At 52.6% G+C, this 264,132-nt stretch overlaps 11 protein-coding genes, 1 long non-coding RNA gene, 2 other non-coding genes and 1 pseudogene across 51 annotated transcripts; 9 read left to right on the top strand and 6 right to left on the bottom strand.

Moving 5' to 3' along the window:
* Positions 1–7,687: 7,687 nt before the first annotated feature.
* On the bottom strand, positions 7,688–9,935 carry Miox (myo-inositol oxygenase). The gene is made up of 10 exons (XM_027953193.2): positions 9,921–9,935; positions 9,468–9,548; positions 9,205–9,285; positions 8,888–9,050; positions 8,651–8,718; positions 8,449–8,558; positions 8,307–8,374; positions 8,169–8,218; positions 7,961–8,073; positions 7,688–7,878 (listed from the first exon to the last, which is right to left on the bottom strand). Exons 1-10 carry the CDS (start codon positions 9,933–9,935, stop codon positions 7,770–7,772), a joined length of 858 nt encoding a protein of 285 aa, XP_027808994.1. The 3' UTR covers positions 7,688–7,769.
* Positions 9,936–12,862: 2,927 nt separating this feature from the next.
* Positions 12,863–15,212, bottom strand: Adm2 (adrenomedullin 2). The gene is made up of 3 exons (XM_027953194.2): positions 15,053–15,212; positions 14,795–14,921; positions 12,863–14,194 (listed from the first exon to the last, which is right to left on the bottom strand). Exons 2-3 carry the CDS (start codon positions 14,908–14,910, stop codon positions 13,858–13,860), a joined length of 453 nt encoding a protein of 150 aa, XP_027808995.2. The 5' UTR covers positions 14,911–14,921; positions 15,053–15,212; the 3' UTR covers positions 12,863–13,857.
* Positions 15,213–19,810: 4,598 nt separating this feature from the next.
* Sbf1 (SET binding factor 1) lies at positions 19,811–45,630 on the top strand. Of its 4 annotated transcripts, none has more exons than XM_027953195.3 (41): positions 19,811–19,919; positions 26,291–26,376; positions 26,763–26,900; positions 27,104–27,265; positions 27,349–27,459; positions 28,076–28,181; positions 28,285–28,417; positions 28,513–28,621; positions 28,698–28,811; positions 28,937–29,014; positions 29,410–29,523; positions 29,615–29,743; positions 29,825–29,923; positions 30,004–30,208; positions 30,298–30,410; positions 31,461–31,610; positions 31,967–32,035; positions 32,116–32,274; positions 32,345–32,613; positions 32,694–32,866; positions 32,944–33,017; positions 33,098–33,293; positions 33,527–33,654; positions 34,036–34,214; positions 34,332–34,468; positions 34,582–34,789; positions 35,112–35,308; positions 35,386–35,523; positions 38,550–38,627; positions 38,979–39,160; positions 39,235–39,414; positions 39,952–40,053; positions 40,130–40,315; positions 40,387–40,513; positions 40,600–40,730; positions 40,800–41,030; positions 43,965–44,072; positions 44,168–44,379; positions 44,804–44,891; positions 44,969–45,100; positions 45,187–45,630. In XM_027953195.3, exons 1-41 carry the CDS (start codon positions 19,865–19,867, stop codon positions 45,283–45,285), a joined length of 5,685 nt encoding a protein of 1,894 aa, XP_027808996.2. In that variant the 5' UTR covers positions 19,811–19,864; the 3' UTR covers positions 45,286–45,630. The 4 variants fall into 4 exon arrangements, with proteins under 4 accessions (XP_027808996.2, XP_027808999.2, XP_027808998.2 ...); XM_027953197.2 differs by lacking the exon at positions 19,811–19,919 and adding an exon at positions 25,149–25,200; XM_027953198.2 differs by lacking the exon at positions 38,550–38,627 and having other exon boundaries at positions 19,815–19,919.
* A 1,073-nt stretch (positions 45,631–46,703) lies between these two features.
* Ppp6r2 (protein phosphatase 6 regulatory subunit 2) lies at positions 46,704–142,988 on the bottom strand. Of its 14 annotated transcripts, none has more exons than XM_071609357.1 (25): positions 142,843–142,982; positions 111,309–111,395; positions 85,014–85,256; positions 76,646–76,832; positions 69,841–69,978; positions 68,615–68,680; positions 67,281–67,393; positions 66,793–66,906; positions 64,147–64,273; positions 62,836–62,988; positions 58,229–58,438; positions 56,744–56,808; positions 55,626–55,741; positions 53,990–54,075; positions 53,410–53,490; positions 52,957–53,054; positions 52,759–52,816; positions 52,392–52,516; positions 52,027–52,190; positions 51,641–51,712; positions 50,967–51,123; positions 50,776–50,864; positions 49,700–49,874; positions 47,722–47,961; positions 46,704–47,636 (listed from the first exon to the last, which is right to left on the bottom strand). In XM_071609357.1, exons 3-25 carry the CDS (start codon positions 85,238–85,240, stop codon positions 47,588–47,590), a joined length of 2,910 nt encoding a protein of 969 aa, XP_071465458.1. In that variant the 5' UTR covers positions 85,241–85,256; positions 111,309–111,395; positions 142,843–142,982; the 3' UTR covers positions 46,704–47,587. The 14 variants fall into 14 exon arrangements, 13 of the variants coding, with proteins under 13 accessions (XP_071465458.1, XP_071465460.1, XP_071465461.1 ...); XM_071609359.1 differs by having other exon boundaries at positions 111,302–111,395; XM_071609360.1 differs by lacking the exon at positions 111,309–111,395.
* On the bottom strand, positions 105,996–106,070 carry LOC114106328 (small nucleolar RNA SNORD62). The gene has a single exon (XR_003585174.2). It is a non-coding gene; the product is annotated as a small nucleolar RNA SNORD62 (small nucleolar RNA).
* Positions 119,816–136,274, top strand: LOC114106315 (small ribosomal subunit protein eS27-like; annotated as a pseudogene).
* A 3,030-nt stretch (positions 142,989–146,018) lies between the features above and the next one.
* LOC139705283 (U11 spliceosomal RNA) lies at positions 146,019–146,189 on the top strand. Its single transcript, XR_011707202.1, has one exon. It is a non-coding gene; the product is annotated as a U11 spliceosomal RNA (small nuclear RNA).
* A 5,293-nt stretch (positions 146,190–151,482) lies between these two features.
* Dennd6b (DENN domain containing 6B) lies at positions 151,483–162,963 on the top strand. Of its 6 annotated transcripts, XM_071609366.1 has the most exons (21): positions 151,492–151,704; positions 152,184–152,213; positions 157,199–157,237; positions 157,314–157,356; positions 157,932–158,044; positions 158,551–158,631; positions 159,171–159,276; positions 159,396–159,475; positions 159,556–159,618; positions 159,833–159,888; positions 160,515–160,637; positions 160,719–160,814; positions 160,905–160,999; positions 161,146–161,211; positions 161,441–161,505; positions 161,609–161,698; positions 161,769–161,822; positions 162,130–162,239; positions 162,326–162,428; positions 162,517–162,591; positions 162,675–162,963. In XM_071609366.1, exons 1-21 carry the CDS (start codon positions 151,528–151,530, stop codon positions 162,795–162,797), a joined length of 1,788 nt encoding a protein of 595 aa, XP_071465467.1. In that variant the 5' UTR covers positions 151,492–151,527; the 3' UTR covers positions 162,798–162,963. The 6 variants fall into 6 exon arrangements, with proteins under 6 accessions (XP_071465468.1, XP_071465467.1, XP_027808931.1 ...); XM_071609367.1 differs by lacking the exon at positions 162,675–162,963 and having other exon boundaries at positions 151,483–151,704; positions 162,326–162,420; XM_027953130.2 differs by lacking the exon at positions 152,184–152,213.
* Positions 162,964–166,298: 3,335 nt separating this feature from the next.
* Positions 166,299–193,081, top strand: Plxnb2 (plexin B2). Of its 4 annotated transcripts, none has more exons than XM_071609370.1 (38): positions 166,315–166,399; positions 176,382–176,442; positions 176,719–176,771; positions 179,286–180,374; positions 180,628–180,810; positions 180,895–181,023; positions 181,595–181,695; positions 181,816–181,942; positions 182,165–182,318; positions 183,065–183,179; positions 183,283–183,391; positions 183,470–183,571; positions 183,833–183,925; positions 184,262–184,343; positions 184,416–184,576; positions 184,665–184,813; positions 184,948–185,056; positions 185,232–185,368; positions 185,530–185,700; positions 186,078–186,207; positions 186,318–186,545; positions 186,633–186,809; positions 186,908–187,047; positions 187,147–187,247; positions 187,337–187,566; positions 187,660–187,841; positions 188,137–188,203; positions 188,315–188,461; positions 188,939–189,095; positions 189,215–189,315; positions 189,406–189,490; positions 189,604–189,758; positions 189,839–189,999; positions 190,193–190,340; positions 191,367–191,431; positions 191,545–191,620; positions 192,074–192,148; positions 192,238–193,081. In XM_071609370.1, exons 4-38 carry the CDS (start codon positions 179,298–179,300, stop codon positions 192,340–192,342), a joined length of 5,529 nt encoding a protein of 1,842 aa, XP_071465471.1. In that variant the 5' UTR covers positions 166,315–166,399; positions 176,382–176,442; positions 176,719–176,771; positions 179,286–179,297; the 3' UTR covers positions 192,343–193,081. The 4 variants fall into 4 exon arrangements, with proteins under 4 accessions (XP_071465469.1, XP_071465471.1, XP_027808952.2 ...); XM_027953151.2 differs by having other exon boundaries at positions 176,382–176,430; XM_071609369.1 differs by lacking the exon at positions 166,315–166,399 and adding an exon at positions 173,309–173,327 and having other exon boundaries at positions 176,382–176,430.
* Positions 193,082–196,721: 3,640 nt separating this feature from the next.
* Positions 196,722–203,962, top strand: Mapk11 (mitogen-activated protein kinase 11). Of its 3 annotated transcripts, XR_003585165.2 has the most exons (13): positions 197,560–197,734; positions 199,949–200,078; positions 200,249–200,307; positions 200,400–200,511; positions 200,604–200,633; positions 200,714–200,761; positions 200,835–200,949; positions 201,270–201,341; positions 201,537–201,616; positions 201,977–202,055; positions 202,142–202,315; positions 202,673–203,466; positions 203,792–203,962. XR_003585165.2 is itself a non-coding variant. In XM_027953150.3 (12 exons), the coding sequence occupies exons 1-12, from the start codon at positions 197,296–197,298 to the stop codon at positions 202,750–202,752; spliced, it is 1,023 nt and encodes a 340-aa protein (XP_027808951.1). In that variant the 5' UTR covers positions 196,722–197,295; the 3' UTR covers positions 202,753–203,962. The 3 variants fall into 3 exon arrangements, 2 of the variants coding, with proteins under 2 accessions (XP_027808951.1, XP_027808950.1); XM_027953150.3 differs by lacking the exon at positions 197,560–197,734 and adding an exon at positions 196,722–197,339 and having other exon boundaries at positions 202,673–203,962; XM_027953149.2 differs by having other exon boundaries at positions 202,673–203,962.
* Positions 203,963–205,932: 1,970 nt separating this feature from the next.
* Mapk12 (mitogen-activated protein kinase 12) lies at positions 205,933–214,076 on the top strand. Of its 2 annotated transcripts, XM_027953134.2 has the most exons (12): positions 205,933–206,176; positions 206,253–206,382; positions 208,538–208,596; positions 210,041–210,152; positions 210,242–210,271; positions 210,588–210,635; positions 211,032–211,146; positions 211,407–211,478; positions 211,573–211,652; positions 211,724–211,802; positions 211,879–212,052; positions 213,368–214,076. In XM_027953134.2, the coding sequence occupies exons 1-12, from the start codon at positions 206,052–206,054 to the stop codon at positions 213,445–213,447; spliced, it is 1,104 nt and encodes a 367-aa protein (XP_027808935.2). In that variant the 5' UTR covers positions 205,933–206,051; the 3' UTR covers positions 213,448–214,076. The 2 variants fall into 2 exon arrangements, with proteins under 2 accessions (XP_027808935.2, XP_027808937.2); XM_027953136.2 differs by lacking the exon at positions 210,588–210,635.
* Positions 214,077–215,765: 1,689 nt separating this feature from the next.
* Positions 215,766–221,418, top strand: Hdac10 (histone deacetylase 10). Of its 5 annotated transcripts, none has more exons than XM_027953156.2 (19): positions 215,766–216,047; positions 216,117–216,251; positions 216,451–216,547; positions 216,744–216,841; positions 216,923–217,027; positions 217,162–217,230; positions 217,500–217,626; positions 217,808–217,873; positions 218,091–218,150; positions 218,232–218,321; positions 218,461–218,567; positions 218,636–218,703; positions 218,776–219,028; positions 219,128–219,212; positions 219,703–219,794; positions 219,906–219,962; positions 220,494–220,572; positions 220,744–220,926; positions 221,013–221,418. In XM_027953156.2, exons 1-19 carry the CDS (start codon positions 215,989–215,991, stop codon positions 221,274–221,276), a joined length of 2,094 nt encoding a protein of 697 aa, XP_027808957.2. In that variant the 5' UTR covers positions 215,766–215,988; the 3' UTR covers positions 221,277–221,418. The 5 variants fall into 5 exon arrangements, with proteins under 5 accessions (XP_027808957.2, XP_027808958.2, XP_027808959.2 ...); XM_027953157.2 differs by having other exon boundaries at positions 218,232–218,285; XM_027953158.2 differs by lacking the exon at positions 217,808–217,873.
* Positions 221,419–221,615: 197 nt separating this feature from the next.
* Tubgcp6 (tubulin gamma complex component 6) lies at positions 221,616–243,145 on the top strand. 7 transcript variants are annotated; one of them, XM_034635332.2, is made up of 25 exons: positions 221,621–222,472; positions 223,745–223,908; positions 228,805–229,015; positions 231,469–231,642; positions 232,751–232,872; positions 233,775–233,853; positions 233,992–234,101; positions 234,338–234,429; positions 234,524–234,663; positions 235,018–235,167; positions 235,940–236,021; positions 236,095–236,183; positions 236,293–236,408; positions 237,635–237,773; positions 238,079–238,153; positions 238,246–239,503; positions 239,721–239,779; positions 239,906–240,044; positions 240,130–240,298; positions 240,386–240,527; positions 240,772–240,966; positions 241,045–241,177; positions 241,248–241,461; positions 241,533–241,732; positions 241,816–243,145. In XM_034635332.2, exons 1-25 carry the CDS (start codon positions 221,732–221,734, stop codon positions 241,905–241,907), a joined length of 5,085 nt encoding a protein of 1,694 aa, XP_034491223.2. In that variant the 5' UTR covers positions 221,621–221,731; the 3' UTR covers positions 241,908–243,145. The 7 variants fall into 7 exon arrangements, with proteins under 7 accessions (XP_071465473.1, XP_034491225.2, XP_034491223.2 ...); XM_027953140.3 differs by having other exon boundaries at positions 238,264–239,503; XM_034635330.2 differs by having other exon boundaries at positions 239,721–240,044.
* LOC117794583 (uncharacterized) lies at positions 235,911–239,967 on the bottom strand. The gene is made up of 3 exons (XR_004618470.2): positions 239,887–239,967; positions 239,393–239,553; positions 235,911–237,749 (listed from the first exon to the last, which is right to left on the bottom strand). It is a non-coding gene; the product is annotated as an uncharacterized lncRNA (long non-coding RNA).
* Positions 241,959–255,124, bottom strand: Selenoo (selenoprotein O). Its single transcript, XM_027953139.3, has 9 exons — positions 254,545–255,124; positions 251,230–251,433; positions 249,631–249,817; positions 247,568–247,698; positions 246,808–247,088; positions 243,549–243,699; positions 242,782–242,967; positions 242,492–242,648; positions 241,959–242,414 (listed from the first exon to the last, which is right to left on the bottom strand). The coding sequence occupies exons 1-9, from the start codon at positions 255,096–255,098 to the stop codon at positions 242,259–242,261; spliced, it is 2,007 nt and encodes a 668-aa protein (XP_027808940.2). The 5' UTR covers positions 255,099–255,124; the 3' UTR covers positions 241,959–242,258.
* Between the last annotated feature and the right edge of the window lie 9,008 nt (positions 255,125–264,132).

The following is a 264,132-nucleotide window of genomic DNA, read 5'->3' on the forward strand; positions in this document are numbered from 1 at the left end:
TAACGCAACCCAACAAGATAACACAAAACAAAACCGAAACAGAATGAAACAAAAACGGAACAAAAAATCGTTGTATCAATTTTCCTATTTTCTTGAAATGTATTTTCGTGGTCTATCTCTATCTCTTCCTCAGGGCAGAACAACTTCAAACCTTGAGCCAACCATTTTTCCCAGTTTGCCTGAGAAAGTTCTAGGGACAGGCAGCTTGAAACAAAAACAAAACAAATCAAAACAAGAACACATTGTTTTTTGAAATGGTCACCCATTCTCTCGCCTTCCCTCAGGGCGAGCAATTTCACTTACCCCCAGCTTCAGGCGTTCCCGTATGGGCCACCAAATGCCGTACGGGCCACCAAATGCCGCAGGCTGGCTGGGCACAAATCACCGAGCCGCCACAAAGCACTTATATGTTCAAACAGGAAACTTTATTGCCTGAACTTAAAGCACTCCACGCACACTCCTCGGGAACTCTCCTGATCACCACCCACACGGCCCCTCTCGGGCACTCCACACCAACCGGAACTCCCTCCACCAGAACTCCACCCACTAATGCCAACTCCCCAGGAATCCCCGCGAGAACTCCAAAGTAGTGGACCCCCCTCCAGGCGGACAGCAGAGGTTTATATACAATTGAATACACAGCTTAACATAACCATCAATCTCAATGGCTCCCTGGTGTCACCTCTCAACCACTCCCTTCTGGCAAGATGCCATGCAGTCCTCCTGATTCAGCTGTGGCCCTCAACACCCCTCCCTCTCTCTACCTCCCTGTCTCTCTCTCTCCCTCCCTCTCTCTCTCCCTCCCTTTCTCTCTCCCTCCCTCTCTCTCTCTACCTCCCTCTCTCTCTCCCCTCCCTCTCTCTTTCTCTCTCTCTCTCCCTCCCTTTCTCTCTCCCTCCCTCTCTCTTTCTCTCTCCTCTCTCTCTCTCCCTCTCCCTCTCTCTCTCTCTAGCCTCTCATGACTTCCTCTTGCTCTTCCTCTTGGGGAGCCTAATGTCGAGAGCACGGGAAGCCGTCCTGAAGCTTATGTAAAGGTAAATTGTGTCTATGTTTTATTTGGTTTCCCTGCAAATTCACACGATGATCTTAGTTCAGCTGCCAGCACTGGATGGGGCGGCAGCCAGATACAATGGCTACGCCTGTAATCCCAGCTACTTGGAAGTTTGAGGCAGGAGAATCACAAGTTCAAGGCCAGCCTGAGGATTTAGCAAGACCCTGTCTCAAAAGAAATAAAATGAAATTTAAAAAGTGTTGTGTCAAAGCCAGCCTCAGCATCTTAGTAAGGCCCTAGGCAACTCAGCAAGACCCTGTCTCTAAACAAAATATGAAGAAGGGCTGGAGTGCTGGGATGTTAGCTCAGCAGTAGAGCACTTGCCTAGCTCTACTGAGGCCTTGGTTTCCATCCTCAGCACCACATAAAAATAATAAATAAAATAAAGGTATTGTGTTCAACTACAAATATATATATATATATATATATATATATATATATATATATATATATATATATATAATTTTTTTAAGTGCTGGGGGTGTGGCTCAGTGGTTAAGTTCCCTGGGTTAGAGATGAAGCTCAGTGGTAGAGCACTTGCCTAGCATACATGAGGTTGTGGGCCTAAGTTATTTAAACTGCTCTATAAACGTTAACTTAGTTTTTTTGTTGTTGTTGTCTTGGTGGGAGAGGGTACCAGGGATTGAACTCAGGGGCACTTGACCACTGAGCCATATCCCCAGCCCTATTTTGTATTTTATTTAGACAGGATCTCACAGAGTTGCTTAGTGCCTCACTTTTGCTGAGGCCGGCTTTGAACTCACCAGCCTCCTGCCTCAGCCTCCTGAGCCACTGGGATTACAGGCATGTGCCACTGCACCCAGCTAGTTTATTTCTTATTTATTTTTTTATGTGATGCTGAGGATCGAACCCAGTGCCTCACACATGCAAAGCAAGCGCTCTACCACTGAGCTACACCCAGCCCCTAGTTTATTTTTTCAATGTTCAGTCTTCTGACCTAACAATATTTCTAAGCACTAAGGACATAGATAAGCAAATATGCGAAGAGCAGTGAGCGGTACAGTTCTCTGGAATGTTTCTGTGCCACAGGTAAACTTAGTAGGACTGACCACAGTCAGCACCTCACCCTGGCTGGCCTAATAAGGCCAACCTTGGGTGCAGTGTGGAGGGTGTCAGTGCTGCCACCAGCTTCACACTCAGAGCCCTGTCTGCAAGTTGAAAGTGGACCCCTGCTCCTGGTGTACTAGCACCCCTTTCAGACTGCCTCTTGGTCCCCCTCTTGGCGTCCAAGAGGTAGGGAGGAAGCAAGGGGGAGGTGCAGCCCTGTCCCTAGGCCCATGAGGTGACACTGGGAGGTGTGGTCTGGTGCTTTGGGGTGCTGCTCTGCACTCCACGTGGCTGCAGAGGCACGGGAGCTGCTCCCACACCAGCACCAGCACCACCCCAGGTCCCAGGGACACCTGACTCCCTGAGCTCCACATGGTCCCAGCCTAGAATTCTGCAATTCCCACTCTGTGAAGTTTGTCACTGGGAAAGAGCGCCAAGACCAATCAGCCGGGAAGGCGTGAAGGTGGTGCTTGTGCCCGAGGTCTCGGGACCTTCTGAGGGGCCTGAGCCGGGGCCTGTCTTCAGTGCGCCCTGCTTCTTCCACCAACCTGCTGCTTGATGGGGCTCTTCTGGGAGGGGTCTGGCCTCAGGTTCCTGGTCTCTCTCTCACACCAGCAGCCCCGTCCTCCTGGTGGTCAGAGGGGTTTGTCTGTGCACCCAATGGCAGAGGCCCTCAGAACAGCCATGTGGCGGGCATGTCCAGCTCATGGGAAACGTGACTATGTCTCTTTGAGGAAGTGTGGCTTCTTTGGGAACCATATTCCTTGATGCAGTCGCACAGTCACCAGAGCAGGCAGCAGCAGTTCCACAGGCACCCCATGGTTCCTGGACCCATTCCAGGCTCACCACAGGGGGCAGGCCCTTCCCACCCCCCACCCCAAGGGTTTTGTCCCCACACTGGCTGGGTCTTCAGCTGGCCATCCAGGCCACCAGTCTGTTGGCTCACTTGAAGAGCATGTTGGGCAAAGGTGGTGGTGTGCAGGGTGCTTGTGAGCTCGTGGATAGGGGAAGCAGGTCCAAATCTACCCAAAGGAAAGTTCTGATGAGGACAAGGTCCTGCCCACCACCACAGAATGTCCCCAGTGCCACTGGCTGTGTCCCTTAGGAGAGGTACGTGCTGAGGTCTGAGTGGCATACTGGTGGCTTTGAGTTTGGTAAGAGAACATGGGTACCGTTTTACCTACTGTGTCCTCCATCTCTGCCCTGTAGAGCCCACGGAGCAAGTATCCTGCAAAAGGAGGCCAACTGGCATCACCATACCTGGTCGTCTGGTCTCAGGGCTTTTACATTCACAGAAGTTATTCAGGACCCAAAGACCTTTTGCTTATGAGGATTGTTATCTAGCAATATTTACCATATTAGAAAACAAACTGAATTTTAAAATATTTGCCTAATTTTATTTAAACAGATATAAATTCATTACATGATACCATAATAACAAAATTTTAAATGAAATAATAACTGTTTCAAGGAGCTGGGGTGTAGCTCAGTGATAGAGTGTTTACCTCGTATGCATGAGGTCCTGGATTTAATCCCCAGTACTGCAAACAAAATTCTCAAAAATCTAGTTTTTAAAAAGTTGAGAGAGGGGCTGGGGATGTGGCTCAAGCGGTAGCGCGCTCGCCTGGCATGCGTGCCGCCCAGGTTCGATCCTCAGCACCACATACAAAGATGTTGTGTCTGCCGAAAACTGAAAAATAAATATTAAAAAATTCTCTCTCTCTCTCCTCTCTCTCTCTCTCTCTCTCTCTCTCTCTCTCTCTGTTTAAAAAAAAATTTAAAGAAAGTTGAGAGAGTGGCTTATTTTTGTGCTTTTGCATATTGTCTGGTTTCTCATATCTGCTTTTGGTCAAATGGTAGCAGTATGTTTTGGCCTCACACAGATATGTAGTTGAAAACAGGAAGAGTGTTTTGATTTTTTTGTTTTGTTTTGTTTTGTCTTGGTGCTGGGAATTGAACCCAGGGCCTCAAGCATGCCAGACAAGTGCTCACCACTGAGCTACACTTCAGCTCTCATGCATGATCTTGGAGCATGATCTATTTTCACTTGGAAAATGTTGATTGATTGAGTTATAAACTCTTCCAAACGCTGACATGTTTCATGGCGTATGTCAAAGAAATCAGTCATCAACATCATTGCCAGTTACATCAGGGAAATCTTCAGCTACTCAGAGGCTATCAAGGTCAATGGTGGTGGACATACTTCTCCTAAACCTTGATTTTGCTTGAAAATTCCTCTTTATCATTGGCCAGAGATGCTGTTGCTGTTTTCCTTGCCATGATAGACTCACTTTGCTCTTTCTCAAGAAGCTATCTGCCAACACCTGGACGGAATCACTGTGGTTCGTCTGTCATTGGTCTTTCTAGTTGTCCACTGGCCACTCGGTCACACCTGAGCACTCCTGCAAGGCCACAGTCTATGGAGATTCAGCGCAAGGGCTTTTGCCCCTTCCCATCGCATTGCACAGAAGCCTCAAGGGGGGAGGTTGCTTTTTCTTCTTTTGAGGCAGGGATCTGCAACATTGCCAGGCTGGTCTTGAACTCCTGACCGCAAGCAATGCTCCCACCTCAGCCTCCCAGATGCTGGGACTATGCGTGCACCACAGCACTCAGCAAGGATGGAGATTTAACAATATCAATAACTTACAGCTTCATCAAAGGCAAAACTGATCTCTATCAGCCTCAAGTGCATGGCCTCAAAGAACAGCATACCTAGCTATCAGAGCCATCGTTTGATGTGTCCAGGCAGATTCATCATCAATGAGAGAGTGTCCTGTGAAGTGTCCCCGGCCACACAGACCCTGCGAGGACATGAGCAGAGACCAGGGGCTGCTGCCAGTGTCTGCACAGGAAGAGCTGGAAGAGGGGCCCGCCTGCAGCCCGCAGCAGCAAGGGTGCAGGGACATTGGAGCTGGTGGGGTAGAGCCAAGCCTCGCCCCTCTCTGTAGGCTCCGAGTTGCCCCAGAGACTTGAGACCTGCTGTTTCCCTGAAATGGACAGAAATATGGGGCCCTGGCCCTGTTGCCCTCCCAAGCACACTCCAGGCAAGCTAGCCAGCTTTTCATTCTGTGACTAAAAGACCTGACCAGAATCACTCAGAGGAGGGCTGGGCTGTGGCTCAGTGGCCGAGCGCTTGCCTGCCACGTGTGAGGCACTGGGTTTGGTCTTTCAGCACCACATAAAAATAAATAAACAAAATAAAGATATTGTGTTCATTTACAACTAAAAATTATTTAGAAAAAAAAGGAATTAGTCAGAGGAAGAAAAGTTTATTTTGGCTCGCAGTTTCAGAGGTTCAGTCCACGGTCAGCTGACTTCCCAGCTCTGGACCTAAGGTGAGGCAGAACATCACGGCAGAAAAGTGTGGCAAGGGAAAGCAGCTCAGCGCCTGGCAGCCAGCAAGCAGAGAGTTTGGTGCAAGGAGCCTGGGGTGATACGACCCCCAAAGACACAACCCCAGTGACCTGCTTTCTCTGGCTGCCCCACCTGCCTCCAGCTACCACCCATTAATCCATTCAAATCAATTAATCCATCACATGGATTAATCCACTGGTGAGGTTTCGGCTCTCATAATCTGGTCATGTCATCTCTGAACATTCCTGCATCTCACACTTGAGCTTTCTAGGGACACCTCACGTCCAAACCATAATTCTGGAGCTATTACCAAAGCCACAGGTTTAACATTAGGGTCTGCAAGGGGGCACCAAGGGGCTCTGTAGGGGTGGGCCACAGCAAGGATAATGCTATATCCCACGGCCATACCAGAGGTCAGAGATAGAGGCGGACATCCAAGAGTTGGTCATGTACATGACCTGGCATGCACAATGTCCTGGACTCCATCCCCAGCACCACACAAATAAAAAAGATAATTAATCTAGTCCTCAACTCCGACATATGGATTTGAAATGTGATTTCCCACTCAAGAAGCCAGAGGCCCTTGAAGACAGGCTGGTGCTGGGTCTGGCAGCCTCTCTCCCTCCGGGGTAGGCTGAGAACAGCCCTGGAGCTGTTAGTACTAACGAGGTGCTGCATGCTCAAAAGTGGGTGGGCAAAGCCCATGCTTCTGGCAGAAGGGCGAGCTGTCAGAACCTGGCAAGAAGGCCTGGCAGTCCTACTGCTGAGACCTCAGTGAAAGGCCAGACTCACAGGCTCTTTCAAGACTTTTATTGTGACCTGACACAGAGGCCAGAAGGGGTGACTGTAGGTGGGTGTGTGGGGTTGGTCTCCAGCAAGGCTGGGTGGGCTTTCATGGTGCCTGATTGTGGCCAGCACACCCCCCCACACACACACACTTCTGTCAGTTCAGCACGCAGGGCTGCCAGCTCGGCCCTTGGCTGATTGCAAGAGCTCAGGGTTACTATCCAGGCGATTGTCTGATTTTAGAATCAGGGTGGGCCAAAGGGAAGGGCTACAACTGGATCCAATTAAGGCTGAATGCTACATTCTGAAAATGGACCAGCAGATCCCCCATCAAGCCCCTGGAGCTTGCAAGCTGCGGCATTACTTGGAAGAAGTATCTGGGCAGAGGTGAAGGATCTAAGACAAGAAGATCGTCCTGGATTATCTGGGTGGGCCTTTAATGCCTTCCAGGTGTCATGAGAGTCGCCGAGGAGGGGCTGGGGTTATAGCTCAGTGGCCGAGCGCTTGCCTAGCATATGTGAGGACTTGGGTTTGATCCCCAGCACCACATAAAAATAAATAAATAGAATAAAGGTGTCATAAAAAAAACGAGTCACTGAGGAAATAGATCTTGTGCACACTGGTACATCCAGGGAAAGACCCAGCATTATCTGTTTACCTGTCTCCTGGGCTAACAGTACCACTGGACAAAAAAAAAAAGGCACACAGGAGGATGCTTCCCAGCTGAAGTGTTCCAACAGATCAGCCAGGAAGTTTCCCACCAGCACAAGGCAGTGCTGTGTGCCTCCTGGGAAAGAAATACAGTCACAAGAGAGCCCTCTTGCCCCCAGTGAGTCTGACTAAGTCCCTAAAGTCACCCTCTAGTCAGCAGGAGTAGAGGAAAATGCCATGTTGAAGGGACACAATCAGCAAAGTCCCGAGACCACCAAGACCAGCAACCTTCGTCTTCAGAGATGACCTCCAGAAGACACTGGCGAAGTCTTTGGACCACAAGAAAGGTCGGCAGGGCTAAAGTGTGTCAGGGAGGAGTGCACGTGCGCCAGGAGGCCATGGGGACGCAAGCCCAGAGGGGCTGGGGACCCGCCTGGGCTCACAGGTGTGGCCTCACAGCAGCCCACCTGTGCCCTGGGTTGCTGTTGCCTGCCCAGGCTTTTCTCAGCTATCAGGCTTCCCTCTTACATTAAGGGAGCCACGCCCACAGGACCTGGAGACTATTTCTAGAATGAGGGGCTGAGCTGGACACAAGAGCCAGGAGGACGAGCAGGACGTTCAGGTGCCTGTGTCCCTTTGGGGGCCCATCCCAGCTGCCAAAACAGGCCCAGGCCTCAGTGAAAGGTCAGACTCACAGGCTCTTTCAGATCCTTTATTGTGACCAGGCAGAGGAGCCAGAAGGGGTAGTGACTGAAGGTGGGTGTGTGGGGTCCCCAGTGAGGCTGGTGTGGGCCTTCATGGTGCCCGACCGTGGCCCGGCCCCAGGCCAGTTCAGCAGGGGGCAGGGCCGGCAGGCCGGTCACCAGCTCAGGACACCCGGGCAGTACTTGTCAATGAGCTCCTGGTAGTAGGGCCGCAGCTTGTCCACGTCCGGCAGGTCGGGGCACTTGGTGTACAGGTCAAACTTGCTGCAGCAGGAGAGGGGCAGTGAGCCTCCTGAAGCAGCCCCCAGGCCACAACCCCCTTCGCCTCCCCCAGGAGAGGCCTCACTTAAACTCCTGCACCCAGGGCAGCATGTCCAGGTCTCGCTGGCTGCACAGCTGCCTGTAGTCGCCGCCCGTGTGCCATGGGTAGAAAGAGTGGAACCTGATCATGTAGAAGGCCTGCAGAGGCCACACCAGAGAGCTCAGGCCCAGTCCAGCTGGGCGGAGCCGGATGGTGCTGGGCGGGATTCCGGGCTAGTCCCTCCCCCACCTACCTCCGGAGGCAGGGAGAACTTGTTGAACCTCATCATCTGGTATAAGTACTCTGCAGGAGACAGGGCATCACGGCCAAGCACTGAGGACAGCCTCGCCACCTTGTGGCACCCACACGGCCTGCCTCTAACTGGACTCACCATCATGGCCCCAGGACATGAGGACGTTCTCGAGCCCACAGTGGGGCTGGTACATGCCAAGTTCTGAGCTGCAGTGAGAGATGCACATGAGGAGGGCACAGGGTGGCCTGGGAAGGGTGGGCCATCCCCGGGGCAGGGTCACCTGTATCGAGGGTCCCAGAGGTCTGGGTTCTGCTGGAAGGTAGAGTCACAGAACACAACAGAGGCCTGGGGACGGCAGCCAACAGGGAAGGTGTCTCCAACGACTGCCCACTGGGAAGGCATGGCCAGCAGTGGGCGGGGGCACACAATTGACCCGAGAGCTGAGACGGCCCTCACCCCCACCTCCAACTCCCAGCCCTCACCTGGGGCTCTCCCCACAGAGCCAGGACCTTTCCCAGGTCATGCAGGAGCCCAACAAGGTGGAACCAGTCTGCGGGAAGGACATGATGAACTAGGAGGGTGCCGGAACCCGGGGGGGGGGGGGGCGGTGACCAGGCCCTGGGCCGAGAGCCCAAACCCCAGGGCCTGCTCCCCCTGGATGGGTCCTGCCTTCCAGGGTGGAGGGAACACCCCGCCCCGCCACAGCTTGAAGGTTGTACCCTTGTCTGGGTGGGCCTTTCGAATGCCCTCTGCTGTCTGGAAGGCATGGAAGGAGTTGGGGAAGTCCACATCTGGGTCCGACTCATCCACCAGGCTGTCCAGCATGTCCACAGCCTCCATGACAGTCATTTTATTGCAGGAGAAGCTCCCGAACTGGGCGTGCTGGGTGAAAGGGAGAAGTCCGTCCCTCATAGAGTCAAGGAACCAGAAGAGGCTCAGGGGGATGCAGGACAGGGCCATCTGCAAGGCCCTCTCTGTCCACTCTGGGCACCAGGCTGAGGGTGAAGGGTTTGCACAGGTAGCAGGGTGCCAGCACCTTCTTCCTGACGAAGTCCACTGTCTGGTGGGTATGCATGAGCTTGTAGGTAGCAAAGACACGGTCCAGAAGAGGGCCCGACTGCAAGTCAGATGGTCAGCTGAGGCTATGTGTCAGGCCAGCCGTCAGGCCAGGGAGGACAGCCTCCTTCCCCAAGGCCAGGCCCCACAAGACGTGAGCTGCCCAAAGCACACCCCTCGAGCTGTGGGAAGGGGCATGGGTAGGGGCTGGGCGAGAGGGGACAGACAGGGAGGAGTCCTCACAGTGTAGTTTCGGAAGCTGCCCTTGTCTTTGGCGGCCTCTGGGCCCATGTCAGGTCGGTAGATGAGGGAAGGATCGGGGCCCTGGTGGAGGGGGGATTTGAACCATTTCACCATCATGCCAGCCCCACGAGGAAGCAAGGACATCCCCGTGGGACTGGACCTGCTGGAGGCCAGTGATGGAGCTGCGCACCCCCTGCACCAGCCTTGGTGACTCCCTGGGTCCTATCTGCTGAGGATAGCTGATGTCTGCTTCCAGGCGGAGGGGAGCTGGGCGAGAGCAGCAGCCCCGCTTGGCATCCTTGCAGGATGGAAGCTGCTTTTAGGAAGCCTGAGTTCATCAGGGAGCCTGGGGGCCAGGGGCTGCTGACCCCTGCCGCATCTGGACCTGAATGAACAGGGCTAGCAGGAGCCAGCTGGAAGAGGGTGGACCCCTGAACCGTGTGGGGAACTCACCACAACCACCTTCATCCTGAGAGGGTGGGTTGGCAGGCTTGAGGTTGGCGAGAGATCTCCCAGGTGCCTCTATATATGCCCACAGGTTACATAAGTGACCGGCGCTATTTGCCCCTTGGTCTTGGCCCTTGGTAATGAGTGACTACTGCCTTCCTCCTGGCCTCAGCAAATTAATGTGTCAGCACGGGAGCAGCCCCCCACCCCCCAGCAGGCCCCTCTCCCTGACTTCACCCTCCCTGTTCTCAGGTAACTGACTTGCCTGGACATCCAGGCACTGCTCTCTGCAGTCCAGCTCTCTCTGCACCTCCCTGTCTGCAGTGGGCCCCTCCCAACACAAGGTGCAGACGCTAGACCATATCCTAAGGTGCAAACTCCCCCATACTTTATCTTGAGAAGCAAAAACTTATCCTCAGGGCACCTATGGATGACGGGTGAGGCACTCTTGTTGGAGAAAAAACGATCCTATGGCTGGTGGTACAGCTCAGTGCAGAGTGCTCGCCCAGTGTGTGCAAAGCCCTGCATTCATTGCCAGCACTGCAAAAGGAAGAAAGAATGAGGAGGAAGGAAGGATCATTCTGACAGTTATTATGCGGGTAAGGACAACTTTATTGAAGACAGTTGCCACGGGAGAGTGAGACAGAGCACAACAAGACTGCTGGGAGGCACAGTCAGTGAGCACCGGGGAGTCACAGAGCACAGACGGCTGAGGCTCCGAGGTAGCAGGCCTGGCCAAGGCCTTAACTGGCTCTTGCTGGAGGCAGGTAGGTGATCAGATTCGAGGGTGGAGGATTCCCCATAAACCGATTTAGGATTCTTGCTAACCCAGCAAGGCCCAGCAAGGACATGGCCAAGGTCAGGTCTCGTCCTGAAGAGGCCTTAGGGGCAGCCTTCTGCAGTGTCCAGCTCCTGGGGAAATGGCTCCATAAGCCAATAGCACTGACCAGGGCTCAAATACATTTCATGGTCCACTGGCCCTGAGGACACAGCAGGGACCACGCGGACAGAAATGCCTGCCTAAGAAGCAACATTCTTGGAGCATCAGAGAGGGAAGGGCACATGGTAGAGACTGAAGGTTGGGACCTTGAAGGCCAGAGGTCTAGGCAAGAAGCCTGTAGAGCTGTCACCCATTCAGTGGGCTCCTCCGGCAGCTGTGCTGAGAAGAGGTGGTAGGAGAGACCCACAACACCTCGCCACTTAGAATACCTGTTCTGCTCATCCTTCACTGATTTGCCTTTGGTCTGTGTTTCCTCTGTCTCCCCCCACTGGAGCCTCAGCTCAGAAGGGCCTGTCTGGACTCTTGGACATTCCTGCCTGCTCCATGCTCAGTTCACACTAGGCAGGATGGGGGTGACAGCCTCCGGCAGGCTAGAGCTATCTCCCTCAAAGCAGGTGGTGCCTCAAAGCAGGAAGGAGCGGCTTCTGGATAGGATTCTGAGGAGGGGCCAACAAGGTTGGAACGCTTCAATAGCTGGACGTGCGCTGGGAAGGCCCGTGGGGTAGGGCAGGCAGCACTGCTGCTGGAACTCCACAGGGGCGGCAGGGGATAGCCAGGTGTCGCTGTCACACCAGATGCAAGGCTGTGGGTCATGACAGGCCACCTTCTGACACTGCATGGCTTGCCAGGAGGGCAAGTTGTCCCACTTCAGGGAAAAGCCCTGGGGGACCTACAGCCCACGTCCAGGTCTGGAGGAGGCAAGGTGTCACCCAGAAGAGGGTCTGGGGGAGGCTGAAGGAGTTCATGAAGAGGGAACATCTTGTACTGAAGAACAGACCTCACAGGCCCAGAAGGTGTGTGCTGGACTCTGCCTAGTGCCCAGGAGCCTGGGAGGGGGTCTTGGTAGAGAGAGTGCTGTCTCTTCCCAGCTCACTCTGGACCCCTGGCCTTCACTCCAGGACCTCACACTGGGTCCTCACTGTCCATCTGCCTCTGTCGACACCATTCTGTGGCGGCAGGGCACATGACCCTGGAGCCCAGGCTGCTGGCCTCTTGTGGGGTGGCTACTGCAGCCACACCTTCCATGAGTCTGGGGCCTTACACCCTCTGCTCCTTTCTCTGGGGAGCCTTGGAGGAAGCTGAGACAATGGCTTCTGTTCTCATGCAGCAATTTTAAAAAAGGAATCATTAAAAAAAAAATCCATCCCAGCCCAGTGGTCACTTATAATCCCAGCGACAAGGTGAGTTAATGCTCCAAGTGACCCTCGAGCTGGAAGAGCATCTATCTTGGGGGTACAGAAAGCCCAAGGGGCAGGTCTGTTGGTGACCCTGAGAGCCAGTTCTGTGGTGGGCACTGCAGTGACCAGAAGCACATGTCTCACCTCAGTGTGGCTACCTCTAGAGTTGGGGTAAGGAAGTGCCCCTGCCAGGTGGCTGTGAGCCGAGGGTGGTGCCAGGTGGCTGTGAGGCGAGGGTGGCGCTGGCAAGCACTCGCACGTCAAGTGCTGTGTGAGTGCCGATAAGTGAAGCAGAATGGCTTTGGGGCTCGAGTGACACACCTGCAAAGGCCCTGTCTGGGGCATGGGGAGCTCTGCTCCTTGGCTGTGGTTCTCTATCACTTGAGGCTGCTTCTCCCCCCACCCAGGCTCTGGCCTCTGGCCTCCACCATCCCACACTGGTCCTGCTGTGTGCCCCACAGGGTGGACGGGGGTGGGGAGCCAGTATTGCTGTGAGGTTCAACCTGATTTGGGTTGGATCTTTCTCTTTCTTTTTAAAAAATATTTATTTTTAGTTGTAGTTGGATACGATATCTTTATTAATTAATTTATTTATTATGAGGCTCGAATCCAGGGCCTTGCATGTGCTAGGTGAGCGCTGTACCCCTGAGCTACAACCCCAGCCTGGATCTTTCGCTTTCTTTTTGTTCCTTTTTATAAACTTTAGGGTTCAGTTTTTTTTGCGGGGGTTGGTACCAGGGATTGAACCCAAGGACACTATACCACTGAGCTGCATGTCCAGCCCCTTTTATTTTTTGTTTTAAGACAGGGTCTCCCCAAGCTTCACAGTGTGGACTTGAATCTGTGATCCTCCTGCTAAGAGTCGTTGGGATTATAAGTGACCACCACCCCACTGGGCTGGGGTGGATTTTTTTTTTAATGATTCCTTTTTAAAAATAACTTTTTTAAAAATTTTTAAACAAATAAAGCTGAGGCTCAAACCCAGTACATGCGAGACAAGCGTTTCACCATGAGCTACAGCCCCAGTCCCTGGGGTGGATCTCAGTTGGCCTAATTGGAGTGGGGAAGGGGTGACTCTGCTCCTCCCCAGAATGACTCAGGAGTGTCCCCGAGCCCCTTCCCCCCTGCCCCCCTGGGATCCAGGTCTTCATCATCACCTCAGCTTTGACTCCATGATGGTAACTGGAGCCCTGGGGGTCCCTTTGCGACCTCTTCCCTCACCTCAACTCTGAGAACCGTGATATGGTAGTCTGCCCTACTGCCCCTCCGGTCTCGGGGAACATCGGGAAGGTGAGGACCTCTTCCAGGGAGGCACAACAAGCACAGAGGGCAGGAGAGCAGCAAGGGCCTCCCTGCCAGAGGGCTGCAGGGAAGAAGCCTATGGAAACACATCAACTGCTCTTCCCTTTTCCCAGAGGGGGCCGGCCCCCTGTTCAGGACTGTGGCTGTGGCTCCATGTCCCTGAGAGACCCCTTCTCTCTGAAGCCCCGTTTGGCAACTGATGCTGCCCGCCACCTCCGCCCAGCACTTGTGCCCTGAGTGTGCACAGTTCAGAGACACACAAGCCTGGGGCACACAGGTGGTGCATGTAGACACACTGCACATCCACACGGGTTCAGGGTCCAAGCCTGCAGGTTCAGTGCTCAGGTCCAGCTGCCTGAAAGTGCTCCAAAGGGCTGGACCAGGGCAGGGGCTCAGCTGCAGCTCTGGGGTCAGTACCGCACTCCGGCTGGGTGCGATGGGCAGGGGTGTGCCAGGATGCACTTCAACCATAGCTGTGGGGGCTGCTGGGGTCCACAGGTGCTAAGTCCCGCCGGCCAGCTGGCCCTACAAGCTGCCAGAGGCGGTGGCTGAGGTTCTGCACCTGGCAGGTGCCTAGCATACAGCCAACCCGCAGGAGCTGGGCTTGGGGCCTTCGGGATCCCAAGTGTCGCCGGGGACCTGAGTGTCGTCGACCACCATCCTGGAGAGCCCGACCCATAATGGGAGCCAGGCTGGCTCTCCCCTGTGGCCGGGGAGCCTGATGAGGCTTCCAGACCACAGGCAGGGGTGCAGGGTGCTGGGGCTGCTGGCCTCTGGGAAGAATCTGAGCTGAAGGCTCTCTGCAGAGGGGAAAGGATCATGTAAACTTTAAGGGCTCAGCCTTTCAGAAACCCACAAACCCAACCACTTTCTTCTCACTGCAGGCCTAGAGTCATTGACAGGGAAGCCCACAGTTTCCCCAACAGCCTGGCAGAGGACCAGGGGAAGCCCAGAGGACCCCGCCCCCGCCCGCCCCCCCACTGCCTGGGGCACAGCCAGGGGAAGCCCACCATACCTCAGAGCTCAGTCCTGGTAAGTTGACCATTTCAGGAGCAAAAGTCACATGTCCCACTAACAGCACCTCCCTGGGCAAAGGGCACCCAGGCACCCTGTTGACCCCTCTGAGCCCTCCCTTTAGGGTGATCAGGGGCCAACAGGCCTGGGGATGCCTCCAAGTCTCACCTCCCCCAGCATACCCCTCTGGTGGAGGGGCTGCTCTGCCGGTGTGTGTGTGGGGGGGTGGGGGCAAAGGAAGCTGCTCCCGCTCAGGAAACGCTGAAGGTGTGGCGGGGCGGGGGGGGGGGGCTCTGATTTGGGAGATAAACCCTAGTGAAGGGGTTCTCAACCGGGAGATGTGGGGGGCACACATGTTTTCAGAGCTGTTGGAGCCCAGCACTCACCTGGGTTTGGAGGACCGTGAGCCCCAGCCCAGGCCGCCAGACAGCGCGCCAGGGAGCTGCAGGTAGAGGAGGCTGATGCAACCCAGGGTGACCGTGACCGCCAGGAGCCGGGCCATGGCGGGCGGGGCTGAGGAGGGAGCGGGTGGTGAGCCCAGCAACTGGGGACTGTCTTGGACTCCATCACCCTCATCAGCTTGCACAGTGGGGATCCCTTGAAACCCCGGGGGCGCCTGGTGTGGGCGTGCGTCTGCTGGGTACCTGTGTGGGTCCGGGCGTCCAACGGGCAGATGTGTCTGGGGTCTTTTGGCGGATCCCGGAGCGTGGAGCGAAGTGGGCTGGGCTGCCCTGGGGTCTCCTCGGTCAGTTCCCAGTCGGACTTAATGCCTGGGACCGCGCCTAGGGCTCCACTGCACCTCCAGCGCTAAATAGGCTTTGGAGCAGGAGGCGGAGTCCGACGCGCCGATGGGCGGGGCGCCCTCCCTGCCTTCCTCCTCGACCTGGTCCTGGGCAGGGTCGACTGCGTAGTGGAGCCCACCTGCTGCCTTTGCCTACTGGTCCGGTGAGCAATGAATGGGCGCAGAAAGGGGCAGCGTGACAAGGGTCACTCATGGGCCCGTCCCTGCTGAGTAGCGCTCGGCGACTGGTCGACTGGTCGGGAACCTGGAGGCTACAGACCTCACTCCTGGCACCTTCTGGTGTGCAATGCAGCCCCAGAGCCTGGTGGGGCCAGTCCTCACGGGCTGCAGGGTGGGTGCTGGGGTGTGGCGTACAGTCATCTGGCCAGGGCATCCATCCCGTCCACCACCTCCATCTCTCCATGTGACAGCAGGAGTGCTGGGCAGGCCAGGGTCCTCAGAGGAGACTGATCACTCCTGACCAGGCCATTCCTACCCTCCTGGAGACTCCCTTGAAGCCTACCCTACAGCCCTCTTCACCAAAGTATTGAGTGGTTTTTGTAAGAAATTTAGATTTAAGTCAAGGTGCATCTTACTGGAGTGCTGCCCACCCAGAGTCTCTCCCCCAGCTCTAGGCACGGCCCCATTCCTGACCCTCTCTGTGACACTGTTGTGTACATATGCAATATGACATGACATATATGTATGTCTTTCCTACAATTGGTTCTACCCTAATATCCAGGAATTATGTGAGTCCTTATTGATGTGAAATTAGGTGATTTCCAGTCCTTCCATGAGAAAAACCCTGCCACCTCAAATTCACTTGTGCCAAGTGTGTTGTTCTCCACAAAGTTTGCAGCAGTCCACTGTGGATCCTTGAGCACCTGCTGTCATCACCTTCCACTCTGCCAGTCTGAGAGGAGGCCATTATCTCATCACCCTCATGAGTGTTTCACTGCCTGAGCATCTCTATGCCCTTTGGGTTTATTCTCTGTCTCATCCTGTCCCTACTCTCACCCACTCTGTTGGGCTCATCCAAAACCTGGTGGACCACTCTGTGCCTCCTGCTGAGCGCACCATGGGTGTTCAACAAACATTTGCTGGATGAATAGTCCAGAAGTGTTGAATGCTGGCCATGCTGGAGAGCTGGGCTTACCTCCTGGGGAACACAGGCCAGCTTGGGCCTTTATTCACCTGTATATTTTTACCAGTCAGATTTGGCAGTGGTCTAATTTATGTAAGAAAAGCAGAGTGGTGGCCAAGAAGACAGGTGAACATGGGTCTGAGGAAGAGGTGCTGGGAGGCAGGCAGGAGGGAATGCTGTGATGGCAGGATGAACAGGTCAGAAGGAGACTGGGCAGGACTGGAAGTGGATGAAGAGGTCCTTTGGTTTGCTGGCGCAGGGTGCTGGACAGTAGGAAGAGGTTATGCTTTGGATATGCAGAACCCAGCAGAACTGTCTGTCCTATCAGCCTCCAGCCTTGTGGGCCTGGGGCTGTGAAGAGGGCAGGCTGGAACATAATTTTGGGTTCAGAGATGGAAGGTCCTGGGAACTGCACTCTCCAGAGAGAATGCAGAGGCAGGCTGGGTGGCTGAAAACAGATTTTTTTTTTTTTAAGAGAGAGAGAGAGAGAGAATTTTTTAATATTTATTTTTTAGTTTTCGGCGGACACACATCTTTGTTGGTATGTGGTGCTGAGGATCGAAGCCGGGCCGCACGCATGCCAGGCGAGTGTGCTACCTCTTGAGCCACATCCCCAGCCCTGAAAACAGAATTTGTTTGCCTGTACTGAAGGGACAGCAGGAACGGTGAGCAGAGGACACAGGTGGAACCAAGTCTGCAGCTCTGCCTCTTCTCACCAGCCCCCACTCCACCCTCAGTAGGTCTCTAAAAATGCTGCCAGCACGACCATGAGACACAATGCCTTGGTATTATCCACCCCCCACCAGTACTGAAAAAGCTAAGTCCCATCTTTGTCAGGTTTTTACTCTGGGACAGGTGGAGGTAAGCTTCACTAGAGTCACTGTCCATGTCCTTTCTTTCAGACCCTGGGAAAACAGAATGGCTGATACATCCTGGAGCCCATGTCCTGTCTCTTTGAAAGCCCTCAGTAGTGGGAGTCCTCGGGTCCTCAGGCTCAGTCTGGCATTTGTTATGCCCCCTTTTCCCCCAACTAGATTAGAGGCCCCCACTGGTCCTGTAGCCCCTGAAGTCACATCTTATGGCACCTGCTATATACAACTGTGCCCCTTAAGGTGAGACTAAATTGTCTCATTTACCCTTAGTCAGGGAAGCTACTTCTGGGAGTGAAAGGCTTTCCACTCCAGCACTACTGGGGGCTTTGTTTGGGGAGTTAAGGTGAGAGAGGAGTTTGATACTGACAGCAACTATTCCACAGAAAGATGGGATTGATGTGGTGGGGCACTGGTAATCAGCTGTGGGAGGTGGGCAGGACAGGTGGGGCATGCGGTAACCATGGGTGGAGAGTGGGAGCCAATGTGCTTGGGCTCAGTGATGGAGTACACCTCCCTGTTGGTCTTTTTTTCTCTGAGAAGGAAGAGCAGCTGATCATCCATGAAATATGGGAGGTGGAGACAGAGGACTGAAGTGAGTGCTGACCACATAGCAGCAGGCTGGATAGTGTGTGGGGACCATGTGTCATCTGTGGGTCACTCTGCCCTGGAATGATAGTGGGTGTGGACCTTGAGTGTATAGATGGTCAGGACTGTATATGTTTTTTTGTTTTGAGAGCGGGGGAAGAATTGGGGATTTAACCCAGGAGGCTTTACCACTGAGCTGTATCTCCCAACCCTTTTTTTAAAGTATTTTTTTTTAAAAGAGAGAGAGAGAGAGAGAGAGAGAATTTTTTTTTTTAATATTTATTTTTTAGTTTTCGGCGGACACAACATCTTTGTTTTTTTTTTGTATGTGGTGCTGAGGATCGAACCTGGGCCGAACGCATGCCAGGCGAGCGCACTACTGCCTGAGCCACATCCCCAGCCCCTCTCCCAACCCTTTTTATTATTTATTTTGAGATAGGGTCTCACTAAGTTGCTTAGGGCCTCACTAAGTTGCTGAGGCTGGCCTTGAACTTGTGATCCTTCTGTCTCAGCCTCCAGAGTCCTGGGATTAGAACACCACAGCTGGCACAAGGTTGGATTTTGTGAGATGGGAATAGTGAGAAAACAGGCAGGAGGCTTCAGATGTTGGCAAGATGATAGGCCATCAAAGGTATGCTGAGTGGGGGTAAAATGAGGGATGGAGGAAGCCAAGAGGCTATGGGCTGAGGACAGTGGTTTCCTGGAGGAGACCTGAACCTTCTGGAAGAAAAGGAGGCTCTGGGAACCAGGATCCTTGAGAAGGGGAGAAGGCTGGGCCAGTGGCAGAAAACTTGAAGAGGGAGGGGGGAATTCAAGGAACTCTTACATGGGATAGGGGTCCCTTGGGCCAGGACCACTAGGTGTAGTGGAACTGCATGGGGGAGTGGGGAGCAGGGCCTTCAGTCTCCAGGAGGAGAACTAGCTCTGGGCTGAGACATCAGGCCAGACTTGCCCAGGGACTCTTCTCCTCCACAGTCAATGGTGTGGAGAGGACCTGCAGTGATGGAAAACAACTCAAACCAGCTCAGGCAGAAAGGACTCCTTTGACCTCGTGTGAGACGGAGGCAGAATAGGGCTGGGACTAGGGCTGTGCCTCAGGGCCAGGGCGGGACCCTGGAGCCACTCCCTCAGCTCATTCATCCTCCCGGGCTGGCTCCTGCGGGTGGAGGAGACCGAGGGGCCAGCAGTTTCTGCCTCCAGCGGGTCCTGCAACAACCAAACTCATTCAAAAAATAAAAATAATAAAAAAAAAAGTCTAGCCCTGTCCCTTGGCCTCCCATATCAAGGATCTGGTGCCTCTCCCAGAGTGTCCCGCCCCTGACTCTAGTGTCCTCTTAGTCAAACCCCGGGGCACGGCGGTGCAGCCCCGGCCAGTCCCTCTCCCTGGGGCGGTGCGGTCTCCGGGAAAGGGGTCTCACATTGAAGAAAACATCCGATCTTCACAGCGGAACCTGCCGGACTCCCCTTCCCACACCGCTCAGCCTGGTCGGGTCCAGAGGCCTCCCGTTTGGGTGTTCTGGGGGGCAGAGCCCTGGCTCCCCCAGTTCGCCTCCGCCTGACACCGCGGAGCCTGGAGACCTCACCCCGACCTCCCGACTGGAAGCTCCTAGGGGCGGACCCCGGCCTACCTCCACCCACGTGCGAGGGCCCAGACCGCTAGGTCGGCCCTGACGCCGGCCGGCTCTGGATCACTACCCACCGCCTCCTAGGCTGGGCCGACTGACCCACCCGAGCCGCCGTTCGCGTCCTCCGCCCCAGGGGCGGTGCCCGGGGCCGGGAAAGGGACCGAACTGCGCCCTTGGGGCCTGCCCACGCCAGGTGAGCCAATGGGGTGCGCTGTTTCAGGCTCCGCCCATGTGGGCGGGGTGAGGGCGCGCAAGCGCACGGCGCGCCCGGGCGGGCCGGCTGGCTGGGAAGATGGCGGCGGAAGCCCGGGCCAGGGCCGCGGCGGAGCGGGCCCGGGGTGTCCCGGGTGCGCGGCCCAGGGCCGGCGCCGGGCCATGAGCGCGCCGCCCTCAAGTCCCCGAGCCGCGGAGCCCGCCCGCGCCCCTCGGGCCGCCCCGCGCCTCTCGCCATGGCGCGGCTCGCGGACTACTTCGTGCTGGTGGCGTTCGGGCCGCACCCGCGCGGTGAGTGTCGCGGCAGAGCGCTGAGGGACTGGGCGGGGGCCGGGGGCTGAGTGTCTGGGCAGCGGGACAGGTCTGGCGACGGAGGGAGGGCCGGGCCTGAGTGTGGTCTGCGGTACCAGGCTGAGGGTCAGGACTGTGGGACTGGGCTGTGGATTGAGGGACAGGTTGGGGGTTGAGGGTCGGGCACTGGGCTGAGCGGGCGGAGATGGGGACTAGCCCGGGGCTGAGAAATGGGCTGAGGGACCGAGGTACTGAGGGACCTGGCCCAGGAACTGGCCAAAGGTCCCGGGGGTTAAGGGGATAGAAAGACGAGGCTGGACCGAGGATTCGGTACTGGGATTCGCGAGGCCCAGGAAGCGTCCCAGTGGCTGTGGTGGAGGTAGTTGCGGGGATAGCTGGGGAGAAGTGGGGCCATCCCTGGGCACCTGCCTTCTGCCGAGGTGGTGGGCAGCGGCATGTGGCTGGAGATGGGAGGGCTCTGGGGCATCTGGCCTCCTCCTCTCCAGTTAGTTGGGATGGACACTCTTGGCCTCCACAGACTGCTGAGTGGCTATGCCCAGAGGCTAGCCCCTTCTCTGACTGGTACTAGGTCTGAAGCCTCAAATAGGCTTGGTAGGATGCAGAGGAAAGCATGGAGTTTCCAAAGCTACTTCATAGAGTGATGGTATTTGAATTGGAACTTGGAGGATTTCAGGATGAAACGTCGTGAACAGAAGAGCATTCTTGGCAATGAGCCTGTTGGTATAGGCTCTGCAAGTCAATCCCTGGGTGGGAGATCATTGTGGTATTGGTGCCAGTGTGTAGGAGGTCCAGGTCCAGGTCTGGGGGCACCTGTGTCTGAGCACCCTTTCAGCCATGGGGTGGGTAGGAGAAACAGAGCCTGACAATGACATCAGCAACAGCCGTGGAGACAGTGGTGTTGGGTATTGGCAAGCGTGCTGGGTGTGCCAGTTCCTGCACAGCCCTTTGTGTGCATGATCTCACTTCTTTATCTCCCAAGCCCACCAAGGTTGCCCTGCTGTTTCCCCCATTTGTAGAGCAGAATCAGGTACAGAGAGGTTGAGTGCGCAGTCTAAGGCAGCTCAGACTGGCACTCAGACTTCAAATCCCAATGCTGCTGCTGCTGTTGCTTCTTTGTCATCTTCATCTCCTTCCTTTTTTTCATGGTGCTAGGAATCAAACCTAGGGCCTTACAAATGCTAAGCAAGTGTTGTACTACTAAGCTATATCCGCAACTCTCCAGCTTTTTATCATTCTCCTGCCGCTGTCACCATCCATGACCTGAACTTTCTTCTTTGCCTTTTCTTTAGCTGAGCCTCCACCTGGACTGTCTCTCTGTCTAGGGTCCACCTGCACACTCTTTGAAGCCTCTTCAGCATCTTCCTCATTTCCAGACCCTACTCAGTGTAAACGGCCCTCTCTTACTCAGCACTTGATCTTCTCTCAGCTGTCCAAGTATGTCTTTGGTACCATCAGTCATAAACATCTGACTTTCTCTCCAGAGAGGGAGTTGTCAAAGGCAAAGACCACATTGTCCTTGTCTCTGTCTCTTTTGAAGGAGAGTGGCCTGTCACAAGGCACATGTAGAGGGCAGCAAAGAAGTAGTATCACCTAGGACAGAGGATTGCGTGGGGATCCTGGAAAACAAGGCTGGATGATAGTTGCTCTACTGTGAGGGGCCTTAGGCTGTGAGCAGGGGCTGCAGGAACACCAGGCTTGGATGCTGATGATGTTGAGGACGGTGTGAGGAGAGAGGGCCTGGTAGGCAGAGACTGCAGGTAGAGGCTAGATAGCGGTGGTGATAGTTGGGTGAGAGTTGAGGATGAATCTGAGGGAGGCATGAGGATGCAGTTGTGGGATCGGTGAGAAGCTGGCTGCGACGAGTATGCTTACTGCTGGAGCTGCACAGGCACCTCTGATGTGTATGACCTCTGAACAGTACATGTGAGAAGGCTGGGCCCAAGATGTTCACTCACCCTAAATGGTGGGAAGGAGTGATTCCAAGTTGTCCACTTGGGTGGTGGTAGAAGGCCGTGGAGCTCCTGAACACTGCCTTCTGAGGTTGGAACTAGCTGGCCATCCAGCCTCAGGACATTCCTTAGAAGAACTCATCTATCCCTGTGAGGAATAAATCCACAGACTGGGAAAGGTGATAGGGTAGGGGCGGGAATAAGGGAAGCCAAATGGCACCTGATGTGGGGGTCAGTTGTCTGTGCTTTGCAACCATAGCTTTGTGACCTCAGGCCAGTCATTTGACTCTGTGTGCCTCAGTTTCCTCATCTGTAGCTGGTATGAGTCATACTAATCTTCTAGGCTGTGAGGATGCGATGAACACAGATGTAAGACCCTAGGAAGCAATGGGTGTCTTACTCATGACGGACCAGCAGGTGTATGAACATAGGCACAGACAGAACGATGCGCCTCCAAGGGAGGTGAAAGATGCCCTTGTACTGGCAGGCCTAGGACATCAGGGCAGGGATGCAGGGTCTTTTAGGTTAAGCGGTGTGAGTGGGCATTTCATGTCTTTGGCCTGGTTTTGGTCATCTTTTCTGAGACTGCTGGGTGTAGGCCTGGGTGTCTTGGCTGCTGGGTTGGGTCCAGAGTCCTGCCCAAGGCAGCACCCTGGTTGCTAGTGGTCTCCAGCTGGTGACCTCTCAGAGAGGGTGGGGAGATGCTTGGGCTGTGTGTGTCCTTTTCACCTCAGAGGGTGCCACTGGCCCATTACAGGCTCCTTACCTGGTGAGTCAGGGAGCAGCTTCTGTGCCCTGGGCCTAACTCTGGGGTCAGTGCGAGGACCAGATGGATGGCCCCTTCCCAGCTCCCAATAGTAGTCAGCTGATTTAATGCAGCATGGCCAGTGTTGAGGTGTCTTTTGAGAGCAGGAAAGACACTTGACCTGGCTTAGACCTGGCTGGCAGCCTTCTTGCTGCCACTGGGAAGGAAGGTCTGGACCCCAAGTGTCTGAGAAAAAGACTTTCCATCCTGTGGCCTGGTCTCTTTCAGTCCTATGGTAATGAGTTGGCCACATTCTTGGGCCCCATCTACTATCTCCACCCCTGTTCCTGCCCTACCTCTGGAGCAGGTTGGGGCTGTTTGGGATGGCCTCAACAGCATCCACCCTGGATGTTTGAAGAGGATGCTTTGGACCAGAGCTGCTGTGGTTGTGGGTGAGGGTAGATCAGGAAGGATGACCAGAGAAGCTGCAGTGATTGACCAGAAACAGCATGCCTGGGTGTCAAGGTCACTATGTTTGGAGCAGCAGGAGGGTGCTGTCCAGTGTGTATGATATGATATGTAGCAGGCTGAGCAGAGGAGGCTGCCATCCTTTCTTTGTCTTCCCTTAGTGTACACTAGGATGGCTCTCCAGGCATCGGAGCCTGGCACTGGTGATGGGGTGTGCCAGCAGATGACAGAACGCATGGTCTGTGTTCTCTTGCTGGCCAGCCTTGCCGCTCAGCCCTGCAGCCTTCATGGGGTGGCTGCCAGAGGAGCTTTCACTGAGGAGCTTTGAGTACAGGAGCCCCAGTGTCACCCTTGGGTTGACCTCCCTTAGCCTGTGGTTCAAGAGAAGGAGGGACAGGGGATTTCCCATCTATGCCTCAGAGGATCTTGGTGCCCCTCCTCCTTGGGCCCCTTAAAGAGTACTGCCCAGTGATGCATGGCTGTACTGTTGGGATTAGTGGGGTGGGAAGGGGAGGGCACCCTCCCTCCTGTCTACTCTAAAGTGGGGCATTGTTCTGGTGGGGTAAGGAGCTCAGCCATTTCAGGTCACCCTTGTGTTCACAGTGCTTGAGTGAGTGGGGGACACTGGGTAAACTTGACAGAACCTCTTCCTCCTATGCAAGCCAGCAGCCAAGCCCCTGAAAGTACAGAGCTGAGGAAAAGGCTGAGGTCTCAGGAAAGGGGCTAGGTACTGTTGTTCACAGTAGCAACTGTGGACTTCTTCATGGTGTGTTCTTGGAGGAGGACCTGCTGTGTCGGGTGCTCCCCAGGGCTCTGGAAGCTGCTCTGCACTTCTTACTGAGAAACCTGTTTGCTTGTGGGGTGTGAGTAGGGCTGGGTGTGGGGAGAATAGTCATGTGTGCATGCAACAAGCCCTAATTAGGCTGTGGTCTGGCCAGGTTTGGAGCCTGCCATCAAGCCCAGCCTACTGACAGGTGCACCAGTTGTCAAGAGGTGGTAGGGTGGGGGTTGTAGAGGAAGGGAGGTCCTAGGGGTTCCTATGCAGGCTCCAGGATCAGGCACAGATCTTCCCAGAGAAGGAACACTGTGACCTGAGTTCCTAAGGGCAAGCCTGGAGCTCAGGAGAGATGCCTGCTTGGCTGGTTCCCCTATCCTCCCTCATGAGACAGTGGGGGCACTCATAAGAGTGGTGATCAGGGTTAGCTCTTCAGAGTGTGGGCCCCTCAGAGGATTTTAAGTCTGAGTTGCAAGAGGAAGTTGGATTTCATACTATGAATGAGATAGGAGAAGGCGATGGTGGATGATGATAATCCCCTTTATGCTCACTCCCTTGGGGGGAGAAGCTACTGAGAGCAGCCTTCTGAAGAAGACTGCTTACCCTGCCTGAACTGAGAGGGAGACTGTAGAGCAGAGGCTCCTGTCCCTGTCTTACACCCCCTCTTCCTTGTTCCGCCTGCTGCCTCGTGGCAAGAACTGGGTGAGCCCTGGGTGCCAGCCAGGGCTGGGCCCAGATGGTGGTTTGAGGCTGAGCACAAGGAAGCCCTTGGCAGAGTGGGGTGGGGGAAGCCACGGCTCAGGGAGGGTGTGTGTGTGTGTGTGTGTGTGTGTGTGCGCGCGTGTGTGTGTGTGTTTTGCATGTGTGAGTATGCTGGCTGGGGTCTGTTGAGGGTGGCTCTTAGGGGTGGGACCCCCTCATGGGGTCTTCATCTTGGTGGGACAGGTCTGCAGGTGTGTGTAGGTAGGCATGGCACCAGCAGACACTTGTCCCCTTCTTTTTTGCTGCCTGCAGAGTATCAGTACTGGGGGGAGGGGAGCAGGAAGCTGAGGTTTTGTGAGTCAGAATCAGCCCCTCATCGCCCCACCACCCTTAGCTCAGCAGCACCCTGCCTGATGCTCACATCCTTGGTGTCGCCTTCATGATTCTTCAGGGCCCAAGGTCTTAGACCCACTCTTCTGGTGTTAGAGGATCTGAGGAATGTGTCTTGTAAGCTGCTGGGGATCAGCTCCCCTGTGCGCAGATGGATCAGGCTGGATGGATGTGAGGCTGCATCCCTTTAGGCCATGGAAGGCTGTGCACGGTGGTTTACTGGGAATGAAGGTGAAGGTGGGGTTCCAGGGAGAGGCTTTTCGTTGAGCATCCTCCCCGTGCTGTCTGCCTCTGCCACTTCTGCTGTGGGGGCCTCTGAGTTGTGAGTGTGAGAGGTGAAAATGAGGAGGCATTTGTCTTTCCTACCATATCCTGCTCCACCCTCTGAGTCCTGTGAGGCAAGTGGAGCACTCACCTGGCAGGGGCTGGGTCCTGAGTGCCCCCCTGTTGTGGCCTTTGGCATACCTTCTGGTTTGGCATTGTAGGGGTTATCCACAGGCAAGGCTTCCACCTCAGTAGCATGGATTGCATCCATGTGGCCTTGACACTTGACAGGAAGCAGTGCCCTGGGCATGGTAGTAAAGGGGTGCAGGTCCGAAGACTTAGGGGAACATAGGTTCCAAAGAGCAGGACCTTGCTGAATCCTCCCTCCTGAGATCTGTGCTGGGATCATCTCTGAGGGGCTGGGGATAGATAGCAATCTGGGACTGTGGGCCTGGATGGTCCCCTCCCCCCAGCACAAGGGGACCGAAGCTTCTCATTAAACCCCACATAGATAACAAGTGTGAATCCTATGCATTCCCAGCATGGGCCCAGGGTGGGTGGGTGACATAGAGTTCGGGAGTGCCCAAATACGTCCTATACACCAGACATACCCACTGTCTGTCTGGAGGTCATTGTCCAGCTTTTGGAGTTGTTGGGGCTGATGCCTAAGTCAGGGTTGCCATGGTGGCAGATGCTGAGTGGGCTGTGGGACAGCTGTTAACTGTGGCCCCTAGGGAGGCCTGGCTGGTCTGTGGCAAGGGGAGAACTCTGGCACATGGTGCTGAGAGGGTGGGCAGGACATGGGAAGGGGTGGGGGCAATGGGGACTTACACAGATCTGGGGCTTCTCACTGCCCTCTGGTGGCCCTGGGGTTTGTGGTTGCCTTGGCTTCTCTACTCAGAACTATTTATAGGGAACAGTAGGTCTGAGAGAGCTAGTCTGGTGCCAGATGAGGAGGGGACTTTTCCACACTGGGCTTTGAGGCCTTGGCCAATTCTGGCAGGAGATTGGGGAGGGAAGTGGGGTGGGTTCTCTGACCACCTGCTTCTTTCCTCAGGGAGTGGGGAAGGCCAGGGCCAGATCCTGCAGCGCTTCCCAGAGAAGGACTGGGAGGACAACCCCTTCCCCCAGGGCATTGAGCTGGTAAGTCAGGGAGACAGGCCCATCCTTGCTGAGCTGGTACAAGGAGATATAGACCTGCTGTGGAGAGTAGGGGTGGCCGGCTTGACTGTTGGGGTGCTTGGTGCTCACATCACTGTGTTATATTTTCAAGCGCTCCCAGCAGTCGGCACCATGCCCTTCCTGGGCCTCACCCTAGGTGGTGGGGCCAGAGGCTGTTACTCCTTTCACCAGGAGGGGTTGAGGCCCAGAGGGTGTCCCCAAAGCCACATAATGAGGCATTGCCTGTGTGCCCTGGAATTCCAGGCCCTGGCAGTGCTGATGCTTGGGAGTAGGTGTGCTGGGGCAGGTGGGCTATTTCCTGCTGCGGGTGTGGGTGCAGGCAGCTGACTACTGAGCCCTCCCTGCAGTTTTGCCAGCCCAGTGGGTGGCAGTTGTGTCCCGAGAGGAACCCACCGACCTTCTTTGTTGCCGTCCTCACTGACATCAACTCTGAGCGGCACTATTGCGCTTGCTTGACCTTCTGGGAGCCAGTGGAGCCCACACAGGTCAGCTAGGGGGCTCTGGGGTACAGCATGTGTGAGGATGAGCTCTTGGGCCATGGGCAGCTCCCTCTGCCTCTGGGGGTGTCTCCTACCCTGCAGAGGCCAAAGTTTCTAGTGGGCTGGGTCTCTCTGAGTCACCTGTGTCCTCCACCTGGGCTCATGGGACGCACCTGACGAGAGCCGGGAGCATGGGCTTCTGTCTACAGGAAGCAGTGGGCACCACTGAGGATGCCGTGGAGAGGGAGGAGGAAGCTGATGAGGGAGGCCAGGTGCGGCTACTGACTACAGCATCAGCCCAGGCTGGCCAGCTCTTTGCTCCAAAGACTCTGGTGCTGGTATCACGACTGGACCATGCGGAGGTGTTCAGGGTGAGGCGGGCCACCAGGGCAGCGAGGCAGGACTGGGATGTTCCTGTTGGCAGTGCCACCATTCCATGTCTGATACATTGCAGAATAGCCTTGGTCTCATCTATGCCATCCACGTGGAAGGCCTGAACGTGAGCCTGGAGAATGTGATTGGGAACCTGCTGACATGCACTGTCCCTCTGGCTGGGGGATCACAGGTAGGTATTGAGAACAACTGGTGATTCCATGGCATAGGTCTTCCTGGTGCATTCAGGGGTGTGGGGGCCTGGTGGGCACTCCGTGTTCAGTGGCTGAGCATGGCCCAACACCTTGGGCACTTCTTTCTCCTCTTGGTGCCAGCACTCGTCATCTGTTCTTGGCCCCTGCCTGCTCACCTGGCTCTTGTAATCTGTTCCTTTGGGCCTAGCGTCTTTCTGTTCATTCTTGGGTGTGTGCCTGTCTCTGGATGTCAGTGTCAGCTTATCTGTCCGCTCTCTGCTGTGTGCCTTGTGTGCCAGAGGTGTCTAACTGTGTCTCTCTGCCTGTCTGTCCTGTGCAGCTGGACTCTGTTGAGGAAGGAGCGGTATGGATACTTTGTTTCTTCTGCCCACCCAGGCCCTGCCCCTACCCCAGGTCAGAGGCAGCCACCCCCTGCCTTGAGTTTTCTCTGCAGCACTGTTCAGCCAACAGTCAGGGTGTGACCTTTCCCTCCAGCCATCCGGTCAGTCCCATCTCTGGGTCTGTCAGTTCACCAGGGCCCACCTGGCACCACAGAGCTCTGGGCTGATTTGGGCCTCGTCAAACTGCTGAACTCTGGTCCTTTTCTTTCCACAGAGAACCATCTCTCTGGGAGCTGGTGACCGGCAGGTCATCCAGACCCCGCTGGCTGACTCACTACCTATCAGCCGTTGCAGTGTAGCCCTGCTCTTCCGTCAGTTGGGTGAGCCTGCTGCAACTTCCTGTCCTTAGGACTGGTGGCCAGAGGTGTGGTTCTCACTCTGGGGGGTTACAAGGCCCTCACCAGGCCTGTCCTCTTTCTTTAGGCATCACCAATGTGCTGTCTTTGTTCTGTGCTGCCCTCACGGAGCACAAGGTCCTCTTCTTGTCCCGGAGCTACCAGCGGCTTGCAGATGCCTGCAGGGGCCTCCTGGCGCTACTGTTCCCTCTCAGATACAGGTGCCCCTCTGCTTGGCCCCTCCACCCGTCCCTCCTGGCCCCTCCACCCAGCCTTACCCTCTGGGACTCACTGTGTACCCTGGGACCTGTTGCAGCTTCACCTATGTGCCCATCCTGCCAGCACAGCTGCTGGAGGTCCTCAGCACACCCACGCCCTTCATCATTGGGGTCAACGCAGCCTTCCAGGCGGAGACCCAGGAGCTGGTAAGGGCTGTGGTTTGTGTCTGCCTTACTGCTTAGGCCTGCAGGCCCCTGATCACTTGCTCGCTTTGGTCCACAGCTGGACGTGATTGTTGCTGATCTTGATGGAGGGACAGTGACTGTCCCTGAGTGTGTGCACATTCCACCCCTGCCGGAGCCACTGCAGAGCCAGACCCACAATGTTCTGAGCATGGTGAGGGCAAGGGCCAGATTGAAGCTGGAGATTACAGCCTGTGGGGAGCCATTGTGTAGCAACAGGGGGAGTCCAGAGCCTAAGGCTCACTGTGTCTTTCCCCTTGCTTTCTGCTTCTACCACAGGTCCTGGATCCAGAGCTGGAACTGGCTGACCTTGCCTTTCCCCCCGCCACGACGTCCACTCCCTCCCTGAAGATGCAGGTATAGGTCTTTGGACACCCCATCCTGTCATCTCAGTTCTGTCATGGCTGATGGCAGGGCTGATGGTGCATGCACATTGCACATTGCACATGGCACTTTCAGGCCAGGTTGGGCTTTTATAGCACAGGCAGTTGGTTATATAGCAGGTGTGGGCAAGGTATAGGGTGCAGATGGAGGGGCCAGGACTTGGCATCCTGCCACCAGTGCCTCTGGGGGTCACTAGCAGGAGGGACTTGTTCAGCAAGTGTGGAGGAATTGCTTGGCTGTGTGGCATACTGTGGGAGGGGCAGAGGAGACCACAGAGGTGACTGAGAAGCCTCGCTCCCAGCTTTGGGTGGGAGTGGGGAGAAGCACCCAGGAGCCTGGCACTCACCTGCATTCACCTGTGTTCCCAGGACAAGGAGCTCCGAGCCGTCTTTCTTCGGCTTTTTGCTCAACTCCTGCAGGGCTACCGATGGTGCCTGCACATTGTGCGCATCCACCCAGAGCCTGTCATCCGCTTCCATAAGGTGGGCTGGCAGGTGGTGTGGGGATAGAGGAGTGGAGTGGTAGGTGAATGCTCGGTATACCCTGAGTGGGTGCCCTTTTGGTGTTCCCCAGGCAGCCTTCTTGGGCCAGCGTGGGCTGGTGGAGGATGATTTCCTAATGAAGGTGCTGGAGGGCATGGCCTTTGCGGGCTTCGTGTCGGAGCGCGGGGTCCCCTACCGCCCCACGGATCTATTTGATGAGGTGCATCCCACCCCCACCTGTCTACCTCCCCCGCCATATGCTCACCTGCCCTAGTCTCACCCTGCCTCCTGTCCCCCCCAGCTGGTAGCCCATGAGGTGGCAAGGATGCGTGCAGATGAAAACCACCCACAGAGAGTTCTGCGTCATGTTCAGGAACTGGCAGAGCAGCTCTATAAGAATGTACGGTATGCGGCCTGATGGGAGGATGTGGTGCCACCCTGGCCCACACCCATTTGCCATTGTCTGCCTTTCTACCCCAGGAGAACCCGTATCCAGCTGTGGCGATGCACAAGGTGCAGAGGCCAGGTGAGGCCAGTCACCTGCGGCGGCCACCCCGACCCTTCCCCCGGCTGGATGAAGGCACCGTGCAGTGGATTGTGGACCAGGCTGCAGCTAAGATGCAGGGTGCACCCCCAGCTGTGAAGGCCGAGAGGAGGACCACTGTGCCCTCAGGGCCCCCCATGAGTGTGTAATGGGGATGGGAGGGGAGAACATGCCCCAAGAAGGGACTGGGAGTGGGCTCTTGTGAGGGTGTGTGTGTCCTGTCCCCACAGCTGCCATACTAGAGCGGTGCAGCGGGCCACATGTCAACAGTGCCCGCCGGCTGGAGGTGGTGCGAAACTGCATCTCCTACGTGTTTGAGGGGAAGATGCTTGAGGCCAAGAAGGTGAGGTGTGCAGTGAGGGGCCCCCCAACTTCAGTTCAGGACAGCAGCCTCAGAGGAGGCACAGGCCTTGCCTCTAGTGCAATGGATGCTGGGCCTGCCCTGGAGACTCTGCTCACATGCAAGTTGGCTGGAGGTGGATGGATTGGCAGGAGGATAGGTGGGCACCAGGTCTCCTCTCCTTGATCTCAGTGGGCAGTGGGACAGGCCTTCCAAGAAGGCTCAGCAAGGTGGGGTTGTATACATTTTTAGAACTTAGAAAACCTTAAGATTTCTATTAATTTTCTTCTGCATCCTTCTGAAAGACTGTAGACCTGTGTGTGTTGTGTCTAACTTAATAGAAAACAAAACCCACTCACATGCTGTTTTGCCTCTGTGATAATTCACGTAACACTTTTGGGATCCTTTTTTTTTCTTCTGTTTTTCTCTTGATATCAGGGATTGAACTTAGGGGAGCTCAACTACTGAGCCACACCCCAGCCCCTTTTTCGTATTTTATTAGAGACAGGGTCTCACTGAGTTACTTAGGGCCTTGTTAAGTTGCTGAGGTTGTCTTTGAACTCGCGATCCACCTGCCTCAGCCTCCCCAGCCTCTGGAATTATAAATGTGCGCCGCCGTGCCTGGCTGGGATTCTGTTTGGCAGCCAGTTTGAGTCTTTTCGCAGCTGTGTGGTGTCTCCTGTGGTTTTATGGTGAATGACCGTAACAGTAGCTCAAGCTTGAGCCCTCTTTTGGCCTGGCCTGTGCTGGGAGCCCTGTGATGCTCAGGCCCATGTTTCAGACACTGAGCCCTAACAGACTGAGCAGGTCTGGGCCTCAGGCCTCCTCAGAGCACGCGTGCACTCAGCTGTGTCCTGTCTTCCTGGGTTCTCACTTGTGGACTGCTGGGTCTGCTGCAGGTTTTCATCTCTTTTGGTCTGTGTGGTCTTTGGGTTTTCTGTGCGTGGTGGAGCTTCTGGCCTTCTGTAGGCCTGCTGCTTCCTCCCTCTGTGGGACTCCCCCCATCCCTCCCTCTTTGCCCTCAGCCCCTTGTTCCCCTTACCCTGCTCCCAGCTGCTTCCGGCCGTGCTCAGGGCTCTGAAGGGACGAGCTGCCCGTCGCTGCCTGGCCCAGGAGCTGCACCTGCACGTGCAGCAGAACCGAGCGGTCCTGGATCACCAGCAGTTCGATTTTGTCGTCCGTATGATGAATTGCTGCCTGCAGGTGAGGCCAGACCCCTATCCTGCCAGTGACGTGGCATGTGAGCGCGGTGAGCATGGGTTCCTGGGTTTCCCGGGACTCTTGCAGTTGGGAGAAACTCTTATCTTTAGGTGAGAATGAAGAGGGAGGGTGGGATGGGATCCTTGGTCTGTAGGAATGACAGGAACAGGGAGAGTCCTTGTTGGAGAAAGTGTGGGGCTGACTTTGGAACCTCTGAGGCCATCCTGGGGATCTGGGGCCAACGTTCTAGGCAGCAGGGCTGGAAGGTGCTGGTCTGTGGGGCCACAGAGATGTGATTGGAGGCGGGTACTGTCTGGGAGAGGGGCAGGCATCCCTTTTGCCCACTGCTCTGCCCACAGGACTGTACCTCCCTGGACGAACATGGTATCGCAGCTGCTCTGCTGCCCCTTGTCACAGCCTTCTGCCGGGTGAGTGCTGGAGGAGTCCCAGTTTCTTCCTTGGCTCCTTCTGGACCATGTTCAGTGACCTCCCCAATTTACCCCTGCAGAAACTGAGCCCAGGCGTGACACAGTTTGCCTACAGCTGTGTGCAGGAGCACGTGGTGTGGAGCACCCCACAGTTCTGGGAGGCCATGTTCTATGGAGATGTGCAGACCCACATCCGTGCCCTCTACCTGGAGCCCTCTGAGGACCAGGCTCCCTCCCAGGTGCGCAGGATTTCCCGGGCAGGGAGGAGGGCAGCTCACCCCTGGCTCACTCATTGTGGTGTCATGGCAGGAGGCTGGGGAGGCATCATCCCAGGAGGACCAGCGCTCTGCCCTGGATGTGGCTTCTGAACAGCGGCGCCTGTGGCCAACTTTGAGCCGCGAGAAGCAGCAGGAGCTGGTGCAGAAGGAGGAGAGCACGGTGTTCAGCCAGGCCATCCACTATGCCAACCGCATGAGCTACCTCTTGTTGCCCCTGGACAGCAGCAAGAGCCGTCTTCTAAGGGAGCGGGCAGGGCTGGGCGACCTGGAGAGTGCCAGCAACAGCCTGGTTACCAACAGGTGGGGGCAGGGTGGGGTGGGGAAGAGTGGGCTGGTCTGTGGGCAGGTGGGCTTGTACCCACACATCCCTCCTTGCCCAGCATGGCCGGCAGTATGGCTGAGAGCTATGACACAGAGAGTGGCTTTGAGGATGCAGAGACCTGTGACGTGGCTGGGGCTGTGGTCCGCTTTATCAACCGCTTTGTAGACAAGGTCTGCACAGAGAGCGGCGTCACCAGTGACCATCTCAAGGGGCTGCATGTCATGGTGCCAGGTATGGGGTTTTGGCACAGAAACACTTCCTCAGAGGGGGGTTGCCAGGGCCCAGGCATGAGCACTGTTTTCTCTCAGACATCGTCCAGATGCACATTGAGACCTTGGAGGCTGTGCACCGTGAGAGCAAGAGGCTGCCCCCCATCCAAAAAGTGAGTTGGGGCCAGCCAGGTTGTGGTGGGCACGAGGGGCTTGGACTGTGTCCTGAGATGCTGCTTCTGTCTCTGAGTAGCCTAAGCTGCTGCGGCCACGCCTATTGCCTGGTGAAGAATGTGTCCTGGATGGTCTGCGTGTGTATCTGCTACCCGATGGGCGTGAGGAGGGTGCAGGTGGTGGTGCAGGGGGCCCTGCACTGTTCCCAGCTGAGGGTGCCGTCTTCCTCACCACATACCGGGTCATCTTCACGGGGATGCCCACCGACCCGCTGGGTGAGCCTTCAGACCCTTTTTCTGGCGGTGCCCTCTCCTCCCTGTGAGGTCTTTGGGTGGATATAGCACTGTCCCTGCCTCTCCTGCCCCTTTCTCAGGGGTATGAGATGCCTGTGGGTGATGGGTGCTCATCTTCGACTTCCCACCTACCCACACCCCCTGTAGCTGTAGCACCCTGAGATCTGTGACCCTGTTTCTTTTCCCTCCTTTTGACTCTGCTGGGCCTGTTTTAGTGGGAGAACAGGTGGTGGTCCGCTCCTTCCCGGTGGCTGCACTGACCAAGGAGAAGCGCATTAGTGTTCAGACCCCGGTGGACCAGCTCCTGCAGGATGGCCTGCAGCTTCGCTCCTGCACATTCCAGGTGGGTGGCTTTCCCCCAGCCAGCCAGTCCTCTAAGCTGGTTTTCACCTGTGACCTGGCAAGTGTGTTGTCAGTGTGGGTCCCTCTCCTTGGGTGTCAGTGTCACATCACCTGCTTACTCGACATGCTGGCCTTTGGATCCTTGCCATTTCCTCGGGTGCTGACCCTTGTCTATGTCTTGGGTGTGCTGGGCAAGCTGGAACTTGACAGTCTACACTTACACTGGACTCTTGAGTATTTGGGCATGAGGCCTTCCCTTAAGGCTCACCCGCTTCTGTGGCACAATTGCTGTGAGAAGAGAGTCCAGTCTCTCAGCAGCATTAGAGTTAGGGAGGGTCCTGGTGGCCACTCAGACCCCTGAGGGCTTCTTTGTCTGACACAGCTGCTGAAAATGGCCTTTGACGAGGAGGTGGGGTCTGACAGCGCCGAGCTCTTCCGCAAGCAGCTGCATAAGCTGCGTTACCCGCCAGACATAAGGGGCACCTTTGCTTTCACCCTGGGCTCCACCCACACATCTGGCCGGCCATCCCGGGTTGCCAAGGACAAGGGTCCTTCTCTCAGGTACAGATTCAGGGCCAGGGTAGCTGGGCACCAGCTGTGTGCTTTCCTCAGTCTTCCCAGGTGTGACTAAAGTTTTATACCTCCTCTTCTCACCTCTGCTGTCTGTTTATACCCCAGAACCTTGTCCCGGAACCTGGTTAAGAATGCCAAGAAGACCATGGTGCGGCAGTATGTTACTAGGAAGAAGTATAACCCCCCTGGCTGGGAGCAGCGGGGCCAGCCACCCTATGAGGACCAGGAGGATGAGATCTCAGGTGGGGGCAGAATGAGGGTGTTCTGGGTAGTCTTTGTTGGCAATGAATCCTGTGGAGGACACAAGGCAGGGTGGGTGGTTTCTGGGTTGTGACCCTTGTGTGCTGGCCTGCAGTGTCAGAGGAGCTGGAGCCCAGCACGCTGACCCCATCTTCAGCCCTGAAACCCTCGGACCGCATGACCATGAGCAGCCTGGTGGAGCGGGCATGTTGCCGAGACTATCAGCGCCTTGGCCTTGGCACCCTGAGCAGCAGCCTGAGCCGGGCCAAGTCTGAGGCTTTCCGCATCTCCCCAGTCAACCGCATGTATGCCATCTGCCGCAGGTGAGGGTTGGCCAGGACACTCCAGGAGGATGCGGTCAGAGCTGCTTGGGTATCTTCCTGGCCTGTTGTGGGCCCCGCCATGGTTCCTGGCCAAACAAGGAAGGGGGAAGGGGGAAGGTAGAGGGTTGGGCTTCTGGGCTTGGTGGGGGGCACCCAGCTGAGCACAAGGTCTGGAAAGCCCCTTTGACCCTCTTGTACTGGGAGCCAGGAACTTGCTCCTTTGGTCTTCTCGATGGGCTCTTGATCTGCTCGGCCTAAGCTCTGTGGGGAGGATGTGGGGCAAGGCGCAGAACTGCCCTCACAAGGCCTCTGCCTCCTGCAGCTACCCGGGGCTGCTGATCGTTCCCCAGAGCATCCAGGACAATGCCCTGCAGCGTGTATCCCGCTGCTACCGCCAGAACCGCTTCCCCGTGGTCTGCTGGCGCAGCGGGCGCTCCAAGGCTGTGCTGCTGCGTTCCGGGGGCCTGCATGGCAAGGGTGTCGTTGGCCTCTTCAAGGCCCAGAATGCACCTTCTCCAGGTACCCTTCCTTGGTTCCATCTCATGTCTGTCCCATCTCCCTCCACCCTACTCCTCCAACTCCTGCTCCTCTTCCAGGCCAGTCCCAGGCAGATTCCAGCAGCTTGGAGCAGGAGAAGTACCTGCAGGCCGTGGTTAGCTCCATGCCCCGTTATGCAGATGCGTCAGGACGAAACACGCTTAGTGGCTTCTCCTCAGCCCATATGGGCAGTCACGGTAAGGGTGCTTGAGGGTGGGCAGTGAGCATGGGTGAGGAGGATGACTGGGGGGCAGTGGCAGCATTTATGGTGAGCAGGCCAGTGAGCGGAACAAGTGTCCTTGGTCAGGGACGTTTGGTATTGAATGAATAGGGGCCCCTTCTTGGCACTGGGGACAAGGAAGGAGGCCTGCCCAAACCAGGTGAGTGTCCTGAGGCTCTGCCTGCTTTGGCCATGAGTCTGTCTACCTTCTTAAACCACAACTTTTTTTTTTTTTTTTTTTGTGATGCTGGGGATTGAACCCGGTGCCTTATGCATGCAGGGCAGGCACTTTACCAGCTGAGCTATGTCCCCAGCCCCTAAACAATAACATTCTGCCAGAGCCTCCTGGACAGCCCAGGCCCTGAGGTGTTTGAGGCCTGTTCTTCCTACCCATCTCCTACCCTGCCCCCTCCCAGTGCTGCTCTGCCCACTGCTTGGCCTTCACCCTCATCTGTCCTAGAGGTGTCTTGTCTGCATTGGTCTCACTGTCCCTGTTATCCCCTCCCCTGCACACACTGAGTTCGATCTGGGTCAGGCTGTGTCCCCCACTGAGCCCTGCTCGTGAGGCACCCATAGTTCTCCCTGCTTGGGAGCAGCCATTGTCATAACCGCCTGTCCCCATGAGGTGTCTCTGTTTTGCAAAGGAGGCAGCAGGCAGGAGGTCAGGTGGGTACCTGGGGCCATCCTTGGAGCCCTTGCCCTTGCTGCTCTGGGCACTGGTTGTAGGCTGGGCTGTCCTTATGGCTGACCCCAGCTCAGAAATGCCAAGAATGTGTGGTCATATATATTCTGCCCAATGCACTGTCCACATGGTGGTTGGGAGGGAAATTGTGGGTGCTGAGTATCAAGAGAAGCTTTTAGGCAGAAGATAAAACTGTTGTTTCCTGGAGGGACACAAAGGGCAGTTCTGTAGGGCACGGGTGTTCAATGAAGCAGAAGGTGGCTCTTCAGGACTCACCCTTCCCCCCCAAGGGCAGCTGCTTCCTTGGTCCTTCCCCCACATGCATAACTGAATCCCTCCCATCAGTGACCCGTTTCCATTCTCCTACCCAGCCTGGCCCCGTCTTCCCACAGTGTCTTCCTGTGCTCTCACCCTGTCTCGCTGATCTTCTTGGCCTGGCTGATGGATGCTGACATTCTAGAGGGTTGGTTCTCAGGCTTATGATGCTAGCCACCCTCTGGCGTACCAGGCCAGTGTGTGTCATCTGCCCACAGGGTCCCTGGTGCTGGGATGTCTTCTCTTAGCACCGGGTCATGAGATTCAGGAGGCTTCTGCACTGGAACCTGCAGAGCTCACCCTCCTCAGGCCAGCCTGTCTCCTCTGCTGATGGGACTGGGGTGTGAGCCGATTCACACACAGACCTGGAGCCACCTGTCCTGTGCTGTGTACTCAGGAGGTGGTAGATGCCACAACGGGTGTCTGCTCCCATGCCCTCAGTCCTGCTCTTGAGTTGATGGGGTTGTGTTTCCTCTGCTGGACCTCAGCTCCTGGGAACACAGTGCAGTGTGCTGGTGGTTTTCTGGGGCTGGTAGGAGCTTCTGTAGGCCGAGCCGTCCTGCAGCCTGGTGCCACCTGCTTTGGGGAGCTAACCACCCAGCTCTGCAGTCCTTGCCTGCAGCCATCTGCCCTCCCTCTGCCCTCCCTCTGCCCTGGCCTTTCTCACTGTTAATCCTGTGGGTCTCACCCATGCTCGGTGGTGCTCCTTTGACCATCTGTGTCTCATTACAATTTGCTGGGCACTGGGGACAAGGATGGGCAGTGAGTGCCTTCATGGTCACCGGAGACAGTATCCCAGAGACAGGCCTGATGCACCCACCCTCACTCTTCCATCAGAAATACCTGCTTTCTCAGGACCAGGGTTGTAGCTCAGTGGTAGAGTGCTTGCCTAGCATGCATGAGGCATTGGGTTCGATCCTTGGCACCACATAAAAACAAACAAATAAAGGTATTGTGTTCATCTACAACTAAAAATATATATATATTAAAGAAAAAGAAATACCTGCTTTCTCTCTGATTATGTATGTTTTATAATCACTGGGTGTTCGTGCCTTCCTACTCCTGCCAGGAATCCTGAGGGTCACCTGCAGGCAGCATCCTTGCTTCAGGACGAGTCAGTTTCCATAGTGCCTGCACCTCCCCTAGTGTCCCTTGCGCATCCCTGACCATCCCCCTCATTGCCCAGTAATGAACAGGGACAGCTGTAGAGAAAACCAGCATCCTAAGCAGGCTGGTGCTCTCACTGCAAGGTTGGGCGACTGCCACCCGCAGTATGGGGTTGTCAGCATGCGGGGCACGCAGGCTGAATTGTGCGTGGCTGTGGTGGCCACTGGAGTGACTGGGGATGTTACCCTACCTTTCTGTCTGCATGAGGCCTTTGTGGAGGCAGGTGAGCCTCTAGGTCCTTCCCACTCAGGCAGCATGCCAGGCTCCTGGCCGCACTGTCCCAGCTGTGAGTCTGCCTGGTGCTGCCTGCGGCTCACATCTGCCTGTGTCCTAGACTGAACTGCCCTCTATCTCTGGGCCTGTTTTCTCTGTCTTTCCTGGAAGGATCCAGGCTTCCTCCAGGCCGTGCCCCTTGAGCCCCTCCTGTTGCTGTGTCTCGGGTGAGGCCATTGCATGGCTATGTGTTGAGAGCACTTCTGGGCAGTGCCTGTCGTACAGGTCCCACCCCAGCTTGAGAGAGGAGGTTCTGGGACACAGCCTTCAAGGAGGGACCTGAGGGCAAGATTTCTGTCTATAGGGGAGGAGAGAGATGTCCAGAGGAGATTCCATCCCCTGGCCACATTGCTGTGGGCCCTCTGCTGCCTGGGGGAGGCCCCTTGCCTGGACCAGACAAAGGCTCTTTGCTCTCCTGAGACTAGGGACTTGGCGCTGCCAACCTCTGCTGGTTCCAGGGTTCCCCGGAGGAGGGATTGGTGGGAACCTCTGACCTGTAGACTCCTTGAAGCTGCACACCCCAGGCCAGGGGCCAGACCTGAGCTTTCTCTCTGCTGTGCCCCCAGTGCCCAGCCCCAGAGCAAGGGTCACCACGCTGTCCAACCCCATGGCGGCCTCGGCCTCCAGATGGACTGCGCCCCGAGGTACCGTACCGGGGGCTTCTCCTTTACCTGGCCCTGATGGCCCCCAGTGTGGACTGAGCTGTCTTGGGCACTAATGTCCCCTTCCATGCCTGACACTAACGGCCTACCCTCTAGCCCCAGTACTTACCTGCCTGACACCCAAGTCCTGCCCCAGACACTAACACAGGCCACCCCACGTGTCTCAGCATCTGTGTATTCTAGCCCTCCTCCCTCACACTGCCCTCCTGGGGGCCGGTTGGCCATCCACCCCACCCTGGGAGCCCAGCCCCCTCCTTGGAGGCCAAGCCCAGCCGGCCCAGGTAAGTGGTGCCCTGGCCCCACTCTGGCACTCACCTTTTCTCTCTTCCACAGGTAAGCGGGGCAGTGTCCGGGCCAGTGGGCGCAGTGGTGGGCTTGGTGCCGATGTGGGTTCCCGGCTAGCCGACAGAGATGTCCTGAGTCCCCCGCAGGCCAATGGGGCTCCCCCTGACCCGGGCTTTCTGCGGCCCCAGCGTGCAGCTCTTTACATCGTTGGAGACAAAGCTCAGCTCAAGGTACCTGAGGTAGGAGCATGGGGCCGGGTGGGGGCTCAGGCCTGGGCACGTCTCAGTGCCTGCCCTCCTCCCAGGGTGTGCGGCCAGACCCCCTCCAGCAGTGGGAGCTGGTGCCCATCGAGGTATTTGAAGCAAGGCAGGTGAAGGCCAGCTTTAAGAAGCTGCTGAAGGCCTGCGTCCCGGGCTGTCCTGCCACCGACCCTGGCCCAGCTTCCTTCCTGCGCTCGTTGGAGGACTCCGAGTGGCTGATCCAGGTCTCTGCGCTGCTCCTGCCCTTCTGCCCACCTGGGTTCTAGGCCTGCAGCTTCACTGGAGCTGAGTGAACAGGGATCTAAATTTGCTTGTTTGACAGTTTTGGGCCCCAGGAGAAGATGGTGGTGATGGCCACTTCCCCCACGTAGGGTCTCCTGGGAGGCATCTGGGATCTGGGCTGGTAGGGTCTACAGTGAGACTAGAGTGTCCAGGGCAGCCTACTAGGCTCAGGTGGACTGATGGCCCATGCAAAAGATGGCTTGTGGGACATCCTGCCTCTGTACTGTCTTTGGGAGGTGGGGTTGGGCACTGTTTCACTGGGAACTTGTGAATGCTAGAGGACTTAGGGATGGGTCCTTCAGATAACCCTAGGACAGGGTCTTTGCTGAATCTGCCTCCTTGGTCCTAGGGGTCCTGGGAGGAGGAAGCTGTGGTCAGAATAGCCAGAGCAGGGCTCTTGTCCAGCCTCTTGTGGCTACTCTGGGCATGGTCTTTGGGGCCTGGTCAGGATGGGGAACGAGGGCTGCCTGTCCCTGCAGATCCACAAGCTGCTGCAGATATCGGTGCTGGTGGTGGAGCTCCTAGACTCGGGCTCCTCTGTCCTGGTGAGCCTGGAGGACGGCTGGGACATCACCACCCAGGTGTGCAGCAGGTACAGCGATGGGGACTGGCTGTGGTCCCCAGGGTACCTCCCTAACCAGTGGGTGGTGCCTGCAGGTGGTGTCCTTGGTGCAGCTGCTCTCAGATCCCTTCTACCGCACGCTGGAGGGCTTCCGCCTGCTGGTGGAGAAGGAGTGGCTGTCTTTCGGTCATCGCTTCAGCCACCGTGGGGCTCACACTCTAGCAGGACAGAGCAGTGGCTTCACGCCTGTCTTCCTGCAGTTCCTGGACTGTGTGTACCAGGTGGGTAGTGGCCTTATGGTTGGGCATGGCTGTGCTTCCTGAACTCTGACCTCTGCCCCTGCCCCACATAGGTCCACCTGCAGTTCCCCATGGAGTTTGAGTTCAGCCAGTTCTACCTCAAGTTCCTCGGTTACCACCATGCGTCTCGCCGTTTTCGGACCTTCCTGCTTGACTCTGACTATGAGCGCATTGAGCTGGGTATGTCCCGTGGGCCGGGCGGCTGTGTGGGGGCGGGGCCCTGACGGAGCCTCACCCTGACCTCACCCTGACCTCACCCTGTGTAGGGCTGCTGTATGAGGAGAAGGGCGAGCGCAGGGGCCAGCTGGCCTGCCGGTCTGTGTGGGAGTACGTGGAGCGACTGAGCAAGAGGACCCCCGTGTTCTACAATTACATGTATGCACCTGAGGACACAGAGGTGAGCTGGGACCCGGCTGGGGCAGGGGCTGCTGCTGACCCAGCTTCTGAGTGTGAGGCTTGCCCCCAGGTCCTGCGGCCCTACAGCAACGTGTCCAACCTGAAGGTGTGGGACTTCTACACGGAGGAGACACTGTCTGAGGGCCCCCCCTATGACTGGGAGCTGGCCCAGGGGCCCCCTGAGCCCCCAGAAGAGGAACGGCCAGATGGAGGTGCTCCTCAGAGCAGGCGCCGCGTGGTGTGGCCATGTTATGACAGCCGCCCTCGAGTGCAGCCCGACGCCATCTCACGCCTGCTAGAGGTGCGTGTGCGCCCCTTGGGACCTGGGGTGACCATGGCTTCCACGTCTCTGCCCCATGCCTTGTGAGTGTTTGCCTAGCAGTGAAGGGGAAGGTCCTTGTCACAAACCCCAGGTCTCAGGGCCTCTGCTCTGGGCATGTGTGCTTTCCCTTACCTGGTATATCAGCAGTTTGTCACTATGACAAAGTATCAGAAATAGGCTCACTTATGAAGTGGAGGGTTTACTTAACTCAGTTTGGGAGATTGTTGAGTCAGCAGGGTCCTTCAGCTTTGTCACGCCATGGCAGATGGCGATGGCAGGTGTGTGTGGAGACCCACGATCACACTCACAGGGAGCTGGGTGGGCTTGTGGCTTTAATAACCACCCTCTGGGGACTGGGGTTGTGGCTCAGCGGTAGAGTGCTCGCCTAAGCATGCGTGAGGCACTGGGTTCGATCCTCAGCACCATGTAAAAATAGAGATATCGTGTCCACCTAAAACTAAAAAAAAGTAAATATTAAAAAGCAAAAACAAAAACACCCTCTGCTGACAGACTCAGCCCTCAGGACCCTAACCTTGAGGGCACACCCCTTTGACCCAAGAACGTCCCCTATGCCCACCTCTTAGGTTCCATCTCCAAAGCTTCCACTCGGGGGCCTTTGGGGAACAAACGACATCCACACCACGGCACCTGGTGTGGCATGGCACCTGTGCCCAGGATCTGTTCTCTCTGCCAGACTTTCTGTCCTGCCCGCCCTACGGCAAGCAGCAGCCCTCTGGATTCCTGCCGTGGAAGCTCAGGGCTGATGCTGAGGTCTTTGGTATCCCTTGCTCTGCCATCTTTGGTGGGGGTGTCTGTTTATCACCAGACCCAGAATCCAACAGGGCAGACTCCCTGGCGAGAGAAGCACGCAGGGAGCGAGCTGGGTGATCTGTGCTTCCCCGGGCAGTGCAGTGACAGCATGTCCTGCGTGTGGTGCTGGCTCCCTAGGTGGTTCTTCAGAGGGCCTGAGCAGTCAGAAGGGGTGGCCTCTGATCCTGACCACGGGGACGTGTACCCATTCCCCCGTGGCGGCTGTGTGGCCTTGGAGATTTGAGTAACTCAGAGTTGGTTTCCTCAGGAAGTGGGGATGCCTGTCTGGCAATGAGAGGTGCTGAGGTGGGCCTGCACAGTCACGTGGTGACCCGCTGTGGAGCCTGGTGCACGGGTCCCTCTTTACTCAGGGCTCATGGAGTCGGTTTTTGGGTGAATGTGACCGTAAGCCTGAGAGCAAGGTAGAGTTCCTCTTTATTTTGGGCAGTCCTGAGTGTCTTAGAGTCAGTTTGATCTGATGTCATTAGAGCCACTTAGCTCTTTTATGGCATAATTGTTATTTTTGTTTCAGTCGACTTTATATTTTAAAGACATTAAGGAGGGCTGAGGTTGTGGCTCAGTGGTGGAGTGCCAGCTTGGCATGCATGGGGCACTGGATTCGATCCTCAGCACCACATAAAAATAAAAAGATATTGTGTCCACCTAAAAACTAAAAAAGAAATTAAGAGGAAAAAAGCTTCCTATTTCTGCCATTTCCAATATTCACTATTCTTTTTTTTTTTTTTTTTTTTTTAGTTGTAATTGGACACAATACCTTTATTTATTTTTTTATGTGGTGCTGAGGATCGGACCCAGGGCTTCACGTGTGCTAGGCGAGTGCTCTACCACTGAGCCACAACCCCAGCCCAGGATTTTACCTCTTGACCGAAGGTCTGCTGGTCATAAAATTCCCTCAGCTTCTGTTAATCTGAAAACATCTTCATTGTGCCTTCCTGCCTCTATTCTGTGTGTGTGTGTGTGTGTGTGTGTGTGTGTGTGTGGTGGGGAGAGTTACGGTGCTTAATCACGGAACCACGTCCCCAGCCCTTTTTATTTCTAGTGTGAGACAGGGCCTTGCTAAGTTTCTGAGGCTGGCCTTGAACTTGCAGTTCTCCTGTCTCAGACTCCCAAGAGGCTGGGATTGCAGGCGTGGCCACCATGCCTGTCGCCCACTGTTTTGTTAAAGGGCATTTTCTCTGGACTCAAGAGTTCCAGGTTGACAGGCTCCGGACGTCTAGAAAGCCCTCTTTGGCCCACCTTGCCTCGAGCAGCAATCAGTGCTCAGTTACTCCCCACAGCTGTCCCTGTGAGCTGACCCCTGAGCTGAGCTGTCTCCTTTCTCCTTGAAGGTTTTTTCTTTATCTTTGGTTGCAGCACTTTGGCCATTGTGTGGTTTTCCTTTGTGTCACCCTGTTTTGAGGCTTGGTAAGCTTCTCTGCTCTGTGAGATGGTCATTTTCTTGCCATTTCTCTTTTTGCTTTCATCTTGTTTTTTTCCTCTATGCAGTTCCTTTTGAGTGATTTCTTCTACCGTTATCTTCAAGTTCATCACTCTTATGTTTAGTGTTCTAAAGTCCGTCTAAGGAAATTCTCATCTTATGTATTTTACTTTAAAGTTCTAAAGTTTCCATTAAAAAAAATTGTTTTAAATTTTTTGCAGTGTTGAAGGTCAAACCTAGGGCTTCACTCATGCTAGACTATCACTTTACCACTGAGCTACATCCCCATCCCTACTTTTCTGTGGCTCCCTGGTTGGTGTGTGTCCAACCTGTCTTGTTTTGGGTCTGTAGTGCTTCTGATATATTGATATGTCTGCTTTCTTTTTGTAACATTCATTCGTTCATTCATTCATTCATTTGCAATGGTGAGGAATATGTCTGGTTTGAAAATTTTTTCATTTTTTACTTTTTTTTTGTACTGGGAATTTAACCCAGGGGCAGTTTACCACCACTGAGCTACCTCCTCAGCCCTCTTTATTTTTAAATTTTGAAAGAGGGTCTTACTACTGTATTTCTTTTCTGTATTTTCCCTTCCTTTTGTCTTCTCATACTCCAATCTGGATGTTTTTTTTCTGAATAACACTTTGTTTACTGATTCTGCCCAGGAACTGCAGCGGCTGGAGACAGAGTTGGGTCGACCCCCGGAGCGCTGGAAGGACACCTGGGACCGAGTGAAGGCTGCGCAGCGCCTGGAAGGCCGGATACATGGACGTGTGAGCAGGAGTGGGCATGGGGGGCTGGGGGGAGGGGGCCTGTGCAGGTGGCGCAGGCCGCCTAGCCCTGATGCCAACCCCTCTCCTATCTCCAGGGCACCCCCAGCTCCTTACTTGTGTCCAGCGTGCCCCACCACCGCCGCTCGCTGGGCGTATACCTACAGGAGGGGCCTGTGGGTTCCACCCTGAGCCTCAGCCTGGACAGTGACCAGAGCAGTGGCTCGACCACGTCCAGCTCCCGCCAAGCTGCCCGCCGCAGCACCAGCACCCTGTACAGCCAGTTCCAGACGGCCGAGAGTGAGAACAGGTCTGAGAGGCAGTGGGAGCTGGGGCCTCGGATCCCAGGGATGCCTTTGAGGGGTTACTTCTTTGGGTGGAAGGTCTTAGGGGGAAACCATGTGGTGGCCCAAGGCTAAGGGGCTTGAGATGTAGATCCACAGACTTGAGGGCTGGGGGCAGGGACCAGACGAGGTTGAAGCCCTGCAGAATCCATCCCACCCCTTGTGCCTGGGGTGCCCCTTTGCTGTTACCCTGTGTGTGGCTGCTTCCCTGAGACCCCAAGACTGGTGTTGTGGGAGGACCCTCCATCTCTTTTCTGAAGATAGTCGTCCTTCTGGGCCAGTTTTGTAGGATGAGGGCCCTGAGGGCCCCCCAGGTGGGGGCAACTGCTGGGGCCTAGGCTTAGCTGGACCCTGACAGCCAGCCTGGCCCTGGTCCTGCTGCCAATGCAGGTCCTACGAGGGCACCCTGTACAAGAAGGGGGCATTTATGAAGCCCTGGAAGGCCCGCTGGTTCGTGCTAGACAAGACCAAGCACCAGGTGAGTGAAGAGTGGCGGGAGGAGCCTGGCGGGGACAGGCCACCCTGACTGTGACACACACACCCCCCCCCCCCCAGCTGCGCTACTATGACCACCGAGTAGACACCCAGTGCAAAGGTGTCATCGACTTGGCGGAGGTGGAGGCTGTGGCACCTGGCACGCCCACCATGGGTGCCCCTAAGACTGTGGACGAGAAGGCCTTCTTTGACGTGAGCCTCTGCCCGGGCTTGGGAGGTGGGAGGGAGGACTCTCCACAGTGGTAGCGGCCGTGGAGTCAGCCACCACCCTTTCCCAGGTGAAGACCACGCGTCGCGTTTACAACTTCTGTGCCCAGGATGTACCCTCGGCCCAGCAATGGGTGGACCGGATCCAGAGCTGCCTGTCGGACGCCTGACCTTCCTGGCCCTGCCTGGGCTGCTCTGCTTCCAGTCATTACAGACCACTAGGGGTGGGCAGGGCCGCCCCGGCCATGTTTACAGCCCCGGCCCTCGACAGTATTGAGGCCCTGAGCCCCCAGCACTTGTGTGTACAGCCCCCGCCCCGCCCCGCCCGGCTGGCTCTAACTTATTGTTGTGTCATGGCTGAGTGCCGTGCCGGGTCGCGGCCATGGTACAGCCCTGCAATGGGCCTGTAAATAGTCCACCCCTGCCCCGCCCTGTTGGTGTGCTGGCCCCGGCCGGCCAGCCACAGGTGAACTGTTTCTAGAACCAGAGTCTATATAAAGAGAGAACTAACGGCTGCTCGTGTCCCTGCTCACCCACGCCCCTCCAGCCAGTGGTCCAGTGCCCCACATGCCCTTGGCCTTGCTCCATCCCTGGGTCTACCACGTGGGTGGGGAGGCCGCAGCTTTCTTGTGAGCCTTTCTTGGTGCCGGGCCCACTCACCTCAGGGTCCATGGTCTGGGAGCAGATCTGGTCTTGGGAGGGTGGCTTAATCAGGACCTTGCTTGATGTGTGGACCCTGATCCCTGAGGCCTCAGGAGTGGGCCTGGGGCTGGCATCCCAGAGGGAAGGCCCCTGTCCCTATCTTAGCAGCCCCGGGACCAAGGTTAGCAACAGGGAGGCTGGGTCCTACACAGCGGGTGTGGGTCTGTGGGAGGGACAGGGGAGAGTGGGCTCCCAGGAGTTGAAGGTCGTCAGGCAGAGTGAGGGCTGGGGCCCACAGGGACCTTGGGGTCTCAGTTCTTGGGGCTCTTGCTGCCAACGCCCACCCTGCCTGAGGTCCCCTCTCAGGCTTGGTGATCCCTGCTGCTGGGGGGTTACTCTTCAGTTGACCAAGTCCCATCAGGACCAGGTTTACCACGGGACCACTGGGGCCCAAGATGGGCAGAAGGGAGTGGACGTTGCAAAGGTTGAGGCAACATTTGAGTGGCCGCTGTGTTGGGTGATGGTCTCAGGTGGTGGCGACTGTGGCCTGATCCGAGGGCTGGTGGTGTGAGACCAGCCTGTGGCTTTAGTGCTCATGGAGCAGCTCACCTCTTACCAGGGAGCTGGAGTCACAGCACGGGGTGGAGGCACTCAGTATCTCAGGACTCAGAGGGTGAGGGGCTGAGGCACTGCTGGGAGACAGCTTTACTCCCAAACGAGGGCAGGTTGGGGGGTGGGGGTACCGGCATCCTCTGCCCACCTCTTGGGGGTCGAAGGAGGTTGAAGTGTGTGACGTAAGCTTCAGATAAAGCTCTTAATTTCTCGGGGAGAGGGCTTAGTAGATTCTGTGGTGCGAATACTCCACCGCTGGGTGTGGCCTGTCCCCCACCCTCACCTTACAAGGGGCCCCCACTCCAGGCTTGCAGCTTAACCACACATTGGCGTGTCAGTAAGAATGACATGACTTTTATTGGGGCCAGGGGCTTGGGGTGCCCTGTCAGATGATCAGAACATTAAAAAATAATTCAATGTAAAATAACCTTTCAGAACCCTCCAGGACAACAGTGCAGTCCACCACTCACCAAGCCCTCACACCCTGCTGTGCCCATTCTACATGCCTGAGGTCAGTTCTTGCCAGGCACCGCCCACCCCCCCACCCCCAGGGTGCTGGCCTGCCCTGCTGGCCCCAGGGGACAACCCCACCAGGCCCAGAGGGTCTTTTTTTTTTTTTTTTTAAGGCAGTCAAAAGTTGTAGCCTGGTTAAGATGCCTGATGCCAGCTCCTAGGGCCATCAGGCAGCAGCAATCTTGGAACCTGACCCACGTTTGTGGAGGTCAGGCCTCCCCAGCTCGGGCCCTCACCTCTGCCCTGAGCCAGGAGAGACCCTGTGTTGGAGCTGGATACAAAGTGCAAAAAAACTCCACTCTTCCTGCATGCGTTAAAAAGGATCGGTGAAAAGAGCCTTGGCGTCCACCCCTCCTGCCCTTCCAAGTCCTTGTGGCACGTCAGGGTCTTGCCCCCAACCCCAGCTCCTGCAGGCAGCCATCATGTCTGAGACCTTATTGCTGTGCTGGGGCCTGGACCTGGGGGACGGCCAGTGTGTCCTGTCCTCCAGCAGGGCCCGAGAGACTCTGGGTCAGGCAGGAGAGACACCAGCTGGGTTGTCCGACTGGTTCCAACTGCCAGCTTTACCAGTGCAGCATTTATTTTAAAATTAAATTAAATTAAATTAAAAAAAAAAAAAAAAGGAGAACAAATTGCATCACCAGGTAGTTTTCTTGATTAAGGGTGCAGCCTGACCAGGGTGAACCACGGCCAGCGGCAGCAGCGTTACACAGGACCATTTAAGGCAGCTCCTTCTGGTGGGGCGTCAGTCTTCCTGCAGAGATGGGGGCAGGGCTGGAGGTACTTGGGGCCTGCAGAGCCTGTCCTTCCCCACCCTGTGCCATGCCCCCCCTTCTCACCTGTCTTTTGTTGCTGTCCCCATGGTGGCCACTGTGGCTGGGGCTGCTGTGGGGACCACCATGATGGGCCCTGGGGGCACTGACACAGCCACTGCAGGAGAGAGCACTGGGGCAGCCATGGGAGGACTTGCTCTGTCGAGTACAGTGGCCTTGGGAGGTGTGGCCACAGTTGGGGTGGAGGTTGCTTCTGAGGGCACGAGGCAGGCAGGCCCCAACGGTGTGCTGTTGGCACACTTGGCTCTGTGGCAGGCAGATGGGCTCCAGTTACTCACCAGTGCTGCCCAGCTTCATGCACCCAAGGATCAGCAGGGTGGACCTCTCTAGAAAGTGGCCTGGATCATGGCCCTCAGCCCCCTCCCACTCCTGTCCTCAGTTGGGTGGCCCAGCCAGTCAGCTCTGATGCCCCATTTCCAAATAGCGATCTCCATCCTCCCTCAAGCAGCACTCAGACCTGCTAGTTACTAAGTGTCTCGTTTTCCCAGAGCCCGGGATGCCTCTGCTACGTGATTTTCACTACAAACTTACACTGGGCTGGGGGTGGGGAGGAGGAGAAGGGGTCCTGCTGGGCTTTGAGGAAACCTACTCTGGGGAGGTCTAACAGCCCCTCAAGGTCTGGGCAGGCCTCCTGCAGGCTCAGGGCATGGGGCATCTGACCCAGGGAGGGGCACTGGTGGGGTGGAAAGGTGGCTGACTGCACAGGACACCTGCATTCCACAGCAGATTTAAGTGCTTTTTAAGAAAGCACTTAGGAAAAGAATAAAAATTTTTAAGAATTTCAGTGACTGATTCTAAACTTTTAAGAAGGAATTAAAATCAGGCTTTCCTGTGCCTTGCTGCAAGGCCCCAGAGGGCAGGGTGTGGGCCCAGGGGTTCTGTGAGCCTTGGCTGTACGCTCAGCTAGGGAGTGAGCTGTAAGCACAGAGCTACGGGGCTGATGGGATGGCTGGGGGAAACATCCCAAGCCCACCACCACAGGAGTCCCAGCCACTAGGAAGCTGCGGGGCGGCGGGGCAGGCTGGGATCCAGGGCCTAATGTCCAGGCACGCTGGTGAGGTGCTGGGGCAGTCGGGCCACAACAAGAAGACCCAGTAGCTCACTGGTGCCACTGCCATCAAGGCCAAGTTTCCCAACCAGGTGCCATCATGAGTCTGCATCTTGTCCCTTCCTGTGGGATCTAACCCCAGGGTCGTCCCCCACTAGACCCTAGACCTACCAGGAGTCCTGCCTTGACCTTTGCACAGAGATGGCCCCTTTCCAGCTTCCCACAGTTCCTTATGCTCACACGCCCCCAATCCTCTGCCCAAAGGCCAGCAGGGGCTGTTGGCTGGTGGATTCCAGTGACCTTGTGAGGGCAAATGCATGGGGCTGGGCTTGCTGGAGGGGCCAGTGGGCTGCTGGCCTCTTTGCAAAGAGGACATCCTTGTCCGTTTCCTCCAGGGAGGGCTGCTCTGGGGCACCTTGAGGGAGCCTCAGACTCTCAGCACCTCCCAGTCAGGGCTCCACCACCCCAAGTGCAGTCCTGAGATAGCCCATGTTACTGAGCGTCCATGTCCCCAAGTGAGGCGGGCATGCATCCAGGAGTCCGCCCAGGACGGCCCAGGAGTGGGCAGCAGGCAAGATCTGATTGCAGACACATTTGCCTGCAGCAAGTTAAAAACTGCATGTCTCCCTCCTGCCTCTCTCCATCTGAGACAACCGGAGTATTCTCTGCAACTGAGGTTTCTGGGACATCCAGGCCCTGTCTTAACCACACAGCAAATGGACTCTATGTAAGAGAGAGAAAGAGGTTCCCCTGCCCTCTGTCCAGCCTCCATGTCAATGCTGGGTGCTGCTCCCCTACAGCCGGCCCCTTGGCCTGCCCCCCTGCCCCACTCGCTCCCAGGGGAGCCAACAGCTGATAACCAAGAAGCCTGGTGACCATCCTGGAAGCCATGCAGTGAGCACCAAGGCCCAGGCAGACCTGCCGTCCCCTGCACACCTGCCAACAGCAGCTGCCTCTGTCCTGGGTGGCAGGAATCCCTCTCGGCCTGGGCCTGTGCTCACAGCTCCCATGGTGCCAGCCACCTTCTGCTCGTTGTCCTCACCATCAGAGGTCACCAGGGGGGCCTTCCCGGTGACACACACGTTCCATGCGCAAGGGGAGGCAGGACCAGCTGCGAAGCAAGGAGGCTGCTGTGACCATGAGGCTGGGGCCACAAGGCTCACTGGGCACAGGTGGCAGAGGCATCTGGCGTGGCCCCAGTGCTTTACCCGTACGTGTGTGTCCTGCAAGGGTCTGTGTGCACAGGAACCACCTGCACTGCTGTGTGCCCCCACGTGGACTGTCCCCCACCCTCTAAGTCAGGGTGGATGTGAGACTCAGGGAGGGTCCCATTCAGCCTCAGTTGGTTCTGGCACCATGTCATTCAAGCCTGCACACAGGACAGAAGTACCAGGCAGTGGCTGCTTCTGCCTGAAGTTCTCGGGCATCTTCTCAGGGAGCTTTTGGGTTTATCCTACCAGAGGAAGAAGGGATGGGGCCGAGGCCTCAGATCAGGCTCCAGGTTGGCTTCCTGCCCTGGCCCAGCCACATGCCGCTTCATGCCAGGACCTAGAGTTGCTGCCTAAGGTGCACATCTGGGTCATGCAGGCTACAGATCTGGATGTGGGGGAAGCCCAGGGCCCTCACTGCTCCAGCAGGGGCTGTCCACTGGTGGATTCCAATGACCTTGTGAGGGCAAATGCATGGGGCTGGGCTTGCTGGAGGGGCCAGTGGGCTGCTGGCCTCCTTGCAAAGAGGACATCCTTATCCCTTTACTCCAGAGAGGGCTGCTCGTTGTCCTCACCATCAGAGGTCACCAGGGGGCCTTCCCGGTGACACACGTTCCAGGCACGAGGGGAGGCAAGTACCTCCAGGTGCACACAGCAGTGTTGACCCCACAAGTTTATCACCACTGAGATAGGGCCTTGGCCACTGCCTCCCACTGCCCCACAGTGAGGGCCGCCCTGGCTCAGCCTGGGGCTGCATGATGCCAGGCCCCCACAGGAGCCTGGGGTGCTGCCGATTCTACTCACAGGATGTCCCTGGCTCTGGGCTCTGGCCTGCCTCCACATGGCTATGGTCCACATCCACAGGACTGCTGCACCTGGGCCCTGACTCGGAGCTGCAAGTGAGGATGAGGACAGGCTGAGTCCTTGAGGTCAGCCGCACCCTGACCTCCAAAGGCAGTTCTTGGCATGACCCCACACTCTGATGTGTTCATTACCAGCAGAAAGGCTGGAAGTCGGTGAACTTGGCCCAGCCCTTCTCCTCTGGAGTGGAGGTGCTGGCCGCCCACACACTGGAACCCACGTCCTTCACAGCTCTGGGGGCTGGGGTCGTCGGGTTCCCTGGCTCATCAAACACTGCTGTCCATGCAGCACCTGCTGGAGAGAGTCACAGTGGTCAGACACAGGCAGGCCTGGTGTGCTGTGGGCCAAGGCAGGCCATGTCTGCACCAGGGGCTCCCCAGGGTTTGGAAGGACAGAGGTGCTCCCAGGAAGGAGACCCTAACCCTGAGCCTTCCCTGCCTGAGGCACATGAGGAAACAGTACTCAGCAGACCCAGGGACCCGGGAGGGACTCTCCACCAGAGAGCAGCTGGCCTCAGGCCCTGGGACACCCCTATGCCTACTGATATAGTTCTCAGCAGGGCACCTGGAGGACCCTCCAGGGGACCTGATGGGTGCACGGAGGTGACATGGTTGCTCCCATGCTCCACCCACTGTCCCAACCCAGGACAAGACTCAGCGAGGCGTGGCAGGAGCAGGGTACCACTGCCCTATCCCTGGCCTTGGCACAGTGCCTTCGTATCCTGGGTATCCCTGCCTTCAGCCCACTGCCCTTGCTTTTAGTATCCTCAGCTAAGGGGCCAGCACCACCCGACAAGAGTCCTGAGCACCTTGGCAGTGTCCCGGGGGCAGAGGTGAGCAGAGGTCTTGAGAGGCGTGTGGGGTTGTGCCACTGAATGTTTCTGAGGGGGTGATGGGGCTGTGTCCAGGCACTGTCCAGACTGTTGGGGAGGGCCTTTCCCAACAGACTGGGTGGACAGCAGCCCTGCAGATGTGGTCATATGAGCATAACATATGTGGTCATATGACCACCCATGCTGTGCAGCATGAGCCAGCCCTCACCCAGGACAGCGGGGAAACAGCATGAGTGCATGTGCAGCCGGGAACGTGCGGGCTGCGGGCTGCGGGAGACACGGGCTGCACAGGAAGCCTGAGGTGTGCATGCCACAAGCCACACCTGCTCCCCACGCCCTGTCCCTGGTGGCCCCTGTGCTACCTTCCGAGGCGCTCTCCGAGGGGGGACCTCCGTTCTGCGCGGGGGGCAGGAGGATGCCTGCCCTAGGCGCGGTCCTGTCTGCCTCGGAACCCGCCTTTCTGTCTTGGCCTCCATGCTCCAGGGCGTTCTTTGAGCAGTGTTCTGAGGTGTGGGGGGCCCCAAACCTGGTGGGGGTGACAAGGCGTAGTCAGAGGGCTGGTAGATGAGCTCAGGCCGCCCAGCAGGAGCCTGTGTGGCTCCAGTCTCAGAGCCCTCCTGGCCCACCTCCCGATCCCAAACTCTGTGAGAAAGGACAGTGTCCAGCGCAGGCTCACATGCCTGCCCTCGTCTTGTGAAGGACCTGGGGGGCTGGGCAGGTCCCGCACCTGGCTCTGGACACCACCCGGGCAGTGCAGCGAGTCTCCTCATCCTCCCAGATGTCCTCCTCCTCATCGTCATCAAAAGGCTGGATGCGGTCACTACAGCAGGCTTCAAACAGAGCTGCGCTGGGCTGTAGGACAGAACAGAGACCAAGCTCTGTGCGCCCGGGGAAGCCTTGGCCCCACCTGGCTCCCAGAGGGCTGTCTCACAGGATAGGGGAGCTCTGTTCTGGGCTTTATCGAGGGGACCCTGTTTGTCCTGACACAGTCACCCACAGCCTCATCCACCCAACTCGGGGACTGAGCACAGCCTAAGCTGTCTAGCAGGACGCAGCAGGGCTGCCCACCAAGCCCAGCAGCCCCTGTCACTCACACTGTCCTCGTCGGCATCAATGCTGAAGTTGATCTCTGCAATCCTGTCAAACGGGGCGCTGCAAGACAAGGGGCACCCTCAGCACCTCTGCCACTGGCGTTGGTCCAGTGGGCCTGGGTGCCTGGTGCCTGCAGGGTGCGGGGGGACAAGCCATGGGGAGCGGAGATGGCGCCCACCCACACGCGAGGCCAGGCTCACTTGATGTTGTCATCCTGGTCTGCAAACTCCTCATCACTGAAGCCAAACTGATCCACGAAGTTGGCTGTCATCTGCTGGATCTGGTACTCGGAGAAGGCCTGCGAGCAGGACAGGCCACTGAGGAGCAGGCCTCGCCCTGGAGGCTGCTCCTGGGAAACCAGAGCGCCTGGGGCTCAGGAGCCTCTGGCAAAAGCAGCCAGTGCCTCTGGCTGTCTGGGCTCGAGCTGTCCAGAGTCGTCTTGGCCTCGCGCTTCACTCAGGTTCGGCGCCCCCAGCGGTTGCACCAAACCGATGGGCCTTTGGGGTGCCCCAGACCCACCTCTCCCCCACACGTGCTTGGGGATGAGCCACCACAACCCTTTACTATGAGGTGCCATCAGGGACGAAGCGCTACCACGGGCACGGGCTCTGGGAAGGGCCCGGCAGGGTGCAGAGTGCCGGCCATGCCCTCACCTGCTGAAGGGACAGCTCGTTAGGGAAAGCACCCTCAACGTCCTCGTCCTCACTCGAGGAGTGAAGGTGGTGAGCGCTCACCTAAAACACAGGCCAGACGGGGTGGGCAAGTGAGCTGCCCGGGCGCCCCAGACCCCGCCCAGCCCAGCCAGGGTCCAGCCTGGCACTTGTCTGCCTTCTGGGCCTAGGAGGCTGTGCTGTGAGGGAAGACCAGAGGAGGCTGAGGCCCAGGGCTGCCCGCTCCTGTGCACTCGTGCACAGCGTGCCCCAGCACCAGGAACCCTTCCAGAGGAGCCTCCGCTCCTGACACGGGAGGGAGGCCTCAGAGGTCAACACAGAAGCCCTGAGGAGCCAGCCTGGTGCCGCAGGGGCGGAGCCTGTGTCAGACAGCAGGCTGGACCCCAGGCCACATGCTCATGGTCACACATGGGCACATGCATGTGAGACGCGCAGCTGGGAGCATGTGGCCCAGGTGCAGTGCTGTCCTGGCTCCTCCCCCTGCGGCAGGGCAGAGCACCAGGACATCTGTCCTCAGCTGTGGCTGTGTGGCTGTGTGGCAGCAGCAGCCTGGGCTTCTCACCAGGTCCACGGTGTTCCTGCGGTTGGTCTCCGTCAGCGTCTCCTCTACAAAGCTTTCCCAGCGTCCACGGCAATCTGCAGGGAGCCCTGTAGGGAGAGTGCTGCCTGGTGAGTCCCTGGAACGGTGTGAACAGCGCCAGCACCCAGATCCAGGACAGCAGGGGCACCCTGGTCCAGGGAGGGATGGGCCGTGCTTCTCTGGCCAGCCCCCGAGAGCTCAAAGCTGGCCTGGGAGGAGGCCAACAGAGCTGTGTGTGGTGTGCGGTCCTGCAGGGCCACGGGCCCAGTGAGCCTGGGACGCAGGAACCCTCAGCAGGGCAGCCATGACTTTCTGCAGGAACCTCAGGGGCGTCCCGGCTGGGAGCCGCTGGCTGGAGCCTCAGCACACTAACCCTGAGTGGGGTCTGAGAAGGCACGTCTTGGTCTGCACCCCTCCTGGGCTCTGCTCGGCAGTGTCCTACAGGCCTGTATGAGAGTGTGTTTTCCTTGGGAGGCTGAAGCCCCAGGCATTCATGATCTGAAGACAGTGAGGAATGACAGGCCCAGTTTCTCCTCTGCCCCCATCTCCCTTCGTGGCCCCAAGCCACACCCCATTTGTTTCGCCCTACAGTTGCAGGGGGATCTCCCCAGGCTTGCTGGCCCCTCCCGAGGACCACAGATACTCATCGCATGCTACGGTGGGCCAGCAGGCTCAACCTCACCAGAGGCTACTGCAGGATGATTGAAAGACTACCCCCTCTGGTCCTAGGGGGCAGGGAGCACCACCTGAGCTTTCTCACCTCACACCTTCCCAGGAGGCCAGTCAGAAAGGCTATGAGCAATACCTCCTTGGCCACACCTATCTCATCTACCTGTTATGCCCATGCCCAGCCCTATAGTCCTCCCCAGGACAACCAGGCCTCCCAGACTCCTGCCAGCAATTCAGGGTGCTGACTGGAGCTGATGCCCCTCCATGCACATGCCATTCCTGGGCATCTCCAGAGCCACCTGCCTAAGCATGCCTCAAGGAAAGTGGACACGTCCCAGTCAACTTTGCTGGGCCCCCTCTCAATGCCCCACCCAGGTTCTCAGTTGTGCCCTCAGGCCGGATGACAAGAGTCCACAGCATGGAGATGTGGATGTGGCCACCGAGTCAGACCCCGTGCTCAAGAAAGGCAGGAAGGAACACCTTGGGGGCTGTACCCAAGGGTTCTGGGGTGCACAGCACGGCTGTGACGGGGCTCTGCTGATCTGCCACCCCTGCGGGGCTGAGGCTCCGGCAGGCTCAGTCCCCACGGCCTGCTTCTAGGGAACAGGATGCCACCTGCTCGTCTCCCCTGAGACTCAGGCTTGGAAGCCCTCCAAGCCCACAGGACCCGAGCAGAGCTGGAACATGGACAGGAGGTCAGTCAGCAGGGCTCTGATGGCATGTGAGCGGCAGGTCTGAGCACCAGTACTGACGGAGCCGAGTGTCCTGACCTCTGCTCAGGAGCTGACAGGCCTCCACAGAGTCTGACCAGAGTGGACTCCTGGGTCCACCCGAGGGAGAACACCGTGAGGAGCTAAGAAGACAAAGGTGGTGGCACCACCCATTCTGTATCAGTGCAGATGCCACCTGCTGGGGACAGAGGGAAGAGGGTGGCAGGTGGCAGGCTCACCTCGGATGACCTCACTGATGTGGGTCTGCACAGGCCCCCGCTCCAGGTTCTGCACCACTGCATTGGCGATGCGCGTGAGGTGGCCCATGTTCCCACGCCTCATGCCACCTGCTGCCCTGAAAGTGACAGGGACAGTCAGGGTGGCCCCCCAGCGCTGGCCTTACATGACTCATCAGTGGGAGTCCAGCAACAAGGATCTTTTGGAGCTCATCTCCAATGTTACCTCCATCCCAGTCCTCACATCCCCTAGGGTCAGTCCAGGTTGACCTCCAGGGCATCTGCCTGGCCTGCCCAGTGCCTGAAAGCATCCTCACCTCCAGGACACTGGTGTGGAGAGAACCTGCCACGCCCAGCAGGCCCATCCCATCTCACCACCATGAGGAGCTGGTGAGACAGACCCTGCTCATTTGGGGCATGAAGACAAGCAGGAAGACCCTAGTGTGGGTCAAGGCCCCCAGAGGCCGGCCGAGCAGGAGCTGAGCGTACTGGTGGCCACAGAGCTCAATGGGGCACGTGGCTCTGCGAATGCTGCTGCTGCTGGCCTGGGCAGGACCTCCACACCACGCTGACCACACGGCCCTGGCTGGCCCACACGCAGGTGTAGACCCCTCCCAACTCCCACGAGCCCCGTCCCACACTGCCCAGAGCACACCTGTACCAGCAGGACAGGGAATGTAGGAGTGGCCCTGGGCCCTGGACAACATGCAGGTCATTGCTGCCTGAACTGAAGGAAGACGTGGTTAAGCCAAGACTCTGGTTAGAAATGTGTCCCTGGGTGTGAGTGCCAACAGAGTGCCTGGGCGCTGGGGAGGGTGAGGAGTGGACAAGGGCACGAGTGCACAGAGTCTGGGCAGGGCAGGCTGCGCAGAAGCTGCAGAGATCCGGGGGCCTGGCTGCCACTTTGCCTGCCCCTTCCTGCCACCTGCCACCTCCCTGTGTCCTCCTTTCCCAGGCTGCCCTAATGGCTATTTGCCCAGAAGCAAGATCCCTTCCAGGACAGCAGTAGACACAGGGCCCTGACACACCCCGTCGACAGCCCGCACCAGGCCTGGAGCTGCCTGCACCCCAGGGAGCTGTGGCTCTGCGCCCCGACCTCCAGGCAGGCCCAGGACGCTTACTGTGCATGGTCATTGGCTTCCCAGGCCTCCAGGATCCTCTGCACCAGGCAGCACTTCTGGAACAGCTGGGGAGGCAGAGGGCAGGCACGTGAGTGGGGGCCTGCAGGGATGCACAGCCCCCTCCCCCGGGTGCTGCAGGCAGCAACAGGACCTGTGGCTGGACACCTCACAGTCCTAACTTCCGTGGTCCCTGCCCAGCTGCAGAGGCAGGTGCTGCCCCAGGGTCTCAAGACCTCCCCCCCAAGATCAGCAAGAGAAAGGCTCCTCTGGTGCCCTCTGCCTGCCCTCCCACGGGCCTCCCCTGCTGCTCAGGCCCTTCACTCTGCCCGTGGCACCCTCCCTTCTGCTTCCCAGAGTGCAGGAGGAGCGCCTGGCATCTCAGCAGGGCCTCGCCCTGGGCCAGGCCTCCTGACCTGGGCTCCCCTGTTGGCCTCCATGGCTACTGGACATTCCACCCCACCAGGCAGCTCTCCTCATTGGAACTGCCTGCCCACTGGCTGTTTATCCAATGGGCCATCAGCTATAGGCCAGACTGGACCCTGTGGTCCAGGGCTGGCCCCCAGGCAGCCCTGCTCAAGCCCACCATCTGTGAAGCTTGGTGAGACCCAAGGCCCCTTCCCCAGCCTCTGCAGTGTGGCCCCGGTGACCCCACCCTCGCCTCCTGAGCAGGTCCTAGTGGGAACCTCTTTAGGCTCCCAACGCCAGTTTGCTTTCTCCCTCCCTCCCTCCACGGCAAGCTCACACCCAGGCTCCTCTTTGCCAGGGGTGATTCTAGATGCTGAGAACAGAAAGAGGAGGAGACACAGACTGCCCCAGGCCCTGAGCCCCAGGGAAGCTGAGTGAGCAGGGATCCAGTGGGGGGGGAGCCTGTGGGGGAGGGGGAGCCCGTGGGGGAGGGGAGCCCGTGGGGGAGGGGAGCCTGTGGGGGAGGGGGAGCCTGTGGGGAGGGGAGCCTGTGGGGGAGGGGAGCCTGTGGGGAGGGGGAGCCTGTGGGGAGGGGAGCCCGTGGGGGAGGGGAGCCCGTGGGGGAGGGGAGCCCGTGGGGGAGGGGAGCCTGTGGGGGAGGGGAGCCTGTGGGGAGGGGGAGCCTGTGGGGAGGGGAGCCCGTGGGGGAGGGGAGCCAGCAGGCTGAACTGGACCATAGGCCTTTCGGGGAGAGGCTAGCACTTGCACTGTCCTCTTCATTCTGGTCACAGACAATGTGCACTTACACAGGTGGGTCTGCTTCTTGGTGACCTCCCTAGGACCACAGCCATGGCAGCAAGAGCAAGGTACAAATGCTGCCTTTCCCAGTTCTGTGACTAGGGAAACTGAGATGTTTCATCACACATCACTGTCCCTGGGGTCAAGGAGGGTGGCATCTCCTGACTATGAGGGTATAGGAGCAATGCATGATAGTCCGGCAGAGGCACCCCACCATGCTGGCACCCACCATCTGGGTAGGGCTCAGCCTGTACTGACAAGCAGGATGCTGGCAGGACTTACATGGGTCACCATCGTGTTCTCGGGGAGTTTGGCGATGGGCTGGTGGGTCTCCAGGCTCCCGTTCCCGCTCCCCTGGGGTGGCTCCACCCTGCTCTGGGATCCACGGGCTTCTGCCCTCTCCTCCGGGGCAGCGTGGGAGAGAATAGCAGCTATGCATAGCTCCACTTGGAAGTGCAAAAAGTTATTCCAGGTGTACTTAAAAAACAAGTCCTGAGTAAAACAGAGGACAGAGGAGAGTTCTTAGATCCTCTCTGCACAGCTGAGCCACAGAGGTGAAGGGAATCCTCCCAACCTTGCTCCTGACTTCATGTGCTCCTGCTTCTCTCAGTAACTCTGTGAGGAGCTGTCTTGGCCCTTTGCCCCTCCTGCCTAGGATTGTGTGAGTCCCATTGATCTCTGCTCTTACCCAAATAACTGTCTTCTTTCCATTGTGAGTTTATTATTTTGTCTTTTAAAATTTTTTTAGTTGCATATGGACACGATGCCTTTATTTATTTTTAAATATTTATTTTCTAGTTGTAGGTGGACACAATATCTTTAATTTTATGTGGTGCTGAGGATCAAACCCAGTGTGTCACACATGCTAGGCAAGTGCTCTACCACTGAGCCACAATCACAGTCACTGTTTTGTACTTTTTAGAGGCTTAGCTCATTAATTTCCAGTCTTTCCCAGTGTAAGTCTTTGTAAGTTCCTTGCAAAATCTATCTTTACATTTTAAAAATTTCTTTTATAGTTGTAGATGGACAGAATGCCTTCACTTAATTTATTTTCAGGTGATGCTGAGGATCAAACCCAGTGTCTCACACATGCTAGGAAAGTGCTCTGCCACTAAGCTACAGCCTCAGCCCCCTATTATTTTTTATTATTTCTCAGATCGAAGAATGTAAAAATTGGGCTGGGGCTGTAGCTCAGTGGCAGAGTGCTTGCCTAGCATGCAGGAGGCACTGGGTTTGATCCTCAGCACCACATGAAAACAAATGAGATGGAGGTATTGTGTCCATCTACAACTAAAAACAAGAATGCGGAAATTTTCTTTATGATTCTGTCTTTGGCCCATGAGTCCCTGGAAGCATGCTGAGCTCCCAGGAGAAGCTGCATGAATCTCTCTCCCACCAACTGGACTGAAGCCCACATCCCCATGTCTTAAGGCAGGAGGTTCTGACTTCCTTGAGGTGTCCCTGGGGGACAGAGGCACCTGAGGACAGCTGCCTTCCCATGTCCCCGTCCCATCTCCCACACACAGTGCTGAGTCTAAGCCCGAGGGCCTCTCTTCTGTCACCACTCCACCTCACACAGGCCACAGTAGCCTGTCTCAGCACAGAGGAGGAGGGCGCTGGTGGGGAGAAGGCTGGGTGCAAGTTGTGTTCCAGCCTGAGTGCAGCCCTTTTTCACAGCTGGTGAGGTAGCTGGGGAAGGAGGAAGGAGGCACCACAACCCCCCCAACCCCAGTCTCACAGAAGCACAGCCCAGGCCTCAGCTTTACCTTCTTTGCTAGGGTGACCTCGAGCCACCTTAGTGGTGCCTGGCCACGTCGCTTCATCTGCGACAGGAACTGAGACCCAGGGTGGGCCAGGCAGGCCCACATGCAGCTTCACGCAGCTTCTCCTGGGAGCTCAGCATGCTTCCAGGGACTCATCAGCACTACATAAAAATAATTCTACCACAATTTAAGAATTCGCACCAATCCTTAAACTCTTCAAACACTGAAGAGAAGGGAACACTTTCCGATTAGTTCTATGGCTGCCCCTTACTTTCTCTGTTCCCAGACAAGGGCACGAAAAGAAAACAATAATATTCCTTATGAATACTGATGCAAGTATTAGCAAGCTGAATTAACATTATATTAAAAGAATTAGATACCACAACAAAGCAGGACTCATTCCTGGAATGCAAGGGTGTCCCAACACATGGAAATCAGTGTGATATTACAGAATGAGAGCAAAGACCAAATGAGCATCTCAATGCATAAAAAAAGAGTATTTGAAAAAATTCAAACCACTCTTAATTTAAAAAACTCAATAAACCAAGCATAGAAGGAAACTTCCTTAACATAATAAAGGTATCTACAAAAAACGCACAGCTGACAACATACCCAGTGCTGAAAGATGGAAAGCTTCCCTAGATCAGGAAAGAGACAAGGAGACCCACTCACCCTCCACTCAACCCAGTGTTGCAAGTCTTGTCCAGAGCAATTTGGCAAGAAAAGGAAATAGAAGGCATCCAAATTGGAAAAGGAAGTAAAATGGCCTCTGTTCCCAAGTGGCATATATAACATATATAACTTTACTTTGTTTACTTTTATGTGGTGCTGAGGATCGAAGTCGGTGCCTCACCTATGCTAGGCGAGTGCTCCACCATTGAGCCACAAGCCACAGCCCCTCAAGTGACATGATCTTATAAGTTTCCACAGAGACTATAAGAACAAACAAATTCAGCCAAGTTGTAGAATTCAAAATCCCACAAACCACTTCATTTCTGTATAGCAGTGAAGCAAAGAAAATCACTTCATGTACAACAGCATCGAAAAGAATAAAATCCTTAAGAATAAATTAACCCAATGACAGCAAACACTGAAAACTGCACTGTAGTACACTGAAAACTACAAAACACTGCTAGAAGAATTTAAAGAAGACCTATTTATTATTTCTATATTCTAAAAATTTACTTACAGCACTGGGGATGGAACCCAGTGCCTTGTACATGCTAGGCAAGCGCTCCACCATTGAGCTCCCCCCAGCCCCAAAGAAGACCTGTTCAAATCAATGAAAGAGCAACTGTGTTCATGGATTGGATGAGTTAACACTGTTAAAAAGACAGCACTATCCAAAGTGATCTACAGATTCAATGCAAGCACTCTAAAACTACCAATAGCAATTTTTTTGAGAAATAAAAAAAATATTGCAACTCAAGGTACCTAGAAATAGCCAAAACAATCCTGAAAAAAGAACCAATCCATAGGATGTACACGTTCCAATTTCAAAACTTATTCCAAATCTACAATCATCAAGAGTGAGGCCCTAGAGTAAGGACAGAGATTCAGACCAATTAACAGAACACAGAGCCCAGACGCTGGCCTATGTGCAGTCAGTCCACTCTCAACAAGGTTTCCAAGACCAAGGTTCCAAGGTCCTTATCAATGGGATAAGGACAGTTTTTCCAACAAACAGTGCCAGGAAAACTGGATATCCACGTGGTAAAAAATGAAGTTGGAACCTACCTTGTCCCATATGCAACAATTAATTCAAAATGGGTCAAAAATCTAACTCTTTGAAGAAAACTTAGAAGAAAATTTCTATAACACTGGATTTGGATATGACACCAAAAGCACAGGTTACAAAAGAAAAAAAAAAGTAAATTGGATTTTTTCAAAATGTAAAATTTTTGTGTGTTACCACTAAGAGAGTAAAGGAGTTGGGTGTGGTGGCACATAACTGTGATCCCAGCCACTCAGGTGGCTGAGACAGGCCAACGGCAATGTCGGCAAGGTCAAGGCCAGCCTGTGCAGGGCCCTGGGACTTGGAACCACACCTCTTCAGCAGGCCTTTGCTCAGGCGCTGAGCAACTCACTGAGATCCTGTCTCTAGATTAAATACAAAATAGGGTTGGAGATGTGGTCAGTGGTCAAGTGCCCTGAGTTCGATCCCTGGTACCCAAATTAAAAAAAAAAAAATGGAGAAAATATTTGAAAATCATGTCTGATAAAGGTTTAATATCCAGAATATATATTCAACTACAAAAAAGGCGAATCACCCAATTAAAAAATGGATGACAGAGAGAGGTGTTGTGGTGCACACCTGTAGTCACAACGACTCAGGAGGGCAAGGCAGGAGGACTGCGATTCCAAGACCAGCCTGGGCAATTCAGCAAGACCATCTCAAACATAAAAGGACTGGGGATGTAACTAGGGGTAGAATGTTCCTGATTCAACCCCAATACCACATGCACACAAATGGATAAAGTGAAAATAAAAGAAAGACAAAGTGAAAATTATTTTAAAGGAAGGAAAAGGAAGGTGGGTCTTGAATCAACTCCTCTGACTCTGACCAGCTGAATTCTGAGGTGGGCTGGGGGAAGCCCTGGTTCTGGGACTGAGTCTGTAGGAGATTTCAGCTCTCTAGGGTCCAGGCCCAGAGCACCCACTTGGTCAGCGCCCTCCCAGTCAGCACCCCTAGGGGCTCTCTGCAGCAGCACTTGGTTGCCACTGCCTGTCCCCCCTCCTTAGACACCCGTAGCACCCCACAGTCCACCTTCTCCTCACAAGAAGAAGAGCGTCTCTTCTGGGACATCTTCTAAGAGCTACGATCATAGTCCTATTTGGTCAAGTCAGAGTATGAGAAGGGAGATGAAGGGACTGGACACCTGCCCCTGCCATCGGGCAGGTCCATGTGGATGGCGGCTCCCCATGAGCCTGAGGTGGAGGCACATTCCTGCTGCTCAGGAGCTCCACTATGGGCTGGGTCAAGGAACCAGCACCTCTTCAGCAGGACTCCTGCCCTGATGGACCCCACTCTGCTGCCCCCAACCCATCGGCAGGTCCAGCTGCGGGGGACACAGGCACGCACAGGCAGGCAGGCAGGCAGGCAGGCAGGCAGAGGAGCCCACTCACCAGCAGCAGGTCCATGGTGCTGAGCCGGCAGAGCTCCTGGTGGATGCTGGGCGTGTCCGCGTGCAGCAGAGCGGCCACAAGGCGTGCCCCATGCAGGCGGGCACTGCCCAGGGGCTCCTCCAGGACGCCGACAGTGGTTAGGATCGCCTTCTTCTGTGGATACAGGGCACCACCAGTCAGAGCCTTGTTTTGTTTTTGTGCTAGGGATGAACCCAAGACCTCTCTCACACGCTAGTAAGCAATCTGCCACTGAACTACACTCCAGCCCTTCTTTAAAAACCAAAAGCATGTTCTTAAAATCTCGAGGCAAGTTTCTCAAAGTTGCTCAGGCTTGTCTCCAACTTGCACCCTCCTGCCTCAGCCTCTGAAGCAGCTGGGATTACAGGTGCATGCCACCTAGTCCCGAGATGGCCGGCCACCAGCATGGCTCCTGCCGGCTTCCTTTGGGTCACATGCCAACTGCTCAAAGGCCGGGGCCACTGCTCCATGGTGTGGCTCAGGATAGGAAAGAGTAAGGGGTGTGTGTGTGTGTGTGTGTGTGTGTGTAGGGCCCCTCCGGGGAAGAGCCCACCACTCCTCCAGGCCCATGAAGAGTAAGCAAGGGCTATCGATGGCCGAGCAGCCCAGGGACTCTCATCTGCCAAGCCAAGTGGCATAAGTCAGGGTGTCTGAGAGATGTTCACGACAGGGTGGCAGCTGCAGCCCCATCAGGACGCCTTGCTGTGAATGCCCATGGGTTCGCTGGGGCCACAGCCTCAGGTGCTGACCAAGACACCTGCGAACACTCTCAGAGGAGACGAGGTGGCAGAGCTGCGGGTACTTTGGATGCCCCAGGAAGCCCACGGTGTGCACTGTTGACTTAGCTGAGGAAATGGAACCCCTGCCTCTGCAAAGCTTACTTCAAGTAGTTGAGGAAGGGGAGTCACAGGCAGGCCAGGGAGGGTACTGAGGAAGAGCACTAGGGAAGGGACGGTCGCAGGGCAGGGAGGCAATGGCTGAGGCTGAGGCAGTGAGATCTCTGCCCCTCAGCAGGAGCCTGAGTGAACAAGGGCTCCCCACGACCTGCAGAACCCCCAACCTGGAGGCTCCTGGCAGGGGGAGGTTGTGAGCTCTCCCACTCCGGGGGCCTCCCTGGAGGTGGCAGGGCATCCAGAGATGGGGCCAGGCCTTTGGAAAGCATGTGTCGGGACCTGCCTGGCGAGGTCTGGGGCGAGGTCTGGGGGGGCGCTGTTACAACGCTCACTCTGCTGCTGCCTGTCCCCGTCACTGGGGCCTCTCCTGCATGTCCCCCAGCAGCCGAGCACACTGTACCTTTGGCGGGTGGAGCAGCAGCTGGTGGAAGTCCTTCAGCCGAGGCTCGATGCCATGCAGGACACTGCTGCTGACAGCATGTGGCCTTTCCAGTCCCTGAGAAAAGGAGTCCACCAAGCCCTCTGTCCTGTGGGTGAGGACAGCACATGGAGCCTCACCGACACCTGTGCCCTGTGCACAGCGACCCGGCCCAGCCATGTTCCGCTCACCCTCTGTCCCCAAAGAGCTTTGTAATTCTCCCAAAAAGGAATCTCAAGAGTTGACCATCAAGACTTCCAGTCAAGATGTTTGACTGGTCCAAAGAGAGGACGAAGGCACCTGGGCCCTCAGGAAATGCTGGCTGATGGCCATGAGACGGAGCTAGGGAGGAAGTACGGGATGCACGGCACTGCTGCCCCTCAACCGGCCACACTGTCTCTTTTCTTCTCCAAGCAAATTTCTAAGGTATTTATGTAAATACCTTTTCTGATGATAAAAGAAATACTTGATCACTACAGAAAAAAAAACTAAATGTATAAAGTATAAAAGCAGAGAGGTGGCTGGCTCTTCTGTGAGCCTGATTTTATACCATCCCCTCCCATCAGATGCAGGGCTGGGCTCAGCCCTCCAAAGAGGCCCAGGATTCTGGATTTGTGAAGATAAATCAATACTCCTAGTGTCTTAAGTTGAGAAAACTCTTATAATATCCTAAATTTTGATTTTAGGTAATAAACTAACAGCTACATAGTTAAGAGGTATTGAGGGAGAGACTGCAAAAATCTCACTACAAAGATTAACCAATTTCTTTTCATTTTCCTGGTTTTTTTTTTTGCTACCAGGGATTAAAACTGGGCACTTAACCACTGAACCACATCCCCAGCACCCCCTTTTTTAAAAAAAACTTTATTCTATTTTACGTGGTGCTGAGGATCGAACCCAGTGCCTCATACATGCCAGGCAAGTGCTCTGCCTCTGAACCACGATCCCACCCCCCCCCCCAAGCCCTTTTTTATACTTTATTTAGAAACAGGGTCTCACTGAGTTGCTTAGGGCCTTGCTACGTTGCTGAGGCTGGCTTTGAACTCGCGATCCTCCAGGGCTGCTGGCAGTACAGGTGTGCCCCACCATGCCGGCTCTCCCTTTCTTTTTAAAAAGGCATAGGCTGGCAGTGCCAGGAATTAGTACAACTCTTCCCAACATGTGGGACTAAGAAAAAAGCAGTTGGGCCGGGGCGTGGCTCACTGGTAGAGCGCTTGCCTAGCATTCGTGAGGCACAGGGTTCAATCCTCAGCACCTCATAAAAATAAATAAATAAAATAAAGGTATTGTATCAATCTACTAAAAACAAAGCCAAGCAAAAGAGCAGTCACTTTGGGAGAGCAGACCATGTGCTAGAGCAGAGCAGGGAGAGTGTCCCAAGACCCAGGTCCACAGACGGTGCTCAGGGGCAGGGCAAGTCCACGGGGTGGTGCCAGGAACAGCAGCACCTGCTGAGCTGCCTGAGGCTGACAGCTCTCATCTGAGGCTCCCGGGCACCAAAGACGGCCTCCTCTGCCTGGGTGGCTCTGCCAGCACCTGGTCTGCTGGGTCCCATGTGCTCCAAAGAAGTTTCACACATCTCCTGAAATTTCTACCCAGAGTCCTAGAAAGGTTTCAAGCCCCTGAAACCCAAAGGGACTCGACCTTTCACCTAAACTTGCTCTGCTGCCTCCCACCTTGAGCTGGCGTTCTCCCGCCCCGGCCTCACCAGGCTGCCAGCAGCTATACTTGAAGACTGTGTGGTGGCCTCCCTCCCCAGAGTCACAGCACAGGGGGGCCTCCATGCAAGTGCCACCTTTCCCCACTCACCCCAGGACGACCCTTGCTGTGAGGGATTGTCTCTGATACATGGGGCCTCTTGGGGAAAGCTCCCTGACCAGCAGGCTCCACCACCAGCCCATGCTGACTTCTCCTTGAGGACCCCAGGGCCCAAGCTCGCCTGCCTACTGTACTTGGCATAACACATCGCTTCTGTACACAAGCTGAGCTCCGGGGCCAAACTGGGAGCAGTGAAGGAGGAGAGGCCATGCTTCTGTTATGTTTGTCTCCTAGGGCTCTTGTGCTAGCAACATGGTAGGTGCTGAATGTACCTGGTAAATGAAAGAGGTGCAGGACAGCCCCTGAAATCAAGTGTCTGGTTTAACAGATGGCAGACAGGTTAGCTGCTGTGTTCATGGGGTTTAGGAAACAAAGACAAATAGAGTCTCCCTGCCCTGGCATGGCAGGTAAATATAAACAAGCAGCTGTGTGTCAGAGTGGAAGCCCTGTGGCAGGTACGCCACACACACACACACACACACACACACACACACACACACACGTGCACGCACCCACATGAGCTGTGGGAACTTGTCAGGACAGTCCTGGGAAAACTACATCTATTCTATACACCTCTGCAAACTGGTGGCAATGTGTGCCTTCCAGCTGCAGGGGACATGCCTGATGGTCAGGGTCAAAGAGGACTTGGCCACAGATGTGAAGTTGACCTTTCTGACCAGGGGCCTCTATCCACACTTTCACTTGTGTAGGCAAAAGTTCACAAAACACAAACAGCACAGTGTGACCACTCTGGACAGCCACAGTGGTCACATGGGAGCAGCACACACCACTTCTGGGGGAGAGGCTCACCCTGCCCGCCTGGGCTCCAACAGGGCGAGCAGCACCTGCGTCCCACTGACCAGGCAGCTCTCGGTCTGCTCTCCATCAAACATGTTCTTCAGCAGCTGCTCCACACAGTCCTGCCTGTTGGACACACACACCATCACTGCCTGTCAGAGCAGGAACAGACACTGCAAGGACACTTCCTTCCCCGAGAGCTCCCACCTCACCCTGACCCAGCAGGGGCCTCACTCTGGCACCGCTCAGAGGAGACAGTGTGCTCCCTGCCTCATCTGGTCGCAGAGGTACACATAAGCAAGCAGCGTGGGCCAGTGGCCCAAGGCTTGCACAGTGCCCCTGCCCACTGGCTCCAGCACTGCTTGGGCCCTCCTCCCTGGGCTTTGAGCCTGAGGTGCTGCATCTGAGCAGGTGGCAGCATTCCTGGTGTTCAGAGTGGGCCCCAAGACATCCCCACAGCTCAGAGCGAGGCCCTCCACACCAGGCCCACCAGCACTCACGATTCCAATGTTGTGAGGAGGGGATCTGGTTCCAGAGCCTCTGGTAGCTGACTGCTCTGGTCTCTGCCCAGCCTGACAATGTCACAGAGTGCCTGAGAAGCATTTGACTGCCTCTGAAAAGACAGGGAAGCAGTCCTCAGCCTAGGACAGCTGCCAGAAACCAGCCCCTGGCCCACTACAGGCACCCCTGATGAGTCAGGCCTTCTCTGAGCCAGGTTTTTGCAAAGACTCACAGACTGTCTGCTGTGCCCATTGTCAAGATGTAGATCTGGTTAGACTAGGATTTTAGCTGTGCTGAGCCACCCCAGGAATTAAACACAAGCCCCAGATGGGCAAATATGCTACACAGATGTCCTTCTACAGCTTTGATCCCTGTTCTGCAATATGCTGAATATATGATGATGTTGATGGTTTTGTATTTTAAGTTTAATGAGCCCCCAACCATCCCCTCCTGGAATGTATGCCCTTGTAAATCTGTCTCCTTGAGTGTGGACTGGACCTGGTCACTCAAGCCTAAAGAGAATGCAGCCAGTGAGGGCTGCTCCTGCTGAGATGAGCTACCCCTCAGCACGAGCCCCTGTGGCACAGAGCTGAGGGAAGGACAGGAGCTGAATGCAACCAAGTCCCTCAGACTACAGACCTGGACCCTGGCGTGGAGCCCGAGGCAATGGCAGTCTTGTGTGACACCCTGAGCACAGAAGCCACTAGGCGTGGCCAGATCCCTAGCTGCACAAACTAACACTGCTAGAGACAAAAAGTACTTTTGTAGGGGCTGGGCTGTGGCTCAGTGATGGGCACTTGCCTCACACATGTGAGGTACTGGGTTTGATCCTCAGCACTGCATAAAAATATGCAAGTACCGTACCAACTACAACTAAAAAAAAATTTAAAGACTACTTTTGCATCACAATTCAGCTTCATATTTGTCATTCAGCCACAGATAACTCTATTCTGTTAAAATTGTTTTTTATAATATATATACATGTATCAGTTTCATTTTTTCAGAGAGCTTAGGACTGGGACAGTTAGACCTCATTAGTCCCTCTGAAATCATGTGCTTTTTTTTTTTCCTTTTTGTAGTGCTCCTCATCAAACCCAGAACCTCATGAATACAAGGCAAGGGCTCTGCTACTGAATTATACTTCTAACAATGTTATATATTGATTTTCAGTAAACAAAACACTGCCTAGACATCAGCACTGATTAAAGGAAGGGAAGTATCTCATTGGTCTCATCAGAGGAAGGGAGTGGCCTGCCAGCTCCAGAGTGGCAGCAGGTGCTCCGACGGCCAGGTGCAGGGCCTTCCTGAGAGAAGCTGGTTCAGAGTCACTCACGTCTTCATCCTGATGCGGATGGATCAGTTCTACGAGTCTCTGGATGATTTTTTCTTCATTAAGCCACTGAAAGGGAAAAATGCCTGTGAACCGCTCTGCTTACATCGAATTAAATGAAAGGAAGGTCCCCAGTGCAGTAAAAACCCAAACACCAGGTTACCTGGGATAGAGACTCTGACCGACACCCTGTTCCCCAGACCCAGGAAGAACCCAAAGAACACCATGCCTCAACTCTGGGAGCGGCCCAGAGTTTAAAGGGTGCACCACCATCTGTCTGTCTTAAGGCCAGCGTGTAGACACCCAGAATGAGCTGCAGCCCTGGAGCCCAGCAAGACATGAAGCCTGAAAAGCACTGGGCCTTGCTGCTGGGGTCAGGACAAGCAGCGACGCTGTTGTGACTGCAGGGGTGCAGTGAGGGCGGGCAGTGGGCTGGGTGGCGGTGTGGGCACAGTGCGGCTGGTGCACCTGTCCCTCCCATGCCCTTGGCACCATGGCCTCAGTCTCCTTGTCTGGAGATGGGATGCTGCCCCTGCAGGGCTGCTCTGCAAACTGAGTGAAGAGACCCGTGGGTGGGGGACAGTGGCAGAGTCACGCAGGCTTCCCAGCAGCTGGCACCAGGGCCAATGTGCATGCTGTGCTCACTGTATAGGCAGCCTCACAGAGAAGTGAACTACCAGCCTAAAGTGAGGACACCCCACTTGGTGACACCTGATTCCCCAGGACAGAAAAGGGCAAAGCCCCCAAAGCCCACTTTATTTTACTTCAAATATGTAGTATGAACATAGTGTGCCAAACAAGAGCCAACCCAAGTTCCCCTTGGGGCTGGGAAACCTGCTCTTTCCAGGCCGACAGCCCCTTTCATGGTCTGTCCAAACCTGGAGCAGGTGATCGGTCTCTGTGGAGCCACCACCAGCTCATGCCTTCCTCATGGATCACCCAGGCTTAGAGCCCACACCTCACTGTGCACCAAAGTCTGGGTGGGCGCCTCAGGGGCCAGGCCGAGAGGTGAGGACAGGGCTGGAGGCAGAGAGTTCACCTGGTTTCTGTATACAGCAGGGGCCAGAGAGTGCTGAGGAAGAAGAAACCTGCATGCTCTTTGCTCCTGAATGGGCTGAGATAGGACAAAGTTTCAGGAAGGAGCCCTGGTGGTGCTGGGGGGCTGCTGGAGAGCTGGGGGCAAGGCACTTGGCACTGAGAGAGTGGGAGGCCATCCCCCCGGCACTCACATGTAGGACCTCCTGGCGGAGCCCAGCTGGCTCCACACAGCTGACCAGGCGTAGCAGCAGGTCCATGAGGGCCGAGGTGCCCATGTGCTTCAGCACCAGGCTTATGAACTTGTCCTTCTTCTTCAAGAATGTAATCACCTGAAATCAAGCACATCTAGTAAGCAAGCAGGGCCACCCCTGATGACGAAGGGGTACTTCATCCAAGGACTTTCATGAGAAAGACTAATCTTCAGTTACAGTGTGCATGAGCAGTGTGCTTGGCTGCTATGCACAGCCACGTTGAGGTTTCCTAGAAACAAATGGTGCAGACGTGCTGCCGGGGAGGAGGGCCACTGGGGAGGAAGGATGGTGGTGCAGAGGAGTGGGGGGGAGGAAGCCTGGAGTACAAACCCCAGGGAGCAGGAGTGTACAGGAGGACAGCTCCTGCAAGAACCCAGGAGTGGCTGAAGCTTTAGGAAAAAAGAGGTGGGTGGTGACCACTCTCAACAAGACATCAATGTGGATAACAAAATGAGCCTCGGAGCAGGGAAACAGCACCCCAAATGAAGAGGCGGCTGCTCAGGTGCAGATCAGAGCAGCAGAGGAGACATGTGAACTCTGGGCTCAGACCTGTCTGCCACGAATCTGCAAACTCAGCCCAGCCAGGTGTAGATAAGGGACATGGGCTGGAGGCTGAGGTAGATCCAGCACTTTGCCCAAAAAGATGGGCACTCGGGGAATCTCAGACTGTTGCTGAGATGATGCTGTAGTTTGAATATGGTTCCAAACTTCAAATGCTATAAGTTCAATTCCCAAATTAACATATGTTAAGGTATTTGGGGGGAGGTGGCAATAGGACAGTCCCTGTAGGTCATGAACGAGGGGTCAGATGGGGAAGATGGGGGCTGGTTCTGGTTGGAAAGGAAAGGAAATACAGTGTTAATACCTTCAGGACTCTTCCCCAGCTTCAACCAGTTGCCAAGGTCACCTGTCTCTAGGGGACTGTTCCTCCCTGCAAGGAGCTGTTACTGAGCAGACCCTTGGGCAGCTCCCCTCCTGCCTGTACCTCTGGGCAGCCTCCTTCTGCCCTGGGATTACTCCACCTTTTGGGTCTTGTAGGCAGGATGGGAGGAAGAGAGGGCTTGAGAACAAAGGAAATCTGAAATGTATAAAAGGGGCAGGACACCCCCACTTCACTGGGACGCCAACTTGGAACCCCTCCTCTCCAGAGGAGCCTCGTCCTTCTCTCTCTCTGTTCTTTTTCTTTCTTTTTTTGGTCTGGGGATTGAACCCAGGGGCACTTAACCACTGAACCACATCCCCAGCCCCATCTCATTTTATATTTTATTTAGAGACAGGGTCTTGTTGAGTTGCTAAGTGCCTTACTAAGCTGCTGAGGCTGGCTCCGGCCTCAGCCTCCCGAGTTGCTGGGAACACAGGTGTGTACTACTGCGTCCAGCTCTGTTCTTTTTTAATTTTTTTTTTTTTTGTAGTTGGACAGAATGCCTTTATTCTATTTTTTATTTTTATGTAGTGCTGAGGTTTGAACTCAGTGCCTCAGGCACACTAGGCAGGCACTCTTCCACTGAACCACAGCCCCTCTGTTCTATTCTTTAAATAAAACTTTTTGCTCTTGCCTTGGCATTTCTCTGGTATTCAATCTTCAACACTAGGGAAATGGGACTCAGATGGTTTCATCCGGAGGTGGGCTTTGGGAGGTGACTGGAATCAGATGAAGTCATGAGGGGTCCATGCTTACACCAGCAGGTTCATGAGGAGAAGAGACTGCTTTGTCTTGCCATGTGGTGCCCTGGGCCTCCTTTGGACTCTGCCCTTCCTGGATGCAGACCCTTGACCTTGAGCCTCCCAGTCTCCAGGAGAAATAAGTCTCCTTATAAATTACCTATGAATATTATTCAGCCATAAAGAAGAATGAAATTATGGCATTTGCTGGTAAACAGATGGATCTGGAGACTATCATGCTAAGTAAAATAAGTCAGACCCGGAAAACCAAGGGCTGAATTATCTCTCTGATATGTGGATGCTGACACACAATAAGGTGGGCAGGGCAGATGGAAGCTCAGTGGCTTAGACAGGGGAAATGAAGGGAAGGGAGAGGGGATAGGAATAGGAAAGACAGTAGAATGAATGGGACAGAACTTTACTGTGTTCACATATGAATAACAATCAGTGAAACTCCACATCATGTACAATCACAAGAATGGGATCCTAATTAGAATAAATTTTATTCCATGTGTGTATAATATGTCAAAATACACTTTTTTTCCCACTTGAGTACCAAGGATTGAACTCAAGAGGGCACTTGACCACTGAGCCACACCCCCAGCCCTATTTTGTATTTTATTTAGAAACAGGGTCTCACTGAGTTGCTTAGTTCCTTTTTAAAATTTAATTATTTATTTTTAGTTGTAGATAGACACATGCCTTTATATTTATTTATTTATTTTTATGGGGTGCTGAGGATCGAACCCAGTGCCTCACCTGCACTAGGCGAGTGCTCTATCACTGAGCCACAATCCCAGCCCCAAGCGCCTTGTTTTTGCTGAGGCAGGCTTTGAACTTGTGATCCTCATGCCTCAGTCTCCCGAGCCGCTGGGATTAGAGGCATGTGCCACCACGCCCAGCTGCACAAATAAAAAAAAAAAAATTAAAAATAAAAATAAATAAATTACCCACTTTGTAGCATTCAGTTACAACAACAGAAAAGGGACTCAGACAGATGAGTAAGAAGATGGGAGGAAGACTGAGGGGAAGAACAGAAAAAGGGGAAGATGACGAAGTGAGAGAGGAGGAAGGCATTCTGAAAAGGATGACTAAGTCTCTAGAAAGACCAAGAACAAAACAGAAGATTTAAGTAACAATATCAGGACTGCAACAGGGCCACATTATACATCCTTCGAACAGAGGAATTCTGACGAGTGAATGAGAACAGCTCTAAGCCAATCTGTACAAATTAAGCAGAATAGAGAATTTCCTTTAAGGAGAAAAAACACTTAACTCACATGAAAAAAAACTGAGTTATTCTGGAATACCAAAAGAAACAGAATTTAGGACTAAGGCCACCAGAGCTTCTGGGCTCTCAGAGCCTGGTCAGAGACTTCTACCAAACACCTACAAAGACTCTTGCAGAGAACAGGCGTTGAGGGACCGTGTTCCATAGAATTGTACAATTGTATAAAACCTTCACTCTAAGACGTGACAAAGGCATTGTAAGAAAGGGAAGTTACAGGCCAATCTCATTGATGCCCACAGGTGCAAAATCTAGCAATACAAAAGAAAGAAAAAAATATATCACAGTCCAGTTCGGTGTATTCCAGGAACATAATGTAGGTTAACAATAGAAAACTAATTACCATAATTCAACTGTTAATAGAGTAGGGAAATCATAAAGTTGATAGATAAAGTTGACTCAGTAGATAAAGACATTTGATAAATTTTAACAACCATTCATGTTATAAACTTTCAAAAACCTAGAAATGAAGAAAACCTCCTTAAGTTGTTTCTTGTTCTTGTTTTGCTTGGTTTTAGTGCTGGCAACTGAACCCAGGGCCTTGTGCATGCTAATCACAGACTACACTACAGAGCTGAACCTGCAGACCTCTAAGTTGGATTAAAAAACAAAACTAGAGAGCCAGGTATGGTGGTGCACACCTATAATTCCGGCTACTCAGGAAGCTAAGGCAGGAGGATCATGAGCATGAGGACACTTGGGCAATATAGCAAGAACCTGCTACAAAAAAGAAAAACAAAAGAGAAAAGCCCATGAGTGCTCCATGACAAGGACCCTAATGAACTATAAAATGTTGAAAGCTTTTCCTTAGGTAACAAGCAAAACAAGGAGGCCTATTCAATATTGTACTAATGTTCCAGCCAGTGCAATAAGGCAAGAAACAGAAGTAAAAAATATATATATATACCATTTGTAAAGGATAAAAGTAATCATTGATAATAAATGACATGATCTTGTATATAACTAAAAAAGACTATAAAAGTAAATTATCAGAATTAATAGTAGTTTTATTGATAATCACCAAATCTGGAATCAACTTAGGTATCCTTCAACGTGTGCATGGTTAAATAAACTGATACTGCTATATCATGTAACTCTACACAGCAAGGAAAAGGAACAAACTACGCTGGGCTATGGCTCAGGGGTATAACGTTGCCTACCATGTGCAAGGGCATTGATTAAATCCTCAACACAGAAAACAAAAGAGGGTAGACAAATCATTGATATACACAACAACTTGGATAAATGTACAGGAAATCATGCTGAGGGGAAAAAAAGTGAATACCCAAAGAGTACATATTTCATGATTTGATCTAAATAATATTTTGAAATGACAACATTTAAGAAGGGAATGGGGTGTGGCTGTAAAAGTGCACCACGAAGGACCTGTGGTTTCTGAACTTCCTGTGTCCTGTCTGTGATGGTGGCTGACGAATGCCCGCCCACATGTGACAAGCTGCACAGAACATACACACACACAAAAATGAGTGTAAGTGAGACTTGAGAAATTCAAGTGAATCGGGAATTGCACCAACATCAATTTTGGTTGTGATGCTGAACTAGTGTTTTTCTAAATGCCACCCCAGACAAAAGCTGGTCAAAGCATACAAAGGTTTTCTCCACATTATTTCATACAACTGCATGTGAACCTGCAATTTCTCCATAAAAATCCAATTTAAAAATAACACAGTAATACAGGATCAACTTCTTAAGAATAAATCTACTGAAAGCTATGCAGAGCCCTCACAGAGGACTGCAATGCATCACAGAGTGACCCAGAAGCCCGGCTCCCGGCTCCTCCATGACTGCAAAGAAGGGCCTTGATGTGTGACCCAGCACGAGGCTGCATCTCATTCAACAAGCAGGTAGCAGGCCATTTTTGGCCTGAGTGCTGTAGCTTACCAGTAAAATTGTAAAGAAATATCTGAAAGTGGCAGAGGATTGTGAGCAGGCAACAGTAAATCACAAGATTCATATTCCAGTTACAGGCAGCAAATGCAGATGCAGGGGTCTTCCCAGGCCTCTAGTGACCACCCTCCAACACTACAAGAACAATCTCAAGATCCCCACCTACAGTACTGCTGCCACCACTGTTCATGGCCTCCCTCTCCCTCCTGCCCAAGGGTACACAAACACAACTCCTATGCTGCTACTCTTCATTTCTACTCTGCTTTACAAACAGATGCTGAAACAGTCCTCCCGGATCTCTCACAAATCTTGGCTTTATGACCTGATATAAGATGACATCCCCCTGAATATTCAAAACATGCCAGCAGAAGGGAAACAAATGACCTTTGTTATGGTTTAGATATGAAGTGTCCCCAAAAAGCTCATGTGTGACTAGAGTTTAGAGGTGAAGTGATGGGTAATGAGAGCCTTAACCCAATCAGTGCATAATACCCTGATGGGGATTACCTGGTGGCAACTGTGGGCAGATAAGCTGTGGCTGGAGGAGGAACTAGGGTATGTTTTATCTGTGGTGAGGGGGGAGCGCTCTCGCACGCTCTCTCTCTCTCTCTCTCTCTCTCTCTCTCTCTCTCTCGGTACTGGGGATTGAACTCAGGGGCACTCGACCACTGAGCCACATCCCCAGCCCTATTTTGTATTTTATTTACAGACAGGGTCTCATGAGTTGCTCAGTGCTGCTGGGATTACAGGCGTGCAGCACTGCATCTGGCTCTCTGCTTCTTGGTGCTGTGTCCTCAGCCACTTTCCTCCACCACTCCTCAGCCATGATGTTCTGCCTCACCTAGGGCCCTTAGGAACGGAGTCAGCCATTTGTGGACTGAGACCTTTGAAAGCACCAACCAAATAAACTTTTCCTCCTCTATGTTGTTCTTGCCAGTGCTTTCGGTCACAGTACTGAAAAAGCTGACTAAAATAACCTTTCTCAGGGCTCAAGACACAGACACCAAGTATTATTTTACTCCCTGAATGGACACTTGATAATGTTAATTATGGCTAATATTTTGGGGATATGATAATCAAGGGTACCCTTTTTATTTTTAGAAACAGGGTATCTCTAAGTTGCCCAGGTTGGCCTGGAACTCACTATCTTCCTATCTCAGCCTCCTAAGTAGCTGGGATTACAGGTTTGCTCCTTTGCACCCAGATGGGGTCATCTACTAATACGTAAAAGAAAAAAAATTCTTAGAGATACGTAATGAAATACTCACAGAAGAAAGGATCTGATATTTGAGATGTGCTTTGAAGTAAACCAGTAGGGATGGGTGAGTGGAGGTGACAGAAAAGAAGACTGGCAAGATGGGTGTCAGGCACAGCCCACCATCAGGCCTCTCCTCCCGGTGCCCACAGAACGAAGGGGCTGAGGCCATGTCAGTTCAGACACAAGGCAGGAGAAGCACCTTACTACAGCTGAAAGATGAACTCCTTCTCCCAGACCTGGACTTCATCTATATCTGTGTTGACTGTGAAGCAGTAGTGCTCTGGATGCCCAGACTCACCACCCACACCAAGCACAGACCCGAGAAGGGGCCAGCCAAGGTTCTGCCACAGTGAAGTCATGGCCCAGGACTCCTGCCTGTGCTCTCAGTGGCAGGATGAACTGGCCTGGGGTGGCAGGGTGTGCCACGTGTTCCAGAGATGGCCATCAGAAGCATATTTGGGAAGCCACCTTCTCCCTTAAACTCTAACTCATGTTCCAGCCACTCACTGTTCCACCTATGTCCCAGTAAGCAGTCAAAATGCTGTCCCTGCAGCCTAGTGACAGTTCACTGGTGACAGCCTGATGATGACTGTCACTGTCCAAAACACATGTGCTTCACACATCATTACCTGTTCAGTTTTCCTTGCAATGAGGTTGCCAATGGTCTTGCTGAAAAAACTGGCCAGCAGAGGGTTGAGTGGCGGCTCCTGGTCCAGGAAGTCGTACAGAAGGCTCAGCAGACTCTCGTCCTCGCCTAGCCTGTCGCTGATCTGTGGCACATCACAAGTCAGAAGCTCACAGGCTGTGTTGGGGTATCTAAAAGGGCACAGTGCAAGCACTGAAGGTGAAATGAGACTTCCCAACTCTCAGGAAGCTGCTTACATAATCTGCTTCTTATGGAACAGACCCATGTGACAAGGACACAGCACTGAGCACACCTCAGGACAGAATAAAAATAATATTTTTCTGTGAACAACTGGTGTGTATTTTTTATATATATATGTGTGTGTGTGTGTGTGTGTGTGTATATATATATATATATATATATATATATTCAACTGGCGTGTATAATATTTATTTATTTATTTATCTATCTACTTATTTATTTATTTCAGTACTGGGAATTGAACCAGGGACACGCTACCTTTGAGCCACATCCCCAGCCCTTTTTATTTTTAAATATTTATTTTTTAGTTATAGTTGGACATAATATCTTTATTCCATTCATTCATTTTTATGTGGTGCTGAGGATCGAACCAAGGACCCCACATGTGCTAGGCGAGTACTCTATCACTGAGCCACAATTCCATCCCTTCCCCAGCCCTTTTTACTTTTTATTTTGAGATAGGATCTTGCTAAGGTGCCCAGACTGGCTTGAACTTAAAATCCTCCTCGCTCAGCCTCCGGAGTTGCTGGGTCACAGGTGTGAACGACCTGGCTCCAGCTGGTCTATTCTGCCTACTAGAAGGATCGGCAGGACCCTCACCCCAGCCCCTCTGGTGGCCTTCATCTTCCGACTCTACTACATGGCTTGATAGCCTTTCTCCTGCTTCCTCCTTCCACCCCAGGTCTCTTGCCTCCTGTCTAACCACCCTGTTTCAGTGTGACCAAGTCACAAGCACATTTGTCACCCCCTCTCCATCAGAAGCCTGCCTTTCCTCTCCTGCCTATGTCCTTGTCCCTTCATGTCGATAAGCACAGACTGGAGAAATGCCACATCTGCTGTTTATGATACAGTGTAAGTTGTACGGAACTATGTAATCAATTCCTTATTTAGAAATACTAATAACTGAATAATGTACTTTTCATTTGATAAAAATGACTACATATAAAATAATTCTTAGCCCATTATATGTAATCCCATAATGACATCACTATGTTCTCTTGTTAGCATCTGGCAAGCACTGGTCACCTCAGGATGGGCACACCTGCCCAAAAGCACCCCTGAAGGCCTGAAGCTCTGCCTCTCATCCGATGCATCTGGGAATACTGCGGAGTGGAAATAGACTCAGCAGGCCAGACACCAGGGGGGTGTCCTATGGAGCTGAAAGACTGTCCCTATACTGGGCCATTACCTGACTCTGTTATCTGGGGTTTTCTCACCTGCATGTAGAGTGAGGATACATGTCCTCCACGGTTTCTGCAAGGGTGACAGGGGCTAGGGTTTACAGAGCAAGCCACTCCCATGCACAGGAAGCACTTGGTTGAGGTCTGCTGCTATGACCTTCCCTTGCCAAATGTGGTTAATGCCTAAGTCAAGGTGCTTCCAAGGTTGGGGGGGTGGGGATGCGTGGACCTGGGCTTGAGAGAATCTAGAGGAAATAACTGGCTAAATGTGGTGACTGTCCATATGTAGAAGGGGGGTCCTGGCTGGCCGTGGGCTGGGTGCTCCTCCTCAGCCCCCACAAGAGTGAGCAGCCTTCAGAGCTCTGAGGGGCCTGCCAGTCAGAGGCCCAGCAGTAGGGAGCTAAAAAGCTGGTCTGGGGACCAGAGAGAAGTGTGAACAGTGCTGCAGGCACATGGGCTAGGTGTGTGGAGAGGGTCCTGAGGGCTGGGTCAGCGTGGGTTCCTCCTCACTGGCTGAGTTCTGTCTGTGAAATGGAGTAGCCAGTGTTCACCTCATGGGCTGTTTAAGACTGGACAGGGGACAACACAGGGCCACTGAGGGCAGAGGGGCCAGAGAGCTGGGTGGCAGCACTGCAGGCTCTGTCTGCCAGGTCTCTGAACAACAGCCTAATGAGTTCTTCCCAGGCAGTGGGGACCACGCAGACCCCACAGGATGAGGAACCAGGAAAAGCACAGACCATGTCCTGTGGTTCCCAGAGGCCAGGGAAAGACTGGATCTCACCCACACCCATCAGAGGAGCTAGAAGAAGCTGCTTTCCTGAGGTCATGTCTGTGGGGGAGACTTAAGACTGTCTCCTTACCCCCTTTATCTGTGTGTTATAATCACAGGAAGTGCTTTAGTAGTTTCTGAAGTTCATATCAGGGGACCGGGGAGATGGCGGAGTAGAGGAGGCTGCTTTCCAGGCAGCTCTGTGGTGTGAGGCCCAAGGTGGAGGACAGACAAATGACCCCTGTCCCCACCAAAATGCTAATGCAGCCATCACCACTGTGGAGGATAAGGCAGACACCTGCTCCTGCCAGAGCTGCTCCTCGGTTATTGTCCTCCCTGCTGACAACTGTAAACCCACCATTCTTGTTTACTGTGTCAATTAATGTTGCAGACACCATAGTAGGATCTGGGTATTGTACTTTAACACTGTTTACTGTTTGTTGTTGCAACAGTTGTTACTATTGTTTATTTTGCCCCCAATTCTGTGAAGTACTGGGAAACTACAGGGACACAAAAAAGTTCATAGGTTAAGAGATTTGGCTGCAAAACTAAACACTCCCTCACATTAGTCCAACCAAAGAAGAGGAGACAAAAAGCCCCAAACGAGAACCCAAGGAGGAACAACCAGAGAGGGAACTCAGACCCTAATCCTTGGTATCTACTCACACATCAAAAAGAGAGAGAAGTCCCCGAACAAGAGACAAGTACATACAAAAGGGCACGCACAAAAAAGGAGGCAGAGGAATCCACTTCAGCTGATGCCCAAGAGCAAGACCTCTAAAAACACGAGAAAACAGGCAAAGCCTCATCCCCCAGCAAAGGAGCCCACCGATAGACAGGTGGGTGAAATTCCAGAGGAAGATTATAAAAAACTTATTAATGAAAAAAGGTTCAATGAACCGAAAAAAGATCTAAGGAAGGAATCAAGACAGCAACTGTAGGACATAAAAGACCATTTTAATGAAGAAACAGAAATCGTGAAAAGAAATCAAGGGGAATTCCTAGAAATCAAAGATAAATCAATCAAATTACAAACTCACTGGAAGGCATCACTAAAAGACTAGACTGTGTTGAAAATAGAATCTCACCTTTGAAGTCAGAATTCAGGCCCTGAAGACGGGCTACATGATCTTAAGTACACAGAAGGTAATAAAGGGGAAAAATTATAGAACATGACCAGAATATACAAGAACTCTGGGACAACTTTAAAAGACCAAACCTGAGAATCATTGAAATAGAAGTGAACATGGAGATACAAACTAAAGGCATAAAGAATATTTTCAGTGAGATAGAGAAAACTTCTCCCATATCAGAAATGAGACAGACGTCTACATACAGGAGGTTTACAGGACCCCAAATAGACCAAGCCAAATGAGAACCTTGCCAAGATATATCATAATCAAAATGCCTAACACAGAAGATGAGGAAAGAATACTAAAAGCCTCAAGGGAGAAACATCAGGTCACACTGACAGGCAAACCAATAAGGTTCACTTCTGATTTCTCTGCTTAGACCCTAAAATCAAGGAGGGCCTGGAATGAGATACTCTAAGCCCTAAAAGGAAATAACTGTCAGCCAAGGTTACTATGCCCAGCAAAACTCAGTTTCAAATTCAAGAGGGAAATAAAAACATTTCACAGCAAGAATAAACTAAAAGAAGGCCGAGGTGGTAGAGCAGTTGCCTAGCATGCGTGAGGCACTGGCAAATCCCCATCAAACTATCAATGACATTCTTCACGGAATTAGAAAAATCAGTCCTAGTTTTTCCTGAGGGAGCAGCTGGGTCGAGAGGAATGTGGCCCTCTCCTCTTCCAACATGGCGTGTACTTGACCCCTTTCTGTGTTCTCTGAAAAGGGGAAGTCATCTGGCAAAAATGTCACTTTGTCTCCAATTCGACCAGATATTTTAAACTTTGTTCATACCAACTTGCATAAAAACAACAGGCAGCCCAATTCTATCAGTGAATTAGCAGGTCATCAGACAATGCCGAGTCTTAGAGTACTGGCAGAGCTGTGGCTCGAATTTCCAGAGTTGGAGGCGGTGAGACCCATCGTTGTAGCCAGAGTGCCTTTGGATATATGTGTAGAGGAGGCCCCACATGTGTACCAACCAAAACATCGCATCACTGGCACCATGGAGTGAACACAACCCCAAAGCAATATGCCATCTGCTCTGCCTTGGCTGCCTCAGCCTTAGTAGCACTGGTCATGTCTAAAGGTCATTTCTGGTATTTATCCAAAAGATCTAAAATCAGCATACTATAGTGACACAGCCACCTCCATGTTTATAGCAACACAATTCACAATAGTTAAATTATGGAACCAGTCCAGATGCCTATCAATAGATGAATGGATTAAGACATTGTGATACACACACACACACACACACACACACACAATGGAGTTCTGTTCAGCCAAAAAGAAGAATGAAATTATGGCATTTACCAGTAAATGGATGGAAATGGAGAATATCATGCTAATGAAATAAACCAAACTCAGAAACTCAAAGGTGGGATGTTTTCTCTCATATGTGGAAGCTAGAAGAAAAATGAAGGAGAAGGAGAAGGAGGATAAGACAACCTAAAGAACAGATCAAATACAAATTAATAGATGAATGAAAGAAAGTCTAGTAGAATAGAGGGAGGAGAAGGGGTGAGGGGAGGAGAATGGGAGGGAAAGGGGGATCAGGAATTGAATAGATTTCCATGCATGTTTGTGCTTGTCAGAATGAGTCCTAATACTACGTATAACCATAAAGCTCTAATAAGAAAAAAATTTATAAAAGGAATAGGAACTCCAAATAAACAAGGCAGACAGAGCACACAGTCTAGGTAATATTCCCTCTCAAACTCCTACTCAAAAATGCAAATGATTAAAAAGAAAAGAGAAGTAGAAATGACACTGGACTAAGAAGACAGAGAGTAGCCGGCCAAGCCCAGGGAAGACAGAGCACAAGGTGCCCAGAGGGAGGTATCAACTGGAGTGAGGGTCCAAGCCATCCGGCTCCAGAGGCCTAACCAATAAAGGAGAGGCTGGTGAAGGCAAGTGGGATGGGAACCATCAGAGCAGGCACTGCCGGGTCCACAGACCTGGGGAGAAGTCAACAGCTGAGCTCCTGATTCAGTGATGCCAGGCACATCAGAGAGGAGTGACATGATACAGTCCAAGAACAGGGAACTTTGTGAAAACAGCATGGGTGCCCCTAGGCCCTCCTTCTGGGTCAGCACCCAGGATGCTAACAAGCCTATATCCCACCAGGAAGAGAGAAAATGACAGAACAAAGAGAAAAAATCAACTAGCTGTCATCTAACCAAAAAGCTGGCTCATTTTACCTGTGGAGAAGCATGCAGTGAGCAAGCCCCACCCAGACCCCAAACTCTGCACAGGCATCAGGGCCTCGTGCCTGAAAGCACACTGCTGACAGATAGAAGACCAGGCACATGGAGGAGAGAGTCCTGAGTCCAGAGAAAACTTTAGAAATCACAGTGTTCTATAATATGATGCTCTAGACAGTGTGCAGAATTGGGAACAAGAACTGGGAACTTCCATTAAGATATCTGAGACTCACACACAAAGCCACATGCAGGCTAAGGTGGGAGGATCACTGAAGCCTAGGATTTCAAGACCAGACTGGGCAATGGAGTGAGATACTGTCCAAAAAAAAATCTGAGAGTAAGAAAAGGCTCTTAGAAATTAAAAATATAGGAGCTAGGGATGTGGCTCAGGTGGTAGACCACTCGTCTAGCGTGCATGAGGCCCTGGGTTCAATCCTCAGCACCACATAAAAATAAAAATATTGTATCCACCTAAAACTAAAAAATAATTTTTTTTTTTTTTAAAAAGAAAAGAAATTAAAAACATGGCCAAGTACGGCAGTGCACGCCTGTAAGCCCAGCAGCTGGGGAGGCTGAAGCAGGAGGATTGCAAGTTCAAAGATAGCCTCAGCAAGTTAGTGAGGCCCAGCAAAAAGCGCTAGGATGTGGTTCAGTGGTTAAGCACCTCTGGATTCAATCCCTATTACAAAAAAAAAAAAAAAAAAGAAAGAAAGAAAAGAAAAGAAATTAAAAATATGATGGTAGAAATTTCAAAAGTCAGTAAAAAGATGGTAACTTAAAAGTCAAACCTCTCATATAAAAAGGCAAAGATAAAACATTAAGAACAAAAGTAAGAGAAAGGCGCTGGTTGAGTGCTTGCCTAGCATGTGTGAGGCACCACATTTAAATAAATAAATAAAGGTCCATCAACAACTGAAAAAAAAGGTAAGAGAAAGTATTAATTCAGGTGATCTAATGTTAAAGTAGATGTTGCAAGAAGTCAGAAGAAAAACGGGAGGAGAGAAGATTGTCCAAGAAATAATACAAGAAATTTAGGCCGGTTGCAGTGTGGCATATGCCTGTAATCCCAGCGGCTCAGGAGGCTGAGGCAGGAGGATCATGAGTTCAGAGCCAGCCTCAGCAACTTAGCAAGGCCCTAAGCAATTTAGCAATGCCTGGTCTCAAAAGAAAAGCGGGGCTGGGACGTGGCTCAGTGGTTAAGCACCCCTGGGTTCAATCCCTTATACCAAAAAAAAAAAAAAAAGAAAGAATATGAAAAATTTCTCTGAGCTAAGATCCACATATTTACAGACTGAAAGGTCCATGGAGTGCCTAACACAAGACGGGAAAGGAGAGCCCTGGCACCCACATGGTGGGTGCCTGGGTGCTGCTCACCACTGGTTCCACCTACGACTGAGCTTCCCCCAGAGCCTCAAGTTTTCTCCTTGCTGTTTAGCATTCATTACTCATTTCTCTCAACTGACTGTAGCTCTCCCGCCTCACGGACGCCACCCTGGATCCCCTGTCCTGACTCACAAGATCCAGGTCATACTTCTCATGAACTGTCACTTTGTTCCAATGTGCCACAAACTGAAAGACATTTGGGAGTAAGAGGGCTAAAGGGCCTATAAGTGGTGATGCTGCGACCACAGTGGCCTCCAGATATGGTCATGCTATCCCCAAGCCCCCGGCCCCTCCACAAGCAAGCCCCAGATCTTTCTAGAACACCATGTGGCTCTCCTTGTCGGTGAGGACCTGTCTGACCATGGTGAATGCCATCCTGACAGCCCACCAGGCCACCCTGTCACCCATCCTGCCCTATTTTCCTCCTGAGACTAGAGATCAGCAGACCACTGTGAAGGGCCAGATGGCAAATATTTCTGACAGCCTCTATTGAAACTGAACTCTGTGTTGTGTATGGACAAGCATGGCGTGTCCAGCAAGACTCTACTGGTGTATTCACCTTTATTTATTTTTTCACTCATGTAATAACGTAAAAGCCTTCTTGGTTCACAGGCCACACAAAAGCAGAGCTGTAGTTTGCTGGCCCTGTTCTAAAGCTTTACCATGCATGTATTTCACCCTTCCTCATAAGCCTGGACCTGGTGCCTATGGTCACTCATCCAATCTTGGGGGACGCTGGGGACAATGCAGGCCACGTGGGCTCTTCATGGAGCGGTATGCATACAGCCTATAGTCTGGGCCTGTGGTGAGGAAGCCCTCCTGCTGCCTGGGGTGTTCCCTCAGTGCATAAGTCTTCACTCAAAGCTTAACCATCTTGCCACATTGCCTCTATCTTCTCTGTCATTTCCTAACATTGTGGCCAAATACTGAATGGCACATTTAAAGAAAAACTTTGGGAATTGTTAATACCACGAATGATAACAATGTATTTCCTCCAAGTTGAAGATCCCCTTCCTGGAGTTCAGGAGTCAAACCACATGTTGCTGCAGCCCCGCCTTTGGCCCGCTGCTGGTGGCGTGGCTCACACTGCAATCCATCTGCCTCTCTGTCGTAGAATCATTCTTTCCCCTCCCCTAACATACTGTGAATCAAAGTGCTCCAACATGTACCAACCTAATATAAACTTACTTAACAGGTTCCAACTTAAACTCAGGATGAGAAAACACACTAGAGATTCCAAACTCAAACTCAGCAGAGGCCTTCTCACTTCTCAGATGGGGTTAAGTTTTCCTTTGGGGAAAAGACCCCCAAAGGTTCTGTGCTAAAGGCTTGGTGACCATCCTCCATTTCCATCAAAAAACTCTGGTTCTGGCTGTCCTCAGACACTGCCCACGGCCTCCCCGAGCACTGCTCAGTGTAGGACCTGTCAGCCTCAGTACATACTTGAAGCGGACCTTCTCTTCCATGTCCAGAGGTGGGTCCTGCGTGATGAGGCTCACCAGCTCCTCCATACACTGTGGCCTGCACAGGAAGTCCAGAAGCTTCCTGTTCTGAGCCTTACATTCCTGCAGGATGTCGTCTTCATCCATCAGCTCCTGCAGCGTCACCTGCTCCCTGTCCAGCAGCTTGTCGACATGGGACGTGGTATTCAAGTCAAACTTCCAGAACATCGTGACGGCCACAGAGCTGTAGGCAAGCACAAGAGGGTCACTCACTCCTCCCCACTCTGTGAATCTGCCCTTTGCCACTGTTAACAGTTTGGATCAGAAAAGTCCCCCAAAGGTTCTGTGCTAAAGGCTTGGTGACCAGCCTGCAGAGTTACCGGGAGGTGGTGCCTACTTGGAAGTAGGCCACTGAGCTGGTGTCTTTGAAGGGTGTCTTTTATCCCTATCCCCTTCTTCTCTTCCCATCCTTCTCTGCTTTCCTGGCTGCCAAGGGGTGAGGAGCTCTGCTCCACCACACACTCCCCACCACAAAGCTCTTCTCACCACAGGCCTAAAAGTAATGGAGCCAGCCAACCACAATCAGAAACCTCCAAAACCATGAGTCAAAATAATATTTTTCTTCCATTAAGTTGATTTCTGTCAGGTATTTTACCAAGCAGACTAACAAAGCTGCACTATAGCAAAAGTCCAATAAGTCCATCCTCAACATAAGCACATGTAAGTACTGGGACTCAGGATAAGGGCATAGGTACTCTCCAGTCACTGCTCTTATCAGACCTGTGCAGGTTGCACTCACAGTCACAAGCTTCCTCCAGCTCTGGGGCCCAACTCTCCAGGCTCGCCCGACCGATTCACCTTCCTTGTTCTATGCACCCTCGTCTCCCCCAGTCCCACCCACAGCATTCAACATATCCCTTGCTGGCTCCTTGGCTCCATGAGACCAACACCTCCTGAAACGGACCTTCAGGGATGCCTCTCCATCCTGAGAAAATTTAACAACTCAGCATAAACCCAGTTCCAGTGCTCAGCCCGCTCCTGAGGGAAGAGCAAACACACCCTGGAAGCCTCACAGAGCTCAGCCTCAGCAAGTCCAGGCAGCTGGCTTTGCTTGACCTTGCCCTCTGCTGCCACTCACCACCACCTGTCCCTTTGCACTGTCCTCATCTTTTTTTTGTATGTGTGTACCCAGGGACTGAACTCAGGGCACTCAACCACTGAGCCACATCCCCAGCCCTATTTTATATTATATTTGGAGACAGGGTCTCATGGAGTTGCTCAGTGTCTTGCCTAAGGCTGGCTTTGAACTCAAGATCCTCCTGCCTTAGTGTCCCAAGAAGCTGGGATTACAGGCATGTAGCACTGTGCCCGGCTTCCCATTTGCTGAATAATAGCCAGGGTTACCCATGAGGCTGCCACATGCCTCACATGCACAGCAACTGGGCATGGGGTGGCAGGGGACCCTGCCACAATGACCTGAAGATCACTGTAACATGGCCCTCCTCTGCCTGCCAACACTTCTGGCTCTCATCATCCTGCCTGCCAGTGGGTGTCACTGTCAAGTCTGTGGCCCAAGGTGGGTTAGCAAGACAGCTTTCACTATTCTGACACAAAAAGAAAACAGAAGCCTACATCTGTTAACAAAGTTAAAAGTTTATTTTGAAATTATGAATCTTTTCAAAGTTACAAGTTATTTACAAAGTTATGGTAATATCAAATAGGATTTATTTATCTAACATTTATACTTAGAAAATAAAAGAGGGACTGCAGGATATAAACGCCTATGCAAAGCCTGTGAGACCCTAGGAGCGCCACCACAGAAGCCTCTGCATCCAGCTTCATCCTAACAGCCTCTGTTACCATCACATTCATGTCCTCTCATATCAGCTTCAAAGCCAGCACTGATCCCAGTGGCCACCACACACCAATGGCTCTTGGTCCTCAGGCACTCTCCAGGTCTGCTAGAACAGCACCTTACCTATCACGCAGATTGCACTTAGGTTTTGGCTTCTGCAGCACCGTGCCCATGCATGCTGCTGAGGTAGGTGCTGCTCTTGCACTCTTATCAAGAGTCCAAAGTGGAGCAGGGCACCATGGTGCACCCCTGTAATCCCAGCAGCTTGGGAGGCTGAGGCTGAGGATCACAAGTTCAAAGTCAGCCTCAGCAACTTAGTGAGGCCCTGTCTCTAAAGGGCTGGGGATGTAGTTCAATGGTAGAGTGCCCCTGGGCTCAATCCCTGGTACAAAAAAAATAAAGTGTCCAAAGTGGAGCTGTTTGATTTGCAAGACAAGGTATTGTTTCCTTCTGGGTCCCAAGACTTTTCTTACTCCTCTGTGAGGAATGTAGATGCAACAACTCTGGAGGACCAGCAACAGAGGCCAGGGAGGACGGCTATCTTCACACACAGGGGCTGAATGCCCCTCTTTATTTTTCCAAAAAGGAGACACTTCACTGCTAGGTCGCTGGCAAAGAGAACAGGAGCAAAAGCTCAAATCCCAGTGTGGTTGGTAGCAGGGAAATCCACAGGAAGGAAGAGGAGAGAACTGCCTCTTGACTGGACAGTGAGCAGTTTTCAGGGTTCCTTTGTACAGGTGCCAAGAGCCCCACACGTCTTCACAAGCTGGATTTTTCCCTATGAGTTGTCATCTTCTGCATAGGGGATTTTGAGCTTGTGACATCAAAAGGTGATCAACCAAAGGATGAGCTGGCTTCTTCTGAGCAGGTCCACTTCTGAAAGGCTGTTTCAAACCATTCTTGGATGGATTTGGAGGCTTTACAATTTCAGAGGTTTGGTCCGTGGTGGGTAAGCCCCCTTGCCCTAGAACACCATACCCCCTGCCACGGTGAGGTGGAACACCATGGCAGAGGGTATGGTGGAGGAAGCTGCCAGCGCATGGCAGCCAGGAAGCAGAGAGCAAGCTGACCCTTCCTCTTAATGCCCAACAGGATGACTCAAATGCCCGGGTGACACAGAATCAGGGAAAGAGGGGGCCCCATCGGTAAAGTGCCTCTGGGTCCAATCCCCAGTACCTCCTGCCCCGCAAAGGAAGAAATTCCAATAAGGTTTAGTACAAAAAAAATACTTTATTTTTTAATGCTATCTTATAGGTTTTTCCATATTTTTTATTTATTTTTAGTTGTAGTTGGACACAATATCTTTATTTTATTTATTTTTATGTGGTGCTGAGGATTGAATCCAGGGCCTTGCACGTGCTAGGCGAGTGCTCTACCGCTGAGCCACAATTCCAGCCCGGTTTTTCCCTATTTTTATCAGTGCATTATAATTATATATCATAGTGGGATTGTTCCACACTCGTCTGTGCACATAGCATGGCCATGTCATTTGATTGACAGTGTTCTCCAGCTTTCCCCCTTCCTTCCCCTCAGTCCTTTCCCTCTATCTACTAGTCTCACTTCTATTTTCATGAGATGCCCACCCTACTTTTTTTTTCCTTTTTCTTTTTCCTTACTTCCACATGATAGAAAACATAAACTCCTGAGTTTTGAATTTGGCTTCCTTTTACTTAGCATAATGCTCTCAAGTTCCATCCATTTTCCAGCAAATGACATAATTTCATTTTCCTTTATGGCTGAATAAAACTCCACTGTGTACATGCCATATTATCTCTATTTGTTAAGGGACCCTGGGCTGCTTCCACAGTTTGGCTATTGTGAATTGGCTGCTATAAACAGGATGTGCACATATCACTGTCGCATGCTGATTTTAATTCTTTAGGATAATACCAAGGAGTGTCGAGCTGGGTCTTTTGGGGAACCTCATTGCTGATTTCCATAGGAGTTCAATACTAATTTACAATAGCACAAACAGTGTGAAAGTGTTCCTCTTCCCCACATCCTCCAGCATTTATTATTGTTTACTTTCCCCGTGGTTGCCATTCTAACTAAATTGAGAAGAAACGGTATAGTTTTTTTAAAAAATATTTTTAGTCGTAGATGGACACAACACCTTTATTTATTTATTTTTTATCTGGTACTAAGGATCAAACCCAGTGCCTCACACATACATATATTTGTTGTTCGTTTGCATTTCTTCTTTTGAGAAGTGTCTGGTTAGTTCATTTGCCCATTTACTGACTATGTTATCTGGTGTTTTTTTGGTTTTTTTCCCCCTTCGGTGTTAAGTCTTTTGAGTTCTTTATATATTCTGGATATTAATTCTGTCAGAAGAGCAGCTGGCAAAGATCTTCTCATTCTCTAGGTTCGCTCTTCACACACTTGCTTTCTTTGTTGTGCAGAAGCCTTTTATCACCACCCCATTATTTCTTATGCACTAGGAATTCTATTGGGGAAGTCACTGCCTGTGCCTATATGCTGGAGTGTTGACCCTACATTTTTCTTCTAGAACTTCCATAGTTCTTAGTCAAATTCCAAGGTCTTTGATTCACTTTGAGTTGATTTTTGTGCAGGGTAAGAGGGAGGAATCTAGTCTCATTCTTCTACATGTGGATGACTACTTTTCCCAGCACCATTTGTTTAAAAGGCTCTTTTCTCTGACATGTTTTTGGTGCTTTTGTCAAGGACCAGAAGACTGTTGCTGTGTGGGTTGGTCTCTGTCTTCTATTATGCTCCATTGGTCTGTGTCAGTTTTTTATTTTATTTTTTTTAAGTTGTAGATGGACACAATACATTTATTTTATTTATTTACTTATATGTGGTGCTGAGGATCAAACCCAGTGCCTCACATGTGCAAGACAAGTGCTCTACTACTGAGTCACAACCTCAGCCCTAGCTCTGTAATATAATTTGAAGGCATTATGATGATTCCAGTATTGCTTTTTTTTTTTTTCTTGCTTACATTGCTTTAGTTATTCTGGGTCTTTTATTCTTCTAAATTAATTTTAGGACTGTGTTTTCTATTTCTGTAAAGAATGTCTCTGGTGCCAGGCATGGCGGTGCATGCCTATAATCCCAGCAACTTGGGAAGTTGAGAAAGGCGGATCTCAAGTTTGAGGCCAGCCTCCTCAACTTAGTGAGACCCTAAGCAACTTAGTTAGAACATCTCAAAATAAAATATAAAAAGTGCTGGGGATGTGGCTCAGTGGCAAACTGACCCTAGGGTTCAATCCCCAGTCCCCCCCAAAAAAGAATGCAGCTGGTATTTTTTTTTATTAGTTGTTGATAGACATTTATTTTACTTATTTATTTATGTGTGGTTCTGAGAATTGAACCCAGTGCCTCACACATGCTAGGCGAGTGCTCTACCACTGAGCCATAACCCCAGCCCAGGTATTTTGATGGGGACTGCATTGAATCTCTACATCACTTTTGGTAGTGTGACCACTTTAACAATATTAATTCTGCCTATCCACGAACATAAAAGGCCTTTCTACCCTCTAGAGTCATCTTCAATTCTTTTCTTCAGTGTTCCACAGTTTTCACTGTAAGGATCTTTTGCCTTTTTCATTAGGTTTATCCTAGGTATTTTATTTTATCATATTTTTTAGAAATCGGATGGCTTTCCTGATTTCTTTTTTTCAGCAAATTCATAATTGGTGTAGAGGAAAACTACTGATTGTTTATTTATTTATTTTTTGGTACCAGGGATTGGAATCGGCCCTTTTTATTTTTTGAAATACAGTTTTACTAAGTTGCTTAGGGCCTCACTAAATTACTGAGATTGGCTTTGAACTCTATCCTCTTGCCTCAGCCTCCTGAGTTGCTGGGATTACAAGTGTATGCCACCATGCTTGGCTTTTTTTTTTCCATAACTTTAAAATTATTTATTTAAATTAGATTTTTTTTTTTTTTTTGTATTGAAGATTGCACACAGGGGCATTCTATGGTTGAATTTTATATCCCCAGCCAGTTTTTTTTTTTTTTTTTTTTTTTTGAGGCAGGGTCTCACTCTATTGCTGAGGGTAGTCTTGAACTCTCTATCCTCCTGCCTCCATCTTCAGAGTTGCTGGAATTACAGGGTGTGCTATGGCTCCTGAAAAACTACTCGTTTTTGTGTGTTGATTTTGTGTCCTGATATTGACTGAATTTGTTTATTAGCTCTACCACTTTTCTGGTGGAGCTTTTCTGATCTTCTAAGTTCAGGATCATATCACCTGCTAACAGTAATAATTTCACTTCTTTCCCTCTTCTTCTCTCTTTTATTTCCTTCTCTTGCCTAATTACTCTCCCCAAAAGATCCACTTTAAAAAACTGGGAGTAGCAGAAACATAACAACTGAGGCATGATGAACATTACCCCCAGGCAGAAGAGATAGATGGAAGACAAGATATGACTACCATAAACACAACAACCTTACAGTATTCTTCAACCTCTATGAAGCAGCAACTGACAGAAATCCATACGTAAGAACTGTCTTGGCCCGGGCATTGGTTCTAGGGAAATAAAAGCTTAAGTTCACACACACACACACACACACAAAAAAAAAAAAAAAAAAATCCCGCATAGGAACGTTCACAGCAGCTTCATCTGTAATAGTCAAAAGCTAGAGTCAGGGTGCTGGGGCTGGGGCTCAGTGGTAGAGCGCTTGCCTAGCATGCGTGAGGCACTGGGTTCAATCTCTGGCACCATATAAAAAACAAAATAAAGGTATTGTGTCCATCTACAACTAAAAAGTATTTTTTAAAAAATGCTGGAGTCAGAAGAGAAGCCCTTCAACATACAGCTGCTGACACAAACTGTACACACACACCATGGGAAACCACTCAGCAATACGTAAGAACAATGCACACACGCCCTGCCATCAAGCAGCACAGCCAGACCCAAAGGTCACACACTGCGTGGCTGCCTTCATCACTCTTTTGTTCTCACTCTGTTGCCAAGGCAGGTCTCAAACTTCCGGGTTCATGCAGTCCTCCTGCCTCAGCCACCTGAGTTCCTGGGACTGTAGGCATGTACCATCATGCCCAGGGCATTCATAACTTTTTTTTTTAATTTTAATATTTATTTTTTAGTTATCGACGGATACAACATCTTCGTTTTGTATGTGGTGCTGAGGATCGAACCCGGGCCGCACGCATGCCAGGCGAGCGCGCTACCGCTTGAGCCACATCCCCAGCCCTCATAACATTTTTGATATGATAAAAATTCAGAAACAGGACAGATTATTCGTTGCCAGTGACTGTGGAAGGAGGAGGCTGGGTGACAAGAGGGAGGCTTGTGTGATTCTAAAAGGTGCCATGAGAGATCCTGTGTCTGTCCTGACCATGATGGAGAGGCCTGGGCCCACACGACTGACAGCCATGTAGCACTGCACATCCACATCCACACATGTGCACACACCATACATCTCACACACACATCACATATACATGCACACACACACCACACACACACATCCCATATGCACATATATACCCCCACACACACCATACATATAAGCACATGGATAGAACTGGGGCAGTCTGGATGAAGTCAGTGGACTGTACAAAGGTTAATTTCTGGTTGGGATATTCTACTCTTAATTCTGCAAAATGTTTCCCCTGTGCTTCCTCCAATTCAAAGGGTACAAGGGATCTTTTTTTTTTTTTTTTTTCTTTTTTACAGTTGCAGTTAAAAATGTAAATGTTATTAGTGAGTTCAAAAAAAGAATTTTTTTTTTTGGAGATATGAAGTACACCTCAAAACAGAATATGAATTTTTTTGGGGGTGGGGACCAGGGATTAAACTCAGGAGCACTCGACCACTGAGCCACATCCCCAGCCCTATTTTGTATTTTACTTAGAGACAGGGTCTCAGTGAGTTGCTTAGCACCTTGCTTTTGCTGAGGCTGGGTTTGAACTCACGATCCTGCTGCCTCAGCCTCCTGAGCCACTGGGATTACAGGTGTGCATGATTGCGCCCGGCTAGGATACAACTCTTTACCCCACGTAACAGTTACAAACACAAACCGCTTCAATAAAGGATGCCTCAATCACTCCAAAAGTCCATTTTCCTACAGACTGATTTCTCCAAACATAATAAAATACACAAATGAATATATTTTAAAATTCCTATGTGTGAACAGATAAGCTGTTTCTAAAATCTACAGAGATACAAGGGACCCAAAACCGCAGGACAGCCTTGAAGGTGAAGGCAGAGCTGGAGGACTCACCCTTCCCCATCCAAGACTTACACAGAGCCGCAGTCATCAGACAGACTGGCGAGTACCCAAGGACAGTCACTCAGACCACAGGCGTAGAACTGAGAGTCAAGAAAGAGGAGCAGACACAGATGGTCAACCCACTGCTTACAAGGGTCCTAAGACTGGCAGTCCTTCCACAAATGGTGCTGGGAAAATGTGATGTTCATAAGCAGAAGAGGTGGAAAATTACTTCATACCTCATATAAAAATTTATTCAAAGCAGATCAAAGACCTGAAATTTAAGGTTAAAATAGAAAGACAATAACAAATGTTGGGAAAGACGTAGAGAAATTAGAAGTCCTGTACATACCGCTGGTAGTAATGCAAAATGGGCAACTGCTGTGGAAAAGTCTGGCAGTTCCTCAGATGATCAACCCTAAGTTAGCATAGGACCCCGCAGTTCCACTATGTCCTCAAGAGAAAAGAAAACACATGTCCATACAGAGATTCATACACAAATGTTCACACTATTCATAAAAGCCAGAGTAGAGTCAAACCAAAAGTCCCTTAAGGAATGAGTGGCTAAATGAAATGTGGGATATTCCTTCAATGGGGCATTATTTAGTAACAAAAAGAAAGGAAGTTGAGGTACATATCCCAAATGGATGGGCCAGAAAGCATGACACCAAGAAGTCAGACACAAGAGACCATATATGGTATGATGCTGTTTATACAAAGGTCTAGAACAGGCACACCTGTAGAGACAAACACGCAAACTCATGGTTGTCCAGCAGCCGGGCGGGGGGGGGGGGGGGAACTGGGGAGAAATAGAAATCACTGATAAGGGAAAGAGGCTTCTTTGGAGTTAATGAAAATGTTCTAAAATCGATTGTGGTGATGGTTGGACAATTTTTTGAATTCACTGAATTCTGTTCTTATTTTTTGTTGTTGTTGTAGATGGACAGAATGCCTTTATTTGTTTTTATGTGGCACTAAGGATCGAACCCCGTGCCTCACACGTGCTAGGCAAGCGCTTCACCATTGAGCCACAACCCCAGCCCTCTATTCTTATTTTTTTTTAAATTTATTTTCTTATACCTTTATTTTATGTATGTATTTTTATGTAGTGCTGAGGATCGAACCCAGGACCTCACAAGTGCTAGGCAAGTACTCTACCGCTGAGCCACAACCCTAGCCCCCTATTCTTATTTTTATAAGACAGTTTCTTGCTATGTTGCCCAGGCTAAACTCAAACTCCTGGAATCAAATGATCCTCCTGCCTCAGCCTCCCAAGTGCTGGGAACACAGGCACACACCACCATGCCCATTCATGTATACTTAAGATGAATGAATTTTTACAGTGTGAATTTTTTGATTTTTTTAAATTTTAATTTGTTGTATATGACAATTCTTAATTTGTTACATATGATCCAGAAGACCCAATATGAATTATAATTCATATTACATATATGGAACACAATTTTTCATATCTCTGGTTGTACACAAAGTAGAGTCACATCCTTTGTGTCTTCATACATGTTCTTAGGGTAATAATGACCTTCACATTCCACCGTCTTTCCTACCTCTGTGCCCCCTCCCTTCCATTCCCTCCCCCTTTCCCCTATCTAGAGTTCATTTAATCCTCCCGGCATATTATGAATCAGCATCCTTAAATCAAAGAAATTACTCGGCATTTGTTTTGGGGGGATTGGCTAATTTCACTTAACATTATATTCTCCAGGTCCATCTATTTACCTGCAAATGCCAAGATTTTATTCTCTTTTAATGCTGAATAATATTCCATTGTGGATATATACCACATTTTCTTTATCCATTCATCTACTGAAGGGCATCTAGGTTGGTTCCACAGTTTAACTATTGTGATCTGTGCTGCTATAAACATTGATGTGGCTGTGTCCCTGTAGTAGGCTGTTTTTAAGTCTTTTGGGTATAAACTGAGGAGTGGGATAGCTGGATCAAATGGTGGTTCCATTCTCAGTTTTCCAAAGATTCTCCACATTGCTTTCCATATTGGCTGCACCAATTTGCAGTCCCACCAGTAATGTATGAGTGTGCCTTTTCCCCAACATCCTCGCCAATACTAATTTTTTGTTTGTATTCTTCATAGCTGCCATTATGACTGGAGTAAGATGAAATCTTAAGAGTAGTTTTGATTTGCATTTCTCTAATTGCTAGTGATGTTGAACATTTTTTCATCTATTTGTTGGTTGATTGTATATCCTCTTCTGAGAAGTATCTGTTCAGTTCCTTGGCTCATTTATTGATTGGATTATTTGTTTTTTTTTTTTGTGTGTGTGTGTGTGTTACGATTTTTGAGTTCTTTATATTTCCTGGAGATTAGTGCTCTATCTGACACGTGTGTGGTAAGAATTTGTTCCCAATTAGTAGGCTCTCTATTCACCTCACTGATTGTTTCTGTTGCTGAGAAGAAACTTTTTAGTCTGAATCCATCCCATTTATTGATTCTTGATTTTATTTTTTATTCTTTAGGAATCTTATTAAGGAAATTGGGGCCTAATCCGACATGATGGAGATTTGGGTCTACTTTTTCTTCTAATAGACGCAGTGTCTCTGATTTAATTCCTAGGTCCTTGATCCAGTTGAAGTTGAGTTTTGTGCATGGTGAGAGATAGATTTTGTTACATGTGGATTTCCAGTTTTCCCAGCACCATCTGTCCAATGTAGGTTTTTGGCACCTTTGTCAAATATAAGATAACTGTAATTATGTGGGTTAGTCTGTGTGTCCTCTACTCTGTACCACTGATCTAATACCAGAAAAACTAGGGATAACAGAAACATATCTCAACATCATAAAAGATATCTACGCTAAGCCCCAGACCAACATCATTCTAAATGGAGAAAAATTCAAAGCATTCCCTCTAAAAACTGGAACAAGACAGGGATGTTCTCTTTCATCACTTCTATTTAATATAATTCTTGAAACACTGGCCTGAGCAATTAAACAAAAGAAATTAAAGAGATATGGATAGGTAAAAAAGAACTCAAATTAGCACTATTTGCGGACAATATGATTCTATACCCAGAAGACCCCCCCCCCAAAAAAAAATTCCACCAGAAAACTTCTAGAACTAGTAAATGAATTCAGCAAAGTAGTAGGATACAAGATCAACACCCAAATCAAAGGCATTTCTGTATATCAGTGACAAATCCTCTGAAAGGGAAATGAGAAAAACTACCTCATTTACAATAGCATCAAAAAAATAAAATAAAATACTTGGGAATCATCTTAACGAAAGAGGTGAAAGCCCTCTACAATGAAAACTACAGAGTGATAAAGAAAGAAATTAAAGAAGATCTTAGAAGATTGAAAGATCTCCCTTATTCTTGGATAGGCAGAATTAATGTTGTCAAAATGACCATACTACCAAATGCACTAAACAGATTTAATGCAATTCCAATCAAACTCCCAATGACATTCCTCATAGAAAATAGAAAAAGCAGTCATGAAATTCATCTGGAAAAATAATAAGAGACCCAGAATAGCTAAAGCAATCCTTAGCAAGAAGAGTGAAGCAGGTGGCATGATTATACTAGATCTTAAACTACACTACAGAGCAATACTAACAAAAGTAGCAGGGTACTGGCACCAAAATAGGCTTGTGGTCCAATGGTACAGAATAGAGGTTAGAGTGTGAATTTATCTGATTAAAACTTTTTTAAAATTCCATGTGCCTGGAACTAAAGACAACAGTGGCTCCTTATTCATGGACGATATGGCCTAAGATCCCCAGCAAATGTACCAAGTACTATATGTACTGTGTTCTTTCCTATATCCATAAACTTTTTTGGGGGGTGGGTACTGGGGATTGAACTCAAGGGCACTCGACCACTGAGTCACACCCCCAGACAGGGTCTCAGTGAATTGCTTAGCACCTTGCTCTTGCTGAGGCTGGCCTTAAACTCTTGATCCCCCTGTCTCAGCCTCCCCAGCCACTGGGCTTACAGGTGTGTGCCACTGCACCTGGTTATACACATACTTTTGAAGCTTTATTTATAAATTAGATACAGTAAAAGATGAACAATAATGAAATAGAACTATAATAATATGCTATAAGAATTATGTTAATGTGGTCTGTCTCCAAATATCTTATTGTATTTACTTATTCATATCTTTACTGTATTTATGCTGCTGCTTCTTGTGATGTGAGACGATATCAAGGAAACATTTTATAGCTGTCTTTGGAATATGCAAATTACCAGCATCACAGTTATTGAACTTTGGAGCCATTAGTAAGCACAATAAGGGTTACTTGAACACAAGCACTTTGATACCACAACAGTCAATCTGATAACTGGGATGCTCTAAGTAACAAATGGGCAGGTAATATGCACAGTGTGGATATACAGGGCTAAAGGGAAATTCATGTCCTGGGCAGGATGGAGCCAAACTGAATGAGACTTTATCATGCTACTCAGAATGGGAAGCGATTTAAAACTTATGAATTGTTTATTTCTAGAATTTTCCATTTAGTATTTTTAGAGTACAGTTGACCATGTGGCTGAGGTAGCTGAAACCTCAGAAAGCAAAATCATGAAAGACAAAACCAGTAAGTATGATGATACACAACTGTGATCCCAGACACTTGGGATGTTGAGGTAGGAGGATATGCTTAAGGCCAGTCTGGGCAACTTAGGGAAACCCTGTTTCAAAATAAAATATTTACAAAGAGCTGGGATACAGCTCAGTGATTAGAGTGCCTCTAGATTCAATCCCCAGTGCCACACACACACACACACACAAAAAAAAAAAAAAGAAAAGGAAAAAAGAAAGAAAGAAATTAATAATAATAATATTAATTAATTAGGAAAAAGTTAATTAAGAAATATTTACAATTGGATAACAAAAATATTAGTTAAAATTCATGGGAAAAATATGTGAGACATAGTAGCGCTTTATAAAACAATGTATTCATGTTTCAAATATACTTATCATGATATAAGGTTTAAACTAAAACAAACTATGCAATTCAGTTAAGTTAGAAATCACCATCAGTGCAAATAAACAAAACAAAAAAATAAATAAACATAATAAAAGAATAAACATAATAACATGAATCAGTATTGAAACTTTAAAAAGTAAGATAAAATAAATGAAAATCTCATTCTTTGGGAAAATGATGATATATTCTCACTCCACACCTCTTTAGTTGGCAGATAAGAAGGCCGGCAGGTGAATGCAAGAGGCCCCGCACTCCAGGCAGCAGAGGGCTGGCTCTGGCCACAGGACCACGTCCCTGCCTGGCCCGGCAGGCCCCTCCAGCCTGTTGGAGGACCACAGGCAAATATGAGGTGGCAAGAATATGCAGCACACACGTGAAAACCATACACACTTAGAGATTACATGGGCAGCACGGAAGACTCTCACAGAAAACACAATCAGGCCCACAGCACAGTATATCGATGTGATTAAACACACACACCAAACAACATGGGCCCTCACAGGAACACACGCCACAGTGACTACTGGTCAGAACGCAGACTCCAGGACCTCCACGAGGGAGAGGAGCTGCCCTGACTCACCTGCAAGCACGACCGCTGTGCCCTGCCCTGAGGTGCAGGGGAGGACAGTGGGAGAACAGCAGTGCTGGACTCGTAGCTGGACCCTACCTGTTGAGCCTCTATGCCCCCAGCAGACCTACCCCCCAACAGGGCAAGGGTACAGCTAGAGGGCTTCCCTCTCCACAGCTGTGGCAGGGGCCAACTGGCTGCTGAGCACATTCCTGGAATGAAACCAGCAGGTGAAACTGGAATTTCTACCTCAGTACTGTTCTTAGGTGGCCTGGGGTTTCTTTCGATTTTTACATATTCTTTCATTTTTAACTTATTTTGGGAATTTCATATATATCTGAACGAGCAAGAACAGTGTAAGGGTGATAAGCCCTGAGTGCCCATTCACCTTGCAGCAGTCAGGCCTGGCCACCTGTGTTGCTCAGACTGTGTCCTGCTGGGCCATTTGGGAGTAAACCCCAGACACCAGCCCATCCCATGACCCACACTTATCTTCTTGTACCATGAACTGGTGCATGAGTCTGTCTCAACACCTGTCAGGCTTGGCAGTGTGAGTGGCGGACTTGCTTTTCCCACTGGCAGGGGGCAGGGTGGGGGTGTCTCGCTGGCATTGCCACCTGCAGACTTACTGAGAGTCCACCTTTGTGCTGCTCCACTGAGGACAAGGACTGGATGCTGTGAAATACTGATACCACATGCCCTGGGACACACATGCCATCTCTGAATCAGAAATTCCCTTCAGGGTAGGCTTATGTCATACACTTTGTATTCAGTCAAAGATTCCTGAGGACTTAAATACAGAACATTTTTTTTTTTTTGAGGAACTAGGGATTGAACACAGGAGTGCTGTACCTCTGAGCTTCGCTCCCCACCCCTTTTTAAAATTTTTATTTTGAGTAAAGGTTTCCCTAAGTTGCCCAGGCTGGCCTCAAACATGAGATTCTCCTGCTTTGATCTCCCAAGCCGCTGAGATCATTGGCGTGTGCCACCACACCTGGACAGACCAAATCTTTTACAACAAAGACCAAAATTAACCCCAGTTGCTAGAGGTGCAGCTCAGAAGTGGAGCGCTTGCCTAGCCTGTGGGAGGTCTTGGTCAGTCTCCAGAACCACAAGCAAACAGAGTCGTTCTGTTGCTCACTTAATCACAACTTCTGAAATGTGAGATGACAAGGAAGCCGACATCATGTGTGCACCTAAATTACCAAACAGTTCAGTGAGGATGTCACCTCCAAACAAGAACAAGACAGGCCAGGTCTCCTGACAAGAACTGCCCCTCTGTTCCTCACCATGGCCAGGACCTGTCCAGGGTCAGCTGAGCTCAGTGGTATAAGACTCGGGGATCTGCAGATGTGCAGGTTCGCAGCTTTCTTCTTCTAACTCAGAGACCTAATGTGGCTACCAACCTTTTAGCTTTACCAAGCAAAAAAGGGAAAGGAAAAAAGAAAAGGAGACACAAAGGAGAAAAGGAAAGAAACAAGATAAACCCACTGTCTACAATCATCTTGATTTTAGAATTTTTTTTGGTGTGTGTGTGTGTGTGTGTGTGTGTGTGTGTGTGTGGTGGTAGGGACTGAACCCAGGGTCTTGTGCATGCAAAGCAAGTACTTTACCAACTGAGCTATGTCCCCAGCTCCAAGAAGGACTTTTTTAAATATTAAAAAAAGGCTGGGGTTGTGGGTCAGCAGTAAAGCACTCACATAGCAAGTGCGGGGTGTTGAGTTCGATCCTCAGCACCACATAAAAATAAATAAATAAATAAATAAAATTTCAGTTTTATTGTATTGTATCCAACTACAACTAAAAACAAACAAACAAACAAAAAAGCAGGCCATAATCTTAGGATTGAGGATGTTCTACTTTGAAAAAATGATTTAAAGAAAAACTACCCTTATTTTAAGCTCATCTCACCAATTTTACAGACCAGTACTTGAGAACTCTGTTTACATTACCACTGATACTTGAAATAAAATTGGGTTACTGTGGATTGGCCATTTGCTTCACGAGCTTTATCAGTACCCTTTGCTACTGTTATGGTTTGGATGTGAGGTGTCCCCCAAAGCTCACGTCAGACAACGCAGAAGGTTCAGAGGAGAAACAACTGGATTGTGAGAGCCTGAACCCGTCAGTGAATTAATCCCCTGATAGGGTTGACTGAGTGGTAAGTGAAGTGATAGGGTGTGGTGGAGGGTGGGCTCTGGTTGTGGTTTGGGGTTATATATTTGTATCCAGCAAATGGAGTCTCTCTCTGCTTCCTGATCATCATGTGAACTGCCTCTCTCTCTGCCACACTCTTCCACCAGGGTGTTCAGCTTCACCTCGAGCCCCGAGGAATGGACCTGGTCTTCTGTGGACTAGGACCTCTGAAACCGTGAGCCCTCAAAAATTTTTTTCCTCTTTTATAGTTCCGCTGGTCAGATCATTTAATCACAGCAGTGAAAAAGCTGACTAAAACAGATACACATTAAATTAAAAAAAAAAAAAAAAAAACTTATTGCACTTCTATCAGTCATCCATGCACTTTAAGAAACAATACTCAACAATGAAAGCACCAGGGGCACCTTTCAGAGTTCCTTGCATCGGCACAGGTTCAGCTGCAGCCGACTTCAGGGTCAGAGGAACTGGTAAACTGGTTCCAGAGCATTCTCTCAGATAGCACCGCTTCACCAAATGTCCTCATACCCAGCAATCGCATCCTACCCTCTACAGAGACACTTACAAGAGAGAAGGCTATCCTTTACTTCCCTGGATGACACAGAGGCCACTTGACACATCTTTAGAACAAGAGCTGGCTCCTGCCCTGGCTGGTCTAGGAGGATCCCTCCCCTCCAACAGTCCCTGGGGACTACCAGCACCTTCTGCACTCTTACCCAAGCCAAGCGAAAGGAACTTGAGGTTCCACTTCTTTATTCACTTTGTCAGGTGGCAGAACCATCAGACAGAAGGTAGATTTCAAACAGAAATGTTGCCCACATGACCCTATTGTTCCAAGAAAGAGCCCATCAAAACAGAACATTTTGTAATGGAGACTGTCGTTAAGAGAAAATTGGAGTCTAGTACCATATGACCTGTCAGGCCACAAAGGGACTCTTATTTTTTTCTTTAAAGACTTATAGTCAAAGTCCTGGTTTTGTATGTGACCTAAGACCAGGAACTGGTAAACTGAAAAATGTGAGGGCTACATAACCCCTCCCTCCTGTTTTCTCAGAATCTCCACCACAGAGCCGTGGTGAGGTCTGACTGAACAGAACTCTATTCCAAGGGCTGGAACAGCTCCCTGCACACTCCACTCTCAATGACCCTCAGCACAAAGAAGTGACAGCGAGGGGGCCCCTGCACACACTGAGGTCGGGCTTGGTGGCACCACAGCAGTGCTGATTGCTCACCTCTCTTCCCAGCCCCACCCTCAGGGCATCAGGCTGGCAGCTGTTGTGAGCTGCCCCACAGTCCCAACTCCGCAGAACCCAAGATCTGCTTTCTGCCCCAGAGAGCAAGCTAGGCAATACTCTACTAGGTTAAATGTGAGGATTCCACCTGGTCCGACAGAAAAAGCAGCATGAGCCTGTGGGGACTAGTATCTGTGCTCAGAGGGCAAACACAACACGTCTATTCTGGGCACAGACTACTGGGGAAAAAAATACCCCCCCAAAAAACAAACCCCTTATTTTAAAAAGGGGGTAAACAGGTGAACAAAAACCCAAAGTCAGAGGTAAAAAGAATAGCCACAAATATAAAGGTAAATTAAAATAATCGTGAAAGGATACTTTAATGAATTCAAAGAAGTCCTAAGCCATCTGCAGTTGTGGAAGCACAGCCACCTTAGCCCTGTGCACAAGCGGCTCCGGCGTCTCTTGCCTCAGGCTGCATGGCTCAGAGGCATCTGCTGGGGAAGGAGTGCATGCCTGTCCCCAGAACAGACAGCTCCTTTAGGAGTTTTGACCCAGTCTTCCCTTCTCTGGGTCAAAACTCCAGGCCTGACACATAGTTAGCATCTTTTATGGATTTGCTGACTAAACAAATAAATCAATTTTTTCTCAAACCCCACAGTGCACGAGCAAGCCAGACAGACTCTGCCAGGGGTGCTTCCAGGCAGGGTGGGAAATTCCACTGGTCCCCAGCATTTACTCTCTCTGTCTTCAACAGCAACACCTTTCTTAAACCTACGTTTTCCACCTTTCTTGCAGCCATCTGTAGTTATGTGACCAAACTCTAGTCAATGACATGTGAGAGGAAGGAACTAGAACCCAAGTTCTCACTTGGCATGAGAGCTCCTGTGGTTCTTGTAACCCTTCTGTCCCTGAGAGACCAAGAGGCAGAGCAGCTACTCTGGATCCACAGATTGAGGAAGGGTGACTACCAGACCAGTCTTTGTGAGAAAGAAAGGCCCCACTCAAGCCAGTGGTCTCCGGGATCTCTTTATAGCAGCTCAGTCTGTACCTTAATATAATCCAAACAACCTTCCTAACTTTTTCACCTGTGAACTAATATTTTTCAAAAAGTTCTAAGAGTCATTCAACAAGCCTGGCATATAAGTGCTCAATAAGTACAACAAGGTGCCACATAATGACATCTCAGTCAATGACAGACAGCATGTATAACCTGGCCTCATAAGATCATATCACCTAGTGATGTTGCAGCCATCTTAATTGTATAAGGGCATTCCACACTGTTTGCACACAATGAAATCACCAGGTGATGCATTTATCAGAATATATCCCAAAGCAAGCTGACTAACTCAATTTACTGAAAGAAGAAAGGAGGGATATGATGTCACTGACGCCTACTGTAAACTCAACAGTGTTCATTGCCTCCGCTTTTAAAATTAATACTTGCCCCTCATTTCCCAGTGACAGAGAAACAAAATCCCCGTATGGCTATGTATCTTAAGCACAGCAAAGATGATGAGATATGAAAAATGACAAACCCTAAAACAGTGTGGCCTGGGAAGAGAGAGTGAGGAGGAAGGCAACACATTGATAATAATATTGAAACTTTCCCAATACCTCCTTTCTCAGTGCGGAGACAATGCCTAGAAGCGAAGCAAACATCACCCAGTGGCAAGACCATCTCTGGGGAGGAGATATCCATCAAGCCTAGACTGGCAGTCTCTCAGAGGACGCCAAATAGATCCTTCTCAAAATAAATCCTTTCCCGGCATGGGGTTGTGGCTCAGTGATAGAGTGCTCGCCTAGCATGTGCAAGGTGCTGGGTTCGATCCTCAGCACCACATAAAAATAAATAAATAAAATAAAGGTATTGTGCCCAATTACAATCAATCAATCAATCAATGTGTGTGTGTCACACACAAATAAATAAATCCTTTCCCAGTGACAGTACAATGGGACTCTGGAGGGAAAGAGATACATACTGAACACTGACCCCAGGCCCTCCATTAGACACACTCTGTCAATAATCAAGTCACCTCTCAGTGTAACCATATAAGCACAGACTCCCCCTTTGGCCAGGAGCTCATTTTCCACCGGAAAGTGGGTGCCTCCTTGGTGCTCTCATGAGGCAGATGGACAGAAGGGACGGGCAGACTCCCTCAAGTCCTTAGGTCAATTTCGTTGCTAAAGAAAGGCTCTGCTGATCCCTGAAGTTTGCATCTGGTTCAGTCCTTTTGTGCTAACAGATGAGCTGAGAAGGTTGTGTACTATTTATTCTCCTTCTCAAGGAAGGGGGCTCAAGGAACTCAGAACAAGAAGCTAAGAAACAAAACACAACTGGGCAGCAGCCAGGAGGTCCTTCCTGAGCACCAAAAGAGAAGCAAACTCCTTTCCTAGGGTTGGATGTGATTCTTTGGTCTTCAGTTGTATGTTTGGGAAATGTAGGTAACTCATAAAATTAATTGATTAAATGAAATTTTTAAAAAAATGAAATCAGCCAGGCCCGGTGGTCCATGCCTGTAATCTCAAGAGACTCGGGAGGCTGAGACAGGAGGATCACAAGTTCAAAGCCAGCCTCAACAATGGTGAGGTGCTTAGCAACTAACTGAGACCCTGTCTCTAAATAAAATACAAAATTAAAGCCGGGGATATGGCTCAGGGGTCAAGTGCCCCTGAGTTCAATCCCTGGTACAAAAAAAAAAAAAAAAGAAGAAGAAATTCATTTTTTTTTTCCAAAACAGAATGAGATTTCCAAAGGAACTCATGATGAAAGAGCATGTATTCCAGAACCACAGGCAAAAACCAATACACTGAGCAAACCTACCAATATCAAGATGCTTTTCCTTCCCAGTGCTGGGACTCAGACACGGGCCCTCCGTATCAAAGGCAGGCAAGCACTCTTCCACTGAGTGACGTCCCCAACCCTAATGTTCATTTGTATTTACTAACATATTTGTTGTTAACCCTTTCTTGAATCTCAGTTCTTCACCTGGGCTATTGTTTGGTGGGGGGAGTGGCAAAAGGACAGCCAGTGAAGGTAATAAATAATCGGGCCCAATCAGAAATATGGGGGCTTATTCAAGAGGAAAGAAAATAAAATGCCAATCTCTCCAAAGCCCTTCTCCCTCCTCTTCCATCTGCTGCCAAGGCTGTGTTTCAGGGAAGCGTCCCTCCCTGCCGGGCTGTGGGATCGTCACTGAAGCACCTCCTGGGTGGCTCCTTTCCTGCCCATCTGGCAGATGTGGAGAGGCACCCCTGGAAGGCTGCTTCCCCACCTTTTGACCACTAGTCATTTAGACAAGATAAAGGGGGAAGGAAGGTGTGAGAACCAAGGAAATCTAAAACCTGTAAAAGGGGTAGGACACCCCCACTTCCTCAGACACCCAGCTCTGAGGCCCCTTCTCTTCAGAGAAGTCCACCTCTGTTCCACCTTTAAATAGAATCTGCTTTCTATGCTTGCCTCGGTGCTTCTTGGGTGTTCAACCTTCAACATCTGGGGAAATGGAACTTGGCCCTGATTCTCATCAGTGGCATCAGTTTTCTGCCTAAGACCCACCCTTTGGAATCATATTTAGTAAAGGGCTATGTTTTAGTCCATTCCTGCCAAGTAGCACAGACAGGGAGATTTACGAGCAACACATGTGTTTCCCATCATTCTGGAGGCTGGGAAGTCTAAGATCCAGGCATCACTGGACAGATGTCTGCTACGCGCTTCTTCCTCACAGAGGAGCCTCCTTGGTGCTCTCATGAGGCAGATGGACAGAAGGGACGGGCAGACTCCCTCAAGTCCTTAGGTCAGCTGCAGCTCTCATCCACCAGAGTAAAGCCCGTGTGAGTTAATCCCCTCCCACAGAACCCGCCTCTTAACACCACTGCACCAGGGATCAGGTGCCGACCTGGTTTTGAGGGACACACACTTAACCACAGCTGGGTGTTAGTAACAAATTCAATTTCTGTTTTCCTTAAAATGTCTTTATTTCATCCTAATTCTTCTTTTCTTTGCCTTGGTCTCTGTCATGGTCCTCTTCACTTTTCTGCTACTGAGGCCATAGGGGAGGTTCAGAAGAAGTCATGTCACTGAGACTCGCCCTTATTCTTGAAAGACAGTTTTGCCTGGTAGGAAGTGAAGGTCAGCCGTTGTTGCTCTCAGCATGAAGACTTCAGCCCACTGGCTTTCCCACTGTTGCACTTAACATGCTACAATGTGGGTCTGAAGTGTTCCCCAAAGGCTCATGTGCGAAAGACTCTGTCACCAGCCTTTGGCACTACTGGAAGGTGACAACCTTTAGGAGGTAATACCCAATGGAAGGAAGTTAGGTCACTGACGTGGTGCCCTTGGAGAGGACACTGGGACCCAAGCCCCTTCCTTTCTCTTTCTCCTTATATCCAGTCACCACATGCTCTCTTGCACGATATTCTGTCTCCCCACAGGCTCCAAAACAATGTGGGCAACAGTACAGGAACTGCAACCTCAGAAACAAAGAGCCAAAATAATCTTTCCTCCTTTTGTTTTATCTCAGATATCTTGTCACAAGCAATAAAAACTAACACAAACCGTCCTCTTAACTGTGGCTCAAATTAAGTTAATCTGTCTTCTTCCTCTGGTTTAAGATCCCTTTCTGTCTTTGGTGCTTTGATGTTTTATTCTGTTTTGACTAGCTTTAATTTTTTTATTTATTCATTCTCCTTATGATTCATCATTCGTTTTCTTGAATCTGAAGACTTGTTGTTTTCACCAATTGTAGAAAATCTTTAGCTTTTATCTTCTCAAATAATAAATCTGACTGTTCTCTCTTCTCCTTTTAGAACACCAAAAAAATTTACATTAGATATTCTCCCTCCATGCTCCATGCCATGGAACCTCTATTCTGTATTTTTAAATTTTTTTTAGTTGTAGATGGACATAATACCTTTATTTTATTGATTTTTTTTTTTTTTTTTTTTTGCAGTGCTGAGGATGGAACCCAGTGCCCCACACGTGCTAAGCGAGAACTCCACCACTGAGCCACACCGCCAACCCCTCTCCTGTGTTTTTTGCTATGTTCTCTGCTTCATTCAGTGTGATTCCTGTGACCGGTTTTCTGGTTCACTGTTCTTCTCTTTGCTGCGTGTAATTTGTTGTTAACCCTACACATTAAATTCTTTTTGACATGGGCTTTTGCTACATTGCTCAGGCTGGCTTCAAACTCCTAGGCTGAAACAACCCTCTGCCATAGTCTGCCACCGCCACGCCCAGCTCTTCTGATACCTGAAGCCCAGAGGGGCTGTTTCTGCTGGTTCTAACCGATGGTGCCTTTTTTCCTGGTGTGCCTTGTCATTTTTGTCTGTGTACTACTAATCAATGTCCTGAAAAAAATTATCAGGGATTAAGTGCCAACATGATTTTGAGGGACACACACTTAACCACAGCTGGGTTAATGAATCTTAGGATGAAGATAACTTTCTCCATCTCCTGCAGGATGCCTGAAGGCATTATCAAGCCAAAACACCATAAATTCAAGCTTGATTTTCCTGAACCACCACAAAGTATAAATCCAGGCTCAAAATCCTAATAAAAGCTAATCCATAACAGACAGATTTACCCCTTTTCTTTTTTCCTTCTAAGTGCAGGAAAAGATAGCCAACTGGGGACAGGGACTGGAGTGAGGGCACAGGCCTCAGTGTATGCTAACCCCAAGGATATGGCCCTCCAGAGTTCCAGCGAGTGTAGGGAGGTCTGCTGGAGGCTTTCCACCTTGAGAGGCCACAGAGCCTAACTACTCTTCTTGACCTATAAATCCTCTAAAAATCAAAAGCTCCACTTTGTCCAGAAGAGCAGATGCCTTCAGAGCACCGGCAGATTCCATCCTATGGAGCTGTCTACCAGCTCTTACATTCTGGTAGACGTTTTGAATAATCTTTATTATATTAAATAATATTTCTCAGCTCCTACATTTTGATTTAGAAGTTCCTTTAATATGTTCAGTTCTTAGATTGTTTTTTGTTGTTGTTGTTATTGTTGTAGGTGGACACAATGCCTTTATTTTTATTTATTTATTTTTATGGGGTGTTCAGGATCGAACCCAGTGCCTCACCGGCACTAGGCAAGCACTCTCACTGAGCCACAACCTCAGCCTTTTTAGATTTTTTTTTAATATTTATTTTTCAGTTTTTGGTGGACACAACATCTTTATTTTGTTTTTATGTGGTGCTGAGGATCGAACCCAGCGCTCAGCGCATGCCAGGTGAGCGCGTTACTGCATGAGCCACATCCCCAGCCCATTAGATTATTTTTTAATCCAACCATTTAAATTGTTTTCCATAGGCTGGGGGAAAAAATTATATTCTCTCATCAATTTCAGGAATTATACTACTCTCTAGTAGCTTCAATTCATACTGGTATCTGTTGTCAGCTTAGTTGGTATTCCCTTTTTTTATTTTTTATTAGTTATTGATGGATCTTTATTTATTTATTTGTTTATATATGGTGCTAAGAACTGAACCCAGTGCCTCACACATGCTAGGCAAGTACTCTACCAATCCCAGCCCCCAGAAGGATTTTTTTTTAATATTTATTTAGTTGTAGATGAACACAGTATCTTTATGTATTTTTTTTTATGCAGTCGTGAGGATTGAACCCAGTGCCTCCTACATGCGAGGCAAGCACTTTTACCACTGTGCTACAGCCTCAGCCCCTGGTATTCCCTTTTAGATAATCTAACTTTTACCTCTAGCTTAATATCTTCTTTTTATCTTTGGTGTTATATAATTTCAATGTATGGGTATGAAGTTTGGGGGTTTTTTTAAATTTTTTTATTTTTTAAAATTACTTGGGACATATCATGCTTCATAAATCTATGGATTTGTGTCTTTTATTAGTTGTTTTTAAAGTTTGAAGTTATTAACACTTAAATAATGCCTCTTCTCTTTTTTTTTTTTTTTTGGTGGTGCTATGGATTAATCCCAGGGCCATGGTCATGGCCATATGCATGTGAGGCAAACATTCTATCAACTGAGCTATATCCCCAGCCCCTTCCCATATGTTTTTAATCTGGAATTCCAACTTCATTTTACATCATCTTTCTTTCTTTTTCTTTTTTTTAATTTTTGTACTGGGATTGAACCCAGGGGTACTTAACTACTGAGCTACATTACCAGCCATTTTTATTTTTTATTTTGAGACACGGTCTAAGTTCCTCAGGGCCTTGCCAAGGTACTGAGACTGGCCTTGAACTCACAATCCTCCTACCTCAGCCTCCTGAGTCGCTGGGATTTACAGGTGTGTGCCAGTTACATCTTTTTATTCTAATGTCTATTTCCTCTCAATGTCACTGTTCACCTCCCATCTCTCAGTGCTGCACTCTGGATAATTTTTTCAATTTATGTTCTTTTTACTAATTCAATCTTCATCTGTGTTTAATCTGTTTAGTTTACATTTTGTCTTTCATTTCTACTTTTCTATAAGTTCTGATTGGGTCATTTTAACACTTCACTTTTTGTTACTGATTTTTATTCTAGTTTGCATTTACTCAAACATTTCAAACATAATTATTATTTATACTGCATTTGATCATTCAATGTCTGTAGGCCATGGGACATCTAATTATGTTCTCTTCCTCATAATGAAGTGAGAGAGAGACAGAATGTGTGCATGTGAGTGTGTGTTCTGACTGTAAGCTCAAGTGTACTTAATTTTAATCTGTAGAAATTCTAAGGATCTAGGGCTGGGGTTGTGGCTCAGTGGTGCAGTGCTTGCCTAGCATGTGTGAGGCACTGGGTTCAAGTCTCAGCACCACATATAAATAAATAAAGTCCATTGACAATTTAAAAAAATTTTTTTTTAAATTCTAAGGATCTACACCAAGCAACTTAGAGAGATCCTATCTCTAAATAAAATTTAAAAAGGGCTGGGGATGTGGCTCAGTGATTGAGCGTCAATGGTACAAAAAAGCAGATCTTGTTTGGATCCAATTAGAACGGTCATCTGGAAAAAAATTATTTGTTATTAGGAAAATATGAATATAGACAGATACTAGAAGAAATTAAGGAATTATTATGTTCTCTAATTTGCAATAATAACATGGTAGTTTTATTTTCAAAGATAAAAATTGTCCTTATCTGCTAGGGAGAAGTATTCACGATAAAACAACATTATTTCTGGGATTTGTTTTTAAAATACTTCACCAGAAAACACGAACTAAAAATATATGAAAGAAGGAAGACAGAAAGAAAGAAAAAGATATCACTGTTAAAACTGGAGGAAGAATACATAGATACATAAAAATACAGAAACATAATTAGTATTTTTAAAGTTCCTATAAAAACCAAACAAAAGAAATACTTAATGTTGTGCCAATAACTCAGATATATTAGTATTACCATCTTCTAAAACAGGTAATTGTTTTTATACCTGACATTTCCTAATTGAAATTACTAACTAAATAACTCAGAATTAACTTTTCAGCACTGTATACAGTTTTTGTTTTGTGTTTTTGGTGGTGCTGGGGATTGAACCCAGGTCCTTGTGAATGTGAGCCAATCATGCTACCAACTGAGCTATACAGTTTTTAAAATAAGGAAATGTTTCTATAATGTTGACTTTAGGCCTGTTTATTCTGATTTTGAACCAATGGTTTAAATATCAAATATATCAAATACACACACACACACACACACACACACACACACACACACATATATATAAAATGTTTGGATCCTTTTTATGTCCTCAACTTCTAGGAACATAACATCTTGACAAATTCTGTTTAAGATACATCTTGACAAATTCTGTTCAATGTAAGTTGAAGGAAGAATGGTACCCATGTCCCTGAATAGCACAGTTTGAGAAATGAGTGACCCTGGAAAAGAGCAAGGCTCCTCCTTAGCTGGCAGCTGCCCTGGTAGCCTGGCCTTCACCAGCCTCCCACCGCAGCCTCCCACTGCAGCCTCCTCCCCACCCAGAATGTCCTCACCAGGAGCTCTTCCATCCCTTTCTTCTGGTCATGACCTCCAAATCTCGTTCTGCAGCCCTGGATTATTCTAGGGAGCTTTTCTCCCAAGCCTTATCCCTCTCTCCTTCCCTCAACATGACTATTTCTTTGATGCCCACTCAGGACAGAGTCACCTCTGCTCTCCCACCCAGGCATCCCATCCAGAAAGGGGGTCAGCACTTTCCTAAGTCCCAAGAATATTTCCTTTTCTTTTTCTTATTTGTTTTTCCTATTTGTTTGCAGTGCTAAGAGGGGAACCTGGGACCCTGTGCCTGATAGGCAAGGGCTCTACCACTGAGCTATACTCTCAGCTCCCCATCACCACCAGTGGGTATTTCCAGACACCTTGTACCTTCATTCAAAACCTCTGGTTTTGATACATTTGCTTCTGGCCAAGATGGAATAACAGGAAACAGATTTATCTTCCCATCTGCAACAACTGAAAAACAGAAAAAGGATACAGTGCATGAAGAAATGGTCTTTAAGACATTGGACATCAGACAATGAAGGATAGTGATCCCTCTAAAAAGGTGAACAATTAAGAGAAGCCCTGTCATTGCCCGGCTCTCTGGTGGAAAAAGAGGCTCAGCCACGACAGGAGAAGAACAGATGAAGCCCAATGTCCCCTCAGTTGAAAATCAGAGCTGGGCAGAGGAAGCCCAAGGTGATAGAGCACAGGAGGGGCAGAGCTGCAGAGAGGGCACTCTGGAGACCCTCCAAACTTTCACTGAGAACTGAGCAGTGCACATGGTGAAGAGGGTTCCCAGCCAGGGAAGCATCACCCAAGAACTCGTAGGGAGCCATCCTCAAAGCCCATACAGGCCAAGGATGGTTCCTCTTCCTGCCAGTCTCCTAACACACAGGACACTGGACATAGTTCTCAGAAGACCTTTGCCTTGGTGGTAGGGTAAAACTGACCCTAGATAAAACATTGCTTTTGCTCCACTGAACAAAGTTTAAAAGTAAGACCTACCAGAATGAAACCATTTCAAGTAATTTAGCTTCATCTCAAAACAAAGGTCAAGAACATTTATAAGAATACAAAAATGCCCAACACCCAAGATAAAATTTATAATGTCTGGGTATCCAATCAAAATTTACCAGTACACAGGAGCAGGAAAACACAAAGCACAGTGAGGAGAAAGTCAAACAAAATCAACTCAGCACTGACACAGATGAATGAATAGACAGGAATTTCAACAGCTGTCACAATGGCTAGTCCCTCCTCAGAGCTCTCTTGAACTTCTACTCATGTTTCTTTTAGAAAATTACCACACTGCAATAATCTCGTTTTTATATTTTTATTTTAGTTGTGAAAGCTTAAAGAATTTAAAGTTACTGAGAAAAGCACAAGTACCCATGTATCAAAACAAAACAAAACAAAAACAAAATCCATGTACTGAGGTTTAATATTAACATTTGGTGATATATGTCCTACTTAAAAATGAAACATTTCTAATATTGAGGAACTCAGCAATTCATTTGACCTTCTTCTTCCTCAGAGACAATTACTATCTGTAGCCTCCATAACTTAATTTTTTTACTAAAGCTCAACTTAATTTATGTTTTATTTTTTCATTTTGCAGAGCTGGGGATGAAATATAATGAGACCACATTTCAAAAAATACAGTTCTGAAATTTGGGTATCTTATATTTCAGGTTTTCATACTTGGGATGCTCAATCTATATACTCAATTAATCTCCAAGTGCTTTACAAAATCAATCTATGGGGCTAGGGTTGTGGCTCAGTGGTAGAACACTTGCCTCACACAAGTGAGGCCCTGGGTTCAATCCTCAGCACTGCATAAATAAACAAATAAATAAGTGTGTCCATCTACAACTAAAAAAAAAAATAAGACCCACAATTAACCTATGCTCCCATCTGTTTGTAGTGTTCACCTTCTATAGCCTGCCTACCCTTGGTGTTGTCAGAATTTTTTATTCTTGTTCTTTGATAAGTGTGAAGTAGAATTCTTGTCTTAATGTGAATTTGTGTTATCACTGAGGCTGAGTATTTTCCAAGATTTTATTGGTCATTTTGGCTTCTCCTGTGAATTATTCCTCATATCTTTGCCTATTTTGCTACTGGGCAAACTCTTCCTGCCTAAGAGTCCTTTATGTAGCCTAGTTATCAGTTCTCTGTGGATTATACACATGGTAATTTTCTTCTCCCACGCTGTGGTTCAGGGTTTTTTGTTTTTGTGTGTGTGCTGGAGATGAATCCAATGCTTTGGGCATGCTAAGCATGTACTCTACCACTGGCCCATACCTCCAGCCCACTAGTGGTGTTTTTTTTTTGGGGGGTGGGGGTGGGGGTGTGGATTGAACCCAGGGCCCGTTGTTACACTCCAGCTATGGCTTGTCTTTTAATCCATCTTTTGATGTAGAGAATTGTTTATCGTAGTAAATTATCATTTGTTTTTCCTTTATAGTTTGCCATATTTTTACAAAATTCTTCCTCCTATTTTGAGATGACAAAGATATTCTGTACTTCTATCTAAAATTTAATTTTCATATTTACATCTTTTTCCCCTTTTTTACAGAGCTTTAATTTTACACATAGTAGTTGGGTTCATCCCACAAACACACACATGCATGGAAATCCATTTCAGTTTATAATCCCCTTTTCCCTCCCCTCTCCCCTTCTCCTTCCGCTACTTGACTAAACTTCTTTTTGCTGGGCTATGAATTTGTATTTGATCGGTTATTTCTGTCATTCTACCCTCCCTCCCCTTTCCCTTTATTTTACTCTTGCTTCCACATGAGGGAACACTGGGCTGGTTCTGAGTTTGGCTTACGTCACGTAGCATGATATTCTCCGCTTCCATCGTATTTCCATCTTAGATTCAGTGAATGAGATAAAGATCTGACTTTTTCGCCCAAATGAAGGTGAAAGCCCAGTCCATTTTGCTCCTCACTGATACACACTACACGTCTGTCACAGATGGCGTTCCCACTTAGACAAGGTCCTGTTCCTAGCTGCCTCCTCAGCTGACCTCACAGCAGGCTCTGAGCGTCTGTTATGGCAGCCCTCCCATTTTGTTTTCCTTTCCACATTATCCTGGTTAGTCTTCATACCTCACTTTTATAAGTGAATTTTAGGTTCAGCCCCACAAATTCCATGGAAGAACCTGTGATTAGAACTGTGGTGAATTTAGAGATTCAACGTGCGGAACTAGCAGAAACAGCAGTGTCACCACAGTAGACTTCTGCCTTCGCTCAAGTGTTACTTTGTCTTTTGTAACCTTTTCCATAAAGCTCTTGCACTTGGCTTTGTTCCACAGGCTCCTGTTACAAACTGGCTCTCCCCTCAACCCCTCCTGACAGTCCTGGGGACTGAACCCAGGGGCCCTTTACCACTGAACTACATCCTCAAACCTTTTTATTTTTATTTTGAGACACAGTTTCGCTAAACTGCCCAGGCTGGCCTTGAATTTGTGATCCACCTGCCAGCTTCCAGGGTGGCTGGGAGTAGCTGAGATTATAGGCATGTGTCACTGTGCCCAGCACAAACTTGATCTTTTTAAAATCACATTTTTGTGATTGAGCAACTTTGCTAAACTCATTAGTGTAAAGCCTTCCAGGTTTTCTAGGTAGCAATCTGGGGCAATAAGACAGCTTTGTATAAATCTGGCTTCTTTTTCTTTTAAATTATCTAGCCAACCTCTACTGTAAAACTGAACAGAAGCAGTAAGAGTAGATACTCTTATTTTTAAAGGAAATGCATCTCAGCACCACTAAGAGCTGGAGATGCAGCTCAGTGTTAGGGTACCTGCCTGGTGTGCACAAGGCCCAGGATTCAATCTCCAGTTCCTGGGGGAAAACTGTTTTTCACCACTAAACTCTATAATCATGATATTAAGGAAACTATCTGTAACTACTAGTTTTACAAGAGTTTTATACTGAGTACTAAAATCTTTTTTCTCTTTAGATACACATGACAGTACAGTGTATTTTGACATATCTGAGTGTTGAAATTCACTGAGTCACTTTTCTTTATTTAATTGTAGTGAATAAAATCAACAGATGTGCCAATACTAAGCAATCCTTGCTTTCCTTAAAGACATCCACTTGGTCAGGATGTAATTAGTCAGTTGGTTGTTTTTTCCTGTATTTATGTTGTAGGTTTACTTATCTTCCTCAGAATTTATTTGGTCCTTGAGTTTCATCTTTATAAATTCTCAACCATTAATCATTTTGTATACTATATCTCCCATATTTTTTCTTCCCGCCCTGTTGCTTCCAGGAACACCAATATATATGTCTTTTTTTTTTTTTGGAGGGCGGGGGATTACTGGGGATGAGCCCAGGGATACTGCACCACCGAGGCACATCCCAGCCCTTTTAATTTTTTTTTAAACATTTCCAATGTGTATTTTATTTTATTTTAGATGTTGATGGATATTTATTTTATTCACTTATTTATATGTGGTGCTGAGAATCAAACCCAGTGCCTCATACATGCTAGGCAAGTGCTCTACCACTTGGCCACAACCCCAGCCCTCCTTTTAATTTTTTATTTTGAGACAAAGTCTTGCTAAATTGCTGAGGCTGGCCTTGAACTTGTGATCCTCTTGTCTTAGCCTTCTGACATGCTGGGATTACACGCATGAGCCACTGTGCCAATGGGCTCCCTGGCTCTTTTAAACTTTATTTTACTTTGAGACAGGGTCTTGATAAGTTCCCCAAGCTGGTCTTGAATTTGTGATGCTTCTGCCTCAGCCTCCTCAGAAAAACTGGTAGCATGTGCCACTCACTGTGCCTGGCTTTTTTTCATTCTTTTTAATTTATTTTTTACTTATATAAAATATTTACGTGGTTCCCAAGTTAAAATGACAAAAAAGGATTCCCAGCACGGGAGACTCTTCCCTGTACGGAGTGCTGGGGCTATGTGTGGAACAAGATCAGCTAGAGAGCCTACAGTTCTGGGAGATGTTAGTGTTCTAACCTAACTGAACACTCTCAGGCATTTGGTTGAGACTACAGGGCCATGCTGTGCTCTGAGTTTCTCCATGATGGACTGTCAGAGTCTGTAAACAAGTCAGGATGGCGCCTGGCAAATGTTAGAGTCTGTAAACAAGTCTGGATGGCGCCTAGCATTTTGCCAGAGGGAGTGGTTTGTGAAGTAACGCCAGCGAGCCATTAAGTGTGGAAATTCCTTATTGGTTGACTGATGCATCTAGTTTATGTTAATTAGATAAGCTGTGTGGAATGTATAAATACCCCTCCTGTCCTACAATAAACGGCTCCTACTCCTGCTGTATCAATCTACACAAGTTGTTCGTCACCCCTCCACCCCCCCACCCCCCGGTTATTTTGCCCAGCCAGCCGGGCTGCGGCAATGGACAGAACAGCAGTCCTGCCATCCCACTGTGTAAAGCAGTTTGCCGTAAGTTGCTCCATTTTGAGTTTAAGTGCTGAAGTGGAATGACTCCATGCCTTGTTGGTACAAGTAAACCACCACCTGCCAGGCACAACCATAAAGCACAAAGTGATAAGTTAATCATGCTAATAAGAAAAATTACCTATAAACTTACTGAATTAATCAGAAGCACATGGATGCACGGGCATATTAAACTAATATAAGAAAATCTGGCCCTTGAGCTCACTGAATACAGCAGACCACCAAATAATGCATTCCCTTCACTAATACCCATAAAAGAAAGGACATGGTGGCACAATGACCGTGTCACCTGGTCACTCCTCACAAGCCTTGCCCAGGAAAATCATCACAAGGACGAACTTCTGAATTTCTTTTTTTTTTTTTTTAATATTTATTCTTAAGTTTTAGGTGGACACAATATCTTTATTTTGCATTTATGTGGTGCTGAGGATAGAACTCAGTGCCTCGTGCGTGCTAGGCGAGCGCTCTACCATTGAGCCACAACCCCAACCCCAACCCCAGGAACTTCTGAATTTCTGTCCTCAGGTTTTAGCAGAGTGCAGTTCCTCCTGACCATGAGACCACAAACAGCCCTCTGCAAGCTGACACTAAAGCTGCCATCCTCTGGACCCTGGCCTAGAATAAGTTCCTGCACTCTGACAGCTCTGTACACTGACAAGTTCTTTGGCTGTTTTTTGTTTTGTTTTTTTTCAGTTTTCGGTGGACACAACATCTTTATTTTATTTTTATGTGGTGCTGAGGATCGAACCCAGTGCCCCGCGCATGCCATGCGAGCGTGTTACCGCTTGAGCCACATCCACAGCCCATGGCTGGTTCTTAATCTTATCTGACCACCTATGGTCACTCTTTGGCCCATATCTGCTCTCTGCCCTTGCTCTCAGTTCAGCCTTCTGAACCCCTGTGGCTGCCTAAACCGTTCCCTAGACTTTCTGTAACCTGTGTACATAATTGTGTGAAGGATGGTATGTGATTTAAGTGTTGTTGATACTAGAAATTAAGATTGGAATTGGGGCTGGGATGTGGCTCAAACGGTAGCGTGCTCGCCTGGCATGCGTGTGGCCCGGGTTCGATCCTCAGTACCACACACAAAGATGTTGTGTCCGCCGAAAACTAAAAAATAAATATTAAAATTCTCTCTCTCAAAAAAAAAAAAAAAAAAAGATTGGAATAAAAGAACCTGTGATTGTCTGGTGATTCACAAGTACTCGTTGAACTGCCACTGATAAAACTGGTGTAGTCTATGAATTGTTATTTAATAAATTCTACATTGTGGAAAAACACAAACGTGTTTGGTCTGTTAATGACAGAGCATGGTTGCTACAACTACCAAGAACAAAGGCATGGCCTATGGCTCAGTCCAAAACCAACACAGATTCACCCAAACAAGGAATAAATCTAAGCCTGAAAGGACAAAAAAGATCTTCCAATAATTTATTTGTTCACCAGAATGGAACTCAAGACAAGATACTGCTGGGGGCAGTGCTGCACACCTGTAACTTCAGCTAGGGGAAAGGCTGAGGCAGAAAGCCTGAAAGTTCAAGGCCAACTTGGGCAACTTAGCAAGATCTTGTTTCAAAATAAAACACAAGGGCTGGGGTTGTGGCTCAGAGGTAGAGCACTCCTCTAGCACATGTGAGGCCCTGAGTTCGATCCTCAGCACCACATAAAAATAAATAAAATAAAGGCCAAATAAATAAATAAAACACAAAAACAAAAAACAAACAAAGGCTGGGGTGTAGTTTAGTTGAAGAACACCCCTGGGTTCAATCGGAAGGAAGGAAGGAAGGAAGGGAGGGAGGGAGGGAGGGAGGAAGGAAGGAAGGAAACCCAGAGCTTAAGACATCTCAGGATGGTAGAATTAACAGAAATGGATTTTGTGGCTTTTTTTTTTTTTTTTTTTTTTTCAGTGCTGGGATCAAACCCAGAGCCTTGCACACACAATGCAAGCACTCTACCACTAAGTTACACCGCCTAAAAACGGATTTTTTTTTTTTTCCTGTGTACTGGAGATTGAACTGAGGGAGGTCACTTCACTACTAAGCTGCATTTCCTACATTATTTATTTATTTTGAAGCAGGGTCTCACTAAATTGCTGAGGCTGGCTTTCTTTGGTCTTGTGATCCTCCTGCTTCAGCCTCCCAAGTCACTAGAATTACAGGTTTGTGCAACCCCATGCAACTTAGAAATGGGTTTTAAAGCAACTATAAAATCAAGAATTTAAAGGAAAAGATGGCCAGGATGAATGAAAAGATAGAGAATCTCACCAGAGAAACAGAACTACTAAAGAAAAAAATGCTATTCTAAAACTAAACAGTATAGTAGCTGAAATCAAAATATATACTAGATAGACTCTATCAAAATATGGCTATTAAGCCAAGCATGATGGCTGCCTTGGGAGGCTGAGGCAGAATGATCACAAACTCAACATCAGTCTGGGCAATTTAGTGAGACGAGACCCTGTCTAAAATAAAAAGGGTTAGGGGTATGGCTAAGTGGCAGAGGCTTTTAAAAACTGAGCAGAGCCAGGCATGGTGGTGTACATCTGCAATCCCAGCCACTTGGAAGGCTGAGGTAGGGGTATCACAAGTTCAAGGCCAGCCTCAGAAACAGTGAGACCCTATCTCAAAATGAAGAATAAAAAGGGATGGGGATGTTGTTCAGTGGTGAAGGTCCCTGGGTTCAAGCCCCAGTTTAAAAAAAAAAAAAAAAAAAGAGCAGAGCCTGGGTGCCTGTGGGACAACATGAAGTAGTTTCCAAACCCACAACTGAAAAACCAGGAGGACGAGAGAGAACACAGATCACAGCATGAAGAGACCACAGCCACATTCCATGAAAGAAACCTGAACACAGAAATCTCACGCCACCTCTCTCAGTAGACCCTGCTCCCTTCCTCTCAGCACAGATTCAGATTAAGTACCCTTTATTTAAAATAGGCTTGGGGGGCTGGGGATGTGGCTCAAGTGGTAGCGCGCTCGCCTGGCATGCGTGCGGCCCAGGTTCGAGCCTCAGCACCACATACATACAAAGATGTTGTGACCGCCAAATACTAAAAAATAAATATTAAAAAAAAATAAATAAAAATTTGGGACCAGAATTGTTTCAGATTTCAGAATTTTTCAGATTTTGTAACATTTGCATAGACTTTACTGGTTAAACACCCCTAATATGAAAATCTGTAACCCAAAATACTCCAATTCTGAAACACTCAAAAAGATTTCAGGGTCTTAGAGTCAGAGAAGTACGGTTAGAGAAAACGCTATATAGGTCTGCAGAAGTCTCCAAGGGGGAGGAGCAAGAAGAAATGGAAGATAAAGTGACCAGTCCAGAGAAGATAAAGGGGAAAAGTTAAAAGCAAGGTATCCTCAGTGGGACAAAAAAGTCTGAATGTTCATATTTTTAAAGGAGATTACTGCATAAAGGGCAAAACTATTTTGATTTGGGGGGTTAGACCAAAGATGAAGAACATGCAATTACCTACTGCAGCCCCAGGTAAGACATCATTCCCACTCCACAGGAACTTTATCAACAGGAAACCATCCCTTGTTGCTAACAAGCTGACCAGCACGAATTTTCTAATTCTATTATTTCTCCTTAATATCTCTTATCCTCTTTTTGTTTCCTTCCATTCACTAAGTCATTTGAGACTGACAGCTTTTCAGGGAGTGACAGTGTGTACTATTAATGTAAAGGAATATACCTACATAGGGGTTCTGGGCTGGGGATATAGCTCAGTGGGTGGAGTGCTTGCCTAGTATACACAAGGTCCTGGGTTCAATCTCCCAGGGAGGGAGGGAGGGAGGGAAGGGAGGAAGGAAGGAAGGAAGGAAGGAAGGAAGATTATAGAGGTTCTGATTGGTTTAACAGTGAGCTAATGAAGAGGACATGTCAGAGCAACATAAGGAATCTATTTGAAAATATTTGTATATACTCCCCCTAACTCCTGGTATGGAACTGGTTCCAACTAGTAACAAGCCAATTTTACAACTTTAATGTTTTGGCCTTCCTTACTTCATCTTAATTGTGATTACTCTTATTTAATGTTGTATTAATTTATTCTGTATTTTCCTTTTGGATTTTGTAAACCAGAAATTTAAGATCATAAACTGGAAGAAAGGTCACATAATTCAATCACAAATAGATGGAGCTCTAAAAGACTTGTTTAACTGCTCTTGAACTTGAATGGCCTTAAACTTGTTTCAGCTTTAACAACAAGATTTTATTTGGGCAACATTTGCCTATTTTGGTATAACTTGGGTGACCTCAGTGCTGAACAATGGCTGTTGAAGCTAGTATTCTTACTTAGTTCTGTAGTACTAAGAAGTACCTTTTATTATTGAAGATGTGAGGTATGTAATGTGCATTGACTGCTGAGTTGATTTTTATTTTTTGCCATTTTTATAAATACAACAGTTTAGCACATGTATACACACACACACACACACACACACACACACACCCCACAGTTTCATATTTCAGAGCCTTCCTGTAACTACATTTTCCCCCCATACTGGTGATTGAAGTCATGAGGGTGCTTTACTAATGAGCTACATCCCAAGTCCTTTTTGGTTTTTATTTGAGACAGGGTCTTAACTAAAGTACTAAGGCTGGCCTTATACTTGTGATCCTCCTGTCTCTTGAGTAGCTGGGATTACAGGCATGCCCCGAAGCACCTGAAATCTTTTTAAAACTAAAAGTAATATGCATTTTCATATTGTTTCCAACCTTTGTTTCACAAAAGAGCACACCACAAATTATATTCTGGTACCTTGCTTTTTTCAGACATCCTCCTTTCCCATCTTGAAGTAACTTTTTCCTTCTTGAAGTAACATTTTCACTGATTTAAAATATACTAAAGGAAAGTACACACAAAATAACCCTTCCATGAAACTGCCATCCAGTTCAGGAACAGAATTTCAGCAGCATCTAGAAGTGCCTCTCATACTCTCTAAAGGTGGTAACAATTTCTTCCCCCTATCAAAAAGGCTTACATTGGGCTGGGGTTGTGGCTCAGTGGCAAAGCACTTGCCTAGCATGTGTAAGGCACTGGGTTCGATTCTCAGAACAGCATATAAATAAATGAATAAAACAAATGTTCACCAACATCTAAAAATATATTTTAAAAAAAAAAAAGGCTCATGTTACCTTTGCACTGCTATTACCCAGTGTATGCTTTCCCCATGGTTTTATTTACCACTTCCATAGTGAAGACATATAGCATGGGTTTTTACTAGTATTTTCCTGATAAATAATTTTACAGTGAATAGCCTTTTACAAAAGCTGTTTTCTATTTTTGGCAGCAAATCTTTGAGACAGATACCTAGATGTAGGGTTCTGAGGCAAAGGACAGGTGCATATATAAATTTGCAAGACATAAACAATTCCTCCCCCATTGGAATTGCACCATTTTGCATTCCTGCTGGCAAAAAGACAGCTCTTCTTTCCCCACAGCCCTGTGAACACAAAATATGGTTAAACTTTTGGATTTTGGCCAACATGTAGCCATCCCAGTTTGCCAAACACTGAGGGGTTTCCTGGGTCACAAGAACTTCAGTGCTAAAATTAGGAAAATCCTGGGCAAATCAGGGCAGTTGGTCACCCTACCAGCCTAGTAAGTAAAAAAACAATATTTTAATATAATTTTAATTAGAATTTTTTATTATAAGAAATGCAAGCATATTTTCAATTATCTAAGAGCCATTTCCATTTTTTCCATAAACAATTCCTTCCTTTTGCAAACCCCCGCACCCCACTCCCCCTGCTTTTTTTTTTTTTTTTTTTCTTCCTATCAGGTTATTTTGTTACTATCTTTAAAAAGAACTGCTTTGGGCTGGGATTGTGGCTCAGTGCTAGAGCGCTTGCCTAGCACTTTCAAAGCCCTGGGTTCAATCCTCAGCACCACATAAAAATAAAATAAAGGTATTGTGTCCAACTACAACTAAATAAATAAAATATTAAAAAATAAATAAATAAAAAGAGCTACTTTGCCTGGCACAGTTGGGGGGGGGGGGGCGGGGGGCAGTGTGCCTGTCATCCCAGCAGCTCAGGAGACTGACAGGAGGATCATGAATTCAAAGCCAGCCTCAGCAAATTGGTGAAGCAATTAGCCTCACCAATTAACCCTGTCTCTAAATAAAATTTAAAGGGGGGTGTGGCTGGGTATGTGGCTCAGTGGTTAACGGTCCCTGAGTTCAATCTCTGATAACAACAAAAAAAAAAAGATGGGGATATAGCTTGATTGGTAGGAGTGCTTGCCCTTGCATGCACTAAGGCCCTGGGTTCGATTCCCAGCACCACACACACACAAAAGAGCTACTTTTTTAGGAGCTATCTTATTCATATATTAAAGATAAAAGCCCTTTTACTATAAGTTCCACATATTTTTCTCAGCTTACCATGGTCTTTTGATTTTGCTTATAGTAATTTTTATTGTTGTTATTGTTTTGCAACTAATTTTCTCAGTTTTCTCTCATTGCTTCTAGATTCTGAGTCATAATTAGAAAAGTTTTTTCTATTCTCAGTTATAAAGAAATCTGCCCTTGTTTTCTTTTAGTATGTCTTGATCTTCACAGTGACAAGGAATTTATCCTGACACACAGCGTGACTACCGAAGAGCTTTCCAGTTGACTCAACACCATTTACTGAAGTTCACCTTTCCTCCACTATTCTGAAATCTTGTCTTTATCTTAGACTAAATTTCCGTATGTACTTTGGGCCTACTTCTGACCTTTCCAATCTGTCCCATCAGATTGCCTAGGTGTACGTTTAAGCCTTACATTTGTGTACAGCTGCTGGATTTGGCAGGTGGGATCCGACAGACAACAAAGACACTCCACACAAGGCGGTATTTACTTTAGTAATAAAACAAAAGCAAGAGCAAAAGCAAACATGAAGAGAAAAAGAGAAGATAATACGTCATCAGACAGGGGAAATGCCAACACCTGGAGTCATGTAGCTGTGGTGTCCCACCTCTGCCTAGGACTTCCCAGTTGGGACCCTGAAAAGCTACCTTGGGACACCACAGCTGCATAACTTCAGGTGTTGGCTTTTCCCCTGTCTGGTGACATATTTTCTTTTCTTTTTCTCTCTCTTTTCACATTTGCTTTTGCTCTTGCTTTCTTCTTATTACTAAAACAAACAGTATCTTGCATGGAGTGTCTTTATTTCTATCAGATGGATCCCACCTGCCAAATCCAGCAGCTGCACACAAATGTAACACTTTGACCTTGTGCTAGGTAAGTTCTAACAACACAACATTTTAATTATGAAGACTTTAAAGATATTTTAAGAGCTGGTAGAATTGGCTACTTCCTTCATTCCCCCACTTCCTTTCCCTCCCCTGCTTAAGGATTTCCACAAATTAGTTAAAAGGGATTTCAATAAGAACATGCAAGAGTTAAAATAAGAATGATTTAAAGTACCTACCTTAAGTCTGTGAGAAACCAAAAAGGACCAAGATATACAACATGAATATCTTGGGTAAAAGAAAGGGTTGGGTAGTGTGGCTCAATGGTGGAGGCTTACCTAGCGCCCTGGGTTCATCCCCAGCATGGAAAAGGAAGGAAGGAAGGAAGAAAGGGCAAGCCCTCTTCAAAGTCAGCACAGTGGCCTGCAGGAGGCTAAAGCAGGAGAATCACTTGAGCCCAGGCATTTGAGACCATGCATATTAGTAAGACTCTGTCTGTCTGTCTGTCTCTCTCTCTCACACACACACACACACTGAGACCATGCATATTAGTAAGACCCTGTCTGTCTGTCTCTCTCTCTCTCTCTCTCACACACACACACTGAGACCATGCATATTAGTAAGACCCTGTCTGTCTCTCTCTCTCTCTCTCTCACACACACACACACACTGAGACCATGCATATTAGTAAGACCCTGTCTGTCTCTCTCTCTCTCTCTCTCTCTCACACACACACACTGAGACCATGCATATTAGTAAGACCCTGTCTGTCTCTCTCTCTCTCTCTCTCACACACACACACACACTGAGACCATGCATATTAGTAAGACCCTGTCTGTCTCTCTCTCTCTCTCTCTCTCTCTCACACACACACACTGAGACCATGCATATTAGTAAGACCCTGTCTGTCTCTCTCTCTCTCTCTCTCACACACACACACACACTGAGACCATGCATATTAGTAAGACCCTGTCTGTCTGTCTCTCTCTCTCTCACACACACAAACATACACACACACACACATTAGTAAGACCCTATCTCTCTCTCTCACTCACACACACACACACACACACAGTGTTAGGAGGATTGACATTTTATGTAATTGTCTTTCTACCCAAGAACTTTGTCTCCTAAAGTTTGACTTGGGTCTTTCAAGGATGTTTTATAGTATTACTCAAGGTTGTCTCAGCCCTTACCAGCTCTTCCTTCTCTCTCTCTCTTTTTTTTTTTTTTGGTTGTAGATGGACACAATACCTTTATTTATTTATTTTTATGTGGTGCTGAGGGTCAAATCCAGTGCCTCACATGTGCTAGGCAAACACTCTGCCACTGAACTATAGCCCCAGTCCCATCTTCCTTGATTCTTACTCAATAGCTTTTTTTTTTTGGTACCAGGGATTGAACCCAGGGACATTTAATCACTGAGCCACATTCCCAGCCTTTTTTTTTTTTTTTAATATATTTTTAGTTGTAGTTGGACACGATATCTTCATTATGTTCATTTATTTATGTGTGGTGCTGAGGATTGAACCCAGTGCCTCACACATGCTAGGCAAGCACTCTACCACTGAGCCACAACCCCAGCCCACATTCCCAGCCCTTTTTAAATATTTCATTTAGAGACAGGGTCTTGCTGAGTTGTTAAGAGCCTCACTAAATTGCTGAGGCTGGCTTTGACCTTGCAATCCTCCTACCCCAGCCTCCCAAGCCTCTGGGATTACAGGTGCACACTACCATGCCTGGCCAAGAGTGTCTTCTTTAGAACATACTAAGACAGTAGGGACAAGAGCCAAAAAAGCAGGAACAACTCATGTGTCCAATGGCAGATGGGTGGATATACGAAATGTCACACAGAGGTTCAGGGTATGGCTCAGTGACAAAGCACATGCTTAGCATGTTCAAGGACCTAGGTTCCATCCCCAGAACGAGGTGGGGTGGGGGGACAGAAAGGTATAGACATGCAATGGAAAATTCAAGCTTAAAAATGAAGGAAATTCAACATATGGAATTTAGCACCATATTCCTAGCGTGTGTGAGGCACTGGGTTCATATGGACGAAACTTGAGAACATTCTACTAAATGAAATAAGCCACTTACTATATAATTCTACTTATATTAGGAACCCAGATTACTCAAATTCAGACAGAAAGTAGAATGGCAGTTACCAGAGGCTGGGGGAGGGTGAATGGGAGTTTAGGATTGTAATGGGTACAGAGTTTCAGTTTAAGAAGATGAGCTGGGACTGAAGCTCAGTGGCAGAAGGCTCACCTACCATGTGTGAGGTCCTGGGTTAAATCCACACATTCCCAGAATGAGAAAAAAAAAAAACAGAGGAGGAGAGAGGCAGTGATGGATGTGCCAGATGGTGGTGATGGATGTGATAGATGCAAGTGGTCAAAAGCACTGTGAAAGATGGGAAGTGGTAAATTTTAGCTGGGGTATAGCTCAGTGGTACAACATTTGCCTAGCATGCATGAGGCCCTGGTTTCAATCCCCAACACTGATAAATAAATAAATGAATAAATAGACAGGCACTGTGTAATCCCAGGACTCAGGGGGCTGAGGCCCTAAGCAATTTAGCAAGACCCTATCTCAAAATAAGAAATAAAAAGGGTTAGGAATGTGGCTCAGTGGTCGAGCACCGGTTAGTTCAATCTCCAGGACCTATAAATAAATAGAACTAAGTAGCTATAAGTAGTTGCTCCTAGGGCTGGGGATGTGGCTCAAGCGGTAGCATGCTCGCCTGGCATGCGTGCGGCCCAGGTTCGATCCTCAGCACCACATACAAACAAAGATGTTGTGTCCGCCAAAAACTAAAAAATAAATATTAAAATAAAAAAATAAAAAATAAAAGTAGTTGCTCCTATAGAATAGGACTAGGGGATGGAGAGAGCTACATGTAAGGGCATATTTTAAAATCAGAAGTCTTGGGCTGGGGCTGTAGCTCAGTGGCAGAGCGCTTGCCTAGCACATGTGAGGCACTGGATTTGATCCTTAGCACCACATAAAAATAAACAAATAAAATAAAGGCATGCTGTCCATCTATAACTACACTTTTTTAAAATTTTTTAAATTGTCAATAGACCTCTATTTTATTTATTTAAATGCAGTGCTGAGAATCGAACCCAGTGCCTCACACATACTAAGCAAGCACTCTACCATTAAGCCACACTCCCAGCCCCACAAATTTTTTTTTTTTAATTAGAAGTCTTATATTACTTTGTGAAAGATTCAGTTTTTAGGGATGGGGTTGTGGCTCAGTGGCACAGGGCTTGCCTAGCATGTGTGAGGCATTGGGTTCAATTCTCACCAACATATATACATAAACAAAATAAAGGTCCATTGACAACTAAAAAAATACTTTAAAAAAATCTCTGTAAGAAGATAATTAGAAATTATTTTGAAACCCTATACTCTAATAAAATAGAAGATAGTGAAGGCATCGATAAATTCCTTAAGACATATGAACTACCCAGATTGAGTCAGGAAGATATAAACAACCTAAACAGACCAATATCAAGTGAGGAAACAGAAGAAGCCATCAAAAGACTACCAACCGAGAAAAGCCCAGGACCGGATGGATATACAGCAGAGTTTTACAAGAACTTTAAAGAAGAACTAATACCAATACTCCGCAATCTATTTCAGGAGATAGAAAAAGAGGGAGAACTTCCAAATTCATTCTATGAGGCCAATATCACCCTGATTCCCAAACCAGATAAAGACACCTCAAAGAAAGAAAACTACAGACCAATATCCCTAATGAATTTAGATGCAAAAATCCTCAATAAAATTCTGGCAAATCGGATACAAAAACATATCAAAAAGATCGTGCACCAAGATCAAGTAGGATTCATCCCTGGGATGCAAGGCTGGTTCAATATATGGAAATCAATAAACGTTATTCACCACATCAATAGACTTAAAGATAAGAACCATATGATCATCTCGATAGATGCAGAAAAAGCATTCGACAAAGTACAGCATCCCTTTATGTTCAAAACACTAGAAAAACTAGGGATGACAGGAACTTACCTCAACATTGTAAAAGCTATATATGCTAAGCCTCAGGCTAGCATCATTCTAAATGGAGAAAAACTGAAGGCATTCCCTCTAAAATCTGGAACAAGACACGGATGCCCTCTCTCACCACTTCTATTCAATATAGTTCTCGAAATACTGGCCAGAGCAATTAGACAGACAAAAGAAATTAAAGGCATTAAGATAGGAAATGAAGAACTTAAATTATCACTATTTGCGGATGATATGATCCTATACCTAGAAGACACAAAAGGGTCTACAAAGAAACTACTAGAGCTAATAATAAATGAATTCAGCAAAGTGGCAGGATACAAAATCAACACGCATAAATCAAAGGCATTCCTGTATATCAGTGACAAATCTTCTGAACTGGAAATGAGGAAAACTACCCCATTCACAATATCCTCAAAAAAAATAAAATACTTGGGAATCAACCTAACAAAAGAGGTGAAAGATTTATACAATGAAAACTACAGAACCCTAAAGAGAGAAATAGAAGAAGATCTTAGAAGATGGAAAAATATACCCTGTTCATGGATAGGCAGAACTAACATCATCAAAATGGCGATATTACCAAAAGTTCTCTATAGGTTCAATGCAATGCCAATCAAAATCCCAACGGCATTTCTTGTAGAAATAGATAAAACAATCATGAAATTCATATGGAAAAATAAAAGACCCAGAATAGCAAAAGCAATTCTAACCAGGAAGTGTGAATCAGGAGGTACAGCGATACCAGATTTCAAACTGTACTACAGAGCAATAGTAACAAAAACAGCATGGTACTGGTACCAAAACAGGCAGGTGGACCAATGGTATAGAATAGAGGACACAGAAACCAATCCACAAAATTACAACTATCTTATATTCGATAAAGGGGCTAAAAGCATGCAATGGAGGAAGGATAGCATCTTCAACAAATGGTGCTGGGAAAACTGGAAATCCATATGCAACAAAATGAAACTGAATCCCTTTCTCTCACCATGCACAAAAGTTAACTCAAAATGGATCAAGGAGCTTGATATCAAACCAGAGACTCTGCGTCTGATAGAAGAAAAAGTTGGCTCCGATCTACATATTTTGGGGTCGGGCTCCAAATTCCTTAATAGGACACCCATAGCACAAGAGTTAAAAACAAGAATCAACAAATGGGACTTACTCAAACTAAAAAGTTTTTTCTCAGCAAGAGAAACAATAAGAGAGGTAAATAGGGAGCCTACATCCTGGGAACAAATCTTTACTCCTCACACTTCAGATAGAGCCCTAATATCCAGAGTATACAAAGAACTCAAAAAATTAAGCAATAAGAAAACAAATAACCCAATCACCCAATCAACAAATGGGCCAAGGACCTGAATAGACACTTCTCAGAGGAGGACATACAATCAATCAACAAGTACATGAAAAAATGCTCACCATCTCTAGCAGTCAGAGAAATGCAAATCAAAACCACCCTAAGATACCATCTCACTCCAGTAAGATTGGCAGCCATTATGAAGTCAAACAACAACAAGTGCTGGCGAGGATGTGGGGAAAAGGGTACACTTGTACATTGCTGGTGGGACTGCAAATTGGTATGGCCAATTTGGAAAGCAGTATGGAGATTCCTGGGAAAGCCGGGAATGGAACCACCATTTGACCCAGCTATTGCCCTTCTCAGACTATTCCCTGAAGTCCTTAAAAGAGCGTACTATAGGGATACTGCTACATCGATGTTCATAGCAGCACAATTCATAATAGCTAGACTGTGGAACCAACTTAGATGCCCTTTAATAGATGAATGGATAAAAAAAAATGTGGCATTTATACACAATGGAGTATTACTCAGCACTAAAAAATGACAAAATCATGGAATTTGCAGGGAAATGGATGGCATTAGAGCAGATTATGCTAAGTGAAGCTAGCCAATCCCTAAAAAACAAATGCCAAATGTCTTCTTTGATATAAGGAGAGCAACTAAAAACAGAGCAGGGAGGAAGAGCATGAGAAAAAGATTAACATTGAACAGGGACGAGAGGTGGGAGGGAAAGGGAGAGAGAAGGGAAATTGCATGGAAATGGAAGGTGACCCTCATTGTTATACAAAATTACATATAAGAGGATGTGAGGGGAAAGGGAAAAAAAATCAAGGGAGAGAAATGAATTACAGTAGAGGGGGTAGAGATAGAAGATGGGAGGGGAGGGGAGGGGGGATAGTAGAGGATAGGAAAGGCAGCAGAATACAACAGTCACTAGTATGGCAATATGTAAAAACGTGGATGTGTAACCGATGTGATTCTGCAATCTGTATACGGGGTAAAAATGGGAGTTCATAACCCACTTGAATCAAATGTATGAAATATGATATGTCAAGAGCTTTGTAATGTTTTGAACAACCGATAAAATAAAATAAAATAAAGGTGACTGCTTTAAAAAATAAATAAATAAAAAATCTCTGCAAGAGAATAATACGTACGCGAATACATGGAAACAAAGCTGCGGTTCTGGAACGTGACATTTTCTAACACAACAAAGACAGGGAACTGAAGACACAGTGGAGACTGGTCCCAGAACAGGTGCCAGTGGTGAATGCTGTGATGTGACTCCTTCCCCTAGCCAGGGCCAGGTGGAACCCCAGGCCCATCGCAAAAGCAGGGAGCAGGCTGATGAGCAGTGAGGGCTGGCAGCTGGCTCTGCGTCTCCTCCCTACAGGTTATCAGCTCCTGACTCTAGCATATTCCCATAGGAAGGGACAAGAAGCACAGAAGAGAAGCAGATAATCTGTCTGGGGAACAAACCTTGCATGTGTGTTGGGGTCAAGGGCCAGAAGAACATAGATTAGCCTCCAGACACCAAAAAGGTAAGACAGGGAGAAGGGAGACTCTGGCTCCACTTAGAAGTAAACACCCTAAAGCACTACGCTCGGCAGTAAAAACCTCTACTATGGCAATGGTGCCCGGCCACCAGATTGCTGATTCTCCTACCCTAGCCTAAAGCAGGGGTTGAAACCCAAAGGCCAGCACAAGGCAGGGCACCAGTGGAGGGAAGGAGAAGACACACATAGTGTAAAGACTGAACACAAGAGAGCACATGCTCACCTAAGGAGCGGGACAGGCCCTCTCCAGTCAGCTGCAGGCATGCAAGAACCCAGGCCAGGGAGAGACATCTGCCAGTTTCCATAAGAAAGGCAGACACATGATTTTTTAAATCTCAAAAAATCTTCAAATGATGACAATAAGTTTAATTTTTTAACATTATGTGGGTCACTACTATGCAACATAAGCAAAATGCATCCTCAGACCAGCAGCAGCTGGGGCCAGCCTGCCTTCCTGCCCACCCCTCACTCCCAGACAGCCTTCGTAAGATAACTTAGCTCAGGATGCCACAACAGAATACCACAGGATAGGTTGTTTATAAACAACAGACATTTATTTCTTAATAGTTTTGCAGCCTGGAGGTCCAAAATCAAGGTACTGGCCAATGCTGTTGCTGATAAGACCTGTCTTCCTGGCTTGCAGACAGCTGGCAGGCAGCCAGCCGCCTTCTTGCTATGTCCCCACAGCACGAAGAGAGCATGCCAGCGTTTCACATAAAGCACACTAATATGGCTCTTCACATAAAGCACACTAATTGCATCTTGAGGGCCCCACCCTTGTGACTTCATCTAACCTAATCATCTAAAAGTCCTACCTCCAAATGCAATCATACTGGGAGTCAGGATTCCAACATATGACTTTGTGGGGGAACACAATTCAGTCCACAGCACCTTACCTGCTTCATGGCCCCATCCCACCCCATCAAGAACTGTGAGGGTGCTATAAGACTGTACATGGAGCACCCGCCCTGCAACGGGTACACAGTGAGGACTCAGCACTGGCAGCTGGCTCAAGTGCTATGCTGAGTACAGCTTGCTTTCATGGTCACACTGCTGGATCTTCAAACTTCTGCAGTATCAATTTTCACCCCAGCAAATTCTCAGAAAGGTGACTTCAATACACAGCTCCACCAGACATCCTGAGCAAGGGCACTTCCAGGCCTAAACCAGGCCTTCCATACCTCCTGTTTTTCATAAGCATATGACCCTAGCTGTTAGATACCATGAGGATGCAAGAGAAAAGTGAAAATCCACCATCTGCTCATCCCTAAGAACTGTGGCAGCTCTCAGAACAGAGCTGGTAAGCATTGTGAGGATGCACTCTTATCACTGGTCCTAAGGCCCTCACCCCTACTCTTTAGTCCTAGAGCCAAACACAGACCCTGAAGCTGACAGAGAAGCCCTGGAGGCAGACAGGCCTGACCATGGTACAGAGCTCCCTGGTCACAAAGGCCCAAATGTAAGGGCCCATTCCATCACCGCCAAGCTTGGCAAATTTGGGCAAGTGACCACTACACATGTCATGCAGGTAAACGTGTGACTCCATGATAGACGGCTTCATGACTGCCACTAGAGACCTAGCACAATTGCCACCAACAGATGACTCTTCAGGGCCCAGAAAGAAAAGAAATCAACTACAACAAATCAAAGACACATCATAGCACACCACATATAACACAGGGCTCACAAACACATATTCTCAATACTACACTCCTGAAAACACCAGATCCAGAATGGGACTCCTTTGTCAAGGGATGGCAGGAGCAAGATCTATTCGGCTGAGACTCCCGAGGGAAAAATAACTGGAGACAAGCTGGATGAAAAGCTTTACCAACCAGAAAGTAGCACTGAAAAGCACCAGGGAGGAAATGGGCAATGAGCAAAGCTGAAGTCTAAACAAGTTAAACACAAAGAGCCAAGGAGCTCTGACTTTAGGAGTATACAGTCCCAAGAAAGAAGTAGTAACCACAATTGGTTTTTGCAGAAACCTTACTATGGGCAGGCACTGCACAAGCCTGGCCATCCAAAGCTCAGCACAACTCAGTGTCACAGGCTGTCTGCTGTAACCACAGTTTACAGAAAGTAGAGGGAAGCTGAGCCAGACATTGTGGAGCTGACCTGTAATCCAGCTCAGGAAGGAAGACGGCAAGTTCAAGGACAGCCCTAGCAACTTGGCAAGATGCTGTCTCAAAATAAAAGTAAAAATAAAAATTAAAAAAAAAAAAGCCGGAGGACTTAATAATTCTATAACCAGAGCAAGGTCACCATCAATCTTTGTCATTCCCTTCATACCTCCTTTGATGGTCAGTACCATCTACTAACTCAGCCAGATGCTGGTTATCACGTGGGGACTGAGAATGAGAACATGGATTGTGTTATCAGTCAAACCTGAGTTCAAATCCTCAACGCTCTGTGCCTCAGTTTCCTCTACTGTACAGTATAGACGGTGACAGTGTATAGCTCAAAGGGTAGTGCAAATACCACACAAGATAACCTGTCTAAATGTTCAACTCATGCCTGGCAAACAGCAAGTACCTAGTAAATGTCAGTAACTATTGTCATCAGTCAGGAGCAAGGGGTGGGAAGGTGCGGAGTGTTAGAGAAGGCACCTACGAGTAGACCAGCTTGGGTTTTACTCATTTTACATTAGTGACCACAAACCACAAGTAAACATTAAATATAGCCTAGCAGTTCTGCCTTATCTCACCAGAAAGCTGGTTTTCCTCTCCTAAGACAACTGTGACAAATTTAAAATGGACACACATTTTTACATAGCTCTTCATCTTAAGAAGGAAGTCAAAGAATGTATAATTACAGTGCACTAATAAAAATGGAGAAAGAGAAAAAAAAAAGAAGTCTATTTGACTATCTCTTGACTCTAGGCTGGCTTTGTGACCTGCCATAACCAAAAAAAGGTGTCAATTGTAAGCCTCAGCTTCAAGAGGCCTCAAAGCTTCCACTTTTGCCATCTTGGAATCCCATGAGCAGTGTGTGAACACACATAGTCCAACCTCCCTGATGAGGGCAGAACACTGGAAGAGGCCTAACCATCTAGCTGAAGCCCATTCCTGTGTGCTAGCCAAGTTACAACCTGGGGAGCAGAAAGGAGTATCCCCCTCTGCTATGCCCAGCCCAAACTACCAACCCAGATTCATGACCAAAAAAAGACCACTGTTTAAAGCCATTAATTGCCAGGTGGTTTGTTATGTAACACAACTATTTTACTTCTTTCTTTCAGCACGGGACCACTCTAGCACTGAGCTATATCCCTAGCCCTTTTTATTTTACTTTTTTAATATTTATTTTTTAGTTGTAGTTGGACACATTATCTTTATTTTATTTATTTATTTTTATGTGGTGCTGAGGATCGAACTCTGGGCCTCGCATGTGCTAGGCAAGTGCTTTACTGCTGAGCCACAATCCCAGCTCTTATTTTATTTTTTATTTTTGTGGGGTACCAGGGATTGAACTCAGGAGCACTCAACCACTAAGCCACATTCCCAGCCCTATTTTGTATTTAATTTAGAGACAGGCTCTCAGTGAGTTGCTTAGGGCCTCACTTTTGCTGAGGCTGGCTCTGAACTCACTATCCTCCTGCCTTAGCCTCCTGAGCTGCTGGGATTACAGACCTAGGCTACCACGCCAGGCTCCTTTTTATTTTTATTTTTATCTTGAGACAGAGTCTCACTAAGTCACCCAGGCTGGCCTTGAACTTGCCTCAGCCTCCTGAGTCACTGGGATCACAGCATGGCCCCCACATCCAGCAGTGCCTTCTTTGACAACACATCCTATGTTCTTCCAATCCCAACGCCAGTCCTTGTCGGCCTCTATTACTCTGCTCTAACTCTGCTCAATCATCCTAGTCTCTCTTCTCTCCCTATGTTGGGTGTGTATAATGGGTTTAAGAAGGCAAGTCTCTAGTCTCAGCAATTTGGGAGACTGAGGCAGCACAATCACTTGAGCCTAGGTGTTCAGGGTCAGCCTGAGAAACATGGCAAGATCCTGTACACACACACAAACTCTGAACACTGGACAGATATAAAAACCAGCTATCTGATGGCAAGGAATGTGTAGAAACTAGAGGGGCACAAGTACTGAAAGAAAAATTAAGTAGATGAGCGCTATACTGAACAGCTTTGATCTGTGAGCATACCTCTGTTCTCATAAAACACAAGAGAATAGTGCTTAAGTAAACTCAGCAGCCTTACTAAACTGAGGAAAATGTTCAGTTCAGGACTGGAGAATGAAAACTGAGAGAAAAATTACAATAAAAAGGGGAGCCCCCAAATCTGCATTAAACTCCTCTCTAATCCTTAGCTGACTCAGAAACTGCATTGGTGGATGAGACTCCAAGAAAGAAGCAGAAAGCAGCTGTTAGAAGCTGAGAGAGCCACAAACATCACAGCAGCTGTCCTGAAATGGGAAAACAGCACATTTAGAGTTCAAGTTCTGCCAAATCAGAAGGGTTTTCTATTATAACCCAGAAGGACCACATCTTAGGAGGAAGGACCATGTTCTAGAACTCATGGTTATGCCCTAAAACTTAGGGCAAACCAAAAACACACCTACTCTAGCAAAGCCTGGAATAAAGGCTGCAAATCACAAGATGATCTCCAGCAACAACAGCCTGCCCTAACAAAACTCAACACTCTTGCTGGGGCGTAGCTTAGTGATAAAGAGCATGCACAGGCCCTGGGTTCAATCCACAGCATGAGTAATAAACTCAATGCTCTTCCTCTGTGTGGGTGCTCATGCATGTTAAGACAGAGTCTTGCTATGTTTCCCAAGCTGGTCTGGACTGCTAGGTTCAAGTCATCCTCTTGCCTCAGCCTCCTGGATAGCATGTGCCAACCAGGTCCAGCAAAACTCAACTTTTTTTTTTAGTACTGGAGATTGAACCAAGGCCTCACACAAGAGTTCCACCACTGAGCTATATCCCTACACCCCTTTGTTATGAGACACAGTCTTGTAAATTTACCAGGCTACCTGTAAATTGTGATCCTCCTGCCTCAGCCTCCCACTAGCTGGGATTATAAGCATACGCCATGGCACCCAACAAAACACAACACTCTATAAGAGGAAACAACATAAACCTGAGTCTATAGAAGGGACCATATACAATGTCCATTATACAATGAAAAATTACTAGACAAGGCTGGAGATATAGCTCAGTAGTAGAGTGCTTGCCTGGGTGCAATCCCCAGCACTGGGGAAAAAAAATATTAGCCATGTGCTGTACAAGTTGGCATACACCTATGTTCCAAGTAACTTAAGAGGTTAAGGCAGGAGGATCCCAAGTTCAAGGCCAGCCTGGGCAACTTAACAAAAAAGACCCTGTCTCAAAATAAAAAATAAAGTTTTCCAGCAATGATAAGCTCCCCATGAAAACATACCTAAGAGTTCTTTAGCCTAGGTTTCTGTGGAGATCTCGCTCCTTTCTACATGCTTCCCTCACACTGATTTTGGATCATAGAGGTCCCATTCACCCTCCATACTGCTAGATAATAACTGTTCTCATAGACAGGAGCAGAGAGAAGGTAAGATGGCAGCCCAGCTGCACAGACCAGGCGCAGCAAGGGTTAAGCTCTCCTTTCTTTCAAAGATCTCCTACATCCCTCTCCAGGAGAGAAGAGGGAATGCAAGAAGCAACACCTGGTGCAGAGCCCTCATTCCCACTTCACAGATGTGAAATGCCCAAGATGCTATAAAATCACCACAGCCTTCAGCCACATGCAAACAGTAGTTCTGTGTGTTGGCTACTCCCCTGTCCTCTGCAGCCTTCAAGAGGAAAAGCAAGGCTTACAGAAGAAAATTCCTATAGGAGAGAGCAGCACTAAAAGCAACCTGAATCAAGATAAGTGGGAACCCATCCCAATTAACACATTTTGAATATAGATTAAATAAATAAAATAAAAAGGCCTGGGGATGTAGGTCAGTGGTAAAGTGCCCCTAAGAAAGAAAAGAGCCAGCACGGTGGCCCATCCCTGTAATCTCAGCAGCTCTGGAAGCTGAGGAAGGAGGGAACACAAATTTAAAGCCAGTCTTACCAACTTAGTGAGGCCCTAAGCAACTCTGCAAAAAACCTGTCTCAAAATAAAAAAATAAAAGGTCTGGAGATATATATAGCTCAGTGGAAAGTATTTCTATGTTCAATTCTCAGTATAAAAGAAAGAGAGGGAGACAGGAAGGGAAGAATCATAGAACAGGAAAACCGACATCCATCCCCTTCTCCCACGCCCTCACCATGTATGAATATGCATACATGCACAACTTTCTACACATTACAAAGGACTTGTAACCAGAACCAATTTTTAACTCCTTAAAATAAACAATGAAAAGACAGACAATCCAATAAATCATGGGCAAAAGACTTGGATAGATACTCCACAAAGATATACAAATGTCCACTAAGCACATGGAAAGCTGCTCACCCCTCATTCATTAGAGAAATGCAAATTAAAACCGAATAAGAAACAACTGCCTTCTGCGAGGCTAAAACTGATAAGACTGAGGCTGAGAATGTGCAGCTCAGTAATTCAGTTCTTACTAGCACGCTTGAGACCCTGTGTTTGATCCCCCACACCAGGGGGGAAGTTAGTAAGACTGAAAATACCAAGTACTAACATAGACGTGAAAAAACAAACTTATACATTACCGGTGGGAGTGTAAAATGGTATCAGTTTGGAAAACTCCTAAAATTTCTTAAAAACTAAAACATACATCTGTATAACTATAATAACAAATACAACAATTTTATTCCTAGATATTCCTACAAAAGAAATAATGTATGTCCACAAAAAAAAACTGTATAAGAATCTTTATAGTGACTTTAGAAATAATAGAAAAAACATAAAAATAACCCAATGTTCATCAATGAAAAAACAGATAAACAACTCACGCTATTTTCATACAATAACACCCAAATAAAAAGAAACAAACTAAAGGTACACGCCTCAAAAATCAACAAAGCTCAAAAATATTAAATTGAGCAAAAGACAAACACAAAACAGGATGATTTCATTTACCTAAAGCTCAAGAACCAGCAAAACTAATCTATAGTGACAAAAATCATAACAACGGTTACCTAAAGATTTGGGGAAATGGTTTTAAATTACTTAAAGGAGACACAAGAAAACTTTCAGGGTTGATGGAAATGTTCTATATCTCAACATGAGGGGCAGACACATAAGTGTGTATACACTTGTTAAAACACATCCAATTTAGACATTTAAGATCTGCTCTTTTGCCAGGCGTGGTAGCCCATGCCTGTAATCCCAGCAGCTCAGGAGGCTGAGGCAGGAGAATCACAAGTTCAAAGCCAGCCTCAGCAACTGCAAAGTGCTTAGAAACTCAGTGAGACCCTGTCTCTAAATAAAATACAAAATAGGGCTAGGGATGTGGCTCAGTGGTCAAGAGCCCGAGTTCAATTCCTGGTACCTTAAAAAAAAAAAGATCTGCTCTTTTACTGCATGTCAAATATTCTTGGATAATTTTTAAATGCAACATTTTTTAAATTGTTGATGGACCTTTATTTTATTTATTTATATACAGTACTGAAAATGGAACCCAGTGCCTCACATATGCTAGGCAAACACTCTACCACTGAGCTACAACCCCAGCCACTAAATGCAATATTTTAAACAAAATAAAATATTATACACCCAGCAGCTCAGGAGGCTGAGACGGGAGGATTGCAAGTTCACAAACAGTTTCAGCAATTTAGAGTGAGGCTCTAAGCAACTTAGTGAGACCCTGTCTCAAAATAAAAAATAACCGGTTGTGGTTGCACACACCTATAATCCCAGTGGTGGGGAGGATGAGGCAGGATCACGAGTTCAAAGCCAGCCTCAGTAACTTAGTGAGGTCCTAAGCAACATAGTGAGACTCTGTCTCTAAATTAAAAAAAATAAAAAGGGTTAGGTATGTAGCTCAATGGTAAAGCACAATTGGGTTCAATCCCTGCAAAAAAGATCGTATGAAAAGCCAGGCGCAGTAGCACAAGCCCGTAATCCCAGTGGCTCAGGAAGCTGAGGCAGGAGGATCGTGAGTTCAAAGACAGCCTCAGCAACTTAGTGAGGCCCTCAGCAACTCAATGAGACCCTGCCTCTAAATAAAAATACAAAATAGGACTGTGGATGTAGCTCAGTGGTTGAGTGCCCCTGAGTTCAATTCTCAGTAACAACAACAATAAAAACATGAAAATGCCAAGTGTGGTAGTGCATGCCTGTAATCCCAGCGGCTTGGGGCTGAGGCAGGAGGCTGAAGCAAGGAGGATTGTGAGTTCAAAGCCAGCTTCGGCAACTTAGCAAGGCACTAAGCAACTCAGTGAGACCCTGTCTCTAAATAAAAATACAAAATAGGGCTGGGGATGTGGCTCAGTGGTTGAGTGCCCTTGAGTTCAATCCCCAGTACCCAAAAAAAAAAATGAGAGCTGGGCTGGGAAAGCAGCTCAGCAGTAGAGTACTTGCTTCGCCTGTGCAAGGAAAGTCCTAGGTCGCATTCTAAGTTCTGCAAAAACACAGAAACAAATGAGAGCTGCTCGCTATATGCAGATATCACATGATTTCCAACATGACTTTTAAAAAAGTAAGATACTGGACTAGGAATATAGCTCAGTGGTAGAGCATTTGTCTAACATTTACAAGGCCCTAAATTTATCTTCAGAACCATACACACAAAAAAGTGAGATACTGAAGAATGTATGGAATACACTACTCATTTTTTTGACAATATTGAAAATTTGTTATTTAATAGATAACTTCTAAATTAATGACAATAACTTGTATATACACTAATTAAAAACATTTTCACTAAGGACCAAATAGAACAGTTTTTAATCTTTTCACCAAAAACAATTTTATTATCGAAAGACTGACCATATTTCGTTTATTTAGGATTTTAATTTTAAAACTATATAAAGCTGCCAACCGGGCCTCCTAATGAGCATGAGATGACCTAGTTAAACCCTTATAATGTGTGTAAAAACAATTTTAAATCTTTGTTTAACCTATACATCAAACTGAGATTTGTTGGCCTCAGACTGGTAATCACAGGTCCATGCAACTGTCACACAGCATGTACACAAAAGTAGGTAAGAAGTATTATATGTAAAGTGAGTACAGAACATTGTATGAAATATTTGGTCTTGTATATTCAGGGGCATAACACCTAATTCTCATGGGCATACAATGCATCCTGGAACTCAGAAATAGACACATTCATGAGCCTACAAGGGAGAGCTAAGCAAGAGCAATGGAACAAATAAAACATCCTGTGCCCTGGGGGTGAAGTGGAGGCTTCCTGTGGCATCCAGGCCAGACCAGGAGCGTAAGTAGATGTCAATGTGTGTGGGGAGGGACTCTCAGGCAGGAGAGAGCAAGAGGAGCCAAGACCCTGACCACTCAGAAGACAGTGGCATATTTATAGTGGGTGAAAACCACATGCTACTCATTTCTATAAAATGTGTATCTCTTTCTCACACACATATGCACAGGACTGTCTATTAATAAGCTATCTTTAGAAGGATAAAAAGGAAAACAGCAACATCAGATGCCTGGAGAAAAGGAAGAGGATAGCTGAGGGACCAGGTGAGAGAACTGCTTTCATGTATTCACTTTGGTACCTTTTAAATTCTAGTTGAGATGACCATGTGCATGAGCTACTCACAGGAGGCAACAGTGAAGGGGCTCAGGCTGTGGAGACTGACCATCTGAGTTGAGTACTGGCTCTCTGGTTTATTTTGACCTCAGACATTTTACTTATTTTATTGTGCCTCAGTATTCTTACATGAATATTATTAAGAATATCAAGCGTAACTACATTGCTAAATTGTTTTAAAGAGTACATGAGATATGGATAATGTACTTTAAAATGTGCCTGGGCCTGTTTTTACAAATATTTACTAGAGCATACATACATATTCACACACAAATCCACAGAGTGCCCAGTACATAATCAGCCATTGTTATTTTTATTCAAACATCTTAAAAACAAAATATTCTAAAAGTTAGCCTTTAACCTATAAAAAAGGCAGGGGAGATTTTCAGTCAAACTGCTTGGGATATAGATCCTGGCTCTATCACTTATTTGTTGTATATTTCAGTCTCTTCATCTATGAAACAGGGAAATCACACTTTCTATGTCCTAGGGTTACTCTGAGAATTAAATGAAATGATTCACATATAGCATTTAATGCAATGGCATATAATAATGCTCAATAATTCTGCTGTGTGTGAGAGAGATTTTAAGTAACTAGTCATTTCCAAGGCTTTAAACATTAGCCTCCTGCTTAAAGTTGTATACTTGCAGCCTGGTCTTTCTTTGAGTTCCAGATTCTTCTGCAAGATGCTTTCTCCCTAATGGCCCTTGGACTTCTCTCACTACTCCAACATATAATAGCTCCCCGATGCCTATCATTACCCCAATCTAACTTCCCCGTTTCAGGAATCAGTGACACTATCTATCCATTTGTTCCATCAGGAATCCTAGAAATCATGCTCAGTCCTCTCATTCTCTCACACCTCTTTTCTTTCTTTTTTCCTTACTATACTAAGGACTGAACTAGAGACAATGTACCACTGAGCTACACCTCCAGACCATTTTATTATTTACCATTTTATTCTTTATTTCAAGACACAGTTGCCAAGGCTGGCCTTGAACTTATGATTGCCCTGTCTCAGCCTCTAAAATCACTGGGATTACGGGTGTGCACCACTGTGCCCTGCAATACAAGTATATGCCACAGCATTTGGCCTTACACCTCTCTTCTAATCTATCAAGTTCCAACAGCTCAATTCCCAAAATATCTCCCTAAGATAACTACTGAGGTCTAAGTCACCACCACACCACAACTATACTCTCCTCCTATTCATATGCCACATCCTTATGATTGTGGCACTCCTCAACTCAATCTACAACCAGGGTTCCCCATAACTCGGACTCAGTCTAACACTTCACTAATGCCTGAAAGAAATAATTTGAGTAGAAGACCAACTCTTCCACCCAGGCTCCTGTCTCACCCCTACCCTCCCTACATTAATCTTATCCTGATTCCTGGAGGGGATTCAGCCCTTTCATGTCTCAGTTTTTACACCTGCTGTCCTCTCATGCTGGAAGGCTCTATCTTCCCACTGTTCTCATTGCTAGATTCTTCTCGCCTCCAGGGCTTGGATGACATGAGAACTGGGGAAGTCAAAAGGGAAGACAGAAAGGAAAGGGTATCGAGAAATGTGATGGCGGAGTATTAGCAATGGGTGATGCACCATGTCAAGAAGCAGTTACCAGGGATGGTGATGGGGGGCAAGTCCCAGAAAGGAAAAGGGTACAGGGTCAGAATGGGGGGGGGGTGCAATGAGAGACAGGGACCAAAGTGGAAGTGATGGACTTGGAGGGCTGGTGGTGACAGGGCAAGGGATCAATAGCAACTGGGAGCAGTCAGTAACAAGTGAATGGTAAGCTACAGATACAAAGTAGCAGGTGGGGAAGTGGGGGTGGACCACAAAGGGAGCTCAGCTCTGGGCACAATGGGGGAGGCCTGTAAATCCCAGCAACTTGGAAGGCTGAGGCAGGGGGACTGCAAATTTGAGGCGAACCTCAGCAACTTTGCAAGACCCTATCTCAAAATAAAAAGGACTGGGATGTAATTCAGTGGTAGAGCACACCTGGGTTCAATCCTGAGTACCTTAAAAAAAAAAAAAACAAGGCAGGGGGAGCCAGTAAGAGGCATAGAGGAAGGTGACAGGTATGAAGGAAAAGATGATGGGGATTGAGAAAAGAATGGGGCAGTTAGGGGTAGGGAGACAGGCCAGAGAAGATGACAGAAGCGACCGGTGGGTGATATCTAGACCCTTAATATGGGGGATGCTGGGAAAGAGGAGCGATGATGGGGGGCACTGACGGGTGGGTCTCGCGCAGCAGGCAGGGCACGGGTGGGAAGAGTGTAAAACACGAAGGGTGCGGGAGCGCTGCCATCCGGGGCCCACCCACCTCGACAGGCGCAGAGGGAAGGGACGGGGTAGCAGGAAGGGGAGACACCGGGCTGCTGCCGACCAGGAGGCCACTGACAGGCTGCGAAAGGCACAGAGGCAAAGACCACCGACGGCACGGGGTGTCGTGACAGGTCTGGCCCTGCCGACAACACGGGTCACCGCCAGCGGCGCCAGCTGCGGAGGGCCTGGCGCGGTGGGGCCACACGGGGCAGGGGCAGGGGGGCCTTGCCAGGCGGAGGGGACGGTCACTGACAAGCGGGCGCCGACCGGCGGAGAGGGGACGACACTAGCGGCGGGCTGGCTGGCTGACGGGGTACTGCCGGCAGCGGGCCCGCGGGCCGACCCGAGGGGGCAACTGCCCGGGCGCCGCCGGCGGGGTCCCTCCACGCCGGGCCTCAGCGCGCGCGGCCGCACTCACCTGCCCCGCGGGCCGGGGGTGGCGGCGGCTCCTCGGAGGCCCGGGCGGGGCGCGGGCGGAGGCGAAGCCCGGGCGGCCTGAGGCGGGCCGCACGCACATGAGCCCGGCCCGGAGCGCGGCGCCTCGGGACACTGGCGCGGCCGCAGCGGCTCGGGACGGGCTCGGGGCCGCCTCGGGGCCGCGGGCGCCGCTCCGGTCGCTCCAAAATGGCGGCGACGAGCGCGCTCCGGGACGGGGCCTCGCTCGGGCGCGCGCACTGCTGGGCGGAGCCGCGCGGGGCGGGGCCTGGGTAGGCGGAGATATGGGGCGTGGTTTCGATTGACCGGGCGTGGTTCCTGGCGGCCGGGGAGGCGCCGACCCGCTGGGCTAAGAGCTCCCGCTTCGCGGGTTTCTGCGGGGCGAGGTGCGCCTTTCTCAAGCTTAATTAACTTTTGCTTGGGAGACTGCACTTTCTTTTTTTAAATATTTATTTTTTAGTTGTAGTTGGGCACAATACCTTTATTTCATTTATTTTTATGTGGTGCTGAGGATCGAACTCAGCGCCTTGCACGTGCTAGGTGCAAGGCGAGCGCTCTACCCCTGAGCCACAACACCAGCCCCCTTTTCTTTTCTTTTTTAAAATTGTAGATGGACACAATACCTTTATTTTATTTATTTTTATGTGGTTCCGGGGATCGAACCCAGTGCCTCATGCATGCTAGGCAAGCACTCTAACACTGAGCCACAACCCCAGCCCGGGATACTGCACTTTCTAATGCAAGAGGAGCCGCACCATAACCCACAAGTGGCCTGGGGTCTCTTCTCATGGCCACTCACGTTGGGGCACTTTGACCGCAACTCCTTGGACGCGAGGTCTGAAACAGCCTGACCCGGAACGAGCAGCGGAGTTCCCTGGAGTTAGCTTCCAAGAAATGGAGGTTAAAACGCGACAGCCTGTGGACCGGGAAGAGGACGCCCCGGTTGTCTGGCGCTGTCTTGCTGTGAGTTGCCCTTGCTCACCGGCCCCTCCCTGCATAAATTGAAGGTGCTGCTGGGCCGAGCTGCCAAATGGGGTCTTGGGACGGGGCAACAGATGCAAATGTCCCATAGCCATAAACGTGCAACTGTCTGCCTGCCTTTGATACTCTTCCTGTGCTCAGAGTCCCTGGGTAGGCAGGAGTCCACCTCCATTCACACCCACACTAGATTAATCAGCAAACCTGTAGCCAGCGCTCTACTAAGAACGTGCTGTTACAAGATCAGTTTCCCTCACCTGACTCACAACAGCCTTCCCAGAGACTCCCTACTTCTGTCCTGGAGCACCTGCAGTAGGTCAAGTCAGCACAGCACGGCACCCAAAGGGATCCAGTTAAAATAGGTCAGTTCACACCTCTGCCCCCAGGGGCTTCTGCCTCACACAGGATGAAAGTCAGAGCCCTCATTGTTGCCCTTGTGTGATTTTATCTCCCCTACTATTCCCTTTTTCATTTGGCTTATCATAATAACCTCCTGCACAGGCCATTTGCTCTCACTGTCCCTGTATCTTTGCATGCTCTTCCCCCTAGTTATTGGTATGCTTGCTGACTTGCATCCATTGCCCCTCACTTCCCTGGCCATCCTATTTCAAACCTCAAGCCTGCACCACACACACTCTTCAAATCCCCTATTCCTGCTTGTTCTTTCCTCCTCTGCAATGGTATCAGCATCAGAATCCCTAAGGAGACAGAAACCACACAATGATTTCAACAGAGAAAGCTTGACATAAATATTATTATCAATAATGAGATTATAAGTGAATAAAAACAACTGTATTCACGAAAGAGAAAACTTGGAAGAGGATCTCTTCCCGCAAATGGGAGGTCACTTCTTGTTAGAGAAGTGTGAATGCAGCCCATCTGACATTCCCTTGGTTGCCCTGGGGTAGAGTTATATGCAGCTGCAGAGCAGAGCTTGGTGGGCAGGAGTCCACCTTCCAAGGCACAGGGGGGCCAAGGCTGGAAACCTATCACTGAGATGCCTGCGACTCCCTGGGAATCCACTTGGGATGCCACTGAAGCTCCGTGGCCAGCTATCCACAGTGCGGCACCAAAACTTGATGCAGGTAAGTGCAAGTGGATGGGCCCATATGCCACTGGTGGTCACACAATAGGATCAAGAAGAGAAAGAATGCACATGGGAACCAAGAAGTCTGTTCCTCCTGCAGGGATTCTCCAAACCGCTACTGGCAAAAATTCACATCATGGAGGTGAGGAGAACAGGTGGAAAACTGGTTTAGTCAGCTCCGTATGCATCTTTTCATACGTTTGTACTTCCATGCAGCAAGTAAACAACTCTGTATTTTCATCTGACCAGATACTTTTATTTTATTGCAAGTGAAGAAAATCCTCATTCTTCCCCTAATAGGAAGATATGCACATTCACAATAGGCAGTATATCTATCACTGGCTGTTTTGAATACTCCTAAAATGCTGTTGCTGTCCCACTGAGAAATCTCTTACGTTAACACTTAAATAGTGAAATTAACCTCTAGAAACACATATATTTTTTAAAATGAAAAGGAGAAAAGTGATTAGTATGTGAAAATATATAATATAACAAGGATTGAGAAAATATGCAAAACTAATACATTCCTTGTTTCTATAACTGGTCGCCAGACATAGTTTGTATGTATGGTTCTTTAACCACCTTGCAGCATACACAGAATGGCTAGAACAAAGCCAGCTATTTCTGACACAGAAGGATCAAAGAAAAGGAACTCTATCACTAAGAATATCAAATACCAAGTTATTCACCAATAAATTGAAAAGGCAAAGCTGTGATATAAGATTTATGCTGCCTCTGGAGCACCACCAGAGTAGGACTAGCTGTGATCTGTCTTGTCCTTCCTCAAGAGCCACACAATACAACTAGACACAGGCCCAGGCACCAAAACCCCACAGAGAATGAACACAGGAGAGTCACACCTACATACACCACAATCAGATTGCCACATGTCAAAGAATATCATGAAAGTGGCAGGAAAGAAATGACTCATCACATAAAGGGGACTACAGTACAATTAACCACTGAGGTCTCATAAGAGGCAATGGAGGCCATAAGGGTCGTAAAATAATGTTCAGAATGCTGAAGGAAAAGTAAAGCCTGTCAATGATGGTGTGGCCCTGGGTTCAGTCCCTAGGACAAAAAGAGAAAAGAAAAAAAAGGGCTTTTGTAGTGAGTGGCACATGTAGGGCAACTTGATTACTCTTCATGTGAATTGACATCAACAGATTTTAGAAGGTTGAGTTTTTGGCAGTTGGGCAGTATCCTGCATTAAAAATAGATAAATAATTAATTAAAAAGCCCTGGCAGGCTGTGGTTGTGTCTCGGTGGGAGAGCACTTGCCTTGCATGTGTGAGGCATTAGGTTCGATCCTCAGCACCACATAAAATAAATAAATAAAGATATTGTGTCCATCTACAACTAAAAAAAATATTTTAAAATAAATAAATAAAAACAAAAAACCCTGGATAGGTCTGGGGATGTGGTTCAGCTGGTAGAATGCTTGCCTTCGCATGTACAAGGCCCTGGGTTCAATTCCCAGCACCATACAACCAACAAATTAATTGATTAATGAAATTTACTCTTAAAATAAAGCCCTGGCAAGTTGACATGGTGGCACACACTTGTAATCCTAGCAACTTGGGAGGCTGACACAGGATGATCGCAAGTTGAGGCCAGCCTCAGCAACTTAGTGAGCCCCTGTCTCAAAATAAAGTATAAAAAAGGACTGGGGATGTAGCTCAGTGGTAAAGTGGCCCTAGATTAGATCCCCAAAACCAATAAATAAATAGCCCTGGAAATGAACAAATTCTCGCCCTACTAGAAATTCTAAAAAAGTTCTTCAAGCTAAAAGGAAATGACACCAGAATTCACTCAAATCCACAAGAATGAACAAAGAGCTCTAGAACAAAATTCAGCAACATATAAAGATTATCTACTAAAGACTAGTGGGTTTATTTCAGGAATTCAAAATTGGTTTAGAGCCAGGCACAGTGGCACATGACTTTAATCCCAGTGGCTCAGGAGACTGAGGCAGGAGGATCACGAGGAGTTCAAAGCCAGCCTTAGCAACTTATTGAGGCCCTACAGCAACTTAGAGAGATCCTGTCTCTAAATAAAATACAAATCAGGGCTGGGGATGTGGCTCAGTGGTTAAGTGCCCCTGAGTTTAATAAATAGTGCCCCGGCCCCCCCCCCAAAAAAAATGAAATGCACCAAAAAGGGACAAATCTGAAAAGAAGCCGGACACCAAAGATTACCCGTTATATGGCTCCATTAAAATCATAACTTTTTAGTTATACGTATAGTAGTTGGGTTCATTCAGACAAACTCACACATGCATGGGATTTGATTTCAGTTTGTATGATTCCATCTTCTAAGTTCTGGTAGATGGTAAAATAATCTATAGTGCAAAAATCAGAATGATGGAGTCTGGGTGTAGAGACTAGAAAGAGGTACTAGAAAGAGTGATGATAATGTTCTGTATCTTTTTGTTTTTATTTTAAGAGAGTGTCTCACTGACTTGCTGGGGACCTCGATAAATTGCTGAGGACAGCCTTGAACTTTTGATCTTCCTGCCTCTGCCTCCCTAGTCACTGGGATTACAGCCATGTGCCGCCATACCCAGCATGGTGTTCTGTATCTTGCTAGAGTTTTGGGTTACACATGTGTTCATTTGTCAAAACTCAATGAATGGTCTATTTAAGATTCATGCATTGTGTCAGGTATGCTGGCCCATGCATATAATTCCAGTGACTCAGGAGGCTGAAGCAGGGGGATTGAAATGTTGAGCAACTTAGTCAGATTTTGTTTCAAAATAAAATAAAAAGGACTAGAGATGAAGCTCAGTGGTAAGGCACCCTTGGATTCAATACCCAGTACCCACCCCCATCATGCATTTTACCTAGAAGAAAAAAAAATACTAGTTAATGATAAACACATTAGATTTGACAAATACCTAATTATCCCTTTATCAAAGATTAAGCTTCTACTATGTGGAAGAAACTCTACTAAACATTAGGGGTGCATGTATGAATGTTGCAATTGTCTTGATTGAAAGTCATCTGAAAACAAGAATGACTGATGGATAGAGGTATGGATAAATGTACAGAATAGTAAGGATATAACATTAATTACAGATGTAGATTTTGTGCAGTAAATTGACAGTCATTGAACATTCATGGTCATCTTTTCTGTAAGAACATGTGAAAACATTTGATAGCTCATCATAATGCCAAGGGGAAACCTGATAACTCTCTAGACTTAACCCACTTGATTTTTTTTTTTCTTTTTCCGGTGCTGGGGATGAACACAGGGTGTACACAAATGCTAGGCGAGCCATCTTTCACTGAGCTACACCCTAAGCCTCTTCATCTTCTTAGTTCCTTTACCTTCTCAAGTTACTTGCTTTTAAGCAACTACAAAAATCACCAACTTAAAGGTGGGTATCTGGTGGCTCATGTCTGTAATCCCAGCTACTCAGAAGGCTGAGGCAGGATCATCCCAAATTCCAGGCCAACCTAGGCAACTTACTGAGTGAAAGGAAAGTGACCACAACACTCGGAGTGACCAAGAGATCTTTTTGCAGCAGTGCAACAGAGGAGAAGAGAGAGAGAGAGAGAGAGAGAGAGAGAGAGAGAGAGAGGAGAGCATGCGTGCAAGGGAGACAGATCAAGAGAGAGAGACAGAGCAAGAGAGGGTTTTAGATGGGCAGAGAGTCTCTGGAGCCAGAGGAGTTGGTCATGAGTTGTAGGTCTCTGTCTTGGGCATCAGGGCTGGTAGTCTTAAAGAAGTGGTTGATTGACCAACTGGTTGGTGAATTTGTGTATCTGATCTTGCAGGAACTTCTGTAGGCAATTTAACATACATGGTCCTATTAGGAGAAACATAGACAGGACTAATAGGGGTCCTGTGGGGGGGGGGAGCCAAGGCCATACTTGACTGAACATTCCCCATGGAGCCTGTTGGCCTGGTTGCTGTCTCCTCTTTTGTAGCTGTTGGAAAGAGAAATTAGAAGGTTCTAGGTATGGATTTAATAGAAGAAAAATGTGTTTCTGGATAAGAGAGTCTATTAAGTAAACAAGAGGGTTTAAGCAAGTGATAAAGAAGGTCTGTGTACATTGGCTATATAGGTGTAAGTAAGTGCTAAAGAAAGTCTGTGTATACAACCTATGGTTAAACAACAACTGTTATTTTGCAATATTGTAATATGTTATTTCTTTAAGAGCTAAACTTGATTAATATAAAACATCAATGTAATTGTGGTACTATTACTCTTCTTTGTGTATTAAATGTGTTCATATTTTCCAGGTATATAATTCATTAAGATAGAAGCTTTTAAAAAATATATCAAGCTGGTGTTCTCTAAAAGGTTTCATGGAATTTTAGACTTATAAAAATAACATATTGGAGATTTATTTATATCACTTAATGTTCTATAACTGGACCTGTTATCAATAAGATTAATATAAAGTTCTATAAACTGGGTACAATTTAAATGCAATATCATATTGTATTAGTATTCATGTGACATCAAGCAACAATATATGTAAACTTTATAAAATGATATTTAAAAACAAAGATCAGTTCAATAATAGAACACTTTACCTAATATTTATAAATCTTAGCCTTACCTGAGATAAGGCTCTGCCTCCCATCTTACTATATGTCAGAATGACTCCAAAGTAGGCCAGACTTCAGCTAAAGCCCAGTACTCTCAATTTAAGGTGAAACTGACTTTGCTGGATGTTTATGATCAAGATTTAAAGTTAAATTAAAATGGCCAAGAAAACCAATATTTGGCTCTGGTCCTCTGAGTCAGTCTGAAATCCAGGGAACAGAGAACTTCTCTAAAGAACTTTGCAACTCTGGGCCACATAACCTCCTGATCAGGGAGATTAATGAGACCACTGGAGAATGAAAAGCTAATCAGTGCACCTGCTGTGAATAGGAGGCTCATTGGAGACAGGAGACATCCCTGATGCTTCCAAGAGAAGCCACATGGTCAAGCAAGACCTGGACCCATCCTAGCGCAAATGGCACTAGCAGAACTAAGAAGCTGCTCTCAAGTTCCCCCACGAGTGACCCATATAGGAACTCGGCTGACTCTTAACAATAGATAGAAACAAAGTCAATTTTGACCAGCTTGATCTTAAACACCTACCAAAACCAGTTAAACTGAAAAGTCATTCCTAGTAGTAATGAAAGACAAGAACAGCTACAAAAGAGGAGACAGCAACTAGGCCAACAGGCTCCATGGGGAATGTTCAGTCAAGTATGGCCTTGGCTCCCCCCCCCACAGGACCCCTATTAGTCCTGTCTATGTTTCTCCTAATAGGACCATGTATGTTAAATTGCCTACAGAAGTTCCTGCAAGATCAGATACACAAATTCACCAACCAGTTGGTCAATCAACCACTTCTTTAAGACTACCAGCCCTGATGCCCAAGACAGAGACCTACAACTCATGACCAACTCCTCTGGCTCCAGAGACTCTCTGCCCATCTAAAACCCTCTCTTGCTTTCTTGCTCTGTCTCTCTCTCTTGATCTGTCTCCCTTGCATGCATGCTCTCTCCTCTCTCTCTCTCTCTTTTCTCCTCTGTTGCACTGCTGCAAAAAGATCTCTTGGTCACTCCGAGTGTTGTGGTCACTTTCCTTTCACTGAGCACTTGTCTCAAAATAAAAAGGGCTGGGGATGCCTCTTAGTGGTTCAATGCCTAGCACGTGCAAGGCCCCCGGGTTTAATCTCCAATACTGCCAACAAGGGAAACAAAACACCAATTTTAGAGGTACAAATAACACCTCTGACATGTGGTCGATGGTAAGACCAAGTTTGATCACATACAAGTTACTGATTATTTCCTAATCTCCAATCTCTTCTCCACCGTTTCAGTCCGTGAGCCACCCCTACCCCAAACTCTATCCTGGACGAGGCAGGATCCAGGATCCGAGGCTTGCTCTCCCACCTCCACATTTGGCGATATTCTGAAAAAACTTGCAAAACCTGTCTTTTGAGCGATTGGCATACGGCAGGTGGGCAAATGAGTGTGGTTCGTTAACCATAGCCACGTAGTTGCTAGCAGTTTTCTTATTTACAAAATAATGGCATCCTGAGTTAAATGAAATAGGGTAATAATAAGGGACAATTTTCCGACTCACCAATGGCCATATGCCCACATTTCCCTAGTTGAGGCCATGTGGCTACGAACTGTATGTGCATCACTTGTAGGTCAAAGCCAGTAAAAGCCAGAGGACGGAAAAAGGAAAAAATAAGAGTGGGCCATTAATTTATTTTCCATTGGCATGTGTTCCGGAGACTGAACGCCACCTGACGTTCCCACGGGCCCGCTGCGTGAAAGAGCCATTACAGACGTGGGGCTGCTCCTGCAGCCCGGCCTGCGCTGCCGAGTCCCGCGTCCCCGCGAACCAGCTAGCGGAGGCTGAGCGTGGCGGCCGCAGAGGCGTGCAGGGTTAGGGCGCTGGGGCGCAGGCTCCGCGGAAGTCGGCCTGCGCGGGCCCGTCTTGCTGGGGCGAGCCTCAAGCGCCAGGGGGCGCACACGGCCGCCACGGGCCGCTCTGGTCGGCGAAGGCCGCTCGACTGCTCCGAAGCGGGCTGGGCAAGCGCCCGCGTTCCTCCGCAACGCGCGGCTGGAAGACCCGCCACCATGGAGGCGCGGGCGGGTGCCGGGCCTCGGCGGGCTGGCGGCGTGCTCGGTGCGGCCGGGCCCTCGTCCGCGAACCGCGCAACGAGGACCCCGGCGGCGCCCTGGGCGCGTTTCTCCGCCTGGCTGGAGTGCGTGTGCGTGGTCACCTTCGACTTGGAGCTGGGCCAGGCGCTGGAGGTGAGCGGACGCGGGCGGGCACCACTTCTCCCTCCCCGTCCTCGCCCCGTTCCGTCCCTCGTCCCTGCCCCCGGCCCCGTCCCAGCCCCTTCCTTCCCCTCCCCCCAACCCGCCGCTCCCCTCCCTCCCGCTCCGCCCCTTCTTCCCCCGAACTCCGCCTCGCCCTCTCGCCGCGCCTCTCCCCAGCCCCGCTCCTTCCTCCCTCCCTGTCCTTCCCCCACTCCCCGCACCTCTCTCCCATTTCGCCCCGCCCTCGCCCTCGGGCCACGCCCCTTAGCGCCACGCCACGCCACGCCCCTCCATCCTCTGGGTCCAGGTCTCTCCTTGCTAGGCCCAGTGCCCTCTTTGGATCCCCTTTACGCACATTTTTAGGCTGACTTCTTCTCCTACTCCTTCCAAAGAATATAGCATCCTCCTCCCTCTCCTAACTCCTCTTGCTCCTCCCCCCACCCAGCCTGTTAACCTCCTCCCTTCCTCAGGGCTCTAGAAGGCTCCCCAGGAAAAGGAAGGTAAGTGGGAGGTAGAACCTGACTTTGCAAACCCAGAGTGGATACAGTCTCACATCTCCCCTCCCTCCCTCCCCTAATGGCACCGCTTGAGGAAAGAGCCAGAGTACAGAGAGGTGAGATGATTTACTCTGGGCTGCAGAGCCCACCTTCTGTTGTCCACATTGTTTCCCAAGTGAGGCCTTTTCTTAAAGCATTCTCACATCTAGTTTCCTAAGATGCAGCCACTCAGAAAGCTAATTCTGAGCAAGTCCTGATAAAGGCCACGTGTCCTTGGGCTCCCAAGCATTTACTGTGGCACATTTGAGGGATTGCTGTTGGAGACTTAAGCCCACCTCTGAAATGTTCCATGGCAATCACCTGGGTCCTGGCGGTAGTTGAACCTGCAGAACTCTGGCAGTGAGTACATGGGCCACATGACTCCCTGATGAGGTTTGCCTCTTGCCTGTCATCCCTCCCCTGGAAATCTGGAAGAATGAATCTCGCTGACTGCCAGGGAGCACATATCTTGTATTCCCAACTCAGCCTGGCTGAGTGTTGTGAAACTCCAGCACTGTGCTTGATGCAGGAATGCTGAAGGAGGACACTGGTCACCTCCAGGAAACTGAAACAGGCTCAGCTTAGTCTTGGAGGATCAGAGAAAGGCAGTCAGAGGAGGGAACCTGTTTCAGGTAACCCCTTTCTCAGAAAGCTAACATAAGCGGCAAAGGCAAGGGCTATCCATTGATTCAGTCATTAAGTAAATCAAGTACGGAACAGCTGCATGAAATGGTCTCCTCAGGTGCTGCAAGATCCTATGACCATCAGACCTGGTGCAGGCCCTGCAGTGCCAGAGCTCAGCGATGTGAAAATAAACAAGAAGACAGGCTCTTGCCCTAAAGGAGTTCACCCTCTGCTAGAGACAGAGAGCAAGTAGTTCTGAACCTGTAGTGCTCATAGGACTCCTCCCTCAGCGCCTGTAGGTGGGATTCCCATGCAGATGGGTACACTGGAACCTGTACGCAAGGGTTAGAGTTAGCTTGAGAGAAGAGTGAATAGAGTCATGGGGGTGACCAGAAAGTTCAGGTCAGATGAAGAAAGGTCCTGGTTCTGCCACCGCAGCCCTTGAAAATGCACCTCAGTATCCCAGATCACTGGAGAGACTTCTGGGGTGCCTTGTAACCAGAGTGCCCAAAGAGCCCTTCCACTGTGTTGGCCACACCTGCTTGGGCAACAGTCCCTATTGCATTGTCTCAGGACCCCTTTTTAGTCTTAAAAATTATTGAGGACCCCAGAGAGTCTTTTGTTAGCATGGGTTATATCTATCAGTGCTTATTATGCTAGAGACTAAAGCTGAGAAAATTTTAAAATAGTTTTAACTTAAGAAAAACAAACATTACCAGGCACAGTGTCACATGCCTCTAAGCTACTCTGGAGGCTGAGACAGGAGGATTACAAGTTTGAGGCCAGCCTAGGCAATTTAGCAAGATTTTCTCAAAAATAAGAACTGGGTGTAAAGCTGTGCAAGGCCCTGAGTTCAGTCCCTAGTACAATACAAAACAACAAAACACACAAATCCCAAAACATCCTATGTGTTTTTTGTTTTGTTTTGTTTTGTCTTTTTGGGGTGCTTGGGGATTTGAACCCACTGCTTCATGCATGCCAGGCAACCACTTTTACCACTGAGCCACATCCCCAGCCCACATCCTACGTATTGATGTAATAATATATGATTATGGCAACAACCATGTTTTCCAAAACAAAAATAATTGAGTGAAAAAGAAAGGTATCATTTGACTTCTTTTTGGTACTGGGGATTGAACCCAGGGGCCCTTAACCACTAAGCCATATCCCCAGCCCTTTTTATGTTTTATTTAGAGACAGTGTCTCACTGAGTTGCTGAGGCTACTCTTGAACTTGAGATCCTCCTGCCTCAGCCTCCCAAGCCACTGGGATTACAGGCATATGCCACCGTGCCCAGCTTCCTTTGACATTTTCACAAACCTTTTTAGTGTCTGACCAAATAGAGGACAGCTAGATTCTCATGTCAGGTCCTGCAGTGAGTCTCCCAGGGGACAGCATACCTCATGACCTCTGGGAACTGTGTGAGAAGATGAGAGTAAAGATGGTACTGACTTACGGCAATGGCTTTGGCCTTGTGGACCCCTAGGTGTTGCATATCATGCTTTGAAAACCACTGCCTAGAGTTACCTCTCCAAGCAGAGTTCTCAGTGACCAGGAGTGGTGACCTGTGCAGACTAGCTCAGATGAAAAGAACAAGACGCTGAAGTAGTCCCTGGGCAGGCGGAACTTGGCCTGCAGCCACTCCTTTCTCTAAGGATTTGTTCCATTTGTCTCCTCACTTTGGCATGACCCTACCTGAGCACTTAGCTCCAGGTAAGCCATGAACAGGAGTTTCCTGGTCAGTTGTTCTAGAAGGGCCCTGGATATGGACACAGAGTTCAGAGGCCAAGGTGGCCTCCACAGATTTCTGCAAGACTCCTGTGCCCGTCAGACCAGGTACAGACCCTGACCTTAAGGACAGGGCCCTTTGGGGCCTCCAAGTACCCACCTGTCCTCAGCCCCCCTCAGTGCAGATAGGGGTTCAGCCTGTGTCGTCTTGTGGATGCTGACTCTCATGGAGGTATCCTGGAGCATCCTGTAGGCCCAGCCTCCTGGCCTCCTCTTCCCACTGCTGGCTCCCTTCCTCCTGGAGTACGCCTGACTGGCACCTCCTTGACCATGCTGTCCTCCAAGACTAAGGTTTGTAAGTATTATTAGAGTGCTTCAGAGAGACAGAACCAACATGGTGGATGGATGGATGAGGGGGATTAATGAGGGGAATTCACTCCTGTGATCATGGAGGCTGAGCAGTCCCACAGTAGACTCTCTACAATCTGGAGACCCTGGGAAACTGGTAGCATGGCTCAGTACACGTCTGAAGGCCTCAGAAACAGGAAAGCTGGTGGTGTACCTCTGAGGCCCAGGCCAAAGGCTGGAGTGGGGCTAACTGGAGTCTAGAGGCTGCAGAGCTTGGAGTCCTGGTCCAAAGCCAGGAGAAAAGAGCTGTAGCTCCAGGAGAGTCAGGAAATCGCCTTTCTTCTACTTTTTTGGTTTGAGCCTCCACCTGACTGATGTGCCTGCCTACATTGAAAGCAGACCTTCCCCAATTAGTCTACTCCTCTGGAGACACCATACAAAAGTATGCTTTTCCACTTTTCTGTTTTCCTTAATGCAGTCTAACTGACACTTGACACTAACCATCATACCTACCTATCTTGGCTTCACTGATTTGCTTTCACACATTCCACAAACATCACAGTTGGGGAGGGTCTGTTCCCTGACAGATAAGGAAGGCAGAAGCATCAGGGACAGAGTGCCTGCCTTCAAGAGAATTAGCATGCAGCTAAAGACACAAAAGGGATCTAGCAGCAAACCCAGACCAAACCCTCAGTGCGGGCACAGCAACTCACCTTTCTGAGTTCAGCATACCCCCGCACACCCCAGCATAGAGCAACCCTGTCCAGCCTGAATGATCACGGGGATAGACATGGGGTCATCAGTGAGAAGGGAGCCCGTGGACAAAGACCCAGCAGGCTCTGGGAACAGCTGCTTTCTGGGAGAGCCAGCCCAGGAGATACCATAAGGTCTCCTTTTTTTTTTTTTTAACCCACTCCCCTTGGTACTAAGGATGAAACCCAGGGCCACTCTACCACTGAACCACATTTCCAACCCTAAAAAAAAAATATGTATATATATGTATATGTATATATATATATATGGTTTAGGTGTTGATGAACCTTTATTTTATTTATTTATATGGGTGCTGAGAATCAGACCCAGTACTTCACACATGCTAGGCAAGAGCTCTACCACTGAGCTACAACCCCAGCTCCCTTTTTATTTTATTTTATTTTTTTAAATAATTTTATTTATTTATTTTTATTGTGGTGCTGAAAATTGAACCCAGGGCCCCACACTTATTAGGCGAGTGCTCTACCTCTGAGCCACAACCCAGCCCTCCCTTTTTATTTTTTTAAGACAAAGTCTCACTAAGATGCCCAGCCTGGCCTCTGATCCTCCTGTCTCAGCCTCCTGAGGAGCTGGCATTACAGGGATGTACTACTGAACCCAGTTAGGGCCCCGAACTTTTAAGAATCCTACGGGATGCTTAAACTTACTGCAGGGGAAGACAGAGCACTGTGTGGCACCACTGACAGCAGCTGACCCTGACCCTGACCCTAACCCTAACCCTTACTCTGACCCTTGCCAGTGCCTCAGCTGCTGGACCTGGCTCCTGACTATACCTGCACAGCCTGCTGCCTCCAGGGCATACCCTGTCTCTAGAACATTCAAAGCTTATTTAGCCCATCCATTCTCTGAGGATAAGGCTTGTCCAGATGATCACTTATAGGTGGGGCACAAGCCCAGGTTGGGGAGAGCCAGTGAAGACAGTTGCATGGGTAGAGAATGCCTAGCAGGAAGCTGCCATCACGGAGTGGGTTCCTGCTGCATCAGGTGACTTCTGAGCAACCCAAGAGGAGGTGGCAGGCTGTGAGGCCTGAGACACTGGCTTGGGGCAGTGGTGAGGGAGTGGAAGCCTAGCAAGTTAGCTCTAGGGAAGTGAGCTCCAAAGCTGCCCTCTTGATGCTATGGAAAGCCAGCTGTCCAGGCTGGAAGAGGCAGAGAGGCCCCACCACAGTCTGAACAGGAGGTGGTGAGGCTTGGCCAGGTGGCCACGGGCGAAGGAGTAAGGAAGTCAATCCAGTTGTTCTGGCCTTGTGCTAAGAGGCCCAGGAAGTAGACAGTGAGAAGCCTAAGCGGAGGGGGAGTGTACTGAACCTGGAGGTCAGGGAAGGGATAAGGAACTGGGAGCGTCTAGGTCAGAGAAGACAGTGCACTGAGAGGGAGAGGGACGCTGGAAGGCAGAAGAGGTCCAGAAGAAGAGCTGGCCACACCACTTCAGCTGCTGTCAGTGGTGCCACACAGTGCTCTGTCTTCCCCTGCAGCTGGTGTACCCCAGTGACTTCCAGCTCACAGACAAGGAGGTAGGTCCTGGCCGTCTTGGGAGTGGACATCCCCCAGGAATGAGCCAGCTCTCACTCACCAGACTCTGTGTTTCAGAAAAGCAGCATCTGCTACCTGTCATTTCCTGACTCCCACTCAGGTAGGTGGCCCCACCCTTCCTGGGTTGGACCCTAGCTCTGGAAAGGGGAAGAGACGGGCAAGAAGGGGGCTGATGGGGCCCAGGCCAGAGGCATCAAGGCTGCCAGTAAGAACATGGGCTGCTGCAGTGATGGGTCACACCCCTGATCCCCACCCAGTGGAGACATCCGAGCCCATGCTGAGCCAGGAGCCAGCTTCTTCACATTCTCATAGAAAGATGGGTCTGGGCAGAGGCACCAGCACTCTGGTCTCCACCTGAGGCCCTTGTCTGCTGCCTGGTATGTTGCAGGCAGGCTGAACCAGCCTCCCACCTGGAAACTGAAGGTTCTTCTCTGTACTAAGTTTGTCACAAGACCTTTAGGTGAGGGGTGTGCAGGAATCAGGACAGGGGTCCACTGGGAAACAGATCCCTCGAGCTCAGCTTCCCCTCCAGGGCATTTGTGCCAACAGGGGACAGCTGGCCTAGGTGGGGCCTGGCTCACACCATGCAGGGCTCTGGTCCCTGGTCCCCACCCCTATGAGATAGTAGGAGAGGCTCCAACCCTGACCTGCGTGGGTGGGGCTGCCCCTTCGCAGGCTGCCTTGGGGACACTCAGTTCAGCTTCCGGATGCGCCAGTGTGGAGGGCAGAGGAGCCCCTGGCATGCAGACGACAGACCCTACAATGGTGGAGCCCCCGTGGCACTGCAGGTGAGCAGGGGGCTGCCTCTAGTCTGCTCCTCCCTTCCTTTCCAGGGGACCCTAGCTGACCCAAGCAGGCCCTTCTGTCGGGTCATTAACTGCTACAAGCTCTGCTTATTCTGCAAGCCCAGGTCCCAGCCTCCACTGGGGGTGGGCCAGCTCTTCTGGGGACTCACGGGAGTCCCTGGAGCACCTTCTTTGCATACTGGGGGGCAGGGCTGGGGTGGAACAGTGCATGACTCAGTGAGCAGAGGTGTGCAGGCCCCTGAGCTTCTGTGTCAGCTGATATGTTCCCTGGAGTGGTGTTGTCTACTTTGGACCCAAGGAACCCCAGCCCTGGCCCTGGAAGGCTTCCACTTTGGTAGCCGGCCCCAGAGTGCAGGGACAGCCCCTGCAGGAGCCCTGAATCCTCAGCTCCCTTCCTCCCTGCCTCCCTGTCCTGTTTCTTGCCATCCTTGTCCCTGGCCTAGACAGCTGGCCTGGGTGGGGCCTGGCTCACACCATGCTCCTTCCAGAGGGAGCCAGCACACTACCTTGGCTACGTGTACTTCAGGCAGGTGAAGGACAGCTCTGTGAGGAGGGGCTACTTCCAGAAGGTGAGCTGGCGGCCACTCTGGGGTGGTCCATGGAGAGGGGAGACTGGCAAGCAGCAGGGAAGGCTATGGCGTGGAACAGGAGTCCCAGTCGTCTAGGAGCTTCATTCCTCTGTAGCCCCTTCCTTGCCATCTGTCTCCAGGCCCAGGACATCCCTGTTCCTCATCGTCCACTGGCCCATCGCACTCTCAGGGTTAAGACAGCTTCAGTTCTGAATTCAGGCACTGAGGCAAAAGCTGCTTGGCCCCTGGGGAGGTCATTCCTGAACTCTTGGTCACTTCTCATTTCCCTCTGAAGGGCTGGACTCCTGCCCCACCCAGCTGTCGTCTGGGGGGTTTCTCCACTCTATTTGGGAGGCATTGGGTTTTCCCTAATAATCCTGGGGTCTGAATCTGGCCATTCCAGGGCAGCTGTCCTATGAATTGGGATGTGCTACCCCGGGCCAACTCTGGGTAAGCCTGGCTTTAGGGTCCCATAGGGCCCTAAGTAGCTGGGGTGGTGTCTGGAGAGGGGCATCATCTGATACCCTATGTCACTACAGTCTTTGGTACTGGTGTCCCGCCTGCCTTTTGTCCGGCTGTTCCAGTCGCTGCTGAGCCTAATTGCCCCTGAATATTTTGACAAATTGGCACCCTGCCTGGAAGCAGGTGAGTGACCATCAGGCACATCAACACAGTCTCCTCATCCCAACTGCAGCCCCTGGTGGGCCTGAGCGCACAGCTTCTCCTTGGGGAGAGCTCCTGACATTGGTCACCTATGTCCACAGTTTGTAATGAGATTGACCAATGGCCAGCCCCCGTGCCTGGGCAGACCCTGAACCTACCTGTCATGGGAGTCGTCATCCAGGTGAGGATCAGTTGAAGAGTGAGGGCCAGAGGTGCGTGGATTCGCTTGCTCGCTCAGGCAGCCTCTCCCTTCCTCCCTAGGTGCACATCCCATCCCGGGTGGACAAGCTGGAGTCCAAGCCTCCAAAGCCGTGTGACCAAGAGGTGGGGGCTGGGTCTGGGGGACCTGGGCTTTGTTGAACCCTGCTCCCAGGCCAGGTGATATTGTAACCTCCCAGCCCACCTTGTGGGTGGCCAACCCCAGGCAAAGGGTGGAGCAGATGCTTTTCCTGCTCTTGTCCCCACAGAGGCCACAGTCACAGGGCCTCCAGTGTAAGGTTCGACCTCAGCCTTGACCACCCTCCCCTCCACTTCTTAGAACCTGCTGCCAGCCCCAGTGGTCCTTTCCAGTGTCCATGAATTAGACCTGTTCAGGTGAGCCCTGTGGGGTGCTACGTGCTGCTGCCTAAGGTGAGGACTGCCCATCTTGAGTGACCCTTTGGACAGTTCTGCAAGAGAAGACTTGTGCAGAAGAGGAAACCTGTGCCCACAGGAAATGGGCATGGTAGACAGGAAGGTTCTAGAAGGCAGGTGCCCAGAGAGGCTTTTGGGAGACACTTGCTGCCTGAGGAAACCCCTCTCTGCCTCTCTAAGCAAGTCTAGATCTGGGTTTTGAGACTGTCCTGCCCCTAGTTGGCCCAGCAGGAATCGGGGCTGCAGAATGTGGGTGGGTAGCCCCTACTTGGGTCTCAGGGCTGCTACAGGATTGCCAGCCCCTCAGACAGAGTCTAGGTTGAGTTCCCCATTCCCAGAGCCAGACTTAGTTTGGTATGTTAGAACGGGGGGTGGCCCTGCTAGCCCAAGACACACTCTTATATCTTCACATGTCCCTGCCCACCATCTTGCCACTGGGGTAGGGCCCTGTGTTCACCAGAGCTTGAGCTCAGTCCATGGTGTGCAACAGAGAGCTACCCAGCCCACAGGGGAAATGGCAGGGGAGCAGGGGTCGGGGAACCTCGGCCCTCTGCCTGACCTCCCCAACTGTTGCTGCCTGGCACCAGGTGCTTTCAGCCCGTGCTGACCCATGTGCAGATGCTGTGGGAGCTCATGCTTCTCGGGGAGCCCCTGGTGGTCCTGGCGCCTTCACCTGACGTGTCCTCAGAGATGGTGCTGGCCCTGACCAGGTATGAACCTCATGCACTGGACCATCCCGGCTGGGCCAGGCTGTCCCCCCTCACTTGACTCCTGCTGTCCCTGTCCTGTAGCTGCCTGCAGCCCCTCAAGTTCTGCTGTGACTTCCGCCCCTACTTCACCATCCATGACAGTGAGTTCAAGGAGCTCACCACACGCACCCAGGCCCCGTAAGTGCGCGTCCTCCCCACCTGCCCTGGCCACCGTCCCTGGACCTTTCTCTGCCTCTTCTCTCTCCCTCTCTCTCTCTCTCTCTCTAGACCAAACGTGGTCCTGGGAGTCACAAACCCTTTCTTTATCAAAACACTCCAGCACTGGCCCCATGTACTTCGAATCGGGGAGCCCAGGATGTCAGGTGAGGGGTCCTGGGGAGGTCCAGGTAGGGAACTCGGAAGCCTCACCCAGGTTGGGACTTGCAGGGGTCTGAACCCTATGACCTCTGGGCCTGCGAGTAGTCAGAGCTCTGGGCACTGAGGCCTGGCCACTGCACATGTCTCGCAGGGGACCTTCCTAAGCAGGTCAAGCTGAAGAAGCCCTCCAGACTGAAGACTGTTGACACTAAGCCAGGTCTGTGCCCGGCTGGGGTCCCTCTGCTGCTGAGGGTCCCGTTTTGCCCTTGGCGGGTCTCCCTCCTCTCCTTCCACTCAGAGGCTTCACGGGGTGAGGTGGGAGAATATTCTCCTCTGTGACCGTGTAGTGTCTGGGATGGGCTGGGGTGGGGTGTGCAGGGGCTGCAGGAGTGTGGGGGGGGGTCCCTGAAGGACAGAAGGACAGCCCAGCTCTCTCCTCCTACCAGGCCTCTACACCTCCTACACAGCCCACCTGCACCGGGACAAGGCGCTGCTCAAACGGCTGCTCAAGGTGCGGGTTGCTGGGAGGCGCTGGATGTAGGGTGCTGGTGTGCTCTGGAGGGCCATGTGGGCTCAGGCTGCTTTGGGGCTCAGCCCCGGACTCCTTCCTGCAGGGTGTGCAAAAGAAGCGGCCGTGGGACATGCAGAGTGCCCTGCTGAGGCGGCACCTCCTGGAGCTCACGCAGAGCTTCATCATCCCCCTGGTGAGGCCTGGACAGGAGGGGAGGGCGGCAGAGGGCTCTGACCCCAGGCTCACTCCCCTCCCACCCACAGGAGCATTACATGGCCAGCCTCATGCCACTGCAGAAGAGCATCACACCCTGGAAGGTGGGGTCCAGAGGGTTCTGGGAATGGTGGATTTTGTCCCCATCTCAGAGAAGTGAAGGGTGGGGTAGACGTCTACATGGAGCAGAGGTGGGGAGGGAGGTAGTGCACAAGTCACCAGGGGTCCCTCACAGGGCAGAGAAATGGGGAGGCCACAAGAAAGGGGTCTGACAAGCCCTGGAGGGGCTTCTGCCTGGGAAGGGCCATCCAGGGATCTGACAGGTCCTGTGAGGAGGTTCCCAGCCCCCAACATGCAGGACCTGTGGGGCTGTGCTCCCCAAGCACCGAGCTCACCTGGCCCCCGTCTCAGACCCCTCCCCAGATCCGCCCCTTCCATCAGGAGGACTTCCTGCAGAGCCTGGAGCATGCAGGACCCCAGCTCACCTGCATTCTCAAGGGCGACTGGCTGGGCCTCTACAGGTTGGTAGATGGTGGACACAGGCTGCCCATGGCCACCCTTGGCACACTGGAACAACCCCACAGCTGCTGCTACTTACCACCCACAGGCGATTTTTTAAGTCACCCCATTTTGACGGCTGGTACCGGCAGCGGCACAAAGAGATGGCCCAGAGATTGGAAGCACTGCACCTGGAGGCGATTTGTGAGGCGGTGAGGGAGGACCAGGGGTGAGAGGGTGGGCCCAATCCCAGACAGAGAGGGGGCCTCAGTGACAGAGAACCCCAAATGCCCCTGTCAGAACATCGAGACCTGGATGCAGGACAAGTCGGAGGTAGAAGTGGTAGACCTGGTCCTGAAACTTCGGGAGAAGCTGGTGAGACATCATCCTGTCCTGCCCAGCCACCACCTGTCCAGCAGGAGGGTTACATCTGCACCTGACAACCATTGCCCTTGCAGGTGCGGGCACAAAGCCACCAGCTGCCAGTGAAGGAGGTGACGTTGCAGCGGGCACAACTGTACATTGAGACGGTCATCGGCTCCCTGCCCAAGGATCTGCAGGCTGTCCTGTGCCCTCCCTAGGGTGGGGCAAGGTGTGCAGTCCCTGGAACCTGTCTGCCAAGCCCCTCCACCCTGGGGTGACCTTCAGCCAAGCCTGAGCTCCCAGCCTTTGCCCCCTTCCCAGGCTGTGGCCCCCCCTACTTTCACCACCTTTGTCCCAGCAGTAAACGTGACATTTGGAACCACAGCCTGGTCCCTGACTGTTGGGGGATTGTGTGCTGGCAAAACCTTGCCCCCCTCCTGGGCCCCACCTGCCCTCCATGGGCTACAGCCAGAGGGAAGTGGGAGGGGACTGAGCTTTGGGCGCACCCACTGCCCACCCCTCCTGGCGCCCATCTGCCCACACTCCATGTTTGAGGTGTCCTTTAGCCTCAGCAGGCCGCCCTGCCTAGGAAGGGGGTAGGCCTCTCCCCTCACCATCTGCCCACCCCTGCCTTGCCTGGGGACAAGAAGGGCACCTGGTCCACAGTCAGGCTCTTGAGGGCAGAGGTGACTTTGCCATGTGAGGACCTGTCCCCTGCCTGCCTGGGGCTGTGGTTTATTGGGGTGGGGGAATCCAGGGAAGTGTGAGGGCCCAGCAGGGCTGCTGGGAAAGGCTCTCCTGGCATGGCCCTGGCTCCCTCTCTTGAAGCACCCCACGGGGGGCTGGGCAGTAGTTCAGTAAGAGCACCTGCCTAGCACACGTGAGGCCCTGGGTTCTATCCCCAGCACCTCAAAGGCAAGAAACAAGACCTATCCCAGTGAGTACCATTTCCATGCTCTCCATACAGGCACCTGCCAGTGGCCTGCCTGGCTGTCCCCTTGTGTCCACCCCTGCCATGGAGCATCCTGACCAGCTCCCACAGCCTTGGGGTACAGCTGATCTCTGTGGCAGGAGTGAGGGTACCATTTCTGAGGTGCCACCTTTGGGTGTGGGTGTTCCCTTCATTCACCACCACCAGACCTGGGTCCGGTGAGGAACAGTGTCTCACCACTCAGCACAGGGTAGCAGCACCATCAGGGACCATGGGAGGACATGCACTGAGGTGTGGACCCAGAACTGCAGCCAAGTGTCGGTTGAGAATCACCTACTGGGAGCCTATGGGTGGGTCTCCTGACCACTCAGAACTTCAGTGTCCTTATCTGAAGACACTGAAACTAGACTATGTAGATGCCTCACAGGGCAGCTGCTGGGAGGCCCTGTCCACAGGGCCTGGCCCTGGGAGGCCTGAAAGGGGCACTGGTGGAACAGGCAGGTAGGCGTAGGGCTGGGGGAGGGGATTTTGCTTCTCTTCTGAAGCCCCAGGCAACTCAACTGTAAGGAATCCTGGCTCACATCCTCCTATGAAGCCAGGGTAGGCTGAGTGCTGCCTAGCTTTCCATGCTGGGCTTAGCCAAGTCCCCACGTGCCAAGGTGCTGGTCCAGTGTTCGTGAGTGCCAGCAGTATTTGCACAGACATCCACCCCCGACCACAGCTGCTGTGCCCATTTTACAGATGAGAAAACTGAAACACAGGATGGGTGATGACGGGCAGATGAGCTAGGTCACTCCAGTGCAGGGTCAGAGGAGATGAATGTTGGCAACAAGAGTTTGGGTGTGTGGAGGTGAAGACTCCAGAGTGAAGAAGGGTGACACCAACTCCTAGTGCAGCCCCAGGCAGTACCCCCAACTATCTGGCTTGGGTATGCCACCTCCCTACTGAGAGCCTGGTCTCTAGGGTTTTTCCGAGGTGCTGGTGCCTTCCTGTGTGGCCAGCTGCAACGCTGACCTCCACAAGACGGGGCTGAGCAGACGACAGAGGTTCTGTTGAAGGGCCCACTGCAAAGCCAGGTGCAGTGGCACATGCCTTTCATTCCAGCTACTCAGGAGGCTGAGGCAGGAGGATCACAAGTTGGAGGCCAGCCCCAGCAACTTAGACCCTGTCTCAAAATAAAATTTTTTAAAAATGAGCTCAGAACGTAATTCAGTGGTAGAGCACTTTCCTAGCAGCGTGATGGCCCGGCTTCATCCCCAGTGTCCCACACACACAACCTAAAACCGTGGCTTCAGCTGGGTCCTTCTGCCAGCTCCATCCTGTTGCTGCCTCCTGCTCTCCCAGGATGGCTGAGCTCTAAATGGCTTGGCCTCTGTCCCAAGCAGTGTCCTGGACCTGCCCTGCCTCCAAGCCAGGCCAAAGGTATACCCTGGAGGTAGAGGAAGGTCTACAGAGAGGTAGGGGTTCCAGCCCCCCAAAATTGGAGAGGGCTCTGAGCAGGCCTGTGGGGGTCAGGGAGGGCCGAGGGAAGTCACGCTGCAGAGCTGCTCCGGGGGCAGACAGGAAGGGTGGCTTTTTACCCTCCAGCTTCCTGTATTCTATTTCAAGACTCCTTTAATCTGGGATAGTGGCCTTCCAACATCTTTGGATTAAAATGTGATAGTGCTTATCTTTTTTTTTTTTTAAATAAAAAGTTTGCAGCCCTATTAGACCCTCGTAATTTTGGAGTACTCTGGTGGGGGGTGTTTGGCTGTCGTGACAGCTGCTGTTGTTCAGGACCCAGTTAGAGAAGGAGTGTGCTGGACAGGGTCAGGGCCTGGCGGCTTGGGACTGAGGGAAGACAGACAAACTGAAAGAACTAATGATTGACAGGTTCCCAATCATATCTGCAATGGTTTTATCTAGCTGGGGAAGGCTGAGTATTGGGGCAGGTGCCAGGGTGGGGGAGCACTGGAGGAGGAGATGCCTGAGGAAGAGAGAAGAGGAAGTAAATCATCTGCAAGGTTAAGAAGTCCTCAGAGAAAGGATGTCACAGAGTGGAGCCAGAGTAGGTTTAGGCCCCAAATCCTATCTGCAACTGGAGGGTCCGAATTAGATCTCCACCTTTTAAATCTAGAGAATCCCAGGAGCGTCAGGACTAGGGCATGGGGCGCTCAAGAGGCTGGAATTGGGGCCCTCAGGAAGAGTTTCTGTCCCTCTTACTGTCCTGGAAAAGAGGCAGATGAAGGGCCCTGAGTGACTTTTTGAGACTTTCCCAAGTGCCCTCTCTCCCTAGGAGGTTGGGCTGCTGTGGGTCCCGGTACAGGGTCAAGGTCAGGCAGCCCTCACCCAAAACGGCGGGATGGAACCGGCCTGTTCCCTTTTGGGGATGGGGCTGCTGCTGCCTGCTCATCTCAGAACGCATTGGGGACCTCTGGCATGCACGGGGTACCCCCTTAGTGCTAAGCCAGAGGCTTACCACCAGTGGACCGGGGCGTTCCGGAGAAGGTGCCCTGGCCCAGGAGACTCTACGGGAGGGAGCCAGTAGTCCTGGGACGGCGGCAGGTCAGGCAGGGTGCTGCCCGGCGCAAACCCCACGCAAACTCGTCCTGCGCGAGTCGCCGCTGAGCCCGGAGGCAGGGGCGCACCGGGGGCGCACGGGGAGAGCCGGCCAGCCCCGCCCCGCCCCGCCCTCCCCTCCCCTTCCACCAACCGCCCCGTCCCTCCCCCACCCCTCCCCCTCTCCCGGTCCTCCCTCTCTTCTCCCCGGCGGGGGCGGGGCCCGCGGCTCCCGCGCGCTCCGGCCCCTCCTCGGCCACACAAAGGCCCGTCTCCATGGCAGCCGCGCGGTCCGGAGCGCTGCGCAGAGCGCGGCCCGGGCGCCATCGAGCCTCGTCGGCGGACGTGCAGGTACCGCGCTTGGGGACCGGGCCTGTGTGGGGAGTAGCACTGGGGCCGGGGCTTCGCGTCAGCGCTGCCCTGCTGTGGCCTGCCGCGCCCGGGCTCGGGGATCCGAGGCACTGCCGCTCAGAGGAGGGCGCCGCGGGCCTGCGCCGCGGCCGGTCGGGCCGGGGCCGGCTGCCCCGCCCCACGCGCCTCCGGGCGGCGGACGAGGCCTGCGGCGACGGGCGTTGGGAGACTGGCTGGGCCGGGCGGGGGCTCCGCAGTCTCTGGAGCCGCGTCTGACCCGATCTCGTTTCCGACCCTCCCTCTCTGCCCATGCCCCCACTCAGTGGCCGAGACCCTTGCAGCAGCGGCCGGCAGATCGCGTCGGTAGTGCGAAACCTCCGCGGCCCCAGCCCCCGCTAAACCTGCGCAGACACCTGGCTCTGCCGGGCTTTCCTCAGGAGCCGGACCCACCGTCAGGCCTCTGCAAGGCCTCCAGCCCCCAGGGACAGGGTTCCAGGGTGGAGGGCACCCGCGGCGGAGGAACCAACATCCAGCACTTCGCGAGGCCCCACGCCTCCTAGTAGGGTCTCCTCCGCCCCTCCTGGCGTGGTGTTTGGGTGGACACCAGGGACCCAAGAAGTCTTAGAACTTGGGGAGGGTGTTCAGCACTCAGGCCTTGCCCCACTGTTGGCCCTTCTCCTGAAGGGGACCCTTATGCATGGGCCGTCCCTCCCTCCTTCGAGGTCAGGCTGTTTGGCAAATTTGGGGGGTCCTGTGTCCTTTCTCTGGGGTCTCTGAGCTCAAGAGCCCTGGAGCTTCCTGCCACGTCACTTGCCTCCTCTTCCAGCTCCTGGGAGAAGGAAGGAAGGGTTCTGTCTGTGGCCACCATGGTAGTGGCAGGACTGGGGACTGAGGATGAGGCTAGGCCCCAAAGCTGATGGAACTTATGGGGCCAGGGGGATTCTCTGGGCTCTCAACTTGCCCTGGGGAAGTCTCTTTTGATTTCCAACTTCAGCCCAGCCCGTGTGCTGAGGGCTTTAAAGCTGAGCCTCTTCAGAAATCCCCCCCCCCCCACATACACACACAACCTACTGTAGGAGTGCAAGATTGGGTCTGCCCAGAGATGGGGGCTCTCGGCTGACTGCACCCCCAGATAGTACCCTGGCACCCAGGGAGAACCAACCGGAAAGGCAGACTGTGGTGAGAGGAGTCCTCCTTCCCTGGTCCAGAGGAGAAGATTCCCAGAAAGGTGGGGGTCAGTCAGCTCTAGCAAGTTGCACAGAAATTACTAGACCAGACTGAGGAACAAGCAGGTGGGCTGGCAGTTCTGAGCCACCCCCCCACACACACACACCTCTCAAACCCCACCACAAGGTCAGGGAGGCCTGATGTCTGGCCAGGGGCTCCTAGCCCCAAGAGCAGAGGGAAGTTACTGAGAAAAACAGGGTTTGGAATGTGAGTCCCCCCTCCCCCGCCGGCCGCCTGCCAAGAAGGAATTATTTTGGATTATCCAGCCGTGTCCAGCCACTCAAAGTGGGAGGCAGCCGTGAGAGAGGGATCCACTTCCGGGCCGTGGGTTGAGAGCCCCAAGAGGGAGGGACTGGCAAGTCCAGGCAGCTCCACCACCTCCTGAGGAGGCTGCTCAGACCGGTCAGGGAGGGGATGTGTCACCTTTGAGTTTGAGAAGGCCCCAAGGTCAACCCTAGCCTGCTCTGCAGTGGGCTCAGGCCCCCCTGAGGGAGGCCATGGTGGAGGAGGCATTCTGGGCACAGCTGGGGGACCTCCTTCATCCCATAACCCACACACCAGGGCCTCTGAGGCCACCCTACAGATCCAGGTTCAGGCACACCCCTCCGACAGGTCAAGGGGCCCCAGCAGGAGTGTTGATCAGGCTGGTAGGCAGATCCCTGGGGTCTCCTGCCAGCTGAACCTCACATCCTCTCGCCATCATTGAGGGGCAGCCCAGCCCTCACCTAGCACCCCCCATCCCCACCATGAGAATGTGGTGCTCCTCAGGACATCTCACAGGTGGGAGACTGAGGCCAGAGATGGTCCCTGAGGAGCCATCTGGGATGCTGCTGGGGTGGCTGCCTGGGACTGGAGGCTGCCGTGCTCCCTAGGAGGCTGTGTGCCCAGCAGCCACGCTGGGGAGACAGAGTGGGCAGCCGAGGCCCAAGGCAGGAAGCCCAGAGGCTTGGCCTTGGCCCAGGCAAGTGGAGCAGAAGAGACTGAATTGGAAGGCACTGGGTGGGCTGGCAGCCTGGGGAGGGGTCCATATGGCACACACCCCATCGCCACCAGGACATCAGCCATTCTGGGAACATTACCATGCCTCATCTTCTACCTGGTACCCACAAACTGAGGGTTAGTGCTGATGGCCCTCTGAATGCTGGGCATGGACAGGGGACACAGGAGGAAAGAGCTTCCAGCACCCTCCCTTGACATCACCCCTCCTCTGATAGGCAAGACCACACGGGATGCCAGGCCCCTGGCCTGGAGGGCTGCCGTGCTTTCTTGTGCCACTCCCCAGTCCCTCCTGCTGCAGCCTGCCTCCTGCCTTGCCATGCAGGTGTGGGGAGTAGTCTTCCCTGTTGAAGGGTTCCTGTGCCCAGTCTGCCTGGAGGAATGAACTGGTCAGCAAGGGCTCAGTCCACCTGTGGAAGGGCCAAGGTGGCCCCCCAGCCTGACCTCCTTTCCTTGAGGTAGATTCAGGTTCTTGGAGTGGGTGATTGGATGGGGTGGAGGCTCTCAGAGAGTAATGGCTGTTTACGTTAAGGGTGGGGCTGCCTCTGGGTTAGGGCTGGGCTCTGACTAATTATGGGCTGGGAAGGGCAGGGCAGTGCCTGTGATTGAGTTGGGGGCCACAGGTGGGTGGGCAGCTTGGAGGCAGCGACCCCTAGTTTACTTTGCCTTTCCAAGTCACATATAGTTCCTCTGCCTTCTTCCCCTTTGGGATTTTACACCCTGTGACACAGGCTCATACTTCCTATGCCTTGGGGTGGGGTGGGTTCCACCGCCTCTCTGGCCCCGACAAAGAACCCTACATTGACGTGGGTTCCCCAAGGGACAGTCGGGGCCCCAGGCCAATCCCTGGCACAGAAGCCTGCCTGGCCCTTCTGCTTTGTCTGGGTGAGAGCATTTGAAGGGCCAGCCTAGGCCTGGCCTGTCCAACCCCCAGCACTATCACCCACTCTGGGAAGTCTTTGTGACTCTGCTCTGCGGTGGGATTCAGGTCCCAGGTGGAGTCTGTGTGGCCAGGAATGGTGTAGCAGGCTGCTTACAGGATACTACAGACCTGCAGTACCCTTGGTGAAGATGCGTCACTGGGGAGGTCCCACCCTGGTCCAGACCTGGAGCTGGGGGTTTGTTTCCTGTCCTTTGTGGTCCTGTGGTCCTGCCTCTGCTGCCTAGCCCCCTTCACACACATACCCCCAGGCCCTCCTATGGCTGGTAGCCTCCCTGGGGGGGCATCCCATGGGCTAGACTTAGGAGGGGCTCACCCTGGCCTGGGTTCAGGGCTCCTAGGGCTGGGCTGGGCTGAGTGCCCACATCCTCTCCTCCTCAGCCTCTGAGATCCCTGGGGTTCTGAAACCCCGGCAGTTCCCCATTTTAGTGCCAGCTGAGACCTGGCTCAGGGCCTTGAGCAGAGAAAGGCAGGCTCTGTGATGTAGCCGTGGTTCTCACCCAAGTTCTCCCACCGCATCTGGGTCCCAAGTGCCTGGCCCCTCTGGTACAGCTGACCAGCAGTCCTCATGTAGGACCAGCTCAGATCTCTGTGCCGGAGGCTGCCCCAGCTGGGCATTCTCCTCAGCAAGAGGAAGGAGGAGGGAAAGGCCTTGTCCGCCTTTCAGGGGCATCTGCTCCCTGGCGGGAATGGCTCCAGTCAGCTGGCCCTGTGCAGGGTGGGGTCTCTCTTACCAGGTAGCTTTCTGTTCTGCCTCTGGCCCCTGAGCCATCATGCCACCCGTGTGGGGCCGTATGGGCCTGCCTGTCTCATTGGTGCCAGTTGCGGGGATATATCTGGGGGATAGGCAACTGTGAAGGCTTCTCAGCCCCAGCAGGGTGCTGAAACAGGTAAGAGGGTTTGCTGTTCTGCACATGTTCTCCTGGGCCCTTCCCAGGACCTAAGCTGGGGGTCTGAGGACCATGCCAGCCCACCAGTGTGGATCTGCCTTGGAGGAATGGAGAGCTTGCAGTGTGTGTTACAGAGGGCACAGCTTGACAGGAAGTTGGGGCTTGGAAATAACCTGAGCCTTGCAGGGACCTAGACTGGAAGGGAGGTTTAAGAACCAATAGGAGGCGGGGACGCTGTCATCCTGGCTCCCCTCCCTAGAGTTTTCAGAGCTAGGGCCTGCTATGGAGGAGAGTGAGGGTCCAGGACACACTGAGCCCAGCTGTGTGTTCTTTGCCTGGAAGATAACAACTGCCCTGGGGCAAGGAGAGAAGAGGAACCCTGGTTGGGCCTGCCTCCTGCCCAGTGACCTCACCCACTTGACAGTGGGACCATTTCTTCTGTCAATCAAGCAAGTGAGAGAAGCTATTTTAAGTTGAGCTGGGCAAGCTGGCAGAGATAAAGTGCCCGTGGTAGGAGGGGCTCCAGCTTGACCCACCCCTCCCTTGTAGCCTCAGAGATAATCCTCCAGATTGGCTTCCCTACCTCCACCTTGGCAACAGGCCTGATTTTGAGGACCACCCTGAGTATCCTTAGGACCCAGAAGAGGATGTCAGGATGGGAGAAAATGTGGGGAGACCCAGGTGGCCCCTTGTCCAGTAGTGTCTCCTGTGGAACCACTCCTTGTCTCCCTGGGTTTAACATCTAGACCTGAGGTCCATGGCCCCTAGCCAGACCCTCCTGTGTCCAAGCCCCTTGCTGAACTGAGCAGGTGGGCCTGCCCTCCAAGAGAGAAATGGGGGCTCCTCCCTGGGTGTGTTGCAGGGAGGCCAGGCTCCCACTCTGAGCTGGGCATATCTCCCCTGGGAAATCCCAGTTCTGTTCTCACTGGTTCAGCCCCAGGCTGGATTCCAGTACTGCCCAGCACTCCTAGTAGCACTGTGTGCCTGCCAGCCCCCTAGCCCAGGCTGGACAGGAGACTCATCAGGTAGCCCATTCCCTTGGCTGACATGGCCTGCCCACCTTTCCCACACAGCCCCTCCCTGGAGGCCAGCTCCTACCTGTCCACCTCTGAGAGCCTCACAGCCCGGAACTGACTGTGCTGGGACCTGGGGAGATCCCAAGTACTGGGTGTGGGTGTCTCCCTCCAGCTTCTTTTCCTGGGGACAAATCTGGGTACTGATGCAAGACCCCTTTTGGCAGGGTGCTTCCATCAGTCACAGACATGTGTGCCTGCACATGTGTGGTCACATGTGAGTGGTAGCTGGCACCCAAGTTTGGCGAGGTGCCCCAAGCTAATTGTAGGGTTCTGCTGTGATGGGGAGGCGGGGCTGGGGTGACCGCCGAGGCGCTGTGCTGACAGGCTGACAGGGAGATTACAGGCCTTGCTGGTTCCTCCCGCTCACTGGGGCCCTCACCCGTCCGCCCCCATATTTCCCCACCTCCTGCTCACCATGTCCCTGGAGGGGGGCTCTAGGCAGAGCTGGTTCTGGGCCAGCTGCATCCTGCATGAGCTTATCCAGCCAGGACCTAATCTCTCACCACCCACTGCTGGGGGTGAGCCTGGGAAAGGGGAGATGAGGTGGGAGCACACAAAAGGGGTAGGAAGGCAAACAGGCAGCAGCTCAGGGTCTCTGGGTCCCAAAAGAGCCCTTCTGTGGCCAGACTGCTATCCGCACTCTTGATTTGCTGAACCAGCTAGCCAGCTTTCCGCTGGCTTGAGTGACAGGACCCATTGTGTCCTCTCAGCTGGCTGAGTTTGGGGTCCTCTGGGAGCACCACAAGTTGATGAAGGGTGATATGCTGTGGGGAGCTAAGTTTGAAGGTCTGCGGTGTGGTAGGGACAGAAGTGGGGAGAAAGGTGTGGTAGCTGGAGCACAAAAAGGGGCTGTTAGTGGGAAGGAAGTGGTTCTGCAGGCCTGGTATATAGGGGCAAGGGGCCACCTTTTGCTCCCAGGGCTTGAGAGGACCTGCGCTTCTGGTGTAGCAGGTGGGTTGTGGTGGGGGTGGGGGGGGGGGAGGCTGAGGAGGCCACACACCATTGTTTCAGAAGTGGTGGGGGTGGGGAGCTCAATGGCTGGTAGCTTGAAGACCATGTCTAAGGACCCCACAGTGTTCAGAGGCTGCAGTTTGGCATGGAAGGAGGGACTAGGGCAGGCATCTTGGGGTTTTTCCGGGTGAACCTTGGGCACTAAGGACCAGGGGCTTGATGCAAGACCGTGGGCACTAGATGACCTTAGGCCTCAGACAGAGACTGAGGTGGCCTGGATGCATCCCAGGGTAGGGAGCATGGAAAGTGGACAAGCTGGAACTCAGGCTGACTCACCCCGAAGGAAAGCCTTTTGAGGAAGCCAGGTGTGCCTTTTGTAGCTGGACATATAGCCCAGACTTATGGAGGTAGGTGGAAGCCAGAACCAATAGCCTGGTCTGGTGGGAAAGAGGTAGGCACCCTCCACCTGGGAGGGGACCTTGCCCTGAGTCCTGTGGGAGGCTCTGGTCGCTGACGCAAGACTCAGGCAAGACTCAGGCTAGGACGTCAGTCTGTCCCTGGAGCCCCACCCCGCTCCTAGGTCAGGTTGCCCGGAAGAGTTCGGTCTTCACCTGGGGAGACTGTCACACGACGCCAACCCCAGGTTCGGGATCCTACAGGAGGCTGCTGGGAGTGGTGTCCTGCGTGGTTGGCTGACAGCTGAGTTGGGGAAGGAGCCCAGGGATCAACCCTGGGCAGGGGCGGAGCCACCAGCAGTGGGCGGAACCGTCCACTGCGGCCCCTTCTCAGGCCAGGGCGGACTTGGGTAGGTACTAGCCGGTTCTGCGCTCAGCTGTGCTTGATGCCAGGTAAGCGCCCCATGGGACGTCTCGCAGGGCCACGTAACCGTTTCCATCGCTGTCGTGTCTATGGCTCCGTGGGGTCCCCGGGCCTGATGAAGCTCACTCTGAGAGCAGGGGTCCACGTGTGTTCCCAGGTGTGTCCTGAGGTGCGGGGAAACACCCGGAGGGCGCGGGCGGGTGATCCCCGCGCTCTGGCGCGCGGGATTCGGCGGGCGGCGCCCAGGAGCGCCCGGCGGGGCCTCCTCTGCGTGGTTCCCAGGTAACCTGCCGCGTTCCTCGGAGAGTCCGGCGGCGCCGGGGGAGCGGTCCTGCCACCTGGGGCCGTCTGGGACGGGCCGGCTCGCGCTGGGTGTGGGTCCCGGGCTGCACTCTGACCGGGTCGCGGGCGGATGGGGCTGGGCGCGCGGTCACAGGCCGGCCTCGCGGGGTGTCCAGCGCCTGCCTTCCCAGGGGCCGGTCCGAGGGCCGCGGCGCGGCGTCCCGGCTTATCCTCCTCGCAGACCCCGCCGCCGGCCCCTCCCTCGGGCTTGTTTTGAAAACAGCGGAGGCTCGGATTTGGCGGCTCCGCGGCCTGTTTTGTTTCTTCTGATTTGTTTAACGCTCCCGGCTAATTGCAGATTTGCGTCGTCGTCGCCGAAGCGGAGTCACGCCTCCCGGCAGCTGGCTGCCGGCGGGGGAGGGGAGGGGAGGGAGGCGGCGCGGCCCGGACCTGCCTCCCCGTTAGAGCCCCCCATCCGGTCCCCTAGCGGTCCCCCAGCGCCCGGCCTGAGCTCACTGGTCCACCAACCTCTGGACCACCACAGGGCTTAAGGCCCTCCCCCACAGGGCTTAAGGCCGCTGGAGGGTTGTACCTGTCTGCACCTGGGTCTGAGCCTGGACTGCGGGAGGAGTCTGCCCTTTGTACACTTAGGCCTGTGTCTGAGCCTCAGCCTCGTGTTGGTCTCCGACCTTGCCTGGCTTCCCTTCTGGAACCCACAGCCTGCTGGATTGGCCAAGAGGGGCCCTCCTCCTGCTGGGCTTGACAGCTTCTCACTGATTTTATTTTAGTGTTAAGAAATTGCTCAATCTGACAGGGGTACTGTCGTGTGTGCCTGTAACCCCAACTAATGGGGAAGCGCAGGCAGAAGGATCACAAGTTCTAGAACAGCCCGGGCAACTCTGCAAGATCCCGTTTCACAATAAAAAATAGGGGGGGGGGGATGTACAGGCTCAGAGGTAGAGCACCCCTGGGTATAAATCCCAGTATGGGGAGGGGCAGGGGTGCTCAATTTAAGTTTGTTTGAAGATGCTAACATGAGGGATAGGGCTGTGTAGCTCAGTGGCAGAGCACTGGCTCAGCATATGTGAGGCACTGGTTTGACTCTCAGCACCACATAAAAATAAACAAAATAAAGGTATTGTGCCCATCTACAAACTAGAAAGAAAAAATAAAAAGATGCTGACATGGAAAGATCCCCCCACACACTCTACCCCAGTCTAGAGCCCTGTGGGTAGGCTGAGTCCTGGAACCTGGGGTACTCAAACTAGCACTGCCCAGCAGGACTGGGGAGGGGGACAGGACAGATCACCCCAGCCCTGGGGCCTATCTGAAGGAGACTGCTCTTCAGGTCCCTCTTGCTCTCCTTCCCCTGGGGTTAGGGGTGGATAGAGCTAGCCTGTGTGCGGGGCCTGGGGGACAGAGAGGGACCTGCGGAAGAAAGCCATGGCACCCCAGATACGTAGTAAGGGGCTCTAGCTGGTCCTACACAGCAAGGGCTTCAGAGAGGCCAAGGTGCTTTGGGGGCTGGAGTAGGGGATCCAAGTGCTCTCATTCCCCTTTGCTTTACACCCACCCATAGGGCCCCTCAGTGAAGACCATAGAGGATGAGTGACAGTCCTGCAGGGCCCATCTGGGAGGGCATCTCAGGGTTCTGAAGAATGGGTAGGAGTTTTGCAGCCCTTGGAGGTGGAAACTGTTATTAGCCCCAGCAAACTCATGGGGACACTAAGGCACAGAGCAGCTTTGTAAGTAGTCCACATAATCCAGCTAGAAAATGGTAGAGCTGGTGTGGGAACCCCATGTCCTGGCTGCAGAGCTGGCCCTTGAGGTGGGACCGCAGCCTCCTTGGCGAGGCCCTGGAGCTGGGGCTCTGGCCTGCTGGCCTGGCCTGGGAGCACCTAGGAAAGTGGTCATCTGGGCTATGGGAAGGACATCCTGAGAGAAGGTGCAGTCTGGTGCTTGGGGCAGGATGGCAGGGGGGAGTTGCAAGCCTGAGTCTGGCTGTCCAGGGCCCCAGAGGGCTTAGTGACCTAGAGGGCTGAAGGGATCCTGGTTTCATTGCCTAGGGAGACTGCTGTGTGGTGGGCCTGCCTGGTCAGCGTATTCCTTGGGTCAGACCCTTATGGGGTGTGGACTCAAGATGAGAGTATTCCCTCAGGAGAGGCCAGCCTCCCTTGACCTTAGCAGACCCCCTGTAGAGAGCTTGAGGTCTGCCATGAGGAGAAGAAGCTTGGGGGGGGGGGGGAGGCTGAGGAATCACCTTGGGTGATTATCAGGTGTATCTCTTTTTATTTAGACAAGTAATATTTAAATATGGTCTTATTTTTTTTTTCCAAAAAATGACAAAGTTACTTGCTGTCCTAGCCCCCTCCTCCCTTACCCCAAGATTTCCCACTGTTTTCAAGTTGGATAAAGGCTTTTAAATCTTTCCAGCACTTAACACTGGTGAAGACAGGTGGGTGGAACCCTGTTCCACAGCCTTCCCTCCAGGACAGGTCTGGGCTCTGCTGGGTCAGCACAGACCACCACCTCATTTGCCACGCAGTTTTCCAGGGTGCCTCTGGTCTCTGGTGGGATACTGTGGTTACTGGTTTTTCCCTACAGCAAGCCAGCCATACTGCAAGGTATTGTGCTATGCCTCCCGACAGAGAGTAAGGAGCTATACATCCAGACTGAGAGGAAACAATAGCAGGTGTTTCCGAGGGGCTACAGTGTGACATCTCAGGGACTTTTCATGAATGAATTCATTTAGACCTTATAAACCTCTGGGGTAGCTCACTGTTATTGTCTCCATTTCACAGATGGGGAAATGAGGCACAGAGAAGTAACTTGCCCAAGATCACACAGCTAGTAAGTAGAAATGTGAGTTCATGGATCTGCATGTTTTTCAGAAAATAGATGTTGTAATCAAAGTAATAATGCATACCTAGTTTAAAAAGGCTAAAATACACTGCCCCTGCCTGTGAGCAGAGAAAAGGGCACAGCCACGCCATGTTCTGGAAAGACCAAATGAATGTAGAGGTGTCTGAGGGAGGGGTGGTGCCAGGATGAGGTCCTGTCTCCCTCCCCCCGCCATATGGAGCAGAGATGGGTTGGGGTGATCCAGCCTCCTAGTGTGACTCTCTCCTTTCCTCCTAGAGAGTCTCAATGCCTGCCTGGAGTGGAGACTGATGTGGAGCCCCTGAGCCTCGGTGAGTGGGTGGCTGGGGCTGTGCAGACTAGCTAGAGTGCTGGGACCCAACCCTCCAGGTGTCCTGATGCTGTCTGGGCAGGATATGTCCATGCACATCTCTCTTGCCCTTCCCACATCCTGTCCTGGTTGGATAGATCAATGGTCGGACCTAGAGACAGGAGCTCAGAGGGCAGGGGTGCAGTGTTTAGGCTCAGTTGATCCTGGGAGGGAGTGCTTCCCTGAGTTCCCCGGGTCTTGCCCAGGGGGACTGGGCACTGGGTTCTGGGAACATAGGCCTGAAAGTTTGGGCTGGGGGTGGGGTGCCCGCCCAGACACTTCCCAGCCTGCAGTAGCCTGGAATTTAAGTGGCTTCTTGGAAGTGCACCTCTGAACTTCAGTTGGGAAGAAGGCTGGTGCCGCTGGGGAAATCCCCACCAGCCCTGTAAGTGGGGGTCCTAGACTGAGTTCAAAACAGGAAGCGCCCGCTGCCGCCCCCTCATTCCAGGAACCAGCAGCAGGAAGCCAGCCAGCTGTGCCTGGCGCCGCCTGTGGCCTCAGCTCTGTAGTGGTCAGGTGGGCGCCCTTTGCTCCTGGGCCGGCGGGACAGGTCGCCTGAGGTCTTGTTTGTCCAGGAAGTAGAAGAGCTGGGGAGTGCGATCCCAGCCCCTCCTACCACCCTATAAGGCCTGAGGTTTGAGCTGTGCTCCGCCCACTGTCTCAGGGGGTGCTGGGGCAGATCCTGGCCTCCAGGCAGTATGCCAGGCAGCCACAGGGTATCCGGGCTGGGGCTACAGCGTCAGGGTCTACTGGGCTTCATTGGGCCCCCCAGGTATGCCAGCCCAGGTTGGCGTTAACCAGAGGGCAAGAGCCACCTCTATTGCCCTGGGCTCTTGTGAGTCAGCAGGTCAGGGAGGGACCCCTCCACCAGTGCCCAGAGTGCTGGCAGAGTGGGGCCAAGGCAAGAACTTTCCTGACCCTTGGCGGCCCCCACTGAGTCAGCTCCAGGTTGAAGCCCTCACTTTGCACTGGCAGGGTCCAGGCTGCATCCCTGTTGGGTGGCTCACTGTGCCTCCCCCCAGCATTCCATTCATTCCAGGCTGGGCTGCCTCTGGCCTGGCCCCAGCCCGGGAGCAGGAGCAGCCAGCACTTGGGCCTCTGGCCTCTGGGGTTGAGGAGTACTGCCCAGTGCTGTGCACCTTTCCTGGCACAGCCGGGTGCTGGCTGGCCATGGAGGCCTGGGGTGTGGCAGTCCTCTCCTGCTTTCCCCTCCTCTCCCTGGACCAGCAGCCAGGCCAGAGAGGCCCATAGACCCCTGCCCTGGGGTCCTGACTAAGCCGCACCTTTTCCACCCTGACCGCTCCTATCTTGGTGACGCCTGGGTCCCCCTGCTCCCCCCACAGCTGCCGTGGAGCACCTTCACCTGTCCTCTAGCACTTTTCAGCCTCCCTGCCATCTCCAAGCAGCCTGACATGCCCACCTCTGGATATCCTCCAGGGAATCTTAAGTAGCCTGCTGGTGATCCCCATTTCTCGAGGCCTCTGGGCTTATATCGATGTTTGGGGACCCTGGGTGCAGGGTCAGGGTTCTGTGAGAGACAGGAGCTGCCTGGCCAGGAGACCTCTTCTGGGATGGGAGGCTGGCCAAGGTCAGCTCTCTCCCCCACCACCCCTGTGATCCTGGGGTGGGGAGGGCTCTGTCAGTAGGGGGTTGCTTCTTCTTCATTTGGTTACTTTCTCAGGAGGTTTGAGAAGGCTTATGGCCAATTGGAACAGAGAGATGCAGAATGGAAACAGAATGGTTATGGCCTGGGCTGCCTGTGGCCTGGCCATAACCCTGGAGACCTGAGCAAAGGCTTGATAGAAGAGAGGCAGGGTCCATGAGAACAAACCACCGCATTCCAGTCAGCCCAGTTGCACCCAAGGCCTCCAGGCCATGACCAGATCAGACACCTTCCTGCTCCTCTGAGGATGGACACCGACTGTGGTGCCTCAGGGCGGGTGTGCAGTGGTCAGAGGCAGATCAGTAACTTTCCTGGGTGGCTCCAGGGAGGTGGGCCAGGCTGGGTCAGAAGGCCTGGTGGGCGCGTGGGGCAGCTGAACCAGGCACAGCAGCCCAGTTCACTTTCAGCTGCATCATGTGGAGAGCGGGGTATGGTCCCCCTGCTCACGTGTCAGGGTCTGTCAGTCAGCCTGGGGCCCATGCCCTGTGACCATCTGTAGTTTCTTGGGGTAGAGGCATGTGTGTGAATGTTCTGGGGGACATTGCTTTGGGGACCAGCCTGCAGGACGCTGAGTGCTAGGAGGTGGAGGCCAGGACCCGACTCCTGTGTGCAGTGGCCAGGCCTTAGCCCCACTTGTAGGTTAGACTATGGCAGAGTTTCCTGAGAAGGCTGGGAAATGGTGTCCTTCAGTCTGCGGGGGCTGTTCCCCCACTCATTCGAGTCCCCAGCCCTTCTGGCCTCTGTTCTGGTCATTGGGGGCAGGAAGGAGGGGGAAGGATCCGAGGCTTCTCTGACCCTTCTCTCTCCCCATAGGGACCTTGGGAGATGGCACTGCCACTGTGGGCCCTGACCTTCCTGGGGCTGGTGGGCCCGAGTGTGGGCCTGCGGCCCCGCAAGCTGAACGTCTTCTGCAGCGAGATGGAGCTGAACCACCTGGTGGTGGACGAGGCCTCAGGTGTGGTATACGTGGGGGCCGTGAACGTGCTCTTCCAGCTGAGTGCGGACCTACACCTCCAGCAGCAGGCCGTCACAGGCCCCGCCCTGGACAACAAGAAGTGCACACCGCCCATCGAGGCCAGCCAGTGCCATGAGGCAGTGCCCACTGACAATGCCAACCAGCTGCTGCTGCTGGACCTGCCCGGGAAGCGCCTGGTGGAGTGCGGCAGCCTCTTCAAGGGCATCTGTGCCCTGCGTGCCCTGAGCAACATCTCCGTGCTTCTCTTCTACGAGGACGGCAGCGGCGAGAAGTCCTTTGTGGCCAGCAACGACGAGAGTGTGGCCACCGTGGGACTGGTCAGCTCTACAGGCCCCGATGGCGAACGGGTGCTGTTTGTGGGCAAAGGCAACGGGCCGCACGACAATGGCATCATCGTGAGCACCCGCCTCCTGGACCGGGCTGAGGGCAGGGAAGCCTTCGAAGCTTACTCAGACCACACCACCTTCAAGGCTGGCTACCTGTCCACCAACACACAGCAGTTCGTGGCGGCCTTTGAGGATGGCCCATATGTCTTCTTTGTCTTCAACCAGCAGGACAAGCACCCAGCCCGAAACCGCACACTCCTGGCACGCATGTGCAAAGATGACCCCTCCTACTACTCCTACGTGGAGATGGACCTGCACTGCAGGGACCCCAGCGACCCCCAGGGCCCTGCCTTCGGGGCCTGCCTGGCAGCCTCTGTAGCCACACCAGGTGCCACCGGCAGGGTCCTCTACGCTGTCTTCAGTAGGGACGGCCGGAGCAGTGGGGGGCCTGGGGCGGGCCTCTGCCTATTCCCGCTAGAGGAAGTCCATGCCAAGATGGAGGCCAACCGCAACGCCTGCTACACGGGCACCCGGGAGGCGAGCCGGGACACCTTCTACAAGCCCTTCCATGGCGACATCCAGTGTGGGGGCCACTTGCTGGTGCGTTTCTTTGGTATCTTCAGGGATTTCCACATCCCCTCCTGCTTGGAAGGGGTGTGAGGGCGTTGTAGCTGGGGTTCAGGTCGGCATGACGCGGTGCCTATGGGTGCTGCATCTCAGTGTGTCCGTTTAGCACCCCAGTGCCACACGTGGAGTGAGCACAGGACACAGGCGGAAGGTCAGCTTGGATCTCCAGTGGAGAAGGTCCTTAGGGCAGGAGGGCTGACGCCTGCTGATGACACTGTGTCTGCAGGGCGCCAGCAAGAGCTTCCCGTGTGGTTCGGAGCACCTGCCCTATCCCCTGGGCAGCCGTGATGGACTCACGGCCACGGCTGTGCTGCAGCGTGGAGGCCTCAATCTGACAGCTGTGACGGTGACCGCTGAGAACGGCCATACTGTTGCTTTCCTGGGCACTTCTGACGGCCGGATCCTCAAGGTGAGGCCCTGGGCCCAGCAAGGAAGGTTCTGTCAGGCTGTCTGTGGGCAAGGGCCTGACCCTCACAGCTGCCCTCCTGCCCAGGTGTACCTGGCTCCTGATGGCACCTCAGAGGAGTACAGCTCCATCCTCGTGGAGATCAACAAGAGGATCAAGCAGGACCTGGTGCTGTCTGGAGATCTGTCCAGTCTATATGCCATGACCCAGGACAAGGTCAGCCTAGGTGCCGCCCCAGGAGGCTGTGGGGCCCAGGCCACTGTGACAGGCCTAGGGTGCCTCTGCTTGGGTTCTTGGACACAGGGCAGCCAGGTTGTGTCCCAGACAGTGCTGCAGCCCAAGACACCATTAATTCAATCCCTGTCACTATGGCCATCTGTCCTATGCCTCAACTGCAGCTCCTCTCTGGTCCTTCCCCACCCCATCTTAGCAGAGGGGACCTGGTTCAGTGTCCGAGGTATGGAGGGAGACAAGGAGCCCCTTAAGCCAGCCCTAGGAGTTCCCAAGATGCTCAGGTGCCCCCCCAGAGGGAGGAGGTTCAGAGGACCTGGGCTCAGGGAAGCAGTATAGCCAAGACCTGTCCCATCTGGATCCTGGACCACATGGCCACCAGCCAGGGTCATCTGGAGCCTAGTCTGCAACTGCTCCTAACACCTACAACCTGAGTTGGAGCTGGGTTTTCAAGGCCCAGAGGTGAAGGTGGGGACAGGTTGGTAGTCCCAGGAGACCAGGGGCTGAGAAAGGCCCTGTGTCTGCAGCCGTGTCCCCATGGCCCTGCCACCCCTAGGTGTTCCGGCTACCAGTACAGGAGTGTCTGAGCTACCCAACCTGCGCACAGTGCCGTGACTCCCAGGACCCCTACTGTGGCTGGTGTGTCGTCGAGGGACGGTGAGCACCTTGGCCTTGCCCTGGAGGGCTGTGAGCTGGGGACAGCCCTGTCCTGGCCAGGACAAGACCTACATGGGGGCCCGAGGGTACTAGGGTTGAAGCCACCCCTTGTCCTCACAGATGCACCAGAAGGGCTGAATGCCCGCGGGCCGAGGAGACCAACCACTGGCTGTGGAGCCGGAACAAGTCCTGTGTCACCGTCACTGATGCCCAGCCTCAGAACATGAGCCGCCGGGCTCAGGGGGAGGTGCGTAGCAGAGGACGGGCGTCACTGGTGGTCGGTCAGGTGTAGGGCAGAGGCAGGGCCTAGAACTGTTGAACAGTCAGGGGATCCTTTGGGGCTGGGTAGGGCGAGATCCTGTGTACCCAGAACAGACCCAGGCCCCACCTGGGAGCTGCCAGAGAATGGGCAGGCAGAACCCAGTGCTGGGGGGTGAGGGCTCCTGGTGTGAGCTACTGTCCCTTTCAGGTGCAGCTGACCGTCAGCCCTCTCCCAGCCCTGACCGAGAAGGATGAGGTGCTGTGTCTCTTTGGTGAATCACCACCACACCCTGCCCGTGTGGAGGGCAACGCCGTCATCTGCAACTCCCCAAGCAGCATCCCCAGCACACCAACTGGTCAGGGTGAGGCCCCGCCACAGCTCCTGGGAGCAGATCTCCTCCCCTGGGCATGCTGTGCTCTGATCCACTCACGTCCATCACTGAGCTCACAGGAGCCCGTGCTGGGCAGGCTTCCCGGGTGCACGTCCAGAGCCTGGGGTAGGATGGTGCTGGGAGGTGGGGTGCAGACGGCCCTGCCTGGGGGCTGGCAGGACAGCCCCTGAGCAGGTGGCCCCATGTACCCGTGCTGTCTGCAGTGGGCCCCACCCTAAGCAGGAGCACGCCAGCCTTGTTTCTCCCCAGAGCAAGAGGAGCCAGGAAGGCTCCCCTTACCAGTAGTGGCTGGGCCAGGTTCCAGGCACCAAGGTCTCTGCAGAGGCTCCTGTCCACTCCCAGCCCTGTACAGCCTGAGATAGGCAGTTCTGTCCCAAAAGGCAGGGGAACTCATCAGTAGGCCAGGCAGGGCACTGTGCCCCTGTCCTTTGAGTTTTGGGGGCAGTGACGTGGATAGGGACCTGGCAGACCCTCCCGCCCAGACTCCAAGGAGCCACTGCCCTCCGCGAGAGGGGGCAGCCAGGCCCAGGGGAGAAATGCGAGCTCCAGCCTGGGAGCTGACCTGACCGAGGTCTGATGGCAGGTGGAAGGCCTCGCTATGCCCTGTGTTCCTGGCTCTGACAGGGGAGACCCAACTCCAGGTCCTTCCCATCTCCTGCCCCTCGCCCCTCCAGTCTGTGGCCTCCCCTGACACGGTCCCCCACTGCTGTCTACAGACCATGTGGCTGTGAGCATCCAGCTCCTCTTCCGACGAGATGATGTCTTCCTCACCTCCCACCAGTACCCCTTCTATGACTGCCGAGAGGCCATGAGGCTCGTGGAAAACCTGCCGTGAGTCTGCCGCCCCTGGACGCCTCTCATGGCCTTCTGCTGCCCCTGGAGCGCCTCCCCCAGACCTGGACTCCTCTCACGGCCTTCCTGCCCCTCTCCCCAGGTGCATTTCCTGCGCCAGCAACCGCTGGACCTGCCAGTGGGACCTACGGTACCATGAGTGTCGGGAGGCCTCGCCCAACCCCGAGGAGGGCATCATTCGCGCCCACATGGTGAGGGCCCTGGGGCTGTGGGGGCCTGGCTGCTTGGCTGTGGCTGGGCAGCACCTGACCAGCATCATTCTCTTGTAGGAGGACAACTGCCCACAGTTCCTGAACCCCAGTCCTCTGGTCATCCCTATGAACCACGAGACAGATGTGATTTTCCAGGGCAAGAATCTGGACACAGTCAAGGTGGGGAGACCTGGGCCAGGCAGGTGGGGGGGTCAGGGGGGCTTGCATCCCCCCTTGGAGCTAGGGCTCCTGGTAATCACAGGGATGTTCAGAGGCTTCTGCCCACCTGGGTAGGACTGGAGTGGTCTCGGGGCCCAGTGGGTCATGTTGGGAGAGGATTGGTTACCAACCCCAGGAGCACTGAGGCTTGGGGGTTCTCAGGAGGAAGGCCAGGGCAGATGGGCTGGCTTGTCCAGAGCATCCTGACTAGACTGTCTGTAGGGGTCCTCCCTGTATGTGGGCAGCGACCTGCTCAAGTTCGAGGAGCCAGTGACTGTGCAGGAGCCGGGGACCTTCTTCTTTCGGACGCCAAAGGTATGGTTCTAGAACAGGTAGGTCAGGCTCCCTGACCTGAGGGTCCCTGGGAGGCATTCCTTCCAGGATGGTAAGGGGAGGGGCCTGGACCTGGCCAGGGGCTCGCCACCCCACCCTATAGCATGTGTCCGTCTGCTTGTCACCAGAGGACATATCCCTTTCCCCTCCCGGGTACACCCAGCACACTGTGTGTGTGTGTGTGTGTGTGTGCGCACTTTGTGTCTGACGTCCTCCTACTTCTGGCCTCAGCAGTGAGGGGACCATGTGGCTATTGTGTGATCACCCTGGTGACCCCTGGGGCCAGAAAGTGCAGTGTATTCCCATGTGTCCCCTCAGCTGTCCCACGATGCCAATGAGACTCTGTCCCTACACCTGTACGTCAAGTCCTATGGCAAGAACATTGACAGCAAGCTGCAAGGTGAGTGGGTCCAGGCAAGGGTGGGAGTGGGCAGTCAGGTGGTCCAGCTGACCACTGCACTTTCCTCCACAGTGACCCTCTACAACTGCTCCTTTGGCCGCAGTGACTGCAGCCTGTGCCTGGCTGCTGACCCTGCCTATAGGTGTGTGTGGTGCCGTGGGCAGAGCCGGTGTGTGTACGGGGCTCTGTGCAGCAATGCCACGTCTGAGTGCCCGCCACCAGTCATCACTAGGGTGAGTTTTGTTCCAGCCTGGCCTGGGCCCTGTCCTCACATCCCCAGCCTGCCAGAGCCACCAGGTCACTGTGCTCTGCCAATTTCAGATCCAGCCTGAGACTGGTCCCCTGGGTGGGGGCATCCGCGTCACCATCCTTGGGTCCAATTTGGGCATCAAAGCAGATGATGTCAAGAGGATCACTGTGGCTGGACAGAACTGTGCCTTTGAGCCAGAACGTTACTCTGTGTCCACCCGGTAAGTGGGTAGCCCTCAGACTGGGGCCCCAGGACCCATGGCTGGGCAGGTGGAGACCTGAGGACGGTGAGGGACCTAGAGCAGGTGGGACGCACTCCCAGGTGTGCAGGAGCCCGTGGGTTCTGTTCCGCCAGGATCGTGTGTGTGACCGAGGCTGCAGAGATGTCCTCCACTGGGGGCATCGAGGTGGATGTCAACGGGAAGCTTGGCCACTCACCACCCAGTGTCCAATTTACCTACCAAGTAAGCACCTGGGCCTGAGTGCTGGACTCCATTTACTAGCTGGGAAGGTTGGGGGCTGCTGAACCCGGGCTCTGTCCTGCAATCTAGCAGCAGTTACTGTGTGGTGGAGGTCCAAGCCTGGGCGCTGCGTCCCCCAGGCCCCTGCACTAACCCCACACACCTGTTACTCTTTCAGGAGCCCCAGCCCCTGAGTGTGGAACCAAGGCAGGGGCCACAAGCAGGAGGGACCACGCTGACCATCAGTGGCACCCATCTGGACACAGGCTCTAAGGAGGACGTGCGGGTGACCCTCAGTGGCGTCCCTTGTGAAGTGTGGGTGTCGCCACAGCTGCCCAGTCTGGTTGGCCCTGGCCCTGGGGACAGGATAGGGGTATTCCCACCATGACCATGAGTCTGCCCTGGAGTGCGCCGTGGAACCAGCCCAGTGTGCTGACCCAGGGCTGGTTGATGCTGACTGGCACCTCCCACCCCAGGACCAAGTTTGGGGTACAGCTGCAGTGCATCACAGGACCCCAGTCCACTCTGGGAGAGGTGGCCCTGGAGATCTCCTACGGGGGCTCCCGCGTGTCCAGCCCTGGAGTCTCCTTCACCTTCCGGGAGAACCCAGTGCTGCGGGCCTTTGAGCCGCTTCGAAGCTTTGTCAGGTGCAGCCCTTCCCCACACTGGCCAGTGCCCCTCCTTTCCCCGACCAATATCGTGTCCAGCTACCTCCTTGGTGCCCTCTACTGACCTAGCTCAAAGGAATGTGGCAGGGTGGGGCAGGGCGGGACAGGGCTGGGCAGCAGGAGTCCTCTGGAAAACCCCACTGCACCCAGATGGGCTTCCTCCTAGGCACGCTTGGGCACGGTGCTCTCAGGCCCCAAGTGCCCCTGCCCTGCCTGTGACACGGCTGCATGCCTCCCCTGATCTGTGCCCATGCCGACCTGTGGTGGGGACACATGGGAGGTGGTGGGATAGTCTGCAGGGCACCTACCCCAGCTGCCAGGCGCCTCCTGCTGAAGGCACCACTCCCATCCCCTAGTGGTGGCCGGAGTATCAGTGTCACTGGTCAGGGCTTCAGCCTCATCCAGAAGTTTGCCATGGTGGTCATTGCTGAGCCCCTACAGTCCTGGCGGCGTCGGCGGGAGGCCGGACCCCTACAGCCCACAATGGTCAGTCCTGGTGTGGCCCAGGGGCTCATGGCCGGTGTTGACTAATGGGGATGTGCCTGTGAGGGGCAGGTCTGCCTCTAGTGGCCTAATGGCCTGGCCCTTTTCTACAGGTCACAGGCACTGAGTATGTGTTCTACAACGACACCAGAGTCGTCTTCTTGTCCCCGGCTGTCCCCGAGGAGCCGGAGGCCTACAACCTCACAGCACTGATACAGATGGATGGGCACCGTGCCCTGCTCAGGACCGAGGCCAGTGCCTTCGAGTATGTGGCAGACCCCACCTTTGAGAACTTCACAGGTGGCGTCAAGAAGCAGGTCAACAAGCTCATCCATGCCCAGGTGATGATGGCACAGCTCTGGGGCCCTGGGGTATGGTCTGGGTTGAGTGCTCCCTCTCGGCCATGCTGACCTCTGCTGCCCTCTCAGGGCACCAATCTGAACAAGGCGATGACGCTGCAGGAGGCCGAGGCTTTTGTGGGTGCCGAGCGCTGCATCATGAAGACACTCACTGAGACGGACCTGTACTGCGAGCCCCCAGAGGTGCAGCCCCCGCCCAAGCGGCGGCAGAAGCGAGACACCACACACAACCTGCCCGAGTTCATTGTGCGTGAGGCTGGGAGGTCGAGAGGTTGCCTTCCTGGGCTGGTCCAGGGCGACCACGGCGGCCTCGCCTCCCCGCACTGAGCCTTCCTCCCTCACAGGTGAAGTTCGGCTCCCGCGAGTGGGTGCTGGGCCGGGTGGAGTACGACACGCGTGTGAGTGATGTGCCGCTCAGCCTCATCCTGCCGCTGGTCATTGTGCCCATGGTGGTTGTCATTGCTGTGTCTGTCTACTGCTACTGGTAAGCCCCTGGGCAGACTGTAGCACCCCCATGTTCCACACACAGCCTCCGGAAGGGTCACGGGCACCTAAGTGGCCGAGGACCCTCTGTGCCCTGCAGGAGGAAGAGCCAGCAGGCTGAGCGGGAGTACGAGAAGATCAAATCCCAGCTGGAGGGTCTGGAGGAGAGCGTGCGGGACCGCTGCAAGAAGGAGTTCACAGGTGCGCCGCCTCTCAGGGTGGGCAGCCAGCGCGCAGGGCCAGGGCTGTGTGGCCAGGCCTGCCTCACCCCCCACCCTCCTGTCCCCCAGACCTGATGATCGAAATGGAGGACCAGACGAATGATGTGCATGAGGCGGGCATCCCCACGCTGGACTACAAGACCTACACAGACCGCGTCTTCTTCCTGCCCTCCAAGGACGGCGACAAGGATGTCATGATCACGGGCAAGCTGGACATCCCGGAGTCGCGGCGGCCTGTTGTGGAGCAGGCCCTGTACCAGTTCTCCAACCTGCTCAACAGCAAGTCCTTCCTCATCAACGTGAGCAGGATTGGGCCCCGGGGTGGACGGAGGGCTAGGTGGGACCGGGTGCCAGACAGAGGTGCCAAGTGGGCTCTGACGGCTGCCCCACAGTTCATCCACACCCTGGAGAGCCAGCGTGAGTTCTCCGCCCGTGCCAAGGTCTACTTTGCATCCCTGCTGACGGTGGCACTGCACGGGAAGCTGGAGTACTACACAGACATCATGCGCACGCTCTTCCTGGAGCTCATGGAGCAGTACGTGGTGGCCAAGAACCCCAAGCTGATGTTGCGCAGGTGTGTGGGTGTGAGCAGGGGGCTGGGCCATGGAGGGTGGCCCAGGGGTGGAACTGTGGCCCAGGTGACAGACACAGCTAGCTTCAACCCCTTGCTGCCCTGTGTTCATGCTGCTGCCCCTATCTCAGCCTCAGGTCGGGGCAGTGGGGATGGTGGCTGGGTGGCCTGTGTTGCCCACACGCCTGTCTTGTCGGGGACTCGGGGCCTGAATGGAAAGGCCAGGCTGGTGTGAGAGTTGGCAGGGCTGGAAAAGCCATCTGGGCCTTGGGGGTGCAAGCATACTCTGCATCCTCAGGTCTGAGACAGTGGTGGAGAGGATGCTGTCCAACTGGATGTCCATCTGCCTGTACCAGTACCTCAAGGTGGGTCCCCCAGGAGTGGAAGTGGAGTGAAGTGGTGCCACCCCTCTAGGTGCCCAGCAGCTGTGGTCAGTCCCACCCCTCCTGCTCATACAGCCACCTGTCTTACTCCAGGACAGTGCTGGTGAGCCCCTGTATAAGCTCTTCAAGGCCATCAAGCATCAGGTAGAAAAGGGGCCAGTGGACGCCGTGCAGAAGAAGGCCAAGTACACCCTCAATGACACCGGGCTGCTGGGGGATGACGTGGAGTACGCACCCCTGGTGAGCCGCCCAGGGCCAGCGGGCTGCGGGGACCCTTGGAGGCTGGGCAAAGGAGTATGGACCCCACCCTGCTGCAAACAGGAGCCTCGAGGGCCAGGGGGGCCAGGGGTTCCCAGGCCAGCACCAAGACCACAGCCTTCCCTGGGTCTGCATCTATGTGGCACATTGTGCTGGGCATGTGCCAGGTGGCCGATGCATGTCATGCTCAGGAGGACTGTGTCTGGTGGCGTGGGCGTGTCCTGACCCCAGGCCAGGTGCTTCAACACCCCAGCCCACAACAGGGCACATGGGGTGGTAAGTGGGTGCACGAACTCCTGTGAGGTCGAGTGGCAAGGTGAGAGTGGGCCGCCCCTGAGCTAACCCCAGACTGCCTGCTAAGCCAGGGGAAGGGCAAAGCGGAGTCCTCTTAGGTGCCCCAGGCAGAGGTGGTGAGGGGGTCTCATCCCCACCCTCTCTTTATCCTGCGTCCCTCTGCAGACGGTGAGCGTGATTGTGCAGGATGAAGGGGTGGATGCTGTCCCGGTCAAGGTCCTCAACTGCGACACCATCTCTCAGGTCAAGGAGAAGATCATTGACCAGGTGTACCGCACACAGCCCTGCTCCTGCTGGCCCAAGCCGGACAGTGTGGTCCTGGGTGAGCACCCTGGGGCCAAGGGCACAAAGCCCTGGGCTTGCTCTGTGTCCCCAGAAGGGATCTTGCTGGGGGCTTCTGAGTTGGGGACAGGCAGTCAGCCGGACCATGTCCCCCCACAGAGTGGCGCCCTGGGTCTACAGCCCAGATCTTGTCTGACCTGGACCTGACCTCCCAGCGGGATGGCCGGTGGAAACGCATCAACACCCTGATGCACTACAACGTGAGTTTGGGCAGCGAGCCCAGGCAGTGGGGTGGGCTGGGGTCCCCAGTGCCAGGGACTCGCGGCCCACCCTCAGGACTCTGTCCTCAGGTTCGGGATGGAGCCACCCTCATCCTGTCTAAGGTGGGGGTCTCCCAGCAGCCAGAGGACAGCCAGCAGGACCTACCTGGGGAACGTGAGCGTGTGCCTCCTGCCCACCCCATGTCCCCTGTCCTCCCTGTGTGGCCACCTGGGGAGCTGCTAGGTGCACAGGGGACTGGCCAATCCTCAGCTCCCCACTCCTTACAGGCCATGCCCTCCTGGAGGAGGAGAACCGGGTGTGGCACCTTGTGCGGCCGACAGATGAGGTGGATGAGGGCAAGTCCAAGCGAGGCAGCATGAAGGAGAAAGAGCGAACCAAGGCCATCACCGAGATCTACCTGACGCGGCTGCTCTCTGTCAAGGTGGGAGGTGGGCAAGTTGCGCATGTGCACATGCACCCTAGCGCGGCCACTCGAGGGTCACGCCGAGCCCCTCCCTACAGGGAACACTGCAGCAGTTCGTGGACAACTTCTTCCAGAGCGTGCTGGCACCTGGTCACGCGGTGCCACCGGCCGTCAAGTACTTCTTCGACTTCCTAGACGAGCAGGCAGAAAAGCATGACATCAAGGATGAGGACACCATTCACATCTGGAAGACCAACAGGTGAGGCCGCAGCGGCCCCGCTCCGCCCCGCCCCGCCCTCCGCCCGCTCCGCCCCGCCCTCCGCCCGCTCCGCCCCGCCCTCCGCCCGCTCCGCCCCGCCCTCCGCCCGCTCCGCCCCGCCCTCCGCCCCGCCCTCCGCCCCACCCTCCGCCCCACCCTCCGCCGCCTCTCACAACCTGTCTTGGTGCCGCAGTTTACCGCTCCGGTTCTGGGTGAACATCCTCAAGAACCCGCACTTCATCTTTGACGTGCACGTCCACGAGGTGGTGGACGCCTCCCTGTCGGTCATCGCGCAGACCTTCATGGACGCCTGCACGCGCACGGAGCACAAGCTGAGCCGCGTGAGTGCTGCGGGGGGGGGGGGGGGGGTCGCATTGGGGAGGAGCTGCCTCAGCTCCCCGGGAGGACCTGCTGGACAGGGTCCACGCCAGGTGACCTGGGGAACCGTGGTGAGTGACTGAGATGGGAGTGAGTTTGGGAGGTACCAAAAGCAGTCCGGTGTGAATCTGCACGTTTTGGGGTCAAAGCTTAGGACAAAGCCAGGTAGAAGGTGGCCAGAACCATGGGGCTGCCTCTGAAAAGATCCCTGGGACGTTCTACTCTCTTCTTGCAGGGACCCTCGCTGTCCTCTTCCTGGGGTCCCCACTCTCCTCTTCCTTGGGATCTCCCCCCTTCTCTCCCTAGAGGGCCTCCTCTCTCTAGCCCCCCTCCTTTTTTTGTGGTCCTAGGGATTGAACCCAGGGCCTGGTGCATGGGAGGCAAGCTCTCTACCAACTGAGCCACACTCCCCAGCCCCGAGCTCCCGCTCCTTGCATAAGCAGAAATAGTTTTGCTACAAAGTACAAAAATATAGTTTTAGTTCTTTATTTTTACCCCTTTTTTTGGTAGCATTGGGGATGGAACCTTCCGCATGCTAGGCAAGCAGTCTACCACCCAGACCTCTGTTGTTTTGTTTTGTTTTGTTTTTGTACTGGGGACTAAACTCAGGGGTGCTTAACCACTGAGCCACACCCCAACCCTTTTTATTTTTTATTTTGAGACAGGGTCTTGCTAAATTGCTGAGACTAGTTTAAAACTTGTGATCCTCCTGCTTCAGCCTCCCACGTTGCTGGGATTACAGATGGACGCCATCACACCCGGCCCTTTTTGATTTATTTTAAGACAGGGTGTCACTAAGTTGCCTCAGATGGCCTTGAACTTGCAATTTTCTTGCTTCAGCCTCCCAAGCAGCTGGGATTACAGGCATGTGCCACAAAAATGATTTTTTTTTTTTTTTTTTTAATGAAAGCTTCGGGAGTCTGGGGAGGGCTGACACTGTTCCTCTTGGTGGGGATCCTGAGCTGGTATGACAGGGCTTCATCCCATAGGACTCGCCCAGCAACAAGCTGCTGTATGCCAAGGAGATCTCCACCTACAAGAAGATGGTGGAGGAGTGAGTGCTGCCTTGCCCTGGATCCCCTGTGGTCGGGAGGAGGGCGTGGGCTTGCTGTGGGTTCCTGGGAGGCCCCGAGGCCCACCCTCAGACTCCTACCACCGTCCCTGCAGTTACTACAAGGGGATCCGGCAGATGGTACAGGTCAGCGACCAGGACATGAACACACACTTGGCAGAGATTTCCCGGGTGAGCGGTAACAGGCCTGGCAGAGTGGAGCCTACCCTCCCGCTGCCCCAGGCTGAGCCAGGGGTGAGGTTATGGCAAGAGGGCGGGACTGGGAGGGCTGGCTGCTCAGGCTGCTTGGACCTGGTGTGACTGCCCTGGAGTGGGTAAGCACAGCACCCTGGGCATTGTGTGGAGTGAGCCTGCGAAGCCTGCCCCACCCGCTGTGCCTGCCTCGCTGACTGGCTGAGCTCCTCATTGGAGCAGGAGAGGCTGCTCGTGTGTGTGTGTGTGTGTGTGTGTGTGTGTGCGTGTGTGTGTGCGCGCGCGTGCGCGCGCTTGCACTCACATGCACACACTACCACACAGCCACCACAGCGCAGTCTGACGCTTCATGGGCTGGCCTCCCTGTCTCCCTCTGGGGTGCCACACAGTCTGCCTGCCCTGGGGCTCACTGGGTGACACTCTCATCCCCAGGCACACACAGACTCCCTGAACACCCTTGTGGCACTGCACCAGCTCTACCAGTACACACAGAAGTACTATGACGAGGTAGGGTCTGGTCCCTGGGGTGGGACACATGGGACACTCCTCCCTAGACTGTGATCTTCATGCCAGCACCCTTCTCCCCACCTGCCCAGATCATCAATGCCCTGGAAGAGGACCCTGCTGCCCAGAAAATGCAGCTGGCCTTCCGCCTGCAGCAAATCGCCGCTGCTCTCGAGAACAAAGTCACCGACCTCTGACCTCAGACCATCAGTGCAGCCGGGGCACAGTGCAAGGTGCCCACGCCTGGTGCTGGGTGGCCCTGTGGCATGAGGCCCCGTTAGCAGTGGCTGACTATCTCTCTCCCCAGCAGAGGATGTACCCCGGCACCTGGGGGGGAGGGTGGCGGGCCCACTCCTGCTATACTGTGTCGACCTCTTGAGCAATACTGCTGGGCGCTCTGGCCAGCACCAACTCCTGCTCGCACCAGCATCAGGTGCTCTCCATGGGGAGCAGTTCGCAAACGTGCCTTACCAAGCTGCCTGGGCCACTGGGGCAGCGGGGCCCCAGCCTCCCTCCCAGTGCACCAGCAGCCTTCTCAGATGCCCTGGGTTTGGCCTCCGGTGGGATCTGAGTGCCTGCAGTCCCCAGGGCAAGTTCTTGGACTGAGTGTCTGTCTGTCAGCCAGATGGAAGGAGGAGAAAAAGCGGTACGATGCCCCCTGACCTCACCTGGCCTTCCCAACGGGGCACGGGCACTCGAGGTGGACTCAAGGGCCCCTGGGCCCCACCTCGAAGGTCAACTGGACGTCAGACGTCAGGGCTCGGGTGGCCAGAGGGGACTCAGCAGACTGGGGGTCCCGGTCTTGGCCTGTCAGACAGGCTCCCTGCAGGCCCACCCAGATCTGGGGGGGTCAGGGAACAGCTCCACCAGGACCACCACCACCCCCCCTTTTTGTAAATCTTGTTAATTGTAAATCCAATACAGTCGTCTTTCTCACTCTGCTGGTCTGCTGGGCTCCTCCTGGGACTGCCCTTCTCCTCACTGCTCTCCTCCCTGGGCCTGCACTGCTCACGGATTCTCCCTGTGCACATGGGCCACCTCGGGCCCGAGGGCTGCCCTGCTGGACACAGGGATTGGAGCAGCTCCAGCACTGTCTGTCGCCTTGCTGTCTGCCTCGGCCTCTTCATCTTGGTCTGGGCTGCAATGGACTGCACAGAGGGTGGCCAGTGGGATGTGAGCCTTGTTCTCACCTGTGCTCAAGTGCAGGTGTGATGGGGGCTGGTTAGGTTGTGTGCACACGGCACCTGTGAGGCCTGGGCTTGTTCCTTCCACCCATTATGACTGAGGTCCACTCTGTGCCTGGCACAGTCCTAGACCCTGGGACCCAGCAGCAAGCAGGGCAGGTCTGCCCTTGGGGAGCTTCCTCCTGCTCCCAGAACACCCCCACAGGGAGCAAAGTGGCCCAGCTTCCTTCTGGCTGGATCTTTTGAGTTCCGTCTTTCTGAACTGCCCCTCAGCAGGGGCTGGTTTGTCCCTGGGCAGTCTTAATGGAGAGCCACCATTGATCATAAACCCCTCTGCCTCTGGGTGACTCCATTTGAGCCACCTGGAGCAAGGGCGGCTGTCAACCCCCAAGGAAAGGTTCAAGGCCAAGAACTGACCTCCCGACACTGGGCCCCCTGAAATGACACTTCTAGGGTCCAGAATAGGGCTCCCTGCTTCCCAGAGACCTGGCTGATTAGGAAAATCAGAACAAGATGCTGCTAAGAACAGGGGTGAACAAGGTGTGGTCTGGGGGTGTCCAGGGAGAGGCCCAGGAACCTGGAGGCCTAGTCTCCAATCTGGGCCCTGCCCAGCTGCCTTTGCTCCTTGCTACTGGATGGTGAGACTCCCTACACACCGCTGCTCCAGGTGGGATTCCACCCTCAGCCCCACCCCTTGGAGGATAGGTAGGCTGTAGGAAGAGATTCAGGGCCTGTCCTTAGGTGGGGCCAGAGAGGCATGGGTTTGGGGGCACGTGGGGGTGGGTAGGCCAGACTGGAGTGGGCAGAATGCCAACAGATCCAGGGGTGACCTGTCGTGGCATCCCTTTCCCATTTTCCTCCCAGTGTAGTGGGAAGGGGAAGAGGTGGGTATGGGGAAGAGGTCATGGGTAACCTTAATGACCTTAACTGAGTTGTCCCTGAAATCAGCCTCTCATGCCAGGTTTGTCTTTAGGAAATTCATCCTGACCACAGGCAGAAGCCCACCCAGGAGAGCTGAGGGGCAAACTGACCATCAAGCTGTCACAGCTGACAGTGAAGGGGTCCTGGACCAGCAGGGGAAGTAGACGTGGAGAAACAGGAGGGGTGCCGGGTTTCTGCTCTCGGCGACTGAAAGGCTCAGGGGTCACTCCAGTTAAACTGGGCCGACTGGGCTGCGCAAAATAACCCCACCAGAGACACAAATACCTTTTTCTTTGGGGTCGCTGTGACAGCTCCTCTGACCTTAAGGGTCTGCAAAAAGAGAGAGTGAGAGCATGCGGCTGACCCCTTTTATTGAGGAGAAGTTATTTAAATGAGGCAAGGTCAGGTTTCAGGGGGCTGAGTCTATCTTCATGATGTCCACTGTCAGCAGGTTGACTGACACCTGGGTAGGCCACACCCAAGGGCACAGTAAGAGAAGGGGACACACACAGGCACTTCCATGCAGGATTCTCTCCTAAACAGGGCAAGGGGTTAGATTACAAGGGAACAGGTGAGCATAGCTTCACCCGTGGGGCTGTAGCAAGACACACCCATGCACGAGACACCGACCCTCGCCCATGTGAGGGGAAAGCTCTGCCACATTTCTGTGACTGAGCGTCTCAGCACCCAGCCCGGGAGTGTGACTCAGTCACGTGTAAGGTTGGTCTCCCACAGAGGGGGGTTGATGTTTGGGGTGACATTGAATCAGGATGAGGGCCCTGGGTGGGCTTTTTGTACTGTGGACCCCTCTGCCTGCCCTCTGCCCTTGCAGAGAGCTGTTCCCCCTTCTGGACCCCACCTTCTGGACTCTGCCTTCCTTCCTGGATATACCAAGTGTGACCTCTGTCCTGTTCTCACCTCAGGGCTGACTGGAGGCTTGGCCCAGCCTGCTACTGTTGTCACCCCTCCAGGGGCCTTCTCTGACCTCTGCCAGGATCTGAGGGTCTCTCTCCTTAGGGGGGCCTCCAGCACCCGCCACCTGAAACTCCAGTGGTCCTTTCCCCCAGTAGTAGATCTCATGCCAGCCCCAGAAGGCACTGGGGAGAGCTGAGGGGCAAACTAGCTGGCAGGCACAGTGGGGGATCCCAGCAAGTTTGCCAAGGCATGAGAATCCCCCCACCCCCGCGTGCAGCACACCGTGGAGAAGGTGGGGGCACCTGGCCCCGCAGGGAGGTGGCTCCATGCTCAGTTCTGCCTATAGGACTTAGGGAGGGGTTCCGGGAGGACGGAGGGGGCTTCCTTGGTGTGCAGTCATCTCCCCATCCCTCTGGCCGTGCGTAGTCCTCGCCGTCCTGGGAACGCATCCCCACCCCTCCGCGGCGAGGCTCAGACAAAGGCGGCTCCCTCCCCCGCGGCTGTGGTCCCCACTGCCCGGGCTCGGCTCCGCCTCCGCCTCCACGGTCTTGAGCTGAAGCTCTTTTACTCCGCCCCAGAGAGAGGCGCTGCTAGGACCCCAGCTGGGGCAGGGCGGGCCAGGAGGCTCCAGAACTGACACGGGCTCTTCTTCAGGTGCCGGGGGGGCTCGGTTTGGCCCAGGGCACGCTGAGGCTTCCTTCTACTTGGGGCGCCCCACAGTGCGGATCTGGGGCCGATATGCGTGTTTGGCTTGTTACTGCGTGCACTTGTTTTCACTGGTTCCATTTATTTATTTTTGGTACCGGGATTTGAATCCAGAGGCACTTACACACTGAGCTACATCCCCACCGCTTTTTATTTTTGAGACAGGGTCTCACTAAGTTGCATAGGGCCTTGCTAAATTGCTGAGGCTGGCGTCGAACTTGCGATCTTCCTGTCTCAGCCTCCCAAACTGCTGGGATTGCAGGGGTGAGCCACCGCGACCAGCGCCAATTGTTTATTTGGTAAATTTTTTTTCTTTTTTCTTTTTTTTTTTTTTTTTTTGCGGCAATGGGTATCGAATTCAGGGCCTTATGCATGCCGGACAAATGTTTTACCACTGAGCTACACTCCAGTCCTAATTTGTATTTAAAAATCGGATTTCACATTAAAACATTTTATTTTTATTTTCATTATTTTTCCAATTTTTTTGTAGTTGTAGATGAAAAGAATGCCTTTATTTTATTTGTTTATTTTTATGTGGTGCTGAGGATCAAAGCCAGTGCCTCAAGCATGCTAGAGAAGCGCTCTGCCACTGAGCTACAGCCCCAGCCCTATTGAAATTTGTTTTTAAACTATAAATCCGGGCAACTCAGAGTATGATTTCCTGGTTTCTTGGGAGGGGCGGCCCAGCCACACAGCTCCCCTCCTCCTGGACGCCCGCTGCTCCCCCACGGCCTAGGGTCAGGAGCCCTTTCTTCAAGGGGCAATGCTCCTCCCATTCCCGGTCATTCTCAAGTCCTAATAAAAGCAGTCCGGAGCTAACACTCCCACGAGGCCTTGCTGGAACGTGGGGAGCATCCCCACTGGTCATAAAAGCCACCCTCTGGCCGTGCGTAGAGCCCTGCCTGCCTCTGCTGTGCGCTCGCTTGGTCACTCTGCCCGAGGGGCGGGCCCCTAGTCTGTGCGGGCTTCCCGGGAGAGCTGGGGCCGTTTCAGGAGCGGGCAAGGTTCCCGGCACCAAACAAGACCCACTTGAGGACCGTTCCGGGTGGCCACAACACCCCAGAGGACCCCTGGTGCCGCCGCTGTCCCTGGTGCTGACTGGCCTGGCCCGTGGACTCACCCCTCCCAGGAGGCGGTGGGGCCAAGGTCAGGGGCGAGCTCGGCGGAGAGGCTTCCCGGAGGAGGCCGAGGTCAGACTGAGGCAGGTGTTCCAGGAGGCCAACCACCGTCGCCAGGGCCAGGCGTCCTCCACTGCCCAGGACCCAGCAGAGGGGCCTGGCCAAGGAAGGCTTGTGCGGGAGTTTCCGACGCGCCTTGCTGTGGCTGTTCGTTTTTACTGGCCGCGTTTTCTTCTGGGTGAAAACATTTCCCAGGACCCGCCCAGGCCTCGCCTGGAGGCTCCCCATTTCTGAGGAAGAGGCTGAGATGGAGGCTGCGCGGGCTGCGGGAGGGGCGGCGGCCCGGCTGCGGTGAGAACCAGGGCAGTACGCGGCCTGGGCGGTGGACGCGGGGGCGACAGGCGGCCTCCTCGCCGCCCCGGGGAGGGCAGGCTTCCGCTTTGTGACGGTCCCCGCGGGGCAGGAAGCAGCGCGCGGCCTCCGGGAACCCCCGGCCCGGGAAATCCGCCGGGCTCCGCCCCGGCCCTGGCCCCGCCCCGCCGCCGCCCCCCGCTCGGCGCGGCGCGGCGCGGCGCGGGCTGGGCGCGGGCTGGGCGCTGGGTTGCGCCCGCGCCAGCCTCGGCTCCGGACATGTCGGGCCCGCGCGCCGGTTTCTACCGGCAGGAGCTGAACAAGACCGTGTGGGAGGTGCCGCAGCGGCTGCAGGGTCTGCGCCCGGTGGGCTCCGGCGCCTACGGCTCCGTCTGGTAGGGGCGGGGCGGGGCAGGTGGGGCCGGGGCGGGACCGAGCGCGCGCCCCCTCCCCGCGCCGCGCCGGTGCCCGGCGTGGGGAGGGGCCTCGCCCTGCCTCCGCCCCCGGCCGGCGCGCCCCGAGAAGTGAATGGGGGGAGGGCGCGGAGGAAACTTTCCTCCCAGACGCGCCTCTCGGCAGGGCGGGGGTCGCCCTACGGCCCTGCAGATCTCGAGTGTCCCCCACTGGGGCGGAATCCTGTGGCGTCACAGCTGAGGGGAGGGCTGGTCTTCCGTGGCCCTCAATGTCCCTGCAGCCCTCCGGGACTCTCTTGGGCAAAGGCCAGCCGCCCCCAGAGTCTAGCAGATTTCCCGCGTCCCAGACAGGCGCTATTATTTGAAAAGGAAGAGGCCAGTCGAGGAGGTCAAGACCTCTCCCTGAAAATGGCTTCAGCCCTGTGTGTCATGCCCCTCCCCCACTTTTGGGGTGTTTCAGCTTCTTACCGGGCTTAGGCTGGATCAGAGACGCCTACCATTCCTCCTGTAATCCTTAGGTGGTGTCTATACCCCACCCAATCTAGTCCCCACCGAGGAAACGGACTACAGTTCCAGCAGCTAGAGTCTGAGGCCCAGAGGATAGACTTGATGGGTGCTGTGGCCAGGTGCCCCTTTCCTGTAGGCACCTGCTGAAAGGTGCTTAGAGAAACCCTAATTGCTGCTGCAAGGCCCACAGTGAGGTTGATCAAGGCAATGGACATTGAGAAGTGCTCGGGATCCTTGTGAGGCCAGTGTCAAGTAGCTGCTGTCCACGGTAGATGGTGTTGGGGAAGGAAGGCCGGGGCTGTCAGGCTCTGCAGGGTACAAGTGGGTGTCTCCATCCCTTCCGGCCAGTTCCTAGGAGCTTGCAGCAGGCCCACATCTTCAGCTCTTGCTTGCCTGCCGTTAGAAGCCTCCAGCAAGTCCTGTCGATCCCAGGGCAGGGCTCTATCTTCATCTCTAAGACTCAAGGGCAGAAAGAGTAGGGAAGATGTGGAAGTAGTTCTAGAGGGACTCTGCCTCACTGGACTCACCTTAGGATCCGCATCTGGGAGCCCCTGGGAGGTGTCGAATTCTCCAAGTGAGGCTGCCTCTCTGGCCCTGTGTCTGCTCAGCTCCACTGCTGAGGCTGATGACCAGGTACCAGTTCTCTCCCACTTGATTGCACAGATGCAATCAGACAAAAGGATCTGAAGCCCCACATGAGGGGCCACGGCCCTCATCCAGACACCAGGAGTGACTTGGACCTTCCCCTGCCCCTGATAGGGGCTTTCTACTACCCTGCAAATGAGCATCGCAGACCCAGCCTGCCCTGCCTACAGTGTGGTGAGGGGCGGGGGGGGGGGGGGCTATCTCCACTTTCTGGAGGGGGATAGTCCTGAGAGGAATCGAGGTGTGAGAGAGATAAGGGAGATAAGGGACAAGCATCAGCCAGGGGAACAGGCTATGCAAAGGCCTTGCTGACAGACTCATGCAGATGGTTCATAGCTGAGCCCTTATCATGAAGGACCAGCAGAGGATCAGGGACTCTGTCTATTTGTGATTGTGGATGATGATGATGACTGCATCCTCTCCAGTGAAGGGGTAGATGGCTGAGAAGCCCAGTGCGGAGGTGGAGGATCAGAACTCTAGGGAGTGGGTCTGAACAAGGGGATGTTCTGTGGGCCCCTAGTCCCCTTCAGCTGGACATTTCCTACAGTCTAGTTGCTCATTTAAAAATTAGGATGCACCTAATTTTTAAATGAGCAACTAGACTGTCACCTCCCCTTGTATTTTAAATAAGCAGAGGTATGGGGATTCCAGGGGCTTAGAGTTGGCTCTAAATTCTGTAGTGAACCTCCCTGCTCACGGGATTCAAGGGTGAGGGGCCAGGGGCCGTGGGGTACCGCGGGAGCGGCAGTGGCGCTTTCCTGGCGGATTTTTCCATGCCCAGGCCTCGCTGTGAGCGGGGTCTGGGTTAGGGGCGAGAGTCGCCGGACAAGAGAAGACCCAGGCCCCACAGGAGAACGCTGTTTGGTGGTGACCTGAAGACTCCTTCCTGGAGCAGGCGTGAGGGGTGTGGGTGAGAATCAAGGGTGAGCCGTGCCTCTAAGGCCGGACCGACCTGCGGAGCACCGCCTGCGGCCCTCTGCCCAGGGCCCAGCGCGGAAAGGTCCAGCGGCCTGGGCGGCACCCTCTCACTTGCCCGCCTTGCAGTTCAGCCTACGACTCACGGCTGCGCCAGAAGGTGGCAGTGAAAAAGCTGTCGCGCCCCTTCCAGTCGCTGATCCACGCGCGAAGGACCTACCGCGAGCTGCGGCTGCTCAAACACGTGAAGCACGAGAACGTGAGCCGGCGTCCCCGGGCGGTGGGAGGGAGGGCGCCCGGGGTGGCCCGGTGGTTCTCTGGGGCTCCGCCAGGGCTGGGCCGCACCGGCAGGGAGGGGCGGAGCCTATGGGAGGCACTCCCCGGCAGGGTCCTCACTCCGGGCGGGCGCTGCCTCCGCTCCCCACCTAGGTCATTGGGCTTCTGGACGTCTTCACACCAGCCACATCCATCGAGGACTTCAGCGAAGTGTGAGCAGCTGGACTGGCGCCGGGGTGGCTGGGAGAGCTAGCGCGTCCAGGAATGGGGGCAGGCTCGGTCCTGACCCCTGATCTCACTGCAGGTACTTGGTGACCACCCTCATGGGCGCCGACCTGAACAATATCGTTAAGTGCCAGGCGCTGAGCGATGAGCATGTCCAGTTCCTGGTTTACCAGCTGCTGCGTGGGCTGAAGGTGAGGCGCTGGGCTCTTCTTGCCCTGAGGTCTGGGTGCGAGACACAGAGCGGGCCTGGGCTCACCACGGCCTCTCCTCTCCCCTCCCGTAGTACATACACTCGGCCGGGATCATCCACCGGGTAGGTGCGGTGCGGTTGAGGGTACGGTCTGCGGGGTCTGCGGGGTTCCGGCCTCCGCTGACGCCCCGCCCACCCCGCAGGACCTGAAGCCCAGCAACGTGGCGGTGAACGAGGACTGCGAGCTCAGGGTGAGGGGCGTGGGGTGGGTGGGCCATGGGGGTTCACATGGAGGGGCCTAGAGAATGTCTGTGGTCGCTGCAGATCCTGGACTTTGGGCTGGCACGCCAGGCAGATGAGGAGATGACAGGATACGTGGCCACACGCTGGTACCGGGCGCCCGAGATCATGCTCAATTGGATGCATTACAATCAGACAGGTTCTGTCAACCCTTGTCCGCCAGGGCACTTGACCAGAAAGGGCCGGCAGAGGCACACCAACGCTGGGGAGGGTGGCAGAGTGGTGGGAATGAGGCCAAAGGGGGGCAGACAAGATCTGGGGGCTGCTTTCAGAGGAGCCTGGACCATGGTGGAGGGTATCCTCTGGCTCGTGGGACCATCCTCTCCCCTTTTCAGGGCAGGGTACAGAGAAGGAAGGACCCTGCTAGTCTTTGGGCCTACATGTGACTTGAGGGTTACTGGGATGACTCCTCCCTACCTCCAGAGCATACTGACAGGCTCTTCCCTCCTCCCCCAACAGTGGACATCTGGTCTGTGGGTTGCATCATGGCTGAATTGCTCCAGGGAAAAGCCCTCTTCCCAGGGAATGACTGTATCCTTAGTCCCGGCTGTGGAGCAGGGTGGGGGGGGGGCTTTAGCCCTCTCCGGCAGTCTCACTTCCTCTGCTCTATGCCCTACAACCTTGGGCTCACTGCCCTCAGCTGCAGGACAACAGGCTCCAAATTCTGGGGCGTAGGGGCTGGTGAAGGTCCATAGCTTGCCGTACGGTGTTTCCTGAGCCAGGTAGACATTGACCAGCTGAAGCGCATCATGGAAGTGGTGGGCACACCCAGCCCTGAGGTTCTGGCAAAGATATCCTCGGAGCATGTGAGTCAGTGCCCAGTCAGCCACCAGCTTCCTCTGCTGACCAAGCCTCGGGGAATGGGTGGTGTGGAGAGTATGGGCAGGGTGGCACAGAGCCCAGGTTAGACACCCAGCCCCTTCAGGGGGGAATGGGAGAATGGGGAGGGATTTCCTGGCACAAGGCTCAGTGAGGACAAAATCACAGCACACCATAAACTGTTCTGGCCATGGGCAGTAGAGGGGAGTGGGGTGCAGGGAACTCTTGGGACTTACCTCCTGCAGGTGCTGGAGCCATCCGATCCCATGAGGGAAGAGGTCTGTGGTCTCCTGGGTCTAGAAGCTGGAGATGAACAGTCCTCTCAGGCTCTTCTCATGTGCCCCCAGGCCCGGACATACATCCAGTCCTTGCCCCCCATGCCCCAGAAGGACCTCAGCAGCATCTTTCATGGAGCCAACCCCCTGGGTGAGGACTGACCCTGGGGCTAGGCTGGGCTCCACATCTGATCCTGGACATGGAGCTCACCCCCATCCCCACTGCCCCTTCTGCAGCTGTAGACCTTCTTGGAAGGATGCTGGTGCTGGACAGTGACCAGAGGGTCAGTGCAGCTGAGGCACTGGCCCATGCGTATTTCAGCCAGTACCACGACCCAGATGATGAGCCAGAGGCTGAGCCCTATGATGAAAGCGTTGAGGCCACGGAGCGCACGGTGGAGGAGTGGAAGGGTGGGCAGGGGCATGGGAGGGGTAGTGGGGCTCAGGGGCCTGAGGACTGTGTTCTCCAGAGCAGGGTTTTGCCTGTTTCCTGCAGGAAATTCTCCAGTTTCTCCCCAGCATGGTCTGTCCTCCACCCAGAGTGGAGCAAGTGGAGATGAGTGTGTGTGTGTGTGTGTGTGTGTGTGCACGTGCGTGCGTGTCTTCAGCAGAGGTGGGGGCAGCATAGGGTGGGTTCTGGTTCTCAACCTGAGTTGAAGCTGCTTTTAGAGGGTGGTGGGCATAGACCAGGCAGTGGGTGTTGACAAGCAGGTGCGGGGGCTGGGCTGAGGGACGTACAAATTCACCCTTTTCTTTCACCTCCTCCAGAGCTCACTTACCAGGAAGTCCTCAGCTTCAAGCCCCCAGAGCCACCGCAGCCGAGTGGCAGCCTAGAGATTGAGCAATGAGGCGCTGCCCAGCAGCCACACTCCAACACATGGTCCTGAGCCTGGCCTTTTCCTCAGACCTGACCCTGCTCCTGGGACCCTTTGCCTTAAGGGGAATCTATACACACATGAATGCAGGAGTGTAGGCACAGGTGTCTGCCATGTGTCGAGAGTCTGGGCAGAAGTGTCCCTGGGCCTACCTTAGTCCTCCCGTCCTCTCCAACCCGTCAGGCTCTCCCTCAGGATCTCACTCTGTGGGATCTGGGTGCCATTGGGGATGCCCCTGAGGAGTGTAACTCTCTCTCCAGATCAGACTCATAGGGTCTGCAATGGGATGAGGGTGAATGGGCAGGGCCTCTGGAGACTCAGAGGGAGAGTTTCCGTAGTTAAGCTGCCCAACCTGTAAGTGGGGCACTGCCCTAGGAATTGCTGAGCTGAGGCAGGGCCAGTGCCCCACCAGGATGGGCAGGATCTAGCTGAGGGGTGGCAGGGTGGAGACCACCACCAGATGTCCAGTCCACAGCTGCTTGCAGCCCTGTGTTTGCCTGTGGCATGTGTGCAGGAGTACGCACTCTTGTGTTCACATGTCGGGACATGTGCAAGTGTGTGCTTGTGTGTGAATCTGTAGGTACCCGAGGCCTAGCAGCCGTGTCTGGCAAGAGGTGTGAGTTGGAGGAGTCACAGTGGTCACTGTCCTCCCCCAGTTCCAGATTCCCAAGGGGTGTTGAGACCTTGGTAGGTACCATGTTAGGGCTCTGGGGGCCCAGGGGCACCCCTGTGGGCAAAAGCCGGGGCTTTCTCCTTGGGCAGGGAGGCTTCAGCAAGTTCCTGAGGCCTGCAGGTACAGTGCCAGCTAGAAAGCTGATGAGCAGGAGGTCTAGCCTTGAGGAGGCTAAAGCAGACAGTACACGGATGCTGATTTGGACACTCCTGTCCCTGGACCCTGGCCCAAAGCTGACAAGCCTTTGCCTGCTTCTACCTCTGCCCACTGTTGTGGCCCTACAGCAGGAGATCAGGGTACTCAGGTCTGTGGGTCAGTCCTCACCTTCCCTTCTCCCAGAAAGGAGCTGACCACGTAAACTCTGGGACAGGATCCTGCTTGGAGATCTGCTGGGGGTGTGGCTCCTCCCTGGAGAGGCAGTGACCTCTTGCCTCCAGGGACCCAGGAAGTTCTGGATGTCAAGTGCCTGCACCCCCAGGGGTGCACAATAAAGGGGTTTCCTCTTGCTCAGTTTGTGTTCAGGCCCCAAACCTTCTGTCCCCTACTATCCCTTTGTCTAGAGGGGATGGCTGGATCTCCATGCTTCACACATCTCCAACTGGCCTTGCCCCCCAGAATTCTGTACTGGCCAGCCCCCTTGGTCCTCCAGTGAGACCATCAGACATCTGGCACCCTCTCTGCTCCCTGGAGGGTCTGAAACCCAAGAGGCCAGGGAAGGTGAGGCTAGGGAGCTCCAAGGGGAACAGGGTGTGATGGCCACTGACTCCAGCGGCTTTGTTGGGGAATCCCTTAGGTGGGTTTGGCTCCTGGCTAACACTCATACCCTCCCTCACTCAGTGGTCAAGGAGACCACACAGGCGTCATTTAGATGTCTCTGGGAACAAAGACCTGCCCTTCCTCAGGTATTGAATGGGGTAGAGGAAATGGCTCTCCTTTCCTTCCTGGTTAGGGCTAGAGAGGCCTCTCTAACCCAGGGATTCTCACCATAGCTGCTGTTACTGCAGCTCACATGTGGGGACAGTCTAGGTCTTGGAGGCCTGGTCAGTGTGAGGGATGTCCTGGGGAGAACCTCAGAGGCCAGGCTGTTCCAAATCCAGTGTCTGAGGGTGGAGAATGGGAGCAGAACTGGGTACGTGACCCCACCTCCACAGCCTAGTTTGCCCCTGGACCCTTGGGTCCCCACAGGGCTAGGAAGGCAATTCCTTCCTAAAGAAGCCGCCTGGAGTGGGTGGGGGTTTCGACTGAGGCAGCCCAGGGCAGGAAGGACACAGGATATAGGCAGTTGTGGTCTGAGTGGCCCTAAGCTGCCCCTGCTTGCTCTTGTCACCAGCTCACGAATTTGTCAGATCGCGGGCTGCAGCCCAGGTGTAAAGCTGCTCTGGCCTGGCCTTGCTGAGCTGCTGATTCATGACGGCAGGCGGGGCATGAGGGCGGAGAGGGGGCCCTGGGGATCCTGTTACCCACCAGTCCAATGGGCTCCTGGGGTGGACCCCATATTCCCTCTTCAGACCTGGGTCACTGAGCTGTGGGAGGGGTAGGGGCTTTGTCCGCCAGAAGCATCTGGTTCAGCACTGGGCCAGACCCAGAGAGGATACCTACAAGGAGGGGTAGGTTGTAGGCCCAAGCAGGTCCCTTCTTTACCCCGTATGTGGGAACACCTTTACAAGTGACTGAGGCTCAGCCTGCCTTTGAAGGACAAGCTAGGCAGGGGATGGAACAGACAAGGCACAAACCTAGAAAATGCCTGGAGCAGATAACCAACAGGGTAGGTGGGGGGAGAGGAGAAGTTGGGGGTGAAAAAGGGGGATCTATAGGACCAGCCCCTCTGGCTCCTGCATGGGGAAGCTGGGGGGCTGGTGGCCAGTAGTTGAGGATACCACCCGAGAAAGGCAGACACAGAACTGATCCTCCTCCATGTGGAAGGAGGGATGTCTGCAGGTCAAGACTCCTGGGGATGGGTGGGTTAGCTTCTGGGATGAGGCATCCTTGGGGGCACAGCAGGGAGCTGACACTGAGAACCCAGGGTCCAGGGCCCTCAGGGCTGGGGGGCTGGGTAGGGGTGGGGCAGGAGTGGAGTCTGGACAGATGGAGAGTGATCGGGGTTGGGGTTAGGAGCCAGGTGGGCTCAGGCTGCCTAGGATGGGCTTAGTGCCCTGGGAAGAGGACAGTAAGGACTGGGGCCCAGAGAGACTCCCGCTAAGACACCAGGGCTGGGAAGTCCAGCGGGGGGCGGAGGCCGGCCAGGGTGTCAGGTCCGGCCCAAGCCCTGGGGCGGCCTCCCCTCCCCCTTCTCCCAGCCTCAGGCCCTCCCCCGGCGGCCGCCTCGGGTTTCCGGAGGGGCCGGCGAGCGGGCGGGGGCGTCACGTGCGCGGGGCTCCGGGGGCCGGTTGGTCCGTGGGCGGGGGAGGGGCCGTGAGCGCCCGCCGGGCGGGGGTCGGGCGGGGGTCGGCGCCTCGGGAGAGCCCAGGGCGCGCGCGGAGCAGCCCCAGCGGCGGGCAGCGCGGAGCGGGCCGGGTCGCGCGGTAGCTCCGGGCGACTGCGGGGGCGTCCGCAGAGCCCGGGTCCCGTGGGGCCGCGGCGGGGCGGCGCCCGGCCCGCGATGACTTCGCCGCCGCCCGCCCGCAAGGGCTTCTACCGCCAGGAGGTGACCCAGACGGCCTGGGAGGTGCGCGCCGTGTACCAGGACCTGCAGCCCGTGGGCTCGGGGGCCTACGGCGCCGTGTGGTGAGCGCGCGCCGGGCGGCGGCGGGGCGGCGCGGCGGGGTGGCCCGGCCCTCCCGCTAAGCCGTCCGCCCCGCAGCTCGGCCGTGGACAGTCGCACGGGCACCAAGGTGGCCATCAAGAAGCTGTACCGGCCCTTCCAGTCCGAGCTCTTCGCCAAGCGCGCCTACCGCGAGCTGCGCCTCCTGAAGCACATGCGCCACGAGAACGTGAGTCGCGCGCGGGGCCGGCTCCCCCGCCGCCAGCCGTGCCCCAGCGTCAGCCTCCTCCGGGAAGAGCAGACCCCCTTCCCAAGGACAGGCGGTCGGAGCCGGGCAGGGGGGACAGAGCCCAGCCACTTTCTGTGGGTCACTACTTCCCCCAAGCCCAGTCCCTCCTCAACTCGGCCACAAAGCCGACCTCCAGGCAGGGTGGTGGGAGGAGGGTTCCCCTGGAGGAGGCACTTCCCCTCTTCCCCACGGCAGGTGGCTTCTCCAGCCACTAGCTCTTCTCCTGTCCACTTTGGAGCCTTCTACCCCAGGGGCCTTGGGGGTGGTGGCGCTCGGAATGCAAGGCAGGCAGAGTGCTGGGGTCAGGCACTGTGGCTGTCACCTGCGAGCAGTGCAGACTCTGGATGAGGGGTTTAGGGAGCTGTTTTGTTGGGGGTATAACTGGGTCCCCAATGGAAAAAGCCATCTTATTTCCAGTCTGGTTGCCCCTGGGCCTCTCACATGGTCATCGTGAGTATAGCCTCTGAGTTCTGTCCCTTCCACCCCAGTCTGGACACCCACACCTTGGCTCCTGACAGATGTTCTGGCCCCTTCTGGGTCACCAGAGCCACCAGCCCCCTGGGAACATGAGGTCCCGGTGTCCACCATCAAACTGACCCCTTGATTCCTGGCCCATGCCACTTGACCCCTCTGGTGGGTTCTTTATTTTTCCTGGCTCCCTGTGTCCTTTCCAGCCTTGGGCTTGGTTGGCTCCCTTTCTGTGTTCAGTCCACTTGGGGTACCCTTCCACCTCCCAGTCACACGTGGGCCTCATCCCACGAGTTCAGCCACCTCCATCCTTGGTCTCATCCAGCCTCCCACTTCTACCCACCCCCACCCAGGGGCCTATCCATGTCCTCTGTTTAACCAAGGGCTCTGGGCCTCCTCCTCAGTCACCTCCCACCTCTGACCCAGTCTGTGCTGGGTCACTCTGCCAGGCTCCGGAGTGCCCACAGCTGGGCATTGCTGCACCCAGAATGTCCTGAACACAAGCTGGGAGGTTCTGCCGATTGTGATCCACCTTCCCATGAGGAGACTGAGGCTCAGAGAGGCTGGGTGCTCCACTCAGTGGGGACAGGGAGCTGCCACAGACCCCTTAGCCATTTCAGGCTTTCTCTTCTCAAACCCTGGCCCCTTGCTCTGGGCCACAGTCCACACTACAGAGGGCAGATGAGCTCTTCCAGTGCTCCTGGCCCCCAGTCTCAGGTCATGTCTGCTGCTCCATCTGCCCACCAGGCCCGTGGCTTCACCCATCCATGTTTCTGCCCACGGGTCTGGCTTTAAGTGCTGTGGTCACCCAGTTGCCTCTCCATTTTGGTTCCACTGTTTCTGTGTTCCACTCTGTTCCTACACTGCAGCAGAAGGTCATGTTCAGCATCACACCTGGGCTTCAACCCTTCTAAAGTGGCTCTTCAGATCAAATTCATCCTTCCTCTGGTGTGTGTGTGTGTGTGAGGTCCTGCTGGGCTTCCTCCGGCCTCTCCTCCACTCTCCCCTGGCCTGGGCATCAGCCACCTGGCCTCCCCCTCTGTTACTCAGACCCTAGAGGTGTTCTCCCTCCTGTCTTGGCCATCATGTGCCTGGCCTCTACTGGCACATCCACCTGCCCCTCAGGCTGCTGGCATATGCAGTCCCCCTTCAGGAGGGCTTCCTGGGCCTCTAAAGACCCCATTACCCCCAAGTGCTAGAACTGCCATTGTCACATTGCCTGTCTGCTGTTTATCCGCAGGAGCCAGGTCTGCCACTTAGTCTCGACAGCAGAGGCATGAACCCAGGAAGGAGCTACCTGATGTCCCCACCCTGGTCCTGGGTCGACTTGGCTGGGGAGAGGGACAGGGAGGGAGGGCCAAGAGCTGGTGCCCTAGGACTGCTTGGATCCAGCCCAGACTTAGGACTGCCTCTCTCCCAGAGAATCCCGGCTGTCACCACCCAAAAATAGCCTGTGTCTGTGGGCAAGTACACCAGTGCTTGGCCACACTGCCAGTGGGCACAGTACAAGGAGACAAGGACAGCTGCAGGGGGGGCTTCCTGCCTTAGTGCAATGCTAACTGCGGTGTGTCCTAAAACCCTGCATCCTCTGTATGTCCTTGACACCACCTGGCCCTCTGCCCTGCAGGTGATTGGGCTGCTGGATGTGTTCACTCCTGATGAGACCCTGGATGACTTCACAGACTTGTGAGTACTGACCTGGGCTGGCCAGGGGTGGGAGGGGGACAGGTGGCTCCTGGGTGCTGGCTTCATGTTTTGGGTGGTCTTGGGGGCCTTCTCCCCATAGCATGAATGGGGGTCCAGGGGCACATAGCCCATCCCCCACTCACATCACAGCCTACTGCACACCTTCCCGTGTTCCTGGGACCCACGGACACTGGCATGCCTGGGAAGAGCTGGGGCTTCCTCTTCCCTCCAGCCTGGCGCCTGGGCCCTTCATGTTGGAGGTGTGAACCCTGGACCCAGTGTTTGTGAACAGGCAGGTCCCGTGCTTCAGACTCTGGCACCTGGTGTGTGCCTAGAAACCAGAGCTGCTGACCTTTGTTGGCAGATGGGTCAGAGGCGGCGAAAGTACCCACCCTGTCTCTGCCCTGCTGAGCTTGCCCTGCAGCTGGCCAGCCCACACTTGCATGGCTGTTGGCCGAGGTCACAGTAGGTCTGGGAAGGGCTGGAGAAGGCAGCAGGCTACTTGTGGCTTGTCAGAGGTCAAGGCCCACACTGGCCCAGTGTTCTCTGGAGGGGGCTGATGTCATGTTTCCTCCACCTGCCTGCTCATCTCTCTGGCCCAGATGTCTGAGGTCCCCACCTCGGCCCCAGACTCCCTCCTCCCCTGCCTGTGAGGCCTTGGGTCTAGTGGCCTTCAAGGCCCAACCCTAGCCCTTGCCTGGCATGCAGCACTCTTCAGATGGAAGTCCAAAATCCCTATCACAGCTGGGTACAGTGGCATGAGCCTGTGATCTCAGTTTATCCGGAGGCTGTCGCAGAAGGATCATAAGTTCGAGGCCAGCCTTAGCATTACAGCAAAACCCGGTCTCAAAAAAAACAAAACAGCCAAGTCATGGTGGTGCATGCTATGATCCCAGCAACTCAGGAGCCTGAGGCAGGAGGATCACAAGTTCAAAGCCAGCCTCAGCAATTTAACAAGACCCCTAAGCAACTTAATGAGTTCTTGTCTCAAAATAAAAAAACTAAACAGGCTGGGGATGTGGCTCAGCGGTTAAATACTCCTGCATTCAATCCCTGGTACCAACGAAATGAACAAACAAAACAAGCAGGACTTCTGCTCAGTGGCAGAGCCCTTGTCTAGCAGGGGTGAGGCCACAGTTTAATAACGACAAAACCAAAAACCTCAAGGAGCAATTCCTTCCCCACCAGACATTCCAGGCAGGGTAGGTGGGAGGGAGGGAGGGTGGGAATGTGCTGGAGAAGATGAGGCCATTGCTCACTGACTGGTAGGGGTCACTGACCAGTGATGAGTGGGGCTTGGGGCATTGACTGGACTGGGATCCAATGAGGACTGGGTGCTACAGGGTACCCCTTGAGGAGTCCCTGCTGGGGCTTGAGCCTGGGCCCAGCCCAGATCCTGAGGCTGGCCCTGCCTGCTGACTGTACTGGGGCGTCCCTTCTGCAGCTACCTGGTGATGCCATTCATGGGCACTGACCTGGGCAAACTCATGAAGCATGAGACACTGAGTGAGGACCGAGTCCAGTTCCTGGTGTATCAGATGCTGAAGGGGCTGAGGGTGAGGCCTGCAGGGTGGCCGCAGGGAGGTGGGTGGAATAGGGCATGGTGGCCCGGAGGGCCTGTGAGCTGACCCCCTCTTTCCCACAGTATATCCATGCTGCTGGAGTCATCCACAGGGTGAGTCCTGGCAGGGGTGGGAGGCCACCTGACTGCCCCTCCCTGGTTGTGTGGGCACAAGAGGGGTTTTATCCCGGACTCGGTTCTTACCTGTAAGGTGGGTACAGTGTGGTCTGATGTGGAGGTGCACACAACACCTCATGCACAGCCTGTCAGAAGTCTGCCCTGGGGCCCCGTCCCTCTACTCTTCCTTGAAGGTCTTTGGGGGCCAGCGGCCAAGCCTCGCCTGGTGGCCCTAGTTGAGGTGCTGCCCAGGCCCTTGGATTGTACCTGCTCTGGCAGGCAGGACACAGTGGCCACCTTTTCTCTGCCCCAGGACCTGAAGCCTGGCAACCTGGCTGTGAACGAGGACTGTGAGCTGAAGGTTTGCTGGGCAGGGTGCAGGGCTCCTTCTCCATCTGCCCAGCCACCTACGTACCCTCAGACCTAGGCAGAAGCCAAGCAGTGGGGGCCACAGACACGGGGTGGGGAGGCACTGAGCACGCTTCATCCTTACTTAGGTGAAGGGCAGGTGTCCCCAGTCTGATGTCTGACCCAGGGCAGGGCTGTGAAGGCCCTCCACAGGTCAACAGGGTGACTCCTGCTCCTGAGGTGGGTTAGGCTGGGTGCATTAGCCACAAGGAGGCACCTTGGGGTCCAAGGCTAAGTGGCAGAGTCCCAGGATGGAGGCTTTGAGTGCTGCTCCCTTAGGGTCTCCGGGGCAACAGTGGCCTGTCCACTTCTCAGGGGTTCCCTCAGCCCCACCCCAATTCTTCCTCAGATCCTGGACTTTGGTCTGGCCAGGCAAGCAGACAGTGAGATGACAGGGTATGTGGTGACCCGGTGGTACCGGGCCCCTGAGGTCATCTTGAATTGGATGCGCTACACACAGACAGGTGAGAGGCCTCCCTTCATGCCTGGAGACCCATGCTGCATCTGTCTCCCACCTGGTTCTTCCTGGGGAGCCCCATGGCCACTGCTCCCCAGGAGGCTGTGGGCAGGGTGAACCTGCATGGCCTGAGTGTACATGCCCTCCCTTGCTCCATGTCTGTGTTCTCCTCCTACCTTCCCCTGTGTCTGTGTTCCTATGCCCCCTGCCCCTCGTGTGCCTGTTCGTCCCCCTGCCTTCGGGGCACTGACAGAGCTTCTGTCTCAGTGGACATCTGGTCGGTGGGCTGCATCATGGCGGAGATGATTACAGGGAAGATACTGTTTAAGGGCAACGACCGTATCCTCCCTAGTGGGCGTCATGAAGCTGGGGAGGTGGGTGGTTGTATGGGTCCTGCCCTCTGGCCTGTGCTGTGCTCCTGACCTCCATGCAGACCTGGACCAGCTGAAGGAGATCATGAAGGTGACAGGGACACCTCCTGCTGAGTTTGTGCAGAAGCTGCAGAGTGCTGAGGTTGGCAGGGAGTGGGCAGGCCAGCTGGACCTGGGCCTGGGAGCTGGCCCCTCACCATTCTTCCTGTGTAGGCTAAGAACTACATGAAGGGCCTCCCTGAGCTGGAGAAGAAGGATTTTGCCTCTGTCCTGACCAATGCAAGCCCTCTGGGTAGGTCTGAGTTGGCTGGGGGTCCTGGGTGCTGGGGCACGAAGCAACCCGGTGGGCCTGATGCCTCCTCCCCCAGCTGTGGATCTCCTGGAGAAGATGCTGGTGCTGGATGCAGAGCAGCGGGTGACGGCGGCTGAGGCACTGGCCCACCCATACTTTGAATCCCTGCACGACACAGAGGACGAACCCAAGGCCCAGAAGTATGACGATTCCTTTGATGATGTGGACCGCACCCTGGATGAGTGGAAGCGTGAGTGGGGTTCCCCATGGGGCCCGTGTTGGGGCCTTGTGTGCCCTGGGCCCCTAACCTATGTTCTTGGGTTGCAGGTCAAGTGAGGAAGAGGACAGGAGATCAGAGGGCAGCATGGGGCTGTAGGACTTGGTCAGGGTGACCTCTGGCTAGGGCGGAAGGCCGTGGGGAGGGGTGTTCCTGGCAGAGGCTCCACACAAAGGTTGGCACAGGATGTATCCCAGGAGCTATGCAGAGCAGGTCTGAGCTCAGGGCAGCAGTGCCCCCTGGCCTCTCCCAGCCTCCCTCATTGGGCTACCTAGCCTCTCCCAAGTCTAGGCCAGAGATCCTGCCAATTGGAGCCCCTCCACATCCATCTGCTTGTCCTCAGGCCTCTCCGCTCATAACTCTTGAAATGGTTCTCACCTCTTCTTGCTGGTTTCAGGACCCCTCTCACCTGGACAACTGCACACTTTTCATATCCTGCCTACAGGGAAAGTCAACCCCCATGCAGGCCCCAGGGCCAAAGCCCCCCTTGACACCCTGCAGTTCTCCTGGAGTTCACACCTCTCCAAGGCTGTGCTCAGCACCGTCAGCTACGTGCTGACTGTCCTCTTACACAGAGGGCCCTCCCTTCACTTTTTTTTTTTTTTTTAGTTGTAGATGACACAATGCCTTTATTTTATTATTTATTGATTTATTTTATGTGGTGCTGAGAATTGAACCCAGTGCCTCATATGTGCTAGGCAGGTGCTATACCACTGAGCCCCAGCCCCTGCCTGCCCCTGGAAGGCTGTTCGCAGATGCAGCCTGGGGGACAGAAATGTCTGATGCCAGCACCAAGGTGTGCTACTGAGTGCCAAGCTTCATCCTATTGATGATCTCGACCTGGGGCTTTGGTCCTGCAATCTGGGGTGGAGGGGCTGGACAGGCTGGGGTTTCCGGATCACAGTGCTTAGGGATGCAGTGTTCCTCTGTGCCTCAGCAGGAGCTCCACCCTTCTGCTCTCATGTGCTTATGAAAAGTTTCTGGTGCTAAACAAGATAACATGAAAACCATAGACCTCAGGATCCTCTCTGTGGTTTCCGCCCACATACACTGTGGCTGGGAGCTTTTGCTTTTACAGTAGGCCACGGAGGACACGTGGCCCAGCCCCTGGGTGGAACACGAACTCCCATCACCTCCCGTTTCCCTGGGACAGCCGGCTTTTTCATGCAGACTTTCCCTAGGTGGGCTGGCCTAGTTAGGATAAGAAGAAAGCCCCATGAGGTACTGGCCTCTGTCCTCCAGTGAGAGCAGAGGCTGACTGTCTGGTCTGTCTCTTGTCCCTCTGCAGGTGTCACTTATAAAGAAGTGCTAAGCTTCAAGCCTCCCAGGCAGCTGGGTGCTAGGGTTCCCAAGGAGACGGCCCTGTGAAGACCCCTGGGTGACATAGGGATATGCTAAGAACTCTGGCTGGGAGCCTCATGCCTTAGCCTCCCTTCACTGGGAGGGATCCTGATTATCACTGTGGCCTTGCCTGGAACTTACATCCTAGGGCAGCTGCTTGGAGAGGCCGAGTAGACCCCCTCCGTGAGTGGACTCCCTCTTTTCCCACGTCTGTATCCCTGCTCTTGGGTGCTCCCAGAGCATCTTGACCTTAGGTGACCTTGGAGTATCTTCGCTGTCTGCACAGTACCTCTACCTATCCTGGAATGGAACACAAACTCCCATCACCTCCTGTTTCCCTGGGACAGTCGGCTTTATAGCTGGCCTTGGGCCTTGGGCTCTGGAGCAGTAGTCCCTTCCAACAGGGCGCAGCAAAAAGCTCAGAGATGTTATGGCTCAGGGTCAAGTGCTGGCCTCTGAGCCCTGCCTGCTCTGGACTGTGCAGAGGTCAGCTCTCAAGAAAAGGAGAGGAAGGGCAGTGGGCTTTGACTCAGGGACATCATCTCTCCTGGGGATGGTCATCATGGATTCTCCTGCAAACCCAAGCTGGAGTGTAAACCAGACATTTGGTGTGCCCATCTGGCCAGAAGGAAATAAACCCTTTTGTAGACCTTCCACTCTGGCTGTGTGGCCTGATGCCTGAGCCCCTCCTCAGACTTCTAAACTCCTGCCCTGCATACAGAAAGGTGGCATCCTGAGCTCAACCCTCCAGCCTGGGGGGGTCCAAGCACCCTGCCTCCCCACATATTACATCACTGGTGTCGACCTTCCTAGCCCTGTATCAAAACCGAAAGCCCCACATTAGGGCTTGGCCCCCTCCATTCTTGTGGGGCGACCTTACTCTTTATTCAGGCTTAAATTCTGAGCCAGTTGGGGGCAGGGCTGATGCAGGATCAGCCAATGGGAAGGATATTAGGACCTCACCAGGGTCTCAGACCCTGCTGAATTACCTTCACCCTCCAAGGCTGAGGCTCCCGGGGAGGAAGGGGATGTGCATGCCAACTGAGGTACCTCTGATCTCTGAGGTGGTCCCTTTCCCTTTGACAGTCTCTTGCTCCTCCCCTGGCCACACCCCGGGGGCATCCCCGAGCACATGCTGCCCTCTGTGGGCCATTCTCCTAGGACAGGCCTCAAGATCAGAGGCCACACTGGGCTCCTTAGATTGTTCTTGCTCCTCTACACTGTCCCTCCTGTAGATGTATCCAAACCGGGGTGTATGTGGGGTGGACCATGGAGGGCCCGGTGTCCCTCTCCCACTGCTGGAGTTCCTGTGGACAGGTGCACAGTTGGCTCTGGCAGATAGGGTCAGATGAGTTGCCACCAAGGCCACCCGCCTGTTCTGCCCCAGGGCCTTCTCATGCCTTTGGTTCAAACCTGGTCAGTCCCTGTGGCTGTCGCATGGCGGAGACCTGCAGGAGGCACCTGTTCCCAGGTGACCAGCCGGTGTTCACCCCTGGCTGTGGCCTGGCTGTGGCGCTGGTCCTAGGGAGGGCTGGAGGTGCCAGTTAGGTGGCCCAGGGCCTGGATGAGCTCTCCAGGTGTGGCAGGGTGGGCCTGGCACCAGCCACTTCTGACCGCCCCAAGACCCTTTCCCCAGGGCCCCTGGATTTTGCGTGTGCCTCTGAGTCTCACGCCTTTTGGTCATCTGCGGCTCCTTTTATCCTTGCCCGTCCTGCTTCCCGCCTGTAGCCTCCTGCCCTGCCTGACCCGACGCTGCTGCAGCCCCCTGTCCGGTCCTGTCTGCGCCTCAGCCCAGACCCGACGACTTTCCACTCACGGTCTCGGGGTCTTCCTGAAGCCTAGGTCGGATTCTGGCAGTTCCTTCTTGAAGCTCGCCGTGGGGCTGCACGTTGATGCCGCCCAGGACCAGCTGAGTCGGGTCCCTGAACCACTTGCCGCCCCCTTTGAGCCCACGGACCCTTGGCCACACCGACTCTTCCCTGAGCCCTGGCCAGGTGCCGGGAGCCGCACTGGACTCAGCGGGCCGCTAACACGTCTGACCGTGTGTCCTTCGCGCTCGGAGTGGGTTCCGGGGACATTTGAGGCAGAAGACAGACGGATGGGCGGGGCTTCAATGACAGTCCACAGGAGGGTCTGGGGACTATTCTCTCTCCTCTCACCCTACACCCCTCCCATCACCAGAAGGGCTTGGGGGCGGGGACCCTCCCCAGGCTCCCAGCGGTGGGAGAAGGTGGCTCTGGAGCCCGAGAGCCGGCCGAGCCACGGGGCGAGGCCGAGACGTCTAGGCCGCCCGGTCCCTCTGGGGCGGGGCTTGCGGGGGCGGGTCCGGGACTCGGAAGCCGGAAGTCAGGCCCTGGGGTCCACGCTGAACCCTGGCCGCGCTCCCTCGGTGCGCCTGCCTGGCCTGTGTGTTTATGCCCAGACTCGGTGCCCGCTGCCGAACTTGGTCTCAGGAGGGTTCCAGGCGTTGGGCTGTTCCCAGTTTGCAAGTTGGGGACCTACAGTGCGGTCACCAGCCAGCGGAGGGCGTGCCACATCAGAGTGGTCCAAAGTGACTACAGTCTAGCCATGGGGACCGCACTCGTGTACCATGAGGATATGATGGTCAGCCGGCTGCTCTGGGACGAGTAAGTGTGAGCTGGCGGAGGTGGGTACAGGGAGGGGACTCTGGACACTGAGCTCCCAGTGTACTTCAGCCCCGAGTGCAGGATCGAGTGTCCGGAGCGCTTGGCCGCAGCCTTGGACGGCCTTCGGCAGTACGGCCTGGAGCAGAGGTGCCTGCGCTTAGTAGCCCGCGAGGCCTCGGAGGAGGAGCTGGGCCTGGTGCACAGGTCAGAGGAGAGCCCACCTAGAGAGCTGGGCTAACCCCAGCCTTCAGGGCCTCCCAGAGGGAGCCTGTTCCCCATGTGCCTCACCTTCACCTTCCAGTGGAGGTGCTGCTCAAAGGCTTGAGGGAGCTTGGGAGGGACTCCCTGTGGCCCCACCCCACTCCCCTGCTGGTGACCTGCCTCCCTGACTGGCCATCTGCAGCCCTGAATATGTGGCCCTGGTGCAGAGGACTCAGGCCCTGAGCAAGGAGGAGCTCCAGGTACTGTCTGGACAGTACGATGCCGTCTACTTCCACCCGGTGCGTCCCCCTGTACAGCACCCACCCACCTAGATCTAACACACCCACCGACTATGTGTGTTCACACCTGTGGCTGCCACCTGCCAGCATCCCCTTGTTCCTGCTCACTGCTGGCACCCTGGGCCTGCCTGGTCCTTTCTGCTCAGCAGCATGCTCTGCAAAGGCAGGGGGCTGATCTGTATTCCTGCCCCCATAGAGTACCTTTCACTGTGCCCGGCTAGCTGCTGGGGCTGCCCTTCAGCTGGTGGACGCTGTGCTGACAGGAGCCACACACAATGGGCTGGCCTTAGTGAGGTGAGAGCTGCTCCCCTCACCTGGCTATTCCCTTTGGCTGGCTCCATGAGAGGACAGAATGACCCCACTCTCACCCTCCAGGCCTCCTGGGCACCATAGCCAAAGGGCAGCTGCCAATGGGTTTTGTGTGTTCAACAATGTGGCAATAGCAGCTGAACATGCCAAGCGGAAACACGGGCTGCACAGGTGGGTGCCGAGCTGTGCAGGGTGGAGCAGGTGGCAGAAAATCCCTACCCATTCCCTTCCCAACCCTGGCTGGGCTTCTGGCCTGGAGGTGGGAGGCCCTGCCCTGTAGTGACCCCAGCATTGTCTGATTTCAGGATCCTCATTGTTGACTGGGATGTCCACCATGGCCAGGGTATTCAGTATATATTTGAAGATGATCCCAGGTGAGCTGTAGGTGAGGACATGACACTTTCCTGCAGCCCCATTTATGTATTTATTTAAATACTGGGGATGGAACCCAGGGCTTTGCACATGCTAAGCATTCTACAGCTGAGCTACACCCCAGCCTGCAACTCCACTTTTGAGGGAGTGCACAGACTGACTTGGGAAAATCCAAGGGGGAGACTTGGACATGTGTGCAGGGGTCAGTGTTCTTTAAGGAGCTGTGGAGCTGCTAAGCTTCCTGACTTCTGACCCTGCACACTGTCTGCAGTGTCCTTTACTTCTCCTGGCACCGCTATGAACATGGGCACTTCTGGCCCTTTCTGCAAGAATCCAACGTAGATGCAGTAGGGAGGGGGCAGGGGCGAGGCTTCACTGTCAACCTGCCCTGGAACCAGGTACCTGCCCTTGACCCCCAGAACTTGCTCCCAGCCCACCTCCCAGTCTGCACCTCTCCCCTGCCCCACAGCTCTGGGCCGTCTTGCCATACTTTCTACAGCCTGGGATCCAGCGGGTAAGACCCTGAAGTCCCCATTGGCAGGGCTGCCCATTGACACCTCTTCCCTGCACCCGAGGCAGGTTGGGATGGGAAACGCTGACTACCTGGCTGCCTTCCTGCACACGTTGCTCCCACTGGCCTTCGAGGTGACTTTTCGGTGGGGGCTGTCTAGGGCAGAGGACCCATGCCTGCTCATAGTTCCACCACAGAGGAAAGGGTTGTCAACCGCTTCACCTGTGTAGGAGCAGATCCCCGGTGGGTAGGGAGGGTCTCTGACTGACATGAATAGTGGGCAGGCAGCTCATGGAGGTTTCCCTGGCTCCAGCCGCTCTCTTTCTCTTCCTCACCTGATTTTGCCTGCAGTTTGATCCTGAGCTGGTGCTGGTCTCAGCAGGATTTGACTCAGCCATTGGGGACCCTGAGGTGAGTTGAGGCCTGGTCTGGCTGAGGAGGGCCTCTGGGGTCCTGGACTCAGGCCCCCATCATACATGGCTCTGGTTCCAGGGGCAGATGCGGGCCACACCAGAGTGCTTCGCCCACCTCACACAGCTGCTGCAGGTGCTGGCCAATGGCCGGGTTTGTGCTGTGCTGGAGGTAACTGGGGGCAGCTGGGAGGATGCCTAATACTCAGGAGTATGGGAGCCAGGTCAAGACACAATCTTGTGGGGCATCTGTCTGGGAGAGCTACCCACCCCAGTGACACCCTTCCTCTATCCTGTTTCCACCCTCCCAGGGTGGCTACCACCTGGAGTCCCTGGCCAAGTCAGTGTGCATGATGGTACAGGCACTGCTGGGTGACCCTGTACCCCCGCTGTCCGGGCCTATGGTGCCATGTCGGAGGTATGAAGGGCTGGAGGGTGGGAGAGGCTAGGTATGAGTCAGGCCCATGGCCGTGCTTCTCCCCACAGTGCGCTGGAGTCCATCCACAGTGTCCGGATGACCCAGGCCCCCTACTGGATGAGCCTCCAAAAGCAAGGTCAGTGTGGTCTGGGCTGGTGGGTTCACCTCACGCTCCTCTGCAGTGGCCATGACTCTGAACCTCCTCCAGATGTGGCCACCGTGCTGAGTCCTGGCAGCCACTCCCCAGACGGGACACTTGCAACTCTGCTGCCTGGAGGACCCACATGCGAGGCAGCAGCAACTACACTGAGCTCTTTTCTGGACCCGCTGCACCTCTGCCCCATACCCCCTATCCGCACGGCCGTTGCCCTGACTGTGCCAGATGCCACCTTGCCCCTGCCCCCTGGTGTGCTGTGTCAGGAGGGCTCAGCACCAAGGGAGGAGACAGAAGCCTGGGCCAGGTGTGCAGGATGGGCCCAGGGAGAGGGCTGAGGACATGCACGTGCATATGACTGATGCACTGTCACTTGGTGTCCATGTGTCCCTCTGGCCTATCACAGACTATACAGGTCTTTAGCCCAGGATGAGGCCCTTGATGCACTTGGGAAGCTCCTGTACCTTTTCGATAGGATCCTGGATGGGCAGGTAGGGTTGCTGAGAGGCTGGGGGGTACCTGGATCTGGGGACTGGGTCTGAGGCATGGCTTGTCCAGAGGAGGCAGTGCAGACACATTACCCTTTGTAGGGATTATTATCAGAAATATTCTTTGGCAGAGAGGGGAAGTGGATGACTTTTTATTTTTTCCAGCTTTTGGGATTGAACCCAGGGCCTTATACTTGCTAGGTAAGCTCTCTTTGAGCTATACCCCCCCGCCCTTTTTATTTTTGAAACAGGGTTTTGCTGTTGTCCAGCTGACCTTGAACTTATGATGATCCTCCTGCCTTATTTTCTTGAGTAGCTAAAAGTATAGGCATTGCAACTATTGGGCTTGAAAGTGCAGTTTCAAGCACCTTGTTTATGGGAATGGACAGATTTGGTATGAAGGAGGACTGATGAGAGCTGTATAGGCAGGGACCTAGTTTGGGAGTTGGCTGGGGCTGCACCCATCACTGTTGTCTATTTTTTCTTCCCACAGGTGAGCAGTGGCATCACAGCCACCCCTGCCTCTGCTGCAGAAGCCATCCTGGATGTGGCCATTAGGCGAGCTCTGTGCCATAGAGCCCAGAGGTGAGCCTCTCTTGGTTGTGCTGATACCCCAAGGGCAGGGTCCATGTGGTGAGGGCTCTGGGAGTAGACTGGGCAATATGCACAGCCTATGCTGGGTGGATTCTTCCTCAGGTTGTTCTGTGTGGCCCTGGGACAGCTGGATTGGCCTCCAGACCTTGCTGATGACGGGTATGGTCCAGATGGCACATCTGTCCAGTTGCACATATGGATGGTCAAGTGGCAGGCGTGCAACTAGGTCCCCTGGGGTGACTGGTGGGCAGGGTACCATGCAGTATAGAATGGGGCCTTCCAGCCAGGTGCGGTAGTGTATATATTCCTGCAATCCCAGCAGCTAGGGAGGTGGAGGCAGTTCAAAGCCAGCCTTAGCAACTTAGTGAGGCCCTAAGCAACTCAGTGAGACCCTGTCTCTAAATAAAATACAAAATAGGGCTGGAGATGTGTCTCAGTGGTTGAGTACCCCTGAGTTCAATCCTTCTTATAAAAAAAAAAATCAAAACAAAAAAAAAAAAACAGAAAGAATGGAGCCTTCCACAACTAGTCTGGGAAGGGAGTCTGTGGGGCAATGCTAGGCCAGGAGAGTTGGCAGTTACAGTGCCCCTGCTCCACTCCTCCCAGAGCTCCCCTCTGCTGTCTGGGCTTAGGAGAGCTGAGCAGGGTCTCACACATATGCACCTGTCCATGGTGCTCTCTCTCTGGAAGGAGGATTCTGTGGCTGAACATTGGGGGCAAGGAGGCAGTTGCCTCATCCATGTTTCACATCTCGACACCACTGCCAAGGGTGAGTGGTTCTGTGGTGGTGGGCAGCCCTGTCAGGAGAGCCAACAGGCCCCTGGCCCTTCTTGGCTTCATACTCACACTCTGGGGACTCTGAGTTTGTGAGGTGGGATGGCAGAAGCCAGCAGGAGTGACCCCTAGAATGGGGGTTGGGGTTTTGCTGCTTTCCCCACAGACGACTGGAGGGTTCCTGAGCTGTGTCTTGGGTCTGGTGCTGCCCTTGGCCTATGGCTTTCAGCCTGACCTGGTGCTGGTGGCACTGGGGCCTGCCCATGGCCTGCAGAACCCCCATGCTGCTCTCCTGGCTGCAATGCTTCGTGGGCCAGCAGGGGGCCGAGTCCTGGCCCTCACTGGGGAGGTAAGCTGCGCTTGGTGGAAACGCTGAGGTAGAAGGTGCCTGGAGAGAAACCAGTGGCTCACTGCCCCATATCTGGCCCGGTCCAGGAATGCACACCCCAGCTGGCAAGCACGCTGGCCCGCGTGCTGCACGGAGAGGCACCTCCCAACCTAGGCCCTTTCTTGATGGCCTCTCCAGAGGATATCCAGGCCCTGCTGCACCTGAGAGCGCAGCTGGAGCCCCGGTGGAAGATGCTGCAGGTGGCCGGTGAGGCCCTGGGCAGCGGTGGCTCTGAACCAGCTGCGCAGAGCCAGCCGACTGCGCGCCCCTTCCCCGCCGCCCCACCTGGGCCGCCCTTCTGGGTAGCTTGAAATCGGCCGAGACGGGCCACTGTCGCCCGGGAAGCACCGCGCGCGCCGGCCCCGAGAGCCGGAAGCTGGCGTTCCCCGCGGCCGGCCTGAGGCCTCGTGCGGCCGCCCGCGCTCCCTCTCCCTTAGTAAACGGTTAAAGGAAGTCCGGCTCCGCTCCTTTGTCGAAACCCCGGGCGCCGTCTGTCCCCCGACACGGCCGCAGACAGGAGCGCGCGGAGCGCTCAGGGCTCGGGCTGGGGGGGCGGGGGGCCGCCCGTGACGCAAGCCGCGCGCCCGTGACGCAAGCCGGCGCGCCCGCGCTCTCGGCCGGCGCGTGGCTGTGACGTCGCAGCGGCGGGCGCGCGAGCGGAGTCGAGGCGCTGCGGGCCGGGCGGCCGCTCCCGTGCAGACCGCGAAGCGGACGCCCGCGGCTGGCGACGTTTTCGTTCGCGGGGCCCGAGCTGGGCAGCGCGGACATGGCCGGCATCACCCAGCTGTTCGATGACCTGTGCGAGGCCCTCCTGCCAGCGGCCCCGGCTCGCCCGGGCCAGCGCGGCGTGCCCCGGAGCAGGGCGAAGCAGACCCTCAAGCGGGTGGCCTACAATGCCCTTTTCACGAGCCTGTTCCAAGAGGAGACTCAGCAGCCGCAGCCCGACCTCCCGAAGCTCCCCGTGAGGAACAAGGTCCTCATGCTGTCCTTCGACCTGAGAGTGGGCGGCCTGGGCCCCGAGGCTGACCGACTGGAGGAGCTGGTGGAGGGGCTGCAGGCAGACCCGTGCTGTCCACTCGTGGAGCTGGGGTCTGCGTTGGACCTCCTGGTTCAGCTGGCAGGGAGCGGCCCGCCACGCACCCTGCGGAGAAAACGGGACTACTTCTGCCACAACAGGCACGCGGGCCGGAACGTCCCCTACGGCGGCTACGACTGCTGCGACCTGCGGCTGTTGGAGATGGACGTCCAGTCCCTGATCGCCAGCGAGGAGTACTCCTGTCACAGCATGGTCCAGGAAACGCTTCAAGTGATGGAGGCTGCTCCAGGCACTGGCCTGCCCACCGTAGGGCTCTTCTCATTCGGTGACCCTTGTGGTGACAGGTTTGAGAGAGAAACCCGCATCTCCATCTTCGGTGCTCTTGTGCACAGTCGCACTTATGACATGGATGTGCGACTAGACCTGCCCCCTGTGCCAGATAGCGCAGACCTCTCTGGACTGGCCATTAAGGTAGTGTGTTTTCTCTCCTTAACCTCTACAAGGGCTTGGAAAATGCCTTTGTGCTGGTTGCTGCTGTCAGCTGGGGAGGCTGAGGCAGGAGGATGGCAAGTTGGAGGCCAGCCTTAGCAATTTAGCAAGACCCTCTCTCAAAATAAAAAAGATAGAAAGGATTGAGGATGTGGCTTCATGGTAAAGTGCCCCTGGGTTCCATCCCCTGTGCCAAAAAAGAAAAAGACAAAATGTTTCTAACCTCTTTCCTCATGTGAAGGTGGGATAGCTCAAATCTAGGTTATGGGTGGGCTGAGCTGTCGGGAGGCAGAACTACTGGAGAGGGCTTGCTGGTACCAACCGTCCTGGGCAACCTTCTGTTCTTCTTTTACCGAACAGGGTATGTTGTTTCTTCTGCCCTTAAGACCTGCTGTTTAAATTAAAATTAATGAAAATGAAGTAGGAGAATTTCTGTTGAGTTTCACAAACCATATTTCAAGAATTCAGCTACATGTGGCAAAGATATTTGTTTATGGTATTCATGCTATTTGATATACTTTCTGTGTTATAATGTGGGGACTTTTTTTCCAATTATTGAGTAAATTGTCATTTGCTTTTGCATCTTATTGTATTATGATAAGTGTTGGTAAAGGATACACTGTTACTCTTCAGTCATTCCCTTACTGTAAATTGTTGAGGTTATTGCCAAACATAAATAATGCTGTAGCAAACATCTTGATGTATGTAACTTCATCTACTGTGATTTTCTTTACTGGCTTCTCCAAAATGGAATCTCCGGGTCAGAAAATTATATTGAGACTATGTGCTATGTGAAAATGGAAATTGGTAGGTTTTTTTTTTTTTTTGTATCAAGAATTGAACCCAGGGGCATTTAACCATTGAACCACATCCTCAGCCTGGGTTTTTTTTTTTTTTTTTTTTGAGACAAGAGTCTCACTAAGTTGCTCAGGGCCTTGCTAAATTACTTGAGGCTGGCTTTGAATTTGTAATCCTCCTGCCTCAGCCTCCCAAACCACTGGGATTACAGACATGCTCCATTGTGCCCAGCAACATTGGTAGCTTTAACAGATTTTGTTTAATTCTTTAGGTGATTCATGGGGTGGGGGGTGTTGTGTAATAAAAATATGCTAAAGAAAAATACAAGAGACCTTTTGCAAGGTCTGTCCTTCTAGTGAGTGAATAGATGTAGGTAAAGTTCCAGGAATTCTGTCATAGTTGGAGAATGCAGACAAAAAGTAATAGGGATGGTTGACTTTATCCTGTGATCTCCAGGTCCCTCAAAGTGTGGATCAGTGGGAAGATGAAGGGTTCCAGTCAGCATCCAATTTGACTCCTGATTCTCAGTCTGAACCAAGCATGACCCCAGATGTGGACCTGTGGGAAGCTGCCCTCACGTATGAGCCCAGCAAGCGGAGGTGCTGGGAGCGAGTGGGATGGTGAGTGAGGCTTTCTTTGCCTTTAAATGCATGACCCAGGACTGGGGCTGTAGCTCAGTGTTAGAGCACTTGCCTAACATGTGTGAGGCCCTGGGTTCGATCCCCAGCACCACATAAAGCGAAATAAACAAAACTGTCCATCTACAACTAAAAATATTCTTTTTAAAAAATGCATGACCTACCCACCCCACATCAGCCTGGCCTCAGGGTGTGCTGTGGTCTAACGACCCCAGAGGGCTGAGATCAGGAAGTCTCTACAGTACTGATGTACCCGTGTCTGAGAGAGATGCAGAGGGAAAGGGAGGTTCCTGCTGTGCCAGTGACCTCTGCAGACCACGCCTTCCAGCCAGATTAGTAGTACGTCCTTACCACCAGGGCTGCTCGTCAGGTGTCTGGGGCCACCTGGCAGGCTGTGTGGTAGGTGCTGGGAGGAGATGCTCCCTGAGCAGGGTGTACAGACAAGGAACCTCGTCCACATTTGGAAGCCTTGGGAGGAGTACTCTGTGCTGCTGGATGTTCTGACTGGTGCTGGCAGCTTGCTCCCTGGGCAGAGTGGCCACTTGTGCCCTGGGCTTCTCAGGGCCCAGAGCCTCTGCAGTGAGGTCCTCTCAAGGTTCTTGATGGTACCTGGTGAAAACCCCCAGGATGGTGTAGAGGGTGTGCTTTCCCCAAATGTTTGTTGCAGATCCCTCATCACACCCTGTCTGTGGGTCAGTCTGGGAGACCAGCTGGGGAGCACTGAACAGAAGAGTCTGGGCTGGAGGAGCTGTGAGCTGTCTGATACAGAGTCTGGGCCCCTGCAGGCTCTCCTGGAGAGGAGCATGTCACTGGGGGCAGTCATTCCGTGCCCCTGTGCCAGGACACTGCCTCCAAGGGAGAACTTTCCCAGCGTGGTCATCTGTGCCAGGAGGATTCCTCCTTGCTTCCCAGCACAGTGCTGTTCTAAGGGGCTTCTGGGTCCTGTCACTTTTCTCTAGGCTTCCAGTCCTGTCTCCTTGTATGTGCAAAACAAGTCGGATGGTCCCGCTCTCTGACAGCCCCTTGCATGTTTAAAAATTGGTTCTATGGTTATTGCCTCCTTGTGCGAATAATGGCACTTTGTCTGGAGTGTTCTGGTTGCTGTCTAGGAAGCATGATCATGTCCTGATTTGTGTGTCACCCTGTTAGGAATGCCCTTGGTCCTGTCTGTGTGCCTGCAGCGCTCCAGTGCTGAGGGGCACCCTGGTGGTCTTTCCAGTGAGGAGAACTGATGTTTCTCAGGTGATTAGGGTTAGTGGTAGTGTGTAAAACACGGTTTGCTTTGTTATCCCAGCTAGCCTAGAACTCCTGGGCTCCCACAATTCTCCCCCTCAGCCTCCCAAGTAGCTCGGATGACAGACACACTGTCACCTGTTTCTGAGTTGTTTTAATGGGTCTTACGATGGGAGAGGCCCACCTCAGTGCTTAGGAGACACGAGATGGAATAAAGATTCCATCACACACAGGCCCCCAGGTACACAGCCTACGTGGCGGCCACGCATGGAGGTCCAGGACTTGGGGGGGCGTGGGCCCATGCCTCTATCAGGCCCAGAGTGTTATCCAGACAGATTTCCCACAGGCAGTTTTAACTGGGCGTCCAGATCAAGCACAGAGTTCCAAGAAGTCACGTGGAGGCAAGAGGTGGTCACTGCAGCAGGTCTACACAGTCCTTGCAGGTGTGAGGGTGAGGTGTGGGCAGCCCAAGCAGGCCTCATCTAGCTGACCCATGGGGAGGTGGTCATCAGGGGCAGCCATATGAGGCAGAGATCTAGGTGGGCCGCAGGAGAGCTGGGAGGAGGTGCAGAACTGGGAACCGTCAGGGGCTGAGCCCTGCTTCTGGTGTGAGGACGTCCAACGTGCATTCCCATGGACGCTGAGGCAGTGTCGACTTGTGCAGGCTCACTGCCCGAAGCGTTGGTGTACCTAACAGAGTGCTGATGTAGCCTGGGCAGCATCTGAAGGGACCCCAGGGAGGCGAAGGCACTGTTGTTGTCCCAGTGCACAGCCACTGGCACGGCCTCTGTTGGGACCATGAATCAGTCTGTGATTCAACTTTGTGGCAAATCTGTCTTGTTTATATTTATTTATTTATTTATTTTGTGGTGCTGGGGGTGGACCAGGGTCCTCTCACTGCTAGGAGACACAAGATGGAGCTTTACCACTGAGCAACCTCCCCAGCCCCTCTTGTTTGGTTTTACATTCCTATTGTGAGCTCTGAGCAGGTGGTTGAAGGAGCTGCTGCTGAGCCAGAGAGAGATCTCTTCCACCAGCACCCAAAAACACTCTGCCCTTGCCTTAAGACCACTGGAGCCAGGCACAGTGGCACACATCTGTAATCCCAGCAATTCAGGAGGCTAAGGCAGGATTGCAGATTTGAAGCCAGCTTTAGCCATTTAGTGAGACTCTTGTCTCAAAATGAAAAATAAAAATGGGGATATGGCTCAGTGGTAAAGGGCCCTGGGCTCAAGCCTCAGAGAGACCCCACAAAGGGCTGCTCCCCCTTCTGATTGCCCTGAAAGCCAGCACTGGTCTACAGCCTGGGGCCTGCTGCTGGGCCACAGGACTGGCCCTGAGGCTGAGGTTTCTCAGGGTCTGGGACAGCCAATTTCTCTGTGTTTATCACATCCCTGGGAAGTTCCATTCCAGCACCACAGGAAAACAACACACACACACACACACACACACACACACACACAGAGCTGGGCTGGAACCAGGCTCCAATGCGTGCCTGGCAGTGCTTTACACTGAACACCTCCCCAATCCTCAAACTGCATCCTTGATTACTTTAAGTGTAAGGGTGTATGTATGGTATGCAGGGAGGGTGCTCAGTGTGGGTGTGTGGTGTGCAGGGAGGGAGTGCAGTGTGTGGGTGTGGTGTGCAGGAAGAGTGCAGTGTGAGTGTGGTGTGCAGGGAGGGAGTGCAGTGTGTGGGTGTGTGGTGTGCAGGGAGGGAGTACAGTGTGTATGTGTGGTGTGCAGGGTGGAGTGCAGTGTGTGGGTGTGGTGTGCAGGAAGAGTGCAGTGTGAGTGTGGTGTGCAGGGAGGGAGTGCAGTGTGTGGGTGTGTGGTGTGCAGGGAGGGAGTACAGTGTGTATGTGTGGTGTGCAGGGTGGAGTGCAGTGTGTGAGGGTGGAGTGCAGTGTGAGTGTGGTGTGAGGGTGGTGTGCAGTGTGTGGGTGTGGTGTGCAGGGAGGGAGTACAGTGTGTATGTGTGGTGTGCAGGGTGGAGTACAGTGTGTGGGTGTGGTGTGCAGGAAGAGTGCAGTGTGAGTGTGGTGTGCAGGGAGGGAGTGCAGTGTGTGGGTGTGTGGTGTGCAGGGAGGGAGTACAGTGTGTATGTGTGGTGTGCAGGGAGGGAGTACAGTGTGTATGTGTGGTGTGCAGGGTGGAGTGCAGTGTGTGGGTGTGGTGTGAGGGTGGAGTGCAGTGTTTATGTGTGGTGTGCAGGGTGGAGTGTAGTGTGTGTGTGGTGTGAGGGTGGAGTGTAGTGTGTGTGGGTGGTGTGCAGTGTGTGCGTGCTTGGTGTTGTGCAGTGTGTGGGCGTGCTTGGTGTTGTGCAGTGTGTGTGCGTGCTTGGTGTTGTGCAGTGTGTGTGCGTGCTTGGTGTTGTGCAGTGTGGGTGTGCTTGGTGTTGTGCAGTGTGTGTGCGTGCTTGGTGTTGTGCAGTGTGTGTGCGTGCTTGGTGTTGTGCAGTGTGTGGGTGTGCTTGGTGTTGTGCAGTGTGTGTGTGTGTGCTTGGTGTTGTGCAGTGTGGGTGTGCTTGGTGTTGTGCAGTGTGGGTGTGCTTGGTGTTGTGCAGTGTGTGTGCGTGCTTGGTGTTCTCAGAGGGTGAGGATGAGGTGAGGGCTTACAGGACAGTGTGCGCCCTATTTTAAGCTGGCAGCAGTTACCTTCTCACACTTGTCTTGTTATTTGGTACTGGGGATTGAACCAGTGGCGCTCTACCCCTGAGCCTCATCTCAGCCCCTTTGTATAATTTATTTAAAGACAGGGTCCTACTGAGTTGCTTAGGGCCTGGCTAAAATGCTGAGGCTGGCTTTGAACTCAGGATCTTGCTGCCCTGTGCCACTGAGCCTGGCTGTTCACGTGCTTCTTGGCAGTGTCTGACTCTGTGCATTCCTCCCACTGTTTCCACCTACCTCTTCTGTTTCAGCAACTAGATGGGTTGTTACTGTTTCCATCCCATGTGGTGTGTTTGGAGAGGTTGTAAAACGTAGGTCATAGAAGAGTCTTCACCTTTTTTAAGTGTCCAGTTCTGTGGTACTAGGTATATTCACCATTGTGCAGTGAGCACAACTTCCATCTTGCACAGGGAAACACTCCTCCCGTTGACTCCTGCCCCCAGGCCTGGCCGCTCCCACTGCCCTGGCTCTAGGCCTTGACTGCTGTGGGGGTTTGTCAGTGGGATTCCCTGGACTTGACTCTGTGACCTGTGCTGCCCTCAGCAGTGTCTTCCACCCCGTGTGCTCTGGCATGCCAGGGTGAGGGACGCTCCATTGTGTGCTTTGCTGTGCTTTGTTTCTCCCCTTGTCTTGGTTGAATGCAGAAGTGGCTTCTGCCTTTGGCTGTCGTGGATGATGCTTTGTGAGTCAACATGGATGCATAAGCCTTGTGATTGGTTTAAGAAACGCATCATAGTGAGTTGCCATCTGAGGACCACGGTGCTCTGGTGGCCCTAGCTGTTGTCCCAGGACAGGCTGGGGAGACGCTCTGTGGAGGTCAGGGCTGTGCTCCAGTGCTAAGTGGAGGCTGAGGGGAGGCTGGTAGTTGATGGCCTTCGCGCTGGCCCTTTGTCAGATGAACCTGCTCCTCGGGGGGAGGGTACTAAGATGCCTGCTGCCCCTCTGTTCACCATCTTTTCCTCCATTTCCCTTGCAGCCCCCCTGGCCACAAAGAGGAGCCCTACCTCACTGAAGCAGGAAGGGACGCCTTTGACAGGTTCTGCAGGCTCCGCCAAGGTGAGCTTCAGGCGCTCAGTGGGGGCCTCCTGCAGGCCCCAAGACCCATGTTGGTGAAGGAGCAAGAGCTGGTGAAGGACTCGCTGAACGTCCTGCTTGGGGTGGTGTCCGCCACGTTCTCCCTCTGCCAGGTAAGAAGGCCTAGCAGTCACGGGGCCAGCTTATTGCTTGCTGGCAGCCTGCCCTCTACCAGGCACACTTAGAGCACGTCCAGGGGTGGGGTAGGTCAGTGCAGTGGGTGGCAGGGAAGGTTAGCTCTGCAGACTCTCAGTGAGACAGAAGAAATGCTTCACCCCCTTTCCTCCACTCCCATGACAGGAGGCCAGCTTCATTCTTTGCCTTGGACATCCAGTTGTCCAGCATCTTCTTGTCAAAAAGCCTGTCTCATCCCTGTTGAATGGTCTTGGCACCTCCTTGTCAGTCAAACTTTGCTTTCTGAACTCCATTTTTGTGTGCATTTGTTTCTGAACTCTGTAATCTGTTGCTGGTTTACACGCCCATCTTCACGCCATGCCTGTCTGCTGTGTCAAGGACTGAGCTTGACTGGAGCTTTTGAACTGGGGAAATGTTTGAGTCCGGCAGCTTGCGTTTTGTGCATCTGTGGTTCTGGGGATGGAAACCAGGGCCTCTCAAGTGCTCCACTATGGAGCTGCATCCCCAGCCCCCCAGTTTGTTATTTTTCAAGACCATTTTGGCAACTTGGGGTCCTTTAAGATTGCAGATGAATTTTTGTATAGTTTTTCTCTTTCTGCAACACCTGGGATATCTTTCCATTTATGCTCTTAGTTTGTTTTAGTAACGTTTGGAGTTTGCGGTTTATGAGTTTTTTTCCCTTGGTTGCTTCTTTGTGGATTCTTGAGGTTTCTGTACATCTACAATGAGTTAACTTTTGTTTTATTTTGAGTTTTTTTTATGTGTTTGCAGTGTTGGGGATTGAACCCAGGGCCTCACGTATCCTAACAGTAGGAGCCCTACCACTGCGCTGCATGCCCAGCCCTTCGTAATTTTTGAGACAGGGTCTTGCTAAGTTGCACAGGCTGTCCTTGTCTTTTATACTGGGGTTGGACTGAAATGTGATTTACCATTGAGTTACATTCTCAGTCCTTTTTTTATTTTTTCATTTCATTTCATTTATTTATTTATTTTCTTAATTTTTATTTTGAGATAGGGCCTTGCTAAGTTGCTGAAGCTGGCCTTGAACTTGCAGTCCTTCTGCCTCAGCTTCCCGAGTCTCTGGGATCATAGGTGTGGCCACCGCACCCAGCCCCCCAACATCTTTTTCCCTCACTCATTCTAGGTGAAGGTTCCTCAGTTGTTGATCTCTTCAAAGAGCCAGCGTTTGCTTTGGTTGGCTCTGTTCTCTGTTTCATCTCTGCCTTTGTCTTTGTCATCTCTGCTCCTGCTGGTTCTGGCTCACCTGCTGCCTAGCCTCCCTAGGTGTGCCGCATGGCCACTGGCCGGCCTGGGCTGACTGGGCGTCTGCGGCTCTCTGCGGCTCTCGCTCCTCCCAGCGCTGCACAGGGTCTCTCGCTGCCGTCCTTGTCAGCAGCCTTGTGGGAGGTGCTGTGACTCATCTTGTTACTTTCTCTGCACTGACCCCTGGGAGCCAGGGGAAGCCTCAGAGCTGGGTCTGCCCCAGAAGGTTGTCCCCTTTATTTTTTTCCTCATTCAGATGATAGCAGTGGAGTTTATCTATCTATTTATTTTTGTTTTTATTGACCCTTGACTCTTTCTCTTTTGAGATGGGGTCTCACTAAGTTGCCCAGGCTGGACTAGACATAAAAGACAATGCTCTTCCTGCCTCGGCCTCCCAGACAGCTGGGGCTGAGTGTGTGCCGCTGGCCTTGGCTTGTGTGTGTTTCTGGTACTGTGTGGAGGGGCTGTTTGTCTGCGCCCTTTCCACAGCTGGAACTGTGAAGATGGGTTTTTTTTTAATGTATATTTTTAGGTTGTTGATGACCTTTATTTTATTCATTTTATTTATATGCAGTGCTGAGAATTGAACCCAGTGCCCCACACATGCTAGACAAGTGCTCTACCACTGAGCCACAGCCTCAGCCCTTGAACATGTTTTTAAAATTTTATTTTATTTTAATTTTTATTTTTTTAGTTGTAGATGGATACGACACCTTTATTTCATTTATTTAAATCTATGTATTGCTGAGGATCGAACCCAGTGCCTCACACGTGCCAGTTGAGCACTTGACCACTGAGCCACAACCCCAAACCGAACATGTATTTTTTTTTAGTTGTAGTTGGACACAATACCTTTATTTTATTTATTTATTTTTATGTGGTGCTGAGGATCGAACCCAGAGCCTCACACATGCTAGCCAAGCGCTCTACCGCTGAGCCACAACCCCAGCCCCTTGAACACGTAATTTTAAGTGTGGTCAGTGAAAGACCATATGCTGTTATGGTGTATAATAAATACACACAAGTGGGTGTGTTTGGGCCATTTTCCTTTCACTTTTGGAACTTCTGCTTGTGTGTCTTGGTCCTGGGGGGCTCTGGGTGGTATGTGGCTGGGTGCCCGCGCTAGGGGTCTAGATGCCTGGCTTTGACTCCACCTCTCATCCTGTAGCTCTCTCAGGCCTTTGTTGTGGAGCGGGGTGTCCACGTGTCAGGGGCTTCTCCCGAGAGCATCAGCAGTATCCTGTCAGAGGTGGCTGAGTATGGGACCTGCTACACACGCCTGAGCCACTTCTCCCTGCAGCCCGTGCTGGGCGCCTCCTGCAGCAGGGGCCTTGTGTTTCAGGTATTGGCTTGAGGAGAACATTGTATTCTGGGTACTGTTTCCATGTTGGGAATGGAACCCAGGGCCCATCATGCTAGGCATCCTCCAGCTGCGTTCTGGAAAAAATCTCAGGTCCTACTCCAGGATCACCGAGTCCAAACCTTCCCAGGAATGGGTGACTGGGGTGAGGTATCACTTATCCATTCTTCCACGGGAACCCTGGGGCAGATGAGTTTGGGCCAAAGGCTAGCCGGAGGTAGGTGTGGCCAGTGTTTGGGGGCTGGGGGCAACACCAGGTGCTGTGGGGCAAGCCAGACAGGTACCAGCAGCAACTAAGTGGGGCCTGAGTCACCTGTTCCCAGTGGTACAGCACCAGCGGCACTTCTCCTGTTTTGAGGAGTTGACATTCAAGGGGCTTGGGTCCTGAGCCAAGTCTGTTTTGCTGAAGGACTTGCATCCAGCTTAGGTCCTGGTAGAATCCCACCGGACCACAGGTGTGGCCTGAGCTGGGTGAGACAGGTGCACACAAGAGCTGGGTACTAGGAGAGATGAGGGGCAGGTGTCAGGAAGAGGTGGGGCAGGGCCCAGCCTGGGGGGACTGGGCCACGTGACCCCTTCAAACTCTGATGAGGGACAGATGATACACTGAGGCCAGCTTTCCGACTGTAGGCTGGGAGGCAGTGCACGGGAGCTGCATGGGGAAGTCCATCCAGGTAGGAGGGAGTGAGCATGGGACCCGAGGGGATGCAGGGCTTCAGGGTGTAGAGAATGGGTTATGGTGGACACCCAGGCCTCTGAGGGGCAGGAGGGGTGGCTATGGCTCCTGACCATCTGGCATGTGTGGACAAGACAGGGGGCTCCTGGGGTGGTGGTTCTAGGTTGTCCTGTCTGGGTGACTCAGGGCCACACTGCTGGGGCCTCAGAGCTGGCGACTGTGGTGGAGCCTGGCTGAGGCCAGGCATGTGATGGGCCGTCCTGTGCATTATCCCTGCTTCTAGCTGGGTTGAGCTGATAGGTGGCACTGCCTGGGAGGTGGGCACAGGATGGGTCTGGAAGCAGAGCCATGTGCTCTCTAAACCGGGTGGTGGCTCAGTCTGCGTGCAGACCTTCCTCCTCGCCTCCCCTGCAGGCCTTCACCAGCGGCTTGAGGCGGTACCTGCAGTACTACCGGGCCTGCGTCCTCGCCACCCCGCCCACACTCAGCCTCCTCACCATTGGCTTTCTCTTTAAGAAGTTGGGCCGGCAGCTCAGGTGAAGCTCTGCACATGCCTGGAGACTTGGGGGGTAGCATGGGACTTGCTGCAGGGAGCTAGTTGCTTGCTGTGCTAGGGAGCACAGTGAGCTCCCCCCAGCAAGGTCCAGAAGAGCAATCGCAGGAGGTAACCAAGTGTCCCTGGCCCACTGGTGCTAGGTGTCACTGGGTGCTGCCGTCCACCCACCACACCCACGTCCACCCTGCCTAGGTTTGGGGGTTCCCACCTAAATAGTACACGGGTCCATGGACGTGGCCTCTGGGACTCACAAGCCTGTTAGTAAAAAGCCAGGCAAGTGTCTGTGGCTAGTGCTATCTGAAGAAGAGGGGTGGAGGCCTCACCGAGAAAGACACCCTCCCGACAGCAGGGAGTGCGGTTGTGGGGGGAGGGCGGGGCCTGGTCCTTGGGGGCGTCAGGTGGAGCAGAGCAGCAGTTGGGCAGAGAGGGCGAAGGGCCTGTGGGGGTCTCGGCAGTCATCAGGCCCCAGGGGGTGGTGACCTGGGCCAGGCTGGGAGAAGGCAGGAGGGGGTCTTGGCAATCATAGGCATGAACTGAGGGAATCGTGGGCTTGGGATGGAGTGGGGAGGTGGCTGCATCCAGGCATGGGTGTGTAGTGATGCGGGTGGACACATAGGCATAGGCTCCTGGACTGGTCTGGCAGAAAGCTCAGCTGTAGGTAGATGGGGTATGAGTGCTTTCAAAGCCTGGGCAGGCCAGTCATTTAGAGGAGCCTAAGATGGGCAGGGATTTCACTCACCTAGTCTGACCCTGGCCTCGGGGACCTCAGCCCCGTCACCTGCTCTGGTATTAGCCTTGGGGATCCTGAGACTGTCACCTGGTCTAAGCCTAGCCTGGGAACCTGAGCCCTATCACCTGGTCTGATCTAGCCTCTGGGCCTAGGTACCTGGCTGAGCTTTGTGGTGTTGGCACTGTGCTCCCTGGGTCCAGCGGAGGAGAGCCTGGGGATGCATTCCCTACCGTGAGTTTGCCCCCTGGCTGATTGTGGGGGCCTGGTCAGCTCCGGGGGTGGGGGCTGGCTAGGGGCCCCTGGTGCTGCTGCCCACCTAGGCAGGGCTCCAGGCACTGCTGCTGAGCCTGCCTCTGCTCCTTTGTGCAGGGGGTGAAGCTGCTGTCCTACCTCTACCAGGAAGCCCTGGACAACTGCAGCAATGAGCACTACCCTGTGCTGCTGTCCCTGCTGAAGACAAGCTGTGAGCCCTATACACGGTGGGTGTGCTGCATGGCCGGTGGGCCTGGGCTTCTGGGGCAGGTAGGGCAGGGCTGTGTTCAGATCAAGTGGTGTTTGGGAGCTTTCTTGGCCACACGTGAGGCAGGAGGGTGAGTGGACTCAAGTGGGTGCACTAGGGAGGAGGGCACACTCACCCCACGCCTACCCACCGCTGGCATTGCCTGTGCATGTTATACCATGTCCACTCACCCTGGGCACCCCGATGCTATGGCAGGTTCATTCATGACTGGGTGTACAGCGGGGTCTTCAGAGACGTGTATGGGGAGTTCATGATCCAGGTGAACCACGAGTACCTTGGCTTCAGAGGTAGGTGGCCACAGTCTCTTGGGTTGGGCCTCCACATCTATGGGACAGGGACAGCACTGACTGCAGGCCACTCCGTGTTCTGTTCCACGTTTAGACAAGCTTTACTGGACCCATGGCTATGTGCTCATCTCCAAGGAGGTGGAGGAGTGTGTGCCTGTGTTCCTGAAGCACATTGCCCACGACGTGTACGTCTGTGGGAAGACCATCAACCTTCTGAAGCTCTGCTGTCCCCGGGTGAGCGGGGTCGGGGCACCTGGGGCAGGAGCTGTGGGGCCCAGTCCGTGCAGGGGTGTCGTGGGACCCTGCCGTTACTTCTGCAGGCACCCGTGGCCCTGCACGTGGCGTCGCTCTGGATGGAGCCCCTGTGCAGCCGGGACTGAGGGAGGGTCCATCTGGGAGGTACCCTCACATCTGAGAAGACCGGCTGTGTGTTGCCATTGAGGGCTGCTGTCTGGACATAGGAGAGAATTATTTCTGAGAAAGAGCATTTGGCTGTCCACACACATCCCTGGAAACCCAGAGGCAAAGCTGGGTCCCCATGCCCTGTCCCACTGCGGGCCAGTGCTCACTGCAGCCCCCTTCTGGCAGCACTACCTCTGTTGGTCGGATGTCCCTGTGCCTCGCATTTCGGTGATTTTCTCCCTGGAGGAGTTGAAGGAGATAGAGAAGGACTGTGCTGTCTACGTTGGGCGGATGGAGAGGGTTGCCCGCCACAGCTCCATCAGCAAGGAGGAGAAGGTGCTTTCCTTGGGCCTCAGGGGCTTCCTTTGCCCCTTATCCAGGGTGGCTGAGGGGCTAGGGGCTAGGGGCTAGACATGCACAATGGGGCAGCCCCTTCTGGTGTTCTCTGTGCTGGTGCTGTCTGGGGTGCGATAGTGGAACACATGTCCTGGAGTCAGGTGTCCAGGCAGGGGCCCTCCCCCTTCCTGGGTCTGGGTAGCCCAGCCTTCACTGGCCTTTGCTGATATAGGCAGCAGCAGCGGGGCTTCCCTGGGGCCCTGCGTTGTGGGTAGACGTCCTGGGCGAGCTCCAGGCGGCTGGGGGACTAGTGTGTCTGGCAGGGCCACGTTCCCAGTGTTCCCTGGGAGGGGCTGATGGTGGCCAATGCCATTTCCCAGAAACCCTCCTGGCCCATAGCATGGTGGGCAGCAGGGAGACCCATGCAGAGCCAACCCAGCAGGCCGAGCAGGGAAGCCCCTCTGAGTCGCGTGGTCCCCTCTAAGGGGGCATACAGCCTGGGTGTTGAGCCCAGGTGTCTCTGAGAGTGTGTCAACTTCTCAAAAGCTTGGAATACCTTGTTATTGATCTAAATCAGAGGTTCTTGACCTTGTTGGGTGCCTTCTGGCCTCAGGTGGAGGGAGTATCATGCCTGCTGGCCCCAGATCTAGGCAGGTGCAGGGGAGGCTGTGGATAACAGCAAAAGCTGGGTATTTCTGATGGCCAGCCCCTCTCCTAGGCCATCTCAGGAAAGGGACCAAAACTGAGGGTGCTTTGTTTATTGTCTTTGTAGGAACTACGTATGGAAATTGCAAAACAAGAATTAATTGTCCATGCCCGGGAAGCAGCCTCCAGGGTCCTGAGTGAGCTGAGCGGTAAGTTTGGCTCCAAATCCTCCCCTCTGTGGCCTGGGTCTTCTGTTGGGGCTCCTCATGACTTCCAACACAGACCGGCAGATGTCCGAGCAGATGGCCTTGGATGCCCGGAAGCGAGAGCAATTTCAGCGTCTAAAGGAGCAGTTTGTGAAGGACCAGGAGGTGGGTGGGCCCAGCCTGCAGGTCCTGGACCGGAAGGTGGGTGGGCCTAGCCCCCCTTGGTTCTGGCTGCTGAAGCCCCATTTAGCAAACAGGGCTGTTTGTTGGGTAGCGACGCCTGGCGGCCCGACAGGAAGAACTGGAAGATGACTTCAGCTATGCTCGTGAGGTCCGGGACCGAGAGAAGCGGCTGACAGCCCTGGAGGAAGAGCTGGACAGGAAGGCCAGGTGGGGCAGCCGCAGGCACAGGCACAGTGCAGGCTTAAATGCCAGTGATGGCTATTTAATCTCAAGGAGTGCAGGCACGCAGTGTGGTGGAGAGGCTGGTGCATTGAGCCATGCCCCTGCTTCGTGCTGGGGCCGCTGACAAGCTGGGTGCCCTCAGCTATCTAGAGTGCCCTTTTGCTGGTTGGCATGTCACATGGCATGATTGGTGTCTAGGCTCTTTGTCTATTTGTTTACCTTAAAATTATTTATTTTGGGGCTGGGACATAGCTCAGTTGGTAGAGTTCTTGCCTCGCATGCAAAGGCTCTGGGTTCAATCCACAGTACCACCAAAAAAAGAAAAAAGAAAGCTTAGTTTTACCTTTAAAAACTTTTCCCATTGTTCTGGGAATGAACCCAGGGCCTCACGAATGCTAGGCAAGTGCTCTACCACTGAGCTGTACCCCGCTGTCTGACTTTTAAACAGCTCCTATTTATCTTAGCCCTGTCACTGGCCCAAAGGGACAGCCCACATCCCATGTAGCTCCTGAAAGTCTGTCTCCTGCAGTACATTAGTTTGTCCCATGAACTGGGAGTTGAGTCTTCCAGTAGAAGACTTTCATCCCTCTGTGAGGGGTGGCCACTTCCCTGCGTTGTCACAGGACGCTTGCTGCGCCTGCTTCTGACACTGTCATGGACCTGGTGAGGGTGTGCCTCCTGTGTGTGCTGGGCTTGGGCTGTGTGGCTCTCCATGTGAGTAGCCTTCTGCTTACCCACACAGGGAACCAGGCAGAGGCCCCTTCCCCACCCTGTGGTGGTCAAACTAGGGCGAGCCAGTCCAGGTGTGGGTCCAGCTGCCTGCTTGTGGGAGGCTCAGAATCACTGGGTTTGTGTTGGGTCTGCTCTGTGTGCTATTTTGTGTCTGTCTTCAGTTCTCTGGGGTCTGAACTTGTAGAGCAGGAGAGTGCATCTCCCGTCAGGCTGGCCCTCAGCTCTGTGCTCAGTTCCTTACCTCAGGCCGTGTGGGTTCTCTGGGTATTGTTCAGAGACGTCTGTCTAGCCCTGACTGGCCATCTGCCGGCTAGGGGCCCCTACCAGACTAGCCCACCCAGGGAGCCCCAGGGGTTCTTGGGGGGAGATGGAGGATAGGGGCCCCAGGAACATGCCCATGGGAACATTCCTCCTTGCCTGGGGGTGCCCACAGACAGTGCAGTGACTGGTGACTGTGTCCACTCTGGGTATGGCTTCAGGCAGGCACTGGTGGACCACTATAGCAAGCTGTCTGCAGAGGCAGCTCGTCGGGAGCAGAGGGCACTGTGGAGAATCCAGAGGCACCGACTGGAAAGTGCACGGCTTCGTTTTTTCCTAGAAGATGAAAAGCGTGTCCAGGTATTGTAGTGACGTTAAGTAGCAGCTCTTTGAAGGGCGCCATGTGTGTCTGAGCTTCTGAAATGGCACAGGGCTTTTACCCCTCCTCAGCCTGCCACAGGCGCTGTGCTGTCTCTCGGTGCCAGATGCAGGGGGTGACCGGCATCTGCTGATCCAGCATAAGCACCATCACCAGCATGTGTGGGCAGCAGGGCTGTGGCTTCCATGGGCCAGGGAGGCCCTGTGGAGAGTGTGCTGGGCTAGGTGCCAGCTCTGCTGGTCGGTGCACAGGTGCTGCTACCTGTGTCCCACTGGCTTAATTTCAGGAGATGCTGAAGAACGTGGCTGAGGCTTGCCAGCCCCAGGAGCTGCTGGGTCACCTCCCAGGTACCTGCTCCCAGGTAAGGACTAGAGCAGGACTGAGGGCCCCAGCCGGAGAGCTGAATGTGGGGAGTGGGGTTAGATGGCTCTGGGAGACCTGAGACCAGGCTAGGTCAATGCCCTGTTGCAGGTCACATCTCCAGGCCCTGAGCACCCAGACAGAGGTCCTACCTGTAATTCAGCACCCACAGAGCTGCACTTGGCTGCCTGGGATTGTCCAGGCAGGCCGAGTGTGCCCACTACGCAGGCCATTGAGTCTCCAGCAGTTGGGGCTGGTGGCTCGGGGACCAGGCTGGCAGAGGGGGCTGAGCCGTTCTCTGCTGGCCTCAGCATCACAGACTTCCTGCCCTTGGGTCCCAGCGCTGAGCAGCCTGTGCAGACCAACAGGGCCCTTCCCCTGGAGGAGGCGCTGCAGACCATCAGCTCAGACCTGCCTGCCGTTTCCCCTGGGGAGGCCCATGCCACAGCTAGTACACAGCCTGCCCAGCCACAGGAGTACGACTTCAGCACCGTCCTGAGGCCAGCTGCGGCCACCTCACCTTCCTCAGGTCCCCTCCAGGCTGTTGAGGGCAGCTTGGGCCCTGAGGAGCACGCGCCATGGGAGGGCACGCATGAGGGCACACAGATGGCTCTGTCCCCCCCACTCAGGCATGTCACCTCTGAGGAGGGAAGCAACCGGCCCACAGGGCAGCTCCATAGGCACGTGTCAGATGCCAGCATCAGGGTAGGGGAGAACATGCCAGACGTGGCTCCCTCCCGGCCACGGTGGAACGTCCACGGGCACGTGTCAGATGCCAGCATCAGGGTGGGGGAGAACATGCCAGACGTGGCTCCCTCCCGGCCACGGTGGAACGTCCACGGGCACGTGTCAGATGCCAGCATCAGGGTGGGGGAGAACATGCCAGACGTGGCTCCCTCCCGGCCACGGTGGAACGTCCACGGGCACGTGTCGGATGCCAGCATCAGGGTGGGGGAGAACATGCCAGACGTGGCTCCCTCCTGGCCACGGTGGAACGTCCACGGGCACGTGTCAGATGCCAGCATCAGGGTGGGGGAGAACATGCCAGACGTGGCTCCCTCCCGGCCACGGTGGAACGTCCACGGGCACGTGTCGGATGCCAGCATCAGGGTGGGAGAGAACAGACCAGAAGCTGAGCCCAACCCACCCTGGCCCCACCAGAGCCCCCCTAGCCACGTTTCTCAGGCAGGCTCAAGCCTGGAAGTACAGAACCCTGCCCTGGAACATGGGCCACAGCTACCTGCAGACACGGAGCCTTCCATCTGCTGTCCCAACGTGGGCAGCCTGCAGACCTTGCCCTCTGCTGCGTCCAAGTCCAGCACTTTGGGAGACAGTGTCTCTGAGGAGCCAGGTCAGAGTGGAGCAGTTGGTGGTCAGGCTGGGGGCATTGGGGCCCACAAACTGGGGAGGGCACAGGAGTGTGGAAAGTTGCCCCCAGGTGCCAAGTCTGTTAACCAGGACCAAATCCGTTGTGGGGCATGTGTGGGGACTCCCTGGGCCACCCATGCTGTGTACCCTGGGCAGATGCTCAGCTCTGATGTCCCTTCCCCTCATTTGCGTCCACTCAGGTGCAGGGAAGAATGGTGACAATGATGACCTCTTTCCAAGCTGGCCTCCAAACTCTCAGGTTGGAAGGACACAGCCTGGGGAGGGGAGCATGCAGGGAGCCCCACATGCCCTTTGCCAGCACAAACCCAAGGGGGCCTGGGAGCAGCTGCTGGGTGGGGTGCCCACCTTGAGTCTGGATTCTCAGGAAGGCACAGCTGCCCCGAGCAGCCCTGAGGCAGCAGCTGAGGTGGAGGCTCTGCGCTGGGGCAAGGAGCAGGCTTATGTGGCAGGCCTGGCCAGTCGGTACCGCCTGGAGCAGTACCCGGACAGCTACGAGTCCATGTGTGAGTCACTGTCCACCCGCGGTAAGGCAGGAGCCCCAGGCCGTGCGCCTCCGTGCTGCAGTGACAGCTGCCTTGTTCTCTGCAGCAGAGGCCCCCGCTGCCCACCTGGTACGCCACGTGCTTCCCCGGGCCTTCGCCTTCCCCGCGGACCCCCGGGTGCAGTCGGCTGTGGACGAGACCTCGGTGCAGCTGACGGAGCTGCTGACGCTGCCGGTGCTCATGCAGCGCTCCCTTACTGCCCCGCTGGCTGCCCAGTGAGTGTGCGCCCCTCCTCCACCCGCCCGCCACGGCCCCGCCCCTCGCCCCGCCATGACCCCGCCCCTCGCCCCGCCCCGCCCCAGCGTCTCCCTGGTGAACAAAGCTGCGGTGGACTACTTCTTTGCGGAGCTGCACCTGGAGGCGCACTTTGAGGCTTTGCGGCACTTCCTGCTGATGGAGGATGGGGAGTTTGCCCAGTCCCTGAGTGACCTGCTCTTTGAGAAGGTGACCCTGGATGTGGAGTTGGGGGGAATTGTGCCAGAGGGGAGCCCCACAATAGCGGGAGTTTGGTGCTGGCCCAGGGCCCACCCTGGCTGCCCTCCAGACACCACAGCCCCTGGCAGCTTGGAGCTTGGCTGCCTGGCTGTGGGACAGCCTGGGGATTGGTGATCAGGCAGGCACCAGCCCTACCTAGGTGGCCTGGCTTGTACTTGGCCCTCCTGGGGACTCTGTCCCTTTCCTGCCTCAGCTCGGGGCTGGGCAGACACCCGGGGAACTGCTCAACCCCCTGGTCCTCAACTGCATCCTGAGCAAGGCCCTCCAGTACAGCCTCCATGGGGACACCCCACATGCCACCAACCTCTCCTTCGCCCTCAAGTACCTGCCTGAAGTGTTTGCTCCCAATGCCCCGGATGTGCTGAGCTGCCTGGAGCTCAGGTACAAGGTCAGCAGCACATGGTGGGCAGGCGTCACAGGGAGGCCTGTCCTGCGGGGCCAGCACTGACCAGGGCTTCCTGAGCAGGTCGACTGGCCCCTCAACATCGTCATCACCGAGAACTGCCTGAGCAAGTACAGCGGCATCTTCTCCTTCCTGCTGCAGCTGAAGCTCATGACGTGGACGCTCAAGGACATCTGCTTCCACCTCAAGCGTACAGGTGAGGTCTTTCTGGAGCCACCTGCCCTGTGTGGGGCTGCAGGCTGTGCTCACCCTTTGTCCTCTGCCAGCCCTGGTGAGCCACGCAGCTGGCTCGGTGCAGTTCCGCCAGCTGCAGCTGTTCAAACACGAGATGCAGCACTTTGTGAAGGTCACCCAGGGCTACATCGCCAACCAGATCCTGCACGTCAGCTGGTGTGAGTTCAGGGCCCGGCTGGCCACAGTGGGCAACCTTGAGGAGATCCAGCGCGCCCATGCAGAGTACCTGCACAAGGCTGTCTTCAGGTGAGGCCGGGACACCCAAGGGAGGGACACTGCAAGGCCAGCAGCCTACCAGAAGCCCTGCCCTTCCCTAGGGGCCTGCTCACGGAGAAGGCAGCACCGGTCATGAACATCATCCATAGCATTTTCAGCCTGGTGCTGAAGTTCCGCAGCCAGCTCATCTCCCAGGCCTGGGGCCCAGCCAGTGGCCCCCGGGGTGCCGAGCACCCCAACTTTGCTCTCATGCAGCAGTCCTACAGTACCTTCAAGTACTACTCCCACTTCCTCTTCAAAGGTGAGCCTTCCCCTGGCCAGGCAGGGTGGGGGGCAGCCAGGCACAGGCAGGGCAGAAGCCTGAGCAGCCCGCTGCCTCCACAGTGGTGACCAAATTGGTGAACCGTGGCTACCAGCCCCACCTCGAGGACTTCTTGCTGCGCATCAACTTCAACAGCTACTACCAGGACTCCTGAGGAGCCCCTCCTGGGCAGGCACTGGGCAGGGAAGGAGGCAGAGCCACCATAGGCCTGAGGAAGCTGATTTTTATTTAGGGACCTGGCCCAGACCTTCTTTGAGGATGAGGTGGACAGGGGGCTGCCACTGCTGCCCCAAGGCCTGGCCCCCTCTGCATCACCTGCAAGGAGGTGGAGCCCTTGTCCCCACACTCGGAGAGCTGGGCTCAGGCAGTGCTGCTGAGCTGGCTTCCAACAGAGACTGGTCAGGGTCTGACTGGAGGTCTCTGCCGTCATGGAGAGAGGCTCAGGGGCAGCCTGGCACATCTCGGCAGCTCGGCAACACTGAGCGCCTCGGGAGAGGCCGAGGCACTACGAGGATCATGTCACACACAGCTCTGCTGCCCAGAGTGGGGGCTTGCTGCTGTAGGACTGTCCCCCAGGGGCTGCCTCCGCAGCCTCAGAGCCTCCAGCCACTTCCCCATCGCTGTGGTAAGGCGATTCCAGCAGCTTCAGCACCCGCCGTACCTGGAGGGAGAGTCCAGGTGAGGGATGCTGGCCAGCCCACCCTCCCAGGGACAGAGTGGGGACAGGGGCATGCTTGCCTCTGAGAAGTCCCCCTTCTCGGCGGCCTCGATGGCGCTCTGTGCGATGTAGTTCCTCAGGACGTACTTGGGGTTGTTGGCCTTCATCACACGCACTCGCTCTGCCTGCCAGGCAGCCACATCGCCGGCACCCTCCATGTCCCTCTCCAGCCGGACTCTGGAATCACAGCCCAGCTGCTCTTTCAGCAGGAGCAGCCACAGGGCGCCCATGCAGGATCATCTGCAACCACCTGAGCCGTGGCCGCGGCACAGAGCAGCAGGCACCCTGCAACCCTGTGTTCGGGGCTCACCGGTATTCCTGCAGCCAGTCAGCCCAGCGGCCCCTGTTCCTGCTCTGCAGCTCCTCGGGGCTCAGCTGTTCCAGCCGTGACTGCTGCTCCACGCGGTCCAGCTCCCTTGCCAGGTTCGCCTGGGTGCCAATGAGTGCGAAGAGCTGTGGGTTCGACTGCGCCAGCATGAGCATCATGGAGAGCTGCCTGGGGGAGGAGGCATGAGCCTGCAGCCAGGGCTGCTATCCTTTGCCCCAGGTGGGCACCAGCTGCAGGTCTGCTGTTGGGGTGTCAGCCCACATGCTAACAAAGCGTGTCCTCCTGGATAATCACCAACCCCAGAGCACAATGCCTGTCACTCCCCACTAAACTCCTTTCTGTGTGACCAGCCTGTGGTTCTTATTCAGAAGCCACTACCAGCACTGCCGGGGTCTCGTCCTGAGTCTGAGCAGCATTTTGCACATGGCATGCCCATTCTGTTGGGAAATGGCAGGAGGTGTGGTCCGCCTGGGATCTGAGTGCCGCAGGCTCTTGCCAGGTATACCACAGCTGTCCTGGATGCCCACTATCCCCATCCAACCTGTGCCCCACCCACATCCGTATCCCTGGGTTTTCCTCTGACCAACAGGCCCAAGTCACAGTTGGGACCTAACTGCCCCCATTCCCAGGAGGAGGCTTGTGTGGGTCCCCTAGGACTAGCTGTCTCCAGCAATCCCCAAGATCTTTGTTTCTGAATGCCCCTCCCCTTCTGAAAGCAAACCCCATGGTAGGAAGACCTGAGTACCCACCGGGGATCCATCTGGGGCCGGAAGGCAAGCCTCAGCTCCTCCAGGGAGGCGCACTGCGAGGTCAGGGTGGTCAGGAATTCAGCCAAGCCAGGTGACTGTGGCTCGAGCGGGAAGGAGCTCAGCAAGGAGAAGGTGTTTGTGAAGTCAGCACCTGTACACAAGCTGCTCAGGGGGAGGCTGGTAGACGCCAGCCCCACACTCCCTCGAGGCCAACCCATGTCCCCTCTCCAGTGTGTGCTGGGCCCTGACCCCTCAGCTACCACCCATCTGCTACCGTTTCCTGTGACTCTGTAGGTTGTCCCCGAAACAGATAACAACAGACACAGCTGTCCCTGCCTGCAATGGGAGCCATTGCCACCCTTGTGTGTCAAGGCTGGGCACAGGAACCATGGCATCCCCTAAGAAGGAAACTAAAGAAAACAAGGGACCAAAGCAGCAAAGCAGCATGCTGGGGTGGGGTGGGCAGGGAGGTCGTCAACAAGAGCAGTCATGGAGAAATGAGGGACAAAGTTTCAAGACATACAGAAAATAGAGCAGAACAGCCCAAGTGCTTCCCTTGGTAACTATGTCTGCACTCATGGATCCAGAGACAGGTGACCACATGCTGTCCATAGGGGCTCGCCTGAGACAAGATGAGACTCCTAAGCAATGTGACCCAAGTGGCTGAGGCCACTCTGAAGTCAGACAAAACAGGCCAGGCCCAAACCATTACAGAGACAGCACAGCCACCACATCAGGAAGACGTGGAAGTGACCAAGCACGTAGGTAGCGAAGCCGGAGGAGAAACAGCGGCTCCACAGCAGGTGCTGGCTTCCAAGAATATGGCACTCTCAGTAACGCGCAGGCAATACCCTAGCTCTGAAGTGCACAGGGGCTTCTGCCGCGGGCACTGTCTAGGCCACAATGGGATGAAGCTAGATACCACTTGAGTGCTCTGTGTCCTGTTAGTTTCATTAACAGGAAGGAAAAGTGTGAATTATAGTTTTTGGTGGTACCAGAGATTGAACCCAGGGGTGCTCTACCATTAAGCTACATCCACAGACCTTTTTAAGATTATTTTTAATTCTGAGATTGTCTTGCTAAGGTGCCCAGTCTGACCTGGAACTTGCCATCCTCCTGCCTCAGCCTCCCAGTGACTGAGATTTCAGATGTACACTGCCACATTCAGCTTAGACACCATACTCTTCATCTACCATAGGTTAGAAAAGAGATCACAAGCAAAATTATAAAGTCCTTAGAGCAACATGCAGCAAGAGCTGTGCTCAAGGGATGTGTACAACAGTAAATGTGTACATTTTAAACAATCTAAAATCAACTATATAAAAGCAAAACAAAACCAAAAAGGAGTAAAATAAGACCAAAATTAGCAAAAGCGAAAGAAATCTGGTTATAAGGATCAGAGGGGAAATGAACAGTGGGAAAAGTAAAAAAGACAATGAAAGTAGGAGGTGGTTCCTGTAAAACATCAACAAAATTGGCTGGGCGCACGTTTGTAATCCGAGCAGCTCAGCAATGGTGAGGCACTAAGCAACTCAGTGAGACCCTGTCTCTAAATAAAATACAAAACAGGGCTGGCATGTGGCTCAGTGGGCGAGTGTCTGAGTTTAATCCCCAGTACCCCCCCCCCCCCCGCCAAAAAAAAAAAATCAGACAAGAGGAGGGGATGCATCAAATGTGCAAGTGTGTGTCACTGGTGGAGAGTGAAGGGGGAATTCATGGAGGACACTGCCCACTCTCATTTGTGAAGTGCCTGGTGTGGAATGGGGCCTGTAGGGGCTGAGGAGGAGCTCCCCTTCAGACAGGAGGTTCTGCCAGGCACAGGGGCCACACCTGTGACGCCATCTGAACAGCTTGCTGGGGCCTGGTCTCACAGAGGAAAAGCGCCAGGAATGGGCTCAGTGGTACTGCACCACTGTGTTCAACCCTCAGTGCCAAAAACAGCAACAGAACCTAAACCAAACCCAAAAGACCAACAATGCCTCTGAAACTTCTCTGGGGGAAAGGAAGCAGCCTGTAATTCAAAGGCCAGCTTCTGCCTGGATGTCCATGCCAGGCACTACAAGGAGACTACAGGCCAATATCCCTCAGGAACACAGGGACAAAAATCCTCAACAAGAGATTAGCACACCAAATACAGGAACTGTACTGAGTCTTAACAGGACTGCACTTCACGACCAAGCAGGATTCATCCCCAAATGCAAGGAAATATGGTTGGAGGAGTACAACCACATGATCATCTTGATGGACAACTCCAACAGCCTTTCCTGGTGAGAACAGTGAATTAGGAATAGAAAAGCTCTTTGACAAAAGCTACATGCAAAAAGCCCACAGCTGATGGCATGCTTGATGGACAAGGACAGGTTTTCCCCAAGACCAGGAACAAAGTGAGGCTGCCCATTGTCACCATTTCTGTTCAACATGGAGCCAGAAGCTGCGGTAAATTAAACACAGCCGGGCAATCCTACCAACCACCTACAAAAGAAATGGAAGCAGGGACCAGACTGGTGTCTGCATGCTCATTTACAAAGCAGCACTGTGCACACGATAGCCAACAGTGGACATAACCCTCGCCTGCATCAGCATCCTGTGTGTAGCCAAACATCCCTCCCAGGACAGGATGTTACTGGGCCTTAACAGGTCTGGCCAGGTGACCTGTAATCCCAGCAGCCCGGGAGGATCGCAAAGTCAGCCTCAGCAAAAGCAAGGCACTAAGCAACTCAGTGAGACCCTGTCTCTAAATAAAACACAAAATAGGGCTGAGGATGGGGCTCAGTGGTCAAATGCCCCCAAGTTCAATCCCCAGTACCAAATAATAATAATAATAAGAAGAAGAAGATCTGGACATATGCTACAAGAGCCAGTCATGGTCACACTTGGAAAGTGGAATGGTGGGTGTCAGGGCTGTTAGGGCTCTAAGGGTTGGAGTTTCAAGGAGGCCAAGTTTGGGTTCAGGATGGTGGTGGTGGCTGCATGGCATTCAGATGTGCTCAAAGACACTGAGTGTGTATCTCTAAAATGGTCAATAGGGGCCAGGTCTGATGGCCCAGCTGCTGAGGCAGAAGGATCGTAAGTCCAAGGCCTCAGCGACTTAATAAGACATTGTCTCTAAAAGGACTCGGGGTGCAGCTCAGTGGTAAAGCACCACTGGGTTCAGTCCCCAGTACCTGCCCCCCCCCCCCAAAAAAAAGGTGAAAAGGGAAAATTGCGAATTTGCCCACAGTAATAATGCCAGAACTGGCTGCAATGTGTGCCCACTCACCAGTCTGGTGCATGGTCTCCAGGAGCCTGGCCACCAGTGCTCCATCCCCGTCCTGTGCCACACATACGAGGCCGAGCTTACTGCGCATCTTCTGCAGGTAGCGCCTTTGGAACTCGGAGTCAAACTCCTCCTCCAGGGCGGCTTCAGCTAGTTCGCGGGGCAGCTCGGGCTCCAGTGCCTCCGCCAGCTTCCGCAGGTTCCACTTGCACACCTCGGGCTGCCTGCTGTACGAGTAGCGCCCAGCGCCGTCCGAAGCATTGCACACGTGGTCAGGGTCGTACCTGCCACACAGGCCAGACTGCAGTGCCGTGAAGGACACACCCAGAGGGCAGGCCCTGTGTGGCCACCACCCCGTCCTGCCCTGACTCTGGATGGCCCTGGTTCTTCTGCCTACACCTCAAGTGCAGGGAAGCTGGGCTCTCCTCCGCCCGCCAGGGGCCACACAGCCCTGACTTCCTGCCCACCACCTGTGCCCAAACCCACAGGGGAGGGAACCTTTATAAAATGCCACAGACAGCTCACACTGCTTTTGCTCAAAACCCTCCAGGAGATTTCTGCTTCCAGGAATGGCCAGTCAGGCGTTGTTAAGAATTAAACACTGAAAAAAGACTTGTGCACACAATCCCCACGCCCCACGTCAGATGCTCCCTGCCTTCCCTCACCCTGTGACTGCGGCTGGGGCCTGCACCTCAGGGGTTAGTTCCCAGGTGGGCAGCAGGCTGCCTATAGCTCACCACTTGCAGCCCAAGGGACGGCTCACCTGTCCAGGAAGCCAAAGGGCCCATAGTCAATGGTAAGCCCCACGATGCTCATGTTGTCAGTGTTGAGCACGCCATGGCAGAAGCCTACACACTGCCACTCGGCCACCATGCGGGCTGTGCGTCGTATCACCTGGGGAAGGACAGGTGCTGACAGCTCCCTCCCTGGTCCTGCCCCACCCCACCCACCCTCACTGTCCACCGACCCCCGCAAAGCCAGCAGTGTTTCTGAGTGATTCCTGCTCTCCAACGACGTCTGGGGGTCTCTACCCAGGGCCCCTGTAGTCCCTGCTCAGTGTTCCAGCAGAGGTGTGTCTGGGTGAGCTGGCACGTGGGGCCTCAGCTGCCACTTACACCGCCTTCCGTTCCTCATATGCTCACCATTTTGGTTTTTAACCAAACCAGAAAAATCAGGCACCGATTTGGTTGGGCAGACTTGGGCCCATTATAAAGGCCCCATGGGGGGCTGGGGATGTGGCTCAAGCGGTAACGCGCTCGCCTGGCATGCGCGGGGCGCTGGGTTCGATCCTCAGCACCACATAAAAATAAAAAAATAAAGATGTTGTGTCTGCCGAAAACTGAAAAATAAATATTAAAAAGTTCTCTCTCTCTCTCAAAAATAAATATATAAATAAAGGCCCCATGGGTACCAGTAAGGAACATGCCACCTGGCACAATGTGCTGGGTCCAGGCTGAGGTGCCCTGCAAGCTGCTGCCTATCCACACTGGGTGCCACAAGATGGGGTGTGCCCACCAGCCCTGCTGCTCACCCAGCACTCCCACCACATGGTGCCCCCCAACTAGTGCTGCTGGAGAACAGGAGTCTCAGGATGCAGGGCTGCCTCCAGGGCCCTCGCTGCACCATGCCCTTGCCCAGCAGGGTCCTGCATGTGTCTTGTTTCATGTCAGAGCACAGATGCTCCTGAGAACTGGGCAGCACTGTCCTTTCAGCTTCGCTGTCAGACCAAGCTCAGAGGGATGGAGCAAGCTGACCAGACCACCTACCTACACCTGTGCCATGTGGCTGAGCTGGCCAGAGGAGGGACCTGTTGTGTAATGGACCCACCGACACCTGCTTAGTGCCACTGCTGTTGACCTGTGGTGCCCCAGCCCAAGCCACTGGGCAGATGGGCCTGAACCTGCCCTGGCTGCAGTGGCTCCATGGTGGTCTGGCCCTTGGAGACGACCCCTGTGTACCTTACCTGGCCTGGACCTTCCTCTTTCCCTCTGCCCACTGAGGCTGCAGGCTGTGGGCCAGACCAGGTGGTAACCTGACTGAGCAGACGAGTGTGCTGCCTGGGGCAGGGGCCCAGACCCAACTTGGGCAATCCATGTCTCCCCCAGATGACAACAGGCCAGTCCTCCCCTCCAATGCTCTCCCCAGGCCAGGGCCTTGCTGGCTCCTGCAGATATACCCAGCACACAGACCCCTCAAGGAAGCTCAAGTACCACAGTGCCCCAGGCCCCAGCAGTGCTCAAAGCCTGACTCGTGTGCTTGCCAGCTGCCCAAGCCACAAGGCTGCAGGAGAGGATGGCACCTGGGTAAAAGCTTTGTCCGTGGCTGAAATGACTGTGTTCAGCAGTGGGTTGGGCCCTGCTATGGTTTAGATGGGAGTGTCCTCCAAAAGTTTATGTGCAGACGCTGCAGGCAGGCTCACCGTGAAGTCACTGGGTTGGGAGAGCCCTGGCACAATCAGTGCACTGATGGCCTGTGGGAACTAGCTGGTGGTAACGGAAGGCACAGGGTGTGGCTGGAGGAGGGGGTCACTGGGGTGTGCCTTTGGGGTGTACATCTTGTGCCTGGTGAGCAGAGCTCTATCGCTCTCTGCTTCCTGGTGCCATGTCCTGAGCTCCTCCCTCGTCACACCCTTCTGCCATGATGTTCTGCCTCACCTGGGGCCCTGAGGAGTGGAGCCAGCTGACTGAGACCTCTGAAATCATGAGCTCCCAAATAAACTTTTCCTTCTCTAAAATCAGGTCTTTTGGTCACAACAGCAAAAAAACTGACTGAAACAGGCCTCCAGTTCCTGGGCACAGGGGCCCGTGGTGCTTGGCCTCCACCTACCTCTCGGAAGAAGGCACCGTTTCTCTGCACCTGGTCGCTGCAGTGGGCGTGGGCAGCCTGGATTTCAGGGTAGAAAGAGCCAATCACATAGTCAAGCATCTGGACTCTGATGTCATTCCGTCCCACACTGGGACCTGCACGCCCCGTATGCTCATCAGCAGGCTTAAAAATCTCAAAGGATCCAAACCTGGAGGGAAGACCCAGGTGTTTGACAATTCAGAGACCCCAGCACCTTGTAAGAAAAATAAAAAAGAAGCCAGCTGAGGCCCTGCAGGAAAGCACCCTGGTCAGGCAGCAGGCCACCAGCTCTGAAGGCCAGGTGCACCTGGATCCTGGCTCATTTTCAGGCAGACAGCTCCTACTCTGGCAGCCTGGGGCCCAGAGATGGCCACAGCTTCTCCTGCCCCACTCCAGCATCCCGGCAGGGATTCTGGGTTCTAGGCTGCAGGTCCCAGTGGCTCTCAGCAGAAGCCACAGCAGCCAAGGCTGCAGGCAGTTTGTTGTCATACTGGGATTGCTTCTGGCAACTAGTGGGCCGAGGCCGAGAGGCTGCGGGTATGGCAGAGACAAAACAGCCTCCAGCAAGCATCATCAGAGCCACCACAAGGCAGACCTGGGCCCTGGTTCCTCCTACTCCCCCGCTGGTCAGAAAGGCCAGAGACCCTCCAGTCTATCTCAGGCATGAGCAGCTGGTGGCTGTCGGGGACCTGGCAGAATGGGAGAACCACAAGGTGAGCCCAGCTCTTGGTTCAGGGAATCAGTTCTGAAGGTGCTAGAAGTCCGGCAGCGAGGTGATGGCAGAGATAAGATGAGGATAATGCTGAGGTTTCTCATGGTCAGAAACCGCTTTACAAATATGGGAAAACCAGCCAGATGCGCTGGCGCACGGCTGTAATCCCAGTGGCTTGCAAGGCTGAGGCAGGAACAAGGCCCTAAGCAACTTAGTGAGACCCTGTTTCTAAATAAAATATAAAAAGGGGCTGGGGATGTGGCTCAGGGGTTGAGTGCCTTTGGCTCAATCAATCCTCAGTACCAAGCAAAACAACCTTCCACAGCACTTGAGAGATTGTGGTGAACTTGTTATTGTTTTCAATAAATACAGATGTTTACATGTTGTTCCCAGCTGTCCTGAGAGGGCCTGAGAGCACGGAGCACACCTGGTGCTGTGGCTTCTTGAGGACTGTGTGGCCCAGGGCCTGGGGTAGGAAAGCACCAGAAAGGACTCCGGTCACTGAGCAGCTGGACTGCATCTGGACAGGTAAGGATGACCACAAGGACTACAGCACACCCGCTTTTTATCAGCCTTTTTCTTATGACACTGAGCCCACTTCCTTGGTCAATTTTAGATAGTTCCTTGTCTTACACTCCTAGGAATCTCCTTTTGGACAGCCCCTCCTCCCAGGCACGGTCCTGTAGGGGTCCCTCTGCCCAGCCAGCCCCACCGTCTACCAGGATGGGACAACCAACCTCCTGCACTGAGTCTCTCCTGGGGCATGGAATACCAGTCTGCTGGCTCCTCTGTTCTGCGCGACCTTCTGGCTGCACAAGCCTAGGACTCTACAAGCAGGCGTGCAGGCAGGCCCAGAGGACCAGCATTACCTGATGAAGGTGGGAGCCATTCGCAACACAACTGTGCACTTTTCGTGTTTTGGATTACCATCATAGAACACATCACGCACCACCGTGGACTCAGATGTGACGCAGGCCCCAGCCCGTGTGGTGGGAACCCCCAGGTGGAACATGGCCTCACTGCAGAGAAATTCCCGGATGCTCGACCGCAGGACTTTGCGGCCATCGGCCTGTCTGAAATCAAACACAGAGGCCAGTGCCTGTCAGACAGGTGTCCACTTGAGCAAAGACACACCCAAACGACATTCTCAGCCAAATGGTTCTTGTGCAGCTCCAACAGCACTGAGAACAAAGGCCACCTCAGACGATTCCAGACATTGTGTGCCCAGGTATAAGAGCCACACAATCCAGCCCAGTGGAGGACAGAGGAGACCCCACTAGCCCAAAGCACACCCTCAAGCCTGCAGGCTTTATTCACAGAAATGTATTAATTTATCCACAGAAATGTTCTTATCACAATGCACAGATACACACCAGCACTATTTGCAGTACAGAGAAAACTGAATCAGCCCATGAGAAGGTGAGCTTGGAGTCTCCTGCTCATCAGGGTGAGGTGAGCTGCCAGAGATGGGCACCCCAACAGCTCCGCCCCCAGCACCACCAGCAGAGAGGCCGGGCTCCAAGCATACAATGGGCAGAATAGCACATGGGCACACGGTGGCTGCATCTGCTCCTGGTGACAGGCCTGGGGAGGTGCTGCCCATCAGCCAGCCAGCAGGGGCAGCAGCGCACACAACACTTGGACGGGCCATGTCTAGGTCATGCTGATCTCCAAGGGCCCTGTCCAGAACCCATACAAACCCACAGTATGCCCAGGGAAGGGCTGTGGTGGTGGTAGTTGGAAACACAGCAAAGGCAGATGTCAAAGAGCAAGCCCACCTGGGAAGGTGAGGAGTGTGGCTTCCACCTCAGCTGGATACTGGGGGAGAGGGTACCACAGGGTGGACTGCTGTCCACAGACATGAGACTGGATGCTGGGTCAGCCCTAGACTGGTTGGTTCTCGGGGCCAAGGGCCTTAAGGTGCTGGGCAGACCTGGACTCGTGCGGCAGAGGAGGGCTCATTCCAGGCTCAACTAACACTTCCGGAGACCTAGTGGGGCCAGGCAGTGAACCGGGTTGAGGGGTGACGGTGCCCACCTCGGGTGCCTCAGTCTCATCTGCCCCTTACCTGCCATCTCCTGGGCTCAGAGGAACTATGCCAGGGCCTATATCTCCCAGGGCACGCCACCCTCCTAGCTATGGGAGTTGCTCCTTAGCCCAGCAAGACGCCTCAAGGTTGCCCAGAAGCCAGCACAGTCCAGCTCACCTGGAATCTGATAAAACCAGCCACGTGTCCTGTGAGCCCTGTGGCTTGGGCTGCTGTGAGTCTTGTGTTGGATTTTCATACTGTGGTTCTGGCTTTTGCTTTGTGAACCTTGTCCTGGGCAAGTAGGCACACTGCCTTGCTTTGGGACCGAAGCCCAGGTATTGACTTTCCTGAACTGGCCAGTAGAGGCCTGTCCTGGAACCCCAACAGCCACAGTAGGCAGGGGTGAGAACAACCTACCTGCCCCTCAAAGTCACACCTAGAGGCTCACAACCACCATGGGCCTCAGCCTCATCTAGAACTGCTGAGGCCACAGAAGGGTAGGCCGAGCCTGAGCAAGGGTCCAAAGACCCCCTTCCTCTTAAAGGAAAATGTTTTAGAAGCTATGGTAGCACACACCCAGGTCCCTGTTATTTGGAGGCCAAGGCAGGACAACCGCAAATCTGGGGCCAGCCTGGGCAACTTAGCCAAAGTATTCTACCATACCTCAAGTCTTGGAACACTGAATAAACCCCCCCAAGTCTCTAAACATAAAAAGCATTTTCTGGGGCTGGGGCTCAGTGGTGGGCACTTGCCTAGCATGTGTGAGGCACTGGGTTCAATCCTCAGCACCACATGTAAATAAATAAAAAATAAAGATACATCTATCTATTTTAAAGCATTTTCTGAGGCAGGGTGGGAGAACATCTCACCTGCAGCACTAACAAAGAAAAAAAAAAAGCATCCTCCAACAGGAACCTGATTTATTTCACAAGCTGGTCTTTATAACCGATAAAGACGAAGCATCATCAGGACGAAAGCATGAACTTTAAAGAGGCTCAGAAAAAGGTCTCTGGACACTGTCCACAAGATGCCTGTAAGCAGGCTGCTGGGGACCATGCACAGCTCAGTGAATGTGTTAGAGCTAAAAGGCTGCAACCTGGAGATGAGGACGAGCCAGTCATTCTGAGGACTGGCCTGGGAGATGAAGAGGGAGGGTGCTTTGAGCTGGTGGACATGTCAGTGGCTAGAAAGAGAAGGGGTGAAACCCTCAGATCTGGAATATTTGACCACTGAACATAAAATGCAGGTTACGTCTAATTTTAAGTCACTGAACAAGCACAGAGTATGAGCAAATACGTGAACGGCAGCCTGGCACAGTGGCACACACCTCTAATCCCCGTTACAGTGGCTCAGGAGGCTGAGGCAGGAGGATTTAGAGTTCAGGACCAGCCTGGTCAACTCAGTGAAATCTGGTCTCTAAACAAAATATAAAAAATGGCTGAGGATGTGGCTCAGTGAACAAGGCCCCTTGGGCTCAATCCCTGGTTCACGAAAAAAAAAAAAAAAAAGCCCGTGAACTGCAGTGAAAAGCAGCACAGCAGAACAGGTGCTGGGGTGTCTAGGAGGCAGGCCAGCCATGGGACAAGCTCTACTGGGGTAGGCTGGTTCGGACCACCTGTGTGCCTCCACAGGGTGACCAGAAAGGGCTGGCCCAGGAGAGGGACACAGGGAAGGTGGGTCTGAAGAGCTTCTGTCCCCCAGAGGGTAGGGTGAGCCCACAGGGGCCTCTGTGAAGGAACACCAGCTGAGATGCTGCGGGGAGGGAGGCCGCCCAGGTGGCACTGGAGGGAGGAGCACGGGCCTGGGAAGCCGGGTAAACATGAGCGTCGCGACAGTAATTCGTGGAACTGGCTCTAAAGTCCTCTGCGTGTCATGAGGACAGCGTGGATGGCCATCAGTGCTGTGTTCTTAACGAAAGACGCTTCATCCGACAGAAGGGGCAGTGGGACCGCCCCGCGCCGCCAGTCAGCAGGAGCCCAGGCAGAGCCTGGGGCGGCTCTGTCCCTGGTCCCTTCGCCAGGACACGCTACCCACCACGACATCCTTCCAAGATCAGGGCTGGCCCAACTCAGGAGGACACGAGCACGTCCCACCCGCCTCACTGAAGGGCGCGGGCGCGGCCGAGGGTCACCCGCCTCCCCGAGCCCCCGCGCACCTGGAGAAGGGCGTGGGGCCGGCGCCCTTGAGCTGCAGCTCCCAGCGCTCGCCGGCCGCCGTGCACACCTCGCCCAGGTACATGGCGGCGCCATCGCCCAGCTGCCCCGCGAACTGCCCGAACTGGTGCCCGCAGTAGCAGTGCGCGGCCGGCTCGGCGCCGGGCAGCAGCGCGTTGCCGCTGAAGAAGAGCGCGGCCTCGGCCTCCGCCTCGGCCTCGCGCCCGGCGGCCTCCAGCCCCAGCAGCGCCAGCGCCGACCCCGACAGCGCCACGACGCGCGGCTGCTGCAGCGGAGCGGGGCGCGCGCGGCTGAAGCAGGCCCCGGGCACGAGCCGCGGCGCAGACGGGGCGCCCTCGGGGCCCGGCGGCGGCGTCTCCACCGGCAGCAGGCGCAGAGCACGGTTGTCGAAGCGCAGCCCCGCCAGCCAGCGCGGCGCGGGCTCCATGGCGGCGGCCCAGGCCGAGCAGGGCGCGGGCGGCGGGCGGCCCAGAGGCAGCGACCAGACACCGGCGACTGCGAGCGAGGCTAGACGGGCAGCCCGGAGCGAGGCCATCCGCCGAGCCGCGCCGCCCGCCGGAAGCCCCACTGTCCCGGTCGGAAGTCCCGCCCCGCGGGACGCCCTTTCGCTGGGGGGCGGTGTCCGCAGCCGCGCCTGCGCAGGCCGCACCCCCCAGGATTGGCTCTGATTGGCTGGCTCGTCCATCTTTCTGCCACCGCGGGGTGCCAGTCTCCAATCGCGGTAGAGGGCCGGGGTCGAGCTCTAGTCTGCAGTGGCCGGGGCTGGCTCCCTGAGTACCTGACTTGTAGGTCCCTGAAGTTGCGACCCGGTGACATATGACAGACCAGACTGATCCGAGTGCGCTGACATGCTGAGTGACGTCCCCAAGACCACAGGGGCACTTCCAAGTCGGGGCGAAGCCAAAATCAGCCCCAGCCTCGCGCTGGGCTGCGGGGCTCACCTGGCACGAGCGGAGGAGACAGAGACCCTCGTTTTTCAGGGCTCCAGTGGCAGGAATGGCTGGACATTGAGGCCGCATCTGGAAGTGTTCCGTGGGCCCGGGGTGGGAGCAGGCCACCTGTACCTTCGCATGGGAACAATTCTGGGCCAGCGAGAGCAAGGCCAAAGTGAAGCGTCAAAGGCCACGGCCAGGGGCCATGCCGGTCCTGGGCCCACTGGGAGCCTGGGTCCGCAGACATACATGTGTGCTGGCTCCTCTTCCCCGCAGTGCTTCCTCATAAGCACCTTGCCTCACCCTTTCTCTCCCTGTCTGTCTGTGTGTCTCAGTCACATGCCGTCTGAGAGGGAAGGCATCCTGATGATGGGGTGCCAGGTCCCCCAGAATGGGGCTGGGGCCCCAGAGGAGCCACCTGTGACACCCACAGGTCCAGATCCTCCTGTCAAGCATAGCTCTCCAGGTGAGGAGTTTGAGCAGGTGCTAAAGGATGACAGAAGGTTCAGACAAGCTTGTGGTGTCCCCCTTTCTAAGCTCCTACCCAACCTGGTCCCAAAGAAAAATCTGAGACCTTGAGCTGGGTTCAGGGACACTAGACAAAGGTACATGGTCCCTCCTGGCTGCAACCAGTCTTTGTTCCATTTCTGTCCCCCACCTCATTCTACACTTCAAGGAACTGGAACTTTCTCTTGGAGCCACAGCATGGGCTTCTGAGACCCCATGTGACCCCAGCTTGCTCCTGTGGGATTGGGTGACCATGAGTGACCCGCTTACTTTCTGCATGGGGTGGAGAGTTATGTGGATGAGGAGACAAAGTAGTTAGTTTGTGCTGAATGGGCATCCTCTCCAGCATTGGACAGTAGCCTTGATCTTTGAGTACCCCAGCTGGGCCTATCTGGGGTCTTCCCACCAGGCCTGCCATTGGAGCCACTGTCTCCAGTTTCCAGTATCCTTTGTTGCTGAGAGCCGGCTGAGTCTGTATGGCCCCTGGCATTTTGCCAACAGTATTGATTGACAGGCGAGGCATTACTATCCGCCTCTGCCGCTACTTTTGAGTTCTCGCACTATTTTGGAGTTCTCGTGGGGATTTCTGGGGATTCCCCGAGAGTTCCCATTGGTTGGGGAAGTGCAGGAGGAGGGATTTCCGGGAGAGATATTTCCGGCTGGGGGTTCCTGGACAAGCCTCCTGGCCTTCGGGGCGATTCCCCGGGAGCTGTGTGAAGTGTTTTCCTGCAGTTTAAAAATAAAGTTTGTTCCTGCTTCAGTGACTAGTGATTTGTGCCCAGCCAGACTGCGGCATTTGGTGGCCCGTGCGGGGAACGTCTGAAGCTTCGGGGTAAGTGAAATTGCTTGCCCCTAAGGGAAGGCGAGAGAATGGGTGACCATTTTAAAAAACAATGTGTTCTTGTTTTGATTTGTTTTGTGTTTGTTTCAAGCTGCCTATCCCTAGAATTTTCTCAGGCAGATTGGGAAAAATGGTTGGCTCAAGGTTTGAAGTTGTTCGCCCCTGAGGAAGAGATAGAAATAGACCACAAATGCACATATCAAGAAAATAGGAAAATTGATACAACGATTTTTTGTTCCGTTTTTGTTTCATTCTGTTTCGGTTTTGTTTTGTGTTATCTTATTGGGTTGCGTTATCTTTATAACAGATTAGAAATTAGTAAAAAACAAACTGAAAGAGTGTTAAGTAAATTGTTAGAGGTTCAGACCATGGAGAAAGACATTTTAGATCAAGCAAAAGAGAAGGTCTCTCAAGCTAGTCAGACAGAGGAAGAAAATTTAAAGGAAGAAAGCTTAGAGGAGAAACAGCTACAACAGGAGGCTGCTACTAACACCGTTCTATCACCAGAGGGTGTAATTCAACCAACAGCACCCCCTATGGAGATAGCTGAGTGGCCCTCAAACCCCGTAGTTGATAGATGGGATCCTGATACAGGACCTCAAAGATTAGCATGCCCTGTACTTGAGCAGGCAGGAGGGCAGCGAATTCACCGTGCTTTAGATTTCAAAACAGTGAAGCAGTTAAAGGAGGCTGTAACAACCTATGGTCCTCAAGCACCGTTCACTGTAAGCATGGTCGAATCCATTACCAACTTGGACATGACGCCAGCAGATTGGGCTAGTATGTGTAAATCTGTGCTAAATGGAGGACAATATTTGTTATGGAAGGTTGCCACTGAGGAATTTTGCAGGGAGACAGCTAGGTGAAATGCAGCAGCCGGTTACCCTCAAAGAAATCTAGATATGTTGTTAGGAAAAGGACCTTATGAGGATCAACGGCAACAAATTGAATATGATCCTGGCGTATACGCACAAATTGCTATAGATGCGGTTAGGGCATGGAAAACTTTACAGGGGCATGGAGGTTTACAAGGTCAATTATCTAAGGTAATACAAGGAACTAATGAACCTTACGCTGAATTTGTAGATAGGCTTATTCAAGCAGCTTCTAGAATTTTTGGGGATACAGAACAGGCAATGCCATTTATAAAACAACTGGCTTATGACCAAGCAAATCGTTGTTGCAGAGAGGTCATTAGACCATGGAGACATGAAGATTTAAACACATATATTAAATTATGTAGAGACATTAATGAACAAGGGCAAGTCTTAGCAGCAGTACAACAGGCTTTAGATGCCAGGCCAAAAACATGCTATAATTGTGATCAAACAGGACATTTTAAAAGGAGTTGCCCCATAGGAGGAGGGTTTAACAAAGCTAGATATCAAACGAATAGAATACTGGGTATTTGCCCACGATGCCGTAGAGGGAGACATTGGGCTAATGAATGCCGTTCTCAAACCACCATAGAGGGTACTCCGTTATCAAAAAACAGACAAGGACCAAGTGTTTACCCACGATATCGTGGAGAAAGGCATCAGGCTCCATTGCCAAAAAACGGACAGGGGGGCCCAATGCTCCGGGGCCCAAGACCACAAATGTACGGGGCACTGGAGGAACCCAGCAACCCCATCAGGGTAGGGCCCAGGACACATTATCCATCAGATCTCTCATCAGACAAACCAGAGGGAGCACAGGGTTGGACATCTGCGCCTCCGCCAGAGCAGTACTAACTCCAGAGATGGGAGTTCAAGTCATTCCCACAGGAGTAAAAGGACCTCTTCCCCAAGGAACAGTAGGCTTATTGTTAGGACGCAGTTCTTCTACGCTAAAAGGACTTATGATAAGTCCCGGGGTAATTGATCCCGATTATGAAGGTGAAATAAAAATTATAGCTAGTTCTCCAAAGGGTATATCAGTAATTTCACCAGGAGATAGAATAGCACAGTTATTAATAATACCCAGCTTGCATGATAAATTTTCCAACCGTACTATAGCAAGAGGTTCCAGGGGATTAGGCTCCACAGGTGTAGATTGGGCTATGCTGTCTTTAAATTTAGATTCTCGCCCCATGCTAAAACTAAATATTCAAGGACATGAATTTAATGGGCTACTGGATACAGGTGCAGACCTTAGCATCATATCTCGTCAAGAATGGCCAAAACATTGGCCATTACAACAAGCCACTCAAACGCTTCGAGGCCTAGGAGTGGCAACTAATCCCCATAGAAGTGCAATGGTATTAGATTGGAAGGATCCTGAAGGATGCGAAGGAACTATACAGCCATATGTATTGGATCATCTTCCTATAAATTTATGGGGACGAGATGTCCTAGATCAATTAGGTTTGACATTAACAAATAACATCAATCCAAATGCGCCCACTATTAGGGCTAGACAAGGTTTCAGGAAAGAAAAAAGATTAGGAGAACAAGGCATAGCAGCACCAATTCAAATAGATCAGGGAATAAATAGACATGGACTGGGTTTTCAGAAGGGGTCACTGAGACAATAAAAATTACTTGGAAATCAGAAAGACCAGTATGGGTTCCTCAGTGGCCCCTGACTAAAGAAAAGATACAAGCAGCCCATGACCAGGTCAAACAACAATTAGCGGAGGGATATATACAACCTTCCATATCTCCTTACAATACTCCCATTTTTGTCATTAAAAAGAAATCTGGTAAATGGAGATTATTGCAAGATTTAAGAGCCATTAATAATGAGATGGTTATTATGGGACCTGCTCAATCGGGGATTCCTCAATTGTCTGCTTTGCCAAAAACCTGGTACGTTTTAGCTATAGATATTAAAGATTGTTTTTTTTTTTCAATTCCAATTTATCCTGAGGATAGTCCACATTTTGCATTTACTATCCCTGCACTGAATCATGAAGGTCCTGATCAGAGATATGAATGGAAAGTACTCCCTCAAGGGATGGCTAACAGCCCAACTATGTGTCAAATTTATGTTAACAAAGCAATCCAGCCACTTAGAAATCAAAATCCTAAACTACAAATATTTCACTATATGGATGATGTATTGTTAGCACACAAAGATAAAAACACGTTGCTAGAATGTTATGCCACACTTAAAAATTTATTAAAAAATTATAATCTAGAGATAGCAATAGATAAAGTACAATTAAATTTTCCAATTAATTATTTAGGAGTTCTATTATCCTCAACCATGGTCCGTCCACCAAAAATTCAAATACGAGTAGATCAACTCCAATCACTTAACGACTTTCAAAAGTTATTAGGAGACATAAATTGGATAAGGCCTTATCTAGGCATACCAACAGGAGAGTTGGGACCTTTATTTGATATCCTAAAAGGTCCATCAGATCCAAATTCACCCTGCATGTTAACGCCTGAAGCAAGAAAGGCATTAAAAATTATTGAAACATATATGGAAAATATGCATTTGGATAGAATTGATATAACTTTGCCTTTATTATTTATTGTACTACCAACAAAAAATATTCCTACAGGAGTATTTTGGCAAGAAGGTCCATTATTGTGGATACATTTATCTTATTCTCCTAACACTATTCTTACTAGGTATCCTGAGGCTGTAGGACAATTAATACTCAAAGGAATAAAAGCAGCAAAGGGAGTGTTTGGAATTTCTCCCAATAAAATTATTACTCCATATACTATGGATCAAATTGATGAGTTAGCTAATGAGTTAAATACTTGGGCAATAATCATGTGTAAATCTAATGTTTCATTTGATAATCACTTACCATCTAATCCTTTGTTGTCTTTTTGGTCTTCGCATCCTGTAGTTTTTCCAAAAATGACAAGAAAAACCCCTATCATGAATGCTCCAAATGTATTCACTGATGGGTCAAATAATGGTACAGCAGCAGTAGTTACCCCTGATCAAACTTTTACATTTTTAGTACCCAAACAATCAGCTCAAAAGGTAGAGCTTAATGCAGTTTTACAAGCTTTTTTGATGTTTAAAGATTCTGTATTTAATTTATTCTCTGATAGTCAGTATGTAGTTAATGCTATAGTATCCCTTGAAGATGCTGGCAGGATTTCCCCTTCCTCTACTGTTTTCTCTTTGTTTTCTGCTATACAAAGTCTAATCTGGGACAGAAAAGATCCATTCTTTATAGGACATATCAGAGCACATACAGGATTGCCTGGAGCCCTTAGTTTGGGCAACGATTTAGCAGATAAAACTACACATGACATACATATTTTCTCTACACTAGAAGAAGCTACACATTTTCATAAAAGGTTCCATGTCAATGCTAATACTTTACAAAAGCGTTTTAAAATAACTAAGGAACAAGCTAGACAAATAATAAAACAATGTCAAAATTGTGTGACCTTTTTACCACAAGTTAATCTTGGAGTCAATCCTAGAGGACTGATACCTAACCATATTTGGCAGATGGACGTCACACACTTGCCACAATTTGGAAAATTAAAATATTTGCATGTTACAGTTGATACTTCTTCTGGATTTTTGATGGGCTCCCTTCATTCTGGAGAAAAAACTAAAGATGTTATAGCTCATTGCTTACAAAATTTTGCCACTGTGGGCGTTCCAAAACAGTTAAAAACAGATAATGGTCCTGGTTATACTTCTACCTCTTTTAAACAATTTTGCTCATCATTTGGCATTACTCATATAACAGGAATTCCATACAATCCACAGGGACAAGGCATAGTTGAAAGAGCTCATCAAACTATTAAAATGTACTTACTAAAGCAAAAAGGGGGAATTGGAAAGGGGTATATGTCACCCAAAGATAAACTTAAAATAACCCTTTTTACTCTAAACTTTTTAAATTTGGATTCCTCAGGGCTTAGTGCTGCGGAAAGGCATATGTGTCCAAAAAATGTACATAAGCCTAAGGTACTTTGGAAGGATATTCTAACAGGACAATGGAAAGGTCCTGACCCAGTGATTGTCTGGAGTCGGGGTTCTGTTTGTGTTTTTCCACAGGGAGAACAGCAGCCGATTTGGATTCCAGAGAGATTAACTAAAACAATTTCTACAGAACAAAAGGAAAATGATTCGACTCAAATCCATAACAGCTGATATCCAGAGCTCCAGTTTGGCTATTCTTACATCTGCGACAGTGATTAACCAGGATGCTTTTTTCAATATTTATTTTATTATTTGCCTTTTCCCACATCATAAAGTTCTATTTTATTTTTGAGCTTATACAGACCTAGGTTAATGTTTTTCTGATCAGTTTTATTTTTTGACTGTGGAGTTTTTAAGCATTGCAATGGAGATTTCACCTAGGTAAAGCTTCAAGGCCTTTACTATTGTCTTAAGTGTTGTATGTTATGTGTGCACACTTCTGTTTTGTGTTGTATGTCTGTATGTGCGTATGTCCATATATCATATATGAGGAGCGCTCATGAATAAATGGATCCAAATTTTTTTATTCACGTGATTTTAATGGTTTAATTTAGATTGGGTAAACAGCTGTTGAAAATTGTTTTAATATGTGAACAAATAAGGAGGTTAACAGATCTGTTTGTTTACTTTCACCTTTCCTTCTCATTATATTTAATAATTCTGTTCAGGATAATGTAAATTGTTCAAAAAATTGTTTTCTTAGTGCCTGTTGGAATGTTACATAATTTTTTTCTTAGCATCATTGCCAGAATTCCTATCTTCCTCCCAGTGCCGGTGAAGACAAAGATAAAACCAAACTACAGCTTCTTCGATAGCTATCACAACAAACTGTAAAAACTGATGCATCAATGAATAATAACTCCACAAGTAATGCTCAATTAAGGAGTCGATTTACTTTGGGAGGAAATGGACATATTGACAGATTCCTCTGCTTTGAACTGCTTGCAGAACTTGCCTGGACTATGTGTCACTTGTGTGCATTGTGAACTATCTGTTGGTGCAGCGACTTGTGGTAGTGCTGGAGTATTTTTGCTGATGGTGTCACCGGTGGTACAATTTTTCAAAGGAGCCCTCAATTGGCTTAGTGTCATGGCATTTTGCATCCTCCTCCCTTCTACTAGTGATGGTCTAAAATTTGGGGGCCAACAGAGGTGAGGCGAAGAACCTCACCCCCCCACTGGTGCAAAGGCCTATCCACAAGTATGGCTGTATGCTGGACTGGTAGTCAGTGACGGGTATGATCCAATTGCAGTGGTACCAACCTAAGACAGGAGGCTGACGCCTAGAGGTCAGTTCATCCGATGACGGGTAAGGACCATATGTTGAATTGGACTGCCTAACAGGCACGGTCCCTAAGCCACATTGCTTGTTGTTTAATTAAACAAAAAGGGGGAGATGCTGAGAGCCACGGCCGAGTCTGTATGGCCCCTGGCATTTTGCCAACAGTATTGATTGACAGGCGAGGCATTACTATCCGCCTCTGCCGCTACTTTTGAGTTCTCGCACTATTTTGGAGTTCTTGTGGGGATTTCCGGGGATTCCCCGAGAGTTCCCATTGGTTGGGGAAGTGCAGGAGGAGGGATTTCCGGGAGAGATATTTCCGGCTGGGGGTTCCTGGACAAGCCTCGTGGCGCGTTTGGGAGGATTCCCCGGGAGCTGTGTGAAGTGTTTTCCTGCAGTTTAAAAATAAAGTTTGTTCCTGCTTCAGTGACTAGTGATTTGTGCCCAGCCAGACTGCGGCACTTTGTCACTGCCCTAGGAGACAGGGCCATAGCTTAGTGTCACCCCTTCCTCTTCCCAGGCCCTGGGTGCTACTGAACCATCCTGCCCGGCTTCCTGTCTCATCCACATTCGGCTGAGACTGGGTTTGGGGAGTTCATGAATATTATTAGGCTGTGTGACCTGCTAGCCTGAGGGGACACATGGTAGGTATTAAGGGTTTCAACAGGTCAGCACAGAAGAGCTGTGGCCCTTCTCAGCCTTGGTGGCTTTGCCTCTGGCTACACTGTTGAACTGCATGGCCTTCTTCAAGAAGCCCTCCTGAGTGTCTGCAAGCAGTCCAGGGTCCAAGGGGCTGGGCAGGATAGGAGCTGGCTGCCCCTCACCCCATACCAGCACAGAAGACACAGCAGAGAGGGGCTTGAACTTAATGCATGAGTCTTCACCTGCCTAGGCCCAGTGGGGCACTGATATCTCATAGGACTGTGCAAGCACACAACAGATTGGGGTGCAGGGCCCACCCCGTCTCTCCTACACCCCGTCACTGCCTGCTGTCCAGCGCAGGCTGGAGGCAGCCTGGTGAGACCCTGGCCATGGCCTGTTGATTCCTGCCTGGCCTCATTTGCTTTATTACCGGCCTGTGCCTGGTTAATCTTGGCGGTAGCTAGCAAAGTCTC

The sequence above is a fragment of the Marmota flaviventris genome, chromosome 3 (genome assembly GCF_047511675.1).
Source record: "Marmota flaviventris isolate mMarFla1 chromosome 3, mMarFla1.hap1, whole genome shotgun sequence".
NCBI classification, from domain to species: domain Eukaryota; kingdom Metazoa; phylum Chordata; class Mammalia; order Rodentia; family Sciuridae; genus Marmota; species Marmota flaviventris.

Coding starts and splice junctions, on each gene's coding strand:
- Miox (XM_027953193.2), bottom strand. Junction 8,719..8,887: donor AAAGGCCCACCCAGACAAGG/GTACAACCTTCA, acceptor TCCTTCCCGCAG/ACTGGTTCCACCTTGTTGGG. Junction 7,879..7,960: donor CCCTGGGTGCAGGAGTTTAA/GTGAGGCCTCTC, acceptor CTCCTGCTGCAG/CAAGTTTGACCTGTACACCA.
- Adm2 (XM_027953194.2), bottom strand. CDS start 14,910: ATGGCCCGGCTCCTGGCGGTCACGGTCACCCTGGGTTGCATCAGCCTC. Junction 14,195..14,794: donor TCACGGTCCTCCAAACCCAG/GTGAGTGCTGGG, acceptor TCCCCTCTGCAG/AGAGCCTTCAGCTCAGATTC.
- Sbf1 (XM_027953195.3), top strand. CDS start 19,865: ATGGCGCGGCTCGCGGACTACTTCGTGCTGGTGGCGTTCGGGCCGCAC. Junction 29,524..29,614: donor CTGTCATCCGCTTCCATAAG/GTGGGCTGGCAG, acceptor GGTGTTCCCCAG/GCAGCCTTCTTGGGCCAGCG. Junction 30,411..31,460: donor AGATGCTTGAGGCCAAGAAG/GTGAGGTGTGCA, acceptor CCCTGCTCCCAG/CTGCTTCCGGCCGTGCTCAG.
- Ppp6r2 (XM_071609360.1), bottom strand. CDS start 85,240: ATGTTCTGGAAGTTTGACTTGAATACCACGTCCCATGTCGACAAGCTG. Junction 76,833..85,013: donor GAAGAGAAGGTCCGCTTCAA/GTATGTACTGAG, acceptor GTGCCCTTTTAG/ATACCCCAACACAGCCTGTG. Junction 53,055..53,409: donor ACGAGCTGTCCCTTCAGCAG/GTGAGGGCATGG, acceptor TCCTGCTCGCAG/GCCTTCTCCGAGTACCAGAT.
- Dennd6b (XM_071609366.1), top strand. CDS start 151,528: ATGGAGGCGCGGGCGGGTGCCGGGCCTCGGCGGGCTGGCGGCGTGCTC. Junction 151,705..152,183: donor AGCTGGGCCAGGCGCTGGAG/GTGAGCGGACGC, acceptor TCCCTTCCTCAG/GGCTCTAGAAGGCTCCCCAG. Junction 157,238..157,313: donor TCCAGCTCACAGACAAGGAG/GTAGGTCCTGGC, acceptor TCTGTGTTTCAG/AAAAGCAGCATCTGCTACCT.
- Plxnb2 (XM_071609368.1), top strand. CDS start 166,325: ATGGCAGCCGCGCGGTCCGGAGCGCTGCGCAGAGCGCGGCCCGGGCGC. Junction 185,369..185,529: donor AGTGGCGTCCCTTGTGAAGT/GTGGGTGTCGCC, acceptor CTCCCACCCCAG/GACCAAGTTTGGGGTACAGC. Junction 192,149..192,237: donor CACAGAAGTACTATGACGAG/GTAGGGTCTGGT, acceptor CCACCTGCCCAG/ATCATCAATGCCCTGGAAGA.
- Mapk11 (XM_027953149.2), top strand. CDS start 197,619: ATGTCGGGCCCGCGCGCCGGTTTCTACCGGCAGGAGCTGAACAAGACC. Junction 201,342..201,536: donor CCTCTTCCCAGGGAATGACT/GTATCCTTAGTC, acceptor TGAGCCAGGTAG/ACATTGACCAGCTGAAGCGC. Junction 202,056..202,141: donor TCATGGAGCCAACCCCCTGG/GTGAGGACTGAC, acceptor CCCCTTCTGCAG/CTGTAGACCTTCTTGGAAGG.
- Mapk12 (XM_027953134.2), top strand. CDS start 206,052: ATGACTTCGCCGCCGCCCGCCCGCAAGGGCTTCTACCGCCAGGAGGTG. Junction 208,597..210,040: donor CTGGATGACTTCACAGACTT/GTGAGTACTGAC, acceptor TCCCTTCTGCAG/CTACCTGGTGATGCCATTCA. Junction 211,147..211,406: donor GATGCGCTACACACAGACAG/GTGAGAGGCCTC, acceptor CTTCTGTCTCAG/TGGACATCTGGTCGGTGGGC.
- Hdac10 (XM_027953156.2), top strand. CDS start 215,989: ATGGGGACCGCACTCGTGTACCATGAGGATATGATGGTCAGCCGGCTG. Junction 217,028..217,161: donor CGGAAACACGGGCTGCACAG/GTGGGTGCCGAG, acceptor GTCTGATTTCAG/GATCCTCATTGTTGACTGGG. Junction 217,627..217,807: donor TCAACCTGCCCTGGAACCAG/GTACCTGCCCTT, acceptor CACCCGAGGCAG/GTTGGGATGGGAAACGCTGA.
- Tubgcp6 (XM_034635330.2), top strand. CDS start 221,732: ATGGCCGGCATCACCCAGCTGTTCGATGACCTGTGCGAGGCCCTCCTG. Junction 237,774..238,078: donor AAGATGAAAAGCGTGTCCAG/GTATTGTAGTGA, acceptor GCTTAATTTCAG/GAGATGCTGAAGAACGTGGC. Junction 239,504..239,720: donor CAGTGTCTCTGAGGAGCCAG/GTCAGAGTGGAG, acceptor GCGTCCACTCAG/GTGCAGGGAAGAATGGTGAC.